Source organism: Schistocerca cancellata, chromosome 1, assembly GCF_023864275.1.
Source record: "Schistocerca cancellata isolate TAMUIC-IGC-003103 chromosome 1, iqSchCanc2.1, whole genome shotgun sequence".
In the NCBI taxonomy this organism is placed as follows: domain Eukaryota; kingdom Metazoa; phylum Arthropoda; class Insecta; order Orthoptera; family Acrididae; genus Schistocerca; species Schistocerca cancellata.
Genome location: NC_064626.1, coordinates 590,731,753 through 591,020,110, shown reverse-complemented (window position 1 = coordinate 591,020,110; position 288,358 = coordinate 590,731,753). Strand labels below are relative to the sequence as shown.

Here is a 288,358-nt window from a genome sequence, read left to right as displayed (position 1 = left end):
CAGCGTTACAGATTGTCACTTAACACACTATAAGCGGTTTAAATCTGTTTGGCTTAAAGTGTGTGTTACTATGGACTGCGAAAGAAATTTATGAGTACACAGTGCTTGAGTTTGTAATATTTCGTCGTTATTAATCTAAGACAGACAGACAGTAGACAGTACGAATTTTGTAAATACAGGCTGTGTTGAACACAACTTACCGCAGAATTGCTTGATGGTGTCGAATATTTTCAACTAATCGGAGGTATATCTGATTCCGTGAAGCATCCTTCTCTGTTTCTGGCGTAGCAGGAGCCTCTGTGGTACCGTAGTTAAACTTAAGGACGGCAGCTTCGTCCTCATCACAAAAGACCATCGGCAGAGACTTCTGACTTCCTTTGACGACAGTCGCCTCCTTTTCCCTCGGCGAGGAAATGTTATCATTCAAAACTTGCAGCTCGGCGGTGATCATAAGCGTTAAATTGCAGAAGAAAGCATCCAGTGCCGAAGCGGAGCTGAGGGACATGAAGAGGCACACGCACTGCATCAGGTACAGGCACTCGTAGAGCGGGGAGCGCTGGATGTCCACCGGCAGCCAGAGCGGCAGCGGCGTCTGCCACGGGACGGCAGAACCGTTGTGGGAACGGAGTGACGAGATGTGGGGCAGCACAGGCGCCGTCACCCACGCCCCGATTATCGACAGACCCATCACCTGAAACACGGAGTGCGGTTCGCGCGGCAGTTTCTTCAAGAGTACAACCCAATGTTAACGTAAATTGGCCGATTGCCAGAGGGAGTTGCAGGGAACGGTGGTCGGACGCCTAGCGCCCACACAGACCGTCACGGTGTGTGGAGCCGTGCAGAGGGAGACAGGCCTACCTGCCTCATGCAGTGCAGCCTCGTGGATCTGCGAAAGGAGAAGTCACACTTAATCGGTGACGCGCATGAAACATGTAATCCCATGTCATCAAACACTGTGCCTATAATACGAGGGCTGTTCAGAAAGTAAGCTCCGATTGATCGCGAAATGAGAACCACAGTGAAAATTAGAAATGTTTTATTTTTAACAGTTAGCTACACCATCCAGCTACTTCTCTACGTAGTTGCCGTTCTGACTAAGAGATTTGTCGTAGCGTTGTACCAACTTTCCAATACCCTCATCATAAAAGACAGCTGCCAGTGCTTTCCGCCAATTCTCTACGCTGGCCTACAGCTCGTTTTCTGTGCCAAAATGTTGTATTCATAGCCAGCGGTTCATGTGAGCAGAAATGAAACGCAGGGGGAGTCAATTACGGGCTGTATTGTGGGTAGTCAAACATTTCCAATTGAAAACGATGCAGGAGCATCTTCATTGCCCCTTCAGAATGCGGCTGAGAATATTGCCTTGTAGAAGAAACTGCACGACAGTTATGTAATGTTGGCTGTATAGCTTCAGGCGAAATTTCTCACCAGGTCCTCGTACTTGGCGGGAGACACTATTCTCTAGACAACTTTACGCGATCACTGTGAGCTCAGAAATGAGAGGAGTGACGTGATGCTATCTAGGGTCATACTAGAGACACTGCCCAACACATCTGTGCAGAGCTTTATCGGATTATCATAGTCGTTTCCATTTCGCGATCAATCGGAGCTTACTTTCTGAACAGCCCTCGTATTAAAGGCAAAAAAAGTTGAATTTTATATTGTGGTTATTAAAAGCATAACGTAACTTTAGGTTCAGTTTTCAAAATTTTAATTCGAATTTAGAAATGTCCATAAAAGAACCAGTTTATAATTATTAACTTTCCTCTCCCTCATAATCTACACCACTAGCCATTAAAATTGCTACACCAAGAAGAAATGCAGATGGTAAACGGGTATTCAGTGGACAAATATATTATAATGGAACTGACATGTGTTTCCATTTTCACTCAATTTGGATGCATAGATCCTGAAAAATCAGTACCCAGAACAAACACCTCTGGCCGTAATAACGGCCTTGATACGCCTGGGCATTGAGTCAAACAGAGCTTGGATGGCGCGTACAGGTACAGCTGCCCATGCAGCTTCAACACGATACCACAGTTCATCAAGAGTAGTGACTGGCGTATTGTGACGAGCCAGTTGCTCGGCCACCATTGACAAGACGTTTTCAATTGATGAGAGATATGGAGAATGTGCTGGCCAGGGCAGCAGTCGAACATTTTCTGTATCCAGAAAGGCCGGTACAGGACCTGCAACATGCGGTCGTGCATTATCCTGCTCAAAGGTAGGGTTTCGCAGGGATCGAATGAAGGCTAGAACCACGGGTCGTAACAAATCTGAAATGTAACGCCCACTGTTCAAAGTGCCGTCAATGCGAACAAGAGGTGACCGAGACGTGTAACCAATGGCACCCCATACCGTCACGCCGGGTGATACGCCAGTATGGCGATGACGAATACACGCTTCCAATGTGCGTTCACCACGATGTCGCCAAACACGGATGCGACCGTCATGATGCTGTAAACAGAATCTGGATTCATCCGAAAAAATTGCCATTGCCATTCGTGCACTCAGGTTCGTCGTTGAGTACACCGTAGCTGGCGCTCCTCTCTGTCATGTAGCGTCAAGGGTAACCGCAGCCATGGTCTCCGAGCTGATAGACCATGCTGCTGCAAACGTCGTCGAATTGTTCGTGCAGATGGTTGTTGTCTTTCAAACGTCCCCACCTGTTGACTCAGGGATCGAGTCGTGGCTGCATGATCCGTTACAGCCATGTGGATAAGCTGCCTGTCATCTCGACTACCAGTGATACGAGGCCGTTGGGATCCAGCACTGCGTTCCGTATTGCACTCCTGAACCCACCGATTCCATATTCTGCTAACAGTCATTGGAACTCGACCGACGCGAGCAGCAATGTCGCGATACGATAAACCGCAATCGTGATAGGCTACAATCCGACCTTTATCAAAGTCGGAAATGTGATGGTACGCATTTCTCCCCCTTACACGAGCCATCACAACAACGTTTGACCAGGCAACGCAGGTCAACTGCTGTTTGTGTATGAGAAATCGGTTGGAAACTTTCCTCATGTCGCCACCGGCACCAACCTTGTGTGAATGCTCTGAAAAGCTAATCATTTGCATATCACAGTTCTTCGTGTCGATTAAATTTCGCGTCTGTAGCACGTCATCTTTGTGGTGTAGCAATTTTAATGGCCAGTAGTGTAATAAACCAACCACTGCAAGAGATGAACTTGTTACGCCGCTGCAGTTTGTTACGTTATATACAAAAAAATTATATATAAATTTTATATATTTTTATTTTTAATTTATCAGCATGAATTTGTCTTTGGTTAGAGCATGATTCTTTCTCTCAGGGATATTATCTTTTCTTATCACTTTTACTTAAGTGCAGAAGTAAATATGAAACGGGTTCTTGAAGGGTCTTTGTTATTCATATACCAACTTCAGATTTTGAACGTAGTGACAAAAATATAATTGGTGAATTGTATGTAAATTTGTTAATTTGTATTTATTGATTGCAAAGCAAGGCTCGAGAGGATTCCGATTGTTGCCGTGGAGCGACCAAGATAAAACTTACTGAACTCATGGAATCTGTATAATTAAAAAAAAAAAGAACTTTAACGTAAATTAATTATCTGTTGCAATTTAAAAAAGTTCTTACAACGAAATCTCTCGCATTTACAGTTACTGTTAACACTGAAAAATAAATTAATACTTCGGCGCGTAATGGCCGACCAGAGGCTGCATCGGAAGTTGAGCTTCTCTCAGCGCAAATTACTGAAAAAATGCTTATTAAAAATAGTTAGCCACTGCGAGCATTTGAGGTGAGAACTATTACAAGGAAATTCATTTTGTGATAACAATAATTAGTTTATTTTTGGAGATTACAGAATAACTTACATAAAATATGTGTAGCCGCTCAATGGCTGCCTTCCGTATCGCGAAACAAAACAGTGTGTGTACCATAAAAAAACGTCCTTCCTCCTCGGCCGTCTCTTTTGATCCTTTTTTATTTTCATAGACATTAAATATTGATGCTACCCTTAAATTATCGCTGCATATCATTTGTTTCAAGAATATTAACCGGTACCTTTTATACTAATTATATTCATAAAATACTTTAACTATGGTTTACAACCGATAAAAATGTAAATTTTTTTGTGACGTACCGTCACACACTGTGTAATGTCTCCATCTATAAAATCAACCATAAGGAAACAATTTTCAATAAGTTTGAGACAAAAATAATTTTTAACATGTTACATGTTTTTGGTAGGAATCTATGTAGGAGTTACAGCGCCTTCATCCTTTGAGACACGCATGGGCCAAATATCAAAGTGTTAGTATATCGCAGATGTCCGTGAAAAAGGTGTGTAAATGTCGCAAAATGTTGTTTCTATGAAAATTAATTTGAAGATGAAACATATTTTCTTCAGTTATAGCTTTTCAAAGTGCGCCAGAGCCACATTCAGTATCTTTCTTAGTTTCAAGAATTGTAATTTACTTCCTTTTGCTTTTTTTTCCATTGCCAGGTCCTGAATGTACATTTCAGCTCAAGACACACGACCATTATGAAGTTGTTCAAGAATGGTTGAGAGTGAATGCACCAGACCTCAAGTCCAAACGTTGAAACTCCTCCACTCTCGTTACGTTTCCGTAATTAAAAACAACTATAGCATCACATGTTGTAAGTTTTACAAATGCAGATGATGAAAACGTGGTCTTGGGGGAAGTCTCCAGCTAAGCGCTTTCAGAGACTCTTTTGAATGTCTAGTTTTGAGTTTTTTCTATGAAAATAGTTTCTAGGTAGGCCAGGATTTTAGGAACCTAAATTTGGGCTTGATCCTGATCAAAAACCTTCAATTGAGCGTACGTCCTATTCTTAACAGTTTCCCACGAATCTAACGAAAACAGTGGGGAATAGGACAAATGCATATGATAATGAAATATTGTGATATGATGGTTTTGTTTACGTGTGTACATTTCTCACAAAAAAACGTTCAAATGGCCACCGTCAGCTGTAGCTCTTGCAGACACCTGTTGTACTGCTAATCTTAGCTCATTCGTAAGGCCCATTACTTGAGAACACGCATGTAAAATATGAGCGAGAAGTTCCTCTCATCTGTCGACTGTGCACTTGTAGACTTCGCACTTAAGCCAACCTCACATGCAGTAAAGTAATGGGATAAGATCGGCTGACTTCATTGGCGTAGAAATGACTCCAGGTTGACCGATACGTTTCTGTGAGGAGCTCCCTAGTGCTGATAGTAAATATGACGCTATGTTGCCAAAGGAATGTCCTCCATGTGTTCTGGTAATGTATTTTGAAAGATTTTTGGATACCGTTCTTTAATAAGGCTGTTATCTAAAACAACTGGACCTATAAATTGGTTACCAATAATATGTGGAGTGCGCGTTGAAATGGTCAGCAAAGACGACACCACGTAGCCTAATGTTGCTTTTATTATGTTTGCACGTGAGGGCTGGTGAAGAATGATAGGCGACTGACGCCCTTGATGTGGGGTACAGTTAAGATGAGGGCGTACGTTCATCTGAAATATTTTGTTCAGAATCACTACTACTATCACCCCTCGAATCATGTATCTTTTCTCCTGTTTCACCTTGTGTATTGATAAGTTTAATAAAGATCCTGATTGAAACTATCACAACAAAAGGACACAGTAGAAAACAGAGTGAAGTACAAAATTGTAATACAGCAGACGACAGTGGCTACCCCACAGGGTACTGTCACTTGGGTAAAGTTGGCTACTGCCGGAAACAAATGGTTACCACACGGAGCCTTACGACTTGTAACAACTCATGTGGACTCCTGTCTAGGCAGCCGATTGGCCAACTTACGTTAACATACCGTATATATTTCCAAAACACTGTGACCATTAAAACTGCAACACTGAATAGGACGGAAAATAACGAAGTTTTACTGTGCATATAGAGTGCACCAGAAAGAAGACATGAGGCAGTTGCAGGTGATTTATGGGTATACAGGGTGCAAAATTTGGCCACGTAAGGTAGCACTGATGACTGTAACCCGGCTGGGCATCCGTGTACATCATTCCATGGTGCCTCAACCCTGTGTCATAGTTGATAATGTTAGTGGCTCGCTAATGGTTCCGTGGCAGTCTACCAGCAATCCAAGTCTAATGTTTTCCCTGTTTGAGAGATCTGCTAGGCAGCGCAACAGTCGAAAATCCACTGTATCGAGTTATGTCAGGACAACAGGCACAACCAATGGCCTGCACTTTCTTGGTGAAAAACTTTATAGAGATCTAGAAGATAGGGTGCAGCAACCACCAAGGAACTTGCACTTATGTGTACGGTCCATTCTGATTCTGTACGCCGAAACTGCTCCAAGAGATATTGAACATTTACAAGGAAGGGCCACACGAAGGGTTACGTGATAGTATGACCAATGAGAGAGCACCACAGAAATGCTGATAGAGGTGATACGGTAAACGGTTGAAGGTAGGCACAGATCATTCCGTGAAAACATAATGAGCCAGTTTCAAGGGCCAAGTATAAGTGATGAACGTAGGAATATTCTGACACACCCTACCTATCGCTCCCGTGGAGGTCACAAAGACGACATCGTATCGCTCCCGTACATATCGGCGAAGTCAACACTAGACTAGCTGCAGCGTGCACAGAGGTATTTAAACAATCAGTCTTGCCATTATCCATAAGTAGATTGAACAGGAAAAAGCTTTATTAACTGGTGCAGAGTCCTCTATTACGATCAAGACAGCATGGACGTAGATATAGATGCATGCTTTCTGCTGCAACCTGAGTTAGCACCTTTTTAAATTCCTTAACTCAGTGATCCAAGTACTACTTTCTAATGATTTTAAGTTATGAACACCCTTTCCCCCACTCTTCTACAATTATCCTTTTAGGCACCTTGGTATCCGCTCGATGAAAAGCGGTCAGTGGAAAACTGTTGATATGTTTTTATTTAATTATGTACAAAATCACTTCGACTGTGTTTAGATTGCAGAGACAGGAAGGTAATCATCGAGCAGAAAATCTCGTTCTTGTAAAATGCTACCCATCGTACACAGACTTACGTTTACGTGAGCTAGAAATTTGTACCAGTTCCTTGTGAGCTTTTTTTTATTTCCCTTCTTCAAATAAAATCACAACTTCGAACACAGGTTTAGGAAATGAGATTGCTCTACTTGCAACAATTTGTATGCAAGTTTCTCCATTAGACCTAGCTTAGAGGAATAACTCAAGTGCCATAGGTAGTTCACACGAAGTGTACTTATCCCTCGAGTAAAGGAACTCCCCAGTCTTTGCCAAGTTACACGGTTAGTTAATTTGCTGCTACTAAATATGTGTCAAATAGGCAATACAGGTTGTAACATTACCATTTGTTTTGGTTTACTCACTCGTGCCAATGATACTAACACTTTGTACATCGAAGAGTATGTGCTTTATCGACCGTTTGCTCGCACATTCCGTCCTGAGTGAGAAAGTCTGTCACTTACTTCCAACACTCCAACGAAGTTTCCGAACTTCTCCCTCTCTCTCTCTGGCGAGCGAATCAGGGCGCAACGCTCTATTATAGAAGATTAAATTTGATTCCAGAGTTAAAATAAACACGAGTGAAAATTCAAATTCAGGTTATGGCTCCACTTCGTCCTCAGCACAGTATCACGACACCAGTAAAGGAAACGCTAAATACAGTTTCTACATCTCGTCTTCCAACTATGACTGTCCTTTCCCTTCAAGCAAGGTAAACGTTTTCTTCCTAATTCTTAATTACAACTATATTAATTTTTTTCTTAATCTTCCAAGATATCAAAGTAACTTATCATTTAGTGATTGTCGCACTCTACAGTAGGAAGTTAATTAAATACATCTAATTCTGGAAGAAACATATTGAGATATGGAAGTGTTAGGCTGACATCGCTCAATTAAGAAACAAAAAGTACCTATTCTAGTGAGTAGCTAAAAATAATAATTTATATTGGAACACGCCCTAAAATAGTCTTTGTTTGATTTACAGTTGATTGTACCAGACCACATAAAAATCTGTCAAATGGATCTTGAGTTAGTCGAATTTTAATTAACTAGCGCTTCAGGATTTGTGGCGGTGCCTTGCAGCTGGGTTCAGCCGTTGTAGCTCAACTTCGAGTGGTTCAGCTACTGAAGACGTGAGACCTCCGTTTCTGAAGGAGCAGACACTGCAGACGATCTATGGTGTATGGAACGGAAGAAATGTATTCGCAAATTACCGATACGATTAAACAACAGCTGTACAATTTATTAATGACATGTGAAAATTCGTCTCGGACAAGGATCTAAACCTGGATTTCTTGCTTAATGCAAGCAATCGCCTTATCCGCTTTGGATATCTGTGCACGCCTCCCTGATCGATCGAAACCTCCGTATGTCAATGTGATAACGTCCTGTACTCGCACACTTACTGTGATTCCCTCACTGTCAAATTTAGACACTGAAAACTGTATTATATGCCTAGAAAGACCACGACAATAATAATAAAGTCTCTCCCTGAGCGGGAGTCAAGGTAAGCGTGCGAGTACAGGACGTGGACACGGTGACATAAGGAGGTTTGGATCGTCCGGGAGGCATACACGGTTAGTCGAAATGGTTAAGGTAGCCGCTGATGATAAGCGCGAAACCGGGTTAGAGCGGATACAAAATGCTAATCACAGTAATCGTATTTAAAATTTGCCAATAAATTTCATCTAATGTTCTCGACGATCGGTAGGAATACTTTGATGAAAAACTGAGAGTTACAAGCGTGTTTTGTGGGAAAAAACCCTTAGCATCGGCAGGCTGGACTCGTCCATGGCCATGAATCGTGGGAGAAGCAAAAGTAATCCATCCAGAACACTAACTATGGAAGGTGGTGGGATCGACTTTTTGAAACAAAATACACGGTGATGTAGGTTACGGTCCCAGGCATAACACCCTGCAGTCATTTCCCCTGGTGGATCCTCGTTTGCGAGTAATTGACGAAAAAAATTCGGAATTCTGCGCGATACTCAAAGACGAATTACGTGCCCTGGTTGCGTTGTGTAATGGACAGCATAACAGCTTCACATACAGAAGGTTCTCGGTTCGAACACGATGTTTGGCCCTTAGGCCACACGATCTTTGCCATAATAGACGAAAAAAGATGTTCCTTTTGTATAAATGCCTTTACTTTGTTACCGTTATTGTTGTCTACTGAAATAACATGGGAGACTTTGCCTTAAAAGCTTCCTGTTTATTTTCTCTAACTAGCGAAGTATCCCACCTTAGGCTTATTAATTTGACTCGTGTATACAGGGTTTAAGAATAGATATAAACTGATTAACAAATAAAAGTAAAAAACTAAAATAAAAAACTGGGACTAGTATATATCAAAAATATATAACCGAAGAATCACAAGTTAAAATGGTTCAAATGGCCCTAAGCACTATGGGGCCTAACATCTGAGGCCATCAGTCCCCTGAAGATTCACAAGAAAATCTCGCTGGGTGTGATAAATTTTTATATCTTTAAATCTTTATCGAATTGATTTTAATCATTACTTTTATTCAGTTAATTTGTTTACATGTAATTTTTTATTTCTGTCACATTATTTTAATCGGTGTATGAACTTCGTTCATTTGTATCATTCTTTCTTGATACCATATTTTTTCAGTCAGAATTTTTATGAATATCAATTTAATTATGTTTATCTATTATAATACACAATTGTGTGAAAATTCCTCCCTATCAGTTTAAAACTAAGAGACTAAATAGTCTGTGTATGTTGATTGAGCAGCAGTGAGGAAAACGTATTTTTCGTTACGAGTTGCGCATTTTTTTTTTTTTTTGCGTAATGGTCTCACAAACATTTAAAACATCCTACATACCTCCAGAATGAGGAGATGAATTACTGGAGGAAGCAAAGTTGTGAGCACTTTCCCGCAAAAGGCAAAGGTCCCGAGCTCGAGTCTCGGTACGGCACACAGTTTTAAACTGCCAGGAAGTTTCGTATCCTAAATACTTACTGCACTATGGACAAAATAATACATATGATGATTTAAATGGAAGAAGGGTTTATAAGTATAAAGAAATTCAAACAAAATGAGAAATAAGTATAGGTTGCCTCTTACATAGAAGATAACAGCAGTCAGGCACTTTTTACAATGCGATTTATTTATTTAAACAGCGACATTACCGGCTTCGAACTGACAGGTTTATCCTCAGACGCCTAGTTTACGTTTTACTTTAGCTTTCGCCTTTTGTTTTCCCAACTGATGAAATTTCCTTGGGGTGGTGGTGCCCTACAACCAAAACAAGATATGAGACAATGTCTTTTTAGCTGTAACTGTGCCTCAGAAAGATTTTAAGGGATGTAATCAAATTATTAAAAGGAAGATGTTTCGGTTACTTACGATGATAAATCCGCGCCATTATGTACTAATGCAGACTGCTTATGGTCTTACAGCAGCGAAGACGGTATGATATTTTTTATATATATGTATGCACATAATGTGAAGAACCACCCAAACGTAACAAGTTTCATCACTTGGAGGTATGTATATAAAGATGGCGATATTACAACCATAACAATGCCAAGGACTTCCACTCTCAGAGATATTTCGTTTTATACATGCATGTGACGTAGAAATTTACAAATTGCTAATGTTACCATGCTTAGTATTTACTTTGAAAGAGAACTGATTAAAATTAAGATAAAAAATTAAAGCGGTCAGTTTGTTATAAAGCGTTACTGCAGTAATATTACATTAATATTATGGTACACATTGGAACCAAAATCAATGATAAAGGCTAGATGCACATAAATAAATATTACAACTATGCACATATTATATAAATGCAGTGAAGGCACAGTAAATGGTTTGGGGCGGATGTGCATATATAAATATTAGAACAGTGGACATTTCAATGATTGTTTTTATTTACTTTAATTTGGAAAGCAGGAGAATGAAATTTTGAAGAAAGGCTGCATTGGCTAAATTGGTCTGTTCACTGAGAAGATTTTGTGGTGATTTGCTTTTATGTACATATATTCCAATCTCCGCAAGCAAATTCATAAAGCTACCTTTCTCAGCATGGTGCTGTACTTGTTCATGGTCTTAAATGCTCTTTATTCCATGACTCTTAGTAGTTGTGTGCATGGAAAATGTGGATTTAGATATGTTGTTCAAACGTATGGCATCTATATGCTCTTTGAACCAACTGAGTCTGAACGCTTCTTTCAGTTTGTCCTATATGGTGAGAGGGATCACATCGACAGCTGAGTTTGTATGTGCCAGATTTTTGGTATGGGGGGTTGTTATTCTTTAGTGGATTTTGTTGTTCGTGTGAAAGCTTATTTTAATATTTGTGATTTTAAATAGATTGATTATTTTATAGGGTGTGCTCGCTAAGAAAGGTGTGCAGTTTTGTTGTTTTGTTGTTTTCTACTGTGTTTTGTGTTAGTTGCATGGTTGTCTGGTATGCAGCCTTGTTGGTTGATGGCTTTTGGATTGTTTGTGACAGTTTTTCTATCACGAGCGGGCTTTATCCATTGTTTAAGGCTATGGTTTTAATAATACTAATTTCTTTATCTTTTTGAACTGGTGCAAGTGGAATTTTGTGTAAGCGATTCAATGTGGGTCCAAAATATGCCATCTTATGCTTGGATTGGATGACGAGATGACCTGTTGAGACATATATCAGTGGATGTTGGTTTTCTATAAATCTCAAAATGATGTTTATGGATTTTGTTGGTGATTTTTACGTCTAAGAAATTGCGTCTGTTGTTGGTCTCATTTTCAACGGTAGATTTAATGTTCTTTTGTATGCTGCACAGATTTGTTGCTAATGTGTCTATTTCCTCATTATGCCATCAGTAAGTATAACTGTATCTTCAACAGATCTTTAATAGTAGATGATTTTACTGATGATGTAGTTGCTACTTTCAAAAAATGTCTGCTCTAAGTGATTCATGTAAATACCTGATAACACCTCAGCTAGGCTGCTACCCATTGCCAACCATCATTCCTGTTTGTATATTTTGTTGTTAAAACTGAACATCTGTATGACAGCACCAAGGTGAGTAACTCAATGAACTCACCTACCTCTGCGATGCTTAGTTTCTTATGTTTGAGTAAGTAGTTTCTAATTATGTTTATGGTGTCCTCTATAAGGCTGTTAATATAAAGGTTTACTGTGTCAAGTGACGCAAATCTGGCTCTCGGTGGGATGTAAACATCTTCAATTTTGTCAATAAGTTCTTGATGGAAAATTTGTTTGCAAAAGTATAATAGGTTTTAAGCAGAGCAAGCAGTTTGTTATTTAACCTATATGAAGGCCTGTTCCTAGAGTTCACAATTGCCCTGATAGGATAGTTTTCTTTATGGATCATAGGCTGTGACTGGAGCTGAGGTACAGTGGGGTTCATGGAAATGCAGTCACGCACTTCCCAATTAGTTAGGAGGGAATTACAATTGTTGAGTGTTTTGGTATTTTTGGCCTGAAATGTAGAAGTAGGGTCAACATCTAATTCGCTTATGTTATTATTATTCAAGACTTGCATTGTTTTGTCAACATAGTAATTTTCATACATTATCACTGCGCAGTTACTTTTATCAACTTTGATTATTAAAGCTTTATTCTTAGAAAGTTTAGAACTGACGCAATTTAGAACGTTTAGGTCACTGTTTCTGTGTGAAAAGTTGTTTTAGAGGTGTCTTGATTATTTTATTGGCTTTGAAGGCTAAAGCATTGGTTTCCCAGGAATTTAATTTTGCAGCACCACATGCAAGCTTAACAGATGCAATAAGGCTCTTCAAGTTATTGCCATTAAGTCTGGGCTCTATGCTACGCTTTAGACCTTTGTTTATGAGAGCAAGTTCATTATTTGTAAAACTGATGTTAGTTGAGTTAATAGTTCTTTTATTAAACTGATGTTGGGTATCATATGAGTTTTTTTTTGGGGTGGGGGGAAGGAGGTTACCTTTTTTCATTTTCAAAGCATAAAAGTTTTTTCTTATGCCCACACAGTGTGTTCAGAAGTTATTTTACAGTGATGTCCTCAATGTATTGTAAGATGTAAGAGGACTGAAGGCTGGAGAGGCAGTTTCCAAGTTGCAAGCGTAGACTGTACAGTTGCCTGTTGAGAAGTTCTTTCTTTTTACACTGCATTTTTATCTCTGTCTTGAGCCCCTTGATTTCAAATTTTGCTCTAAGTATTTTGATGGTACAGGTCTTAGAATTAATCTTCACTGTTATATAGTTTGGTGTTACTGTGCTGACAGACATTTGATGTTGAGTTTCGTCGAGCTTCTTTTGCATCTGTTGACAAAATATCTCTGAGAGTCGAAGTCGTTGGCATTATTACGGTTGTAATATGGCCATCTTTGTATACATACCTCCATGTGATCAAACGACTTAGTGTGTGAGTGGTGGTTTACATTATGTGCATACATACACATTAAAAAGTGCATCTTATAGTTTTAGCGTATCCAAGATCATAAGCAGTCTGCACTGGAACATCTTACCTTTAATAATTTGTTTACATCACTTAAAATCGTTGTGAGGGACAATTACAGTTAAAAGCACATTGTATCACATCTCGTTTTGGTTGTAGGGGAACCACCACCTCAAGAAAATTTCACCAGTTAGGAAAACAAAAGGCGAAAACCATTGAAAAACGTGAAGTACCCTTATGGAGATGAACCTGTCGGTTCGAAATAGGTAACTGCGCTATTTAAATAAATAAATTGCGTTGTAAAATGGGTGTGGTAGCTGTTATCTTCTATGTAGGAGTTAATCTATACTTTTTACACAGCCACGGGTTCAAAATGCCAGTTTTTGACAAATTGCAGAAGGAATAAAACTAATGAACGCAATAATGTAGTCGAAAATGAGGGTAATGTCACAAAAGAAATTAAATCGAAATTAATACATAAAATTAATAAAAAATACATGAACAAAGATTTAAAGTGGAAAAAGAGTGAAGGAAGAAAAATGAGAGCAAATGAAATTGATATTATGGTTAAAATTATGTGACAAAGGAATGGAAATAAAAAATTACTTTTACGTCAGTTAACTGATAAAAATGATGGTCAAAGTTATTGGATAAAGATAACTATTGAAATAAAAAGAGAAAGAGGTAAGGTTAAAAACACTACTGCACCTATCAAGTTTCGAACACACAAACTCCTACTTGTGTAGCGACTAGCCTTTGGATTACACTATACAAGCAAGTCATTTACTGCCGGTTATTTTAACACTATTAAGTGACAAACAAAATTTCAAAATTTTTTTCGCAAGTGAGAGCCCACAAGGGTGAATGGCGGCAGTGTGTGATATTCGGGATCTTAACCTAAATCACAGAATAGATGGTTTCAAAACGTTGATCAGACCGCTTGGGACCTCTCTTAGTAAGTTCTAAAACAGACAAAGTGACCACAATATTATTGTAAGGAGGTATCGGAGTGAGATTATCGGGGACGAACACACATGGAACATCATAATTTCAGAACTGTGACGAATCTGCCGTCATAGGCAGCTAAGAGTTATAAGTAGGTGTCGGAGTCCATTTTTCGATGCAGATATCAACGGGCGTTGACTGAGGACGGATCTGTAGCTGATGTCTATGTACGCCTCAGTGGTGCAATAACCTTTTTGGTAGGTCTCTGATGTCTGCAAAGTCGAACTATGAACAATCGCGTGTGGAATTGGTGTTTTAAAATCATATTTTTGACTGTGACATTACTTACAAATTTAGTTGTCGGCAGCCCAGATGAACAAAGCTTATGCCACGCTGTTACATCACCTCCCACACTGATGCTGGAAGTAGAACAATGCTTCTGATCTTGCCGTGTATTTTCTCAGTACTGGGTTAGGTAATCGCGGATGACTTTCTGGTCCCGATTGTTAATGTCAGTTTCTATTGTCTTGGAGGATATTGTGTGTTTCGGTGGAAAACAGTACAGAACTATGAAGGCGTTTTGTATATACCGGGTGATCCAAAAGTCAGTATAAATTTGAAAACTGAATAAATCACGGAATAATGTAGATAGAAAGGTACAAATTGACACACGTGCTTCGAATGACATGGGGATTTATTAGAATCAAAAAAACTATAAACGTTCAAAAAATGTCCGACAGATGGCGCTTCATCTGATCAGAATAGCTATAATTAGCATAACAAAGTGAGACAAAGCAAAGATGATGTTTCCAGAAAGAGATTTTCACTCTGCAGCGGAGTGTGCGCTGATATGAAACTTCCTGGCAGATCAAAACTGTGTGCCCGACCGAGACTCGAACTCAGGACCTTTGCCTTTCGCGGGCAAGTGCTCTACCACCTGAGCTACCGAAGCACGACTCACGCCCGGTACTCACAGCTTTACTTCTGCCAGTATCTCGTCTCCTACCTTCCAAACTTTACAGAAGCTCTCCTGCGAACCTTGCAGAACTAGCACTCCTGAAAGAAAGGATATAGCGGAGACATGGCTTAGCCACAGCCTGGGGGATGTTTCCAGAATGAGATTTTCACTCTGCAGCGGAGTGTGCGCTGATATGAAACTTCCTGGCAGATCAAAACTGTGTGCCCGACCGAGACTCGAACTGAGGACCTTTGCCTTTCGCGGGCAAGTGCCTGCACTTGCCCGCGAAAGGCAAAGGTCCTGAGTTCGAGTCTCGGTCGGGCACACAGTTTTGATCTGCCAGGAAGTTTCAAAGATGATGTTCTTTACAGGAAATGATCAATATGTCCACCATGATTCCTCAACAATAGCTGTAGTCGAGGAATAATGTTGTGAACAGTACTGTAAAGCATGTCCGGAGTTATGGTGAGGCATTGGCGTCGGATGTTGTCTTTCAGCATTCATAGAGATGTCGGTCGATCACGATACACTTGCGACTTCAGGTAACCTCAAAGCACTGACTGAAGTCTGGGGACCTGGGAGGCCAAGCATGACGAAAGTGGCGGCTGAGCACACGATCGTCGCCAAACGACGCACGTAAGAGATCTTTCACGCGTCTAGCAATACTTTTTTTTTGTTCTAATAAAACTCCATGTCATTCCAAGCATGTGTGTCAATTTTTACCTCTCTATCTGCATTATTCCGTGGTTTATTAAGTTTTCAGATTTATACTGACTTTTTGATCACCCGGTACATTCTCGCGTGCCAGCGGCATCATTTATTGACACCAGGCTGTGGTTGCTAGATAGCCGAATTTACGGGTAAATGATATTACCAAGATTTAGCGGCTCCAGTGCAAGTTGCGTGAATAATGTTGCACGGCATTTTTGTCTTTGTGTTTGTACTGTTGCTAATGTACACCAGCCTAATGGGAGGACAAGGGCCCTCAACAACATGGTTTTTTTAACAGATTTGTGTGTTGATTATTTGATACCGTACAAACCCCTCCATGAATTGTTTTTGGCAATGAAAACCATAGGTATGCCAGCCTAGTTGGAGCGGATCGTCAGCTGTTTTTAAATTCTTTTAATGTTCCACCAGTATTCGGGATTAGTCCAGCTTTTTACATTCGGTTTGGTTTGTTTCATTACATCGCTGTCATCTGCCTAAATGTGCAACTTTCTTGAAGAGAATTTACTTACAGTGTGTCTGACGTACACTGTGGTCAGACGAATGGTGGTTTTGTTACTAGAAATTACATTTCACAACTACCATCCGTAAAGTCACATCATCAGTAATGCTCGACGGTCCCTGTCCACCAGTTCAAGTCGTTTGCTTGGAACTGGTTTAGCTCTGGTTGTGCCTTCTTGTTTCCACTTTACGATAGCACCACAACAGTGGAAGTGGGCAGCTGTAGAGGATTGAAATATGCCTGATAGATTTGTCACTCGGGTCACATACAATGACTAGTCACGGGCGCATTCTGCTGCTACAGCTCCTCTACTGACGACTCGAACTCAAGGCTTTATTTTATTCTGTTGGGTCCACCTTTCATGGCGTCTAGTGTTCAATACCGCATTACGTATGGGCGTCCCGATACTTCTGATAATATACTCAGCTTTGAAGGGAAGTATCTAAATTTCCCTGGAGTTAAACCTGTGTGTGACGTTTTATCGACTCACCGCACCTCGGTAAACTGTCGAGGAAATACTGGAGCCTGCCGTCAGAGACCACTGTTAGAGTCGGAGACAGAGATACTGTACGACGTACCAGTAGCACGCGTTGTACCACGAGGACATGCAGGTGACAAGCGGCTCGTCGACCTGGGCCGTTGTCTCTTTCGACGTAGCGACGTTTCATGTCCACCAGTAAGTCGACCAGGTTGTGTATGGTGTCTCGCTGGAGAATGCAGCACACTCCCTGTGGATGAGCAAAGTACTTACGATAGCATTGGTGCTGGGGCCACTGCTGTTTCTTATTTACATAAATTATATGCCTTGTAGTATTCAAAAATGGTTCAAATAGTTCTGAGCACTATGGGACTCAACTTCTGAGGTCATTAGTCCCCTAGAACTTAGAACTAGTTAAACCTAACTAATCTAAGGACATCACACACATCCATGCCCGAGGCAGGATTCGAACCTGCGACCGTAGCGGTCTCGTGGTTCCAGGCTCCAGCGCCTAGAACCGCACGGCCACTTCGGCCGGCTCCTTGTAGTATTACAAGTGATTCAAAAATATATCTGTTTGCTGAGGACACGAGCTTGGTAGTGAAGGATCTTGTGTGTAATATTGAAACAGTATCAAATAATGTAGTTAATGAAATAAGTTCGTGGCTTGTGGAAAATAATTTGATGCTAAATCACAGTAAGACTCAGTTTTTACAGTTTCTAACTCACAATTCAACAACAACCGATATTTCGATCAGACAGAATGGGCATATTATAAGCGAGACGGAACAGTTCAAGTTCCTAGGCGTTCGGATAGATAGTGAGCTGTTGGGGAAAGCCCATGTTCAGCATCTTGTTCAGAAACTAAATGCTGCTTTATTTACCATTAGAACAATATCTGAAGTAAGTTACAGTTTAACACGAAAAGTAGTGTACTTCGCATACTTTCATACGCTTATGTTGTATGGTATTATTTTTTGGGGTAATTCTTCTGATTCAAAAAGGGTATTTTCGGCTCAAAAACGGCCTGTTTGAGCTATATGTGGTGTAAGTCCGAGAACCTCTTGTCGACCCCTATTCAACAGTCTGGGAATTCTGACATTGCCCTCACAGTATATATTTTCTTTAATGTCGTTTGCTGTTAGCAATATTAGCTTATTCCCAAGAGTTAGCAGCTTTCACTCAGTTAACACTAGGCAGAAATCAAATCTGCATGTGGAATGCACTTCCTTGACTCTTGTGCAGAAAGGAGTGCAGTATTCTGCTGCATCCATTTTCAATAAGCTACCACAAGAACTCAAAAATCTTAGCAGTACACCAAACACTTTTAAGTCTAAACTGAAGAGTTTCCTCATGGCTCACTCCTTCTATTCTGCCGAGGAGCTCCTGGAAGAGCTGAAAAATTAAGCAAATTCGAGTGTTATATTGTTGATTTCCTTTATTTAAACTTACGACTTGTCGGCTGAATATGTTTCTTATATTTCATTTTATCTGTTTCTACTATCGTCTTGTAATTTTATGTATTGACTCGTTCGACGACCATGGAGACTTCTCCTTAATTTGGTCCCACGGAACAATAAATAAATAAATAAATTAATTAATTAACATCATTGTATGTAACAGGGTATTACTACAATAGGGTATGTACAAGGGTTTTGGTGATTTTATAAGGTATTCTATATAACAACACTCAACTCAAGCACACAGTGTTCGATAAAGATACATATGATTTCATAAGACAATGCAAATTATAAAAATCTGTGAATTTTAACTTATGCATTAGGTCAACAGATATTTCATTTTCAACAGAACCATTCTTTTTGACAAGGGTTTATCTTTCACATACATGAACATACAGCCTTGGAATGCTCTTTACATTTAGATTTAGCAGCGAATCTTTTATTTAGCTTTAAGAACATTTCAATGAGCACTTTAACAGATGCACGAAAAACATCCAGTTGATAGTAAACTTATCCCATACATTACAAACATCTCTGGAGTTTCTGCATTCACTGCTGTTCCTATGCGGTGCCTCAGTTCTATCTATCTTGTTGGAGAGGGAGTTATACTGACGAAGCCTTGCAGAAACAAACAGAAAATTTTTAAAAAATTGCTATACTTCGAGATGAGGTAACCTTTGGAGCCCAATGGTTCAATAGGAGATCCGGGAGACATTATAACCAATAACCTCATCCCTCTCGTATTTCACGTAAATCGAATCCTACCCCTTTGATTCTGTCGAACGAGGAGAAACACATCGGATTGCTACAGGAGAAAATAACGGCGATACAAACAGTAAATCACAACATACCTCCAGTAAACGCCTGTATCGGAAAGCGCTAATCCAACAGGGGTGGATTGATCTGATGAATATCAGACCTACCTTTTTGGTACTGCGTCTTCTCCAACCGCATTTTCACCAACTGTCAAACTCACCTACAGGACAGCTACCAGCACGTTGCACTCCACTATAACAGTTCTGAGAACAAATGTGCCAGGTAAATAACACTTTAGGGAAGAGGTTACACCCGCAATTGAATCACAGAGAAATCTGCTAAAATCTTAACAAATTGTCGAGGTCCACTGTCTTCCAATTTCACAGATGTACAACACTTGTACAAAGTTACAATGCTTCAGTCAGATTTCACAGCGCTCTCATGAACGTAACTTTTTATTCACGCCTCGACACTATCGAAACGTCAGAGGAAGATACTTGCATCAGACTGTACACTACTAATCCGCCACAATTGTACTACGCTTTGAACCCGTATCTGCCACCCGAGTCTTGGTACCACACCAACAGGATAGTTTAGGAAATGTTGGCACTTTTTCAACGAACACGAAATAACGCAATTCTCTCCCCGTCGCATCCAAACGGTCATAAGCGAGGTTAAAGCCACAACATTGAGGCAGCAAACATTGGAACAGTAAAATGAGCCAAATTGTTGCCAGAAATGGTGTCGCAACTGGCATACGTTTTGCGCATTGTCTGACATCATATAGGACTGCGTATTTGTCACGAATCAAATTTTACTTATAATCAGGGATCAAATTTATTTCCTACGCGACTTGATTAGCAAATAAATTATTACTTAACATGCACAAGGAACTTCTTCTTCTTTTTTTTTTTTTTTTTTTTGAGTCATCAGTTTTCTGACGGGTTTCATGCGGCCCGCCTCGAGTTCCTCTCCTGTGCCAACGTCTTCATCTTAGAGTAGCTCTTGCAACATACAGGCTCAATTATTTGCTGGATGTATTCCAATCTCTGTTTTCCTCTACAGTTTTACCCTCTACGGATCGCTCTACTACCATGCAGCATATTCCGTGATGTCAGAAGAGATGTCCCACCATATTATCACTTCTTTTGTCAGTGATTTTCATACATTCCTTTCCTCATCGATTCTTCGCAGAACCTCCTCTTTACTTACCTTATCAGTCCACCCAATTTTCAACGTTCTTCTATAGCACCACATTTCAGATGCTTCGATTATGTTTTCTTCCAGTTTCCTAGCACTCCATGTACCATTAAATACATTGTCTTGCTCCAAACGTACATTCTCAGCTATTTCTCCCTCAAATTAAGGCCTATGTTTGATACTAGTGGACTTGTGTTGGCTAGGAATTCACTTTTTGCCAGTGCTAGTTTCCTTTTTATGTTCTCCATACTCCGTCCGTCACGGGTTACTTTTCTACATAGGTAGGAGAATCCCTTAACTTCATCTACCTCGTGATCACGAATCGTGATGTTAATTTTCTCATTGTTCTCATTTCTGCTACTTATTGTCACTTTCGTCTATCTTAGATTAACTCTCAGTCCATATTATGTACTCAGTAGACAGTCCATTCCATTCAGCAAATCCTGAAATCCTGAAATTCTTCCCCTTCACCAAGGATAACAATGTCATCAGAGAATCGTATCACTGATATCCTTTTACCTTGTATTTTAATTCCGCTCTTTCACCTTTCTTTCATTCCCCTCATTGCTTTTTCGACCTACAGACTGAACTGTGGCGGCGACTTTACTAGCAAATCGCAGTATTACACCCCTTCTAATCATAGCATTTCTTTCCCGAGGAAATAGCATAATTCTTTTATTTCAACTGTCTCAGTTGCATTGATATAAAATGCAACTGTAGTAGCCACCGGTTTCGGGCTGACACGTCCAGGCTCAAACCGCGTACCTAGCTATTAACCATCACATTCCAGAAATATTACTGTTTTTAATATCAGACTACCTTCCGTCGGTATCTCCATGAGATACCCTTGCAAAATGATACCTGCCTCTCTCCCAACTTTAGACTGTTTCACCTATTTGGGGTGATGAGATGTTCACTGCTGCAAACTATGCAGTATTTCAGCTTAGGATACAGTTTGTATCCAACTGCCAGTCCCCGAGACTTTCCCGATGCCGTGCCTTCACTTGCGTCTCAGTGACTTGCATTTTCTGGGCCACGACTGCCCCAGTTTGCGACAGTGGTGGACCCCATTCGCTTCTGGCATACACGAGTTGATATCAATCAGCTGAATTAAAATTAGAATATCTCGTGATTTGCTACTAGAATCACATTGCGGTTTTCATCACATTTCACCTAATAAAATTCTCTATACAGCTAAAGATGTTCAAAGCAATTCGGTTCTTTCTTTCATTACTTTAATTAATTCAATTAAGGAGGAGGAGTGTGATGAGTGTGGACAGTGGGTAGCCATAATACTGCCATGTCTCAGACTGATCCTTTGGAGAGGACACACATTTTTAAGAAATGCTCCATCCTGTTGAAAAAACGTAATTTCTGGTATGATATCGCAACCGCATAAATCTCCTGATCTTCAATGTATGTAGGTGTGTGATGCTCCTTTAACCAGTTCTTCTAAAAAATACTGTCCAATCATACTAGACTTTGGAGAGTTTCTCTTGTGCCTGGCAGTAGTAACTAGCTGACGTGTTCCCAAAATTCTTACCTTGTTCTCTGTGTCACTCAGACGGAATGTAGTTTCGTCATTGAAAACAAAATGTGAAATGAAATTCTTAAGAGGTTGAAAAAATCACCCAACCAGCTGCAATCTGAAGGTTTATTTAGCCCTGACATAGGATCAATAGTTCTAAAAATATCTAAAGAAGGAGTGGACCTTGTGACATCACATAGTGGTAAGACGATTTTTTCAGAAATATCGAAACCTAGGTCCAGGGCTAAATACACCTTTGACTTGGAACTGATTGGCCGATTTTTTCAACCTCTTCACATCTAGTAAGTTGCTGAATCGCAGCCGTGTTTAAGATAAGGAAATGTTTATTTTCCATCTGTATGATCAGTCTTTGGACGTTAGCAGTTGAATACTAATTCTATGAAACGCAGTCATGAAGGATATCTATCTCTCAGGAGGCATAACGAGCTGACGTGTGCGGACTAGGTGCAAAACTCTGGTCAGTGCACTCTATGCATTGAATGAACGCACAGTGACCGATTTACGAAGTTCCCCCCTACATAAACAACCAGTTTTCTGAAGGTGCTGGTGCTGTCCTCGAATGCTTTGATTTGTATGGCGTGCAGTGCAGCAGTGTCTATAAAAATCACATCACACAGTAGTAACTGAATTACGCTTATTGAAACTCGACACGTATGGGTAATGAACAAGAGAGCAAGTGGATTAGCTACAGCAGGGAGATACCTACTGGCAACTTACCACTGCCGCCTTGGTGAAATATTAGTTTCGACGGATGAGTTAAAATTCAAAGTTTCCATTGTTATTGATGTAGCAGACACAGATTTGCAAATCACGATGGTTTCCTTAAACACTCAAAATAATACGAGGTAATTCTTTCCCGTTACAATGTACAACAGTAAAAGGAATAAGTTATACAATGCAAAACTGTCATTATCATCGCTCTGAGATGGGCTTAATAGATCTAGAGTATACATATAAAACAGACCATACAGAACTATTATGTTTTGTAAGATGCATTTAAAAGATTTGTAAGGTCCATTTACCTAAGACGTCGCACACTACGAGGGTCATTCACTAATGGTAGTAGGGTAGTGTGAATCGTTATTGGCAAAATCTGTTAAAGTTCGAATGCGGATACTCGTCTTGTGTGTTGAGCATACGGTGAGGAATGTGCAAAATGTTTTAGCCACGTACAAAAGCCACTTTGTTATTCACAATGAAATATGGGGAACTTCTTTCGAATCTCTTAACAGTCAACTGCGCAGTCACAGCATTCCTAGTGGCTCTCAAGCCTTCAACTGCACGTGTATATATGTTCGATTTTACTACATTAATTATATCAAAGACGGCAAAGAACTTGGAAGATCAGCAGAATCAGACGTATGATCTTGAAAAGAGGTTATAAGACGAATATCTACTAAAGTAAAATATGGGTAATGGAATTTAATCGAATTTAATCAGGTGATGCTGACAGAATTAGATTAAAAAATGAGACACTCAAAGTAGTGGATGAGTTTCAGTAAATGTGCAATAAACGAAGTGATGATGGCTACAAATGAAAGGATATAAAATGCAATAGCAAGACAAATATTTTCTATGTGTGTTCCCGCAACAGCTGTAAGTTTATTTTAGAAATCATATTCCAGTGTGGTGTGAAATAAACTGTTAATTTAAGAATGAAAGAACAGTCCACGAAGAAAAATTTCCTTAAGACTAAGAAAAGCATAGGTGTAAGAGAAAAAATTTGTTTACTTTTTATATTAAGGAGTATTTTTTGAGGATATTTCTTTGCTGTGTAGTCTTGACAGAAGTGAAACGTGAACCACAGACAGATCATTCGAACATAAAACTGAAGGTTTTGAGATATGGTGCTACAGAAGAATGCTCAATGTTGGATGGGTAATTAACTAAGAGCTACTAAATGGAACTGGAAGGAAAATAAAATTGTGACAATACTTGGCTTACGTATGAGGTCGGTTGATAGGACACATCCTTACTAATTATGGAAGTGTCAATTTGGTAATTGACGGAAGTAAGGGGGTTAAAAACTGTACAAAGAAATCAAGGCTTGAATACAATAACCATGTTCAAGTGGAAGTAGCTTGCACGATTTGTGCAGAGCTGTAGACGTTGGCACATGATAAAATAGCGTGGAGAGCTACCTGAACTACTCGTACATCAACATCGAGCAGAAGCCGTTTCAGAACGGAGAACTTGACGAAAGAATTGAGCCACTTACGGAAAGTTTTCAAAGAAAACAGCTACAATAACTAACAAATTTCACCAACTATTTCACCAAGGACTAATGACCAGGAGGCTCCCGAGGACACGAAGAAGCTTATATGTTTGCTGTTTTGTGAAAGGAGAGATTAGCTGGTTCCAATATAGGCATATAATCGACTTGGTCTTTGGATCTCCAGAAAAAAATGAAGAAGTAATGAGAGCGGTGAAAAATGATGCAGTGTATAGAACTCAAGGAATATGCAATGTACTCTGCGTTATGTTTAGTTTTATGTTGGACAGACGGTGCGTACTATCGAACAGCGTCGTATAGAACGTGAGGGGTGTTTCCGCTCACTGTATCCTGAGAAACAAATGGTAGCAACACATGGTCTGGAAGACGGACAGTGAACTGTATTCAAAGAAACATCTACTGTTAAGCTGACACATTGTTTCTGGGATAGCATCATAAAAGAAGCGATCGAGATAAAATTGTCGGAAAACAGCCGCAGTAAATGTGGCGGCCTGCAGTTAAACACAACTTGGGAGCCAGCCATCGGAAGTTTGAAAGAGGCGCTGCGGTCTTGCAACAAAAACATTACCTTAAGTCGCTGGACTGCGTACCAGTTACGTCACATGCAGTACCGCCGCTGTACAAGAACTGCAGAAGCAACCACATGGCAGCACTTAAAACCAAAATATCATACGTTCAACGGCTTCGTTACGACACGGAAACAGAAAACGACAGCAGCGCTCCAATGGCGTGGCAGTGGAGTTTGAATACGAGTAATATGGCGCGGAAATCTGCAGTCTTTTTTTTTCGAAATGAGAGTACTAGATGATAATACTTTTCATTTATACTTTATGGGTGTATCTGATAATCTGAAGGTAAAGAATATTTGTTTGTAAATACCAATACCTCAATTTCAGCCATGTAACTGTTATCAAGTGGAAATTATATTCTTGATTACGACCTTCTTGTGCGTACTGGATTCTTTGAATTGCAACGTAAATATGTTACTCGTATTCTGCTTAATTTTTACTTTTATCCGTTATATTGGGTGGGTAAATGGGCCCATATTAGTTTTCGTTTCATCTGAAACTGAAATTGGTTTCGCCACATTGTAGTCTGACTCATGTCTATTTATTACTACTTACGAAACCGAGTATGAACTGCTCGATTTAAATGCACTGTTAATATACGTTATTTTTGTTACCGTCCATTTAATTGTGGCCACCGAAATTTTCACCAACGTCTTTTAAAACGTACTGTTTGTAGTAACAATTAGTAACGTGTGAAAACACATGCGCAACTTCTGGCACATTTTTAGCATTTGCAAGGAATAATGCTCTAGTCACCAGGACTACAAAACGCAAAACCTACTCATCTACATCCATATCCATACTCTGAAAGATACTGAAATGCATGGCACTCAAAGGCAAGAAGCAACATGATTGAAAGCAGAATTAGAAACTCGTTCCGCTGCAAGATATAATAAATCTGAATACCAATAGTGTGGAAACCTGTTAACGTCGAGTTCTCCATTAAATTTGAGAAGGTACGGAAAACGGATAAAAAAAATAGTAAACTGCGAGCTGTATACCTACAGTGCATGTAAATGGACCATTTCACACTGAGATTCTTAAGCACTAACAGATTCACGTAAGTCCGCAGAACTGTTTTACATGAAACAAAACAAATTAGGAATCACTTACCTCACCCCACGAATGCGATTCGAACACAATCACAACACGGATATCATATATACAACGCAGTTGAAAGAGTGCAATACATACGAGACGTCGTAATCAGAAGCGCAATGTAATGAAACTAATTTCCGTCAACTATGTAACGAAAAAGAGTAAAAATCAGACAATAAGAAGCGATATAATGAACTGATAGTCTTGGAAGGCTCCAAGTGGTATGGCAGAGAACCAGAGACGGTTACCAGACGTTCCTACAAGAATCTCAGCTCCGTGCGGGACAGACATGACTTCACACTGGCCGAGGAGTACTTGAAAGGAAGCTCCTGCATGTTAGCCAGCTTGACGCTGAATTTATCAACAATAACATTAGGTAAGAAGAAATAAAAACCTTGAGGTTTGCCGATGACATTGTAATTCTGTCAGAGACAGCAAAGGACCTTGAAGAGCAGTTGAACGGAATGGACAGTGTCTTGAAGGAGGATATAAGATGAACATCAACAAAAGCAAAACGAGGATAATGGAATGTAGTCAAATTAAGTCGGGTGATGCTGAGGGAATTAGATTAGGAAATGAGACACTTAAAGTAGTAAAGGAGTTTTGCTATTTGGGGAGCAAAATAACTGATGATGGTCGAAGTAGAGAGGATATAAAATGTAGACTGGCAATGGCAAGGAAAGCGTTTCTGAAGAAGAGAAATTTGTTAACATCGAGTATAGATTTAAGTGTCAGGAAGTCATTTCTGAAAGTATTTGTATGGAGTGTAGCCATGTATGGAAGTGAAACATGGACGGTAAATAGTTTGGACAAGAAGAGAATAGAAGCTTTCGAAATGTGGTGTTACAGAAGAATGCTGAAGATTAGATGGGTAGATCACATAACTAATGAGGAAGTATTGAATAGGATTGGGGAGAAGAGAAGTTTGTGGCACAACTTGACCAGAAGAAGGGATCGGTTGGTAGGACATGTTCTGAGGCATCAAGGGATCACCAATTTAATATTGGAGGGCAGCATGGAGGGTAAAAATCGTAGGGGGAGACCAAGAGATGAATACACTAAGCAGATTCAGAAGGATGTAGGTTGCAGTAGGTACTGGGAGATGAAGAAGCTTGCACAGGATAGAGTAGCATGGAGAGTTGCATCAAACCAGTCTCAGGACTGAAGACCACAACAACAACAACATTAGGTAACGAGAGAAAAGCGGCAGACCACCTTCGAAAATCTTTTGTGATAATTCATGGTCGGCCGGCCGGTGTGGCCGAGCGGTTCTAGGCGCTTCAGTCCAGAACCGCGCTGCTTCTACGGTCGCAGGCTGGAATCCTGCCTCGGGCATGGATGTGTGTGATGTCCTTGGTTAGTGAGGTTTAAGTAGTTCTAAGTTCTAGGGGACTCATCATCTAGGGGACCCTCAGATGTTAAGTCTCATAGTGCTCAGAGCCATTTGAACCATTTGATTCATGGTCGAAACATATTTTGATGGCGAAAGTAACTGCAAATGCAGTAACATTAATGGTACAATAGTCATCAGCATCATTCGCCCCTGAATTAATAGCAGACATTTCGTGATCACAGAGGACCAATATCGCAATGCAGACGCAGAGTATACCTGCAGCGATACCGCCAACAAAACGTTCCGATGAGTATAGAAAATGAACTCAGCATTTTCATGCTCCACTCTTTGCTGTCGCTGTCTTTTTAGGGCATAAACATGACATAGGAGACGCTCTGTCCAGAAACTACATTGTTGGTGGACAGAATGGTGTTTCATCATCAGAATTTTGATGTTGCTTATACCACCTTGTTACCTTAGAGACTACAGTGAGCGGCACAGTCATTTCGAAGGCGGTCATGGTGAGCTCGGCCAGGTCAGAGGGCGTGTCCGCGATGAGTTTCTCGGTGGCGCTGAGCGAGATGCAGGTGATCAGCGCGCACGAGAGCCAGCCTCGCAGGTACCGCCCGACTCCTTCGGAGGCGCCGCTCCTCCTCCAGTAGCCCAGGGCGCACAACCGCGCCGTGCACGGCACTACGGCGTCCAGTTCGTCGTCTGCCATGTTGCTCGGCCGAGGGGCTATCTGGAACAAAATGATCAGACGTCCGTTAAGCACCCACCTCTCATCTTGGGTTAGGTTGCAACCGCGGTCTAATACAAGTACGTACAGTTGTGACACTCCGGTGTGACACTTTTTTACTGTTTGACAGCTGGGGCGACACTAGACCTCCAACCCAGTGTCGTTAGGATAATTTTTCCACTTAATTGTGGCCGAGCGGTTCTAGGCACTTCAGTCTGGAACCGCGCAACCGCTACGGTCGCAGGTTCGAATCCTGCCTTGGGCGTGGATGTGTGTGATGTCGTTAGGTTAGTTTGGTTTATGTAGTTCTAGAGACTGATGACCTCAGATGTTCAGTCCCATAGTGCTCAGAGCCATTTGAACCATTTCTACTTAATTGAGAAATTAATTGTTATGTTTATGAGTTCCATTCGTTATTAAATTACTAAGACACACTGATTATAGCCAAAGACATGTAAAAACAGTCGTATCTCACTGATTCAACGACATATGCTACAACTTATTTCTGAAGAAATACTTTCGAATATGTGTATAAGCGCAGATTACTGCGCTTACACCAGAGTATATAAATACGTATTTCATGAGTGAGAATCATATATTTCTTTTGTTGTCTTTTCTTGTAATGATAGATACTTGTCTTGACACGTAAAAAAAAAGAAAACTATGCTGTCTAATGATTCGCCCAGTCTTACACTTAAATCGACTTTCTGATACACGAACAGTTTTGTAGATGTAATTGTCACGTTAGTGCATAAGTTCGTAGAGTTTTTGTTTTGCACGTTGGTATTCCGGTTGCTAAGGGTTTGTTTGAAGGGCTTATTTCAATAGTGGTACAAGTCCACTTTTAAAAAAAATGGAATTATCCTCAAGTACGTACCTATACAAGTAGTTTTTAATTTATTTGCATTGTGGGACAGCTCCAGCGTCGGCCTGCTGCCAAAAGAGAGCACCTCAATACTGATGCATTAGAGAAAGCAAGCAGGAACTTATTTTAGTAGTGGTACAAGTCCATGTGCATTTGTGCGCTGCAGCGTGTTGCTATTACTGGCGAAAATGATGGATCCAGGAGCATTATCAAGTGACTGTGATACAATTGATGATCCAGATTTTCAAAAGATTGCAGGTAAAAAGAATTTACTTACTTTTCTCTCAGCATTATAGACATTTCGTTCCAAAAAAGGAATATACGAGAATGAAGGTTATGTTGGTAACAACAATGGAAAATAAGGGGATCCATCTTAATGTATTTCACATATACATATGTTTTCAATCATATGGTGCTGTATAAACCATAACTTGTGTTACTTTCTATGTAGATATCAGTACCGAGACGATGAAACTTTCAATTAAAGTGCAAAAAATGACGAAACAGGAGACACTATTACTGATGCCTGTGCGAACGGGGCACCCGCAAATATGCAGTCAAAAAGGAGGCGTACTCCAAGCAAGAAGCGTGCAAGGAAAACGGAGGCATATGGAAAGCATATTCTAAAGAAAAAAAGGAACACTGGGGAGTTATACGTCACAGCAACTGGTAAAATATTTCCTCGAAAAACATTTCGCAATGTGGACTGCAGTTGTGCACGTAAATGTTCTAATAAAATTTCAGAGGGTGAGGAAGACGTTATTTGACAATTTATGAGCTATGGGTGATATTAATCGCCAAAATAGTTATCTGAATGGTTTATGCAAGTATCATTCAGTTAAACGCCGACAGCCAAGAGAAAAGCTATATTTATGAATATCGATTACATGTGAACGGAAACTGTGCAATAGTATGCAAGAAGTTTTTCATGAATACTTTTGACATTTCTAATGGGCGACTCTCTAGGCTTTTAACAAAAAGCAAGGAAGAAGGTACACCTCACCTTGATGGTGAACAAATTCTCTGCACCGGAAGATCTGATCAATGCTGTAAAAGAACACATCAAAAATTTTCCAGTTTCCGAGAGCCATTATGCAGGGAAGGATAATCCCCACAAAAGGTTTTTAAATCCTAAGCTGTGTGTGTGGCCAAAGTGTACGATTTGTACAAAGATAAATGCATATCTCAGAGTAAAGAAATTGTTGGGAGCACATCTATCGAAAAATCCTTCGACCACCAAGTAAAGACACTTGCTCTTTTTGTGTCAAATTGAGCTTTGAAATGGACGCTGTTACCAATGCAGAAGAAAAAAGAAACCTTCAAACTGAAAAGGAGCTTCACCTTAAGAGGGCTGAGGCTGCAAGAACAGCAATGGCTAGAGACACAGCATATAGTGAGGAGGCGGATTCCCAAATGTTAGTGTTTACCTTTGACCTGCAAAAAGCACTTGCGTTTTCTAAACTGACAACATCGATATCGCACTACAAAAGAAACATGTATAATTTTGGTTGACACAATTTAACTGACGGCAAAATCCATATGTATCTGGATCAAGGAGTTCACAGGAAATTGATGCCTGTTTATTGAAACATATTGCAACGTGTGTCACTTCTCAAAACAAGAAGTTGCGTACAGTGATACGTGGGGTGAGCAAAATAGGAACATAAACATTGTCCTAACGCTAATGAAAGTGACACATTAACAGATTTATATACAATGTTCAATTTATTATTTGTCAATAGTGGTACAGCTCCATTACCACCACTTTTCTGCCTATAATGCTGCTGAAATTAATGATCCAAACAAATAGAAAGAAAGGTTCGTATCTAGCAACAAGCCATATACATGAATATTTCTGGTATCTCAACTGCAGATTTTTCAGCGCTCATTTAACTTTAGGACTCTGTATCTCAGAATGAACAAAAATGGAATTGTACCACTATTGAAATAAACCCTTTATTTATAGATTGCCGTTTTCTCATTGTACTTCACAGTTGCATTTTGAGTTTAAAGTTGTCATTTTCTCAGTTGGAAACAGTGAATAGAGCTGTGGGCGCTAGAAAATGGAGAGCCAATTGGAGGAATAGGAACATTTCCAAGACATTCTTCGTTTGAGTTCAGTAGACTGGTGACAGCAGCGGTGGCGCCGTGTATGGCAATAATGTCACTTGGCAGAGCATGGCGATGATATGGTGTTTTCTTTTTAAGGAGGACTGTTTACACAGTACTGACTCTCCATGTTCAGCAAGTCCTTGGGGTTTAAGAAGATCGTTTAAACGCATTAATCCACAATGATTCATGTAGGTGTACTCGAGAACTGACAAATGCGATGAACTGTGATCATTCCACCATCGTGCGACATTAGCACGCAAAGAGAAAAGTTCAAAAATCGGTGTGTGGGTATCGCATGCTCTGAGCCAAAATCAGAAAACTCAGCGGGTGGCGACATCTGCATCTCTGCTTCCTCGGCGTCAACTGGCTCTTGAACAATACCGACCATTCCTATCCTGTATCGTTGCTAGTGACAATAAATGGTGTCGTTACGCTAACATGAGGAACAGAAATGGATGGTTAAGCCTAAAGAAAGCAGCAAAGACCTGCGCGCATCCACAAAAGATAATGTTACGAATCTGATGGAACAGCGACGGAGTTGTGTACTAGGAATTGCTTCCCCGAGATGTAAACATCACCGCAGACATTCATTGTTGACAAGTGAGACGTCTTGCGGACGCAATCCAAGAACAACGACCAGGAAAATCGTCTCTAGTGATGCCACTCCACTATAACGCCTGCCCGCATTCCGCTAGACTGACAAGAAACATTATGCAGGAGTTCGGTTGGGAAATTCCGTACCCAACTTATTCACCTGATCTTGTGACCTTAGATCTTCACCTTTTCCGCTCTCTATCGAACAACCATCAAGCAACTTGCTTTCTCTGTGCAAATGCGCTCCGAACAAGGCTCGACGAATTCTTTGTCTGAAAATCAAGTGATTTCTACAATCGCAGAATCGAAAAGTTACCCCAGCGTTGGCAGACAGTTGCAAATAGTGAAGGAGAATCTATTATTGATGATTACCTCTTACTACACCTAAGCTGTATGGAAAGACGGGTAATATATAATGTGTACAACAACCGAGAGGGAAAGTAAGAGTGAAACACAAGAACGAAGTGCTCGCATTTTTAAAAGGGCATGAGACAGGAATGGAGTCTTTCAATCCCGTTGTTCAAGCAATGCCGGAAACAAAAACTGGATCCCAGAATAGGATTAAAATATCAGGTTAATGTATATGAAAAGATTTACAAATCACGTTGCTATCCTCAATGAAAGAGAAGAGGGATTTCAGGATCTGTTGAATTGAATAAACGGTCTGATGACTACAGAATATGGATTGAGAGTAAATCGAGGAAAGACGAAAGCAGTGAGAAGTAGCAGAAATGAGAACAGCGAGGAAATTAACATCAGAATCGGTGATTACAAGAAAGATGAAGTTCACGAATTCTACTACCTAGGAAAAAAAGGGCAGACAGAACAAGGAGGACATAAAAAGCAGTGTAGCACTGGCAAAGCGGGCATTCCTGGCCGACAGAATTCTACTACTAGTACCAAACATAGGTCTCAATTTGAGGAAAAAATTTCTGAGGAAGTATGTCTGGAGTACAGCATTGTATGGTAGGGGGACATGAACTGTGAGAAAGCCTAAAAAGAAGACAATAGAATCTTTTTAAGATGTGATTCTACAGAATAATGTTGAAAAATAAGTGAACTGATAAGGTAAGGAATGAGAGGGTTTTTCGTAGAATTGATGAGGAAAGGAATACACTCCTGGAAATGGAAAAAAGGACACATTGACACCGGTGCTTCAGACCCACCATACTTGCTCCGGACACTGCGAGAGGGCTGTACAAGCAATGATCACACGCACGGCACAGCGGACACACCAGGAACCGCGGTGTTGGCCGTCGAATGGCGCTACCTGCGCAGCATTTGTGCACCGCCGCCGTCAGTGTCAGCCAGTTTCCCGTGGCATACGGAGCTCCATCGCAGTCTTTAACACTGATAGCATGCCGCGACAGCGTGGACGTGAACCGTATGTGCAGTTGACGGACTTTGAGCGAGGGCGTATAGTGGGCATGCGGGAGGCCGGGTGGACGTACCGCCGAATTGCTCAACACGTGGGGCGTGAGGTCTCCACAGTACATCGATGTTGTCGCCAGTGGTCGGCGGAAGGTGCACGTGCCCGTCGACCTGGGACTGGACCGCAGCGACGCACGGATGCACGCCAAGACCGTAGGATGCTACGCAGTGCCGTAGGGGACCGCACCGCCACTTCCCAGCAAATTAGGGACACTGTTGCTCCTGGGGTATCGGCGAGGACCATTCGCAACTGTCTCCATGAAGCTGGGCTACGGTTCGGCACACCGTTTGGCCGTCTTCCGCTCACGCCCCAACATCGTGCAGCCCGCCTCCAGTGGTGTCGCGACAGGCGTGAATGGAGGGACTAATGGAGACGTGTCGTCTTCAGCGATGAGAGTCGCTTCTGCCTTGGTGCCAATGATGGTCGTATGCGTGTTTGGCGCCGTGCAGGTGAGCGCCACAATCAGGACTGCATACGACCGAGGCACACAGGGCCAACACCCGGCATCATGGTGTGGGGAGCGATCTCCTACACTGGCCGTACACCACTGGTGATCGTCGAGGGGACACTGAATAGTGCACGGTACATCCAAACCGTCATCGAACCCATCGTTCTACCATTCCTAGACCGGCAAGGGAACTTGCTGTTCCAACAGGACAATGCACGTCCGCATGTATCCCGTGCCACCCAACGTGCTCTAGAAGGTGTAAGTCAACTACCCTGGCCAGCAAGATCTCCGGATCTGTCCCCCATTGAGCATGTTTGGGACTGGATGAAGCGTCGTCTCACGCGGTCTGCACATCCAGCACGAACGCTGGTCCAACTGAGGCGCCAGGTGGAAATGGCATGGCAAGCCGTTCCACAGGACTACATCCAGCATCTCTACGATCGTCTCCATGGGAGAATAGCAGCCTGCATTGCTGCGAAAGGTGGATATACACTGTACTAGTGCCGACATTGTGCATGCTCTGTTGCCTGTGTCTATGTGTCTGTGGTTCTGTCAGTGTGATCATGTGATGTATCTGACCCCAGGAATGTGTCAATAAAGTTTCCCCTTCCTGGGACAATGAATTCACGGTGTTCTTATTTCAATTCCCAGGAGTGTATATGGAAGACGCTGACAAGAAGAAGCGACAGGATGGTAGAACATCTGTTAAGACATCAGGAAATAACTTCCGTGGTACTAGAGGGAGCTGTAAAGGGTAAAAACTGTAGAGGAAGACAGAGATTGTAACTCATCCATCAAAAAATTGAATCGTTTGTTCTTAAAGGGGCACTTGCCCACAATTTTGCAAAACTGAGTGATTATACTCAGCATGCATTTTATCATTAAATACACAAAGCTGGTTTCATTTCTTAAAATCTGAACGTGAACTGCACAAATGGAAGAAAGATGTTCATGCAGTCCAAAACATGTGCCAAAATGAAACTCGTAGGACAGTGAAAGAAAAATTATTCGGAAGATTTAGAACTGTTCGTGAGAGTCAACGCACCGTTACTGTGGGAAATCTATGACACTTGGCCCTATTAATTGCAAGAGAGGTGAAAATCACTAATGTCTCAGCTTCCTCGGCCTGGTAAAACGGATTCAGAAAATTATACGGAAAACGAAGGCTCAAAACTACGAAGTAAAGACGTAGATGTCATTTATATATACTCGTAGTATAGATATATTCGTATCCTCTTGTTATCACTTAAAATGCTTTGTATGAAGCTAATTAGTCAGGTTGCTTTCAAGAATAGTGTGCAAACCGTACTTTATCTTTTGTAACGAAAAAGGGGAGAGTCGTTTGTTCTGCTGATGAATGGTATGACACATTCGTAAACAACGACGTCAATGATGAGTGTCAATGGTTTACTGTTTCAATATATCTGTCTTCAGGAACATCAACGCAAATTACGGAAAAAAATTATAAAAGAAATTGACTTTTTGGATGGAAAAAACTTGAAATCATTTCTAAAAAAAATGGTGAGAGTAATTTTCAATACAACATCCGAAAGGTCTTCTTATCATTTGCAGAAAATAATTCACTGCTTTTGTTGCACTCATGGCCTGGACGTAACGTCACCTCTGATTTTAGGAGGAAGACGAGAACACACTTAATATAATTTGGATTCCACCCAGAAATAACAGTGTGTTTCAGCCCCTCAGTAAAGAAATTTTTCGCTTGTGTAACGCATTTTTCATAAAACTGTCGGACGATATACACTGAAACGCCAAAGAAAATGGTATAGGCATGCGCGTTCAAATATAATGTAAACAGGCAGAAAATGGCGCTGCAGTCGGCAACGCCTATACAACACAAGCGTCTGGCGCCGTTCTTAGATCTGCTACTACGACGGCAGGTTATCAAAATTTAAGTGAGTTTGAACGTGCTATTATAGTCTTCGCATGAGCAATGGGACACAGCATCTCTGAGGTAGCGATGAGGCGGAGATTTCCTCGTACGACCATTTCACGAGTGTGCCGAGAATATCAGGAATCCTGTAAAACATCAAATCTCCTACCTCTCTGCGGCCGGACAGAGATCCTTCAAGAAAGGGACCAACGACGGCTGAAGAGAATCGTACAACGTTAAAGAAGTGCAACGCTTCGGCAAATTGCTGCAGTTTTCAACGCTGGGCCATCAACACGAGTCAGCGTGCGAACCATTCAACGGAGCGTCGTCGATATGGGCTCCCGGAGCAGAAGGCCCACTCTTGTAAGCTTAATGACAAAGCTTTACGCCTCGCCTGGGCCCGTCAACAGCGACATTGGTCTGTTGATGACTGGAAACATGTTGTCTGGTCGGACGAGTCTCGTTCTAGATTGTGTCGAGCGGATGGACGGAGACAACCTCATGAATCTATGGACCCTGCATGTCAGCAAGGAACTCTTGAGCTGGTGGAGGCTCTGTGATGGTGTGATCTGGGACCCCTGACACGTCTAGATGCTACTGCGACACTGACACGTACGTAAGCATCCTATCTGACCACCTACGTCCATTCATGTCCATTATGCATTCCGACGGACTTGGGCAATTCCAGAAGGACAATACGATACCACACACGTCTATAATCGTGACAGAGAGCCTCCAGGAACAGTCGTCTGAGTTTAAACACTTCCGCTGGCCACTAACCGACCCAAACATAAATATTATTAAGCATATCTCGGATGGCTTACTGTTCAGAAGAGATCTCCACCTCCTCGTACTCTTACGGATTTATGACAGTCCTACAGGATTCATGGTGTCAGTTCCCTCTAGTACTACTTCAGACACTAGCCGAGTCTATGTCACGTCTTGTAGCGGCAGTTCTGTGTGCTCGCGGGCGCCCTACACGATATTAGGCAGGTGTACCAGGCTATGGGGTTGTTTGTGTGGGTGTGTTTTCATTATACAATAAATAAATAAACTAGTGCAACACTGGAGAAATTTTAATGAAATTTACATTTTTACTTTCTACTGTAACTTGTTGCGCGTGCTGTGCCATTACCGCGGGACTGCTACGGTCGCAGGTTCGAATCCTGCCTCGGGCATGGGTGTGTTTGATGTCCTTAGGTTAGTTAGGTTTAAGTAGTTCTAAGTTCTAGGGGACTTATGACCTAAGATGTTGAGTCCCATAGTGCTCAGAGCCATTTGAACCATTTTTTGCTGTGCCATTGATGAGGATTTCAAGCTCCTCATCTAAGTCCACAACATCGAAGGATTTTGTTGAAGAAAACATTGTCTGTAGTATGCTCTACAGTTATCCTTTATTCGATGTGTACTTAGCCATTTTCGGTTGAAAGTGATTTTCAAGCACCTGCAAAAGAATACACAACACAGAGGAGTATTACGTTAAATAGCGATGAAGTAGGGATTCTCCCGCACGATCATTTCACGAGTGTACCGTGAATATCATGAATGTGGTAAAACATCAAATTTGCGACATCGCTGCTGCCGGAAGAAGATACTGCAAGAACAGTACGAACGACGACTGAAGAGAATCGTTCAACGTTGACAGAAGTGCAGATCTTCCGCAAATTACAGCAGATTTCAGTGCTGTGCAATCAACAAGTGTCAGTGTGCGAATCCTCATCAATATGGGCTTTCGGAGCCGAAGACCGACTCGCATACCCTTAATGACTGCACAACTTTCGTCTCACCTGGGCCTGTCTACACCGACGTTGTACTGTTGATGACTGGAAACATGTTGCCTACTCGGACGAGCCACGTTTCAAACTGTATCGAGCGGATGGACGTGTACGGGTATGGGGACAACTTCATGAATCCATGGACGCTGCATGCCATCAAGGAACTGTACAAGCTGATGGAGGCTCTATAATGGTGTGAGGTGTGTGCAGTTGGAGTGATATGGGACCGCTGATACGTCTACATACGACTCTAACAGGTGACGCGTGAGCAAGTATCCTATCTGATAACCAACACCCATTCATTTCCATTGAGCATATCGAAGGACTTGGACAATTTCAGCAGGTCAATGCGACACCTCACACGTCTAGAATTGCTGCAGAGCACTTCCAAGAACACTCTTCTGAGTTTAAACACTTCCGATGACAAGCAAATTCCTCAGACATGAACATCATTGAGAATTTCTTGGATGCCTTGCAACGCGCTGTTTAGAAGAGACCTCTACCCCCTCGTACTCTTACGGATTCATGGACAGCCCTGCAGGATTCATGGTGTCAGTCCCCTCCGGCACTATTTCAGACATTAGTCAAGTCCGTGCCACATCGTGTTGTGTCACTTCTGCCTGCTCGCGGGGGCCCTACACGATATTAGGCAAGTGTACCAGTTTATTTGGCTCTTCAGTGTTAATTGCATTTTAGACGAATAATATGATAATGTCTACCATTTTCAGATCCCTATCATATCCTTGACAAACTTAAGACCTTGCACATCATTTATCCTCATACTGTATTTTTTTTATAATAATTTCGTACTGAATGTCACTTAAAATACATTCGTGGATTTGTGCCTTCAATATGTGTAAATACTGTCTGTAATGTGTACTTTCACGTATATCACACTGAAGTTGTAACAAATCTTTCCTTAACAGATTTAGATGTTATAACATACGCGTCATAAAATCTTTTTTGTACACAAAATCAGGTTGCCCTTATTGGTATGGCAGCAAAACCTGTAATATTCAAAGATGTACATCATCTATAGTCATCTATGTTATCTTTGAATGTATCTTTGCAAGAACCTGTAGCAGCTGATTTCACTCTCAGTCTGTTCGTGGAAGTCTTGTGGTCCCTACGTGAGATGACGTGGTTATGTGTTTCTAGGACGATGTTTTCGTTCCTTAATTGCAATTTAGATGAAGTGTTTCATATATGGCTGCACATACGGAATATGTTTTCGATTGTATTCCACAAAACATACGACATATTGCATAATGCTTACATATAAGTAAGTAACATGCTTTTATAGAATTTAAACGGAATTTTAGTTATGTTTAATGGTTTTTCGCGATGTATATATTTAATGCAGTATTCGTCAATATTGTGTATTTTTTAGTACGTGTTTTAAAATGACTTAGTGTCGTAACTGGCCCATTGTGCAATCAATAAAGGCCTACTACGGACGATGTTTTCTTCCACTTTGTGTGCCTTGTCAGTTTTATATAAAATTTCATGAGCAATTTTTTTATTATGTTTTAAATTTTTTAATATCATGGAATTAGGCGTACTATCCATGATGTGAGTGGCTCTTGCTAATTGAGAATAAGTATTTGTTTAGTAAGTATTAGGGGCGATATATGTACTACAAACTACTCCATGTAGTCCTCATTGTGCTTGTCGAACCTGTCTTTGTGTGTATGTTAATTGGACAGGGCAACAACATTTCGGAACACAACCTCACTGACATCCACAGCAAAAAACCTCTTTGCATTACAGGTGAATGTGTAATTAACAGCTTTAGTACAAAGAACATTGATTTCAATTTCATGATCCACCCTGATTGTTATACAATCATTATTATTTACACCATTCTGAGATTGTTTGTGCCGTTTGCCATTTTCATGTGTGTACTCCATACCTGTAAATTTAATGCTTCGCCTTTTGTGGATATATATAAATGCGTGATGCCATTTTAATATGTAACTATTTTCACAGTACACACGAACGAATACAACGTGTCACATTCGTCAATACTTTCAAATAATATTTGAGGAGAGGAACACAGGATGTTTCATGGTCGATGTTCCAATATAATGACTAATTTTAGAATCAAGTTAACGAACACGCATCAGAAACTGCCATAAGCAGTTCATGGCGTTTTCTATTTTTTCTGTTGTTACGAGAAATGTAGATGTTTTTTGTCTCTCTTGTAAATATTAAGAGTTCTAATTTTTGAAGTGCTGCAAAATACATTAAATCTGTTTGGAGGCAATTCTTAATCCTTGAGTCCCCCATTCACACGTCATGTATTTAGTTTAAAAAATATGTAGAATCCTTCTCACCGTAAAATTCTGTAATTTTGAAACTAGTTACATGACATGTGGACCATGAAGCCATACTTCGGCGGTCATGCACTGTGTTGTAACTTGAGGCGGAAGAAGGTCTACTACCACGGAACTGCTAAGTTAATGAGTTTCTTTAATGCCATAACAAATTTCGATCTCTTGAAAATAGAAGTTTTTGATAGTTATCTGCAGCTTTCATGTCATAATGTTAATTATATGAATGCCTGGTGTCTGTTCTTTCGTACATCTCTTACTGATTGTTGTTCTGTAGTAGTGCAATGTAATACAAAAGCTATTAAATGCAGTACTGACAAGATTTTATCGATTTCCGCACTCTGAAATTTGAATAGAACATTTGTTCGTAGGTACATGACTATGTTGTAATTTGGAACAGTTTTTCTAATTTAGAAGAATCTGATCTATTAACAATTTTCGTAATTTAAGAAAGACTGAGAACACATACAGTGAATTTCATCAGTTTAAAGTATAATAAGAAAGTACATTAAACTTCTGTTACAGAATTGGTTGGAGGCAAAAGTCTGGAAATTGTACCAAGGTACAGCACTTACCAATAGCGCCATACTGACATACATACGTAAACACAGAAGGTCATAATACATTTTATATCTCACAGAACATTGCTTTACCTGGGTTGATTTGAGAGTACTTGTTTTACAGTAAACACCTCCTCAGAGATATAAAGACGAACAGTCACCAATGCCCAGCTGATGCCACCTTTCTATTGTACAATGTATAGGGTGTTTTTCTATCACAAATCTTTTGTCTAGTTGTTTAAAATTATTATCGTATACCTATTTCACCTCACACACACCAATATGTTCATACTTACATCACGTTAATTTACAAAAAGACATCAAAACTTTAAAAACAAACAGTTTGGTGCACTGAAAATAAAAACTTTCATAAGCTTGACGAAATTTTATGTCAGTCCTCACTGTTAGTTTTGTACATGTCAGTCCCTGACGGGGGCGGGGGGGGGGTGTTTATGTCGTTGTGTGGCTCATCATCGTGTCCAATATATGCTCAACATAGTAGCTAATATTTACTTGTGTAGATCCTGGACTCTGAAGTAATGTAATTAAAAATATAATCGCAAATTACAAAGGTATCCCTACATATGGCTCATTTACCATTACTGGAATATCATAAAATAGTGTGTAAAATCAAGGGAATGATTAATCGTAATACAAAGAACGCAGGTGACAGTAATCAAGAAAAAAATTACTACATGAAGTAAAAAATTCACTAAAAATAAACAAGAGAGTTGCTGCAAATACCGATAAAGGCAATACAATGGTTATCACGAATGACGATAAATATTGTCGGAAAATAGTTTTCAGATAAATAGAATCTTAAAAACTGAAACCAGACTTGACTAATAAATGTGATGAATTAATCAAAAGAATTTTCTCCAGTTTGGTTGATAGGCAGTATATACTAGTGAATCATAAGACATGTCCTAAAATTCACAGATTGTAGCCAATTGACCAATTATAAATTATACTGACAGCCAGGAATATACAATGAGCGCAAAGGTTATCACCATCCTCAAAGAGTTTACACCTATGAAACATAAGGGTTAAATACAACCTTCCGGTATTTTGTGAGTGAATGCGTCAGGTCATCCGTGTTGGCAACGGGAAGAGTTGGGATTGGATGCTCTATGCACGCCTATGGCTGGATGCGGACGGCGATCAGAAAGCCTGGTCTGAGGCAGTGTGGCGAGAAGATACAAGCCCGATTCCGGCTTCTAGGCAATCAGTCATTAGCCAACCTGTTGATGGCAACATGGTCACTTGTCGAAATATTGTTCCCATTAGTCAATGACAACCAGCTTTCACCTGTGACTTGTTTCGCCATGAATTATACCGGAAGAAGTTGAAGAATCACACTTCCTTCTTGTTTTAAATGTTTCTTGCCCAGCCCTTTTGCTGAGTGCCCTTGCATTCCTTATGAGATGCTATGAAGGACGTATGGCTCCAAAATTCGCCAAGGTAATGCATCACATCGGCCCAACGGCAGCTAGAAGAATCTAGAAACTTGCAAATCTAGTCTTGGTATGAGAGAGAGTACGCTTTACTAGTTGACATCTGCACCCGACTAATAAAGAAGTAATAAAAATTACATGTGCAAATGACTAACCAGTTGAGTTCGTCGATATGGGATTGATTGATGGTGTCATCTGGGCGAAAGCAGACTCCGCACAAAGGAAGGCTACCAGATATCAGACGTAGAAATTTGAACGTGCATCAGAGTCAATACCGTCCGATGCTCCCTGAAAGAGTATTATCAATCTCACGGCCAAGTAAGAGATTGAGGATGCAGTTTCAGTCTTAAGAGAGGACCCACGTTAGCACCAAATCCTAATTCCGTACCCATCACGGAGATTACCGACGTAGTAGAACAGGTAGCTGCACGACTTACAGCTGAAGTCACCGAAGAAGTACGTTGCAGGAACTGTCAGGCTCTCACGTGAACTGAACCTATGAAACCAAACGCGCTCATTTGGGAGAGGGGGTGACCATGTGGGAACAAAGAGAACATCCAGATATCGTGTTCTTAGCAGCCAAGGGCAACATAACTATCAATGACCCAATTCCAACAGGTTTACACTGAGAAGATGCAGGGCCTGTCAGAAGACAGTACAAATCATAAGATTGACACTAATCCTACGAGGAGAGTGGGAAGAAAGACCAAGGCTCTCTTCAAAGGATTCGACTTGCCAGATGCAGTTGTTAAGAAGCTACGGCACACAGCAACTCTTCCAGCTAAATTTTATACACTCTCAAAGTTTTACAAAGATGGGCTACCTTAGCGCTCAATTATCAGCAACTTTGGCTGCGATGTACTCGCTAAATACCTGAAGGATATGCTTCGCCCTTACTTGAGGAATTATACACATCATATCTGCAACTCCATCGATTTTGGTGTGCACTTTAACCAGTTGAGTACCAGTGGTTTCTACTTGAAACCATCAGTTTAGTTTATTAATTTCTTTTGAAATGTTTCCTTTTGCACGCAAGCAGCCATGCTATTGTTAGAATGAGATATGTAGTGGTGCAATGACGTACTTCTATGAATGCAGTGCAAAGCAGCAGGCGGCGCACATATTGTGTACATGAATGTAGGATATTGGGATATGTGGTTTTTTTCTATAGTGATTGTTTTGAGGAGATCATTGACAGTAAATTTAGGTATATCTGAAATTCGTGTAACATAAGTTTAATTTCTGCTATTGCTTTTATGAGTGGTTTCGAAATGAAACCACTGGAGCAGTATGCACTTTTGGTACATATTTATGAAATTGAGGGCCACTTTCGTTTGCTGTTTCGGACTATAGTATTTTTAGGTATTTTGACTTCATGAAAATTTCAGCATGTTCGATTGTGTCTGGGAAAAATTCGGAATTGCATTGAACTATATCTCACAAAAATTATGGATGGTTGAAACTGTATGTCCCAGAGGTTCAAATAGTGAAATCACCTCCTTAAGACAATTGATTGTTTACTTTGTGCCCGTTTTTTCTTGTATTCGTTGCTTGCTTTTCAACAGAATGTACTTACAAGAATCCTTGGAACTTACTGACCAGAAATTTGAGAGAGAGTTGGCCAATCTTTTTAGGCATTTCTTGATGTCGACATACTTGCTATTGGATGACGGAAACAGTAGCCTTGAGGAGACGAGTTCCTGTGATTTTCAGGAACATGTGCTTGGAAGGTGTCGAGGAGTAAGACCTAGAATCACGCCAAAGGAAACCTACCTGTTTCTTCCGGAATACTGACTATATCTTCACCATATGAGCCATTTGGAAGAGACAAACTGAATGGTGTCCAAAACAACCATTTGAGCATGGAAGTCGATATATATGACGTGGTCCCTATTCTGAATGTACTCGTAAAAAGAAGTGCGGGCAGCACTTTGGGCCACAACATGTACCGTAAGAAGACGCACGCCAAGTTAAACTTATAGGCCGACAGCTGCCACAAGCAGACGCAGAGTAACGCTCTTCTCTAAACATTGGTAAATAGGTGTCACACTCTCCACGACAATGAGAGAATCAACCAAGAACTTGAATATTTGAGGACGGCGTTCCGGAAAAACGGAAAATTCGGAGAGGTCTACTCCTAATCGACTGTACAACTGGTGGACACAAAAGGAAACCTGAGGAAGATGCGGACATTGCATTTACTCCGTTTTGTGGTGCATTATTCGTAAAGATAGGTCGAATTCTTCGGAAAAATTAAGTGAAGATTCGCCCACCAGCTAAAACAAAAGCACTGCTTGACTGTGTCGAGGATGACTGGACTATGGTAATCTGGTTACTATCATATCCTCTACCAGTGTGGCACGACTTACACAGATTATAGGTTCGTACTGCCGAAGATCGTTACCGAGAACACCAACGGCACACCAGACTGCAGCAGCTTATAAGTCCGTAGTCGCAAAAAATTACCTGTCGGAATTGCGCGGAATGATTACGACTAAAATAAGGTTCCAGAATAGATCTCTTACTGCTGAGACCGTATCGTCAAAGAATCTATCAAAATTCGAGTAAGGGAACCGCTGATATACCGTGAGAGGGGCTACACCATTTTTAATTCCTGGGAACTCACATTGAATCTGTTTAAGAAGAGGATGGAGATATCCGACAACGACCTGACTTAGAGAACAGGCGGAGCAACAGCAGATGCCTCCAGCACGCGTCCCTGGGCGCGAAGCTCGGACGGGGCGAGTTGTCGGTGGGTGGTGGCGGGGATGGTGTGGGCGGGACATGATACTGGTACTACGCCCGCGGCTGGGCGTGGACGGCGTTCAGAACGCCAGGTCGGGGGTAGCGTGCGAGGAGATGAGAGCACTGCTCCAGCCCCTAGGCAATCAAATGGTTCAAATGGCTCTAAGCACTATGGGACTTAACACCTGAGGTCTTCAGTCCCCTAGACTTAGAAACTACTTAAACCTAAGGACATGACACACATCCATACCCGAGGCAGCAGCGCGGTTACGGACTGAAGCGCCTAGAACCGCTCGGCCACAAGAGGCTAGGCAATCAGCGCTAGCGAAGTGCGCGAGGTTCCTTGCCGAATTATTGTGCCGGTTGGGAACTAACATCTTGCCGCTTATCCATGAACTATTTCATCATGAATTAGACCGGCGAAGTTGTCCGAAATGTTTATCATCTACATTTCACGTCTGTACAACGCTGTGCCTCAGGCATATATTTCCAAAAATGACCTCCTAAAGCATGAATTTATATTCGATTTTATCAGATGTTACATTTACAGAAACACTTGTTTGGTACTGAGAGCCTACCCTTTCTATCCTAGTAAGAAGCTCGCCAATTGGCTTCTTAGCGACGCGACAGTAGCACCTGAAGATGGCGGGCAGTTGTCTCGCTGAAATATTGTGCGGTTTCTACAATATTATCCGGCGTAATTCCCGGGAACCTATCAAGCACTGTCTATACTGTTGACCGGCACCCTAACTGAGCTTCCTCACTCTCTGCTTCTATGAGCATCTCCATTCCTTTGGAAATAATTCGTTTCAGTATTTTGCAACAATGAATCATTAGGTTACTGCATAAGTTCGTAGCGTTTTTATTTTGCACGTTGGTGTTTAGGTTGCTATGGGTTCATTTATGGATTGTCAAGTGTTATTTGTATTTCACTTTTGCTATTCGCGTTTACATGTTATCTTCTTGTTATTTCAAGATAGTGAATGGAATTTCGGACGCTAGAAAATGCAGTGCCAAGTGAAGAAATAGGAACATTTCCGAGACATCTTCTCTTTGAGGTCGGTAGAGGGGTGACAAAAACGGGAGCAGCCAGAAACACTTGTGCCGTGTATTTAGGTAATGCCTCTGGACAGGACACAGCAAGAAAACAGTTTTCTTCGTTTTAAGGAGATCGTTTCCAAATTAATGACTCTCCACATCCAGGAAGACCTTCAGGGTTTGATGAAGATCCTTTAAAAGCACTACTCCACAATGACATACATCAGTGTACTCGACAACTGGGATGAACGGTGATCATTTCACCATCGTGCGAAAGTTGCATGCCGTTCTGAAGGTTCAATAATCGGGTGTATGGGAACCGCATGATCTAAGCCAAAACCACAAAAATCAGCAGTTAGGCATATGTGCATCTGTGCTTGGTCGTCATCGATTGCCTCCTGAGAAACATCGACCATTCCTGTCCAGTATCGTTATTGGTGACAAAAAATGGGGTCTTTATGTCAATTTAAGAAAATGAAAAGGATGTTCGAGACCAAACAAACAGCGATTCCCCGTACGAAGACCTGCGCGCATCCACAAAGGATAATGTTATGCATCTGGTGAAACAGCAACGGTGTGTTGTACTACGAATTGCTTCCTCGAAGTCATACCATCACTGTTGACATTTATTGACAATAAGTGAGACGCCTTTCAGACGATGTCCAAGAACATCGACCAGGAAGACTGTGAAGTGTTGCTACATGACAATAGCGCCCGCCAGAATTTTGCTAGACCGTAATAAATTCTCTACACAGGAGTTTAGCTGAGAAGTCATTCTTCACTCTCCTTGCGCATTCAGATATTCACCATTTCCGCTCTCTGTCGAATAGCCTTCAAGGAACTACTTCTCCGGATAAAAATGCGCTCCGAATATGGTTCGACGAATTCTTCACTTCAAAACCACATGGTTTCTATAGTCATGGAATCAAAAAGTTAGCCGAGCGTTGGTAGACTGTTGTAAATAGTCAAGGAGAATGTATTATTGATGACCAAAGTCTCTAGTATGTGTATGTGTTCTGTTTGTTAATCTTGTTCACCAACCTAATATTTTGCTGACGGTTCGGATGAATTGGTCACTTGAAATTCTTTTGTTAGTACCATTAGAACAGACCTATCATTAGGTATTTGGGAGACACTTGCTACACACCGCTCATGCAAACATATAGTAGCAATATGTAATTTTTTTTGACAAGTCGGAGAGTTTTCGTTTTGACGTGTGTAAATACATAATTGGCGCTTAGTAGTACTTAGATATTTCTATGACAATATTGACAGTGGTCTGCAGTACACAGCTTAAATAATGTGGGATTTAATACACATCTCCGTCTGAAACTTCTGCTAGTTTATTTCATTTAAAATAATCGCTTTGCTTTCCTTTGTTGAGAAAGCTTACAATACTATTGACAATCAGTTTTCAGTACCCTCAGGACTAAAACTGTGATATATCTTTCGGTCAAGAGTATGACAACAACATTCGTGATGTAATTCCTTAAAAAGTGTAGAAACATTTCAGTAACAAGCTGTGACAGTATTTCCGTAGTCTCCTTCTCTTCACAGAAAGTAGCTAGTTTTTATTAGTTATTCTTTGTTTTCGGTCTTAAATCACCTTTTCGAGCGTCACAAACCAGACTTACGTTGAAAGGCGAGGACAAAGTTCGTAGAGAGTCTAAAATGCAACCACATGTCATCAGAACAACAAAATATACTTGAGACACATATGGAATATTAATTACATCTGTTCTAGTACTGCAACATTGCGTTTTAAAAGTGGTGTGATGTTATCTGTTCTCTGTGACAGCATAAACTAATGTGTCATAATTATGGTTACAAAATTAGTGTTAGACTGCACTGTTATTTAATTTTATTAAGTGTTATTTAAATGTCTCAATGTATTTGCATTTTGTAGTAGAATAAGACTGAATTAGAAATCCATTTATGGAAATGACCTCAATACAGCATGCGCACAACAGAAACAGGTAGATGTTTATTTCATGTATTTCCTAAAGTATATTTAAAAACCATGTAACTGATGTAAAATTTTACATGAATGAAAAAGAAGTGAACGTAACACGGATGTCGATATATGACAAATAAGAAGTTTTCCTCCGTGAACTACCCTACAAATACCTCTGCATATAGTGCGCAGACTTGACTGGGGGAAATTTCTAGAAAATCTTTATGTAACTGACCCATACTTCCGGACTGAGTTGCTTACACGCGTATAAACATAGCCACTTACATGAAAAACAAGACAAAAAAATCAAGAAAAATTGACAAGAAAGGAAAAAAAACTGTGGGATGATTTCAAATAGCTATTGAGCATTCTGGCTGAATGAGAAAACAATTATATTCATAACCTCTTTTCACCATCCTATTAAACTGCTTCTGCAGAATATTGATAAGAATGTGATTTTTTCCGTATGAGGTAGTTATTAAAATAACAGAAATACTGAGTCATTAATTTATTTCATTCCTATTCATCTTCCCTAAACTTTATCTCTTTGAACTGTAAAAATGGCCTCCTGCGATAAATCAATGAAAAATGATGCATCTTAGGTTTTCCCATATTTTATTGCATTATGTACTTTTCTGAATGTAAGTACTATTCTAGTGTCGCATCTATGCCTTATTAAAATTAAACTGAGATTTCGAGCAGAGAATAATGGAAACTCTACAATAAACACAACACCTTTGTCAGGAACTTAAATATATGTGTTTGTTAGTGTCTGGCTTAACACAGGATACGTATCAGCAGGAAAACTTTGTTTGTACCTTCCTTGGACAATTCTTTCTGCAGTTCCAGGAGATGCCACCACCACCTGCAAAGTCGCTCACCAGACTGGATGTAAGATACGCATAAAGTGTCGACTCGATTACATTACGCGGGCCTGCGCATCAAAAATTCTTTTGTGAACCAGGGCAAGCGCTGTTCATTTCATTCGGCTCAGTGTGAAAAACTGCACGTGTCAGATCTTCAAACGATTCGACATCTGTAGAAGGGTAATTTACTCATTACAGGGAAACGGATCTGTATGACTGCTTTCCTTCCTTTGATAGAGAGGTTATTTTTGTCAATGCCTTAAAACAGGAATATGCGTTAGCTAGAAAGGAGAAATTACAAAATAGCTGAAGACTGGTAGTATCATACGTAACTGTGTATGGGATTTTGGATGCAATGAACTATACAAATAATTGTTACATATAAGCCGTACTTTGTTGCTGTTAATGAGTTACATTGCGTTAATCACTATTTTTCGTATACACGAATGTATTGTTCGATTACATATTCTCTTGTTGTCATATTACTTTCGAAATTATAGCTATGCGAGGTGTCGGGGCTAGCAGTGTATTTAAGACTAAATTCTTCTAGAATCTGCACATGGAAATGATGGTCCAAGCGCCCCCTTTACTAATTCCGACTTTTGCTGTTGCACATGGATTAAGAAGAAACTCGAACTGACTGTAATCGAAAGAGTTTGGTACCTGCAATAATTTAATTTGATAGAAATTAATTTGATAAAGGGAAGTGTCATTAACGTAGTGATAAATGAAAGGCTTGCTCTATCGATCAACAGAATGAAAGTTCTGTCCAAAATAACAATTTGATTTATTATGACAAAACTTAAAATAATAAACAAAACACATGAAACATGTACAATACATCAAACAGGATACTCAAATAAAATAAATTGAGAATGTTTATTCTTGACAGCTCCCTCTGTTCCGCAGAAAGATTTCTGTTTCCGTGATGTGTATAAGTTGGTGGGTAGGAATAACTCACATCAGTACAAAGAAAGTAAGTGGTCAACATGTTGCCATACTGACATATGAATGTGTAATATGTTTGGGAAATGACTTGTTCAACATCATTACGATTAACTGTACAGAAGGTCTGTGGGACATGAAACTAACTAACTCAATATGAACTTGTTTATTGTAAAGTTTACAGATTTCATGCCAATTTTACACAAATACCTGGTGTAAATGACAATATTTAAATATAATCGAATTATGTAATACAGACAGGTTTTCGTATATTCTACATTATTAATCTTTGTGCTGTTGTAGTTACGTGCTAATTTAATAACCTTTGTGCTCCTATTTGTAAATACATATATAAAATACGCTTGTAATGTTAATGATTCAAGTCACGTCATGATAATGGCTCACCGTAGGGAGCCAGTTATGTACTATTTTGTAATAAAGATTTTATACATCCTTGCATACTGGCAGTTAAAAAAAGTGAATCATTTAGGATATAGTGTCCGATGTCAACGTAACGCCGAACGCGTTCACACCATAGGTGATTATGTAAATAAAGTTCCAATTTCCTGCGACAGCTAGGACGGCCGTCGGAGTGCTTTAGTATTGGTTGTGTCTGGTGTTCTTACCAGACCTGGTAGGGTATACAGTAAACTTCGGATTACCCGCGACGGATTATCTACTTTGTGTGTTATCCACAGCCTGTTTCTCCACTTTTTATCCGTTGAAAATTTTTCTTTAATCCGGGAGTGTTTACGGGTGAGCGATAACCACACACGAGTATAGTAAACAATGTGTGGCTCAACCACTGCAAGGCTGGACTGAAAATGTTGCAGTACGTAGTAACGGGTTTCTGCTAGCGCCGAAAAATGTCTGAAAAGCGAAAACGCGTTGTGTTAAAGATACAGCAGAAACTGGAAATAACACGCAAACTCGACGAAGGAAAAATCTAGAATTCATTTACAATGTGAGTAAAACTGTGATACGTGATATTCCGAAAGACAAACACAAACTTTGCTGGCAGTTCTCCCTCATATGAAAGTTTGTCAAAGCGGAAGGCTGTAAATATGAGTACATATGCAGAACTGATTCAAGCCATGCTGGAATGGTTTCAACAGAAAACGGCGGAGGGCACAAAAGTTTCTCGACAAATCTGTGCCAAACAGGCGAAGTTTTTTTCAAAACCTTGGAGGCTGAAAGAGTCGAGTTTCACGTGAGGCCCACCGCACGGTGTCCATGGAGACGAGGCGCTCGCCGGAGCTTAAGTCAAGTCTTGGTGGTGACTTAGTACCTATGTACCGCATTTTTAAAATGTGACTACGCCTATTCAGGCTATTACAGTTTTATTTTTAGACCATGTCCTCGTATACATACACTCCTGGAAATTGAAATAAGAACACCGTGAATTCATTGTCCTAGGAAGGGGAAACTTTATTGACACATTCCTGGGGTCAGATACATTTAGAGAACCGACGTTTGATGCTGACTGCCAAATGATTCTGCTCCCGCCAACATATATCGCGCGTAAGGACAACGAAGATAAAATGAGAGGAATTAGGGTTCATACGGAGGCGTACAGACAGTCGTTTTTTCCTCGTTCTGTTTACGAGTGAACAGGAGGGGAAATGGCAAGCAGTGGTGCAGGGTACCCTCCACCACGCATCTTACGGTGGCTTCCGAACTATGTATGTAGATGTAGACGTAGAGATACTACAATCCACAAAGAACTTTCATTACTACTGAACCTGATTTCATGAATTACTCCCGGGTTCCCGGGTTCGATTCCCGGCGGGGTCAGGGATTTTCTCTGCCTCGTGATGGCTGGGTGTTGTGTGCTGTCCTTAGGTTAGTTAGGTTTAAGTAGTTCTAAGTTCTAGGGGACTGATGACCATAGATGTTAAGTCCCATAGTGCTCAGAGCCATTTTTCAGAGCCATGAATTACTTGATTTAATTTATCTCCAAATGTAATCCCATGCTGGTCATTCCAGTTTTCAAGAAGTGCGTCGAACAGATGTGCAGAACTATAGACCTATATCTCTAACGTCGATTAGTTGTAGAATTGTGGAACACGTATTATGTTCGAGTATAATGACTTTTCTGGAAACTAGAAATCTACTCTGTAGGAATCAGCATGGGTTTCGAAAATGACGATCGTGTGAAACCCAGCTCGCGCTATTCGTCCACGAGACTCAGAGGGCCATAGACACGGGTTCACAGGTAGATGCCGTGTTTCTTGACTTCTCCAAGGCCTTCGATACTGATTTCACGTGTGCCGCAGAGGAGTGTCGTAGGATCGTTGCTATTCACAATATACATAAATGACCTTGTGGATGACATCGGAAGTTCACTGAGGGTTTTTGCGGATGATGCTGTGGTATATCGAGAGGTTGTAAGAATGGAAAATTGTACTGAAATGCAGGAGGATCTGCAGCGAATTGACGCATGTTGCAGGGAATGGCAATTGAATCTCAATGCAGACAAGTGTAATGTGCTGCGAATACACAGAAAGAAAGATCCCATATCATTTAGCTACAATATAGCAGGTCAGCAACTGGAAGCAGTTAATTCCATAAATTATCTGGGAGTACGCATTAGGAGTGATTTAAAATGGAATGATCATATAAAGTTGATCGTCGGTAAAGCAGATGCCAGACTGAGATTCATTGGAAGAATCCTAAGGAAATGCAATCCGAAAACAAAGGAAGTAGGTTACAGTACGCTTGTTCGCCCACTGCTTGAATACTGCTCAGCAGTGTGGGATCCGTACCAGATGGGGTTGATAGAAGAGATAGAGAAGATCCGACGGAGAACAGCGCGCTTCGTTACAGGATCATTTAGTAATCGCGAAAGCGTTACGGAGATGACAGATAAACTCCAGTGAAAGACTCTGCAGGAGAGACGCTCAGTAGCCCGGTACGGGCTTTTGTTGAACTTTCGAGAACATATCTTCACCGAGGAGTCCGAGCAGTATATTGCTCCCTCCTACGTATATCTCGAGAAGAGACCATGAGAATAAAATCAGAGAGATTAGAGCGCACACGGAGGCATACCGACAATCCTTCTTTCCACGAACAATACGAGACTGGAATAGAAGGGAGAACCGATAGAGGTACTGAAGGTACCCTCCGCCACACACCGTCAGGTGGCTTGTGAAGTATGGATGTACAGGGTGTTTCAAAAATGACCGGTATATTTGAAACGGCGATACAAACTAAACGAGCAGCGATAGAAATACACCGTTTGTTGCAATAAGCTTGGGACAACAGTACATTTTCAGGCAGACAAACTTTCGAAATTACAGTAGTTACAATTGTCAACAACAGATGGCGCTGCGGTCTGGGAAACTCTATAGTACGATATTTTCCACATATCCACCATGCGTAGCAATAATATGGCGTCGTCTCTGAATGAAATTACCCGAAACCTTTGACAACGTTTCTGGCGGAATGGCTTCACATGCAGATGAGATGTACTGCTTCAGCTGTTCAATTGTTTCTGGATTCTGGCGGTACACCTGGTCTTTCAAGTGTCCCCACAGAAAGAAGTCACAGGGGTTCATGTCTGGCGAATAGGGAGGCCAATCCATGCCGCCTCCTGTATGTTTCGGATAGCCCAAAGCAATCACACGATCATCGAAATATTCATTCAGGAAATTAAAGACGTCGGCCGTGCGATGTGGCCGGGCACCATCTTGCATAAACCACGAGGTGTTCGCAGTGTCGTCTAAGGCAGTTTGTACCGCCACAAATTCACGAAGAACGTCCAGATAGCGTGATGCAGTAATCGTTTCGGATCTGAAAAATGGGCCAATGATTCCTTTGGAAGAAATGGCGGCCCAGACCAGTACTTTTTGAGGATGCAGTGACGATGGGACTGCAACATGGGGCTTTTCGGTTCCCCATATGCGCCAGTTCTGTTTATCAACGAAGCCGTCCAGGTAAAAATAAGCTTCGTCAGTAAACCAAATGCTGCCCACATGCATATCGCCGTAATCAATCCTGTGCACTATATCGTTAGCGAATGTCTCTCGTGCAGCAATGGTAGCGGCGCTGAGGGGTTGCCACGTTTGAATTTTGTATGGATAGAGGTGTAAACTATGGCGCATAAGACGATACGTGGACGTTGGCGTCATTTGGACCGCAGCTGCAACACGGCGAACGGAAACCCGAGGCCGCTGTTGGATCACCTGCTGCACTAGCTGCGCGTTGCCCTCTGTGGTTGTACGCGGTCGCCCTACCTTTCCAGCACGTTCATCCGTCACGTTCCCAGTCCGTTGAAATTTTTCAAACAGATCCTTTATTGTATCGCTTTTCGGTCCTTTGGTTACATTAAACCTCCGTTGAAAACTTCGTCTTGATGCAACAACACTGTGTTCTAGGCGGTGGAATTCCAACACCAGAAAAATCCTCTGTTCTAAGGAATAAACCATGGTGTCCACAGCACACTTGCACGTTGTGAACAGCACACGCTTACAGCAGAAAGACGACGTACAGAATGGCGCACCCACAGACTGCGTTGTCTTCTATATCTTTCACATCACTTGCAGCGCCATCTGTTGTTGAAAATTGTAACTACTGTGATTTCGAAAGTTTGTCTGCCTGAAAATGTACTGTTGTCCCAAGCATATTGCAACAAACGGTGTATTTCTATCGCTGCTCGTTTAGTTTTTATTGCCGTTTCAAATATACCGGTCATTTTTGAAACACCCTGTATATGTAGATGTAGATCTTCATTGAACGATATCTTTCACCCACCACTTTTTCGGCAATTATCATGAAAGGATGGTATCCTGCTGATGGTTAATGAAATGAAAAGTTCTAGTTAGTGTGCTGAATGGCAGCTGGCTCTTAATGTTGAAAAAAGCAAGTTACTGCGGATGAGTAGGAATAACAAATCCCTAACGTTCGGATACGGCATTAGTAATGTCCTGCTTGACACAGTCACACCGTTTAAATATCTGGGCGTATAACGGTGCGAAGCGATATGAAATGAAACGAGCATGTGAGGATTGTGACAGGGAAGGCGAATGGCCGACTTTGGTTTATTGGAGGAATTTTAGGAAAGTGTGGTACATCTGCAATGGAAACCGCATATAGGACGCTGGTTCGACCTGGTACAGAGTACTGCTGGAGTGTTTGGGACCCGCTCCAATTCAGGGGCGAGCTGCTACATTTGTTACCGGTGGGTCCGTCCAGCATGCATCGGGGGTTCAAGTGGGAATCCCTGGAGAGAAGAGGACGGTCATTTCGAAGGATACTACTGAGAAAGCTTAGAGAACCGACATTTGAAGCTGACGTCCATTTCGCGTACGGACCACGAAGATAACAAACAAGAAATTAGGTCTCAAATGGACACATATACAGGATGTTACAAAAAGGTACGGCCAAACTTTCAGGAAACATTCCTCATACACAAAGAAAGAAAATATGTTATGTGGACATGTGTCCGGAAACGCTTACTTTCCACGTTAGAGCTCATTTTATTACTTCTCTTCAAATCACATTAATCATGGAATGGAAACACATAGCAACAGAACGTACCAGCGTGACTTCAAACAATTTGTTACAGGAAATGTTCAAAATGTTCTCCGTTAGCGAGGATACATGCATCCACCCTCCGTCGCATGGAATCCCTGATGCGCTGATGCAGCCCTGGAGAATGGCGTATTGTATCACAGCCGTCCACAATACGAGCACGAAGAGTCTCTACATTTGGTACCGCGGTTGCGTAGACAAGAGCTTTCAAATGCCCCCATAAATGAAATTCAAGAGGGTTGAGGTCAGGAGAGCTTGGAGGCCACGGAATTGGTCCGCCTCTACCAATCCATCGGTCACCGAATCTGTTGTTGAGAAGCGTGCGAACACTTCGACTGAAATGTGCAGGAACTCCTCCATCGTGCATGAACCACATGTTATGTTGTACTTCTAAAGGCACATGTTCTAGCAGCACAGGTAGAGTATCCCGAATGAAATCATGATAACGTGCTCCATTGAGCGTAGGTGGAAGAACATGGGGCCCAATCAAGACATCACCAACAATGCCTGCCCAAACGTTCCCAGAAAATCTGTGTTGATGACGTGATTGCACAATTGCGTGCGGATTCTCGTCAGCCCTCACATGTTGATTGTGAAAATTTACAATTTGATCACGTTGGAATGAAGCCTCATCCGTAAAGAGAACATTTGCACTGAAATGAGGATTGATACATTGTTGGATGAACCATTCGCAGAAGTGTACCCGTGGAGGCCAATCAGCTGCTGATAGTGCCTGCACGCGCTGTACATGGTACGGAACCAACTGGTTCTCCCGTAGCACTCTCCAAGTGACGTGGTCAACGTTTCCTTGTGCAGCAGCAACTTCTCTCACGCTGACATTAGGGTTATCGTCAATTGCACGAAGAATTGCCTCGTCCATTGCAGATGTCCTCGTCGTTCTAGGTCTTCCCCAGTCGCGAGTCATAGGCTGGAATGTTCCGTGCTCCCTAAGACGCCGATCAATAGCTTCGAACGTCTTCCTGTCGGGACACCTTCGTTCTGGAAATCTGTCTCGATACAAACGTATGGCGCCACGGCTATTGCTCCGTGCTAATCCATACATCAAATGGGCATCTGCCAACTCCGCATTTGTAAACATTACACTGACTGCAAAACCACGTTCGTGATGAACACTAACCTGTTGATGCTACGTACTGATTTGCTTCATGCTAGTAATGTAGAGCGAGTCGCATGTCAACACAAGCACTGAAGTCAACATTGCCTTCCTTCAATTGGGCCAACTGGCGGTAAATCGGGGAAGTACAGTACATACTGACGAAACTAAAATGAGCTCTAACATGGAAATTAAGCGTTTCCTGACACATGTCCACATAACATTTTTTATTTATTTGTGTGTGAAGAATGTTTCCTGAAAGTTTGGCCGTACCTTTTTGTAACAGCCTGTAGATGGCTGTTTTTCCACCGCTCTATCTGCAGTGGAACAGCAAAGGAAACGACTTGTTGTGGTACAGAGTAGCCTCCGCCAAGCACCGTATGGTGGGTTGCGGAGTATGTACGTAGATGTAGATGTACTTTGTTTATTTGTAAGTTCTGAATTAATTAACATGGTTATTCCTTTACGCAGTTCTTTATATTCTTCACTACGTATACCCCCTAGCAAATCTTAGCTCTAAAATGGTTCAAATGGCTCTGAGCACTATGGGACTTAACTACTGTGGTCATCAGTCCCCTAGAACTTAGAACTACTTAAACCTAACTAACCTAAGGACATCACACACATCCATGCCCGAGGCAGGATTCGAACCTGCGACCGTAGCGGTCACGCGGTTCCAGACTGTAGCGCCTATAACCGCACGGCCACTCCGGCCGGCCAAATCTTAGCTCTCTAGTGTATTCTCTTTGTATTTATATCCATGTTGTGCAACAGGACATGCTGCATTTCTACATACAAGCTGAGCAACTGTATTTGATAAGCTGCGGATTTCATTGTATTCTTGGTAATTTGATTTTCTACTGTCATTGCCAATATACTGTTTGCGTTGAAACTGCAGAGTAACTATGTGTTATACCTTTTTTATTTTATGTATGTCTTCTCCTTAGTATTTCAAACGTCTCTCATAGATTTATTGAAATGCTCAAATGCCATGGCGGTATCAGTGTTTTTTTTATACTACCTTCAATTGTTATGCACAAGATAACATAGAGAAGTCAGTACTAGACTTTAACAGAGCACTGGATGACTTGATTTCAAATAAGGCAGAAGGCATGGCTAACAGACCTCTGAGCTTCTAAAGTCGCTGGAGGAAGTGGCAACCAAACGACTGTCCTCCTTTTTATGTACCTTCTGTGATTCTGGAGACATACCGGTACCATTAGACCCGAAGATAGCTAGGGAAAATAAGCGCGAGAACAATCACACAATCACTTGAACAGATAGTTCGTCGAAGGTGATGACAAGAATACATAGAACAATGGAAAAGAAAACTGAAGAGCTATTAGATGACGATCACTATGGTTTTAGGAAAAGTAAAGGCATCAAAGAGGTAGCGCTGACGTTGCGCTTGATAATGATAACCAGACAGTGACACGCTCGTAGGATTTGTAGACGTAGGAAAAGCCATCGGTGAGGTACAATGCAGCAAGACGTACGAAGTTCTCAGGAAAGTGGGAAAAAGCTATAGAAAAACACGAATAAAATACAATATGTACAAGAGTGAATAAAATAAAAAAATAGAATAGAAGGCTAAAAGGGAAGTGCTCGGACATGAAGTCCTTCGTCACTACTGTTTAATCTGTACATAGAAGAAACAGAAAGGGAACTAAAGATGCGTTCAGTATTGGGATTAAAATTCAATGTGAAAAATAAAATACACTGTGAAAGGATGTCAATGGTAAGATTTGCTGATGACATTACTTAATTAAGTGAAAGTTGGACAGAATTCCAGTATCTCTTGAAAGGAATGAGCAGACTGCTGTGCACGTCCTGTGGATTGGCAGTAAACTGAAGAAAGTGGAAATTAACGAAGAGTAGCAGAAATGATATTACCAATATATTTGAAATAAAAATTTGTGGCCAGAAAGCAGATGAAGTGAACGATTTCTACTACCTCGGAAGCAAAATAATTCATGACGAATGAAGCAAGCAGAAAATAAAGAGCGGAGGGAACAGAGGACAGTCCTGGACATAGCCCTTAATCTGAGTAAGAAATATCTGAGAAGTTACGTTTGGTGCACATCATTGTATGGTACTTCATCATGGACTGTGAATAAACTGGAAAATAATAGGTATGAAATGTTTGAATGTGTTGCTATAGAAGCGTGTCGTGAGTTAATAAACTGATAATAAATAAGGTTCTCCTCAGAAGCGACGAGGAGGAGGAATATGATGAACACATTGATAAGGACTAGGAGCAGGATGATAGGACATGTGTTAAGACGTGAAGAAAGAACTTCCATGTCATATGAGGGACCTGCAAAGAAAAAAAACTGCAGGAGAAGAGAGAGACCGGAGTATGTCCTACACGTAAGTGACTAGGGCCTCCCGTCGGGTAGACCACTCGCCTAGTGCAAGTCTTTCGATTTGACTTCGGCGACTTGCGCGTCGATGGGGATGGAATGATAATGATTAGGACAACATTACACCCAGTCCCTGAGCGGAGAAAAACTCCGACCCAGCCGGGAATCGAAGCGGGCCCTTAGGATTGACAGTCCGTCGCGCTGACCACTCAGCTACCGGGGGCGGACACAAGTAAGTATGGACGTTGGTTGCAACTTCTGCTCTGAGATGAAGAAATTCGCAAAGGATATCATTTCGTGGCTCGCCACGTAAAAAGAAGTCATACCCGGCTAACATTTGTAATCTCCCCACAAAAATTTAAGATTTTCATTTAGTGTAACTTTAAAACAGAAAAATTCCTAAACTTCTCAACAGTAAAAAATTATAATTATGTCGTTCACATTCAGTGTAACGTCGCAACAAAAAAAAAAAAAAATTCAGTAACCTGGTAATAATACAATGTAACTAACCTCTCAATTAAATTGTCGCTCACTTATAACTTTTAATAATTGACTGTGAATTTAACGTGGTAGATTTTAGACGTCAGCAGTGCTGCGTCATGGCCCTGAAAGATCATTCTGAATAAAAAAGGAAAGAATTCTTACCTCAATGAAGGTCGCCGGATAACGCATATATATCTGCTCTTACAATAAATTTTTCTTGCACAGCCCTGTGAAATGCTGGCCGATAGATTTGTCATTTATGAAAGGAAACAACTGATTTTTTTCTTTTGCAATAATCGGGAAGATCATGGATTGGAGAAATTAGTAAATTCTTTAAATTGAAATGAATGGTTGTTAAAAATTACTTTTATGAGAAAGATTATTATTAGGAGATTTTTAAAACATTTACATGGGACTTGAGATAACAATACTACATATGCACGAGGCTGCTTTTTACCTTATACAATAATGCTCAGGGTCCGGCATCGCTGCACCACGACTGGCCCAGCCAATACGATACACCAGACCAGACTGCTCGCTAGCAACAACTTACTCCTACTGCTACACAGTTCCTACTGCAGTCAACACTGCTCTCTGGTCTGAGATTTTCTTATACCTTACATATCACAGGCAGCGCATGAGCAATACATCGAAATTACATCTGCTCGGACCTCATACATAACCCTCCACTGGGGAGGGGGGGGGGGCAAAAATTTGGCAGCGATGGTGAGTCAATTGGACTTGCCATGAGCAACAAATTTTTTAAAAATCTATTTAGTTACTAAGTCTACAGTCACAGAGTATATACATTATTGATAAGTGCAGAACATAATAAAAATGAAATAGAGTGCACACGCACTGAGTACAGAATATATCAAGAAATGACAAAAATTGTACGCAATGAGTATGAGTGCACACGCACTGTATAAGTCTTTAGCATTTTTACATAACATATCATGAAGTGAAATAAAGTGCACACGCACTGAATACAAAATATATTAACAAATGACATAAAGTGCACACGCACTGTAGAAGTCTTTAGCATATTGACAACATATCATGGAGTGAAATAAAGTACACATGCACTGTAGAAGTCTTTAGCATTTTTAGGACAACTAATATTATTATCAAATGAAATGAAGTGCACATGCACTGTAAAAATCTTTAGCGTTTTACATGAACTGATTACCCTAAAAATGAAATAAAGTGCACTCGCACTGTAGAAGTCTTTAGCATATTTACAACATATCATGGAGTGAAATAAAGTGCACACACACTGAGTACGAAGTATATTAACCAATTACATAAAGTACACACGCACTGTAGAATTCTTTAGCATATTTAGAACGACTGATCATATTAACAATTGAAATGAAGTGCACACGCACTATAAAAGTCTTTAGCATATTTAGGAACTAGGAAAGGAATAGGAAGGATTGCATCATGGTTGTAGCACAGTAGGTTGCACGTAGCTGCACTGAAAGTCCATATATTTCTACAGAAGCACAACACCAAGTGAGACAATCTGAAGTTCTCTTCCCTGAAGTTTTCATCAGTGTAGCCAAGACACTGAAACGTTGCATCAATATTGTATGTTATCATTTTGGTAGTACATTAGGTACACCAAACAGTAGGACCATAATGACATCTCCATCGTTCAAGGTGGTGGACAGCTTGATATGTCAACACCACATTCTTGTAGAATCCATACTCTCACATCAACAGAGAATTAGTGCAAAAACCAAATATAGTGCTCCATGATCATGAGGATGGACAGGACAAACGGATATTGCAGTAATTTCTGGTAATTAGGTCAGAAGGTGAAGGACATTAAGTCTTATGCTAGTCATCATTGAGAATTACACTAGTCTATCAACCGATTTGAGTAATTATTGGCCTTCATTGGCTATTTACACAGCATTTAAGTACTATGTATGGAGTATTACAGAACATTATTCATAAGTCATCTCAATATAGTAATTATTGGCACTCATTGGCCAGTTACAAAGCATTGTTTTATGCATTATTCAGAAGTCATCATTCAAAATGAGTTAATTATTAGCATAGCATTTATACATAATTCATCTAATTATAGTAATCATTGGCATTCATTGGCCAGTTACTAAACATGTAGCAAGTATTGAATATTACAAAACACTCTTCATAACTCATCTTGTAGGAAAGCAGCCTACTCACGCCGTAATAAATTCACACCAGTCTTTCCATTGTGTGCCAGCCGAGTCTGCTGTAACTAGCTCTGACGTCATGAATGTTGCGCAATACTTTTAAAAATCAAGTAAATAACCTGAAACGGTTCTAGAATGTCAGGAGTAATACTAAATCAGTATGTGTTGAATGTCAGTTCAATAACTTTAACCATTTTCAAAATTTGGACGTTTTTCTGTAAAAATCATTGGCGCAACAGAAAAGAGCTAGAGACTTAAAAATTTATATTTAGATTCCTTTTTCATACTAATTTAATAGAAACAGTACTTCTGGACCTCACAAATTAAGATTTTAGTTGAAATTCAATATTTTCTGGTTTTTGTCTTAAAAATTAAGGAAGCAAGATAGATTAAGTAGGCTAATAAATAAGGCTAGGATGTTTAAATTTAAGTAGAATGGAGATACGCTATAATCATAAAGATGTGAGAAATTTCAATTGAATAACTATAAAACTACAGCGATAGCGTATCTCCAAAGGGCAAGTTCAGAGCTCGTCTACTGCGTGTAGTGTAATTAAATAAATTCTCTGGGCCAAAATATTTTACTTAGCCACGTCAGATTTTTATTATGATTACTTACGTGTTTGCTGATTGCGCATTTAAATTGAGAGCTTCATCTGCCATCAGCAAAGGAAGCGATGATTTATTCAATAACTTAAAGTGGTGCATTACTAGCTCAGCGGCTAGTCGGGAGAGCCGATTTGATAAGCCGTTCCCTTAGCCGTCCGCACCGCGGCTTTATATATAAGAACGCTGCGTGAGGAAGAAAGGCCCCAGTTCTCTCCAGACGCTGAATAGCACACCATCTGTGTCAGGAGTCGCGTCGCGTCGGTATCATTGCTATAAACAGCCTTGGATGCCGTATTAAGTTACTCGGGATACGCGTAACCATGAAATCGTTTTCAAGTGAAGTGTAAATTCTGGGATGACTTTAATTATCTATTTTCAGTTTGCGTATGTCGTATTTTCACGTGCCGCCGTGGGACAGACATTCTACCATTATTTAGCGTGGCGTTTGATGAACATTATCATCAAATTATGGCGAGCATTTATTTAAACATTTAATTTGGACAGTTATAGTTGCAACAGCGCATTAGACTCTGAACTGCTCTGTTAGTCAGGTTGTGTGGGTTCTTTTTTTTTCATCTGTGACTTTCAGAATACAGAGAACATTTTTTTTCACGATCGTTTTTGATTATGAATCCCAGACAACCTCCTAATTCCTCAGAGCTATAAGCTGTAGCTATAAGTGTATTTCTCAGGTGAAGAGGGCACTAGGAATTCTAATTACAGGCTTCATGTTTTGCTAATCACTTTCTGTTTGCCAAAATTGTAGTTAGAGAGCCAGTGTTGAGAATGGCAAAACAACAGCATAAATAATAGGAATATTTTAAACAACATAATTCTACCTGCCACCCCACATATGGTTAAACAGCAGGGAAATGCATCTTTTCTACATAACATTTTACGTTTAAATTTAACACCAATAATTCCAACCAGCCGCCCCACAATCTGATTGCGGTAATTATTGGCACTCATTGGCCAGTTACAAACTATTCGTATAGTTTTACAAAACATTATTCAGTATTATTCAGAAGTCATCATTCAAAATGAGAGTTAATTATTGACATAGCATTTATAGAGTATAACAAAAAATATTATTTATAGAAATTATTGGTATAGCATTTATGCATTATTACAAAACATCATTCAGTATTACTCAGAACTCATCATTCAAGTGACATAGGACATATTTAAAATGTAACACATTGTAACTATTACTCAAGGTCTGTGGTCCAATAATACATAGATATAATGGATTCAACACATCTGAGAAATTTGCATTATATTTAGGACTAGAAATATATCCTAAACTGGTAGCATTATTTTGTTGTATACTGGTAGTAGTTGGGACTAGTAAAAAAGAAAAATTTTTTTGTGTTAGCAGTGCATTGCGTTGGGATCGATAATTGCTGGGGCATGAAAATATTTGCTTTTGACTTATTGCTAGAAATAAGAATTAATAACGCCGTTTGTCATGAGTCAGCTGTAGCAAGGTTATGAAACAAGTAGAGTATATGTGATCACATTCATGAATGATACACACAAATGGATAAAAAAATGTAAGTACTAGAAGAGGTTTAATGACTAACTGCTTATAGCACATTAATTTCATGAATAGCTTCTCCTGAAAAAAAAAATACAAAATGGATTATTGAGCTGAAAGAAGAAACGCATATTATGCTGAAAAGTAATGAACTTCGAATTAACAGCTAATGAAACGTGTACTCAATATGTATGTACTCTAGCTGTCTTTTCCAAAACATTCAGTCATTATACCATGCGACATAAGACATACTGTCAAAAGGAACTGCAACAAATACTTAAATAAGTACATAGCATTTCTTAACTAATAGTAAATATGTAACCTTCATCATTATTCTCATCTGCAAAGAAAAACTTCATTATTTGTATTACCATAACTTCATCACTATCATCACCTTCAAAGAAAAACTTCATTATTCATATTACCATATTCTTCATATAACTATCCATAGTATAGAGTTTCTTATTACTATCATATTTCATCACTAAAACTAAGATGAGTAGTTCTGTCTGACAGCCTGCATCAATCGCCTCGTATTCTGAAAGAAAAATAATTAGTTAAGACTGCTGTCATACGATGTGTATAGTATATTCTTGTTAATGCTTGTTAATTCTGATCCATTTACCCTTCATGACAAGATATTGCATTTTCTTTCGTTCATTCCGATGGTAAAATTTCCATTTCAGAGTAAACCACTGTGGTTTGTTTAATTTATTTCTTGTACACATTATTGCTTTCTGAAAAATGATGAATAAGGATTAATATCTTGCATTTAAATCATATACCCATTAGATAAAAACTTGTTTCTAGTGATATAATTAAGCATACAGCATAGCATGACAGAAAACTTATTAGGTCAAAAACATAGACAGTTTTCAAGTGCAAAAAATGTATACACAGTATCATAATGCAATAGCACAAAATGTAGAATGGTCAAGATATTGAGATATCATAAGAAAAAAATGTCAAAGTCAACTGGTGTTTGTTATATCTTAAAGATTACATAGTGCATACAGACAAAAATTCTACTTTCGATAGGAAAACAATCATACATACACAAAAAATGAAAAATATGCACGGTCTGATATATAACGACAAGAAAAGCGACCTGCTAACCTTACCTTGCCGGGCACTTGCCAGAGAAAAATATGATAATCATCTGTAAGTGTTTATATAAATACAATTGCATAAGTGGTCATATAAAATTCAGGAAATGGCATTACAGTGTGATAAATCATAAAGTATATTCATTCAATAAAGGGTTTAATATTGGAGATATGGTGATCGCCCTTGCTTTTTCTGGTTCTCAAAGATGTACTACATTGGGGTGAGGAATGCTGCGAATTCTGTAGGGACCTGCGTATAGAAGCTCAAATTTACTGCATCTACTCTTTCCTCTGTTGGATAAATAATGTGTGCGTACTAATATCCTCTGTCCAATGTGAAAGTCACGGCGTGTACAAACCTGTTTTTGCTGTCTTCTCCGGTGCTCTACGGCACGTCTCATGTTGTTCAGCGCAATGTCAATTATTTCATGGTGGCGTAGCCGACGAGATGTAGGAAAGGATACTAATTCTTTAATTTTGTTAGGTGGTTCAACATTTTTCAATATAACAGTCGGAGATAGCATAGTAGATTCATTTGGTATGGCGTTAATTACATCCTGGAATGAGAGTATGTGTGTGTCCCAATCAATATGTTTTTTATGGCAGTATATTCTACACAGTTTCCCAATTTCTTTCATCAGTCGTTCACATGGGTTCGAAGAAGCGTGATACTTGGATATATAGATCGGAGAAATGTTTCTTGGTCGTAACATACGTGTCCATATATAAGATCAAAATTGTGATCCATTGTCGGAAATTACTTTCAATACATGTCCTACATGAAATAAAAAATGTTTTACAAATGCATTCGAAACAGTTTTAGCAGTAGCTTTGCGTAACAGAGAGAAGGTAACAAATTTCGAAGTGAGTTCAACAGCGACAAAGATATAGCAAAAACCTCTATTAGTTCTGGGAATCGGTCCAAAAATGACTACAGCGGCCATGTGTCTCAATTTAACGGGTACAATGGGATGTAATGGAGGAATATGTGAAGTCGTGTCTGATTTAGCTTTCTGGCAGATTTTACACGACGCTAAAACTCGTCGAATACGTTTCTCCATGTTCGAAAAATAACAGTTCTGTCTCAGTATAAGAAAACATTTTCTGGCTCCATAATGTGCGTAACTTAAATAAGTATACGAATTTAATTTGTTAACAAGCTCGTTAGGAATGCATAGTAACCAATTGTTGCTGTCAGGGTGAGAACGGCGAAACAGAATGTTATTGCGTACAGCGTAGTGGTTTCTAATAGTAACGTTATTCCTATCTTGCCAAAGGTGTTTATTTCTTTCCATACGTTGTCTTTGCTCTGCACCTGTGCTATATCTCGTAATGATGACGAAATGAAATTTTCAAGTGCAACTTTTTGGATGTACATGACGCTAAAATTTGCTTGGCAGAAGTTGGTTGCGATGTCCTGCTGATGGTTGCTGAGAGAACAGGATAGTGCATCTGCTACAATATTTTGTTTACTGGGAATGTGAACAGTTGTAAAATTAAATTCCTGTAAATAAAGTTTCCATCTGCTTAACCTGTCATGTGTAAATTTAGCTGAAAGTAAAAACTGTATAGCCCTATGATCTGTGTAAACGGTAGTATGTCTTCCACAAAGAAAATGCCTAAATATCGTAAATGCCCATACAACATATAATGTTTCAAGTTCTGTAACAGAATAATTGCGTTCAGCAGGTGACAGAATACGACTTGCAAAGGCGATGTTTTTAATTACTGTAGTACCGTCTTCTTCAATTTCCTGAAAAATGTGTACGCCTAAAGCGGTGTTAGAACTGTCGGTGGCAATGGAAAAATTTCTGGTAGGATCTGGGTGTGATAAAAGTGGTGCGTTCAACAAAGCTTGTGTCAGATTGACAAATTCAGAATGTGCTTTGCTATCCCAGGACCAAATAGCGTTTTTACCCGTCAATTTTCATAATCTAGAGGTGTCTAAAGCAGAGTAATGAATAAATTTACGGAAAAAGTTAATTAATCCCAAAAAGTTGCGTAGTTGTTTCTTCGTCGTTGGAACAGTAATGTCACGTAAAGCTTGAAGTTTTTCCGGGTCAGGCGCAATGCCTTCTGCTGAAATTACATGTCCAAGAAATTTTATGGAAGTTAGGCCAAAGTGCGATTTGCTAAGATTAACTGTGAGCCCTTGTGCACGAAAAGTTTGCAACAGTTGTTCAAGAATCAGATTATGTTCAGACCAGTTAGCTTCTGCAATAAGAATGTCGTCTACATATGTTGTGATTTTGTCTTTAAGCTCTGTCCGAAGTATAGTATTCAAACCGCGAATAAATGCTGCTGAAGAAATCGTTAATCCGAACGGTAATTTGCAAAATTGATAACAGTCACCAAAACAAAGAAAAGCTGTGTACTTTCTGCAGTTCCGATGGAGCTGAATTTGCCAAAATCCCGATTTCAAATCTAATGTGGAATAAATAGCAGTACCATGAAATTTCTGTAAAAGTTCTTCTAGTGTCTGTGGGCGATCTGTTTCATTAATAATAATGTCACTGATGTGACGCAAATTAAGTACGAGCCGAAGTGATCCATCCTTTTTCTTAACAATATGGAACGGGTTTATGTACGGACTAACTGCCGGTTCAATAATTCCTTGGTCAAGCATAGCTTCCAATTCTTTCTTAACTTGTTCTCTGTGGATATAAGGAGTGGGATAATGTTTGGCTTTAAATGTGTCGTGCTGTTTAACTTGAAATTCGTACATAAAACCGAACATAGTACCAGGGACGTTGTCAAAAACTGGAGCTTGCTGTAAAAGAATTTTGCGTAGCTCTGTACGTTCGTCGTCTGTATTTGCACTGCTCTGTTTAACTTTATCAGAAATCATTTGCATAACGTCATAGTCGGCTTCGTCTGGTGTATTGTAGTTGTGTACATGCGTATCTGTGAACAATGTGGAATAACAGTCTATATTACGCGATGTCGAAATGACCTCTGTTAGATTAATTGTTTGTTCTTCTAGAGATAAAGAGTGCTGAAATTCTAATGCCAGTTGTATATTTTCATCCTTTAACATTAAATAGGAATTTTGAAAGTCAATAACTGAGTCGTGTTGTACTTAAAATAACGTCTGTTGTCAATAAGGGAACAATCCAAAAATTTGAGTGGAACTTATGAACTGCAATACCAAATGATAAGTGTGTCTGTAATTTTACATCTACTCCTTTACTAGATACTGCTCCTTTTACTTTAGTTTTGCCTAATGGTAACGTAGGATAAATATTCTCTTTGTTGCATTCGTTGAAGGTTTCTTCATTTATGACTGACATAGGTGATCCAGAATCGATTAATGCTGAAAATTTGGATGATCCAATCTTTACTTCAATGACAGGGTGGGAAATGGTCGTCAAAAGTAATGTCGTCAAAAGTAATAACATTCTCGTGAATAACATTCTCTGTATCAAAAGTAGTGCTTACGTTGCTGGAAGATGCAACCTGTACTGTATCTAGTCAAATTCTTTCTGCCGTGCTTTTATTTGCGGGAGGATGCTGTGGCATTTCAACTATTTGAACTGTTCTGTTATTTCGTCCTGACGTATTATGTGCGGGATGATATCTACTGTCTGGTTCACTCATGATAATCTGTTGTTGCGGTTGATTATGCTGCTGGTAAGACCGACTGTTACGCTGAAAACTATGCTCATTACATTTACGTCTGTCATAATAATCATTGCTATACGGCGCGTTGCGATAGGAATTGAAATGATGTGTCTTCTGTACGTATTGATTTCCTTGTTGCGGTGCGTTATTATTTGGTGGAGCCGACGCTATACGTGTAGGCGGCGAAACATTAAAGCTTGGTTGACCTTGCAGACTACATTGTTGGTTAGGCATGCTAACCGGCTGGTTTTGTTGCTGTTGTGGGAAAAAGCCTCTATTGTTGCCAAAAAGTGTTTTCTGTTGCTAATAATTATGAGGTTACTGATAACTAAAATTTTCTCTGATATTAAAATTGTGCTGGTAGTTCTTGTCATTTCGGGAGTGTCTAATGAAAACTGTCACTTTCGGTAAAACTCGTCATATCAGGTTTTCTTCACTCCTTCTTAATCCTAGATAGATCGATAGTTGAAGAGCTGTTTCGACAGATATAAAGGATAGTAGAAGAGAAGGCAGCAGTGCAGAAAACTAAAGATGAAATAGCACTACTATGGCTCGGGGCCCTGTGCACGCTACGGCACATATTCATCGAAGTGTAATGAATCCCCTGAGGTCATTTACGCTCTGCAAATAAATTTTAGTTTCTGCGTTACAAGCAATGCCGGTGAAAATTCAAAAACAAATTGTCGTATCCAGTCCAATTCTAGTTTCTGCATTACAGGCCAAGCTGGTGAAAATACGAAAGCAAATTGTCGTATCCAGTCCAAAGCGTGAATCTGTGTTCTGTCATTAAGAAGTACCTCAAACTTTCTCATCGATAGAAAATGCTTATAATCAAAATTGTCTTCTCTGAATGTCTGAGCAGGCACAGGATTGTAAGATAATCTGTTTGTCTGTGGCTGTTCGGAATCTAAGTCACGTACTCTCTGTAAATTACCTAAATTAAACTGGCTGTGTGAGTTTGACAAATGTTCACAATGTGGCGTATGCTGTTAGAGGCTGAAATATTTTTCATCTCCGTCACTTCTTGCTGTAAAGATGAAAATTTTCTACGTAATGTATTATTGGTCGAACCTATCTAATTGATCCTCTGCTGCAAATTTTTGAATTCGGGTGTTTGATTAAGCGAAACTGGTGACGTATCGTCCGATTTGGTGTCATTATTATTTTCGATAACATCAACACGACTGGCCAATTCATCATATTTTTCAGCCAGTGATTTTACCTTATCATCGTTTTTAGTATCACAAGCATTAATTTGTCTTTGTATTTTACGTGTGGTTTTGTTCAATTTTTTTCGTCAGCTTTGATGGCATCGGGATCCTGTATTAGTTCCAACTTTTCAAGTCTGTTGGTCATTGTCTGAAAGTCTAATGTGTGTTTTGTTTTAAGATCGGAGATTTCATCATGCAATTCGGTGTTCAACTGTTTGATTTCGTCTGATACTGTAGCAATATTGTTGTCTACGTATGTTTTTGCTTTCGTAAACAATTTACGCTTATCTTCCTGTCTCTGTGCAGTAATTGTTTCCATGACTTGTTGCTTTACTTTATTCCGTTCCTGTATAAATTTACGATAACGCGTTTCACTGCTTTGTAGGTGGTGATTAAAACGTTCGTCAATTCGGCAGTTCTGTTGGTCAAATTTCGCGTCTACTTTCACATCCAGCATGCGTGAAAGTTCTGCTGACATTAATTTAAACTCGTCGCGTAACTGTGTTGCGTTTTCAGAGCATTGTTTAGCGACTGCACTAACTTCTTCTCTAAGTAATTTCGTTGTGGCTGCATGTGTATTACTTAATTCTTGTGCCACAGATCTAATTTCTTCACTACTGCTCCTAGCACAAGCCTTAATTTCCTCTCGTAATTGTTCTTTAGTATCATGACATTGCGCGGCAACGGCTGTAATCTGTTCACTAAGTTATTTGTTCTGTTCATTAAGTTGTTTGAAATTGTTGTCTTGTTTATCATTAAGTTGTTTGGAATTTTCATTAAGTTGTAGCAATACTGCCATAACTTGATCCATGTCTAAATTGGCGACTCTATTTTCTATGCTGTGTGTTGGTGTATCTGCATTTTTCACGTTTTGTGTAACCATTTGGTCATTCTCTGATTCTTGAGAAGGTTCGCCAATTGGATATGCACTGTTGTTCACTACACCGGAATCAAATAAATGTGACATATTTTGAGTACATTGTTCACCTTCGTTAGAAACAATTATCTGTTCGCTACGTAAATTTTGCAAATTAGGTGTGTCAAACTGGGCAGCATTCATTGTAACGGAACGTGCCGCATCATCATTTGTCGCATTTACTGTGGACATAACTGAATGTGTTTGTTCATCATCTGGAATAAAATCATTACTAGTGATCGGAACGCACTGATTATCTGTAACTAGTGGATTATCACTATTACACTGACTGTTGCTAGTATGATCGGTCAAATTATTCGAGTCGGCTATTTCACTCATTGCACATCGCGATGTACTGTTAACAGTTTTTCGCGGCATTTTTCACAAATCAAAATTAAGCACAAAATGAAACAAAGAAGAAGCAAAAATGAAACAAACACAATTACAACAAAGAGCAATAAATTGCCGATGATCTGTGAAAGAAAGAGTGAAAAGTTAGTAAATGCGTTGCGCCAGATGCAAACTACATTTAAGTAAATAAGAGCAGATATATAATTGACTACTTCTCAGAAATTCACAAAGAAATACGATCCTGGCCGGTTGTCGCCAAGTGTAACCTCCCCACAAAAATTTAAGATTCTCATTTAGTGTAACTTTAAAACAGAAAAATTCCTAAACTTCTCAACAGTAAAAAATTATAATTATGTCGTTCACATTCAGTGTAACGCCGCAACAAAAAAAATAAATTCAGTAACCTGGTAATAATACAATGTAACTAACCTCTCAATTAAATTGTCGCTCACTTATAACTTTTAATAATTGACTGTGAATTTAACGTGGTAGATTTTAGACGTCAGCAGTGCTGCGTCATGGCCCTGAAAGATCATTCTGAATAAAAAAGGAAAGAATTCTTACCTCAATGAAGGTCGCCGGATAACGCATATATATCTGCTCTTACAATAAATTTTTCTTGCACAGCCCTGTGAAATGCTGGCCGATAGATTTGTCATTTATGAAAGGAAACAACTGATTTTTTTCTTTTGCAATAATCGGGAAGATCATGGATTGGAGAAATTAGTAAATTCTTTGAATTGAAATGAATGGTTGTTAAAAGTTACTTTTTATGAGAAAGATTATTATTAGGAGATTTTTAAAACATTTACATGGGACTTGAGATAACAATACTACATATGCGCGAGGCTGCTTTTTACCTTATACAATAATGCTCAGGCTCCGGCATCGCTGCACCACGACCGGCCCAGCCAACACGATACACCAGACCAGACTGCTCGCTAGCAACAACTTACTCCTACTGCTACACAGTTCCTACTGCAGTCAACACTGCTCTCTGGTCTGAGATTTTCTTATACCTTACATATCGCAGGCAACGCATGAGCAATACATCGAAATTACATCTGCTCGGACCTCTTACATATTATATATTGAATGTATTATAAGCTTTTTAGGCAGTTTATTTCAGAAAAACCATAGAAGTAATTTAACAGAAAGATTCATTTGAAGTGTTTGTTGTACTACAAATTACCGAAACAGTAGCCTAATCACAGTGAGAAAACCAAGTGCAATGTACATGCGTTCAAAAGTCCGCTACAATTTCAGCAGTCACAGGTGTTATTGTGCGTTACCCTACAGTGGTTTGTACCAGTACGGTATTAAAAACTCTATTACATGTTTAATCGAATGATGTAAGTCGTCCCTGAAGGAAGATATCTGTTTCACAGTTTACCCGGCCGTTGTGACCGAGCGGTTCTAGGCGCTTCAGTCCGGAACCGCGCTGCCGCTACGGTCGCAGGTTCGAATTCTGCCTCGGGCATGGATGTGTGTGATGTCCTTAGGTTACTTAGGTTTAAGTAGTACTAAGTCTAGGCGACTGATGACCTCAGATGCTAAGGCCGGTAGTGCTCAGAGCCATTTGAGCCATTCGTTTCACGGTTTGCAGCTCATCACTTGGACGAACTTCTCACCAGTTTATCATTGTTCTCAAATCCAAATAACAAAAGTATCATATCATCATATGACTGTTGTGCCTGCACAGAAAGCACCGATAACATGATGATCTAGAGACTGATGATAAGAAACTGTTTACGTCAACCGTGAGTGTTTCAGATTTTTGAAGAACTGTTCTTCCTCGTAGTACGAATAGAATAATATCTAGAGCGCTTATCGTCAGCCTTTCTAGGTGAAGTACCAATACTGACACTAGATGGCCACACCTCGGAACACATAGGATAGGTGATAGGGAGGGGTAGGGGTAGGGGGAAAGCGACCAGTCAAAAAAATTCAGTTTTCACCAATGGTTTGGGAGAGAGGGATAAGTCACGCTGAAGCGAGCAGAGAAACATGGGCAGGTGTGTCATTGACTTTAATGCATCGAAGGTACACAGTCCGCTTTGCGCTGAACTCGGCGATGGCGCCTTGTAGCTTGCGCGAATGACAGATTCTGCAGCGACGGTGTCTGGTATCCAAGCCTTGAGAAAGTAGCAGTTCCACACGCGCCACAGGTAAGTGGCCGCCGCTTGCGTTAACAGTGCACGTGGCCCGCACCACGGCTAACTGCTCCCATGTAGAGCGGTGAAGGGAAACAGCTGACCGCCGTCGTTGTAGTGGGACCAGGGCAGCTCGTTCAGTGTCTGCAGACAGATCTGCACCCAAGAGGCCGCGAGTTTGCGTCCGGGGCCGGCCTCTGCGGACGGCAGCTTGCAGTCCGCCGGTCGACGTCACCCACCGAGAAGAGGGCAGCAACCCTCTCGCTCCCAGCGCCGGCGCAGCTCCAAGGTGCGACGCACCCTGCCACAGCAGGGAGGAGGTTGGAGATAGCTTCAGCGGGTCGGTTGGCCGCTGTTATCGGTCACCAAAAGGTCGTTGTGGTTGGCTTGCAACTTAAACAATCGTTATTCTCTCCGACGCGGACAAAACGGCGACACGACTACCTGCTATGAGAGTCCGTTCTCGCTTATTTATACGTCTTTTCTCTACGCCTCTGAAGTAGTTCCTTTGGAGGGTACAAGTAGAGTGATCTTTGATAATTACAAAGTCAGCTTTCCTCAGCCCGCTTCGGCCCCTACACACAGACATCACTAGGCGCTGTTATAACTGCAACGCATGGGATCATCACAGCACGTCGATGCCCAATGTTGCCCTGATTACATCACATTTTTAACATCTGTATACAGTGCCCAACGGGCCGTATCTTCTAGCCTGTGAGCGGTGTCGTGAACTTGCCTCGCAGAATCGTTTGCAGAATATCAACATTGCCCGCACCTGCCATTCGATTTGCTAGTAGGTCCTTTAACTATTGCCTTCCAGCCATAGCTGCGCAAAATTTACTGGAATTCCCCAAATCCACGCCTATACTTACTCGTGGCGCAGCATTACGTGTTATAAGGCATCATTCCAAATATCTGTAAGTGAACATAAAAATAATGTAATGGAATCTATTTATAAATCGTTTTGCAGTTTGTTTTGATCTTCTGATGACTTTATTAGTCGGTAAACGATAGCATCATCTGCAAACAATCTAAGACGGCTGCTGAGATTTTCTCCCAAATGGTTTGTATAGATAAGGAACAGCGAAGGGCCTATCACACTACCTTGGGGAAAGCCAGAAATCACTTCTGTTTTGCTCGATGACTTTCCGTCAGTTACTACGAACTGTGACATCTCTGACAGGAAATCGAAAATCCAGTCACATAACTGAGACGGTATTCCGTAAGCACGCAATTTCACTTCAAGCCGTTTGTGTGGTACAGTGTCAAAAGCCTTCCGGAAATCCTGAAATACGGAATCGATCTGAAATACCTTGTCAATGACGCTCAACATTTTATGCAAATGGAGAGGTAGTTGTGTTTCACAAGAACGATGTTTTCTAAATCAATGTTGACTGTGTGTCAATAAACCGTTTTCTTCGAAGTAATTCATAATGTCCCAAAATCATGCTGCATACGGACGTTAGCGATATGAGCCTGTAATTAAGTGTATACTCCTACTACCTTTCTTGAATATTCGTGTTACCTGTGCAATTTTCCAGTCTTTGGGTACGAATATTTCGTCGAGCGAAGGAGTTGTATATGTTTGTTAAATATGGAGCTAATAGTCAGCATACTCTGAAAGGAACCTGATTGGCATACTGTCTGGACCAGAAGACTTGCTTTTATTAAGTGATTTAAGTTGCTCACTACTCCGAGGATATCTACTTCTACTTCACTCATGGTTGCAGCTGTACTTGATTCGAATTCTGGAATACTTACTTCGTCTTCCTTTGTGAAGGCATTTCGGAAGGCTGTGTTTAGTAAATCTGATCTGCCAGCACTGTCTTCGATAGTATCTCTATTGTTATCGCGCAGAGAAGGCGTTGATTGTTTCTTGCCGCTAACAGCCGGCCGGAGTGGCCGTGCGGTTGTAGGCGCTACAGTCTGGAACCGAGCGACCGCTACGGTCGCAGGTTCGAATCCGGCCTCGGGCATGGATATGTGTAATGTCCTTAGGTTAGTTAGGTTTAATTAGTTCTAAGTTCTAGGCGACTGATGACCTCAGAAGTTAAGTCGCATAGTGCTCAGAGCCATTTGATTTTTTATTTTTATTTTTTATTTATTTATTTTTTTTGCCCCTAGCATACTTCACATATGACCAGAATCTCTTTGGATTTTCTGCCAGGTTTCGAGACAAAGTTTCGCTGTGGAAACTGTTAAAAGCATGTCAAATTGAAGTCCGCGCCAAATTTCGACCTTGGGGATTTTGCGTCTGTTTAAATTTGGCATGTTTGTATCGTTCTTTCTGCAACAGTGTTCTGACCAGTTTTGTGTAACAAGGAGGATCAGCTTCGTCGTTTGTTAATTTATTTGGTATAAATCTCTCAATTGCTGCCGATACAATTTCTTTGAATTCAATGCACATCTGGTCTACACTTACAAATGGAATGAGTGGAGATTGTCTCTGTGGTAGTGGTCAAGTGAATTTTTATCTGCTTCTTTGAATAAGTATATTTCTCGTTTATGTTTAGAGGATTTGAGGATTAAAATTTTCCCCTGTGTTCACTAATTCCTGCATCGGTTTTGATGATCGTCATTAATTCGGGATTATTTGTTGCTAAGAGGTTAAGTGTGTTTTCACAACCGTTTACTATTCGCGCGGTCTCATGAACTAATCGCTCGAAATCATTTTCAGAGAATGCGTTTGACTCAGCTTCGGATGATATTTAGTGCTTACTTCCAGAATTAAACATGTATTTTTGCTAACATATCGAGGGTAAATTAAAGCCACCAGCAACTATAATCGTATGAGTCGGGTACGTGTTTGAAATCCAACTCAAGTTTTCTTTGAACCTTTCAGCAACTGTACCGTCTGATTTGGGAGGTCGGTAAAAGGATCCAATTGTTATTGTATGCCGGTTGTCAACAATGTCCTCTGTCCATACTAACTCACAGGAAGTACCTACTTCAATTTCGCGACGAAATAAACTACTTCTGACAGCGACGAACACGCCATCGCCAACCGTGCTTAGCCCATCCTTTCGGAACATCGTTAGGTTCTTCGCAAAAATTTTGGCTGAGCTTATATCCGGCTTTAGCCAACTTTCAGTGCCTATAGCTATTTGAGTATGAGTGCTTTCTATTAGCGCTTGGAGCTCTGGTACTTTCCCAACACAGCTATGACATTTACAAGTGTTATACCGACGGTTCCTGTATCTACGTTCTTCCTGTGTTCAGCCTGTACCCTTTGAGACTGAAGGTCAAATATAACATAACTGAGATGGTTATATATAAAATAACTTAAGTAATTCAAAATTGTGACAAATGTACAGAAGAAAAGGAGATAACATTGTATATAAAGGGCTCTAGAAATCATTTTTATCTGTTCTACTCTGCGTGTTTTTTTGGAAGTAAGTAACTCTTACTGGGGTGAATACGTTTATGACTTTCTCCAAGTAGTAGTGCGGACACCTTTGTTGATCGGAAGCCATTACTGATACACAGAAGAAACTGTCAAACTGAATCAAATAACAAGGAACTATATTTGTAGGAATAAATGTTGTTTAAATACTGATATTGTAAAAACGTATTATTCTGCGTACTAGTGAGATAACAAGAACGATGTATATGAATTACACTCTACTGCTCCACAGAAGAATCCATCAACCTGAACTATATAACGAGGAACTACACTAAAGTGCCAAAGGAAGTGATACACCTGTCTACTGTCGTGTAGGGGCCCCGCGAGCACGCTGAAGTGCCGCACCGCAACACGAAGTGCATGGACTCGACTAATGTCTGGAGTAGTGCTGGTGGGAATGAATCCTGCAGGGCGGGCCATAAATCCTTAAGTGGACGAGTGGGTGGAGACCTCTTTTGAACAGCACGTTGCAAGGCATCCAGATATGCTTAATAAACTACCCAGTTTGGTGGCCAGCGGAAATGTTGAAGAGTGTCCGCTGAGACATTCTGCAGCAATTCTGTGCCTGTGGAGCGTCGCAATAATCTGCTGGAATTGCCCAAGTCCGTCGGAATGCACAATGGACATGAATGGATCCACGTGATCAGACACGATACATACGTACGTGTCACCTGTCAGATTCGTATCTAGACGTATCGGGGTTCCCATCTCACTCCAAGAGCTCATATCCCACTCCATTACAGAGCCTCCACCGGCTTGAACAGTTCCCTGATGACAAGCAGGATCCACGGATTGATGAGGGTGTCTCTATAGTAGTATATGTCCATCCGCGCGATACAATTTGAAACGATACTCGTCCTACCAGATAACATGTTTCCTGTCATCAACAGCCCAGTGTCGGTGTTTACGGGCCCAGGCAAGGCGTAAAGCTTTGTGTCGTGCAGTCATCAACGGTACACTAGTGGTCCTTCGGTTCCGAAGGCCCACATCGATGATTTTTCGTTGAATGTTTCGCACGCTGACACTTGTTGATGGCCCAGCATTGAAATCTGCAGCAATTTGCCGAAGGGTTGTCTTTCTGTCACGTTGCACGATTGTCTTCAGTTGTCGTTGGCCCCGTTCTTACAGGATCTTTTTCCGGACGCAGCGATGTCGGTTATTCGATCTTTTAATGTACTCCTGATATTAACAGTACACTCGTGATGTGGTCGTGCGGAATAATCCCCACTTCATCGCTACCTCGAGAATGCTGTGTCCGACAACTCGTGCGCCGACTGTAACACCACGTTGAAACTCACTTAATGCTTGATAACTTGCCATGGTAGCAGCAGTAACCAATCTAACAACGGCGCCAGATACTTGTTGCCTTATACATACGTTGCCGACCGCAGTGCCGTATTCTGCTTGTGTATATGTTTGTGTATCTTTACCTGTCTCTTTCGCGCTTCATTGTATATTTGTAGGAAAAAAAAGTTGCTTAAATACTGATATTGTAAAAACAAATATTAGTCTGCATAAGGTAACTAGAATAATGTAAATGAATCAGAAGACTCAGAAACCAGAACGTTTCTGCTAAAAAACAACGAAACAAGCTTCCTTTGCCAACTTCAGTGACAACAATAGGGACACACTGTATATTAAAACGAGTGTGACCACTTCTCGACAAGGAGCAGTGCTATTCAGGACAAAAAATATGCAGTGGCCACTTTTCCCGCCCTGGCAATTTACCATACGTCCCACTACCAATCTTACTATTATCTGTTAACCTATATAAATTAGTGTGTTATATTAATTAATAACAGTAACTGAAATATGAGACAGGATTGCAGATGTTTACTAAATATATGTTAATTAATGATAATAGTTTGTCAGCTCTTTAAATATTCACTATCATTACCCTGAAATTAGCTGAGAGAGAAGCTGAACGCAGGAGCGGAAAATTCGTTGTCTGTTCTGCAATAACAGATATCGTCCGTAATATTTCCGTTCTGTAATACTTGCGCATATGTATGCAAACGCAATTATTTTCTTCTGTCTGTTGATCCAACCATATTCAGCTCTGTTGTGTTTTGATTTTCAATTCAGCAGCATGTGCAGAATATGAAATTTTATTTGATTTGATCAAAACAGGACGCAAATGAGATGAAACAGGTGATCAATTACACAATAAAATGCAATTTACGTGGCTTCAAACGTCTGCTATAACGTCAGCAAACACAATAAATTGTTATTATCCATTACGCTGCGGTCGTTTCTATCATAAGAGGTACATTTTTACACGCAGTGAAAGAACTACGGAATTAAAAATTAAATATTGTATTAAAATACAAACAATGTTAATTTCACAGCGGTCGAACGGTATTCATTTGATCAAAATGAAATTCATTCATAGAAGTATAGGAAGAGGCAGTGGCATCTGATATTCTGACTCACGACGTGTGATTTAATTAACCCTTTAAGGATACTGGTAGGCATAAACACTACTGGTCTCAAGTGCTGTTATTAGTTTATTGCCGGCCGATGTGGCCAAGCGGTTCTAGGCGCTTCAAGTCTGGAACCACGCGACCGCTGCGGTCGCAGGTTCAAATCCTGCCTCGGGCATGGGATGTCTTGATATCCTTAGGTTAGTTAGGTTTAAGTAGTCCTAAGTTCTAGAGGACTGATGCCCTCAGATAGTGCTCAGAGCCATTTGAATCATTAGTTTATTTCCTACAAGTAATCGATTCTAATGGTGTTTATACATTCACAATAGTTTTTCCGGCTCGTGTAGGCTACTATTTTTACGTTTCTGAGTTGGTCGGCTTGAGCTATAGCGAAGAAATGAGTAATAGTGTCAGTATTTACCTATGGCATTTTAGGCACTCGTCTTCATTTTGGTGTTCAGCTACCATTTGTCACATGTTAATTTACCTTCTGATATCTTCTGATACAAGCGACGGGAGGTTCCATCCATAGCAACATTTCCTACGTTTTGAAGTATAACATCTATAGGGAGTCGTTTGTAAGAATATTTGCAGCTACTTTCTTCTGCACCGTACATGTAAGCAAGTAGACTGCAGTAAATTCTGATCGTAGTTACATTCAGTTTTACTGATTACATACTATCAAATTCTTCTTCTAATGAAGAATAAACATAGCACATAATATTTTTTCACAAATTATCTCGAAAATGTTTGCCGCTGAGACGGTATAACGTACTTCCGCTCACAGCACACATGCAGGATTGCTGAAAATGGGTAACATTATAAAAACAGTTTATTCACACACTTGAACGTAATAGGGATATTATTCGCTCGTTTTTGGTTGGATTTATAGTTATAAGAGTCATACAACGTTCGTCAATATTTGTTTTAGATCTGGAAGAATGACGTCTTGTAGGTGACATAGTTCAATGCAGATGAAGTTCTGGGTGATCAATTGAAATATAATCCTAAGGGCAAGATGACATACACAGCCATGCAATACCATTTTAAGCAAGCATCTGAACATCGATTTCAGGATTTCCGAAAAATAATATTTTTTATATTTATTAATACCTTTTACAAACAATGTAGATACGTCGGCAGAAGTTTTTCAGATAGAATGCATAGAGTTGCAGTCTGGAATTCAGCTAAAAGAAAAATTTGATCGTATGTCTTTGTTCGACTTTTAAAAGTCATACCTACCCATAGACAAATGTCCCTCGCTGTGCAGTCATGGTCGCAGGTTCGAATCCTGCCTCGGGCATGGATGTGTGTGATGTCCTTAGGTTAGTTAGGTTTAAGTTCTGGGAGACTGATGACCTCAGAAATTAGGTCCCATAGTGCTCAGAGCCATTTGTTTGTGCAGTCATGCGTTACATATGTTATTCTCGTTTAGAAGCACATATGTTTGTGAACGGTTAGTTTCAACAGTAAAGCACACGATCAGCAGAAATTACGCAAATCTCAGACCCACTTCTCGAGAACACTCTGAAAATAGCATCCTCTTAGACCGAACCTAACACATTACTTTCCCATATTCAAAGTCAAATGTCACATTAATTTTCTATAAAATTATTAATGAACTCTCATGTATAAAACTTCAAATAAACTCTGTCCTGATTTTGTTGAATAAAGAATCATAAATTAATAAATTCTAAATTACTTAAAAGAGTTAACTATATACCTCCGACCGTCGCCCCCCCCACACCCTTTTTCTCCAGTAATTATTGTTAATGTTAAGTATATTGCGTGTGGCCCACAAATACTGGTCATCTTCCAGTGTGGCCCAGGTACGCTAAGAGGATGGACGTTGTAGGGAGTGTGTAAGAACTCTCCGTTACATAAAACAATATATATCCAACTTAACCCATTAAACCCTTTTCCTTGCATTGTATAAGCACTCAGATATCGATAGTAACAATATGAGGGCGAAATATGAAAGCGCGATTATAAGCATTGTTGTGAGACGAGGTCTGTCTGCGAGAGTGGAAGTAGTAGTGTCGGTCGAGAGCTCGGAGACAGAAGACGTGTCACGCTGCCCTCACGTTGGCGATAGCAGCGCTTACCACACTCAAAGCCTGATCTCATTTATATAGCCAGGAGGGATTTAGATGGCTTAACTACGCTTGAAGATGGAATTCAAGGTAAAATTCGCAAGCATAGCGCAGAAGCAATGGCAGTGCTAGGCTCGTGATTGTTATTCCGAGTTTGCAATAATCCCATGTTTTGCTTGTCAGTGAAAGAAGGCTCCGTACCCTCCAGATAATAATAATTATTTCCCACATCTAAATAACATGCTGTGGTTAGTATTTGGTAATGTAACTTTGAAATTTAAATATTTTTTTAATCTGGCACTCCATCATTAATGACACATTCTCATTGTCATTATTAATACTTGTTCGTGATTATTCTGAAGTTTTAAATAGACTTAATTAATGAAATCCCCTCTCAAAAAGTATTTAGTAATTAACAAAACCCAAGGAAACTCCTTTTTATTAAATTCATTCTTAGTAAAAATAAACTTTAGCCGCTGCTGCTGCAGCTGCACAGCTCTCGACCGACACTACTGCCGCCAGTCTCGCAGACAGACCTCGTCTCACAACACTGCTTAGAATCGCGCTCCCATGTTTCACCCTCAGATTGTTACTATCGACATCCGAGTGCTTACACAATGCAAAGAACTGCGTTCAGTTGGATATATTGTTTTATGTAACGGAGAGTTCTGACACATCCCTTACAACATTCCTGATCTAGACAGCTCCGAACTCAAGTCTGCCACCAGCACTGGAATGTGAAGCTTTAATAAAGCCAGCCAATCGTACTGTAGAAACGTTAGAAAAATCACCAACCAGACGTCTGCCCAAGATGAACCCAAGATAGAACTAAGCAAACAATTTGTCAAAAATGGTTCAAATGGCTCTGATCACTATGGGACTTAACATCTGAGGTCATCAGTCCCCTAGAACTTAGAACTACTTAAACCTAACTAACCTCAGGACATCACGCACATCCATGCCCGAGGCAGGATTCGAACCTGCGACCGTAGTGCTCTCGCGGCTCCAGACTGGAGCGCCTAGAACCGCTCGGCCACCCCGCCCGGCAAACAATTTGTCAAGAAACAGACCAATCAATGTACTACTTTTTATACCATTGATGTTACGAGAGGAACACAGACAGTTCCGCGTATTTATAGCGTATTTCTTGTTCCTAATTGAGATATGACTTAACGGTTCATTTCTCGCAGTAACTTTTCTGCTTAACGTGTGTCAGCGGCTGGATAAATAGCGCGACCACTCCGTCGAAACAGCCAATGTACACAGTACGCATTAGGCACATTACTGGAGTTTATCTGTCTCTGTTGTATGGTGGAAACGGTTTTACCAGTTATTTGGTCAGCGATTCATTATATCAAATTGAAGAGCGTTTGCAAATTCACCACGAATTCTGTACTTCCAGTGAGCCTCCAGTCCACAAACCTCACACCGTCACATGGCATACCAGGTCTTCCAATGTAAGGTAAGCTCCAACATCATGGCCCCTGATGTAAGTATGTCGATAGAAATGTTCCATCCACAACGAAAAGTACAGTAAATTGCATGGTTATCTGACTAAATTTTGTTGTACTAAATGAAGTTGAACTACAATGATTAATCACACAAAACCAAACTAACTACAAAGCATCAGCGGAACCTCTTGCCACACAAAGTATTTCTCAACAGGAAGACCCACATTAAGTATTTTGTTACATGTTTCAAGTTGGACGAAGACAATTATGGCTTTTCTTTACTGGTAAGGCTATCAGTTCTTCACATGCCAACTCTGTACTGAGCATAACCTCAAAATTGCAAGAAGAAAAAAGGGGTCAATCACGGTCCGTTCGGGACAAGATAGCGAACCAGTAACTGTGGTAGAACAGCGCTGTGTACATATGACAGCTACAATGGTTGTAAATATCTTTCTCCCATGAATACTAATTCTGTAGTACAGGTTTCCTATGAAATTCTATTATTCCACTAAACAACATGCCCAAACATGGTTTGGACAGTCTTTTCTATTTATGAATATGTCATGGTGACTCTTTCTGCATTTGAATCTATTATTGATTAGAGCGAATTTCAGCCCACCATCACAATTAAATCTTCGTCTAGTTTAACTATCTGAATAATTTCCTTTATCTCATCGAATATTTCTTCAGTCTCAACATCATTTGCAGAGATAGTTGAGCTTACCCATATTCCTACGCCACAATAATGCGTTCACTATGCTGTTTGTAGTAGCTACTTTTTTACTCCTACTTTTTTACTCCTTATTAAACCCACTCCTTCATTATCCCTATTAGGCCTTGTATTTAAAACCCAGTATTCACCTGACTATAAGTCCTGTTCCTCCTGCCACCAAACTTCACTAATTTCCACTCTATTTTTATTCAACCTACCCATTTCCCTTTAAACATTTTCGAACCTGCCTGCCCTATTAAGGTATCTAATACTCACGCTCCGATCCGTAGAACGCGTTTTTTTTCTCATGACGACGACATCCTCGTGAGTAGTCCTCGACCAGACATCCGAATGGCGGAATATGAAACCTACGATATATGTTACCCAAGAGGACGCCAGCGTCATTTAACCATTCAGTAGGGGCACATTCACTCGGAAATAGTTATGGCGGTAGCTTTCCCTTGTTTTCAGATGTTAGCAGTACCTGCACAGCAAATCCGTTTCGGTTGATGTTACAAGGTCAGATCAGTCATTAAGCCTCTACCACTATTGAAAAGTCTGCTGCCTCTCTTCAGGAACCACTTGTTTGTCTGGCCTCTCAACCGATACTCTCCATTGGAACGTCACCTACCGTATAGTTATTTGTATCGCTGAGGCAAGCAAGCCAATCCACCGAAGGCAAGTCCGTGGTTCATGGGAGGAGATAGTAGTAAGAAGAAGAGATAACTAAACTGCTAGGGATTCCATTGCTTCCTGGAGCAAGCTCAGTTTTAACGTTTTCAGCCAATGGCACTAGTATCTACATTGACATTAAAAAAACGAAAAACCAAAAAATAATTAATGTAAAGTACTGAAATTTCGAAAATACATTTGTATGTGTTACATAACTAACACAGGTTAATGTAAGTGCGAGAAAGGCCATTGCAAATGTTGAACGATGGTACATTAATAATCGGTGTAACGGCAAGAATCTTGTACAGTTGCCTGATGTTAGTTTGTGGGATGGAGTAAAATGCTTGTTGTGCTTGGTCGGTCAAAAAAGGAATCGTCAATGCTGGTTGTGCATGACACTAGAGCTGTCCGGTGATGTCCCATATGTGCTCAATTGCAGACACATACAGTATGGTGATCGAACAGGCCATGACAACACTACGACATTCTGTAGAGCATGTTGGGTTACGACAGCGGTATGAGAGCGAGCATTACCCTGTTGGAAAAAAAACCCGCATTGAATGTTGTTCATGAATGGCAGCACAACAGGTCGAATTACCAGCTTGATGTAGAAGTTTGCAGTTTGGGTGCATAGGATAACAAAGAGAGTGCTCCTGTTGCCATACGAAATCGCACCCCAGACCACACCACAACTCTAAATATACACTCCTGGAAATGGAAAAAAGAACACATTGACACCGGTGTGTCAGACCCACCATACTTGCTCCGGACACTGCGAGAGGGCTGTACAAGCAACGATCACACGCACGGCACAGCGGACACACCAGGAACCGCGGCGTTGGCCGTCGAATGGCGCTAGCTGCGCAGCATTTGTGCACCGCCGCCGTCAGTGTCAGCCAGTTTGCCGTGGCATACGGAGCTCCATCGCAATCTTTAACACTGGTAGCATGCCGCGACAGCGTGGACGTGAACCGTATGTGCAGTTGACGGACTTTGAGCGAGGGCGTATAGTGGGCATGCGGGAGGCCGGGTGGACGTACCGCCGAATTGCTCAACACGTGGGGCGTGAGGTCTCCACAGTACATCGATGTTGTCGCCAGTTGTCGGCGGAAGGTGCACGTGCCCGTCGACCTGGGACCGGACCGCAGCGACGCACGGATGCACGCCAAGACCGTAGGATCCTACGCAGTGCCGTAGCGGACCGCACCGCCACTTCCCAGCAAATTAGGGACACTGTTGCTCCTGGGGTATCGGCGAGGACCATTCGCAACCGTCTCCATGAAGCTGGGCTACGGTCCCGCACACCGTTAGGCCGTCTTCCGCTCACGCCCCAACATCGTGCAGCCCGCCTCCAGTGGTGTCGCGACAGGCGTGAATGGAGGGACGAATGGAGACGTGTCGTCTTCAGCGATGAGAGTCGCTTCTGCCTTGGTGCCAGTGATGGTCGTATGCGTGTTTGGCGCCGTGCAGGTGAGCGCCACAATCAGGACTGCATACGACCGAGGCACACAGGGCCAACACCCGGCATCATGGTGTGGGGAGCGATCTCCTACACTGGCCGTACACCACTGGTGATCGTCGAGGGGACACTGAATAGTGCACGGTACATCCAAACCGTCATCGAACCCATCGTTCTACCATTCCTAGACCGGCAAGGGAACTTGCTGTTCCAACAGGACAATGCACGTCCGCATGTATCCCGTGCCACCCAACGTGCTCTAGAAGGTGTAAGTCAACTACCCTGGCCAGCAAGATCTCCGGATCTGTCCCCCATTGAGCATGTTTGGGACTGGATGAAGCGTCGTCTCACGCGGTCTGCACGTCCAGCACGAACGCTGGTCCAACTGAGGCGCCAGGTGGAAATGGCATGGCAAGCCGTTCCACAGGACTACATCCAGCATGTCTACGATCGTCTCCATGGGAGAATAGCAGCCTGCATTGCTGCGAAAGGTGGATATACACTGTACTAGTGCCGACATTGTGCATGCTCTGTTGCCTGTGTCTATGTGCCTGTGGTTCTGTCAGTGTGATCATGTGATGTATCTGACCCCAGGAATGTGTCAATAAAGTTTCCCCTTCCTGGGACAATGAATTCACGGTGTTCTTATTTCAATTTCCAGGAGTGTATATCCAGTGTGCCTGGAACGCAGAAAGGTTGGTGGCAGGCCCTCAACTAGCCTCCTTCTCTCCGCCAAACGGCCGTCACTGGCACAGAGGCAGAACCAGCTTTCATGAAGAAACACAACAGACCTCTACCCTGCCCAAAAGCCCCCGCCCCCTCCTCCCTCCTCCAGCGGGTTCCGCTTAACGCTACTGACGTCGCAAATGGCGATGGTCTGGAAGTCAGTGAAATGCCCGCTACAGGGAGTCTGGCTTGGAGCTGTCCTTCAAGCAAACAATTCGTAGCAGTCCGATGTGTCACTGTGGTGCCAACTGCTGCTTAGACTGCTGCTGCAAATGCAGTACGATGCGCCAGAGCCATACGCCGAACACTATGGTCTTCCCTCTCGGTAGTGCCGCGTGGCCATACATAGCATAGTCTTCTTGCAACCTTACTTTCTGGTGACCACCGCTGTCAGCAATCATGTATAGTGGCTTACCGTCCTGCCACGTCTTTCTGTAATATCACACAAGTAGCATCCAGCTTTTCGTAGCCCTATTACACGATTCGTTCAAACTCAGTGAAGTGTTGATAATGCCTTCTTTGCAGTCTTAAAGGCATTCTTGACTAGCATCAACTCACAACGTCCAGTCTCTAAGGCAACTAACGCCCACTGTCGTTACGTGCTTTAAGGCAAACCTGATTTGCGTCCTCATAATGGCGCTACCAGTGCAAAAATTACGCGAATGGTGCGAAACTGTAATAGACAGCATCTTTCAGATGTAGAAACACGCCTACCAACTTTCGTTTATGTCGCACAACTCCTTCTTGGTGACGTGGTTCTGTTTCGTCAGTGTATTTCACTCACTGAGGCACTGCTTCTTACAATGATGCGTAAACGTTGCTTTCGTCGCCGTCGGCGAATGCTTATTTACAAATCACTTGTCAATGTGGACGGCACTCTAGGTGCTTCGACATCTTCTGGGAAGGGTAAAAAGAATGAAACTAGAGGAGTTGGTAAAACTACTCAATTTGTTCTTATTCATGGACCTACTTTATTTTGTTGTGCGAGGTTTAATTTTTCTTTAATGAAGGTATCTTCTACCTCTAGTTTGGGTAACGGATGGCTGACTGTAGCTTTCGCTGCTTGTAATAATGCAGGTAGAGCAGGTTTGGAATCCTTTGAAACTAGAGAAACCTTAGCTTACCGTACTATTCCTGTTTCTGAGATTATTATTGCTAGTGAGGGTTCCTACCTTTTTCCGCACGGGAGTTTGTCTCTGTCTTGTCGTAGACGTTGTAAGATAAATTCTGATTGTAGCGTTCACTTATGGGTGAAGGCGAGTGGTCCTTCTTCTTTGGAAGATTGTCGCATTGTGGGTGATTGTACTTTATATAATCATTGAAATTAGTAGTTCTCAACAAACGGCCCTTTTAAGGGCCACAAATACTACACATTGATCCTGCCAAAAGCCGAGAAGCGATTCTTCTTGGTGTTGTAGCTCTCTGGGGCACTCTGGGATGCTCTCTGGGGCACTCTGGGATGTTCTCTGGGATGCTCAATAGATGTCGAGCACAGTATTTGATTGGCTGACGTGTTTTTGGCGCGCGATTCAAATTGGTCTGAGCAACACGCTACCAGTGATATAAGATTTATACTGGTAGCAATACTCCTAGGTTTTCTTTCGAAAAGGAACATTTGAAACCGGAGCTAAGCATTTCTGCTCCTTAGTTTCAGTTCCCGTCTCGTCCGTGAGTGAGTGGACATTATATTTGGTGTCAGTAACAGGCTTTAGATACGACCAGAATTTCGTTGAGTTTTGTGAGAGATGTTTCGACAGTATTCTACTTCGGTAGTCACTCAAGGCCTCACGCATCACTCTCTTGAGAGCCAAACGCGTTTCATTCAGTATCTATCTATCTGTCTATCTGTAGCTCTATGCTTTGTTTTACGCCTGTTATGCAGTAGCGTCTTTTTCTTTAGAAGTTTCTTCACGTTGACTGTAAGTCACGGAGTGTCCCTCCCCTCATGAACTGTTCTACCGGATATATGTACACCTATCCACTGCATAGTCAACTGTTCTTTTAAACCTGAGTCATATTTCCTCCACATGTTCCTATCCTGAGCTAAATGTTTCAAGTTCGCCATTGAGAAGGGGCACTACTTCTTCGTTGTGCATTTTACTCAATCTTTCTAATTGATTTAGTTGTCCCTTGTTCTTTGGTAATCATAGTTGTTACAACTGCCTCATTGTCACTAATACCAATTTTGATGTGGACATCCTTAAACTGGTCGGAACTGTTTGTTGTCGCCGCTAGAGCAACTACATTAGTTTTAGTCGATAGAAAATATATTACATATGACATTAGATATTAGAAATTAGACATCAGAAGGTGAGTCTGGTGGTGGGTAGACACTGAATCTTCCCCTAACAGTCCCTCAAACTGATCCAGTTTTTGTCTAGATGGATAAGAGTTTCCTGTTTATTACGATAAATATATCAACTTCACTTCCTATTAGCCTATTCTTTCCATGTACGGTTCAATTTTCTCAACAAAAAAACAATCACACTGATGTCAACTTCACTTTGAACCAGCCCTCTGTTCCTATTATTATGTGAGCTTCACCGCCTACTTTGAACTATCCCTCTGTTCCTATTATTATGTGAGCTTCACCGCCTTTTAGGATCATTTCAATCTTTGCACTTTGTTGCGCATGGTCCAGAAGTTGAACACTGGGATTTTCATGCTCTCACATGTGACACGTTCTTTGGGCCTAACACTGATGCTTCTGGGTCTCCTACAGCTGTCGTTATCTGGACTGGATGGAGAATCGTCTAATCTGACATATTACTTCTTTACAGCTGTCGACGCAAAGACCTTTGATCTTCTATACATTTGTGTCACAGGAAAAAAAAGGTTGACACAACATGAAAATCAGTTGTAAATCATCCCATACACACAACCCTTGGAACCAATCGAATCGTCATGACTAACGTATAATCCACCTTCCAAGGTGTGCTGAACATTTCATTACATAGCATACGTTGTAAACTTCAAACTAGCAACCTAAAAAGTTTTATTACTAGGAAAGGACAGAGCACAGCTTTTTTCACCAAAGCAGCTCTAGAGGCAACCCAAAAATGTCGATTGGACACATATATCTTTTGTAATTAATTTAATAAATAACTATGTCACTCGAGAAATGTCAGTGTCTTACGCGTTGGATAATATAATACAGTGGTTTCCCCATTTGTAAGTAACACGAATAGTGCAAGTCAGATATCATGCAAAAAACGTTCAAGTTGTGTCCCCAAACAGTCAATGAGTGTATGCCTTATTACTGGAGATGCCCTCCTTGACTCTTTGCTTTTTAGTAGTCGAATATAAATTAATAATGTCTATATCTTCGAACTTTTTCAATGGAATGCTGGGTTTTCACTAACTTTTAACCTCTGTATATTTCTTAGATATATAACGATCTGGAATATAGAAATATGATATAGGCTCCCACCCATCCAGAAATACATCTAATATGCTCGTTACTGATGACTCCACGGACTTTCAATATACAGGTTGGTTACTAACGTCACTGAAGTAGTTTGAGAGGTTGCTTGATACGTCTACTGATGGTTTGATGCAATGAACTCATTATTCGTGTATAACATTATCGCCAAATCGATTCTGAAAAACTAAACGGTTTTTAACTTAATCCTTTCTCCATTTCCTTTTGCTCTTTCTGCCGCATCGTATTTATGCTGCTACATTTCTTGAGGCTTCGCTAGTGTAGTGACATAGGTGAAAGTTAACAAATTCTTGCAGTTTTTACTCATTTTCTGCAGAAATGTTGTTGATGAAATATAATTCTGAACAAGGAAAATATTTAACCTATAAGAAACTTTAGTTGATACAGGTGCAATACCTTCACTGAAAGCCTCAATTCCTACGTCTTCAGTATCTCTACTAGTTTTAGTGATGAATTCATATTATGAGAAGATATGCACAGCTGATATGAGGAACAACTGAAAAGCCAATTTCAATAAAAATTTTATTTGAAGTATCGAATTTCTTTGTCAAAGTTGTCTGCTTTTAAATTGTTTCCATCTCACGTTATACAACGTACTATTTGGACTTACCTTACTAAAAGGTACATATTGCGATTTAGCAATAACAGAACCCACGTTTCAGCAGGCACGATATTGAAAGTAACAGTATTACTCACACTCTTCATTAACTACAAACTTTCGTCTTCCAGAAGAGACGAAACAACTATTCTACTTTTGGCAGACATGCATCAGCACATGGATGGATAAAAGTGTAAAAATCTCGTTAATTTCAATTAATGGAACGGTAACAGTTTTGGAGATATTTTTTAATAATATTCTGTACTTAATCGTTGTTCCTAATTGCCATGATGGACCCGTTCTACATTTGCTGCGAAAGGTTATACGCTGCTCACATGAGCGAACGAAGCGTTCATGAAAAACAGGTAACAATGTATTGTTTTTACTCCTGCTATTAAATACAGGGTGTCTTAGCATACGGATGTGAAGCATGGACTCTGGGAAAGGCAGAGAAAAAGAGACTGGAAGCAATGGAAATGTGGATATGGAGAAGAATGACGAGAACAAGCTGGGTAGATAGAAAACGTAATGAACAGGTCTTAAGAGAAGTGAATGAGAACAGAGCGCTGCTAAATTATATCGGAAGAAGAAAATAAAAAATGATAGGGCACATAATGAGACACAACCAGTTCCTAAGGAATGTATTTGAAGGAAAAGTTTTAGGGAAAAAACCAAGAGGCAGGCCAAGAGCAACGTATTTTAATAACATCAGAGAAGATATCGGAAAAAATCGTATGAAGAATTGGAGAGGATGACAATGGAGAGAGGGACGTGGCTAAATCGACAAGGCATAGCCAATAGTTTATGATGATGATGATTAAATTAAAACGATAAAGTGAATATAAATGAATTAAGCAGCTGCTGACTGACGAGGGAATGACGGCAAGAGGAAAAAATAGATTTTTAAAATGTATGTGTAAAAATCTGTTGCATGTTACGCCTGACAAAGAATGTCCGAGAAGCCATGGAGCTTCGTGTTCCAGGACGTCGAGTACTCAGAACTGATGTGAAGGAACTGCGGAACCATTTGCTAAGGAAAGAGCCACTACTTAAACGACCAGCCATTGTTTTATCAAAAATAGAAACTAATGTGGCAACGAAAAATAGTCATTACATTGCTTTTATTATGGACTGGAGTTCTTAAGGTTACGCCACACCAGGGCTATTTCAGTTATTACTGTTTATAAATCGAGCTGTTAGGCAGTTTAGTTCTACGAGTTTCAATGTCTGTCATGTATTTAACAGGAAATTTTACGTTTTGCCTTCAGTGGTCAGTGGTTTGATTTAAAGAAAGAAATGGTATGTGAATGTGCTCCTTTTATTTTTTTGCCTAATGCGCAAATTTCAAATCGACGTGTGGCACTAAAAGGCATAATTACTCCATGAACTTGTCAGTTAAGCACAGAATAACACAATCATACAGTCGCGAGACTCACAGATGTGGAAGTTCTTACTATGTGACACTAGCGCCCCTAGCGGTAAGAAACTAAGCCGTAATGTTAATGTTCGGTTTGAATTATTTTTGCACGTAATCAAGAAACAAGCATTATATGTTTGCCTTCCAAATGTTAATATAATATCATGAGACATGAATGATTGTGGAATAAATATAACAACACTCAAATTTGCCTGGTTAACTGACAACTACAAATTATTCATGACAAAATTCTTCCGAATATATGTATAATTGCAACTTCCTCGCTGAAAGCAAAGGAATATAAACATATTTCGTGAATGAGAAGCATCTATTTCTATTACATCATTATGACAGACACTTCCCTTGACACGTAACAGTTTTGTACCAAGTCTAATGATTAGAGAATTCTTACACTTCATTCAACTTTCTAATCCATGAATATATTTTAAATAAATTACTTTTGCTTCAAGAACAATTGTGTTGAAGGTTCTTCTCGTCTGTGGATCAGAAGTAGCAAAAATTATGGAACTGGTTTTTTCTGCGTTTTGTTTGCATTTGATGTTTTATTATCACTCATGTGTGGTTTTTCCTACAGCTGAGTTGTTGGGGCTTATTTGGTATGTTAAACAATGTAGGTATTGCATTCAGTCCAAGTTTTTTTACCTCCCACATTTACTGATTTTAATATAACAGTAGGGAATAAAACTTCATGCTTTTGAGTTATTATACAGTCAACTTGAGAAACTTTGTACCACTTTATCCACATTTTTGGATTACTGGGCACAAAATATTTACATATCACAGCGAACACTGTAACATTTTCATCTGCATTTATCGAGTGCTTGGAAATGAGAAAATAAATACAAATTATGCATGTTGGAGTACAATGTCAGTTTCAAAACTAGTACAAAGTTACACTGTCATTCTGGTTAATATATTTGTCTTGGTTGTAATGCTCTGGATAAATCTGGACCTTGCCAAAAGGAAATGAAGTCTTACTATGAAGTAAGAGCAAACAGTGTTATATATATATATATATATATATAGGAAATGAAGTCTTACTATGAAGTAAGAGCAAACAGTGTTATATATATATATATATATATATATATATATATATATATATATATATATAAATAATAACAAAGTAAATGAGGGAAACATTCCACATGGGAAAAATATATATTTCTCCTCATGAAATGTTTCCCTCAATTATATATATATATATATATATATATATATATATATATATATATATATATATGGGATCCTTCAGTTGAAATCAGTCATCAGAAACTCTTACTAGTCAAAGTAATCAAAGAACAATCATACAATCATAAGCGTATAAGGTTGTAGGTAGGAACACTCCTGTTCTTAAAAGAAAACGGTTTTCTTCAGAAAATATCCCTAGGTTAGAAAAGAATAAATTGTCCTGTAATATACTGTTCAGAACCTCTCACAGTCTTTAGGAAACTAAAGAAAGTCATCTTCACTACTTGGTAACACATATCTTCTATACTTGGAAACACATCTCTTCCAATGAACAATTGTTCATTACTTTTAAGGTATGCATTTTAGAGCAAATGTTTACTGGACATTTTTTCTTGTTTTTATCCATACTACTTCATCCCAAAAATGTGGAAAGCAAAGAGCTTGCAGTAGAAGAGATTTGCTTCACAGTATTGAAGACGGAAATTTGTTCGTAGCTCTTAAGGTATGCATTTTCGACCCTATGTTTACTGAGACTTTTTTGATTATAGTATCGTGTACTTTCAACTGTACGCGTTTACTCTATTAATTGTGATACACCCTGTGTATGTTAGAGAGTGTTTCAATTCAGTTGTAATAGCGGTGCGAATTTATTGAGGAACCAAGCCCTGGTCTAGAGCGCTAGTTATGATCCGTAAGGAGATCAAACACCTCGAAGGATTTTTACTTAGGGCCTTTATTACAATGGAACATCTGAGCCAGATTATTAAAAAAAACAAATTTGCATTTGGCTTGATCAGGGGCGCTCGGGATTTCAGGTTATCTAATAAACCATTAATTAAAACACTCCTCCTTTAAGAAAAAGAACTTCCATAGCTGACATTGTCATGACAATGCTATTTTATACATGATGTATTTTCTATATTTCACACTCTTACAAATCACAACAAAAATAAATTGTGCTATGCTATATCTTAAGTGCAAATACAAATAGATTGCCTTGGTTTGTAAGAATTACGTTTGTGCATCTCTGGTAAATTTCCAGATGAAGTAAAACCATCCACGAACTGTTACATTACTACCAGCGTTGTTCAACTCATTTTGTGCTATTCAGGCGATACAACATGTTGAATAAGGTATATGCGCCGTTCAGCACCTGTAGGCATAATGAACAGAACTGATGTTATTGTGCTTCTTAATACCCTCTGTACTATTTACTAACGTATTTCAAATGAGAACGTGACGTTCAACAATAACTGTGTATGCACATGAAAACAAAACAGAGATCTGTTTGATGTTGATGAGTATTGTAATCAATGGACTGGTACCTTTTATCCAGTGTATTTGTTTATCGTCCAGACGAAGTATTAGTATAATACAGCTTGTTAACAAATAAATCACAGAATATCCCACATGCAGTGAAAGTGATAGTTGCGGCAAAAGCCAATGGACAAAACACAACCCATTTGTAAGCTAATGACCGAAAGAATATTTTTGTGGTTGAGAAAGCTGGCAGGCTATTGTAACAAAAGACACATGGTAACCAGATTACATGCTTGGAAAACAGATAAGCAAGGTGTACAAGAAATTCTTTAAATACATTTGGTGCCAGTTTCTTCACAAAAAAAGAAGGCAAACGTCTCGGTAAACATACTTATTAAAATATATCATGCTTGAATTGTTGATTAAATTATACATCGAACAATTAGGGAGTAAAACAGAGATAAGGTTTACAGCCACTAGTCAAAGCATATTTTGGTGGGTTATCAAAGAAAATCATCGATACAATTGAAAACTCCACTACAATCATTGTCCTGTTTGAAAATTTGGCAAGATTTGAGCAAGATGGAATAGTAAATTTTTGCAACCATAAAAAAGAGTACTTTTCTAGCAATTAAAAATTAATGTGTGGCCTGGAACAATAGGTGTCCGGTAGCTCTGTACGCACTCCCAGTATATCCTATATGTACCGTCTGAAAAGGTTCATTCATAACACTATAGACCATTTTTGTATTAGCAATAAAATCTTTATTCTAATTATTATTTTCTTAAAATAGGTACAGTCACATATCAATATCAAATTGACGTAAGTACAAGTATTCCGAAAACATGTTTTACTCTACTTTTATCGCATTTGGTTTCACAGTGATACCACTGGTAAAGTAGCACTGTTTGTGGAACTACGAGAAACAATTTTTATAATTGCTCCAACACCAATTCAGTGGCTCAAACATTTGGTATGGCGTGGGTGTCTCACTGTGCTACATGATAGTCACTTTCTAGATGATCCCTTTTCATAAATACTGAGCAGATCAGAAACAGTCTGAAGAGCCTTTATGGGTGTTGCAGAGGAGATTGTGCTGAGAAACAACTGTTAAGAAAAAAAAATCGATAATTTGCGCCATTTCCGAATTATTTAGCACTGAAGGTAACCAATCAGGTAGTAATGTGTTTGCAAATTCAAGAACTTGCTTTTGCTAAAATGCAATAACTCACAAACATCTGTGGGTCCGTGAGTTACCACGTCTTTAAATGCTCATTATGAGACAAAATTAGGAAACCAAACGAAAAACAGGTTTGGCGACACTGTCTCCGGCAATAATTTTAATTTTGTGTAAACTATGACCTGATTGCCTAACTCCAGTCTTTAAATCGGAAATGGCGCAATGTATCGAATTATTTGTTAACAGTTACATATCAGTAGATCCCACCATGCAACAGACTTACAAGCTTTTCAGAATGCTTCATGTAAATGTTTAGGTTTTAGAACATATGGTTAGTATGGTTAGAATACAGTGATGCTCTACAGTATCAGCAACTCTAAGTTCCTTCATGGTTATTCCACTGTAAGGGTTTCAAAGTGTCGCAGAACTTGGTAGAGCAGTAACCAGGCCACAGCCACAGAGAGAAAGCACTGATCACTGAACTGTGCGAGCAGCCATCAGACCAGCTTTCAAGGAAGTTTCTACAGGACGACCTACAGCCGCTTATGATTGCGCCTGTCATTGCCTGTGTTCCAGAGTGTTGGGCGTTACACACCGACACAGCCACTAATGCAAAGTCAGCAGGGAGCAGCAGCTATTAAAGCTGATCAAGCCAAGCCGTCGTTATTCGGTCAGTTGGCCAAGAAACAGGGCCGACTCTGTTAGCCGCAGCTTTCGAGTGCCGTTAAGTACACTCAAGTTCAGGACAAACACCTTGAACGAGTAGACATGGGACAGACGGGTAAAATGTGTCTGCCGGTCTCGTTGTCGCTGTTTGCACGCAGCCACAATAGCTGTACACCTGATGGTGAAATATGATCAAAGAATCGAACATAACAGATACAACGAACACCGGCATTCGTAACCAGTACAAGGCGCCGTGAGCTTTCCTGGATCAGTATGACCTGAGTAGAGGCGCAGGGTGGCTCTCAGAAGTATGCGCGAATCGTACCGTCAAATTCGAAATTTGTAGTCCTGTGTGACCAAACTGCTGAGGTCATCGGTCCCTAGGCATCCGCATTAGTTACTCTAACTTAAACTAACTTATGCTAAGGACAACACGCGCACCCATGCCCGAGGGAGGATTCGAACCTCCAACGGGGGGAGCCATGCGAACCGTGACAAGACGCCCTAGACCGCACGGCTGCCCCACGCGGCGTACCGTAAAACCAGTGGGTTTGTAGAGGCGCCATTATTGGCATGAGAAAGCGTGATGCATCCATCCGGAAAATTCCTGCTCGTGTATGGCGAAGTGTTTCGGCAGTGCAACAACTGTGTGCAGAATGGTTCACAGAAGGCCGCAGAGCACGACGAGATGGGTAAGGTCGCACGACGCAGACCAACCCTCCGAGAAAATCGACACCTCATCCGAATGGTTCAAATGGCTCTGAGCACTATGGAACTTAACATCTGAAGTCATCAGTCCCCTAGAACTTAGAACTACCTAAACCTAACTAACCTAAAGACATCACACACATCGATGCCCGAGGCAGGATTCGAACCTGCGACCGTAGCAGTCGCTCGGTTCCGGACTGAAGCGCCTAGAACCGCTTGGCCACCGTGGCCGGCTCATCCGAATGGCATTGCAGGACAGACCTGCGTCCACCTCGTCTCTGGCGCAACAGCGGACGAGTGTAACAGAGTCGGTTAGAGTAAACGTCGACAAGTGCGAAGCCTTTCTGTTCACTAAAAGACCGAAGCAACTGCGCAAACACCGCTACTGCAGACCAATAACTCTACGTGCACGCCCAATACGTTTCCGCGAGAAAGTCAAATACCTCGGTGTCTGGCTGGACCGGAAATTACTCTGGGGGGACCACATACAACACATGACCAACCGAGCTAGCGCGAGGCTCAATCAGCTCTATCCTATGCTCAACAGGCGTAGCACACTGAACAGAAGGGTGTCGAGGTCCATGTACATGACACTTATCCGACCCCTGATGACGTACGCAGCTCCCGTTTGGGGATACGCTGCGCCTACACGCCTGCGCCGTCTGCAGCTCATACAAAACAAGGTACTCAAAATCATAAGCAATGCTCCATGATACACACGCATCGCGGACCTACACCGGGAATACCGACTTGAGACTCTCACGGAGGTAATCCACAAACTCACCACAAGACTATACAGAAACTCCAGACATTCGCAGAACCCGTTTATTCTGAACCTGGGGAACTACGACCACAACCATAGATGGAAACATAAAAGACCCAAAGACATACTTGCAAGGACATAACATCTATGGCCAAGCATACGCAAACATAACGGCACAGGCGAGCCCCTGTTAATCAGACGCATTTACTGGATATCCAGCTGAAATACACTGCCGAATAACTGGCACCACACAGGGAAGCCGTACCGGACACTGCATGCAAACAAGCTCCACACATCCCCCACACAGTGAGATGATCTATGGCCGATCTCCCATTACTGTATAACGATCTTGATTGTTCCAGGAAAGTAGCAGCCGCAGTAACTGGGACACATCGCCATCGCTTGTCACGGTAATGATGCATGATACATATACTAACAAATCCAACCTTGCATGAGCTATCGCAGCTAGTAAGCCACTACTGCTCTTACTACCCATCCCACTGTCGCAGAGGTTTTTTTCCCACGGCACGAGCCATGGCACTTTTTTCCCTCTGCTCTTCAAATCGCTACCCTCACTCGCGTTTTCGTCCACTATCTATCACCTGATGGACCATGTTAATGCGTAGCCTTACCCAGACGCACGGACAACATCACAGCCCAGCATCCTGTGATCCACCTACTAGATAAATAACATGTTTACGGAGGTGACAGTAGAACTGTTGGTTTGGTCACCACTTTGGTGCGGGCGTGGAGGGGCCCCATCTCTATTTGGAGTGTAACAGATTGTACATCATGAGAGGTGACAGTCTGTCGCCGTTTATTGCGGCAGGGTTATGTATGCGTCGTCCACTTCTCTACCTACCTTTGACGAATATGCAGAAACATGCTAGACGGCAGTGGTGTGCCGAGCGACATTACTGGGGACAGGAATGGCATCAGATAGTGTTTTCGGACGAATACATGTTCTTATCTTTCTTTCATTCTTGCGGCCTTTGTTCCCCGCCATTGTGGGGTCGGCCAAGTTACTACTAATTTGGCAGTGTTAGATGCAGAGGGCGGCCGGAAGGCCTTCCTGTCGCCACCCCGAACCCCTCAGGACGGAATTAGTCTACCCCAGCTGTCTGCGTCTAGTGTAAACCAAGGAAGGGTGCGAACGTTTTTTTTTCAAATGTCTAAAAGTCGTATAAGAGGTGGAAGGTGGGGTCCAGCCCAGTATTCACCTAGCGAGATGTGGAAAACCGCCTGAAAACCACATCCAGACTGTCCGGCATACCGGCCCCAGGATCGAAACTGTCCCGCGGATTAACGAGGAGGGCCTTACCAGAGTCCAAGAAGCAGCACATTAGCGCTCTCGGCTACACTGGCGGGTGGACGAATACAGGTTCTGTTTGTTTGAAAATGATGGCCGCATTTTGGGTCGCCACAGACTGGGAACGGCATCACAGTGACTGCATTGGCCCAAAACATACAGTACCACCTCAAGGCCTTGTAGTAGTAGTATGGTATACTGCCTTACGGCCGGTCTTGTCATGGGTTAAGCTTCTTCCACTTTTGTCTGTCCATAGCCAGTCTTTTCATTTTTGAATATTTGCCTCCTTTGATATTGTCCAGCATTTGATATCTTCTTTTTCCTCGTCCCCCTTTTCCTTCCACCATTCCTTCTATTCCTTCCTTTAATAAACAGTCCCTCCTCATACAATGTCCAATACAGTTCCGTTTTCTCTTTCTGATGACTTTCAGCATGTTTCTTTCTTCTCCAAATCTTCTTAATACTTCTTCATTCCTTACTCGGTCTTCCCATTTCATTTTTGCCATTCTTCTCCATATCCACATCTCTAGTGCCTCCAATCTTCTTTCATCTTCCTTCCTCAATGTTCAGGTCTCCGCACCATATAGTGCAACTCACCAGATGTAACATTTGGGAAGTCTTTTCCTCAGATCTTTGTTTAGTGGTCCACAAAGTAATTTCCGTTTCCTCTTTAATCCTTCTTTTGCTGTTGCAATTCTTTTCGTAATTTCTGTTGAACAATATGTATCATCCATTACTACACTTGCCAAGTAATTGAAGTTATTCACTTGCTCTATTTCCTCTCCCCATATTTTCATACGGCATTTTCTCCCCTTTCCTCCAATTACCATGCTTTTCGTTTTCTTCTTGTTAATCTTCATTCCATATTCTTCTAATTTTGTGTTTAGATCATCTAACATTTGTTCCATCTCTGTTGCACTCTCTGCCATCACTACCATGTCGCCTGCAAATCTTATACACTCCACTCTCCGACCCCCTACACAAAGGAGAGGTTCTTTCATCAAAACCTTCACTAATTATTTCCTCCAGATATATATTGAACAGTGTTGGAGATAAACAACAACCTTGTCTTACACCTCTTCCCAGTTCAATTTCCTCACTCATCACACGTCCTATTCTTACTCTTGCTCTCTGGTTCAAATATAAATTTCTAATTAGCCGTCTATACCTCCAGTCAACTCCACGTTTCCTTAGGATTTCCATCAGTTTGTCCGGACTTATAGTACGGGGTGCTATTTGATACAACCAAAAATCACAATTTGTGGATGTCCATGGCACTGTGATCAGTATGACCTACGTGAATGACATCCTGCGACCCACAGTCATATCCTTTCTGCACAACATTCCAGACGCCATTTTTCAGCAAGACAGTGTACGACCACATGTTGTTGCCCGAACACGTGCCTTATGGTGTCACAGGATCTCAGCAGTTTGTTCTGAGCCGCTAGACCACCAGTCTTGTAGCCAATCGAAACCTGTGGGATATGGCGAAACGACAGGTGCAGCGCAGTGACCCAGTGCCAATCACCACAGATGAACTTTGGAAACAGGTGAATGCAACTTAGTGAGCTGTACCATAGGACACCATTGGCGCCTTATACGCATCGATGCCATCATGCATGGAACAAGTTATCAGGGCCAGTGATGGATCCTGTGGCTACAAGGCAACAGTACACATGCTGACCGAGGTGACTGAAATGCTAACCAATTGTGCAAAACGTACTAATTTACATGTCCTGTGACATCTATATCTAGTCGAACAAGGTGTTTTGTGGACCACTTGCCAACGCTGTAGACGCCAGCCGCTTCTCGATGCTTCCTGGCCAACGGTTCAGAGCTTGACACCGGATAACGCAATGGAGAAGACGCATCGCGGCAACGACCACTGCTTGGCCGCCACTGTCGACTCAACGTGGTGCCGATGACGCCGTTCAGCGCTCCACTTCCCGACAGCACGGGTACCCTGCCCGCTCTGCTGCCTCCATTGCCACTACAAGTGGGCATAGCACGAGCTGACGCTAAAAGCGTGCCACAGACGAATGCGCTCCTGAATGACTGTCCAAGCTGAATAAATTAACAGAGCTTTTCTATATGTAACTCCTGTCAGCCAAGCGATATACGAAACCAACAACGCCCAAAGAATACTCGAGCATATCCTGACACGCAAGAATTGTTTATCTCTCACTCTCGTTTCGCCGCAGCTACTTCGGATGTACTACACTGTCTTCTGCGCCGTTTTTCGGATCTGAACCTACTATCGATAGACGTCTTCGCTCTATTGTATCTTTGCACGCTATAATCCATCAACTAGTGCTATCGCGTCGCACTAGTGCTTGCGGCTTTGTCCGATTTGAGAGCGGTGCCTGCGCAGTGTCGGCTCAGTTATGTTCTTCACTTACTGGCTTTACCCTAACTAGCCGTAGAGCCATTAGCAACCGTGATTCAAGTGCATCGATGTCGACACAGCAACGTTTTTCCTTGTGTTGTATGTGAAGCCTGCTGCCCTTGCCTGCCTTCTGCCAACTTGAGACGCACACTTCCAACTTCTGGTATTCCGCAGCTGAGGGGCCTTGGATTAGAACATGTTAGCCTGAAGGTCGAATTACCAGCAAACCCATGGCAGCAGTGGGTAAAACGCTATCAGATTCTGTGTACTTCATTCAGTGCACTACCAACAAAGAACTGAAGATATTTTAATCTGGTGACAAGCATCTTAAAAGAAAAGCCTTTCAGCTTTCAGCACAGGGAGGTCTGTGTTTCCGTGGATGGTCTTTGCAAGACAGACCTTAACTAAAATTTGCTTTCTCAGAGCCGCCGCAATGCTGTCTGGCTGTGGTTGTACTTTCCATCATAACAGCTATAGCTACCTTGCTAGAATGTTCAAAAAATTCTGTTGAATTATAACTGGTTTTGCGGGTTTTATGTGTGGAATTAATTATAATCCAGGGTTCCGTCATTGGTTAGTGCCTTTGGGTTTAAAAAGTGTTTATACAGGGTGGTCATAAACAGTCTGAGAAGGTTGTAAGAGAGTTGCAAGCTAGGTTGTGCTGAGAAATAAATTAAAAAAAAAATCGAGCCGGCCAGGGTGGCCGAGCGGTTCTAGGCACTACAGTCTGGAACCGTGCGACCGCTACGGTCGCAGGTTCGAATCCTGCCTCGGGCATGGATGTGTGTGATGTCCTTAGGTTATTTAGGTTTAGGCAGTTCTAAGTTGTAGGGGACTGATGACCTTAGACGTTAAGTACCATAGTATTCAGAGCCATTTGAACCATTTTTTGAAAAAAATTCGATACGTTGCGCCGTTTCCGAGTTAATTGAGTATGAAGACAGCCAATCAGGCCGTTGAGCACGCAAATTCAAGAGGTGCGCCAGATGCAATCAGTGTCAGACTTGCATTTGGAAGGACGACGGTTCAAATCCCTGTCCAGCCATCCAGATGTAGGTTTTCTCTGACTTGCCTAAATCGTTTGGACGGGAACGTTCGGCTTCCATTCCTACTCCGCCCTAATCCCTTCTTGCGATCCGTCTCGTAGACGACCGGGCGTTAATTATTATACTTCATTCCTTCTTTTCATGAGAGGTTATTTCATAAATGAGATAGAAATGAAAATATTTTGTATTGACCTCTTTTCTGATACTACTGTAGAGCATCTGTGTAAACGTATTTATGATTTTATCCTACGTAGCAGTATATCTCATAGAACCAATGAAAATGAACGACGGAGCACAGTGATTATGACACTCGTCCAGCTACCTACTTTTCAATTGTTCCCCGGAATCAACCACGTCGAATAATAGGATAATACCTTTGAAATAGAAGTGAATTATTTGCTTACGTATCATTATCCTATTCGAGCCTGAGTTCCCTCTTAAGTCATTGATGTCGGTGGAAACAGCATACTCGATTCAGGGGTGAAATCGTGCGAACGTGCGATTTCACCAATATGTGACTTTATTTGCTGTGCACCAGCTTTATGCAAAACTGCCGAAGTCTATATGCACTACTGTACGCTACTAGGGAAGCCTGACAAATCATCCGAATGTGCGTGTCTGCGAAGCTGTATTATGAAGGATTGTTTTTTTTTTTTTTATCGCACTAGTGACAAGCAATTGTTTGGTTGTTAGTTTGCAAGGCACACACAGTCAAAATTAATGAACTTTCTCCAAACGCCCATCGCGCTGTAATTAACTCATCAAAGCAGTGAGTTTATACAGGTAGCACACACTATTTGATCTCACTTTCTGATATTTAGTAGTTCCGCATTTGTATTGAGCGTAACGTCCTGTTTCAAATAGTTTACTTTTGTTTCTGGCCACTGGAACAATAGAATAACAGCAACGTTCAGATCGATTATTTATTCATTTACCGGGTGATCAAAAAGTCAGTATAAATTTGAAAGCTGAATAAATCACGGAATAATGTAGAGAGAGAGGTACAAATTGACACACATGCTTGGAATGACATGGGGTTTTATTAGAAGCAAAAATATACAAAAGTTCAAAAAATGTCCGACAGATGGCGCTTCATCTGACCAGGACAGCAATAATTAGTATAACAAAGTAAGAGGCTCTGAGCACTATGGGACTTAACTTCTTAGGTCATCAGTCCCCTAGAACAACTTAAACCTAACTAACCTAAGGACATCACACACACCCATGCCCGAGACAGGATTCGAACCTGCGACCGTAGCGGTCGCGCGGTTCCAGACTATAGCGCCTAGAAACGCTCGGCCAACCCGGCCGGCAACAAAGTAAGACAAAGCAAAGATGATGTTCTTTAGAGTAAATGCTCAATATGTCCACCATGATTCCTCAATAATAGCTGTAGTCTAGGAATAATGTTGTGAACAGCACTGTAAAGCATGTCCGGAGTTATGGTGAGGCATTGACGTCGGATGTTATCTTTCAGCATCCCTAGAGATGTCGGTCGATCACGATACACTTGCGACTTCAGGTAACCCCAAAGCCAATAATCGCACGGACTGAGGTCTGGGGACCTGGGAGGCCAAGCATGACGAAAGTGGCGGCTGAGCACACCATCATCAGCAAACGACGCGCGCAAGAGATCTTTCACGCGTCTAGCAGTATGGGGTGGAGCGCCATCCTGCATAAACATCGTACGTTCCGGGAGGTGTTTATCAGCCAGACTGGGGATGATGCGATTCTGTAACATATCGGCGTACCTCTCACTCGTCACGGTAGCAGTTACAAAACAAGAATCACGCATTTCCTCGAAGAAAAAAGGCCCGATAACGGTAGATGTGGTAAATACAACCCATACCGTGACTTTCTCGTCGTGCAATGGAGTTTCCACGACAGTTCTATGATTTTCGGTAGCCCAAATTCTGCATTTGTGGGCGTTGACAGACCCTCGGAGCATGAAATGAGCTTCGTCGGTCCACAACACGTTACTCAACCAATCGTCATCTTCCGCCATCTTTTGAAGCGCCCACACCGCAAATGCCCTCCGCTTCACTAAATCCCCAGGTAACATTTCATAATGCCGATGGATTTTGTACGGATAGCTTCGGAGGGTAGGCCTAAGTGCCAACCAAACAGTAGTGTGTGGAATGCCGGTGCGACGTGTGACTGCACGAGCTCTGGCTTCCCCGTGCATAGACGAACCCGCTACAGTCTCCATTTCTTCCTGAACTGTCTCAGCAGCATTACGCCTTGTGCTCGGTCGGCCACTACGGGGTCTATCGTCTAAACAACCCGTGGCTTCGAACTTCGAAATCATTCTCGCCACAGCTGCATTTGTCAACGGACTTTTACCCGTTCGAATCCCCTTCTTATGGGGATAGGATCGTAACGCTGAACTAGCACTCCCCCCATTCTGACAATACAGCTCCACTAAAAGCGCCTTTTCAGGTAATGTCAACATGCTGCGACTGCTGGCGCATGTGATTCTCTCTCTGATTACAGCTCCTTTTATACACGATTGTCATACGCAGTCACTGACGTTTTGCTGTCCAGCGCCATGTGTAGGACATTTTGTGAACTTCGTTTTTTTTCTAATAAAACCCCATGTAATTCCAAGCATGTGTGTCAATTTTTACCTCTCTATCTACATTATTCCGTGGTTTATTAAGTTTTCAAATTTATACTGACTTTTTGATCACCCGGTATATGTTTAAGGTATTGATTGGTTTAATCTATTCTGAACCAGTGCTCATGGAATTTTTCTGACTACTCTGATGACTTTTCACTCTCGCACTAGCATTTTTTTCTCTTGGTCGTAACTAAGGACATGATTTAATAGAAATGTATGGTTCAGTTCATGATTTATTCATTAATATGCCGACGGTATTAAATGCTTTTAATCTACTCTGAACCAGTGTCCATGGAATTTAGATGAGTGTTCCAATGACGTTTCACTCTCGCAAGAATGAAAACAGAGTAACCTAACGGAATGACGTACAATACTGCCCCATACCGGCATGATTAGACTACACTTCCCTTTCACGTAATTTGGTGACATCATAAGTTCGTCATTAGTTTCCACTCTTGGGGTATATCCTGACGTCTGCAGCCCTACGTTTCAACGCCATCTACTTCACTTCCAGAGTTCTTAAACGTTAATAAGAATCATTCTGTATACAAAAGCAGTTACATTTTTTCCGTCGAAAGTTCACTGCATGTGATTCCTTAGCCTCGGATCGCCAATAATAGAGCACTGTACAATTTCGTGCACATGGCGAAGTCTTCTGTTTCTAGCACGCTGATGTTTTCCTCACATTTTGCTACCGTTGGAATACCGGTTATTAATGAGCTGTGGATACAGAATTATGTGACAAAAAGACCACAGGCGCACAGTTTTCTTGCTATGGGTCCATGAAGGTATTGATGCTAATGATGTTTAGAGTTGGTGTTCAAACTGTCGTGTGTTTTTCTTAAAATCTGACAGGATTTGATCAGTAGTTCTGACTGTTTTTTTTTTTAATTTCAGTGTTTTAAATTTTCAGTGACGACCTAACGCAAATGGTAAATGATTAAAAGTATCTTATTTCCTAACTTTACTTTATTAGCTCGATATATACCCTGTCATTTAATAACGTAAGGGTATAATGTAGGAAAGTTATCTCAAAAAAGTTGTTATCCAAAATGGTGTTAACAATATGAAAAGACTATTTTCCATTGCCTCGGGAATTTTTTACCTGTTGGATTTCAAAGTTATCTACGTTGACACAGCTATTGATCGGAGAACTATCAGTGTTTTCAGCTGAACTAAATTTTCTGTATCTGCCACAAAATCTGGTTTTTGGGGTATGACATGTCTACAATCTAACGCTATGAGCTATATGAAGATTAGAATCTTACCGCTCACTTTGAAGTTTCTGCAAACACACGTGCTTGGGTAGCTCAGTCGGCAGTAAATTTAACCTGTAGCAGACAAAGGTCCCAGGTTCGAGAACTGTTCCGGCACTAAGTTTTAATGTGCCAAGAAGCTTCACTGGTGCTACTTCCGTATCTCAAGTAATAGTAATTGAGCGAACACGGATTTTAGAGAATACATGTCTTTGGTCTCGTCGTTGGGAACCAACCTGACATGTAGTGAATTTTAACTAGTGGTGGTTTGCTGTCTGTTGTGCAACAACTTGTTTCGTCCGCCACTCTGTATCCGAGCGGTAGCTGATGGACGTGGCCTGCAGAATTTCCATCAAGCCTGCAGCCGACGTGTCGGTTGTGCACAGAAAGCCGCGGGTCAGTTGCGTTTGCCGGCGGAAAGGAAGTTCGCTGCGAGGTCTGAACTGCAGCTGGTGTTCTGGAGTTGTCAGCGGCGGTCGCTGCAGCGAAATAATCCATTCAGCGATCTACGTGTTCCTTTTGGCTACGGTAACCTCAATTTCCCTTCCTTTCGAAGATACAATAGATTACAGTTTAGTTCCAGCTCTCCTCGTTTTGTATTTTTTTCCTTTCTGTTTTACGATTTCTGAGCGTATTTCAGCTGTATCCTTGTTATGGACTCAACGAGTTGGACGAATGTTTCTGTCAATTGACCGATCCTAATTATCTCTGTATCAAAATCTCACCCGGTACAAACATTGAATGACGGGCGGCATAAAGGGCTTCACCAGCCACCTTACTCCGTGAATCAAATTGAAACAGATGCGTTTCAGTGAATTGACGGTTTTTGCATCCGAGTAAGTCTTTTTGAAATACTCCCTTCCGCTGCAGTATTGTAGATAAATAATTTCACTTTGATTGCAGGCACTTTACACTCGGTGTCATAAAATTATACCTTACCTGTCGTCATCAAGGATAGAATACATTCCATTTTATTGTTCTTACAGATGTGTCTAAGACTTTGAGTGCATACACAACAAGTTTCCATTATATTGCGACTGCGTACATATGGTAGATAATTGCAATATACACTGCCTGACAAAAAAAGGGCAATTCAGAGAAGATATGGTTGGATGTCAAAGTAACTTGGTACAACTACACACCATTTGTGGGTATGTAAATGTCGACAATTGCAATTTTGTGTGGCAAATAAACGGCAATCCGACAGTGTTAGTGCTGTTCGCATTTAGTGTTGTAACATGTCCTAGTAAGGTTTATAAAGGACGTAAACAGCGTCAGATGTTGGATGACCACCGTGAAGGACACGGAGATGCCGTGTACTCGTTCGAGACAGGGCTATCAGCAAAGGACGGAGCTAGCAAACGGCCTCATTGTGGGACTGTGTTAGACCGTCTGGACGAATCATGCAGTATCCAGATTTGTGGAGCTTTCGGATTGACAGTGGCCCGATACTGGACTGCTTGGGAATGTGAGAGGAGACATAAGCGTCGTTAAGTTTCCGGTCTAACACTTGTGACCACCGCAAGGGACAATCGCCGTATTGTACACCAAGCACATCCTCCTTCGCCTCTGCGCCTTCCACCTGAGAACAAGTAATGCATTCCCCACACCACTTCGTGTCATCCGGTACCAATAATCGGAGACTGGCAATTACTGTACATGCGTAGACTACCGTTAACAACCCAACAGAAACGGCTGCTTGGAGCGGTGCTACGACCAGGAAGCACTCTCTGCTCATGAACAGCGTCGCCTTGTTTTCAGCAAGGAATCGCAACTCTGCGCTTCCTCAGATTGTCGTCGGTGACTATGGCTGCGTTATTAACGTATGCGGTACTTATTTTCCAAAACAGAAGTTTTTGTGTTGTCATACACTGTTCAGTTATCCGTCATCTAAGAACAAATACGGCATTTTAGTGGAATAATCAAAATACAGTGGAATAGACCAGCTCGAGGCAAAGACCTCGATAGTGTCATAACTGTGGGGTTTATGTTTTCGCGGATACACCGAAAATGATATATCATTCCAGATGTAGCTTCCCTTATTTTTATAATGTAGCAGCATCGACATATCAGAAATCCTGGTATGGCCAATCTAGAGTTTTGTTTGCGCGGTTCTCAAATGTTTACGAACCTCCCAAGTGCTCCGTTGGCTACCTCATCCATATTTGCGCCTATTTGAGAGCATGGAATCCTCATTATATCTTCGAAATGTGGAATGTTCATCCTGTGAGGGGGTAATTTCATCATAGTGCGATTAAAATTGCATTGTACCTCACGGCCGAACGAGAGCTATGAACTGTGTTGCGACCTTTCGCGATGAACCGACAGTGGCAACAGAGTACGAAGAGCAGACAGTAACAATGCAGAGTTCCTACGGTGGACTGCAAGATGCCGACGGTCCTGTCATCTGACAGGCAACGATGGTGCTTCACTGTCAAATGCAAAGTGATTATAATCAAATGATAGTTGAAAGACGAAATTAGAAACATCTTAGACTAGACGAGGCGTTACTTATTTTGTTGGTTGGATGATTTGGGGGAGGGGAGCGAACAGCGAGGTCATCGGTCGCATCAGATTAGGGTAGGATCGGGTAGGAAGTCGGCCGTACCCTTTCAAAGGAACCATCCTGGCATCTGCCTAAAACGATTCAGGTAAAACTCTGAAAACCTAAATCGGGATGGCCGGACGCTGGTTTCGACCGTCGTTCTCCCGAATGCAAGTCCAGTGTGCTAACCACTGTGTCACCATGCTCGGTCACCTATTTTGTTCATGCATTTCCGTGATGGTATCCACTAACGGAAAGCATTGATTTTGGTTGATTTCTTGTTGTAAACTTTTCGTAATTCGCCATTGTTTGCATGTTTTATGTGCAGCAGAATCTAAAATTATCACCACTGATCTCTCGTCTCAGATTGACTGCTGGCTACTCACTTAATACTAAATTGTTCTGCATGGATCTCGTCTGTGAGAATTCTGTCGCACAAAACGCTTTATCCTGTTATGAAATAATCATTTCCCAACAAGAGCAACACACACGACTACCAGTATGTAAATTAATATAAATTACAAGGGACATGCACCAGATATACGGACAATGAAACTTGCTGGGAGAATCTATAACCGCATACCACTGACGATCGTATAAATCGCAGCAGTAAAGACTGCTCTCAACAGCCTTATTTTTATAATCCTGCAGTTTGGTTCAAAAAATGGTTCAAATGGCTCTGAGCATTATGGGACTTAACATCTGAGGTCACCAATCCCCTAGAACGTAGAACTACTTAAACCTAACTAATTTTAGGATAGCACACACATCCATGCCAGAGGCAGGATTCGAACCTGCGACTGTAGTGGTCGCGCAGTTCCAGACTGTACCTGCAGTTTGAATTTCACTGGAACTGCTGGTCTTGTTTACATAGTATCCTGTACCTACATTATGGATGATACTTTCTTAGAATGAGTAAAGTACATTGAACGTGGGGGGGGGGGGACATTGATTCACAGTAAAGTATTACTTATTTTGTCCAATTACATTATGTAAAAATTTATTTTTTATTGCTTTTAGAAATACTTTCACTGTAAAAACGTTTCACAGTATCCTTGCAATTATATTTATGTTTAGATAAATAAATAATTCATTTTTATCATATTCAGAGATGCTTCATATCTTCATCACAAACAAGCTCTCTCTCTGAATTGTTATGCATCCCGATAGTAAGGGAATGGGAGAGAGAAAACGTTTGGAAGCTCCAGCATTTCTCAAGCACACAGAAGTATCAGCCTGAGCCAGATACTAGGCATAAATATTTAGACATGGCTAGCAAGTCACCAAGAAAGCAACATTAACATTTTTGCCCGAGAGTGCAAGCGAGCTCAGCAAAAAAACTCTAAGACAAGTGCAGACCAACCTGCCTTCTTTACTCTCATAACATTATGCAAGAAGTACTAGGTAGGGTGCAACAACACCTATTTGGGTTTATGAAGCTGTTATGATACTGAAACAAACTGGATAAGCTAATACAGCAGAAATGAAGACCACTGACAAGTCCCAACGATCGAGACTGATTCGGTGATCACAGTGACGTCACACAGCAAAGCCATTCCTTGACGCCACAAATACTCAACTCTGCTAGCCTAGAGAAAGTCAGTCAGTAGGATCAATGGCGTTCATGTTATTTGCAAAAGCTTCTCTGATTACTGTATTGCAACATCCTGTGTGAGATTGTTCCAATATTGGTCATATTATGACTGCCTGAAGCGATGACCACCTTTCTGTAACCATGGATTACTGCAAACCAGCATCCATTGTTGAAGTTACCACTGATGGGCAGTCCACGAGTCTACCAAAATTATTCCAGTGCGGGGCACCAGCTGCTGTTAAACTTCAGCATCGTTTGGATCAGAAGGACTACCAAACCAGTGAGCCAGAATCAGTATTCAACAAGACATGAAGGCATCCGACACTGTGAGTCATCTGATGGGACAACATGGGCAGTGACCTGAGGGAGATCGAATACTCTCAGGATGACGTGTGAGCAAACATACACACAGCTTGGTCACTTCCTCGTCCACAGCAGATGGGAAGCGCCTACAGGCAGGGAACCCATGACACTCTAACTCACGGCCTGCTCTCGGGGCTGACGCAGCGACCTTTGGCAGCCCTGAGTCGGGATTCACCAGATTCCACTCCATCTTAAAAAGCCACCAGCTGCTGTACAAGACACAGCGACAAGAAGCAATATTTAATCTTGTTTTACTGCGTCTTCAGACGAACCAGCCTCCATCCTGACGAAACAGCAGGAGTTTCCAACCGGCGAGTGGGCAAACCCTCCAAATTTGACGTAAGACGCCCTGAAGACCAGCATGAAATGGAATTGGAGGGCAAGATATTGGTCAAGCTTAAGGAGGATATCGATTCTGGAAGTGGTTCCAACCTCGCACGCCAACTTCTGCGACATTCACATAGAGCAAGCTTGAAAGAAACATTGTACTTATTCTGAGGGAAACTGTATTTTGACATGTCCAGAATAGGACTTAAACAATGGAAAGTTAACTTTAGTACTCAAAGTGCGCCAGTTAATTTATCAAATGGTTCAAATGGCTCTGAGCACTATGGGACTTAACATCTGAGGTCATCAGTCCCCTAGAACTTAGAACTACTTAAACCTAACTAACCTAAGAACATCACACACATCCATGCCCGAGGCAGGATTCGAACCTGCGATCGTAGCGGTCGCGCGGTTCCAGACTGAAGCGCCTAGAACCGCTCGGCCACCCCGGCCGGCTAGCTAATTTATCTCAATTTAAGTGTAATTGTGGGCAAGAGTAGCGTGTTCTGACATATAAAACTTTTAATTTGACGGGTCATTGTGCACCTTGTGATAAATCTATACCTGCGACATATGATACGTGTAGAAGACGTAGTCACGCAGCAGATTGTTGCCCCGCCCGAATAGGCGACGAAGGCTCATCGATACCGACCGGCTGCCGTGTCATCCTCCGGCCACAGCCGTCACTGGATGCCGATATGGAGCGGTATGTGGTCAGCACACCACTCTCCCGGCCATATCTCAGTTTACGAGATCGTCGAGAAAAAAAAAAAAAAAAGGTGAAAGTAAACTGCACAAACATGGCACGGATGCGAGCAGCTAACGCTAATGATACGATACCCGCTCATATGGATCAAGGCTCTAATTTGTAAGAGGACACTGAACAGTAGAAAGTATGTAATGAACAGCTAAGTCAGCAGTAACAAGATATTTCAGCTGGATAGAAGCCACAATCGTGCTTGATTGAAATTAAAAATGTAGTAAATATTCCTTTCTCATCCGCTAAACATGCAGCTTCAAATTCCATAAACCCCTTTCCTGGAACATCTGAGGATGATCCCGTATTTATAAACGATGCATTAGCCACTGCCGAGCTGAATAGGTAGTCAGATAAAACGTACTTGTAGATGGTCAAGTTACTTATGTCATTAATCATGAAGTTCTTAATAAGGCGTCCACAACTGCGTAATTAGCAGAGGGTGTACAGCAAAGGCATAGAAAGCGAAACAGTGTATGGCTTTCGAGGGAGTAACTCAGTAGCTTGACACAGGGAGTAGATGAAACGGTTGAGACGTCTTCTGACATGATACGCAAAGCGAATTCACAGACTTACGAGCCAACGCAAAAGCCAGATGCAGACTGAGTCATGTTTAAAGAAGCAGAGAGTAAGTCTTTAGACGTTCTCCTGAGAGGGATTCCCCCAGATTTTTCAAATCAGGTGCAAATAGAAAACGCTGAGCATTTAGCTGCAGAACTTTTGTGTTGCCATGCACTCGCAATAAATAGTTACAGCAACAGATGTGCGCAATAAGGGACAGATACTTGCGTCTGGTAAGAAATGTTACCGTTGTGGTCAGGAGCGGCATTTGAAGGAACTCGGTCACCAGCCAATATGCTACAATCGCCGACGTTTAGGTCATAACGTTTGATTTTATGGATCCGAAAAATAGGGCAAATAGAATGGCGAAAGGGAAACATTAAACGCCAGCTGGTATGCCCCTTGTCTCGGGAAGCGTTCCCAATAAACATCGGTTGAGTAAAAACGTAAGAGGAGACCGAATGTTGCTTGGTAGCTTGGATGGATCATAAAAAGTAATAATTTCTAGAGGATACGGGGCACATGTACTTTGTGGGCCTGGACATCGTGGGCAATAGGAGACTGAAAACTCAGAATTACAGACTGAGCGCAGTAAGGAATAATAGTATAGGCTCAGTTTGGGCAACATAGCTCAAGTTTAGGATAGGAAGCGTATGTTTTTATGAGCATATGAAGGCGTTGCCAACTGTGGAACAAGAATTTTCTACAAACTTGGATTAGACATTCTGGTTAGGCATCATGGTAAAATGGACGTTTGGGAACAGACAGTTGAACTCAATAAGAATTCGTATCCGATGTGTACAGCAGTTGCAAGATACATCTATTGCTGAGGTAGTACCAGATAAACTGTGTACAACTTCATTAAAAGTTATTTCGTCTGACAGAGTACCGGGAGGTTCAGGGAACCTAATCTGGGTTACAGCAGATCTCAATGTACAGCAGTAAGTTTTATATTTGATAGAACCTTTTTTGGGTGAAGGCTTTTTAGATGAGCGTTATTGTTTCATACGAGGAAGTATCTGGGTTACAACAGGTCTGAATGTACCGCAGCAAGCTTTATATTTGAAAGAACCTCTTTCGGGTGATGACGTTTTATATGAGCGTTATTGTTTTATACGAGGAAGTATAGCACATGGGTAAAACGGGAGGGTCAGATTATCATGCCAATAAGGATGGAAAATTTCGGAATGGACGAAGTGAGTGTTCTGAGGGGGTTAATAAAAGCTACACTAGAAGTACTTGGTAAAGAAGACTAAGAAGGTTAATAACAAGGAAACGGTCAGTACATGTAAGTTGCGTAACTAAGCTTAATTTAAAGGGTAGCGATTGGTCAGGCAGCAGAAAGCTTCATTTGTTTCAGAAGGCCCGTCGGCAGCCACTTCCATAAGACAGAATTAAATTCCAACGAGCAATCACATACCAAAGTACTGCAAGAAATATAGCACCTGCTCGAACGAAAAATATCGAAATGTGACTACAAATTTTCAGTCGAACAACAGTAACTGACGCATATCCGGTAGCTAAAATAATCGAAATTTTGGATAATCTGGGGAGGTGTGTATTCTTTTACGCAATGGATTTGGCGATCTGACGTATACCTAGAAGATAGGCTCAAGACAACGTTTACAGCACCATCTGGTCACTACCAATGCAGCAGAATGCCCTTTTGGTTCAAAGATCGCGTCTGCAAAACTCCAGCGCTTGTTTGGCAGAGTCCTTCGGAATTTGGAACGTAAAAAATCTGTGACGTGTTTGGATGACATAATACTTTTTGCGGAAGCTTTAGATAAACACGTAAAGCACTTACGGGAATTATTTCACAGGTTAAGAACAGTTTGTCTTACGCAGAAGTGGACAAATGTCTTTTTGCATGTTCAGAAGTTTATTACCTTGGACATATTGCTAGCCAAGATGATGTTAGGACAGATCCTCATGTCACTTCGGCCGGCGTGATATAGCAGTTCTATAAACTTTAAAAGAGTTACAGTAATTTCTTGGGTTAGCAAATTATTACCGAAAACTTATGAGATTTTTCACAAATTGCATAACCGCTGACTACATTATTAAAAAATGGGAGTTATATTTCGTTACACATCAGAACGTCAAACAGCATTTCAAAATTTAAAGGGGATATTAACATCAGACCCTGTATTAGTTTATCGTGATTTTTCCAAACAATTTTTACTACCATGCTATGCAAGCAATACCGCGTTAGGTACCGTTTGAAGTAACATAACAGGTGGAAAGCAGCATCCAGTGTAATATTTATCTCACCAGTTAAATAAGGCTGAGGGAAACTATTTGACTACAAAAAAAGATATACTAGATTTAATATGCGGTATTCCCTGTTTCCATTGTTGTATCCACAGTCGTAAATTTAAAGTTGTTAATTATCATGCATCCTTGAAGTGGATACTGGGACTGAGAGGCCCTTAAAGTCGGCTAACAAGATGGACACTGAAGTTAAGTGAGTTTCCGTAGAAAGTAGTTCAAAAGCCTGGTGTGGTTGGTTGGTTGGTTGTTTTGGGGAAGGAGAGCAGACAGCGTGGTCATCGGTCTCATCGGATTAGGGAAGGATGGGGAAGGAAGTCGGCCGTGCCCTTTCAGAGGAACCATCCCGGCATTTGCCTGGAGTGATTTAGGGAAATCACGGAAAACCTAAATCAGGATGGCCGGACGCGGGATTGAACCGTCGTCCTCCCGAATGCGAGTCCAGTGTCTAACCACTGCGCCACCTCGCTCGGTAAAAGCCTGGTGTGAAGCGCACAAATGCAGGCGTACTTAGTAGGAAAACTGTGGTGCTACAATTAGCTTGCTTAGTTCTCAGACTAGAAGACGGCACAAACAACGGCCAAAGAGCGTCAATTGTGCAGCTTAGTGTAAATAATCATCTGGTGTCATTAAAATAGAACTACTTATTTAGCTACTCTAAAGCTCTGTTAATAAATTATTTAAAAAATCGCGAAACTTACAAGTCACTTGAGCTGAAGACAGTTGTTTAATTTTCTGCCATTTTCAGTCCAAAGGAGATATACTGTTTTCTTTTTGTTAGCCCATAATTTTTAAAAAAGGACGGTTAGAGTTTAAGGTCCTGTTGACAACGCGATCGTTACAGATGGAGCACAAACTCCGATTATTAAACAATGTGTAAGGAAATCGGTCGTGCCATTTTCAAAGGAATAGTCCCAGCATTGTCCTGGATAAATTTAGGGAAATCGTTGAATACCTAATTCTGGACGAGTGCGCATAGATTTTAACCATCATCCTACGGAATAAGTCCGATTGAAGATTTTTTATGATATTATACACATGTAAAATTGTTATCCAGTTGACTTCCAGGCATTTTGCAGTTTTGTTAAGCGAATTTAAAATATGGCTACGAAAAGTGCAAGTAAAATACAATCAAGACATCGTCAATGTTAAACATCAATACGTTTTACGAAAGCATTCGCACACGTTTCTCCTAAGCTTACAAAATAAGTTCTGATGGCTTTCCATTTAGATAATGCATCTGGCCAAGGAAAAAGAAAAAGCGATCTTGTTTCCCACATGGCGTTTCATTTCATGAAAGTCTCATTCAACTGATTCTGTATTTTTTACCATATTTCAGCTGTCCCCTATATGCAGGAGACGGCTACACGGGTAGCAGGACCTTTGTGGCGTGGACTGGGCGGTTTTTTAGATTATAGGATCTCGGGAAAACACAAGAAGGGCTTCTGTTACAAAGGATGCAGGCCGAACACATGAAGAACGTAGATACAGAAACCATCGGTATAACAGTTGTAAATTGTCGTAGCTGTGTTGGGAAAGTATCAGGGCTCCAAGCGCTAATACGAAGCACTGATGCTCAAATCGTTATAAGCTCAGCCGAAATTTTTGCGAAGAACCAAACGGTGTTCCGAAAGGACAGGCTAAACACGGTTGGCGGTGGCATGTTTGTTGCTGTTAGTACTCGCGAAATTGAAGTAGATAGTTCCTATTAGTTATTATGGGCAGAGGTCATTGTTAGCAACCGGAATAAAATAATAATTGGATTCTTTTACCGACCTCCCAATTCAAATGATACAGTTACTGAAAGGTTCAAAGAAAAGTTGAGTTTGAATTCAAACACGTACCCGACTCATACGATTATAGTTGGTGATGACTTTAATTTGCCCTCGATAGGTTGGCGCAAATACATGTTTAATTCTGGAGGTACGCATAAAACATAATCCGAAATTGTGCTATACGCATTCTCTGAAAATTATTTCGAGCAGCTAGTTCATGAGCCCACGCATATAGTAAGCGGTCGTGCCAACACACTTCACCTCGTAGCAACAAATAATCCTGTGTTAAGTGTTTTTTTTTTTTTTGGTGGGGGGGGGGGTCATCAGTCTTCTGACTGGTCTGATGCGGCCCGCAATGAATTCCTCTCCTGTGCCAACCTCTTCATCTCAAAGTAGCACTTCCAATCCACGTCCTCTATTACTTGATGGTTGTATTCCAATCTCTGTCTTCCTCTACAGTTTTTGCCTTCTACAGCTCCGTCTGTACCGTGGAAGTTATTCCCTCTTGTCTTAACAGATGTATTATCCTGTCCCTTCTCTTTATCAGTGTTTTCCACATATTCCTTTCCTCAACGTTCGTCTGTTGCACCACATCTGAAATGCTTCGATTCTCCTCTGTTCCGGTTTTCCCACAGTCCACGTTTCACTACCATACAATGCTGTACTCCATACATATATTCTCAGAAATTACTTCCTAGTAGATTTCTCTTGGCCAGGAATACCTTTTTTGCCATTGCTGGTGTGGTTTTGAAATCCTCCTTGCTCCGTCCGTCACTCGTTATTTTACTGCCTAGGTAGCAGAACTCCTTAACATCATCCACTTCGTGACCATCGATTCTGGTATTACGTTTTTCGCTGTTCTCATTTCTACTACTTCTCATTACCTCCGTCTTTCTTCGATTTCTTCTCAGTCGATACTCTGTACGCATTAAGACTGTTCATTCTATTGAACAGATCATTTAATTCTTCTTCACTTTCAGTCAGGATAGCAATGCCATCAGCCAATCGTATCAATGATATTCTTTCACTTTGAGTTTTAGTTCCACTCCCGAACCTTCTTTTTTATTTCCATCATTGCTTCCTCGATGTACAGATTGACCAGTACGGTCGAAAGACTACATAGTTGTCCTATACCCTTTTTAATGCAAGCACTTCGTTCTTGGTGGTCCACTCTTACTACTCCCTCTTGGCTGTTGTACATACTGTATATGACCCGTCTTTCTCTATATCTTACTCCTATTTTTCTCAGAATTTCGAACATCCTGCAGCATTTTACACTGTCGAACGCTTTTTCCAGGTCGACATTTCCTATGAACGGTTCTTGATATTTCTTTAGTCTTGCTTCCATTATTAAATGCAAGGTCAAAATTGCCCCTCTCATGCCTTTGCCTTTCTTAAAGCCAAACTGAACGTCTTCTAGCGCATTGCCATTTTTCTTTTCCATTCTTCTGAATATTATTCTTTTAAGCAACTTGGATGCGTGAGCTGTTAAACTGATTGTGCAATAATTCTCGCACTTGACAGCCCTCGCCGTCTCCGGAATTGTGTGGATGATGTTTCTCCGAAAGTCAGATGGTATGTCACCAGACTCATATATTCTACACACCAACGTGAATAGACGTTTTACTGCCGCTACCCCCAACTATTTTAGAAATTCTGATGGGATGTTCTCTATCCCTTCTGCCTTATTTGATCTTAAGTCCTCCCAAGCTCTTGTAAATTCTGGTTCTTATACTGGGTCACCTATTTCTTCTAAATCGACTCCTGTTTCTTCAATCACATCAGACAAATCGTCCACCTCATAGAGGCTTTCAATGTATTCTTTCCGCCTATCCGCTCTCTCGTCTGCATTTAACAGTGGAGCTCACGTTGCACTCTTACTGTCAACACCCTTTCTTTTAATGTCACCGAAGGTTATTTTGACTTTCTAGCATGCTGAGTCAGTCCTATCGACAGTCATTTCTTTTTCGATTTCTTCACATTTTTCATGCTGCCAATTCATCTTAGCTTCCCTGCACTTCCTATTTATTTAATTCCTCAGCGACTTATATTTCTGTATTCCTGAGCCTCCCATAACACTTTTGTACTTCTTCCTTTCAATTGAAGTATTTCTTCTGTTACCCATGGTTTCTTCGCAGTTTTGCCAGCCGGAGTGGTCTAGCGGTTCTAGGCGCTACAGTCTGGAACCGCGCGACCGCTACGGTCGCAGGTTCGAATCCTGCCTCGGGCATGGATGTGTGTGATGTCCTTAGGTTCGTTAGGTTTAAGTAGTTCTAAGTTCTAGGGGACTGATGACTTCAGAAGTTAAGTCCCATAGTGCTCAGAGCCATTTGAACCATTCGTTTCTTCACAGTTACCTTCTTTGTACCTGTGTTTTAATTCCCATCTTCTGTTATCTCCCTTTTTAGGGATGTCCATTCCTCTTCAACTGTACTGCCTACTGAACTATTCCTTACTGCTGTATCTATAGCCTTAGAGGACTTCAAGCGTATCTCGTCATTCCTTAGTACTTCCGTATCCCACTTCTTTGCGTATTAATTCTTCCTGACTAATGTCTTGAACTTCAACCTACTCTTCATCACTACTATGTTGTGATCTGAGTCTATATCAGCTCCTGGGTACGCTTTACAATCCCATGATGTAATCTAACTGAAATCTTCCCGTATCACCAAACGTTTTCCAAGTATACCTCCTCCTCTTGTGGATCCTGAAAAGAGTATTCGCTGTTACTAGCTAAAACTTGTTAAAGAACTCGATTAACCTTTCTCCTCTCTCATTCGTTGTCAAAACCCATATTCCCCTGTAACCTCTTCTACTACTCCTTCCCCTACAATTGAATTCCAGTCTACCAAGACTATTACATTTTCATCTCCATTTACGTACTGTATTATCCTCTCAATATCATCATATACTTTGTCTACTTCTTCGTCTTCAGCTTGCGACGTTGGCATATATATCTGAACTATCGTTGTCGGTGTTGGTTTGCTGTCGATTCTGCTAAGAACAACCCTGTCACTGAACTGTTCACAGTTACACACTCTTTGCCATACATTCCTTTTCATAACAAATCCTACTCCTATTATACCATTTTCTGCTGCTGTTGATATTAACCTACACTTATCTGACCAGAAGTCCTTTTCTTCTTTCCACTTCACTTCACTGACCCCTACTATATCTAGATTGAGCCGTTGCATTTCCCTTTTCAGATTTTCTAGTTTTCCTACCCCGAACCCTTTGATCGTTTTTCTTCCGTTGATTATTCAATCTTTTATCTCATAATAACCTCCCCCTTGGCAGTCCCCTCCAGGAGATCCGAAGGGGGGACTACTCGGGAATCTTTTGCCGGTGGAGAGATCATCATGACACTTCTTCAGTTACATGCCACATGTCCTGTGGATACACGTTACGTGTCTCTATTACAGTGGTTTCCATTGCCATCTGCATCCTCATGCTGTTGATCTTTGTTGATTGCTCCGCCTTTAGGGACAGTTTTCTACCCCTAGGACAAGGGAGTGCTTGAACCTCTGTCCGCTTCTCCGCCCTCCTTGACAAGGCCGTTGGTGGCAGAATGAGTGGTGACTTCTTATGTAGTATGTCTTCGGCAGCCAATGCTGACTATTATTCAAAATTTAAGCAGCAGCGGGATTCGAACCCGGGACCCAACACGTTTTGATTATGAATGAAAGACGCTATCACAAGACGAAGGGTTAATACCGAGCATCAAAACGGATACAGGGATTAGTGAAGATAGGGTTGTCGTAACGAGACTGAATATTCTAACCCTTAAATCCTCCAAACATAAACGAAAAATTTACCTATTTAAAAAAGCAGATAGAAATTCACTTGATGCCTTCCTGAGAGACAATCTCCACTTCTTCCAAGTTAATAATATAAATATGGACCACATGTGGCTAGAATGCAAAGAAATAGTATCGGCAGCAATTGAGAGATTTATACCAAATCAATTAACAAACGACGGTTCTGATCCTCTTTGGTACACAAAACGGGTCAGAATACTGTTGCAGAAACAACGAAACAAACATGCCAAATTTAAACAGACGCAAAATTCCCAAGATTGGCGATCTTTTACAGAAGCTCGAAATTTAGCGCGGACCTCAAAGCGAGATGCTTATTGCAGTTTCCACAACGAAACATTGTCTCGAAACATGGCAGAAAATCCAAAGAGATTCTGGTCGTATGTGAAGTACGTTAGCGGCGTGAAACATACAGTGCCTTCTCTGCGCGAAGACAGTGCTGCCAAAGCTGATTTACTAGAAACAGCCTTCCGAAATGCGTTCACAAAAGAATAAATATTCCAGAATCCGAATCGAGAACAGCTGCCAACATGAATAACTTAGAAGTAAATATCCTCGGAGTAGTGGAGCATCTTAAATCACTTAAGAAAACAAGTCTTCTGGTCCAGACTGTATACAAATTAGGTTCCTTTCAGAGTATGCTGATGCATTAGCTCCACACTTAACAATCACATACAACCGTTCGCTCGACGAAAGATCCGTACCCAAAGACTGGAAAGTTGCACAGGTCACACCAATATTCCAGAAAGTTAGTAGGAGAAATACACTTATTTACAGGCCCATATCGTTAACATTGATATGGAGCAGGATTTTGGAACTTGTACTGTGTTCGAACGTTATGAATTACCTCGAAGAAAACAGTGTATTGACCCAAAGTCAGCATGGGTTTAGAAAACATTGTTCTTTGAAACACAACTAGCTCTTTATTCGCGCCGGCCTGTGTGGCCGAGCGGTTCTAGGCGCTTCAGTGTGGAACCGCTAGACCGCTATGGTCGCAGGTTCGAATCCTGCCTCGGGCATGGATGTGTGTGATGTCCTTATGTTACTTAGGTTTATGTAGTTCTAAGTTCTAGGGGACTGATGACCTGAGATGTTAGGTCCCATAGTGCTCAGAGCCATTTAAACCATCTTTATTCGCTTGAAGTGTTGAGTACTATTGACAAGGGATTTCAGATCGATTCCGTATTTTTGGATTTCCGGAAGGCTTTTGACACTGTACCACACAAGCGGCTTGTAGTGAAATTGCGTGCTTATGGAATATCGTCTCAGTTACGTGACTGGATTTGTTATTTCCTGTCCGAGAGGTCACAGTTCGTAGTAACTGACGAAAAGTCATCGAGTAAAACAGAAGTGATTTCTAGCGTTCCCCAAGGTACTTTTACAGCCCTCTTGTTGTGCCTTCTCTATATGAACGATGTGGGAGAAAATCTGAGCAGCCGTCTGAGGTTGTTTGCAGCTGTCGCTGTCGTCTATCGACTAGTAAAGGCATCAGAAGATCAAAACAAATTGCGAAACGATGTAGGTGAAAGATATCTGAATGGTGCGAAAATTAGCAGCCCTATCCTAAATAGCAAAAAGTGTGAGGTCATCCACATGAGTGCTAAAAGGAATTCGTTAAACTTCGGTTACACCATAAATCAGACAAATCTATTGGCCGTAAATTTAACTAAATACCTAGGAATTACAACTGCCAACAACTTAAATTGAAAGGAACACACAGAATATGTGTGGGGAAGGCTAACCAAAGACTGCGTTTTATTGGCAGGAAATTTAGAAAACGCAACAGGTCTACAAATGTCTACAAGGGAGACTGCCTACACTATGCTTGTCCGGCCTCTTTTAGAATACTGCTCTACGGTTTGGGATCTTTCCCATATAGGACTGACGGAGTACATCGAAAAAGTTCAAAGAAGGGCAGCACGTTTTGTATTATCGCGAAATATGGTAGAGAGTGTCACTGAAATGATACAGGATTTGGGCTGGACATCATCACTAAATGAAAGGCTATTTTCGTTGCAACGGAATCTTCTCACGAAATTCCAATTACCAGTTTTCTCCTCTGAATGCGACAATATTTTGCCGGCGCCAACCTACATAGGGAGAAACGATCACCACTATAAAATATGGGAAATCAGAGCTCGTACGGAAAGATATAATTGGTCTTTCTTTCTGACCGCTATAAGAGATTGGAACAATAGAGAATTGTAAAGGTGGTTCGATGAATCCTCTGCCAGGTACTTAAATGAGATTTGCAGAGTATCTATGTAGATTTACGACACTGGAAAAAATGAGCATAAATTTTCAAAATTACGTTCTCTAGTGTATATCACACGAAACGCATGTGATGTCTCATGCAGTAAGGCATTGTGTGTGCATGACTGTTTTTCTTAATCAAATCAGGAACCAAATCCCTCATATTTGTAAATAAAGAATGTTTTTAATCAAATCAGGTACCAAATCCTTCATATTTGTAAATAAAAAATCTGTAAGTCCAAAATTAGCTTTTTGCTGTCAGCACTTGTTTGAGATATAGTGTGAAGAGAATTTAAATTTTTTCATTAACTTTCGATTTGTTTGCAACATGCTATCAAAGATTTGTTACTACTCGTATTTCTACAAATTTCCTTTAACTTAAGCAGAATGCCATTTTTGGCTGTAAAATATTGTACCAATAATGGAAACAGTTTTAGTGTTCCAGAATGAAATTTTCATTCTGCAGCGGAGTGTGCGCTGATACGAATCTTTCTGGATGATTAAAACTGTGTGCCGGACCGAGACTCGAATTCACGACCTTTGCCGTTCGTGGGCAAGTGCTCTATCAACTTTTTTTTTGAATCTCATTTCGTTCGTAATTGATCGTTGTATTTGTTCGGTGCGGACGTCCTATGACACTTGTTGAAGTTCATTGTTGATACATTAAGTCATTTTTTTAATTAAGAACCAACTGAGTTACCCAAGCACGACTCACACCCGATTCTCACAGCTTCAATTCCGCCAGTACCTCGTGTTTTATGTGTTGTTTGTATCGTCAGTTTGAAAGCAATAAAATAAACTGTCTCTGTTTTAAAATTTATTTCATTTGAGGAGCGTATTAAAGCAACTAGAGTTTCTATTTTGGTTCTGGCCAGACGAATGTCTGAAGCTGTAGATTAATTAACGTAACTGATTTTGTGAGTTGTAAGTCCTTCTCGACATATTTGTCGATCGAACACTCCGCGCGGGTGTACTGCCAGTTCATGACGACCAACGGGCGCAATATTTCGGTGATCAGACATGTCGCCATCTTCAGGTGCGCTGCCGAACTGAGCTCCTGAGGAAGCGCGGTCAATCTATATCCCTTCCCCCACGAGCTGTTCTCTCTGGGGTTAGCGCTCACAGCCGACTTATTCCTTTCCCCCTTCTGTTTTTCTCTTTGGTCGTCCGTTACAAGCTGAGAGCGATATAGCGCGCTCTGGCGGACGAACAAAGGGGTGCTGGAGAGAGGTGAGGGCAGTACGAGCGTGACAGGTGCCACGCGAAGTAAACGTGGATTTGGTCGGTGTCGCCATTACTTGCGGTGTGTTGTGGACGAGCCGGGGAGCCTAGGCGCCGGTGGCCCGTTGCTATCTGCACCTGCTTCACTTATCTGCCAGTTAGGGAATTTATGCTGTCAGACGAGGACTCGTGGAAATGTTTCAAGGTGATTTTCCTGTGATAGCGTAGTTTTATTTGATCATATTTTCTGTCCTCTATATCTGCAGGTGTGTGTGCCCCGAAGTTGTTTTAAGCGCAGTTTGCCGTTTGGTCCTGAATTCTGAATACATATTCATGATTTATTGTGTGGGTCGGGTCATTCAAGTTATCCGCGACTGGGTTTGAGCTGTTTCACTGACATTATTACACTGAAAATCTGTGGTCATTGTGGGTATTTGTTGTTTTAGCCTCTCTCAGTACTGGCATTTAGTGTGTTCCAGACCGCACTGTCTATTTCCAATCAGCCAGTCGTATTTGAAAGCCTCGTTATTCCGCCAGATATTTTAAGGGGAGCTCAGGGTGTTCCCTCGACACCGAAAAAGCGATGACTATAAGCCAGATACAAAACTGAATATTTTGTGAACTAGTTTTGGATGTTGTTTTGACCCAACTGTTTTGAGATTTAATTGTCATGGGTTGTTCACTTGACATGACTGTTGCCCTTATGTTTTTGTAATTTACATTTTACGCAACTGTTTGAAGTCGTCTCACTGCACTTAATGGTTAATTAGCGTTTTCTGTGCTTAGTTGTGCTAATTTGATTTTGTGTGCACGCAGTCAGTGTCTGCACTACACTTGGTTGCTTGTGGGCCTATTACTGCTATGTGGGCGTGAGCGTTCGATCTGTTTGGGGCTAGCGATCCCCATTTCGTACGCCCGCAGTCTGTCAATACACTGCTTGTCCCTCCGTCGGCTGACTTGCAGTCCGGCTAGCGAGGCATTAACTGTTCCTGCCGTTGTGTGCGACGGTGTTGTAGGAGCACCCTTTGCTCGGAATTCACGTACAAGAAAAGTTGTATTTGTTTTGTGCTATCCCCAAGAGACTTTAACACAATTTTTGAATGTTTTCATTAACAGCTTGTGCTCTCAAAGCTGTCACCAAATTCTATATTAAAGAAAATAGTGTAAATTTGCAATGAACTATACCATCAGGTTGCATATTCAGATTGCTGTATTTTATACTATTCTTGAATCTACATCTACGTGATTACTCTGCTATTCACAATAAAGGGCCTGACAGAGGGTTCAATGAAACACATTCTAGCTGTCTCTCTACCGTTCCACTCTCAAACGGCGCCCGGGAAGAACGAGCACGTGCGAGCGCAGATTTCTCTTATTTTATCGTGATGATCACATCTCCCTATGTAGGTGGGTGCCTACAGAATGTTTTCGCAACCGGAGGAGAAAACTGGTGATTGAAATTTCATGAGAAGATCCCGTCGCAACGAAAAACACCATTGTTTTAATGACTGCCACTCCAATTCACGTGACCGAGCGAGGTGCCGCAGTGGTTAGCACACTGGACTCGCATTCGGGAGGACGGCGGTTCAATCCCACGTCCGGCAATCCTGATTTAGGTTTACCGTGATTTCCCTAAATCTCTTTAGGCAAATGCCGGGATGATTCCTTTAAAAAGGGCACGGCCGACTTCCTTCCCTAATCCGATGAGACCGATGACCTCGCAGTTTGGTCTCCTCCCCCAACACAACCCAACCCAATCCAATTCACGTATCATGTCTGTGGCACTGTTTCTCCTACTTCGCGATAATACAAAACGAGCTGCCCTTCTTTGTACCTTTTCGATGTCATCCGTAAGTCCCACCTGATACGGATCCCACCCCGCACAGCAGTACTCCAGAATATGGCGGACAGCGTCGTGTAAGCAGTCTTTTTAGTAGACCTGTCGCACCTTCTAAGTGTTCTACCAATGAATCGCCGTCTATGGTTTGTTCTACCCATATTATCCATGTGTTCGTTCCAATTTAGGTTATTTGTTATTGTAATCCCTATGTATTTAGTTGAATTTACAGCCTTCAGATTTCTGTGACTTACCGCGTATTGAAATTTAGCGGATTTCTTGTAGTACTCATGTGAATAACTTCACATTTTTCGTTATTCAAGGTCAATGGCCCCTTTTCGCACCATACAGATATCTTATCTAAATCATCTTGCAATTCGTTCTGGTCATCTGGTGACTTTACAAGACTTTAAATGACAGCATCATCAGCAAGCAATATAAGACGGCTACTGAGGTTGTCTCCTATGTCGTTAATATAGATCAGAAACAATAGAGGGCCTATAACATTTTCTTGGGGAACGCCGGATATTACTTCTATTTTACTCGATGACTTTCCGTGTATTACTACGAACTGTGACCCTTCTGATAGGAAATCACGAATCTAGTAGCACAACTGAGGCGAAATTCCATAGGCACGCAGATTGGTTAGAAGACGAAAGGCTTCTTGAAATCTAAAAATATGGAATCAATTTCACATCAGCTGTCGATAGCACTCATTACTTCACGAGTATAAAGAGTTAGTTATGTGTCGCAAGAACGATATTTCCTGAATCCCTGTATTTCCTGAATCCCTGCTGACTATGTGTCAATAATTCGGTTCTTTGAGGTTCTTCATAATGTTTGAATACAGTATATGTACAGTATATGTAATTCAGCGGATTACACCTACTTCCCTTTTTGGGTACTGGTGTGACTCGAGGAAACTGACCAGAATCTCTTTGGGTTTTCTTCTAGATTTCGAGACAGAATTTGATTGCAGAAGTTATTAAAACCATCTCGCATTGAATTACGCTCCATATTTCGAACTTCTGTAAAACATTGGTAGTCTTGGGGATTTCGCGTTCTTTTAAATTTGGCATGCTTTTTTCGCTGCTTGTGGAACAGCGATCTGACCCATTTTGTCTACCATGGGGGATCAATACCATCATTTATTAATTTATGCGGTATATATCTCTCAACTGCTTTCGATACAATTTCTTTGAAATCATTCTACAACTTTTCTACACTTACATGATGAGGCCGGTAGGAGTGAAGATCGTCTCTTAAAAAGGCGTTAAGAGCATTTTTATCAGCTTTTTTAAACAGATATACTTTGAGTTTCTATTTCATGGTTGTAGGTGTTACAGTATTCAGCCTGGCAACTGCCTTGTGGTCGCTAATTCCTGTATTCGTCACCATACTCACTATTTGACCACGATTATTTCTTGCTAAGAGATGAAGTATCCTTTCGCAACCATTTAGGCTTCGAGTGGCCTCATGTTCAAAATAGGTTTGTGAGAAAGCATCCTGTACAATTTCGGATGAGTTTTATGCCTCCCGCATATCGAGGGTAGATTGAAGTCACCACCGACTATAATTTGATGAGTGATGAACGTATTTGAAATGAGAGTCAAGTTTTCTTTGAACTGTTCAACAACTATATCTTCTGAGTCGGGAGGAGGAGGGGGGGGGGGTCGGTAAAAGATCCAATTAAAAGTCTAGTCCGATTTTCACGGATCTGCGACGAGAAGGCGATCCAAGAGAGGCTGTTACGCGCCGGATTCCGGGGCGCAACTGCAAAATTGCACAGTCGGACGAACAAGAAGCAACCGCCGCTACACATAGTCGTCGTTCAAACTGCGACGGATGGCGGCGACATCTTCGGGCTAAGGAAGCTCTTATGCTTTTCTGTGACCACCGAAACTCTCCCCCTTGGTATGGACGCTGAGCCCCAGTGGTTTAGGTGATAAGTTGAGGGGCATGTGGCTAATTACTGCCGCAGGTCTCCGCAGTGCGTGAAGTGCGGACGAGACCCGCACCTGTGACGGACGACGAGACGCGGCGCCAACTTGCGCTCGCTGCGGAGGGCCACATGTGGCCAACTGGCGTGGCTGGCAGTCTTTTGCTAGCGACGGCTCCGCTGGGGACAAGGCGCAAACCGAGCAGAAGCGACGATGACGCAGCCTAACAAAGACGGAACTGAGAGTTGAGAAGGTAGCTTCCACTGCCCGTAGACGTCCGGAATACCGCGCTAGTGAGAGTGGCGCGGGGGACCGGCCGCCGCCGGTAGCACACCAGGCGCTGCAAGCCGCGGGAGGTGTTCGCCACGCTGGCGGCCAGGGCGGAGGATGCGATTTCGGCCTTCAAAGCCGCCACGGATGGAGAGAGGGCAGCTCTGAAGGCCACCCTTTCTGCAGAGACGGAGGAACCATACAGCAAGCTGCGGCAACTGCGCTCGCAGTTGGGACACGATGTCCGTGCGGACGCCACAGGGGAACGGACGACACCTGCCGCCGCTCCCCTCACGGAGAAGCTGGCGGAGAAACACAGCGCGACGGACGCACTGAAGGCAAACACTGGTGCTGCCGCAAAAACACGGAAACCCAGTGGCTCCGAGCAGCTTTGCTCCGATGAGTGGGTTGCTACTGCTATCAAGACGCTCGAGGGCATCGGCTACGTCATCCGCTACCCAGTGGACTTTAGGCAGCGTCCCTCACTCTTCCTGTCAGCGCAGCCAACGGAGGAAGAGTGGTGCCACTACGCGACCGAACGTGTCCGGTCGTTTGGCTACGTACCACGCCTACCACACACCGCTGGGCGATCTGGGTCTAACCCGGCGCCCAGCCACAACTGGCGCAGCGCTGCAGGAGTGTCCCACAGCTAACACAGCAGCACCGCACCGTAAAGGACTGACCTCTTAAGACGAAGATGGTCTTGACACGGTATTCGCTTGTATGATACCCTCTATCACTATAACGTATCCTTGTATGACTTGTCGCAGTCAGCAAGATATCAGCTACTGCTTTTGCTATCCGACCCAACTATTGCAAAGGCTTTTTTTTCCCCTTGGCACTTCCTCTCTCTCTCTCTCCTCTCTCTCTCTCTCTCTCTCTCTCTCTCTCTCTCTCTCTCTCTCTCTCTCTCTCTCACACACCTCTCTCTCTCTCTTTCTATCGCTTCTCCCCCCCCCCCCCCTTGCCGATAAAACCGCTCTACCCTTCTTTCAATTTTTGACCAAATTAAAACCTCATGGTCAAGAGAAGCCAGGATTCGATTACGATTGTGGACGGGGCTGTAATCAGTTACTATTGGTTGCCTTTTACAGTTACACACATTTATTTTTAAAACAGTAGTCCCAGACTCAACAATAAATAAAAAATGCCACACGATATTAATGAAGGAATAAACTAGTGTGTAAATGATAGTGTTTTCAGTGCGTTACAATTTAGCAAATCACCATGAAATACAGATACAAATAATGTTTAAAAACTCCACTGTGATCACGGCTGAAGGCCTTACACGCCAAGAATGGCAATAAATTAAGAATGTTTAAGAACTCGCTGCAATTTACAACTTACAGGTATTGAAATATTAAAAGATAAGTGGCCACAAACACAGTAGAAGGTATCAGACGCCTGGAGTGGCAGTAAATAAGGTTTTAAAGCTTACTGATAAAATAAAAATATAAAATTTTTTTAGCAAATGATCACAATCACGGCAGAAGGCCTTACTCGCCAGGAACGGCAATTATATAAAAAGATTTAGAGAACCTGCTGTAAAACAGCAAATACAAGCAAAGGTTAATTAAAATGAACAAGCAACTGCTCACCAAATGGGTGAAATAAGATGATGGTGAACCTTGTAACACAACGCATATACTGCTAGATTAATTCCAGAAGGCGACTAGAACTATTAACAAGACATACATAACCTTTAATGTAGGCATTGCTAGGTATTCTAATAAATAATAAAAAAATAAAAAAACAAGGACCAGTCACAGACGGTACTCCAGGAATCGACCTCCGAGAAGGTCCGACAACAAACAGTTTCGCGTGCGATGAGATAGGCAGCCAAGAGTTGCATTCACTTCACAAGATGGTAACTCAGTGCAGTGGCAGTCTAACGAGTGACTAACGACAATCTTGCTGAAGCTACCTGACGTCCCATAAACCAAATGCCACGATGGAACAATAGGCCAAAGGCGCAACCGGCGGTCTGCACTACGTTCTCAGAATGCTGTGTTTAGAGCGCCCGGAACGAGAAAGGACCCACTACCAAATTTCCGTCCGATTCCAAAAACCCGAAAATCTGTCCAAACATGTCACAGTACTGAACACCAGACAAACTAACAGTAACTAAAACCCCACTCGATTTGCGTGGGAGGCAAAACTGAAATATAACCAACCAGAATCAGCAACCACACGTCAGTGCGGAAACAATCCCAAAGTGAGCCAAAACCAAGTACCAAATGAGTGACATCACATTCATTAGGTACACAAATGCACACTGAACTCACTGTGACAAGTCTGACGATAGTTGGCAGAATGAAACAAATCTCTTCGCTGCTTTATTAATTCACAGTTGAGTAACCACACCATCTAATTACTGAGCCATGTGCTTTTAACACAGCAGGGTCTTCAAGTACTAAGCGGTACGCAGATCCACCAAACTGCACCTGATGGTGCGATGATAATTTGTCACAACATGACATACGTCCTACGGGGCCCACACGGGTGACTGACTCCGCTCTACTTGGATTGAAATGCACTCAACTTAAAGCTTGCTGGATCCGGTTTACGACGAAGTCGTGCACCCTTGTGACCACAGCCCTTCCATCCGGAGGTCCATGCGTGCCGCAAGTGGTCCCGGCGTGTTCTGGCACTGCGCGGACCTGGTTTCTCCTCCTGAGTCGCCACCGAACTGCTACACTCACACGACACGGTAAAACAACGACGTCGCCCCAAAGATAGGGCAACGGTTACTACATATCGATAACCGCAGCTGCTGCCACTAGCGGACAGGCAACGCTTGCGAAACCAAGTGGGGCCAGTTAACACGAGAAGAGAACAAACAACCGCAACCATGCCAACTAAACGATACCGTCTGGCCTGCAACAGAGGGCAGAAACCTACAAACAGCACCAACGCGAGCCGCAGCACGGCTCACAGATGAGTGCTTATTAACGGTTAACCTTAACCAGAAATACGCAATCACGACAGTACCCACATCCTGCGAGACCTTGCTTTAGTGAAAGCTAACCATTATGCAGAGCTGGAAATAGATTTTTTATGGTGGCCATTACGCTGGCGTGGGCGGGGGGGGGGGGGGTCCACCTGTTTTTTTAAAGTAACCTCAGGAGGCGGCCGTGCCTATTACCTGCATAAAGAGCGCATTAAGAGACACAGTGTAACAAAAGAAGAATGAGAATTAAAAACGCAAACGAGTAGAGCACTTAAGATGGCAAGGCACCACAAGTGCCATAACTACAAAAGAAACGAGATCCAGACATCCCCTAAAGTCAAAATCAGTCAGACAATCAGGAGCTCAGTTGGTCAGCGCAACTGACGAAGGTGACACGTCTGATGGCCGAAATATTGTGCCCATTGCACACTACGAACTGGCAGTATTACCCGTGCACTGTTCGATTTTACTGACTTTTACAATACAGTCTGTACGGTTGTAGGGCAAATTATGTTTTATACTATGATGTGCTAAGGCTGATTCAGCCCCAGTAACATTTTTTTTTATCACTGCAAGGTGAACTATAGACGAAGAAGCAGAAGCAGAGTCCTGAAATTAGTGAAGAAGCCTAGAAGTTGTTTTATCATTCCTGATTTATACTGATGATGTTTTGTTTTCAGGTGTTACTTAATCTAAAGCTAACAAGAATAAACAGTTCACCTCACCCACCACCAACCACCTGTACAGCCAGCCTTCATAGCTATAACATTATATATATACATACATCACAACACATGCATGCACTAAGGATTTTTACAGTAACCAGACCCATTCCAACTGAATAAATTGTAAATACAAAATCAAATAATTTGCACTTTCCTTTGCATTCGTTCTGTTGATCATTAGTTAGGCAAACACCATGTTCCACTACCCATCGACTTTTATGCTTCTGCAATTGCTTTCTTTTATGTATAGTCGTATCAACCTTATTGGGGAATTTTTAGGTTAATATATTCACTATCTATTTCATCCGTTTCACGATCAAGGTTACGTTTTGTAGGTGTACAGGGAGTGTTTAATTCACTAAAGTTCTCTTTATCCATGATTCACTATTAAATAAAGCTATAAAACCCAATAATCGATGTTTGTTGCACTCAATCCTACTCACACAAAAGAAAAATTGAAACACGTAGTACAAGGATTACCATCGCTACAAAAGTGCTACAACTACGATATTGCCAGTGCCAGTGTTGTTAAGAAGAACGATGCAGTGTTTTTTTTTTTTTTTTTTTTTATCCGGTGATATCGGGCAGGGGCTTCCAATTAAAATATCCTCTACTATACGGGAATTACATAATATATGTGTACACGTTGTGACGTAGAAACAACGACATTTGGAAGCCTGGGTCTGGCCGTGATTGGTGCACGGATAGTCAAAGCCGTTGAGGCGAACGCTCGCGTATAGCGGAGATCCGGGCTCGAGTCCCAGTCTGCCACAAATTCTCACTGCCGTCATTCTCTTATACAGCTGATAGCTGTTCATATTTGCAACTGCGAACACATTTCATGTACAGTATTACAACTGTCAGATCACTGAGGTTGATGATGATGTTTGGTTTGTGGGGCGCTCAACTGCGTGGTTATCAGCGCCCGTACAATTTCCCAACCTTTGCTCAGTCCAATTTCGCCACTTTCCTGGATGATGATGAAATGATGAGGACAACACAAACACCCAGTCATCTCGAGGCAGGTGAAAATCCCTGACCCCGCCGGGAATCGAACCCGGGACCCCGTGCTCGGGAAGCGAGAACGCTACCGCGAGACCACGAGCGGCGGACAGATCACTGAGGTTGGAAGCAGTCGTCTCGTAAGGGCACCAAAATAATAAAAAAATAAAACACAAGGACCAGTCACAGACGGTACTCCAGGAATCGACCTCTGAGAAGGTCCGACAACAAACAGTTGTTACTCACTTCACAAAGTCTAGGAGTCAGCAGTATTTAGTTGAAAAGATTGTGATTTGAAAAGATTCTCATTCTATCTCAACTGGAATTTTGAGAATATTGACAATTGTGGTCAGACTGCGGTCGGAAAGGAGAACCCAGTTAATACTTCAGATACCTGACCAATTAGTTGTAACCTGAATTATTTTTTAACGATTTACGTAAGGTGAATCCTATTAAATATCAAACGGTGTGAAACAAAGTACTTTCACGTACTTTATTGTTCTCGAGAACAATTGCCCGAAATAACGTACAACACATTATTAGATACGAGCGATAACATATCGGAAGGGTTACTAGGGTGCTAGATGCCGCTATGATTGACACTAGATCCGATTCGGCCGGGAGTCATATCACCGCATCCAACCTTGATTTAGGTTCACCGTGGCTTTGCTGGATCGATTAACACGCATACAAGCTATTTTGAAAAGAACTCGGCAGACTTCCTTCGTCATCCTTGTCCTAGCTGACCTTGTACATCGTCTCTGAGAGCTCATCGTTAATAGACAGAGGGGTCTTACACCCAACGGAAAGCGATTGTCTTATGGTCTTCCCCCGTGCTCAGTGGCTTCACTGCTGGCGGTGTGTGAGAATTACGACTTAAGTGTATCTTCTTCTTGTAGGTGCCTGCAATGGATGTGTGTGTGTGTGTGTGTGTGTGTGTGTGTGTGTGTATGTGTTTCTGTGGTAAATCATGATGAGGGAAGGGACGGGTTTAACCTGTTCCAGCATGTGGTCTATTCCCCTCAAGTAAAAAGGGAACGTACGCAGCCAAGGGGCGAATCGCAATTAGCAGTGTCAGAGACTCTGATTCCCAAGACACTCTTCTCTGGAGAGGTTTAGAACGTGATTCACATCGTTGCTGGAAAGTCTAGTGCTCGAAAACTTTACTCCAAACCCTTTCCTCAGGGATTTGAGCAGGTTACTTCAGAATGGAATACAATCTTGCGTTAGCGACCTTGAATACGGGATTACGGAGGTGAGACCTGTGGTTGATAGGACCTTTAACATTATACTTCCTTTCTTGGAAGGCTAGATACATGTGTCGATGGAATTAGGCTAGACTTCGACTATACCTTTGTTGTTTGTTACAAAGCTGTTTTCCGAACGATCCCGCAAACAATATTTATGGATCAGATCCGATTTATAATGGTCACGTAAGGATATGAACCTCAGTCCTTCCTGTACTGCATAAATCGGCGCCTGTTGCTGCAACATCTTGTCCCGGGCACTGGCTGCGTACAGGACTGGATTTCCTGGGCCTTCGGCGGCCCTGTGCTCTGCCACCACTGCAGGACTACTCGTCGGGATCAAGCTGCCTTCTTGTTCTCCGGGCATCCCACGAGCCCACTAGGGCCCGCGCAAACAGCTGTACCCGTCCGTCCTCTAGTACGGTGTTTGGAGCTGTGTCGCCTCGCCATCACTTGGTCACCTCACCATCACGTGGTCACCTTCACCGGGACAAGATACCGTGCCGAATCTGCTACGGCCTTTGCTACTCGAGGAGTCCATGGGGCATAACACAGCATCAGTGGGGCTAGGTAAGCACTGTCATTGACTGGAACCGCGCTGGGAGGACAAATGTAACGGCGTATTTGCCGCAATCGCTGAGTTCCCAGAGACTAACACTCGTGCCCAGTAAGACTGAATGGTTGTAAATAATACTTAAACAATAAAGGACCGTGGTACCATGGGCTGCCATTATCTGTTGCACCCATTTCCATCATCTCGATACCTTGTCACATCCAGAACCCAAGTCCAGCGCCGCCATGCTAAGTGGAAGTTACGATATCCTAGATACACACACGAGGAGTTGTATGATATCAGCCTGTGTCAGGCCATCTTCTCACATTTTTATTCCTGTTTAGATAATGATAAGCATTTGTCTTGCCTGCCATCTTCATTCTCTTTTTTTATTCAGACGATGCTTGCTTTTCTTGGTCAAATTACTTTCACGCTTAACTACTTGAGTGGTAAGGAGCACTAATGCACTTTTATTTCAATTCGATTCTGGGGAAACCTGTCATTAACTGAGTCTACAAGATCTTCTGTATCTTGTTGCTTTCGGCTCATGGGAATCACCAACTTCGGGGAACAAACAGCGTTTCGCTTGGGACAGGCGCGCTAATGGCGATTCAGAAACAGAGATCGCTATTAAAAAGGGACTAAACACCAGTACTGGCTGGCCAGACTAATTTGGGGCTCCGGAAGGACATTAGGGTTCCGCTGGACGGTCAGCCTCAACGCCCTATTCAGACAAAACAGAACGGAACGTATGGGAATCTGGGGAGGGCGACTACTTGCAGAAATTACCATTTCGTCCCGTTGTCGGACAGCACTCCAAATTTCTGATGTATTGCCACGGCTGCCCCTGTGCCGTACTTAATCCTCGATTAAATTGCAAGCCTCTCTGTGGTCTCTCCTAAAATGAGGGCATGCGAAGCAGTTGATAGTGACCCTCCCGTTAGGATATAACACTCGGCTGCTTTTTTGGTGCTATTCAAGAGGAGTTGACCCTGTACCCACACTAGGTTTCACCTCCACGTGTCGTCATCATACAGATCAAACTTTGTACACACATCAGTTACAATTTCTTACACTAAGCAAAGTGCAGATACGACACATAAAGTGCGGCAGAACAAAACTCATACGATTAGGCAGCTGAACACCTCCTTGGCATCACCCAGCCAACAATGGCATACGACTCTTTCTTTTCTTACTTGAAAGACATAAAGCGATAATGATGAGAGGATCACTGTTTAATCCAAAATGGGATCCGCACTGAAGTGAAAAAAGTAGTGGGATACCTCCTAATGTCATATCAGACGTCCTTTTGCCCGGCGTTGTCCAGCAGCTCGACGTGGCACGGACTCAACAATAGTTGGAACTCCACTGTCCCTTGTTGCCTCTATAGTCGTCCATAATTGCGAAACAGTTGCCCGTGCATGATTTTCATCTACATCTACATCTAAATCTATACTCCGCGAGCCACCTTACGGTGTGTGGCGGAGGGTACTTATTGTACCACTATCTGATCCCCCCTTCCCTGTTCCATTCACGAATTGTGCGTGGGAAGAACGACTGCTTGTAAGTCTCCGTATTTGCTCTAATTTCTCGGATCTTTTCGTTGTGATCATTACGCGAGATATATGTGGGCGGTAGTAATATGTTGCCCATCTCTTCCCGGAATGTGCTCTCTCGTAATTTCGATAATAAACCTCTCCGTATTGCGTAACGCCTTTCTTGAAGTGTCCGCCACTGGAGCTTGTTCAGCATCTCCGTAACGCTCTCGCGCTGACTAAATGTCCCCATGACGAATCGCGCTGCTTTTCGCTGGATCATGTCTATCTCTTCTATTAATCCAACCTGGTAAGGGTCCCATACTGATGAGCAATACTCAAGAATCGGACGAACAAGCGTTTTGTAAGCTACTTCTTTCGTCGATGAGTCACATTTTCTTAGAATTCTTCCTATGAATCTCAACCTGGCGCCTGCTTTTCCCACTATTTGTTTTATGTGATCATTCCACTTCAGATCGCTCCGGATAGTAACTCCTAAGTATTTTACGGTCGTTACCGCTTCCAATGATTTACCACCTATGGCATAATCGTACTGGAATGGATTTCTGCCCCTATGTATGCGCATTATATTACATTTATCTACGTTTAGGGAAAGCTGCCAGCTGTCGCACCATGCATTAATCCTCTGCAGGTCTTCCTGGAGTACGTACGAGTCTTCTGATGTTGCTACTTTCTTGTAGACAACCGTGTCATCTGCAAATAGCCTCACGGAGCTACCGATGTTGTCAACTAAGTCATTTATGTATATTGTAAACAATAAAGGTCCTATCACGCTTCCTTGCGGTACTCCCGAAATTACCTTTACATCTGCAGATTTTGAACCGTTAAGAATGACATGTTGTGTTCTTTCTTCTAGGAAATCCTGAATCCAATCACAAACCTGGTCCGATATTCCGTAAGCTCGTATTTTTTTCACTAAACGTAAGTGCGGAACCGTATCAAATGCCTTCCTGAAGTTCAGGAATACGGCATCAATCTGCTCGCCAGTGTCTACGGCACTGTGAATTTCTTGGGCAAATAGGGCGAGCTGAGTTTCACATGATCTCTCTTTGCGGAATCCATGTTGGTTATGATGAAGGAGATTTGTATTATCTAAGAACGTCATAATACGAGAACACAAAACATGTTCCATTATTCTACAACAGATTGACGTAAGCGAAATAGGCCTATAATTATTCGCATCTGATTTATGACCCTTCTTGAAAATGGGAACGACCTGCGCTTTCTTCCAGTCGCTAGGTACTTTACGTTCTTCCAGCGATCTACGATAAATTGCTGATAGAAAGGGGGCAAGTTCTTTAGCATAATCACTGTAGAATCTTAAGGGTATCTCGTCTGGTCCGGATGCTTTTCCGCTACTAAGTGATAGCAGTCGTTTTTCAATTCCGATATCGTTTATTTCAATATTTTCCATTTTGGCGTCCGTGCGACGGCTGAAGTCAGGGACCGTGTTACGATTTTCCGCAGTGAAACAGTTTCGGAACACTGAATTCAGTATTTCTGCCTTTCTTCGGTCGTCCTCTGTTTCGGTGCCATCGTGGTCAACGAGTGACTGAATAGGGGATTTAGATCCGCTTACCGATTTTACATATGACCAAAACTTTTTAGGGTTCTTGTTTAGATTGTTTGCCAATGTTTTATGTTCGAATTCGTTGAATGCTTCTCTCATTGGTCTCTTTACGCTCTTTTTCGCTTCGTTCAGCTTTTCCTTATCAGCTATGATTCGACTACTCTTAAACGTATGATGAAGCTTTCTTTGTTTCCGTAGTACCTTTCGTACATGATTGTTATACCACGGTGGATCTTTCCCCTCGCTTTGGACCTTAGTCGGTACGAACTTATCTAAGGCGTACTGGACGATGTTTCTGAATTTTTTCCATTTTTGTTCCACATCCTCTTCCTCAGAAATGAACGTTTGATGGTGGTCACTCAGATATTCTGTGATTTGTGCCCTATCACTCTTGTTAAGCAAATATATTTTCCTTCCTTTCTTGGCATTTCTTATTACACTTGTAGTCATTGATGCAACCACTGACTTATGATCACTGATACCCTCTTCTACATTCACGGAGTCGAAAAGTTCCGGTCTATTTGTTGCTATGAGGTCTAAAACGTTAGCTTCACGAGTTGGTTCTCTAACTATCTGCTCGAAGTAATTCTCGGACAAGGCAGTCAGGATAATGTCACAAGAGTCTCTGTCCCTGGCTCCAGTTCTGATTGTGTGACTATCCCATTCTATACCTGGTAGATTGAAGTCTCCCCCTATTACAATAGTATGATCACGAAACTTCTTCACGACGTTCTGCAGGTTCTCTCTGAGGCGCTCAACTACTACGGTTGCTGATGCAGGTGGTCTATAGAAGCATCCGACTATCATATCTGACCCACCTTTGATACTTAGCTTAACCCAGATTATTTCACATTCGCATTCGCTAATAACTTCACTGGATATTATTGAATTCTTTACTGCTATAAATACTCCTCCACCATTGGCGTTTATCCTATCCTTGCGGTATATATTCCATTCTGTGTCTAGGATTTCGTTACTGTTCACTTCCGGTTTTAACCAACTTTCCGTTCCTAATACTATATGCGCACTATTTCCTTCAATAAGAGATACTAATTCAGGAACCTTGCCCTGGATACTCCTGCAGTTTACCAATATTACGTTAACTTTTCCTGTTTTTGGTCTCTGAGGACGGACGTTCTTTATCAACGATGATAATGTCCTCTCTGGTAAGCCGTCAGGTATTTTATCGTTTCGCCCAAGGGGGGGTCCCTCTAACCTAAAAAACCCCCGTGTGCACGCCACACGTACTCTGCTACCCTAGTAGCTGCTTCCGGTGTGTAGTGCACGCCTGACCTGTCTACGGGGGCCCTACAGTTCTCCACCCAATAACGGAGGTCGATGAATTTGCAACCATTATAGTCGCAGAGTCGTCTGAGCCTCTGGTTTAGACCCTCCACACGGCTCCAAACCAGAGGACCGCGATCGACTCTGGGCACTATGCTGCAGATATTAAGCTCAGCTTGCACTCCGCGTGCGATGCTGGTTGTCTTCACCAAATCAGCCAGCCGCCGGAAGGAACCAAGGATGGTCTCAGAACCCAAGCGGCAGGCGTCATTAGTTCCGACATGTGCTACTATCTGCAGCCGGTCACACCCAGTGCGTTCAATAGCTGCCGGAAGGGCCTCCTCCACATTACGGACGAGACCCCCCGGCAAGCACACCGAGTGCACACTGGCATTCTTCCCCGACCTACCCGCTATTTTCCTGAGGGGCTCCATAACCCGCCTAACGTTGGAGCTCCCTATAACTAATAGGCCCGCCCTCTGTGACTGTCGGGACCTTGCCGGAGAATCGGCCACTGGCCCAACAGGCGAGGCATCCTGTGGTGGCTCGGAAACGATGTCATCACCACTAGGAAGCACCCCGTACCTGTTGGAAAGGGGTAAGGCAGCTGCCACGCGGCCAGATCCCACCTTCGCCTTTCGGCCAGGCACGCGCGAGCCCACCACTGTCCGCCATTCACCCTGGAGTGATGGCTGACCGGTAAGATGCTCACTGCCGGAAGACGCAGCGACATCAGGGGTTCCATGCGATTCCAAGGCCACCGAAGTAGGCATAGGTCTCACCACAGTTGCCCCAACGCCACTACGAGCCGACGCCTGCGCCTCGAGCTCGATGAGCCTAACAGACAAAGCCTCCACCTGCCCCCGAAGAGTGGCCAATTCTCCTTGCGTCCGCTCACAACAACCACAGTCCCTACACATGACTATGTTTATCCTACCCTATACGGTGACAAATTCCCAAGATAATCTTCTGATGAGCTACTCTGATAATCAAGAAACACTCACTGAAATACGAGACGCAAAAACTACGCTAGGTTTTCCCAGAAAAACCATTTAAAAGCTAAGCGCAGCAAATAAGTACAAAAACGCTTTATACAAACAGTACTCGCTGCTGCTGGTGCTCTCGCTCTGGCTGTCACAAGACAATTTCGTGCATGAAGTACCCTCTCCATTATGTCCTATAAATGTTCGTTGGGATTCATGATGGGCAATCTGAGTGGCCAAATCATACACTCGATCTGTTCAGAATGTTCTCCAAACCAACTGCGAATAATTGTGGCCTGGTGATATGGCGCATTATTTCATATAAGTCCCATAATTGTTTGGGAACATAAAACTCTTTTCAGTCAACGATCGGCTCAAATGGACCACAGGACCCAGTCCATTTGATGTTAACACTACCCATACCATTATGGAGCCACCAGAAGCTTGAACAATTGCCTTGTTGACAACTTAGCTCCATGGCTTCTTGAGGTCTGGGCCACATTCGAAACCTCGCATCAGCTCTTACCAACCGAAATCGGGCCTCATCTGACCAGGCCAGGGGTTTCCAGCCATCTAGGGTCCAACCGTTATAGTCACGAGGTCAGGAGTGGCACTATAGGCTATGTCATGTTGTTAGCAAAGGCACTCACGTCAGTCGTCTACTGCCATAGTCCATTAAGGCCAAATTTCGCCGCAGTGTCCCAACAGATACGTTTTTCGTACGCCCCACATTGATTTCTGCTGTTATTTCATGCAGTGTTGCTTGTCTGTTAGCACTGACAACTCTATGCATACGCCGCTGCTCTCTGTCGTTACGTGAAGGTCATCGGCCACTGCGTTGTCCGTGGTGAGAGGTAACGCATGAAATTGGATGTTCTCGGCATACTCTTAACACTGTGGATCTCGGAATATCCCGAAAAGGAATGTCCCATGCATCTAGCTCCTAATATAATTCAACGTTCAAAGTCTCTTAATCCCCTTAGTGTTGACATAATCACGTCCGAAACTTTTTTACATGGAATGCCTGAGTACTACTGACAACTTCACCGATGTACTGCCCTTTTATATCTCGTGTACGCTACACTACCGCCATCTGTATATGTGCATATCGCTATGCCTAGACTTCTGCGTTTGTCTTCAGATTACCATACGAATAATCCATCTCGGGTCGTCCCTCTCTATTTGTGGAGACGCAAAGAGCCTCAAAATATCTGGAAAATGTGGTGACTGACTAGAGTTCTGTGAAGCATTCAAAGTTTCGTAAATTATTGGCGTTACCTTGGAGAGCATTGCTTTTATTAAAATGAAGCTTTGTCACAATGTATCATTAGATTAACCATCACCTACCTGCAGGAGCGTCTGCCTTGACAAGGAGTACGTTTTTCCAACTGTTATCTCCATCGGCTGTGAAGCCCTGAGCATGAAGGTTAGCACGGAGCGCTTGAAACGTGCGCTACCATCTGGCCAGTTGCAGCTGAACGCAGAATTGGTCAGACGCTCGCTCTGGAAAAGAACAAGGGAAGATTGGATGCTGTGAAATCTACATATTCTATTGGTGGTAAACAAAGAGAATTCAGTTAATACCGGCATATAGAAACCTTATTGGACGAGTAATTTAAAACTTACAAAACTTTTTACAGTGGTGAATTGACTTAAATAATGTTAAGTTTGATAATCCATAGCAATGATAAGGTTGACTATCGATTACCACCTTGTCAAAGATAATTTTAATAGGAAAGAGGAGGCTATGAAACTTGGCGATATATGGACAGTGGCTCTACAAAATTGCTAACAATTTTTATCTTTGAAAAGGTGGTAATCGATAGTCAACCTTATCTTTGCTATGGATTATCACTGCTCATCACGTGTCACCTGAACCACGCCCACCTTTCTCACAATATATAAGTCGCTCTCAGACACCCGACCAGTCAGTCGGCAAGACTCAGAGGAGCAGCGCCTCTGAGGAAGTCCAGCGCAGTTCTGGACGAAACGTAAGAAGCAGAAAAGTTCTTGGACCACGACCTCACATCCCGGAAAGTATATCAACAGCCATGTCACCCGGTCGTAAAAGCCTTCATTCTACAATGTTAAGTTTTTCTTCCGCCCATTAGACTACGTCGCCAGTACTCTATGAACAAGTAAACGGACGATTTTTTAATACAAGTTCAGTGTGAGTTACTGCGTCGAGAGATGTGGAGCAACAAAAACAACTGGACTTGTATGAAGAATTTAGGTCAACCCTAGCAGTGCAACCTGCATAAACAGGGTACTTAACAGATAAATGCCTCCAGTCGAAACACCTTTATATTGATGAACGAAATAGAAAATGGAGCAAAAGAAATGTCTGCAGAGGGACCAAACACTTCCGTATAAAATGACGTACGCGTACGGCAATCCGGTATTAAATCCTATCATTGAAATCGTCTATCACACGTATTAATACACTCCTGGAAAAGGAAAAAAGAACACATTGACACCGGTGTGTCAGACCCACCATACTTGCTCCGGACACTGCGAGAGGGCTGTACAAGCAATGATCACACGCACGACACGTCCGCCGCTCGTGGTCTCGCGGTAGCGTTCTCGCTTCCCGAGCACGGGGTCCCGGGTTCGATTCCCGGCGGGGTCAGGCATTTTCACCTGCCTCGAGATGACTGGGTGTTTGTGTTGTCCTCATCATTTCATCATCCAGGAAAGTGGCGAAATTGGACTGAGCAAAGATTGGGTAATTGTACGGGCGCTGATAACCACGCAGTTGAGCGCCCCACAAACCAAACATCATCATCATCATCACACGCACGGCACAGCGGACACACCAGGAACCGCGGTGTTGGCCGTCGAATGGAGCTAGCTGCGCAGCATTTGTGCACCGCCGCCGTCAGTGTCAGCCAGTTTGCCGTGGCATACGGAGCTCCATCGCAGTCTTTAACACTGGTAGCATGCCGCGACAGCGTGGACGTGAACCGTATGTGCCGTTGACGGACTTTGAGCGAGGGCGTATAGTGGGCATGCGGGAGGCCGGGTGGACGTACCGCCGAATTGCTCAACACGTGGGGCGTGAGGTCTCCACAGTACATCGATGTTGTCGCCAGTGGTCGGCGGAAGGTGCACGTGCCCGTCGACCTGGGACCGGACCGCAGCGACGCACGGATACACGCCAAGACCGTAGGATCCTACGCTGTGCCGTAGGGGACCGCACCGCCACTTCCCAGCAAATTAGGGACACTGTTGCTCCTGGGGTATCGGCGAGGACCATTCGCAACCGTCTCCATGAAGCTGGGCTACGGTCCCGCACACCGTTAGGCCGTCTTCCGCTCACGCCCCAACATCGTGCAGCCCGCCTCCAGTGGTGTCGCGACAGGCGTGAATGGAGGGACGAATGGAGACGTGTCGTCTTCAGCGATGAGAGTCGCTTCTGCCTTGGTGCCAATGATGGTCGTATGCGTGTTTGGCGCCGTGCAGGTGAGCGCCACAATCAGGACTGCATACGACCGAGGCACACAGGGCCAACACCCGGCATCATGATGTGGGGAGCGATCTCCTACACTGGCCGTACACCACTGGTGATCGTCGAGGGGACACTGAATAGTGCACGGTACATCCAAACCGTCATCGAACCCATCGTTCTACCATTCCTAGACCGGCAAGGGAACTTGCTGTTCCAACAGGACAATGCACGTCCGCATGTATCCCGTGCCACCCAACGTGCTCTAGAAGGTGTAAGTCAACTACCCTGGCCAGCAAGATCTCCGGATCTGTCCCCCATTGAGCATGTTTGGGACTGGATGAAGCGTCGTCTCACGCGGTCTGCACGTCCAGCACGAACGCTGGTTCAACTGAGGCGCCAGGTGGAAATGGCATGGCAAGCCGTTCCACAGGACTACATCCAGCATCTCTACGATCGTCTCCATGGGAGAATAACAGCCTGCATTGCTGCGAAAGGTGGATATACACTGTACTAGTGCCGACATTGTGCATGCTCTGTTGCCTGTGTCTATGTGCCTGTGGTTCTGTCAGTGTGATCATGTGATGTATCTGACCCCAGGAATGTGTCAATAAAGTTTCCCCTTCCTGGGACAATGAATTCACGGTGTTCTTATTTCAATTTCCAGGAGTGTAGCTTAATGCCTACAATTTCAGCTTATGTACGATGTTAAGTATAGCACAGACTGTAGCAAGTGGATTTTCAAACTTTAATTGTGGAGGAAGGTAATGATAGAAGTTCTTTATAACGTAAAGTTTTCAGAGAGGAGGCGATACTAAGTAATAACGAATAGTAACTGCCGCATTTCAGAATCGCGGAAATCAACTAAAATCCACGAGAACGTTTATGGTTTCTAGAAAGTGAATATTTAGTGTGATCTGGTGCTTGGTCGTCGAGTCGTTAGGGCTTCCTTATTCGTAGAACTCACTATCAGTGGTTTATTGGAAGTTTATGTTTACCCACAGATTGAAATTTGGAAAAAGTAAATAGGAAGAAGATTGTTTTAATGCAGAAAAGAGCTCATTCACATTCCTCGCTATCGAAACGGTCTACTGTGTTGCCTGGCAGATAATTCAGAGCTCAAAAACCTTGAGGTACACCCCGTACTATACAAGTGTGGCATATCGTACACTATATGAAGAAACGTACTACATCAGTCAGTGAACGTTAATTTGTGATGTGTTCAGCCATCGCCTTTATGACGGCTCGAACTCTAATAGCGACACATTCAGTTTGGAGTTCGTCTGTTGACGAAAGACAGCCTGTTCTTCGTTACAAGAGAAGGTAGGAATGTTGTATGTTGGGGTCTTGAGCGAAGTCGGCGTTCTAACTTGTCCCTTATATGTTCCATCAGGTTCAGGTCGGAACATTGGAAAGGCTAGTCCATTTGAAGAATGATATTGTCTGCAAAACATTCCCTCACTCTTGCTACTCCATAACAGTACACATTGTCGAACTGATACCAACAAACATTGTCTCTGCACTGTTCCTCTATTGTAGAATGTAGAATGCGTTCGTATCCCCCCCGCATTTAGCGTTTTCTTGCGCGCAGTATGGGGACCACACCCTAACCGCGAGAAACAGCCCCGTATCACCTCATCCGCACGTTACTGTTGGAAATACACATGATGACAGGTGATTTACTCCAGGGTTTCGCCAAACCCAACTGTCACAGAACATGGTGTGGTTCATCACCCCAAATCACTTGTTGTGATCATCCACTGCTCGGTAGCGTCGCTCTTTATACTATGTTAATCGTCGCTTAGCATTGATTACAGAAATGTGTGGCTTATGAAGAACGTCTAGACCGCTGTAGTTCCTTCTTTTTAATCCATTCGCAGAGTCATTATGATATCAGGAGTGCTTGTAGCACACTGGAACTCACGAATGATGCTTTACGCATTGGTTTCATGCGAGTGTTCGATGGTCCTTGTTTGCCAAGACATGAGATCTACGTGACTGTGGTTTAGCTGTGGCTATACCTCCGCGTTTCCGCTTAACAATCACATATCCAAAAACTGAAGGCTGCTTTAACACGTAACTGAACTCTCCTGAGCGACCAGTTCTACTGTACCTGTATCTTCACTGAGCACACAACACGCCTCGCCTCCTCTTGTAGTACTGTCGGGGCCAGCCCTAGTGACGTCTAGTGGTCAATTCCCAATTACGTAAGGGTTACCAGATAGTTTTTCTTATTTTGAGTACGTACGTAGGACAAACTATAAGAACTCTCGAAGAAAGATGCAGGGATTACAAACGTTGCACACAATTCCAGCAGGCAACTAGTTCAGCTGTCAAACAATAAACTGGTAACCAAGATTGCAGGAATTTTTTTTGTTCCATGATTACCGGTTTCAGCGAAACTAAAGCCGCCATCGTCGGATCCGATGATGGTGGCTTTAGTTTTGCCGAAACCGGTAATCATGGAATAAAAAGAATTCCTGCGAGCTTGGCTACCCGTTTATTGTTTTACAAATGTCTACATCGCTCCCACATGAGCACAATGTGCTCCCTACAAAATAGTTCAGCTGTCGCCGAAAATTGCCTTTCAGTGAGCACAAAGATACCACACCATCGTCGTGAAACCGGCGACAAACTTCAGGGAAGGTGTATTGAGGGAGGCAGTAGAAGTTAGATTGGCACATACTTCCATTGACAGAGAAAGAGGCCTTGGATTAAGTGCAGCACAGGAATCGGCTTATAGTTCGGCGAAATACACCGGAAAACTCCTCAATAGCTCTCTGCTTTCTCGCCTATTGAGTATTTTTTGGAGAATGGCAATCCTTACAGTTTTCTTATTCGTAGGTTTGTTAAAAGCGCTGGCACAGAATTTATGTTGGTTCTGTATTTCTGTTGAACGACTCGTCCTTTAAAGACGGCTACGACGGCACGCAGTGTGTGCAGTTCGTTTACAACGCCTTGAACGGGGGCTATCTCTTGGTCGGCTGAGGTCGGTAGACATCGGTCGATTTCTGGCCGCGTGTGTTTTGTGCCCGGCCGCTGAGAATAACAGCGATGTAACAAGATAATTATTGTGTATACAGGAAACATGATTGCGAAGGAATTGTTGTGCCGTGTCGTGCTGAACCAGAGTTCACCAGCAACAAAATCAGTAATCCCCTGCCCCCAACAGCTGCATTAAAAAAAATCGAATTCTCATTTTAGAAACAGCATCAGCAGTTCTGTTTTAAGAAAAGTTAGTTGCTCATGCATCTCTATGACGACGTGTCTACTGAAATGTGTGTCGTACAGTGATAAATTTTGATAGTATATTCAATGGTATAGAAGGCCATTGTCTGCAAAATATTTTCCGAATAGAGTTATTAGCAAAGAATTGATTAAACGTCATGTCTAATGCTGAAGCTTTACCACAGCTAAAATGTAGTAAGCGGTAAGATTTTTCTTTTCATTATTTTGTGGTGGGTGTCAACGAAAAAATTTTCGGCGACGTTCAAAATTGTGTTTGAAGTTGTTTTCAAGCCGCCAAATGCTACCGTTCTCAAACAATCGATGAGTATACGCTGGTTAAATTTCGCGCCATAAGTTATGCTGCCTCGATGCATACACACAGTTTCTAACATAAATACGCATGATTGTGTTATATCTTTAACGTAAGACTGTATCTCTTAATGAGTAGAATACAGTCCGTTCCAGAACTGTGTGAAATACCGCCCGTGAATGCCGTTAGTAAGACAACCTCCAGCCGGAAACGTATCTTGTGTACCGTCTTAAGTCATTTAGTATTACAGGAGTGCATACCAAGAAGGATGGTCGATATCTAGTCAAATCACAGGAACAATCTTTTGAAGCAATGAAGTCCATCATACATGGGCTCTAAAAGCCTTAGGAGCTATGAGCACTTCTTCATCTACGGCTGCATGAAACAAGTATCTTCTACTATAAGCTCTTTGTTTTCCACATTTAGGGAAGAAATAGTAATGGTCAAAACAAGAAATAATTTTTTAATAAACATGGTCTCTAAAACGCATACCTTCAGACATATGACCACTTTTTTCAGTAGAAGATTTGTATGTTCCAGAGGTGCGAGGATGGACAAGTGCTCACAGATCTTAAGGTATGCACTTAAGAGCACATGTTTACACAACAATTTCTTCTTGTTTTGGTCTATATTACTTCCTTTCAAAATATACAAAGCAAAGAGCTTGCAATAGAAGAGATGTGTTTCACATTACCAAAGACGAAGAAATGCACATAACTTTTTTGCTTCCAATGATCGTTCCTGTCATTTCCCTCAATACTGATCATTCCTCCAGTGACAGAGTGTATAGGTACGTGCACTGAAGAGCACTGCTTGCTCCCCCACATCTATAGTCTCCCATGGCTGTCTATGTGTCCGGGGTTTGGAAGATGAATCTTGTTTCCTCCGATCCCCCGCAGAAAACTCGGTCATAATTGTCGTGAACAAACTACATCGTTCACAGTTTATATGAAGTCCAGACAGCGGACAACGAAATCTGTGCTCGAAGTCCAATGAAAACAACAAGGGAACTTGTCGGAATATTGTGTAAAGAGAAACTGGTAACTCGATCGCAAATGTGAAATGCTGTAAATCATATTCCCAAGCTGAATGGTACCACCTTGTTGTGTTTTCCCAGTAATGCAAGTGTTAGCTTTCCACTGACGAACCTGGCACTTCATGTGTGACTCTGATTACATGAGCTTCGTTCGAGATGATTACCCTCTTCCCACCAACAAAGGTGTCGAGGATTCATCAGCAGTTGTTACCTGTCACCAGTCGACAACGGTTCGGTTCCGTCACCGCTGCGCTAACTCAATTCGCTTATGCCGACTTCTGTCAGCTCAGAGATCACTAATTCGCTTTGGACAGCAAGTGAAACTGAAACTTGCCATTAGTCACATGTAGCCGCTCTATTCATGTGCCACATTATTGCTGGTAAGAATTTCGCAGCTAAACATTTTCGTTTCACATCAATTTGTTATTAAATGCACAATATTACCAGTTTCGGTCTTGTGTCATCATCAGATCATTAGCAGTACTATGAGGATAAATGTTAACTACTTTATACACAGGTACATGAACACCTGCATGTACACAACATTTGACGTTGCTAATCATATCAGGATACTCCTAATGATCGTATGGTGGCAGAAAGGCGGATAACTATTAATTATATGCCAGATATGATCGCTGACTCGAAAGCAGACTTTATGTCTTTGACTGAAAAATTTTTACGTCACTGATTCTTGATAGTCTCTATTTTCTATGTTGGTTGTTGGGAGAAACATTTTTGATTCTACACTCACATAGCCTAGTACAAGAAAGACCTAGCAAGTGGTGCCTTTCAGTTACATGCGTGTACCTTCCTCCAAAACCAGTAACTGGAATGAATCGCTCTTTTTCTTGGCAACTGCAACGGGATGTATGCTCAGATAGACTATCCTGCGATTCGAATACTCACAGAGTTGTGTCAAGTCACTTTTAATCACCGACTAGCCGCTCATTAAACACGGAAAATGGCCATAATCACGTAATTCGATAGCCCGTTAAATTTACACAACTCGTAGCATTAAGCGTGTTACATTCATTTCGAAACAGACGTAAATATTTGAAAGGGCGGGAGGGTGAGAGACAGAAGCAAACAAATTCGAAACTGATTGCCAGCGCAGCACAAAATTCGGCCTCTATAAACGCATGTTACTGCACCTTATTTAGATCAGTCAATCACAGAACATTCGACTGCATACATATCGTTTAGTAATTTAGTATGAAATGAAGAGAGATGGAAAATTCAGTTCAGTGCCACAGAACGAAAATTTAACATGAGCCAACCCACTGTTACATATTTGCATGATTTTATCTCTTCTGGGGAAGCGAAAATTCGTCACAAATTTGTCACGATGAACCAACGCATGTTGTTGTGTGGTTACTATGATGATAAATCCGGAGTACATTTGTTTCAGTTTATTAGAACGTGAGCAATCACTTAATTGAAAAATATTTGTCGCAGGTAGACTTAAACTTCTAATGATAAATGATATTTGATCAACTGGGATCTTCGGTGCTCCTTAGAGATGTGTTTGCCGTAACAGACACCGGACAATATGATGACATATTGGTTCAGCAATGGCAAGCAAACTACATTTTTAATGTGGGGACAAGAAGACCCCTTCAGTGACTAGGTTTAGCGTGAATGAGAAATACTATTTCTGCTAAACCATTAAGCATATTTGTATGCCGATAATGTGCGTAGGTGTGGTAGGCAGTCAGTGCTACGTTGTTGTGCAATAAGAAATAATTCATGAATATTACTATGCAAAGTCGTAAGTATGGACCCAGTTCCTTAGGTCCTGCTCCATGGTAACGATTTCGGTCTTTTAATTTTGAGAAAAAAGTCATGAGCCGGAAAGATATTAGTTGCACTTTCTTCTGAGACCACTTATGAACATAGAGCGATTAGAGGCATGGACTGCGAAGACGGGTTTTACCTTTTCTGCAGACAAATGTGTGTGTGTTCACTTTAATCCTTCTCGACGTGCTTTTACCTCCCCTGAATTGCGTCTGAGGGACACCATTCTTCCTTTTAGAGACACTGTGAGGTTCCTGGGCCTCACTTTTGGTTCCAAGTTGTCGTGGTTGCCGCACCTTAATGACCTCAAGGTGCGGGCCCTGAAGGCACTGAATATTTTGAAGTGTCTGAGCCATCGGTCCTGAGGAGCAGATCGGGCGCGTCTGCTGCAGTTTTATAGGGCTTTCGTCCGGTAGCGCCTTGACTATGGATGCACCGTGTATGGGTCAGCGAGGCCTTCGTATCTGAAGATTCTTGACGCAGTACACCATGAGGGTATCAGGCTGGCCACTGGTGCCTTCCGTACCAGTCCCATCCCCAGCCTGTGTGCTGAGGCAGGGGAACCGCCGCTCTCCATCCGGCGGAAACTCCTCATGGTGCGACGGGTGTGTCAATTCCTTGCCTGTCCTACCTCCCCTGCGTACCCTACTGTTGCCCGACCGCCTATGGAACGGCTCTTTTCCAGTCGTCCCAGGGCAACGAGACCATTTGGGATTCGTGCCAAGCATTTGCTTGAGTTTCTAGGTGTGGAGCGTGTGGCACCCCAACTCCAGGGTTTTACCGCCTGCCTCCCTGGTTGCTCCAGAGGCCCAGCCTCATTTTAGACTTGTCAGAGTACCGGAGGAGCTGCACTCCTGCGTTTGTTTTTACCTCCTTATTTTACGATATTTTAAACCAGCATCCCGACCATGTACCAGTATTTACGGATGGCTCTAAACAGGGGGACTCTGTTGGTTGTGCTGTTGTTTTCCCTGATCGAGTCGTCAAGTTATGGCTTCCTGCGGCGTTTACCATCTTTGATGCCGAATTGTTTGCGATTTTGCGGGCATTGGAGCGAATGAGATGTGTTCCCAGTCTTAAGTTTCTCATCTGTTCTGACTCCCTGAGTGCCCTTCAGACCATGCAACACTTGTACCCAGCGGATACGGTCGTCCAGAACATCCATGATGCCCTACTCCACCTGCAACGGCACGGGAAGGAGGTTTCTTTCTGCTGGGTGCCGGGGCACGTGGGTATTAGGGGAAACGAACTGGCGGATGTGGCTGCCAAAGATGCATGTTCCCTCCATGCTGTTACCTCCCTTTTGCGTTTTCGTGTTATGCGTCAATGGGAAGAGGAGTGGCTGGCAGTTGGTGAAAATAAGCTGCGTCTGGTCAAGGCCACCACGCGGCCATGGCGTACGTCCTACCAGTCTTGCAGGCGGGATGAGGTTCTCCTCACTCGCCTCCGCATCGGGCACAGTCCCTTAACGCGTGGTTTTTTACTCCCCCGGGGGGACCCCCCAATCTGCAGTGCTTGTGGCGTCCAGATTACTGTCCGCCACATTTTACTTGACTATTCTCTGACCAGAGGGCGGTGGTTTCCTTGCCACCGGATTTGCCCTCTATTTTGCAAGACGACGCAACGACTGTGGTTAAGGTCTTACGGTTTTGTGTCCTGTCCAATTTGTTGCCTCGGATTTTAGGGAGAGGATTTTAATGTGCTGCTGAGTGACTCCTCACCCAGGTTTTAGGTAAGAGGTCCGCCAGTCACGATTACCTACTTGTTTCACTTCGATTTCTGTTCTCTTTTCCTTGTGTTTCCTTTCCTTTTTAGTGCGTTTCTTTTCCTCTTGTTTTGCCTCTGTATGTGAGGATTTGGAACTGCGTCAGGCCTGTGTCTTTTAGCCGTTCTCCTTGTTCGCTGTCCGTCTTCGTCCCTTCACCGCATGTGCTCTTGTTTCTATGCGTTTGGGCGCTGATGACCACGCTGTTTAGCGCCCGAAAACCTCAAACCACACACACACTGAACATAGATTTACTGCACAATGCTGTTACGGATAATGCTCATTGCTATTTTACACGCAGTGTGCGTTCCATCTTAAAGGAAAAAATGAACGCATAATTTGATTGAAAAAGTAGAAAGTGTAGGGGATCGATTCAAGGGAGCAGTGAATGAAGGTGGCGTTCAGAAAACATTTGGTATAGTGACAGAACGTGAACCCCATTAGCACTTCTCCTTGCGGTGAATTACGACGCACGGAATGAAAAATGGAACGAACAGAGAGAAAGGAGGAAAGGCCGGGTCGTAGTTGGACATATCAGACGTTCAACATTGTTTGACAGATAGTTGCCTCAAAGACACAGTTCCAAGCAAAAACTCAAGACTTGAAATAAAAAAGGCTCTAAGTGGAATTATAAGGGATTTTGAAGTTCTGTGTGAATGGTATCTACGTGCCAAGCCCAAAAACATATGAAAGGCTCAAATTGCCATTGAAGGAAACGGAATTCCAAATGCAAGCAACGGATGGCATGACGCTTATTAGCCACTGCTGTTACCACATATAAGGCTCTATGTTCAGCGCGTTTACCGCTCGGTGCCAGATAAAATGGGGGAGGCAGCAGATGCTTGTAACAGTCTGAGTGTACAAAAACTACGTATTATAGGAGAAGTTGCTGTGACAGCAACGAGGAAAAAACTGAAAAATGAATGGAATGAATTATTAAGTTCAAGTAATAAATGTATTGCTAGAAAAATCTGCGTGGCATACGAGGTAAGTCTCATTACTGATCGATAACCTGCTCCATAACTGGACAGAATGTTTATTCTAGCTTTACCAAACGTTCCAAGGACATGATACAATCGCCATGACAAATAAAGCCATTTATAGTCAGCAACGTGAATTCATCTGACTTCTTATATTTCAAGGAAACAGCAGATTGCTATATACACACAGCAAATCTAAACATATCCGAAGTCCGCAGCTCGTGGTCGTGCGGTAGCGTTCTCGCTTCCCACGCCCGGGTTCCCATGTTCGATTCCCGGCGAGGTCAGGGATTTTCTCTGCCTCGTGATGACTGGGTGTTGTGTGATGTCCTTAGGTTAGTTAGGTTTAAGTAGGTCTAAGTTCTAGGGGATTGATGACCGTAGATGTTAAGTCCCATAGTGCTCAGAGCCAACATATCCGAAGTACAGAGGCTGAGGTTAGACAAACATAAGCCTCATGGAGTTAAGATCAGGAGAAGTTTAAATGAAATGGAAGCCTGAGAAGGTATCCCGATTTTGAGGAAAGGTGTACGAGTACAGGACATCAAGAAAATACAGCTACCTTCCCTGGATGTTTCAAGCCACATCTGTGAAGAAAAGAAGGAACGTTTGATTGAAGTGACGCAGTACCTGACAAATAATGACCACGTAGGGTTATACAAAAGCATAATTAACTTCCAGTATGCTTTTGCTGAGTACTGAACAGTGTTACTGAGAGCTTTTCATTACGTTTCCACTTTCAGTAAGTTTTTTGTACTGTAACAATACAATGTTTGTAATTTTCTTTGGAAATTAGATCTTTACTATGCTTAACTTTCAAATAAACCATATTAATCGTGCAATTATGACCATTAATTACCTAGTGTACTAAACACTCATATTTCTGAAATTTATAATTTTGGCACTTAGAGGCGTTTTTGTTTCAAGTCTGCAGCTGCTGTCAACCAAAATGCTATTCGTACATTTGCTGAAGTACAGCGTCATTCTTAAGTTCCTTACCCTGGCTGAAAGTGTGGAACATATACATCTCTGGGGGAATTTGGAGGGTAGGGTGGGTGTCAGAAACCGTATCTCACACTCCACCAGTCTCTGAAATGATGGCGTGTTGTACTCCTACCCGTCACCTACCCCCACCCGCCTCCCTTGCCGCCAAATAACACTTGATGCGTTTGATACTATTAAAGAAAAGTGATCATTGTTAATGGTGATATGAGCTACCCATAATTTTCTGTGCGCGAAACGAAGATGACTTCTTGTTTCTGCTCTTCAATTGTTGTAAAACGTTTTTCGATTCCTACAGATAAAACACGGCTACCTCCGAGTCAACCGCTTCCGCACAGATGTGAGCTAGAAGACCTCGACTGTGGAGACGTGTGATGCTGCCGTAAGAAACAATGACATTCAGCATGGTAAAAGATAAGCCTTCACCGCTGGAACAAGTACACATCACCAATTTATTCATCACCTTTTGAACAATGGGACCGATGACCTCGCTGTTTGGTTCCCTCCCACAAATCAACCAACCAACAAACCCTTCAACAACGACATTTTTCAAGTTGAACAAAACTTCTGTGTAGACATCTACTGAAGAAATTTCAGGTTGGCATGCGATAAGAAAATGTAAATTATGATAAAGAAATTTAGAAGGCTACATGAAATTATACGAGAGGCTATGGCCCCTGCAAGCGAATTATTTAAATTCTAGAATTGGCTGCTTTACTTCAGCAGTTATATTTTATTGTTATATAGATTTATCCAATGACATTCCTTCAAATTTCATACGGATTATAAGCAAAACAGACTCGGATAAGTTTTAAATATTTATTGGCTAAAGCAGCAGAAGCTACAGTGACAGCTTATTCAACGCGTGTGTGTTTCGCGGTAGTAACTATAATCTTCTGTTTGGTGGCAAAAGGTTTCTAATTCTTCTGTAAATTTATTTGAGAGTTTTTAAAGTATACTGACTGAGAAAATTCTCAACAACAAAAAATAGTTAATGTAAAATAATGATACACTCCTTGAAATGGAAAAAAGAACACATTGACACCGGTGTGTCAGACCCACCATATTTGCTCCGGACACTGCGAGAGGGCTGTACAAGCAATGATCACACGCACGGCACAGCGGACACACCAGGAACTGCGGTGTTGGCCGTCGAATGGCGCTAGCTGCGCAGCATTTGTGCACCGCCGCCGTCAGTGTCAGCCAGTTTGCCGTGGCATACGGAGCTCCATCGCAGTCTTTAACACTGGTAGCATGCCGCGACAGCGTGGACGTGAACCGTATGTGCAGTTGACGGACTTTGAGCGAGGGCGTATAGTGGGCATGCGGGAGGCCGGGTGGACGTACCGCCGAATTGCTCAACACGTGGGGCGTGAGGTCTCCACAGTACATCGATGTTGTCGCCAGTGGTCGGCGGAAGGTGCACGTGCCCGTCGACCTGGGACCGGACCACAGCGACGCACGGATGCACGCCAAGACCGTAGGATCCTACGCAGTGCCGTAGGGGACCGCACCGCCACTACCCAGCAAATTAGGGACACTGTTGCTCCTGGGGTATCGGCGAGGACCATTCGCAACCGTCTCCATGAAGCTGGGCTACGGTCCCGCACACCGTTAGGCCGTCTTCCGCTCACGCCCCAACATCGTGCAGCCCGCCTCCAGTGGTGTCGCGGCAGGCGTGAATGGAGGGACGAATGGAGACGTGTCGTCTTCAGCGATGAGAGTCGCTTCTGCCTTGGTGCCAATGATGGTCGTTTGCGTGTTTGGCGCCGTGCAGGTGAGCGCCACAATCAGGACTGCATACGACCGAGGCACACAGGGCCAACACCCGGCACCATGGTGTGGGGAGCGATCTCCTACACTGGCCGTACACCACTGGTGATCGTCGAGGGGACACTGAATAGTGCACGGTACATCCAAACCGTCATCGAACCCATCGTTCTACCATTCCTAGACCGGCAAGGGAACTTGCTGTTCCAACAGGACAATGCACGTCCGCATGTATCCCGTGCCACCCAACGTGCTCTAGAAGGTGTAAGTCAACTACCCTGGCCAGCAAGATCTCCGGATCTGTCCCCCATTGAGCATGTTTGGGACTGGATGAAGCGTCGTCTCACGCGGTCTGCACGTCCAGCACGAACGCTGGTCCAACTGAGGCGCCAGGTGGAAATGGCATGGCAAGCCGTTCCACAGGACTACATCCAGCATCTCTACGATCGTCTCCATGGGAGAATAGCAGCCTGCATTGCTGCGAAAGGTGGATATACACTGTACTAGTGCCGACATTGTGCATGCTCTGTTGCCTGTGTCTATGTGCCTGTGGTTCTGTCAGTGTGATCATGTGATGTATCTGACCCCAGGAATGTGTCAATAAAGTTTCCCCTTCCTGGGACAATGAATTCAGGGTGTTCTTATTTCAATTTCCAGGAGTGTAGTTTCCCGTAATTCGTTCACGAAAGAAGACGAAGTAAATATTCCAGAATTCGAAACCAGAACAGCCGTTAGATTGAGTGACATAAAAGGAGATATCTTCGCTGTTGCGAAACAACTCAAATCACTCAAGAAAAGCAGATCTTCTTGTGCAGATGGTATACTAATCAGGTTCCTTTCAGAGCATGCAGACACAATAGCGCCTTTCTTAGCAATCATATACAACCGCTCACTTGACGAAATGTTTGTTCCTAAAGACTGGAAAGTAGCACAGGTCACACCAATATTCAAGAAAGGAAATAGGAGTAACCCATTGAAGTACAAACCCATATCACTGACCTCAATTTGCAGTAGGCTTTTGGATCATATACTGTTACACGAACATTATAAATCACCTTGAAGAAAATGACTTATTGATGCATAACCAACACGGATTCAGATTATATCGTTCTTGTGCAACACTGCTAGCTCTTTATTCCCATGATGTAATGAGTGTTGTCGACAAGGGATTTGAGATCGAATCCATACTCCTAGATTTCCAGAAGGCTTTTGATACAGTTCCTCACAAGCGACTATTAATCAAATTGCGTGCATATGGAGTATTGTCTCAGTTGTGTAACTGGTTTCGTGATTTCCTCTCAGAGAAGTCACAGTTCGTAGTGATAGGCGGTAAATCATCGAGCTGCACAGAAGTGATATCTGGCGTTCCGCAAGATAATTTCTCTGCTGTTCCTGATTTACATAAACGATCTAGATGATAATCTGAGCAGCCCCCTTTGATTGTTTGCAGATGACGCTGTAATTTACCGTCTAGTAAAATTATCAGACGATCAATTCCAATTACAAAATGATCTAGAGAGAATTTCTGTATGGTGCGAAAAATGGCAATTGGCACTAAACAAAGAAAAGTGAAAGGTCATCCACATGGGTACTAAAATAAACCGGATAAATTTTGGGTATACGATGAATCGCACAAAGCTGATGTCAATTCGACTAAATACATAAGAATTACAATTACGAGCAACTTAAAAGGAAAGACCACATAGATAATATTGTGGGGAAGGCGAAACAAAGACTGCGCTTTGTTGGCAGAACATTTAGAAGATGCTACAAACCCACTACAGAGACATCATACATTACACTTGTCCGTCTTCTGCTGGAATATTGCTGCGCGGTGTGGGATCCTTACCCGGTAGGATTGACGGAGGACACCGAAAAAGTACAAAGAAGGGCAGCTCGTTTCGTGTTAGAGCGCAAAAGGGATGAGAGTGTCACTGATATGATACACGAGTTGGGGAGGCAGTCACTGAAACAAAGGCGGTTTTCTTTGCGGCGAGATCTATTTACAAAATTTCAATCACCAAATTTCTGTTCCGAATGCGAAAATATTTTGTTGACACCCACGTAAGTAGGAAGAAATGATCATCATAATAAAATAAGAGAAATAAGAGCTCGAGTGGAAAGATTTAGGTGTTCCTTTTTCCTACGCGCCATTCGAGAGTGGACTGGTAGAGAAGTAGTTTGAATGGTTCGATGAACGCTCTGCCAGGCACTTAAGTGCTAATTTCAGAGTAACCATGTAGATCTAGATGTAGATGTAGACCTGTTTGAACTCAGTGAGGCGTTGATAATGGCGTCGTAGTCGTCTTAAAAGCATTCTTGTCAACATCAACTCACCATGATGAGTCTCAAAGACAACTAACGATCGCAACGGTTACAGCGTGTACTGGAAGCAAACTTGTTTTGTATCATAAGCTGCGACATTGTCGCTAATAAAACAGTGACCTGTATATACAATACGTTTCCTTTAATTTACTTCTGTGGTCACAAATTTTTGTTAACAGATTACCGGTTTCGGTCTATAATGACCATCATCAGATCTGTTTTATAAAAACAAAGTCCTAATGTACAGCAGCCATAGTAACATCATCATAACATTTGCATTTAACATTTTACGATGCCACTATGGCTGCTGTACATTAGGACTTTGTTTTTATAAAACAGACCTGATGATGGTCATTATAGACCGAAACCGGTAGACTGTTAACAAAAATTTGTGACCATTGACGTAAATTAAAAGAAACTTACTGATTTGTATCCTCATAATGATGCTTTTAGCACAACGTTTATGCGACTGGCGCGAAATGAGAATAGACGCCATGTTTCATATGTAGAAACACGACTGCCAACCTTCGTTAATGTCGCACAACCCTTTCGTACCACTATTATTTTTTTTCCATCAGGGTGTACTACCAACATACGGTAAAGTAAAAACGCAACACGAAATGTGACTATGAACGAGTAACTACACCAGTATATCCCTATGTGACATTCAAACATGGCTAGCTCACAATTTAGATCAATATCAGGAGCTAAAACAAACCTACGCTTTGATCTCCATGGGGAGGGGAGGGAGGCTGGTGTGTTCAGAGGAGGAATAATATCAAAACAAATGTCGATATCTACAATATCAGAAAGCTGTTGCAAGCAGGAGAATTAGAGAATCGTAAAGATGGAAAAGAATAATGTGAACCTGGTTGGAGTTGTCAGGATAAGGTGGGATGAACGTTGAGAATTGCTTTCAGATGAATAGGTAATGTACTACTCAGTATGGCAAATGGCAAATTAAAGGAAGGAACAGAGTAGGATAGATTACAACAAAGGAAATGGCTCAGAGTGTGGAAAATGTAGACTATGCAGCTGAATGGATATGAGCGTACGGCTGGAAGAAGTACAAAAATATATGTTGGTTATCAAGGTGTATTGCCAACTTCCTCGTAGAGGGAATGTGTAATATAATAGAGAAAATAATTGACAATAATCAAGGACACTGCAAGACGTTAGCAGGTGATTGAAATCCTGTCGTGGGAAATCGGAATGAAGGAATCATAAAGGCGTAGTTGTAACAACTGGATGGTTCAGAAATCACAGGGCGACCTACGCATGGAAACGACCTAGGGATTTACACAGAAACTACACTGATTTTATACTAGCGGAATTATTCACAGAAACGGAATCAAGAAGACGCACTATTATTTGGTGTAGATATTAAAAACGGCCACAGAAACAGAAATAAAATTTAAAAAAGCAGAAGCAGGGGGATCACAGCGAAAGCAAAAATCGGGGAAGAAAGAATTATGGAACTGCTATCATTTCGGCTTATTAAGACAGTGCGAGACACAGAACAATCTGATAACGTGAATGATTACTGGAATATGCGGAACGACGGAATCATAAAGAAAAGGCAGAAAATTATGGGAAACGTAAATAGAAAATGGCCAAAAAACCATGAGTTAAACAGAAAACTGTTTCCAAGATGGGTGAGAGAAGGAAACTCAAAAGGAAGAACAATGAAAATGCAAGGAAGATCAATCGCAGGCTGAATAATGAAGTGTGTTGAGAAAAAGAGCAGGCTAGGAAAATGGCTAATAGAGGAGTACGACGCAATTGAAGAAATGATTAGGAAGGTGACATATGATTTATTGTACAACTAATAAAAGACTACAACAAGGGACTAAAGCTCACCAAGTAGTGCTAGTGTAAAAATTCTCAGTTAAGACTAAAATATGATTTACAATGAAACTTTTTGGCACATTAAAACTATGTGCCAAACCGAGACTCGAACTCGGAACCGTTGCCTTCCGCAGGCAAGAGCTTTACTGACTGAGATACACAATCGCGAAGCACTATCCGTCCACTTCCTCCAGTACCGCATTGACTACCTTCCAAACTTCAAGAAGCTCTCGGGCAAAATGTACAAGACTAGCACTCTTGGAAGAGAGGATACTGTGGAGACATGGCTTAATCACAGACTGAGTGATACTTCCAGAATGAAAATTTTCACTCTGCAGGGGAGTGTACGGTGATATGAAGCTTCCTGGGCAGATTAAAAGAGTGTGCCGGACCGAGACCCGAACTTCTTCGAGGAGAGCTAGTGTTTCAGGTTTCGCAGGAGAGCTTCTGTGAAGTTTGGAAGGTAGGAGATGCGGTACTGGTGGAAGTGAGGCTGTCAGGACAGGTCATGAGCCGTGCTTGGGTAGCTCAGTCGATTTGTGTAAATGGTTTCGGAATGGTAAAGTAATAGGATGTATGTAACAGATTTACAATTAAGATGCAGTCGGGGATGTCAGTTTTTACAATTTGATATCTTGAATAAAAAAAAAATATTGGTCCAGCACACAGTTTTAATATGCCAGAATGTTTAATATCAGCGACCCTCCAGTGCAGCGTGAAAATCTCATTGTGCTGTACAATGATCGTGAGGGCGTACTCCAGAGACGGGAGCACTTCTTGAAACAGTTGCATGGCAGATCACAAAACAACAGTCTGAAACGTAAACGCTTGAAATGATGAGGAAAGACCATCAATCATAATGGAAGAGGTAAAGAGTGCAACAGCCACACAAAAAAACGAGAAAACAGTAGGTACAGATACGATACTAGGAGAAATACTAAAATGTTTCAACCGAGAAGAAGTAAGAGAAGCACTGAGTTTTTTAACAAACTGTGAAATAGTGGTGACTGGCCAGAGGACCTTCTCACTACGGTAATGATTTCAGTGCCACAGAAACAGGGACCCAAGAAATACAGTAAGCACGGGACGATTAGCCTATTTTCTGTGAAGAACCATTAATGAAGGCTCAAAATGGCTCTGAGCACTATGGGACTTAACTTCTGAGGTCATCAGTCCCCTAGAACTTAGAACTACTTAAACCTCACTAACCTAAGGACATCACACACATCCATGTCCGAGGCAGGATTCGAACCTGCGACCGTAGCAGTCTCACGGTTCCAGACTGAAGCGCCTAGAACCGCTCGGCCACTCCGGCCGACATTAATGAAGGACTCGGAAAGCTAATGGTGGAGAATTTGGCAGAGGAGAAATTTGCTTTTAGGCGGAATACGGGCAGAAGAGGTACAATAGGTAAACTGTGAAGTTTGGAAGAGAGGTTTATTGAAAAGGAAGAGATATAAATGTATTACACACCTGGAAAAGGCACCTGATAGTGTAGCTTGGGATAACGTAGCAATTCCAAAGAGGGAAAAGAGTGTGGACGGGAAAACCAGACTATTTATAAAATCACTATATTTACATCAAAAAGCATAAGTGAAAGTGAGAATAGAAAGTACAAACTGGACGGACCTAGGAGAAAGAGTAAGAAAAGGCAGCTGTCTCCCACTCGATTCAACGTTTTCTTGGAAATCATGATTGACTACTGCCCACTGGTGACAAGGGGGTAAAATTTAAAGGATGAAGTATACTATGTTTGAGCTTCTCAGACGTCATGGTCCTTTTTAGAATACATGGAAAAGATATGAAATACATCAGCAACCATCCACTGTACGAAAATTACTTCACTCCTCTGACGGTTTACGTTCATAAAACCATCATCACTGAAGGACTATAACAGCACAATATACACAATGTAGAATAAACGGAAAAATACAGAAGGAATTTTTAAAACTTGTAGTTGGAATGTTACTTGAAGAGCTGGACACTGATGATTTATACATACATATCGGTACAATGGCACTTCACTATAACATATCCTCTGTCTTGGCTCACATAACATTTACTAATCATAATATCAACTTATGTCAGAAGATCATCAGAAACTCTAGACGCGGTAATCGTACTCGTCAGGCGAAGTGCCAAAGATAGTACAAACAGAACTCATAAAAAATCATGGAAGAATCAAGTAGTGTGGTAAAGAATGACCACAGACCGCATATTCTGCTACTTCATGTCACCAAATGTGCCGTATAAATGTCATTATGAATCAGTAGATGTAGTTTAAGAAGATAAGTACAAAAATAGAATACACAGTGTCAGTCACATGCAAAAATTTGATGTATTAATGTGACTATTTGTCCTTCAAAAACATGTGAATAGACAAACCACAGGTTTTCTATTTGCAATCATCACAACCTAAATCAACCTATTTTTAGACTACAAACACAAAACAATAATTAATAGTATGTAATATCACATCAAGGTTATATATATATATATATATATATATATATATATATATATGGTGAGTCATAAATGAGGAAAAACATATCGTGAAAATTGTCACACACTGAGCTATAAACATAAATTGGTTTTCCGCATGTTCCTATGTCAATAAAACGACAATTAAATTGAACGGTAAAAATCTGGAAATAAGAAGTGGCCTTTAGGGTGCTACTGTGCGCAGACATTGGCCAAGGGGACAGATCGGCAACATGGCACAACATGCGAGTGTTGTAGGTAGTCTAGCCGCTCACGAGGAGGCGAGGCATACGGCGTCTGCGTGACACTGCGAGCAATGACAGCGCCCACATCTATGTCATACCGGTTACACTAGCCGGTATTATGTATCGTGGCTAGTTGTCATAGGGAAGGGACGCGAGGAGGGGCTCCACTACTGTACATGCATGTTTTATAATTTCGTTTTTGTGTCCCAGACTTACTTTTAAGAAACGAGTATATAGATGCAGAATACAAAATACAACTACACAGGTATGCGGCAGTTAATACAAACGAATACGATACAGCTGTACAAATAGAAATTAACATAGAAACGCATGACCAGAAGCTGCAGTGGCGGCTTATAAGTACTGTTGGAAATGACGGCCACAATGTATGTGGCAAAGTTGAACTCTTCGCAGGAAGGATTGCCGAACACGATCCAACATGTCTGTATCTCTTTGCATAATATCACAGGCATGTTGTACTCTGCGTCGAAGGGTGTTGATATCAACTACCTCTCCTTCATAAAACACAGATTTCAGATGGCCCCACAAAACGAAATCCAGTCGATTCAGGTCTGGCGATCTTGCTGGCCATGCTACAGGACCTCCACGACCGATCCATTTCGAAGGGAGGGGATTGTCCAGGTGGCGTCGCACTGTGCCGCTGAAGTGAGCATTTGCACCATCAAGCATGTACCACAGGTTCATACGAGAGGCCAAACTAACGTCTTCCAACAATTTCGGTAATGTAGCATCCAGGAAACTCAGATATCGCTCTCCTGTAAGCCTTTGTGGTAGCACATGTGGCCCTATGAGATGGTGATCAATAATACCACACCAGATACTGACACTGCATCGTTGTTGGTAACCTCGTATCACTGTGCTGTGGGAGTTTTGTTCAGACCACTCGTGCCAATTATGCGTATTCACTATACCCTCCTTCGTGAAATAGTCTTCGTCGGTGAACAGTATTGTTCATGAAAAATTCTGTTCGTGGGTGTGACGCCGTAGGATAAAGTTGCAGAAGTCCAGCCTCTTCTGGTAGACTTTCGGCAACAATGCCTGTACCTTCTGCATGCGAAAAGGATGGTAATGGTTTCTATGGAGTACTCGCATAACAGTAGATTGTGACATTCCGACCGCAGTGGAGAGAGACCTGGTGCTTATTGTTCGGTCCTCCGCAACGGTTTGTAACACTTTTTTCTTCGTCATCCGCGCTGTACGTCGACGTTCGACCACGACCACTAAATCCTCGAGGTGCTACACATGCACCGTACTCCCTCAAGCGCGTGTCCCCAGAGTAAAGCGTTTTTGCGGATGGAAGGCGCCGGCTAGGAAACCTCTAGTGGTACAGTTGATTTGCAACGTCAGATCTTCCATCTGCAAGCGCGTAGGTGAGGTGGATGCCAGCGTATTCCTCGTTTGTGAAACTTGCCATGGTACTGTAGTAACACTGCAACGCGGACGTTAGCAGCTATCGACAGGGCGAGTATTGGGCAGAGTGAGCAGCGCAGAAGTGTTGTAAACACGTCATGCACGCCGCGGTATTACTTCCGCCATTGACCATTCTTTCCGCTTACAGGACACACAGTCCCTAATATGGGACTGCACACTCCGTTACCGCCGGCAACGTTTGTGTCACAAGTTCTGATAACATTTCATATACATTACGAAGGGATTTGTTCTTTCTCGTATCTTTCAAAAGCTGGCAGATACATATCAGGTCATTGGCGTGTCATGTGTTGTGTCTATGGGTGAATGACATGTTGTGATCGTGAGGGTCGTCGGTATCTCGTTCAAGGGGTAAGAGGTGTTTTTGTTTTACATACACAGTACACCGAGGAGGACGAAATTAACAACGGCGCGTCATGTGTTACGCTTAGCAGTGTAGGCGCCCCGGTGATCCCGGTCAAATACGGTGGACTGGAAGCCGATCGGTGACCTCTCCAGTTGACAGGATGCTAGGAAATGACTGTGGACGCGTCAGAAACGCCAAAGAAACATTACTAATTCATGACACCTTTATTCCTACCGAGTGCAATGTGGCCCCCGTAACACAGGCTGGTTGAGCTTGGTGATATCTACGACCTTCCCCGAGTCCTCACTGACTCGGAGCGATGACACCAGCTCCGGGCCGCACAGTCTTGCTAGCACAGCGCAGCGTGCTGTGACGTAGCGGTGGAATGCCCTTATTTCGGCCGTGCGTGGCTGGTGGCGCCGGGCTGGCTGGCCTGCTCGGCGGCGGACAGCAGGCCGCTGCGCGTAGGAGGCTCCGGGTTGGAGTCTCGGCGCTGTCGGCACGGGAAGCGTTCTCGTATTGCGGAGTGTACACTATCCCACCCCGTCTTCTTCCCTGCTCCTCCTGGTGGCTCGTCCGCGGTGGACGGGCGGAACGGGATGCAGTCCCCCAGCGTCGTCGGCTCACCTGGTTGTGACGGCGGATGCACAGGGCCTAGACCCCACACGACCTCGGCGACGGCTCACTGATATGGTCAGCATTGGCAGCGAGCGAGTCTGCCGTGAAGTCTGCTAATCCTGGGTTGATGATTGACGGCGGCAGCAGAGAGGACCAGAGCTGGTACTGTCCCCTCACGTCTGCTGTTGTATGGGCCGCCCTTACTGCAACATCTCCTTAATAAAGATTAACATGTCGATCACCGAGCTGAGCGCTATGCAGCGTCAGTGCGAGTGCCTTGTTACTATCAAAGCCGGCCGAAGTGGCCGTGCGGTTAAAGGCGCTGCAGTCTGGAACCGCAAGACCGCTACGGTCGCAGGTTCGAATCCTGCCTCGGGCATGGATGTTTGTGATGTCCTTAGGTTAGTTAGGTTTAATTAGTTCTAAGTTCTAGGGGACTGGTGACCTCAGCAGTTGAGTCCCATAGTGCTCAGAGCCATTTGAACCATTTTTTTACTATCAAAGCTGGCGTATTTAAAGGAAGCACGAGCGACGTCCTGACGCCATGCTCGTTTGTAATGACCGCATTCGTCCCACTTATACTGCTGATTCATCTGTCGTACTCGCCCCTTAGGTGTTATTGCGACAGAGTTACGTGTTGTTGCGACAGACTTACGCGAAGTTGTGAAATGCAATACAGCTGACGCTATACCTCTGTCTTACACTCTACGAAAGTCTCCGTCCAACACAAACCCGCGTGCTAAGCAATTCTCTCTCGCCTGTTGTGTGTAACCAGGCCACTGCCCCCTGTGTGACGACACATACCGATACATGTGCAATCCTCTTACCTCTTGGCTAACCTACTGCCTCTGGCTCTCGGCATAGGCAACGAAACTTCGACAATATTCCACGTTTACAACTCTTTACTATTCCGCAACAACAATGCAGTATGAGATCTTCGACATATTTTTCCTCATTTATGACTCACCCTGTATATGTGCAGGTATATAAATCATATAGTGAAAATGAATTACGGAATATGGTGATACTACTGAAGGTAAGGACAAGAGTTTTCGAATGAGAATCGGTGGATAGATAATAAAAGAAATGTCACCAGAAGGAAATGAAAGGGCAGAGACAATGCTCAATGGAGAAGGATTGGAACACGTGCAAAGCTTCAAATACTTAAGAAGCAGATGAAATGCGACTGGAAGAGTAACACAGAAATTAAATCAGCAAAATAGCAACAGCGAAAGAGGAAAAAGGAAAGCTTTCTGCAGCGATAAGGCCGAAATAAGAGGATAGACTAATGAAGTGTTTTGTATAGAGTGTTTTCCTCTATGGTGCTCAAACGTGGACAGTGAAGAAGAAAGACAGAACTAGGATGGACGCTTTTGAGATGTGAACATCACGCACATGGAAAGGTCATCAACAGTCCAATGTAGGTGTTGAAGGGCCAAGGCGATGTGTGAAGCTTCATGTAGTGCAGTCATCATGGATTCACGAGTGCGCCAATCTAACGGCTGCGCCAGACACTTGTTGACTTATATAGGCGTTGCCGACCTCAGAGCAGTATTCCGCCTGTTTACGTTTCTCTGTATTTGAATGCGCATGCCTGTACCAGTCTCTTTGCAGCTTCAGTGTATTTAAACTCAATATCTGCAGTTTCGGAAAATACAGTGGAGATTCTGAAGTACTTAAAATATTAAGAAAACGGATGGACATGTACCGGTATGGAGATAACCTCCTGAATTCCCAGTCTTATATATAAATGCGAATTTTTGTGAGTGTGTACATGGGTAGGTAGGTTTGTTCTTCATACTGAAACGGCTGCATGGATTTGGATTAAATGTGGAATGGAGACAGCTTACACACCGAGTTAACACAAAGGCTACATTTAATCACGAAACAATCAATGTTTCTGAGGGATGGTCAACGTGACAGTGTAACATCCGGTTTAATTTCTGAAATAACTGTGTCAGGTACCGTGCTGTGTGTAGGAAATAAAGACGTTACTCCTTGCATAAGGAAAGCGAACATTATCGTTGCATTATCTCTGGTTTATATTATCTCTGTTGTCGAATGTAATGTTACCGACTCCACTTTTGTTCTTGTAATGACAAAGACGAAGGGAATTTATAATTGCGAACATTACGTATTAGAACTCGATAGTAAGAGTAAAAGTTGTATTCAAGGAAAAAAGAAACGTGCATCCATCTGTGACAAATAATTAGATGAGACCCGAACGTAAATATTGCGCCTTCCAGTCATTCTAATTATTATAGAAAGTTTCAGCTACACTACGTCGACTTGGAGTTGGAGAGAATCTGGGGAGACTGGCGAAAGAACTTACAAATAAATAAGGCGACATTCAATAGACTCAAGAGAGCGCAACACGACAAAACACACACAAGGCGAGTTTAGTTTCAATGAACAATTCAATACATCATTTGAAAACCAAGAATACATGCTAATCTTGTCTATAAAACCTTAAAACAGAATAAAAAATAACAATATTACTACTGTTCCCACGGGGTAGTGAACGTGTGTAGAAGGTCGTCCTTATGACTGTTGTTCCATTGGGGTAGACAATGTGTGGAAAAGGTCGTCCTTGAAACTTAACTATTAAACGAACGCATTACATGTAGCGTAGAGATTAGTGTTTAACGGTTTCTGCAAATGAATAAAGTACATACATAAATCCCAGACAATAGAAATATTCCTGTATAATAACACTATCACTAAATTCTGTAACAATTTAATGTATGTGCATTATAATACTTTCCACCAGGCAGTTGCTAGACAGCTACAGCGCACACATTGTGTAAACAGAAGTCCACGAGACCAGTGGATATACGTGGAACCCATCCTAATACACCGAGGGTTGGGTATCACCATTCAGTATGCATAGAGGCCTAAGGACGACACAAATGAAGTGTCGAAACAGGTCGTGGAATTAATATGTTTTATAAAAAGTATGTGGTTCATGGTGTGGGTTCCTGTAGTCATGTCCTAGTTCATGAACCATGGGCAAAGTATGAGTGCCCAAGTAAGTGGTCCCGACAGTCGGGATACCAGTTACTTTGGAATAAGGCTGGGCATCTCGGACATATTCTGAGCCGTGGTCACCTTTGTGCTCATACGGCAAAGACTACCAAATCCACCGGTTAGTCCCTCAACCGTTAGGGATAAAACTCAATGGGACTCGGGGCAAGTAAGGCTAGCAACCTGCTTTCCTGGTACTTTAAATATGATGCTGGCAACAATCAGAGCAAAATGCCTCGGACCTTTGGAGGTGACGGAGTCCCACCTCTAACTGACAAACCAGGGACTCCTAAGATACGACTTGGCAAACAAATGGTAATGAGACGGGGAGCTATTAATATCAATGGGGGCTACTCTGGGAAGAAGGTAGAGCTGGCAGAGGCTGCAAGTAAAATGGGGCTGGACGTTTTAGCTGTTAGTGATATTCAGGTGAGGGGTGAGAAAGAAGAGGAAGTGGGAGAATACAAGGTCTACCTGTCAGGAGTCAAAGCAGGAATAGCACAATGGGGTGTAGGGCTTTACATCAGGAAAGAAATGGAACCCAGCGTAGTTGCAGTAAGGTATGTAAACGAACGACTGATGTGGATAGATCTGACAGCGTCTAACAAGAAAATTAGGATTGTGTCAGTATATTCGCATTGTGAAGGGGCAGATCAAGATAAGATGGATAGTTTTTATGAGGCACTCAGTGATGTAGTTGTTCTGCTCATGGGTGATTTTAATGCCAGGATTGGAAATCGAACAGAAGGGTATGTAAAGGTTATGGGTAAATTTGGAGAGGATATGGAGGCCAACAGGAACGGGAAACAACTCTTGCATTTCTGTGCCAGTATGGGCTTAGTAATCACAAACTCCTTTTTTAAACATAAGAACATTCAGGGTATACTTGGGAAGGTAGGGGAACCAGATCTGTCATTGACCATATAATAACAGATCAGGAATTCAGGAAGGCTGTAAGGGACACACGTGTATTCAGGGGATTCTTTGATGACACTGATCATTATTTAATCTGCAGTGAAATTGGGATTGTGAGGCCGAAAGTGCAAGAGGTTAGGTCCTTATGTAGGAGGATAAGATTGGAGAAACTTCAGGATAAGGAAATCAGGCACAAGTACATAACAGCGATCTCAGAAAGGTACCAGTTAGTTGAATGTAGTCAATTACAGTCATTGGAAAAGGAATGGACAAGGTACAGGGACACAGTACTAGAAGTGGCTAAAGAATGTCTTGGAACAGTAGAGTGTAAAGGTAGGAGGAAGGAAACAGCTTGGTGGAATGACACAGTCAAGGCAGCCTGTAAAAGGAAAAAGAAGGCGTATCAAAAACGACTACATACTAGAACTCAGGTAGACAGAGAAAATTATGTTGAAGAAAGAAACAAAGCCAAACAGATAATTGCAGCATCCAAGAAGAAATCTTGGGAAGACTTTGGAAACAGGTTGGAGACTAGGGGTCAAGCTGCTGGAAAACCATTCTGGAGTGTAATTAGCAGTCTTCGAAAGGGAGGTAAGAAGGAAATGAAAAGTATTTTGGACAGGCCAGGAAAACTGCTGGTGAATACTGTGGATGCCTTGGGCAGGTATCTTTTCAGGTATTGTTGAAAGGAAAGTGCGAGTATTAGTTGAGGACGAATTGGATGAAAATCAGTGTGGTTTTAGGCCTCTTAGAGGTTGTCAGGACCAGATCTTTAGCTTACGTCAAATAATAGAGAAGTGTTATGAGTGGAACAGGGAGTTGTATCTATGCTTTATAGATCTAGAAAAGGCATGTGACCGGGTTCCTAGGAGGAAGTTATTGTCTGTTCTACGAGATTATGGAATAGGAGGCAAACTTTTGCAAGCAATTAAAGGTCTTTACATTGATAGTCAGGCAGCAGTTGGAGTTGACGGTAAATTGAGTTAATGGTTCAGAGTAGTTTCAGGGGTAAGACAAGGCTGCAACCTGTCTCCACTGTTGTTCATATTATTTATGGATCATACGTTGAAAACAATAGACTGGCTGGGTGAGATCAAGATATGTGAACACAAAATAAGCAGTCTTGCATATGCAGATCACTTAGTTGTGATGGCAGATTCGGTTGAAAGTTTGCAAAGTAATATTTCAGAGCTAGATCAGAAATGTAAGGACTATGGTATGAATATTAGCATCTCCAAAACGAAAGTAATGTCAGTGGGAAAGAAATATAAACGGATTGAGTGCCAAATAGGAGGAACAAAGTTGGAACAGGTGGACGGTTTCAAGTACTTAGGATGCATATTCTCACAGGATGGCAACATAGTGAAAGAACTGGAAGCGAGGTGTAGCAAAGCTAATGCAGTGAGCGCTCAGCTACGATCTACTCTCGGGGCAGACCAAGGAGAAGGTACCTGGATTCTGTTAAGAATGATTTTGAAGTAATAGGTTTAACATCAGAAGAGGCACCAATGTTAGCAATGAATAGGGGATTATGGAGGAACTTGATAAGGGGGCTATGCTCCAGACTGAACGCTGAAAGGCATAATCAGTCTTAAATGATGATGATGATGATGATATAAAAAGTATGGCTGTTGGCATTTCTTATTTTTACAAGTAAACATACGCGTTTGAAAATCACAGTATATTATATTCTCTGAAATGCGATTATTGGAGCAGGTGTAGTGTTCAAGACACAGACTTAGTATAACACAATACTCTGATTTAAGCTACCAATGAAATCAATGGTTTACTATTAACATAGAGAAAGTGGTACCTGTTTCCCATACTCACTTGTTGAACGATGATGTGACCAAAACAGCAGTAAATTGCAGTTTCAGATATGAAAAAGAGGCTTGCCACTACAGACTTGAGGGCTGACGCAGGATTCATGCCGTTCTGAAACAACAATAGTACATACTGTTAGTAAGCCTAATGATACTGAAGGATGGACGTTGAAATTCACTGCACTGATAGAATAGACTATGTGATTCAGACAACGGTGTATAGCTCCTGTCCCATTACTTGTTCCGGGGTATGTTGTAATATTGGAAATGCATTGTGACTAATAGTGTATGATATACTTGTATGAATACAGTACTGCTTACTTCCCTTTTTCTAAAGAAATGAACAGTCTTTTATTCATAGTGAGATCGGTAAAGATGGAATATACCTGCCTTGAGACCACAATATCTTGTAAAATCTCTTTAACGTGGCTAAATATCGAACTATTTTACTACCTGAAATTTGTTGTTCGCCTTGAAATTCATTATGTAATACGCAGCAGAGTATTACGATGATAAATTTTAATTTACCTGTAACATTACTTTCTTTTATCACCCTACGTAAGTCCTTTGCGCTGTGTCGTAAAATTAAAATACTAGGTGTGCATTCAGAGCACGATTGCAGCACACATGAAACGTTCTACAGCATATAGAAAATGGAATAGGAATTTTAGTTTGTTCTGAAATATCGCTGTCACACAGAATTGTTTACAGCTTTAATGTTTAATTTTTGAGACAGTTCTCTTCAGCTTCTAACAGTCGTTAGGTTTCATATTGGCCTTTGCTACGCGTCGGTATCTCGACCACAGTCTGTTAGAAACGTCGCGCAGTTTGTTCTGCAGAGGACGGATTGAATCAGTTGTACACAGGAAACGCTTTATAAATATTCGCTAGTGAAAGAGTTAACAGGAAACATACACCCCAATGACAGACAAAATATCATAGGGCATGAGCATTTATTCCAAGGCGTGTCTAGAAAATAAAAATATACTGCATAAGGTCAGTGTATAAGTGCTACTAGTGTTACGTTTTTATTCTGACCTTATCCGGTTTTAGCCTCGAGTTCGTAGCGGAGTGAAATGACGAGTTTAATGGCGTTGACACATTGCTGATAGATTCGTGCTAAAGGTAAATGTTTTCAAAACCGTATTTACAATGCTGTTGTCTGTCAGAAATGTGAACTGTCGCCGGCCGGAACTTCCGAGTTGAGCGCAAACGAGTAAGGCGTCAACAAGAGGTCGGAAAAGCTTCAACTGCTTTCATTTGTTATTTGATGTTCCGTATGTTTACTGAGCTTGGGATAGTCTCTTATCTTTTTTAAAAATCGTTTATTTCGATCAAACCGTCGTTAGCAAAACACTAGGAGAGAGAGCACAACATCCTAGATATCTAAAGAAAGCAGGCTGTGCAGGAACAATGCTTTTCTGAAAGTAGAGAATTGTATATTGTTGACTTTCAAATGAAGAGCTTCCCAACAGAGTGTACTCTTCAAATGGATGAAATTCTACATCACTTATGATCCCAATAATGAACCACTGTTTGTGATCGTATGTAGAGAAGTATAATTTTTTTCTTCTATAGAAATAATCAGCAACCAGTTGCATAAAAGGAATTTCCTTTCTTAACCGGTTTCAGGCACTTGTTACTGCCCTTCTTCAGAAGATTGTATCTGTGGAATTATTTTCGAGAGTCAACGATAAGAGGCATACGTCAAAATGCCGTAGACATGTATGCATGTTGTTGTTGACACTCGCAAGTAATGCGAGAGGTATAATCTTCTGAAGAAGGGCACTAAGTAGCCGAAACCGGTTAAGAAATTAAATTTCTGTTTTGCAACTCGTTGTCGATTATTTTGATGTATAAAACTAGAGTTTATCAATATAAATGAAAAACTAGGGCAAATAGTGCAGTGTACGAAAAATATTAAAAGTTTCTCCGAAAAACGTTCTTGACCCCATTGGCTTGTAAAGCAAGAGTAGTACTTTTTTAATAATCTTTAATAAGTTTCTAACACTACTAACACTATTTTTATGACCACCTGTGACAATATCACATACACCGAAGTGTATGTTCATGTCTCCTGCAACGAAGTTCTATCCAGTCGAAAAATGGTTGTCTCTTGTCCAGCTAGCGCAGTATTCTCAAAGCCTCACTTTACAAGTATCATCTTCCAGTTATTCTATACTCAGAGGACGTTCTTCAGATCATAATTGACCAGAACTCCCAAAGCAACTGACTTTCTATTGGGTTTACTTTCTCTCATTACACTGATCTAGAAAGATATTCGGGATGACTCCAGTGAATATTAAAACAGAAGGATAGAAATGCTGACTGAGAAAACATCTGACCACGAGTTCAGAATTAAGGCGTTGTCTGGTAACGTACGAAAGCAAAGAACTGGGTTCAGTTTCTGGACTAGCGGCCGAATAACATAAATCTACGCTATTTTAGTACTTGATAATGGTCACGAGAAAATAAAAAATACTGACTTGCTACATGCATTAGAAATTTCGATAAATGTTTAACCCTTTGTTTCCTGACATAAGAAAAAATTTACTTTTTAACATTTTCTTTGCAGAATTTATGCTATTGTCGCCTCAAATGACGGTAGGATTTTTTGTAAAATTTTATTTTATTTTTTACAGCTTTTTTCACTCCTGGTACTCAGAAGTACCGTCAGAGTCCATGGACAGAATCACAACATGCGCAGAAAAATGCTCCAATTTTTATAACTTGTACTTTATTCTACATAAATATTAAATATTTCTACATTAGAAAAGTAATTACCGAAAATATGATATTTCTGATTTTTTTTTTAAATTCGCATGAATTTACCGTACTATGTGATTGTCTCTCCACATTCTGTGTGGCCCCTATTCACATTGAGGTGAAGGTGTAAACGGCAAAGAACTCTCTGAGGCATCATTATCCGAACAAGAGGAGTTTGTTTCACAATCTGCCTCTTGCAAATTGCACGAAAAAGCTTTGTCAAAATTATTAACATTTTCGTCATCATATTTGATGTCAGTATCCTCTGTAATATCAGAGGGAATGTCCTCATACAAAATTGCTTCAATCTCTGCATCACTCAAAGGCCGAAAGTAGCCACCAGTTTTACGATATTCGTCCATATCTGTGTGAAAATGTGGACGGAACAACTAGTGAGAGGTAACGCACTGTTGCTACAATAAAGTGTTCGCACAACCTGACGGTACTAATAAGTCCGCTTTATATTTTCCACTTTATCTCATTCACTTGTAACGTAATGCTTCAAACTATTATAAAAAACAAAGAAGGTAAGTACTTACAATGGAAAACTCAACGGAACTTTCAATAAATTGCGCACAAATTCAGGCAACACCATGGAAACAAGCACATACAATCTTCTGTTTTCACAGCAGGGCGCAAAAAACAATTTCAAGCTCTGATAGCCAGAGGGGTCTATGTATTTCATAATAACATCTATGAAACAGTAGAGCAGAGTTACTGTTACGTACCGACAGGCTCTCAGATCACGAAACTGCACCACGAGAAAATAATGAGAGTCAAAACTTACTGGTACTTTTAAGTACTATCAGGCAACAAAGGATTAACGTAAGTTACCTCAGATGGAACAGCCATGAAGACGTCGTAGATTAACCAGGTTCAAGTACCTTAAGTTGTATAACATGTACCAAACCCTCATATTTTCCTCCGAATAATAATATTATCTTTTATTATTGCGTTGGTTTTGATGTTGGTGGGGGTAGAGTGCGGGACACCGCCCTGGAGATCTCGGGTTCGATCACGGAGAGGGGTAGGAATTTATTCTCTTTCGAGACTGTCCAAGACAGCCCCAGTTCCTCTCGGTGTGTTATCAAGGGCATGCTGGGTAGTCTCCATCATAGTGCGACGGCGAACGAATGACTGCACTATTCGTCAGACTAGAGGTCCTGTTAACGGATTGAGTGACTCACATTTTACCTTTCTTTTCAAATACGAATACTACTACTTTGACCACTTGTGTTTATCGACCGGTCGAAGCTAATCTGTCGCTTCGGATCCATGGTAGCTGAGGATGGATCTCGTAGGATTGTTGTGACGTTCCTTCACAGTGATGATGTTTCAACATTCCAAGTGTTTCCGTGGTATGTCCTCTTGTTAACAGTACTCTTAATAGCATCTTGACGATCATCAAGCTCATTGTTCACAACATCCTCATAAATGTTTACCTACGACACTTCAGTTATCTAGATCAAAATTTCCTACCTATATTGAGCTGAAGTTATATCCATTATCAGAGCATTATCTTTGACCCCTGTAAGCTCTAGAAACCTCTTCGTGTATCAGAAATACCTGTCCCTCGTGAGTTGGATGTCGAGAATTATGCTCGTATTATCACCAGTGATATGTTCTCGTATGAATCACACAGTTGTAAACATAAGAAAATGCAACCTAATTCTGTTTCACATGGCTTTAGTAACAACATACGCTTGTCATATTACACGTACCACAAAAATGATTAATATGTTCGCACATATGGTAGACATGTTCATGAATAAGAGAATAAAAACTGGGTAATCCATTGCCGTTTGCAGCAGTGTGACAGACCTGAAACAGAAACAAAATACACATATAATTCTGTGTATAAATATGCAGTTATAAAAAATTTGGAGACAATAGTTCTTGCAGCTAAGTTAACATTTCGAAAAAAAATGTTGCTGATGTAAAACCATTGTAGAGAAGTAAAATATCATATTTCTCATGGGCTACATTTGACAGGTGACAGAGAGCTACAAATACATTGGTTTGAGACAAGACACTGATGTTTATATAATTTACAGCAATCACAACGACAAGTATTGGAATAAGGAAAAAGAGAAAAGAACAGAAATAACGGTGCAGTATGTTTCACGACAAACGTGAGTAGCCTGTAGTCTACTAAACTAATGATCGTATTCCGCTGGTTGGTTAGGTGATGCGGACACATGAGAGTCTGCCATTAAATGTCGCCGATGCCTTTCTAGCATTAATGGTCGAAGCTAGCTTTCGACAATAGCCGCGGCTGTCATTGTCAGGAAAGTAACTGCTGTTGAAGATGTAACGACGATGCATAAGTTCACTAACGGTCACTGCGCCCAGGGATTCTATTCTGAACGATGAGCGTCACGCCACTCGCAGCGTCATCGTTTCCGTTATTTGTAATCCGGAACTTACTCCCGTGCAGTATCTCAGTGCAAAGTGAAAACCCCAACGCACTACTTAGTGTTATTGACTCATCTCTATTAGAGGTGTTCACGCATTCTAAATTCCATAGTCTTTCCCATGATCGAGACGCAATATTTGTAAGTGTGAGTACCGAGAATTTTTAACAGAACTAATGGGTCGCGAAAGACTATGTAATTTTACAGTATGGTGTAATCACCTGTTATGTGCTGTTATGTGACCAATGTTAAAACTAGCACCTTGCTCGACTTGTATTGAGTGACTCATTGTATTGGAAGTTCTCATCCATCGCTGAGATGACTTTCATCGTGGACGACATCTTTATAGATACTTGAAATTGCATACGTTTCTATTTTCGGTCACTAAATCAAATCGATTATCTGGCTTACTACTGATGAGTAACCCAGAACAATCTTATAAGCAAGAAAGACTACCTCAGGGGTCAATACTACCCCTATGATTTTCCACTTTTATATTTTTGAGATGCCTGAAACCAACAAAAACTAATTTTGACATTCTGACGATCTGTCACTTGTGGCTTAGCACGAGGAATTTAAAAGTACCGAGAACAGTAACTAATGTCCTCAGTGAACTACATAAATACACTGTTGCGCAACACTTAAGGACGAAAGTAACTTTTGCATGGTGTCACACTCTCAAGTAAGATAGCACGATGAAACTTGGACCATAATGAACTGCGTTAACAGTATAATACGGTGGGTAACTAAATGAGACGAACGGAAAAGACATTTTCATTCAAAGACATTACTGGAGTGACCGCCATTCATTACCGTCCTCTGGACATTAAAAATGACGGGACATGGTAACTGTCAGAGTGCGTGATCACCACGGATAGCAGTGATTGATCTACAACGTCCTCCCACGCAGGCCACGAAGTTGGTCAGTAGCTCCTGTGGTAGGGCATTGCATTCACCCACCAAGGCGGTTGACAAGTGCTGGATGGTCGTCTGTGCATGTGGACTCATGCACATGGACCATATACCGTCCAGCAGTTGTCCCCGACTTATGGCTTAAGTGCCTGATGAGATCTAAGTCAGAGGAACGGGCAGGCCCGTTCATTCTCCGAATATCTCTAGTGCCAAGGGCTCCTCCACGTGTTGTGTTCGATATAGTCACGCCAATCACTCAGAAAACATCTTTCAGGTCAAGAGTCAGGACTGAATGCACCTCTGAACGATGCGCTTTGGAAAGGAGTACAGTAACACAATAACGTTGACTTTTGAGGTCAGTATGCATCATAACGACTCCCCACACCATAACACCTGGACCACCAAAATGATCATGTTCTCAGTATTCCTGTGTGCATTACGTGCTCCTTGCTCTCGCCATATGGGGTTATGTGCAGCATTGGGATTTCTGTCATTCATCTTGTTCACAGATGAGACTACCTTTATGGCGCCTTCCACAATGTCTTTTAGACAAGGCATATCTGCACTTCTTGTGGATGACCCTGCCTCCCTTGCTGGAAGACAAGCCTTTAGTGGTACGAAGAATAATTTGGCTATTACATGATGGTGGTTCACAGGCCACTGACCTGTTGAGAGTGGAGCTAAAGCCGTCGGCACATGGACCGTGCATCCGAACGTTGAGGGTTCAGCGTGCCGAGTTTCTGAAGTCAGAGCGTTGAATAGCACGTTGGTGAGTCTTTCCGAACGGGCAGAGCCATATCTAATAGGTCAGATATTCTGAACGCGCGCTTGAACGTTGATCTACGAGACAGCAGAACGCTACCTACGTCACAAGCACGCCATGTCCCTTCGGTGCAGAGTTGTGAGGCGCCATTTGGATTTCAGTTGAACCTCATATGTATATAAACCGTTTCTAAGCATTAGCACTCCGAGAGGCTCTCTGAAACAGCCGTTAATTGTATGATTCGTTCTAATGAAATACAACAAACGTCATATTCGTGGTAAAATAATTATTGTAACTTGCGTATTATGAGAGTATGCCATTTGAGGGCAACGATATGTTCAGGATCCATTAAAAACGCATTGTTCTTTTAACAGTTTGTTATAATTAAAATTCAATTGGTAATTTAGCTACGAGTGAAGCTTTAGGACATAGTAGCGATGTAGATATACTAAATAATGCAGTGGACGCATTAGCGCTATAAGTAGCGTCATGGACTCGTAATATAATAACATTGTTGGTTTGTGGTTGACGTCGCACCGAATCTATTTTTTTTTCTAACCTTCGTGTTTTTCATACCTTCTGACACTTTTTTATCAGTTTAAGTATATACGATAATATTCGATGTTACGTAAGTAAAAATGTACACTCCTTTTGACGAGTGAGTTTACTCTGTTGGCTTAATCTACAGGATATCTTGCACTACGTGCAGTAAGATATTTCGCCCATTTTTCCTTTTAAGTTTTATAATTCAACTGTTGTAGAGATTATGCTATTTAATACGGACAGTGATCAAGTATGAATGATCTTAACGTTTTACTAAAAAGTGAGAATGATGAGATAATTTTTATAATACGTGGAGAACTATTGTAAATTTGTATTGCACATTTGTAATGGAACTTTTATAAGCCTATGTCCTTATTGACTCGACATGGTACTTTCCCTGTTTTCACGGATATCGAAGTTTTAATTTATGAATACCACAGACAGAACTGCCTGACTAGAAGGACAAGTGAGGAAAGTAAGTTTTAATAGAACTAATATAGGAATTTTACGCCCGTCCATTCCGTAAACACTGTGATTCATGAGCCAGATATAGCCCACAACGATCGCTGGAGCGCGTTGCAATCGCGTATACCACATAGGAGCCCACGTATCGTGTGCACATGTCGCATCGTTTCTGAGCGTTCAGCAGCAAGTTCAACTCCGCACGCTCAACGTTGGCGTTCGACAACACGATCCGTGTGCCGACGGCTTAAGACACTAGTAGAGACAGAAAATTCCCAATTGTCTGATGTTTCAAGAGCTCTTTCAATCATTGAAACCTACACACCCAAAGATCTTTTGTCGCCGCCTGCAAGTGGGTGTAACTCTCTTGGAATGTGTTTCCGGCCATATGTACATATCAGGTTTCCTGCTCCTTATCGTCTTAGGGATCGTTTCCTGCAGTTTGTCCCACTTAGAAAAATCGTCCGGTACATGTTATGATAAATGTAGTTTCTTATTTATGAATGATATTTCATTTAATTTTGCAAGCGCATACTAAACAGTAATTGAAAACAGATAATAGTATGTTATTCAAAACAAAAGAGTCGCTAATGGTATGGCCCGAAGAGCATTCGTACGGGTTCAGCAAACAATAGGTGGGTCTTACAATAGTGCCAAACACTGCTGTGCGTGAAAGATTAATTATGTAATATTCGTGAATCTTTTTGATGAGTGTCAAATGGAGTTTTTCGTATTCTGCGAACTTCTTTTTCTTCTCTGTTCCGACAGTAAATGATATCTTGCATTGGTTTTACCCCACGTCGGCGATGTAATACTCTGCTTGACGTATAAGGGGCAGTCAAATGGAAACGAGACATCTGGAAAATTCTCATTACTGTTAACACTTTGAGACATGAGGCTTACTGTCTTCGTGAGAAAATGTTTATGGTTGCCTACAAAACCTAATGAACAGGTGAGAATCTCTTATTTCGAAGGGAATAGATGGCCACGGAAGTCTTTCTTCAGGCACCAAAGATATGGTAATCACGCAGGGAGACATTCTGGACTGTAAGAGCTTCCCTGCGAAACATCAGCAGCGTAGTCCAAACACACAGGAATATTGACAAATAGAGTCCCTCTGTTTCAGTATAATGCTTGCGCATATGTTGGCAAGGTAGTTTAGACTACGCTGCAGAAGTTGTGTTGGAAAGCCCTTACACATCTTCGATAAATTCACGATCTCACCTCATGCAATTTCCATATTTCTGGAGCACTTAAGAAAGACATTCATTGATATCGATTTGCTTCTGGTGAAGAGGTGCATACCTTGGTACAGTCAGGGTTCCGTAGGCAGCTGCCACCACTTTTCCATGAAGGCATTGTCCTTCTCGTTCCACAGTCGGATAAACGCATTAACATGGAGACTACTTTTGAAATAATGAACAGTTTACTTGCTTTTTTCCAGCTGTCTCGTTTTAATTTGACTGCCCCATATATAAAAGATGAAATTGTAGAGCTGCATCTAAAAGAAGAAGATGTACACGTTAAATGCACAACAAAACCAAATTCTCATTCAAATTTTAACGTCCTATTATTGTAACGATACAGTTACCTCATAAAGTAGGGACGGCAAAGAAATCGGCATACAATAATGGTTCTTGCCCGCGTGCCAAAGCGCTGTTGGCTGGCTGCACACTTCCCCCACATGAGGAGGGGGAAGAGGTGGAATCTGCGGATGTGCCGCATTTAAATGGTAATGCAGTCGCACTGAATTTCACCAGATTTCATACTTCTCAACAACACATATCACGAACGAAAAAAGTTTTCGGATATTAGTCAGTTATTTTTGGATCACTAGGGCCATAACCTTTAATATGGTACAAACGAACGGCTAACAGATGCAGACAATTTCACACATTTTCACTGTTAGGCTGCCACATAATCGTGACGTATTTACTTCCATAACTGAAGAAAGCCTTTCACACACGTATGTTGATGGACAAATTTTATTACATTCTCTGTCTTATTATGGAGATTTATATATATATGACTGATCTGCAGGGCAATTCCCGTTTAAAATACAAATTCTGTTGTGTTAAAATTGTCAAGGCGGTCTCTGTTGTTTTCTTCTGGTAGAGTTTCCACATCTCCACTGCTGTTTTACGTGTGGTGTCCTTTATAGATGAGCTGCAGTGTCCCAGCATTCTCCCAATAAAATTAAGTCATTCATTATCCTTCTCTACTTCATTCAACCCGTACTCACTCTGTTTCGTATCATTACGCCTAGACACTTAATTGACGTGACTGTTTTGCGCAGTATGCTACTAATACTACTGTATTCCAACACTAAAGGATTGTTTTTCTACTCTTCTGCACCGGCTTACTCTTTCATTTTTTAAAATTATAACAAGGTGCCATTCATCACACATCATAGAAATTGTGTCTAAGTCATCCTGTATCTGCGAACAGTTATTTAATCACAGCACTTTTCCATACAGCGCCGCATCATCAGCAAATTGTTGCAGCTATTACCGAAGCTGTTTGTTACAAACATTTCTTCTAAGACGCTCAGTACTGGCAATATTATAGAAAAAATAATTCATTTCTGGTCCTCATTAGCTCTTCATTTCCTTTACAAAATCAGCTGACATGAAAGTGTGCTCTATTTGCTTCCAAGTAATTTTGATTGGATTGCAGTTTTCAAATCGTGCTGTCAGCTAAAATAATTTAGCGCTTGTGTTAATGTTTGCTGTTCAACTGTTTACTTAGGGGAGTTAGAGCGGTCATTGAAGTCAGGCCTGAAGCTGTGGAACTAGTTATGACTTTTATATCGGAAACATAATTTTCTTTGGGATTTTTAGTTATGCCCCTTAATGAGGCGCTTCAGCCAAACCAAATTAGAAAGCAAACTTACAGTTTTGCTAAACTTAATCATTAGGGTTTGGGGCTATGAAATAACTTTCAAACAAATTCCTCCTCCTTTTGAGAAAGGCATCCGCCACACTATCTAGAAAATACACTTTTTCCTGTCTGTCGATCGCTGTTTTATTATCTCAAGATTACCTGTTTCAGGCACTGCCCACCTTCAGACCATACTCATCGTTACGTAGCGATCCGTCTTAAAGTAACACAACCAGTTTCACTGTAACACAATGAAGAGCCAAAACATTATGACCAATGCCAACCACGAGATGAAATGCTGCCTGTTGGCGCTGCAGGCGCTTGATACGTTACGAAAGTACGTAAGCGGAGTTGAGATGAATGAGGAACCGTTCTAGTGACGATGCCTTGTCGCAAATTGGGAAATATATGGACAGGAGTGGCAAAGATCAGACTGTTATCGCCCAGCAACTGGGAACGGGCAGCTCAGAAATGACAAAGGCAATTGGCCGCTCGTGCGCTACTGTCGTGAGCATCTATGCAAAGTGGTTGAAGCATGGTAAGATGACGAGTTGCCAACAAGGTGTCAGACGGTCACGTCCGGTGACAGGACGTGGAAGATGGAGGCTTAACCGCTGTGTAGAACGGGACAGATCTGTGGCAGATCTGGCTGGCTATGAGCACTATGGGACTTAACTTCTAAGGTCATCAGTCCCCTAGAACTTAGAACTACTTAAACCTAACTAACCTAAGGACATCACACACATCCATGCCCGAGGCAGGATTCGAACTTGCGACCGTAGCAGTCACGCGGTTCCAGACTGTAGCGCCTAGAACCGCTCGGCCACTCCGGCCGGCGTGGCAGATTTGATGGCAAGGTACTACGCTGGTGCAGGTGAAAGTGTTTCCGAGCTCTTCGTTCAGCGCATATTGTTGAAGATGGGGCTCTGCAGCAGCTGTCCCCTAAATGCTCACTTGTTGATGCAACTACATCGTCAATTACAACCGCAGTGTTCACAGACATCAAGGCTGGACTGTGGGTCAATGGATGCATGTCGCCTGATCCAATGAATGGCTTTTCGCGTTACATCAGGTGATGGTCGCGTCCGGATACCATCATTCAGCCGAACGGTTGTTCGAAACATTCACTGTGCCATGGACGCAGGCCTTTGGCGGTTGTATTATACGGTTCACAAGGGCTTCCAAGGGACATGGGTTGGTAATCAAAGACATCACCACAGCTGTGGACTATTTTTGCAAACGACTTGCATCCTTTCATGCTTCCCTGAAGGTAATGGCGTCTCCCTGTATAAAAACAATCGGTGTGAATAACTCAGATTCTTCCTACAGTGGTTTGAGGAGCATGATATTGATCTCACGTTAGGCTCTTAGTCACAAATTCGCCTGATCTGAACCCAGAGGAACACATATGAGATGCTATCGAACGACAGATCCGCGTCCACTAGCCAGCGGCCCATAATTAACGGGAACCGCATAACCTCTGCGTAGACGTTTGGTGCCACATACCTCCGGAGAACTACCGAGGAGTTGTCGATTCCATGTCCCACAGATTAGCTGCTGTATTGCGTACCAAAGATGGATCAACGCGCCGGCTAGCAGTTGTTCATAATCTTTTGGCTCAACAATGTATTTACTCAATTTAGTATTATGATGTATAGCTGAAATGTTGATTGATGTTTCATATAACTTACTCGATTATATTTTGATGATGCCGTATGTTCACTACTAGCTGCTGGTACATCTCATCATCAGGATCAATGATGATGTCTCCAGACGGGTGACGTTGAACAGAGCCCGACCACTGCACGCCACCTGAGATGTCTCGTCTTCCGAACACGTTCTGTGTGCCGGTTTGCCGATCAGCGGTGAAAACATAGGATGCTACTGCGCCCTCCTCAACTTCACCACCAGCTGATTTACCAGTGGCCTTCCGAACATCAGAAATGTTTTCATTGAGGACATCCAGTTCAGCAGCGATCATCAGCATGAGGTTGATGAAGAACAGATTCACGCCAGTGGTCGTACTGGTTGTCACCAGGTGGCTAGAAACTTGCGTGATGTACATCACCTCGTAACCTGGAGACACCTGGAGGGCTGGTGGCAGCCACACAGGGAAGGGTGTCTTCCCACATGGCAAAGACGAGTTGGCCGAGTAGAAGGCGCACGACAGTACGGGGGCCAGGCCCCACCCCACGACTGGGAACACACCTGCCACCACCTGCAGAGGATCGGAGCTAAACAGCTGCATTGAACTACAGGTAACACGAACCAGGCTTAATATTTCTCTCACACAATTTCGTACAAATAAGTGTTCTATAATCAATTAGTAAAGCCGATTTTTAAAATTACTCTAATTTGTTTTCTATCACATAAGAACATTTCACAATCTGAGGTCTAAGATTTTAAATATTTAAGTAGCTGTAGCACACATATTAAAACAAAATTTCAATCAAGTTCTATATTTTTATAATAATTATTGCTTATTTTTATAGGAACATAGTAAAAAGACAACTATACGCAGTACTCTTGCCAGCATTGTCAGTAGTGTGTTACACTTAATTTTCGAAATTTCGCGTTTTTTATTTCCTCACTGAACGTTCGTCTCTCTTAAGATTCAACAATAGTCAGCCATCGCGCTTTTATTCCATCTTCCCTGGTACATCCTCTCCGTCTCCATGTACTGATGAAAAAGTTCTCACCATCCTTTCCTATAATTTCCCAGATTGTTTCGTAATTCTTTTGTTTTACTTTTTGTTCCATAGACAATTTTCAGTGAAGAACATAAAGCAGTCAATGAACACAATTCTTTAACATTCATTGTACACTCAAATTCACGATTCTTAATCAATTTGTAAATCTGACGAACAACAAAAATTACAGCTTTCAATTTTTCTTAACTGAAGAAGGGAAATTTCACAGGAAGGTACGCAGGATCTACCGCGTGGACAGCATTACAAACTACAAGCCTAATTTGATGTATAGTGGTGGAAGCAATGCATTTTTGTGTCTACAAGCGGTTAATGCAGGATGTTTCTAGTGACAGTCACAAAGCACCTCCGAGTTGACCTCTCAGAAAATTTCATTTTATCCCCCAGTTGGAAACTACTGCTATAGAATTATATGAAAGAATTTTTTTTATAATGATAAGTGGAAACCTGCGAGTGGAAAAGTAATGGATTTTTTCATAAAATAACTCTTTCTGCTATCAGTCATGATTTTGTGTGTATTGTGCACGATGCATTTCGGGAAATGATTCGCACTCTGAAGTGCTTTTTTCGTGTCTCTTGTACTTGGGGTGGGAAACTGCCCCTACAGGCTAAAGAATCAGCAATGATGAACGGCTTGAGGATGCAGAAGGAAATGGAAACCACTGCGTTAAAGATCCATAACGTGTATCCACATGACATGTGGCGTGTAACTGAAAAAGTGTCATGATTGTCTCTCCATTGGCAGAAGATTCCGCAATAGTCCCCCATTATGATCTCCGAGAGGGGTCTCCAAGTTGGAGGTGATCATGAGAAAAAGTTTCAATGACTAACGAAAAGATAACGTTCTACAGGTTCGGACGTGAAATATCACAAGCTTGAACTTTGTAGGGAAGCTACAAAATCTGAGAAGATAAATGCTAAGGCTCAAGATGGATATAGAAGGGAGACAGTGAAGTGAAATGGATAGAAGACAAGGATTTCTAGTCAGATGAGTATAGGGTGATACCAACAGCATCAGTAAATGGTGTCATGGGAGTAGTATTCGTTATGAATATGAAGGTAGCACAAAGAATGTGTTACTGTGAACATTTCCGTAGTAGGGTTGTTCTTATCAGAATCGACAGCAAACCAAAACCGACAACGATAGTTCAGGTATACATGCTGCGTCCGCAATCTGAAGATGAAGAGACAGAGAAAATATGTGAGGATATGAAAGGGTAATGCCGTACGTAAATGCAGATAAAAATCTAATAGACATGGGGGACTGGAATGCAGTTGCAGCGGAAGGAGTCGAAGAAAAGGTTACAGGAGGATACAGGCTTGGGACAAGGAATAAGAGAGGAGCACGACTAATTGAGTTCTCTAATAAATTTCAGCTAGTAATAGCGAATATTCTTTTCAACAATCACAAGAGGAGGGGGTGTACTTGGAAAAGGCCAGGTGAAACGGGAAGATTTCAGCTCGATTACATCATGGTCAGACAGATTCCGAAATCAGATACTGGATTGTAAGGTGTGCGCAGGAGCAGATATAGACTCAAATCACAATGTAGCAGTGATGAAGAGTGGGCTGAAGTTTGAGAGATTACTCAGGAAGAATCAATATGCAAAGAAATTGTATATGGAAGTACTAAGGAATGACGAGGTGCGCTTGAAGTTCCCTAAGCCTATAGATAGAGCAGTAAGAATAGCTCAGTAAGCAGTACACTTGAAGAGGAAAATCACAGAAGTTCGAAAGAAAAACATAGGCACTGCTGAATCCTGCCTAGTCGTCGAATTGTGGGGTGTCTACCTACTCTCTCGGATTGCTAGACAACATTCAAGCAAATAGTATGGATGAGTTTTTATTACGAAAAGGAAAAAATACAGCACTTAACTATGTGTTAAACAGATGAGCTGGAAGCAAAGGGCAACAGACAAAATAAGTGTGTTGACGCTTCTGTCTTAGTTGCCAGTCTTGATGACACTGCAGATCTGGGCCGCGACATGTCCGGCGTGGCGCTTATGTCATTTCGTATAGAGACCGCTGCTGTCACGTTGTCGTCCTGGAGAGGGGTCAGTTGGCATACAATTAGCTGACGCCTTGTCACATCCCTCTCTGCTCTCTCATTCCCGCCTGGCGTGCTGGAGCTTGACTTTACACCGTAACATTCCTCCTCTCCTCCCCCCCCCCCCCCCCCCCTCCAAAGCGACGGACCGTCGTCGTATAGGGAGTTCGACAAATGCTGAGGAGGCAGGAGCGCGGATGCTGCGATGGACTGGAAGCTGGAGCTGCAGGGGACGGCAGACCTCCAGTCGTACTATGCCATCTGGCAGAAACGTCCGCCAGAAAACGACCAGATGGGTACGCGTCCAACTCCTGAGGCCCATAACAAGATTTAGAATGCGTTAGCTGCTGTGGCGTCAGCGGGTCCAGCTCCATCGATCGGAAGAGTTGAAACGGAGGAGGTAAATGCTCCGTCTTCATGGGGTCGTCTCATGATGTGGTGATAACATCCTATGGCGGCTGCTGTGCCCGAGCCGTCCTCGGGATCCGTGAATCTGTGGGAAGTGATATAGAAGTATCACCGTGCACATGACTGTGGCGAATGTGACCGTGATGTCGGTGCTGCAATCCGTTTGGGCCTGAAATGAGATACCTACATGCACCAAATCGACGAAGGATCTCACCTCGCGCTCACCCTCTGCTGCTAAAACCCCTGGAAAACACAATATCATGCGGTGCGAAGCGATACTTCCGGCCTTCCTTCAAAGCCAGATGTTGAGGATGGTGGAGCAAGTGGAGCAGTGTCCGATGGCGGAGGCCGTGAGGCAGTTCTGCCGGCGATGGTCCATCTCGTAAATGCGAGCGATAGAACGCGGGAATTAGTTGCAATGCTTGATCCCTAATGCGTAAAGTGTGAAGTTTGGCCATCTGCTGTTTGAAGGTTGTGGCAAAACATTCCGCTTCGCCTTTTGTCTATTGATGGAACAGTGCACTAGTTAGATGCTGTATGCCATTGCGTACACAGAAAGATTCACATTCATTTGACGTTAAATGAGGGACGTTGTGCGACACTATGACTTCAGACAAACCATCGAGGCGAAAAATTGAGAACAACGCCTGAATTGTAATACGTGGCGTTGTCGAGTTCACTGCCACAGCAAAAGGAAACTTGTTATAAGAGTCTACCAAAATCAACCAATGAGTGTTCCAAAAAGGTCCCGGAAAGTCTGTGTGCATACGTCGCCATGGAGATTGCGACTTGGACCAAGGAGAGATTTTCTGCACATGCCTGACACTGCAATGCTATCTGTTCTGTTTGGGACTCCATACCTTGCCAAGCCCCCCATGAACTATGGACCTTGCCTTTGGTGGAGAGGCTTGCGTGCCACAGCGATACAGATAGTTGTGCCGTAGATGCAACCACAATGGTGGGGTATCTGTTGAGAGGCGAGACAAACGTGTGGCTCCTGAAGAAGGGCAGCAGCCTTTTCAGTAGTTTTAGGGGCAACAGTCTGGATGATTGACTGATCTGGAGTTGTAACATTAACCAAAACGGCCTTGCTGTGCTGGTACTGCGAATGCCTGAAAGCAAGGGGAAACTACATTCGTAATTGTTCCCGAGGGCATGCTGCTTTACTGTATGGTTAAATGATGATGGTGTCCTCTTGGGTAAAATATTAACAATATAAATTAATAAAATAAAATAACTGGCGTTTTTCATATTGGAGTGTGGAATGTCAAATCCCTTAATTGGGCAGGTAAGTTAGAAAATTGAAAAAGAAAAGTGGATAGGTTAAAGTTATAAATAGTGGGAATTAGTGAAGTTCGGTGGCAGTAGGAACAAGACTTTTGTTCAAGTGAATACAGGGTTATAAATACAAAAATCAAATAGGGGCAATGCAGGAGTAGGTTTAATGGTTCAAATCGCTCTAAGCACTATGGGGCTTAACATCTTAAGTCATCAGTTCCCTAGACTTAGAACTACTAAAACCTAACTAACCTAAGGACATCACACACATCCATGCCCGACCGGGATTCAAACTGCGACCATAGCAGCAACGCGGTTACAGACTGAAGCGCCTAGAATCGCTCGGTCACAGTGGCCGGTAATAGGTTTAATAATGAATAAAAAAGTATGAGCGCAGGGAAGCTACTACGAACAGCATAGTGAACGCATTATTGTAGCCAAGATAGACACAAAGCCCACACCTACCACAGTAGTACAAGTTTATAAGCGCACTAGTTCCGCAGATAAGGAAGAGATTGAAGAAATGTATGATGAGATAAAAGATATTATTCAGATAGTGAAGGGAAACGTAAATTTAACAGTCATGGGACACTGGGATTCAATAATAGGAAATTATTTATCGTCCATGTTTCACATCCATACATAGCTACACTCCATACAAATACTTCCAGAAACGACTTCCTAACACTTAAATCTATACTCGATGTTAACAAATTTCTCTTTTTCAGAAAGGCTTTCCGTGCCATTGCCAGACTACATTTGATATCCTCTCTACTTCGACCATCATCAGTTATTTTCCTAATCTAATTCCCTCAGCACGACATGACTTAATTCGAGTGCATTCCATTATCCTCGTTTTGCTTTTGCTGATGTTCATCTTATATCCTCCTTTCATGACACTGTCCATTTCGTTCAGCTGCTCTTCCAGGTCCTTTGTTGTCGCCGACAAAATTACAATGTCATCGATAAACCTCAAAATTTTTATTTCTTCTCCGTGGATTTTAATTTCTACGCAGAATTTTTGTTTTGTTTCCTTTACTGATTGCTCAATACAAAGATTGAATAACATTGGGGATTGGCTACAACCCTTTCTCACTCCCTTCCCAACCACTGCTTCCCTTTCATGCCCCTCGACTCTTATAACTGCCATCTGCTTTCTGTACAAATTGTAAATAGCCTTGCGCTCCCTGTATTTTACCCCTGCCACCTTCAGAATTTGAAAGAGAATATTCCAGTCAATATTGTCAAAACTTTCTGTAAGTCTACAAATGCAATAAACGTAGGTTTGCGTTTCTTTACTCTATCTTCTAAGATAAGCCCCATGTGTGCCAACATTTCTACGGAATCCAATCTGATCTTCCCCGAGGTTCGCTTCTACCAATTTTTCCATTCGTCTGTAACGAATACGTTTTAGTATTTTGCAGCCGTGACTTATTAAACTGGTAGTTAAGTAATGTTCACATCTGTCAACACCTGCTTTCTTTGGGATTGGAATTATTATATTCTTCTTGAAGTATGAGGGTATTTCGCCTGTCTCATACATCTTGCTCACCAGATGGTAGAGTTTTGTCAGGGATGGCTCTCCCAAGGCTGTCAGTACTTCTAATGGAATGTTGTCTACTCCAGGGTCCTTTTTTCGATTTAGGTCTTTCAGTGCTCTATCAAACTCTTCACGCAGTATCTCCCATTTTATCTTCATCTACATCCTCTTCCATTTCCATAATTTTGTCCTCCAGTACACGCCATCTTTAATGAGGCTGGCGATTACATAACTGCCTGTACATCAGTCTTGTTATTGTGTATTGTATTATAATGTAAGATACTGTACACTGTACTAAAAAAAATCATGACACTATAAAAACAGCACAAACTTATGCACCGACCCAGTTCGTCTTTATCGACTCGTGCTCGGGTTGTGTTCAGTTCTACAGAAGTATGGGTTCACCGCATAGTCCACACACTTTCGACTATTTAGAAGGGCACACGCTGCCCCTGCTGATTGTGAACGTCTCTGTTTTCAACAACAGTATTTCTACAGTTGCAAACAGTGCATGTAAAGGCAATGCATAACGTGAAAAATACTACTAACAATGACGATGAGCTTTCTCTTTACGCAGCGTCTCACCGTAAGCTATCAACAACTGGGTACAAGTTGACCACGTAAGAAATTGGCGTGCTGAACGATTTTCGTTAGTCACAGAATAGCAAGTGGCCAGAGAATCGTCGAGGGATCTTATTAGAGGCTACAAGTGACGAGTAATGTTGCCTGTATCTGCGCTTAAAGAAGAGGAAAGATTGACTCAGCCCACTGGATCGCAAGCCGTATTACTAATACAAGAGTTAAAATGTGAGTCGATTTTTCATTCCTTGTGATACTGAATTCGACCGTTTCTAAACGACTCCTGCGTAAAACTTGTCTATGCGAACGGACTTCGAAAACATTACATTGAAGGGCGTCTGCTTTTACACGAACACTTATTCTTACGAACGCATATTAGCGTGAGCTACGATAGTCCCTTGTCAGCTTCGAAATTCTATAGTCATCTATCTGCTGGAGCAGCACATCTCTTGGTGGGAACTGGTAGCTATGAACTATCGGATCAGCTTTTACTGGGGCCGGACATACAGAAATCCTTTCTTGCTTCTGTCAGGATAGGACGTGTCAATTTTCCTTGTCGTATCGATGCTTTGTCTTACGATACTGATACGGGCTCATTGAATCAACTTCATTCTGTATAGATTGTTTCTAGCTTTGCACATTGTGAAGGTCAAGTGAGTAAACTTTCGTGTCATAGAACATTAGACTTCTCTCTGCGACACATTTTGTAATCGCATATGGTGTGAGAAATGCTGGGTCTTTGTTACCGCTTTCAGCGTGTTTAGAATATGGGCGGATCGATTTCCACTTTTATATTGTCATCCAAATTTTCAGGTGAATTATGCCGACAGCCTTCAACTCCATACAGTAGTAATATCTCTAGAGTACGCATTAAGATGAGCAGAATTTATTTTGTGTTGGCAATATACATTGGCAGAGTGGTCACGTGATCTAGGGATGACGTGGGTTTGTTTGTAATGCGTCCTATGCATTTAGAAAGTCATTATATCGGTAGAATAGACAGATTCCCTTTGTAGACGCTGAAAAGTTACTTTTTTGAATAATTAATAGACTATGCCCCAATCTTTTAATTAAGGCTAAAATACATTTACTGTGTAAATAAATCTGTAAAGTAAAGAGAAGAGGTCACGATTTAATGTAAGGAATGTATTTTTTTGCCGTTCCGATTAAGAATGTTCCAGAGAAATGTTTATGTATCGCAACTGGAGAGCAAGTAGAAGGGAGTCGCCGTAATTTCTTTTCCTTGTATATAAAAGCAGGAGCTGTGAGCTCTCTCTCTCTCTCTCTCTCTCTCTCTCTCTCTCTCTCTCTCTAGTTTGTTAGGGTTATACAGGGTGGAGCAGAGGAAACGCATGTTTTTTGAACCGCTAGTACGCGGCGACGAGAGGGGGTATTGACTTTGAATGAATCTTGGCAGACTGCCCATACAGTGCAGTTTCAGTTGCTATGGAGCGTTGGAGCGTAGAGCATTGGTTTTCGTTGTTGAGCATTACTTAAGACGCAGTGATTCCGTAGTCACAGTGCAACGTCTTTTCCGTCAAAATTTTATAGTTGGACGTTGAGGTGCAGTGCCTGATCGAAATACTGTACTCCGATGGGTTGCAGCGTTTACAAGCACTGGATCTGTGATGAAAAAGAAACCACCTGGTCTTGCCTGTTCAGTTCGTACTCCGTAAGATGTAGACCGAGTGAGAACGGCACTTCTGGCTAGTCCAAAACGATCGGCTGGACGGCAGGCTGTAGCGCTGGGTATGCTACGTCTTTCGCTTCACCGCATCTTACATGATGATCTTCATTTCGACCCGTAAAAGAAAATGATCGTCCAGCAGCTTAATGAAGGGGATTTTGTGCAGCGCAGAGAGTTTTGTCGCGTAATGGACGAAATTTTTACGGTAGATGCAGGTGCTACAATCTTCATGAGTGATGAAGCACATTTTGACGTAGACGGTTACATCAGTGTTCAAAATTGTCGGTATGGGGAGCTGAGACACCCACAGGTATTACACTAAAGACCTCTCAACAGTTTGAAAGTAACAGTGTGGTGCTGCATTTCAAATATGGGGATTGTTGGACGCCGGCCGCTGTGGCCGAGCTGTTCTAGGCGCTTCAGTCCAGAACCGTGCGACTGCTACGGTCGCAGGCTCGAATCCTGCCTCGGTCATGGGTGTGTGTGATGTCCTTAGGTTAGTTAGGTTTAAGTAGTTCTACATCTAGGGGACTGATGACCTCAGATGTTAAGTCCCATGGTGCTTAGAGCCATTTGAACAATTTTTTTGATTGTTGGACCCTATATTTTTGAAGAGAAAGGAACTGCAGTTACTGTGACATCAGTGTGCTACGTTAAATTGTTAAACAACTTTCTTCGTCCACAACTTGAAAGGCGTCAAGTGAACATGAGAGAAAAATGGTTTCAGTAGGACGGTGCCACAGCCCGCACGGCGAGAGCATCCATGGAAGTGGTTTGACAAATGTTCCCACGACATGTTATTTCGAGATATGGTGATGTATACTGGCCCCCACGCTCACCCGATCTGTCGATATGCGTTTACTTTTTGTGGGGATATTTAAAATCAAAAGTCTACATGAACGAGTCTCGCACAATCGATGACCTGAAGAATTCCATTCGTCAGGAAATTGTAGCCATGCCGAGTCAAATGTTGGAGAGAGCCATGTATAACTTTCGGGAGAGGATACAAATTTGTATCCAGCAAGAAGGACGTCTTTTCCAAGACATTGTACGTATGTTTCAAAACTGCATTAAGAAATGTATCACTTTCTATTATTTTCATCAAACCGTGTCCCAATCATTCAGTAGTGAAATCCTGCGTTTCCTCTGCTCCACCCTGTATAAAAGCAGGCGCTGTGAGCTCTCTCTCGTTTGTTTTCGATGGCTGTTTCACAAAATGTAATAGTCGCTCTCGTATCTATAACTTTTGATTAAATAGTTACGCTAATTTAATTGCAATTGCCGTGTTTAAATTAACAATCTACTTTCCTTTTTCATTAATTCCCCATATCAAAATAATATGCTGCATTTTAGAACTTTTTCATGCTGCAGCGAAGGAGAGTTTCCGGCGAATTATTTGGTGGCCACAGCCGAACGCTACTAGTTTTCAGTCGGCTATTATTTTACCAAACTTTTACTTCAGCGTCCATGAGACCTTTTTACCGGTCTTTTCTATCAGTATCAGGGCAATGTAATTACACAAACTGCGCAATTGTGAGATCGATCACTGGTCTGTAAACAATGCCGTTGGTCAACGTTCTCGTCGGTCTGGTGGGAATCTGATGCTGGTTGGCGGAATATATAATTTCATTATCCACAAGTAAAATTTTTCTGTGCACCATTTTACCATTTCAGTGCTTTGCCACCAGAAACAGTGATAAATATAACATTACATAATTTTTTTAAATACCAGTAATATTAAAATGCTGTTACTTCGACATAGGCATTTTGTAGAAACACATTGTATCTGATACCTGGAATAACGTGGGCTGTTAGATTTTATGAGTAAAATCAATGGGCGTCGCTTAATGGTACCATGAAGTCCGCTTGTATATACACTGTCCGTCTCGCCGTGTTACTTCGATTCGGTGAGCCCAGTGCAAATCTACGAAAATGAAGTTATGACTTACCGTCCGTGATACAAAAAGTAACCGTTTAGTATCTAAATCTAGAAACTAACACCGACAAAGTTTGTTAATAGCCAAGGCAAACTTCATAACGTATTCTGTAGATTACTTTTGTTTGGTAAGGTGCCGAGAAGTAAAATATAATTTCAAAATATCGACGTTCCTTTGAGAGGGAAGATACAGACACACAAACACAAGAAATTATAGTTGTAAAGGAATACAGAGACTCTGTTTACCGTACCAGTTATGTTTTCCCCCCTTATGTACTAATAACGACATAACCAATGTATTGAAGCTGATCTGTTCACTTAAAATGTAACGAAATGGAAATTGTTTCTTTCGACTTATGTTCTCATTTGTATACACTGTGGGCGTCAGTTATCTTCTGTTATTACAAAACCTACATAATTTTTCGCTTCTGTAAGAACACCGAATGGAAAAAAATATCCGTCATAGAACAGTTGTATTTGCTACATAAACAAAGCATAATAAGAAAACGGAGATAACAAAGCAGCAGAAGAAAGTAATCCACTACTATAATACGAGTGACGAGGAGAAAATATGTTAATTTACGATGCTAGCAGACGATATTACCAAAACTTCCTTCCCAAGAAACCCTGACGTTCCGCGACGTAACGTGACCTGCAGTCCGTCGTCGACACGATTTGTTGTTAGTAGATGCATGAAGTCTACAGTGAATATTATAATTTCAGTTTTCTGTTCGTTAACTCAACTTCTAAAAACGGAAACCTTATAGGATACTTTACGTCAGTCTCTGTCTGTCTGTCCGACTTTTAAAACCCATTTTCTCAGGAATGATTAGATGTATCAAGTTGAAATTTATGTCACGTAATAGGCTCTACAGTCTCTTGTCAGCAGAGAAAACTGAAGCTTTTAAGTCAGTGCCATCAAAGGATGCGGCCGTTTCATGTCTTGTAGCGTAATGTTCGCAAACTCACTCATCAAAATATACAGGCTTCTTGCAGTTTACTTCTAATCATGAAATTTGGGAAGGAGCACGGTTTCACAGTAAAAGGAAAGGAAAACTCGCGAAATCATTAATTTGTAATTATATCACAAGAAAATAGTTGTCCTTAGTTGTCAGGCTGTCTGTCCGTCAAGATACATTTTTCTCCATAATGGGTAAACGTCTAATTTTAAATTTATATCATATACTAAGATGTGTGGTTCCTTGGCGGTATAATAAAAGTTTGCATTTAAATCAACGCAATAAAAAGGTACGGCCATTAACGTCAATAATATTTTGAAGCAAACTCAATCATCAAAATCTACAGGTTACCTGAAGTTGGTCTATAATCATGAAATTTGAGAAAAAGCAAAAATTCAGAGAACAATCACAAGAAAAGAAATCCAGAAATTATGAATTTTCCATTTTATCAGACGAAAAAAGTATTTTTGTCGTTTGTTATCTGACTGTCTGTCCGCCCTTCCATTTTTCTCAGCGATGGACATGTTTAAATGTGTATCATGTAATAAGGTCTACAAAATCCATTTGAAATTTGGCAAGAAGGAATGTTTTATGGTACAAGGGAAGGAAAAATCGGAAAATCGTTACTTTGTAGTTATATAATACGAAAGAATATTTCATTTTTTATCACACTCTCTGTTCGTCTGTTAAAACCCATTTTTCTTAGGAACGGATTTACGTATCAAGCTGAAATTTACGTGTACAGCCCCTTGTTGCTGTAATAAAAGTTAGCTTGTGATTCCTTGAAACCAAAAGATACAGCTTTTTATTTTATGTATTTTGATACTTGGAAACTCACTCATCAGAACCTGTAGGGTATTTCCCGTTGGTCTAGAATCCTAAAATTTGGCAGGAAGAAATGCATAAGTGAGGGAAAAATTTGAAATTATTAATTTGTTGTTATATCACATGAAAAGAAACTTTTTTTTCCATTTGTTATCGGACTGTCTTATACACAGTCTCTTAAGACCACTTGCTGTCAGGATTGAATAGAGGTATCCAGTTGAAATCTATGTCATGTACTGGTGTATACGGCTCTTTGGTGGTGTAAAGGATTGAAGGTGCTAAGTCAGTGCTGTCAGAAGATACGCCCTGTGGGTCACACAAGTAGACTATGTGATCAAATGTATAAGGACTTACCCCAAATACATACGTTTTTCCTATTATGTGCATTGTGCTACCGCCTACTGGCAGATACTCCATATCAGCGACCTCAGTAGTCAATAGATATCGTGAGAGAGCAGAATGAGGCGCGCCGCGGAACTCATGGACTTCGAAAGTGGTCAACTGATTGGGAGTCACATGTGTCATACGTCTGTACGCGAGATTTCCACACTCCTAAACATCCCTAGGTCCACTGTTTCCGATGTGAAAGTGAAGTGGAGACGTGAAAGGATAAGTGCAGCAGAGAAGCGTACAGATCGACCTCATTTGTTGACTGACAGAGACCGTTGACAGTTGAAGAGGGTTGTAATGTGTAAATAGGTAGACGTCTATCAAGACCATCACAAAGGAATTTGAAACTGCATCAGGATCCACTGCAAGTACTATGACAGTTACGCAGGAGGTGAGAAAACTTGGACTTCATGATCGAGCGGCTGCTCATAAGACACACATAACGCCTGTAAATGCCAAACGACGCCTCGCTCGGTTAAGGAGCTTAACCATTGGACTACTGAACTGTGGAAAAACGTTGTGTGGAGTGACGAATCACGGTACACAATGTAGCGATCCCCTGTCGGAGTGTGGGTATGGAGAATGTCCGGTGTGTAATGCCAACAGTAAAATTCGGAGGCGGTGGTGTTGTGGTATGGTCGTGTTCTTCATGGAGGGGGGTTGAGCCCCTTGTTATTTTTTGTGGCACTATCAAAGCACAGCCATTACATTGATGTTTGAAGCACCTTTTTCGCTTCCCACTGTTGAAGAGCATTTCGGGAATGGTGATTGCATCTTTCAACTCAATCGACCACGTGTTCATAATGCACGACCTGTGGCGGAATGGTAACACGACAATACAGGAATGTTAATGGACTGGCCTGCACAGATTCGTGACCTGAATCCTATAGACCACCTTTGGGTTGTTTTGGATCGCCGACTTTCTGTCATGCCTCGCCGACCGACATCGATACCTCTCCTCAGTGCAGCACTCTGTGAAGAATGGGCTGCCATTCCCCAAGAAACCTTCCAGCAGCTGATGGAACGTATGCCTGCGAGAGTGGAAGCTGTCATCAAGGGTAAGGGTGGGCCAACACCATACTGAATTCCAGCATTACCGATAGAGGGCGCCAAAAAAGTAGTTTTCAGCCAGGTGTCCGGATACTTTTGATGACATAGTGTATTTAAAATGTATAGGAAACCTTCTGTTGTTGCAGAACCATGAAATCTGGCAAGAAGCAAGGTTTCACAGTTCAAACTATATCGCACCAAAAATATATTTCTTTTGCTTCTTTGTTTTCCGATTTCAAACTCGAAATTAAAATATTCTTGAAAGTCTTGGAATCCCTGGGACCGATATCTAGTCAGTACCAATGTCGATAACAGGCAGAACTCGTCGAGTTTCTAGATTTTCAGAATGGATGTACTGGCTATATACATAACTAAGTTTGTACGGAACCGTCAGTGCGTGAATTTTTTTTTCCGATTTGCTCTTTGTGAAGGTCCTTTAATAATCGTAGATGCATTTACTAACATGTAAGTCAGATTTGATATAAAGGTGCACGGCATAAAACCAGGGTCCTTGTCTGTCGTGAGTTGACAGGTTTAAATTAATTAAATGATGGCGGGCTTTCAATATAATTAATTTTTAGAATTTAGGAGAAACTGACGATTTTAGAAGACACTCGTGTTTTGCCTCACCTGTAGACAGAGGAAGAGCCTGGTTGCGAACCGCTGGTAGCCGTGTCGAATGCGAGTGCTCGCCTCTGCGTCGCAGTGCGTTCTCTGGGCGACGGCCATCAGCCTCACCATCTGCTGCAAAGTGCCGCGCTGATGGACGAAGCATATTGCCTGCAGCGAACAAAAGTCTGGTCAATGCATCACACTCGATCATTTCTGCTCGAACGTTTCTGGATTGTCACGTCGGACAGAATGTTTCCAATTAAGAGCTACGTTCGCTCTTGAGTTCACTGACATGTTTCATCGGGTTGCTGCCTGTTTGGTCCACAAATAAAACAATGTGCTGCTGATAACAAAAAGGTTTGTTTCCCTAACCTACAGCAGCACAGCACAAACTTTTAGGTAATTAGGTAAATGTAACGATCCAAAAGTCTCATGAAACAACTTCATAAAAAGAGTCCTTAGGAAGGCACAGTGAAAACTATTTCGCACATTTCAAAAATGCAGATTTCGACGGAGTCTCCTCTGAATGTGCTTTGTCAAAAGCTGTTTAATTTCATGCTTACGTTAGTATGTTGCGCTGCCGTTTTCTCGCATTCCCTAAAAGCAGCTGAGCGTCAAACTGGAGAATACGAACGGAGCGTCCAGCTCTGATAATTGCAACTAAACTTTTCGTTTCCTGTCTAATAGAGTTTAACGTGTGAATGAAAATTGGGATTAGTTTCATTTTTCTAGTCGCAAACATATTTGGCGGTCGCAGTCACGTAAAACATTGCCCTTTCTACCCGGCACATTATCTTAAAAAACTGTTAAAAGAAATATCAACGAGAGCCTGCATGTCATTATGGGAAACAGCAATTTCGATGAGTTTGTTGATACTGGAGGGACCAAACAGCGAGATCATCGGTCCCATCGGATTAGGGAGGGAATTCGGCCGTGCCCTTTCAAAGGAACCATTCCGGCATTTGCCTGAGGCGATTTAGGGAAATCACGGAAAACCTGAATTAGGATGGCTGGACGCGGGTTTGAACCATCGTCGTCCCAAATGCGAGGCCAATGTGCTATCCACTGTGCCACCTCGCTCGGTGTCATAACCGTTTTGTACACAGTTTCAGTTTTATGTCAGCCTGAAAGATAAGGCCTGACAAATAGCAAAATCAGGACGTAAATTTAATTACAATAATAATAGTAATCTGAGCACTCAGCGACTTTTGGTTTTCGCAATCAGCCAATAAAAATTCTTATTTTGTTATGGGTTACTCGTTCCATTACAAGACTTCCTCCCTATGTTAAAACTTAAGGATTGATAGCAGGCAAATATACGGAGGAGAGTTTTTACATCTTACACAAAACACACGCAAAGTTTTACATTTCATTAAACTTGTTTAAATTTGCGAACTACGTACCAAGATGAAACTGGCAGCAGAATATTATGTTCGAGTTGAACTTCTTTTCATCTCAGGTTTATTTATGGTAGCATTATCTTTAATATTATGTATGGAAAGCTTACGAAATTGTATTTCGTGATGACGTTTCAATAACGCTGACATGCGGGAAACTTCCTTCTTATTGTAAGTAGGTGAACACATTATGCCAATGAAATCTTAAGAATACAAAATATTTTAATCTGCTCAAAATTGGGGCTAGAGCATTATACAGACCATGCCAAAAACTTTATCTGTAGTGACATACTGACATGTAGCAAGCTCGAGGTCCAGGTTAAGTTGAATGGTGATAATTTGATTTGACGTGTAGAAAGGAACGATTTTCAGTGCCAAATAAAGCGGTATAGAATTGACCTATGGAGTAGCCCAAAGTTTACATTCAAACCTTATTTAAATACACTTTGCGATATTTAAAGCACTTTTCATGATTAAAAATAAGCTTGCAAGGAAAATTCAGAAAACATATATGAGATCATGGAGAAGTCTCCTTATAGCAATATTTGTTTCTGGTTCATTTAAATTATATATATATTTTTTGCTTTCAAATTAACGCATATTGGTACTACAATTTCTGTATGTGTAAGATAAAGTGTACTATACTGGAGATTGACGTTCTTTGCAATGTATGAGAGTAATGTAGGTAAAATACTATGTAAATTGTGTATTACGCTGAATAATTTTCTGATGACCCTTCGTATTTAAAAATATTTGTGTGTATAAATTGTTCATGTTAATCTAAATAAATTGCAACAATATAGGAAACAGATGGTATGTAAAAGCCATTGTACTTTCGGTTAAGACGAAAGTGGCTCTGGGGAGTGGAAAAGGTGGCAAGGGCGAATTGGCCAGCTACCTAGAGCAAGCGCAGAAAGTAAGTCACATAGTCTGTAGGCAGCAGTGATTGAGGCAACACCTTTGTGGAGCAGGAAAAGATTTGCTTGAAAATTCACACAAAATGCCTCGGATGGAGACTGCAAACAGCTTACGGCATAGCTGCGAGTTGTTGGGCTACTGTAAGTAGAAATGAACGACGCCAAGAAGAGAAATTGAGCCCATACAGCAAGAGACTTGAAGGGCGTACTGTGGGTAGTGTAGCTGCTACAATTGTTCGCCACGCTCAAGCCTACAGCAATCAGATAAGATTTTTTTATAGTAAATTTACTTTTGCACAGCGTGAACCATTAATTTAAACTGTGTTTTAATAATCACTCTTGAGCTTGGTTCACCCTGTTATTTCATCTTAATCACACACCTATATAGGGTTCTGACCGAGTGTTTGATGAATCCGAGTATCCTATTTTACAGACTTATGAAGTGCCAAGTTAATATAACGAGGCATCATTTAAATTGTTTCTGTGTTTTCTAGACCAATGCAAAGTGGTATAGTAAAAGTTTGCTTACCTAAAAATCAAACAGAGTGTAGCTACTTTTCTAGAATCTGGTAAATGAATATACAGAGTTCGTTCAAAGAATAATGGCTTTCGAAAGTAAATTCCAGTAAGAAAGAGGTTTTCTTGAAGTGAAATTTTCAGTATAAAAGGTGTGTGATTTAGTATCAAAGTATTTTAGTATTTAAGTTTTATTATAATAAGAAATGCTTTTCTAAAGGTCCCCCTTAGGACTTTACTGAAGTTTTCTACTGGGCTTTTTCTCTTCTATAAGCGTAATGTATAAGCGTGTAGTAGTCAAAAAGAAATATCAGTGTCTGCACCAACATTATTTACATGGAGTAATATTTACCTGAAGAACCAAATTAAACAGTACGAAGAGAGTAGGCAGAAACTCATACTTCTGCTTCTCCAATACTTCACTGTTTCATTGCCTGGATAGGCTGGCGACCATTAGTACATGTTTTAAACCACTAAATGAACTTGGAACTGCATTGTCCTAGCTTCGGTATAATATTATTCATACTGCATGTCTATTTAACCACTGGGTAAAGTCCGCAGCTCGTGGTCGTGCGGTAGCGTTCTCGCTTCCCGCGCCCGGGTTCCCGGGTTCGATTCCCGGCGGGGTCAGGGATTTTCTCTGCCTCGTGATGACTGGGTGTTGTGTGATGTCGTTAGGTTAGTTAGGTTTAAGTAGTTCTAAGTTCTGGGTGAATGATGACCATAGCTGTTAAGTCCCATAGTGCTCAGAGCCAGAGAGCCAGAGCCACCGGGTAAAATCTTAAGAAAAGAAATGAATAGTCTGGTTTACTTACCCGTTAGACACGACGCAAGGTCAAATAGTCTGATTTACTTACCCATTAGACACGACAATGTCAAATCCTCCAAAAAGGGTAACTCTATTGATTAGTTTTTCCTATTAACAGGACTACCCTCACATAGTGTACTTTATTCAGAAACTAAGCTAAATTTTAGTAAGAGGGTTATACGTGATTTTTTTCTATAACAGGACTATTTTTTTTGTTGGGGTATAGTATACATTACAACACAGAGCAAGGTTTTTGGGTTGTTTAGGTAAAAGCATACTAAATTACAATAGTAGAGGTGGGGCTATATGCGGCGCCTGGTGACAGGACCTTTTGGAGCAGTTAAGAGTCCATAAGTAGCTAAGCACAGTAATACATTGTACAGATAGATAGGATTCTTCTGGAAGAACTATAAAGGTATCAGGGACACGATTTTGTTAAAGCAGTTAGGAGAAAGGTACAGCAGTATAAATTATTATATATTCGTGGTCAAAACAATTATTAAAAATGGATAAAGAGAAGTATATGCAGTATAGAGAAGTAAAGCGGGAGGATAAGAGACATGAAACTTCTGAAATCAGTGATCAGGAGCAGCACAGAGTGGAATCGATTTTACTGATGCGAAAGCAGGTAGAAAATATTGATTTGGGGAATAAGACTTCTATGCTGTCAAGCCCATCTCAGATTAAGAAAGACGAGGAGATAGACAAGTTGATAGACAACATTCAACAAAATGAACAACAACCGATTCATTTGTATGCATTACTACACAGTGTGCATACACAGCTGATAGCACAAAACAAGAACACTTCAAATTTGAGAGAACAAATGCACGCTCAAAATGAAAAATTTGAATGTCCGAATAAAATTCGTCAGGAAAAGGCTAATGTTACTGAAAGTCTATCTGAGAACACCGCGCCAGCCGTTGTGGCCGAACGGTTCTAGGCGCTTCAGTCTAGAACCGCGCGGCCGCTACGGTCGCAGGTTCGAATCCTGCCTCGGGCATGGATGTGTGTGCTTTCCTTAGGTTAGTTAGGTTTAAGTAGTTCTAAGTTCTTGGGGACTGATGACCTCAGATGTTAGGTCCCATAGTGCTCAGAGCCATTTGAAGCATTTGAGTACACTGCTAGTATAAACAAAAAACTTAAGAAACCGAGTAAACAAATGGAAAGGAATAACCAAAAGTTAGAAAAAGTTAATAATAAAATAGGGTTTCTAACTGACGAACTGATTAACATGAAGAAAGATGTGAAAGATTTAGGTGAAACTGTTAGTAATATACAGGCAAAAATTGTGGACATTAAAGATAGGTTTGAAACCGAAGTAGAGAAAATACGGGAACAGGTGCAGCCTATGGTAGAGTTAAAGGTTTAGGAAAGATTTTCCCAAGTTAAGAAAGCAATAACGAAAGCGAACGAAGAACAGATTTCACAACCGAGACTAACTGTTCAAGAGCCTGAGAAAAACCTAGAAAGGAAAGTAGAGCATTGCGAAGAGAACTGTTGCAATAACATTTCGAGTATACAAGAAAAAGTTAGTGACCCAGCAGGAAGATTGCGTGTAATTTCCCTTATGTGGTAGACAGAATACCAATTTACAAGGTACTAAAGGTCCAAGAAAAATTTGATGCTTACCAAAAACAGTGGATTACCCGCTATAGATTTTATTAGTAACTGCGAAATGCTATTTCCTGAAAACATCACAGATCAGGAACAACTAAATATTGTAATAAGTGGTTTAGCAGGAGATGCTAAACGATGGAAAATTAACTTAAGCACTGAAGCAATGACCTTCGGTGAATTTAGAAAAGAAGTTCGTGGACGAGTATTGGTCTGAGCAGATACTAAATAGCCTCTGGCGTGACTTTATAGGTGAGAATTTTCGAAGGTAGAGGCCATGATATAGGAGATTGGCTCACTTAAGGAATCTAAGGAGTGATTCCGAAATCATACGGGAACTCTGGAAGAAATTATCCGAAGATTCCAAGAAATCTATAGGCAGTAACCACCGTACTTTTTCTGCATTTTAAGAAAAAGTGATTGATGAAGACCACTGCAGCAAAAAACTTTCTGTCAGTATAAGAATCACCGGAATGAAAGGAACAATCGGAATAACAGCAATCATGAGCAAAATGTTAATCTGTAACAGGTTAATACTGCTAAAAGAGGAAGATATTCCTCTGAAAATCGCGGAAGAGGACACATACCACTAAATAACTCCCACAGAGAGGAATTAAAGTAAACATGAAGGTTGAGGGTCAGACGGATGCGGGAACAAGATACGGAAGGCCCAAACACAAGAACTATTCTCGACATAGACAGAAAAGCTTCGATACATTGCAGTACGTTGTAGATGAGAGGCCGGCCACTAGGCTTGCTGCGACAGATGGTACTGCAGGTGAATCACAATCGGCTCGTAAAGGACGTATTTCGTGCACCAACAAGCCACTACAGCAGACCGCACGGGCATTGTCATAAATAAGACTATATACAAGAGTCAGTTTGTCAGGAGCACTACTGTTCAAAACAAATTGCTGTTTCGAACAGTAGTGTTGCTGACAAGGTGACTCTTGCAAATGCTGTTTTTTATATATATTTTACGATGCTGGTGCTAGTATTGTGTTTAACATCTGACGATGCCACTATGGCTGCAGTACATTAGGGCATATTTTTATAGAACAGATCTGAAGAAAATTTGTGACAATAGACGTAAAGTAAACGAAATTTATTCAGTATACAGTGATGTGTAAAACATAAGGACAAGAGTAATTTTCGGATGATGTGTCACTCCAAGTAATGTACCTCTATGAAATTTGGACCATACATTGAAAGATGTGCTACGGTGCACTGAGGTGGCAGAATTCATGGGATAGCGATATGCTCATATACAGATGGCGGTAGTATCGTGTACACAAAGTACAAAAGGAGAGTACGTTGGCAGAGCAACCATCTGTACAAAGATGAATCATGTGAAAAGGTTTCCGATTTGATTATGGCCGCACGATGGGAATTAACAGACTTTGAACGCATAGTGGTAGTTGGAGCTAGAAGAATGGTACATTCTATTTCGGAAATTGCTAGGGAATGCACTATTCCGAGATCTACAGCTTCAAGACTATGCCAAGAATACCAAATTTCAGCCATCACCCTTCACCACGAACAACACAGCTGCCAACGGCCTTTGCGGCGTTTGCGAAGAGTTCTCAGTGCTAAAAGACAAACAACACTGCATGAAACAACTGCAGATATCAACGTGGGATGTACATATCTGTTAAATCAGTACGGTGAAATCTGGCCTTAATGGGCTATGGCAGCTCACGACTGATGTGAGTGCCTTTGCTAACAGCACGATATACACTCCTGGAAATGGAAAAAAGAACACATTGACACCGGTGTGTCAGACCCACCATACTTGCTCCGGACACTGCGAGAGGGCTGTACAAGCAATGATCACACGCACGGCACAGCGGACACACCAGGAACCGCGGTGTTGGCCGTCGAATGGCGCTAGCTGCGCAGCATTTGTGCACCGCCGCCGTCAGCGTCAGCTAGTTTGCCGTGGCATACGGAGCTCCATCGCAGTCTTTAACACTGGTAGCATGCCGCGACAGCGTGGACGTGAACCGTATGTGCAGATGACGGACTTTGCGCGAGGGCGTATAGTGGGCATGCGGGAGGCCGGGTGGACGTACCGCCGAATTGCTCAACACGTGGGGCGTGAGGTCTCCACAGTACATCGATGTTGTCGCCAGTGGTCGGCGGAAGGTGCACGTGCCCGTCGACCTGGGACCGGACCGCAGCGACGCACGGATGCACGCCAAGACCGTAGGATCCTACGCAGTGCCGTAGGGGACCGCACCGCCACTTCCCAGCAAATTAGGGACACTGTTGCTCCTGGGGTATTGGCGAGGACCATTCGCAACCGTCTCCATGAAGCTGGGCTACGGTCCCGCACACCGTTAGGCCGTCTTCCGCTCACGCCCCAACATCGTGCAGCCCGCCTCCAGTGTTGTCGCGACAGGCGCGAATGGAGGGACGAATGGAGACGTGTCGTCTTCAGTGATGAGAGTCGCTTCTGCCTTGGTGCCAATGATGGTCGTATGCGTGTTTGGCGCCGTGCAGGTGAGCGCCACAATCAGGACTGCATACGACCGAGGCACACAGGGCCAACACCCGGCATCATGGTGTGGGGAGCGATCTCCTACACTGGCCGTACACCACTGGTGATCGTCGAGGGGACACTGAATAGTGCACGGTACATCCAAACCGTCATCGAACCCATCGTTCTACCATTCCTAGACCGGCAAGGGAACTTGCTGTTCCAACAGGACAATGCACGTCCGCATGTATCCCGTGCCACCCAACGTGCTCTAGAAGGTGTAAGTCAACTACCCTGGCCAGCAAGATCTCCGGATCTGTCCCCCATTGAGCATGTTTGGGACTGGATGAAGCGTCGTCTCACGCGGTCTACACGTCCAGCACGAACGCTGGTCCAACTGAGGCGCCAGGTGGAAATGACATGGCAAGCCGTTCCACAGGACTACATCCAGCATCTCTACGATCGTCTCCATGGGAGAATAGCAGCCTGCATTGCTGCGAAAGGTGGATATACACTGTACTAGTGCCGACATTGTGCATGCTCTGTTGCCTGTGTCTATGTGCCTGTGGTTCTGTCAGTGTGATCATGTGATGTATCTGACCCCAGGAATGTGTCAATAAAGTTTCCCCTTCCTGGGACAATGAATTCACGGTGTTCTTATTTCAATTTCCAGGAGTGTATTTTGCAGCGCCTCTCCTGGGGTCATGATCATTATCGGAGGAATCCTAGAAGACTCGAAGACCGTGGCGTGGTCAGATGAGTCCCGGTTCCAGTTGGTCGAACTGATGAGACCCCTGGAAGCCATGAATCCAAGCTGTCAACAAGACACTGTGCAAGCTGATGTGGCTCCATAATGGTGTAGGCTGTGTGTACATGGAATGAATTGGCTCATGGTTATGTTCGGTTGCTTGCAGACTATGCGTAGCCACTCATGGACTTCATGTTCCGAAACAACGATGGAATTTTTATGGAAGACAATGCGCCATGTCACCGGACCACAATTCTTCACAACAAATTAGTTAAACATTCTGGACAATTCTAGCAAATGAGCCGGCCTGGCATGAATCCCTTCGAGCATTCTAAACGTCAGTTTATGCACAAAATCCTGCACCGGCCACACTTTCTCGTTTATTGACGGCTATAGACGTAGCACGACTCAATATTTCTGCAGGGTACCTCGAGCGACTTGCTAAGTCCATTCTACGTTGGGTTGTTGCCATACATCGGGCTAAAGGATGTCTGACAAGATATTAATTAGGAGATATCGCATGACTTTTGTCTTCTCAGTATATATTGCAGAAGGTAACTGAATGAAATATACAATAAGACGAACAGAAATGACACTTCAATTCAAAGACAATAATTACACTCAAGCCACCACGAATCTTGATGGTAACACGGACAGTACAAAAGGTGGGACATGGTTTCTAGTAGGGCGTTTGATCACCATGGTCGGCAGTGCATATTCTGCAAGAAGCTCCCATGCCGTCTTCAAGGTTGGTAAGGACTTGTCGTGGCACGGTGTTTCATTAAGCCACCAATGCTGGACGGTCGTTGGTGCATTTGGATGTGCTGTGAAATATCTCCCCAACTCGTACTCGATGGGATTTAAGCCTGGGGAGCGTTCAGGCCTGTCCATTCGCCGAATATCCTCTGTTTTCAAGAGCAGGAGTATCTGCACTGTTCGATGCAACCACGCATTGTCGTCCGTGGAAACAAAGACGGTACCGAATTCCCCCCTGAAAGACAAACATGGCGACAATATGCCTATGTTGCAATATGCCTCCGCACATAATACTACCTGGACCACCGAAACGATCATGTTCGAGGATGTTCCTCGGTGTACTATATAGGATATAACACGTATAAGTGCAGATGATTTTATATGTGTTACCTTCACATGCACACACATCAGTTTGTTGGTTATTTTTTTCTCTACGTCGACCGGTCTTACCACGAACTTTACCATCGGATGTTGTCTGGATGGTTGTATTGCAGCACTAAGTGGACTATACTTGTCAGTATAGACTAACCGTTTTGCGTACTGTACTACACAGTACTACACAGTAACAGTTCTTTCTTCCAACTATGTTGCTTGGCACTGCGAAAGTTACTTTTGTCCTTAAGTGTTGTGAACTTGTGTAGCTGTAGTGGCGGTCAGTGAAGTGAAATGGGAATAAAGTAAGTATTTTTAATCAGAGGAATATAGGATAGTATCAACAGCAGCAGAAAATGACATAATGGGAATAGGAATCTTTATGAATAGGGAGGTAGGTCAGAGAGTGAATTACTGTGAACGTTTCAGCAATAGTTTTTGTCAGAATCGGCAGCAAACAAACCTCAACAACAAAAGTTCATCATCAAAGATAATATTCCATATATTTGTGATTTATTTTATTTTCAACATGTAAAGCACAAAGAAAGTAGAAAATTTTACAAATATAGCGGATCTTATAATTGATGATGAATTTCAACAGTTATGGATGTCGTCAAGTGAAACATGTGAATAGGTGTGCATATCAACGTCACAAGCACACGATTAAGTGCTGGACGAAGAATAAGGAGAAACTGAATGTCCAATGCCGTATGTAAAGAGAGAAGGTAATCCAATAATCAAGGGGGATAGGAAAACTATAATAGGGGAAGAGGTAGACTGTAGGCGTAGGCGTTTGACAGTACGAATGACAGACGAGAAAGGGTAGGTTCTGCAATAAATTTCAGCTAGTTATAACGTATACACAAGAGGTTGTCTACTTGCAATAGGCCTTGAGACAGGAAGAGTAATATGATGTGAACCAAGAGTAAACAAGGTCAAGAGCTAAGTGCCTGAATTAAAAAGAGTGTAAGACAAGGATGTAATATTTCACCAGTAATGTTCAATCCGCACATCGAAGAAGCAGTTACATAAATAAAAGTAAGTTACAAGAATAGTTTTAGAATTCAGAATTAAAATAAATAAGTGACAACATTTGCAGATGATTTAGTTATGCTAAGTCAAAGTGAATAAGAATTAGGGGAGCTTTTGAGTGGAATGAACAGTCTAAAGGGTGCAGAATATGAATTGAGAGTAAATCGAACAAAGAAGAAATTAATGAGGAGTACCAGAAATGAGAGCAGTTAGAAAATTCACTTCAGAATTCGTGACCAAGAAGTAGATGAAGTGAAGGAATTCTGCTACTATGGCAGACGAAGTAAGGATAACATAAGAAGCCTATTAGCAGAGGCAAGGAAGGTTTAATGGACCTAGCGAAATCTACTAGTATTTGTCTACTAATACTAAACATGGCCCAGAATGTGTGGAATAAATTTCTGAGAGTGTACTGCAGGAGCACAGCAATGTATGGCAGTGAATCAGAGACTGCTGGAAAATGTGAATACAATCGTTTGAGATACGGCGCTGCACAAGGATATTGAGGTAAGGGAGCGCACAAAGCGCAATGTTTATCCTGAACTTAGTTAAAATAGCGTATAAAAACGCTGCAAGACTCAAGTTAATTAATGGGACCTCATAATATTGTAGTTAAAAACGCAGCAGTCTTGTAAATTAGTTATTTTCTGCATCTAAGATGTTGAAAAAATTTAATGTTTACATAGACAGATGATGAGAAGATAGATCTGTAGACCACGGTTTCGTACTGTCACCAGTGTTTTTCAGCATAATTGAAAAACGGAACAGAGTTCTAAATTAATTATTTTTCCACATCTCCGACGTTGAAGAAACTCTAAAGTATCTGCAAAATAGCCATGCAGCACGAAAAAGTGTGATGTCTACGTTGATTGTTGAAATGAATACATGAAAAACGCTGTTTAATGTCACCATATTGCAAAAAATGTCTGCAATGTAAAACAAAGCGAAAGCTAACTTCCACATATGCGCTAAATTAGTGTCTCAAATTATAAAGTACGTACCAAAATAAAACCTCTCAACGCCTAATAACGTTTGACATTTTAGAAGTTAAGCTTAAAAATTCGATGTTGTGAAACTACCCTGACAAAGCTTATACAAACAGAAGTATAGGTGTTAGCTAAGCAGGCAAATAGACAGACTGAATGAAACTACTTAGGCTAAGTCACAACATTGAAATGAAATATTTACAAGGTAACGGAAGAAACACGATGTTTACAAAGTTAATTCAGGTTAATATATGAAAAAAGAAACATTGACTCAAATTACTCAAGGTAACGTCACAAATGTCTACAGTGTAAAAGAAAGTGTGTGTTAATTTCCATGTATACATATATTAGCTGAACGAGTGCTTCAAAATTCTTAAGTATGGCCCCAAAGAGTAGGTTTCAATGTCAGAGTCGATATCTCGGAAAAAAACTACTTATCGTATACTGTGAGATGTCTCACACTATTTAAGCAAAAATTATATATTGCCCCACCTGAATTATCTATTTAACTTACAAAAATCCGTGTTTATTGTAATATAAGCTAAATCCATACGAAAATTCGAATTTGTACACCTTGCAGGCACAATGAGCCATCATAACAGATCTAACGGCTAATACAAGACTTTGTATGACTATTCTCCATTACTGTATATGCTAAACAAATGACACAACACATAAAGAAATTCTGTTCTCTGTGATGTATAGATATGTAGACGTAAATGTGGAAATCGGCGTTTTCTAAGAAATTTGTGGATCACACCCGAAAAATCGGAGTTTCTACAAGCTCGTGACGCTGCTTCAGATGGAATATACGCTTAATATCAAGCCCTCAACCACATCTTCCATGGTCGAATTTCGAATAAGGAAATCTCAAACAAAACGACTGCAAATGTTAAGGAGTATGGTACCTCATCAACGCAGTTTAACAATGTGACATTGCTGGTTTGCTGCCTAAGAAAAGTGAGACACAAGTCATCAAACACATACCTATGCAGTCTTATAAATTATGGTCTGCTGGCGTACAGTTTTAATTGTCTACCTGTAAACAACGTGTAGAGTCTTAAGATTAACGCTAACAAGTACAGCATAAGTACTAAACAGACATGCTGTATAAAAGCAGGGGAAACATACTATTCTAAATCAAGAACATTGTTCTTCATAATATCGTCAAATACAAAAATTTCCGGATTAGGACTGGTGCTAACGATCAATGTTATCCCACCAGTCCTAAGAAAAAGGGTGAATGTATCACACAGACTTATGTGCAGCTACTGTGAAGCGTCTACCAAAACGAAAATTTTAATGGAAGCCAAAAAAGGAAAACTGGAGACAGTAAACAGCAAGTGAAATTTAGATGTGCAGGACGGGCTTATATAGTGCCTTAAACACTGTGTATGGTGAAATACGGCTACGACTGGTGAATAGAAGAAAACTGCAGTTGCTCTAAAAGCAGTGGTAACAGTGGTAAGTCGTAGACGAAAATGATGGATTGGAGCATGTTTACTACATTAGTGGACACACAAAATATAAAGCTCCGTTCCCCCATCTGCTAATAGAGGATCGTTACATTGCATCTAAAAGTTGCTAGACTGGCTTTTGGGCACCTAGCAATAAAACAACCATTTGTAGAGATTAAAACCAAAGGAATAACAAAATGGCAGTCAAACAAAAAAAATTGCTGTGTGCAGAGAGGCTCACCAATGAAATATGACAGAAGGCTACCATGGAGGGCTTTTAAATTGTCGTTACAGGCTGTTATTCCATCACCTTTAAACGCTTCAAATGGTTATTACTGTGTTGTTATCGTCATAACTTCACTTGCAGCTAGTATGTATCGGACAGAACACTATTACATTCAGAATCCAAAAAATGGGTGTAATAAAATCTCATGCGTGAGAATAGGATGGAACATGTGCTTTGAGACTATGTTCGACTCCTTAAGTGTATTAAACGTAATCCAACAGTATTTACGATGTGCTTCACTCTGTGCCAGTTTCTTTTTACAAAGTATCCAGGAACTTATCACGTCTTCCTTGGCTAAGGAACATTATGGTAGCAGGCTGGAGACCACTGCAGAATGGGCTGTGTTTGACTCTTGTGCAAAACAGCTTAGGTATGTATTTGCTGACTTGTATCTTTCTATTCAACTATTATGCTGTTAGAAATAATTACATCACATCGGCAGTTATTGGTGATTCTGCACTACTGTTGCTGTTATAATAACGTTATTTTGTCTCTGTTTTCCGGGTATTACGGCGTTGATATCTTCGTCTCTGCAAACCGGCACTGACATGCTGTTAAACTACAATGTAATGTTACAGCCAATTTGTTTGTGCTTTGTTTATCGAAAGTCCGAACATGGACAACCCGGCTGAGGGCTTGATATTAAGCGTGTATTCCAGCTGAAGCAGCATCATGGACTGGTAGAATCTCTACCGTCGTTTGAAACTGTTACCCACGATTTTTGTAGAACACGACGACCTCCACGTCTACGTCTACATACACTATGTGATCAAAAGTATCCTGACACCTGGTCGAAAATTACTTGCAAATTCGTGGCGCCCTCCATCAGTGATGCAGGAATTCAGTAGGGTGTTGCCCCCCCCCCCCCCCCCCCCCTTAGCCTTCATGACAGCTTCCACTCTCGCAGGCATATGTTCCATCAGGTGCACCTGGCACGAAAGCGGCGATCCAAGAGATCCCAAAGGTGTTCTGTAGGATTCTGTTCATGACTCTGTGCAGGCCAGTCCATTACAGGGATGATATTGTCGTGTAACCACTCCTCCACAGGTGGTGCGTTATGAACAGGTGCTCGATCGTGTTGAAAGATGCAATCGCCATCCCTGAAATGCTCTTCAACAGTGGGAAGCAAAAAGGTGCTTACAAATCAATGTAGGCCTGTGCTGTGATAGTGCCACGCAAAACAACAAGAGGTGCAAGCCCCCTCCATGAAAAATACGATAACACCATAACATCACCGCCTCCGAGTATTACTGTTGACACTACACACGCTGGCAGATGTTCACCGGACATTCGCCATATTCACACCCTGCCATCGGATAGCCCCATTGTGTACCGCGATTCGTCACTCCGCACAACGTTCTTCCACCGCTCAATCGTCCAAGCGACTCGTCGTTTGGCATTTACCGGCGTGATGTGTGGCTTATGAGTATGAAAACCAAGCTTTCTCACCTCCCACCTAATTGTCATAGTGCTTGCAGTGGATGCTGATGGAGTTTGGAATTCCTGTGTGATGGTCCGGAGAGATGACTGCCTATTACACATTACGATCCTCTTCAACTGTCATCGGTCTCTATCAGTCAACAGATGAGGTCAGCCTGTACGCTTTTGTGCTGTAAGTGTTCCTTCACGCTTCCACTTTACTATCACATCGGAAACAGTGGAGCTAGGGATCTTTAGGAGTGTGGAAATCTCATGTACAGACGTATGACACAAGTGAGACCTGATCACCTGACCACGTTACAGGGTCATCTCGCGTATGGACGTACGTCACAAGTCACACCCAATCCCATGATCACGTTCAAAGTCCGTGAGTTCCGCGGAACGTCGCATTCTGCTCTCTCACCATGTCTAATGACTACTAGGATCGCTGATATGGAGTACATGTCAGTAGGTGGCAGCACAATGCACCTAATACAAAAAAACGTATGTTTTTGGGTGCGTGCGGATACTTTTGATCACATAGTGGATCTATAAGTTAGAGAAAACAGCATGATTTTAAGATGCGTTGCTTCATTTGTTTATCATTTATAATAATGAATGGTAGTCATAAAAAGTCTTGTGTTAGGTGTATTATGATGGGTATTGGTGTCTGTAGGGCGTAAAAATTGAATTTCTCTAGGGATCAGCTTGTATTACAATCAACATGTATTTTATAGAGTTAAACTGGAATTTTAGACGCAGCAATATTTACTTTGTGCTTGCAAAGTGTGAGACATTTTGCAGCATGTGATAAGAATTTTTTCCAAGATATCAACTTGTCTTTGGAAATGTCATATTTCTTTATCATCTTCTGTCACCTGTTTATAAGATGTACATTTTCTTATGTTATCTAAGTAATAATTTGGTAATAAAAACACCTTATATCTTCTTTTCATCCCTAGCACGACAGCTGTGTTATGTATGTGTTTTGGTAGTGTTGTTTCTTATTTTCATGAGCCATAGTTTCCGAAGATGCAATACTCACTTTAGGTATTTACAAGCGTGCACATCGTACTTTATTCACAGCATTTCACAAAAATATTGTGAGCAATAATATCTGACAAATTAGTTCCACAAAGCCTTTAGGGAGTCTTTTGACTGCAAACTGGTATTATTTACATAGTCTGAAGTGGGCCTCTGTCATTTATAATAATAGCGATAATAGGCAATGAATAGCTTCCTTTAATTATTTTTTTTGAGCATAAGACGAATTATTAACTTTGCCCTCTGAAATGGTGCTTGGGAACACATTAAGAACGCGGAAATTTATACTTTGAGGGTGTTTTGTAAGTCTATCGAAGTACTAGGTCTAACTTCTAAAAGAAGTTGTTAGGCGTTGAAATTTACCATTTGGGTGCATACTTCAAAATTTTCGACACTAATGTGTTGATTCTGCGTGTATGTGGAAATTAACTTGTGCTTTCTCATATAGTGCAGATTTTTTCAATATTGTGACATGAAACAGGCCGGCCTTTGTGGCCGTGCGGTTCTAGGCGCTTCAGTCTGGAACCGCGTGACCGCTACGGTCGCAGGTTCGAATCCTGCCTCGGGTATGGATGTGTGTGATGTCCTTAGGTTAGTTAGGTTTAAGTAGTTCTAAGTTCTAGGGGCCTGATGACCACAGATGTTAAGTCCCATAGTGCTCAGAGCCATTTGACATGAAACAGTGTTGTTCATGTATTAATGTCAACAAGCTATGTAAACATTTCTACCTTTTCGCGGTGCTGAACTATTTTGGAGATATTCAACACTTGGATATGTGGATAAATAATTAATTTAGAGCGCTGCTGCGTTTCTTAACCGTCCAGCTATATATTCATGACAGTGTGAAATTGTGGTCTAAAGATCTCATTTATCCTATTAACTATGTGAAATGGCGTTTCCCATGCTACAGATGTATTTTTCTGATTTTTCAATTTTTTCAAGATCTTAGTTTCAGAACGTAATTAGTTTACAACTTTTTTGCGGTTTTACTTGCAATATTGTGACATCTCATTAACTGATTTGTGTCTTACAACATTTATTCTTATCGATACTTGATGTAAAAATTGTACTTTTTCCGGTGCCGACGTAGTTTGCCGACATTTTAGATTATTGGAATATCCTAATTGTGAAAAATAATTAATTTAAAACTCTGTTGCTCTTTCTACTGCAGAGCCATCTGTTGACCATATGAGAACTACTTAATCATGGGGCAACCAACGATCAGAGAACGGCTTTAATTGCAGAACCACCGGTTGGTGTGGTACAGCAGTCGAACCAAGATTGAGTTTTCAGTGTAGCCATCTGCTGGTGGCGCTAAGTACATGTTCTCTACAGTGCAACAATCTGCTGGTAACAGGAGTAAGTGTGAAGTGAAAGCTGATTCGCTTTTATTTAGATTTTCAGCGCTTGTGGGATCGCATTTAAAGTAAAAATCTCATTTTTAACAAATAAAAATTCTTTTTTTATTTTATGTAAGTAGATATTGATTTTTTATTGTTTATAGAGAAACATGGTGTCCACTCATTCCAGTATTCCATGCCGCGTGAGCCGGTCCTTAAACGAATTTTGGAAGTCAGTAAAGCAAACAAAGTTGGCAACTATTTGTCAGATCACATACCTTTCTGTATATGGACAGAGAGAACATGCGTGTGGGCCACAGCACAGGAGTGCTTCATGAAAATTTGCAAAAGGGCCGGTGGTTGGTGAGCCCCTCCCCTCCTTGACTTCGGCACGTGGCAGGATGTCGTGATTCCTGAAATGACGTTGGAGATTGCTGATTCTGGCGTCAGGTGCTCGGCGTGGGGCCGGCGATGATTCAAGCAAAAGTTTTTGAGGTGTAGGGGAGGTGAGGTAGGGAGGCTTTCCCTTCCCATCCCATCCCCTCCCGTCCTCTCCTTGGCAAGTGGCGGGATATCATGACTTCTGAAATGACTTTGCAAAAAATGGCTCTGAGCACTATGGGACTTAACATATTAGGTCATCAGTCCTCTAGAACTTAGAACTATTTAAACCTAACTAACCTAAGGACATCGCACACATCCATGCCCGAGGCAGGATTCGAACTTTTCCTGTGGTTCCGGACTGCAGCTCCTAGAACCGATGACTTTGCAGTTAAGGAAGTTTTTGTGCTACTGTCAGCGAAACAAAACATGTGCAGTTGTCTCAAGTGTAACATGACGGCGCCGATAAAAATATTCTGACTGTAATGAGTCAGTGCTTTGGCTCGTATGCTCACTACCACATTACTATTATTGACGAAAGCTAGACGTCAGGAGCAAAAGAACAAACAGTGGACATCCCATGCGTGCAATATGTGACTACTAATAGGTTCGAATGAATCTGAGTTGGAAACAGACGCCGGGGTTCACCTTAATAAGGATGGCCGCAGTTGACACCATCACGAGGCCGCAAGTTGTAATTTCCTCCAGGTCCACGTCGTCGGCCATGATCAGCTTGGAGGCAGTGCATATGGGGATGACGGTGAGCATGAGCAGTGAGAGCAGGCACTGAGCCATGTGGCGGACGCCGACGCCACCCCCGGCGCCGGGCGCCGCCCACAGCGCCAGCAGCCGCAGCGGCGTCCCACTGGGGCCCACCACCTGCCGCACCGCCTCCGCCGACGGCTGCCCCTGGAAGGCCGCCTCCATCCCCTGGCAGCCGGCCGCGACAGGTGTCACCAACTGAGGAGCCGCGGGTACGTCTTGGGAGCACAGCGGAGCAGCAAACTGTTGAGATTAATAAGTGTTTGGGTGGGCAGAAGTGAAATGTATCCGAAAGATCGTTACATCCATCCACGATTATCACATACTATCTTGTCCTAGATATCCGCAACCCAAAAATTTTACCACTCCTTACACGTTGAAGGATACCATTCTCCAGTGCTGCTGTTAGAAAAAACTAAAAAACAAGGTCACTTGGTTTCTGTGTGTATCCATGTAGAAACTGATACCAGTGTGCATTATGTAGTCGTAGGAAGTAAAAGTACGAAGGGAAGTTAAAGTAAGTGGAAGATTTACACTTTCAGTTGCTTAGGTAAAGGGGAAGGGCTATCATACCGCAAAGATCAGCTCAAAATGTCTAGCTCTGGACAGGAGTAAGTAGTGGAATTGGGGCTCAAGTTGATAAGAGTAGTCGACCATGCACAGGATAGGTACCTAGTAGAACATTTCATGACGGAATGCTCCCTGCATCGGTTGCAGTCCCTGTAAATACATTTCTAGAGAAATTATGCTTCATAACTTAGCTGGGCACAAGAGCATTAATTAATTAATCGTTAATTAACGTAGTTAATATATAGTATAACGTAGTTGTAAGATGAACATCAACAAAAGCAAAACGAGGATAATGGAATGTAGTCGAATTAAGTCGGGTGATGCTGAGGGAATTAGATTAGGAAATGAGACACTTAAAGTAGTAAAGGAGTTTCGCTATTTGGGGAGCAAAATAACTGATGATGGTAGAAGTAGAGAGGATACAAAATGTAGACTGGCAATGGCAAGGAAAGCGTTTCTGAAGAAGAGAAATTTGATAACAAAAAAAATGATTCAAATGGCTCTGAGCACTATGGGACTCAACTGCTAAGGTCATTAGTCCCCTAGAACTTAGAACTAGTTAAACGTAACTAACCTAAGGACATCACAAACATACATGCCCGAGGCAGGATTCGAACCTGCGACCGTAGCGGTCTCGCGGTTCCAGGCTGCAGCGCCTTTAACCGCACGGCCACTTCGGCCGGCATTTGTTAACATCGAGTATAGATTTAAGTGTCAGGAAGTCGTTTCTGAAAGTATTTGTATGGATTGTAGCCATGTATGGAAGTGAAACGTGGACGATAAACAGTTTGGACAAGAAGAGAATAGAAGCTTTCGAAATGCGGTACTACAGAAGAATGCTGAAGATTAGGTGGGTAGATCACATAACTAATGAGGAGGTACTGAACAGAGTTGGGGAGAAGAGGAGTTTGTGGCACAACTTGACAAGAAGAAGGGACCGGTTGGTAGGACATGTTCTGAGGCATCAAGCGATCACAAATTTAGCATTGTAGGGCAGCGTGGAGGGTAAAAATCGTTGATGGAGACCAAGAGATGAATACACTAAGCAGATTCAGAAGGATGTAGGTTGCAGTAAGTACTGGGAGATGAAGAAGCTCGCACAGGAAGAGTAACATGGAGAGCTGCATCAAACCAGTCTCAGGACTGAAGACCACAACAACAACAACTACTTTTCGAGTAACGGACTAATCTCTAAGTTAATTTTAGAAAACTTTCACAGCCTCTATCTTCGGTTAACTTCCTTTGAGTCTGTTAATCATTAATTAGGTGCCCCCTATTTATGACAGAAATGACGCCGCGCCACACGAGGAAATCATGTTCTTACAAGTTCGGGTCGTGTAGGTGTGTGGCTTCGTCGGGGTGCGGTCGGTTGATGTAAGCAGTTGAGTGCGAGCGTTGGCGTTGTCTGTTTATTGTTGTTTGTTTACTGAGTTCGCGTTAAGTACTACTCTTTGTCAGTAGGTTGACTGAGGCAACTAAGTAGTAACACATTCATAAAAAAATAAAGCCCAGAGCCTAGTCAAAATGTATCTGGACATGAAGTCAAAAGACTCATTTAACGATACAATATTTCTTTGGGAAAAGGTTTTAGTGAATTAATTTATTGAGTATAATACCCCTATGCCCTCCAATGTTAGACATTTTGTCTGCAAAATGACCCTCTCTCTCGGATGGAAACTTTGACATGTTGATGTTCGTGAAGGAAAATATGCACCTTATGTCACACACCCTCTGATTCTCCTGTATTTTTATTCTCCCGCGATTTAAAATTGGTAACTAAATAATTGTAAAACCAAATAATTAAATGATCAAACTGTTTTTATTAATCTTCAACGTGCTACCTTATCTTCCCCAACCAAAATATTTCTATTTAAGCAACGGTAATACGCTTAATTCACTTGCTCATTTCATTAACGGTTAACTTTAACTTCCGGAAAATCTCCCGTAAAGCAACGCTTTATCGTTTAAAGTAGTTAACTTCTTTATAAACGGATTAACGATTAACGAAATTAACTTTTTGATTAATGTTTCCCAGCAATGCATTGTAGATGCAAAAGCATACATAAACTTGAGAGAAAGAAATGAAGAATGAAACGCGTTGACTGTCAAGTGGGCAAAACGTGGAACTTTCAATCAATGCCGTAGCAGAATCTTACCGAAAGATCTCATAGAACCCAAAGTAACTCACGTCATATGTAAAGGCTGCCAGGGAGTCTGAGATTAGTGTCCAGACGCTCCTGGATGATACAGGAACAGAAACTGAGGGTAGCTACGCAAAATGAGAAATTCTGAATTTCGTTTTCTTATCTTTCCGATAAAAGAACCTACAGAATTAAATCCCCAGTTGACTTATTGCACCGCAGCAAAGACGAGTATCAGTGGTGTTAAGAAAGAGCAAGAAACTTATAAAACTAAACAAAGCTCCTGAACCCGACGGAATCTCTGTCAGATGTTACACAAAATTTACAGCTGATTCAGCTCCCATTTTAACCATAATACACCATCGGTCGCTAGAGTAAAAAGCTTTCCCCGCTGGTTCGAAAATGAGAAAATAGCAGCCATCTGCAAGAAGGGTACCGCCAGTGATACAAAAAGCTATCGTTCTACTTCATTGTAGAATCCTAGAACACATTCCGAGCTCTGAGCTCAGGAGGTATTTCGAACAGAATACGTGAGTCATGTAAAACTCAATTTCGGTTTTTCTTACATGATGACATCTTGAAAGCCATGTATCAAGACAGTCTGGTAAATACAATATTTCTTGATTTTCGAAAAGCACTGGACACAGCACCATATCTATAATTAATAACAAAAGTACGAGTATATCGTATACCAAAGTTTTTTATTTGATTGTCTCCTTGTAGGGAGGATGCAGTTATCTTTGATATAGAGTCAGAGACAGACTTAGAGGTAATTTCGGCACTGCCCCAGGGAAGTGGATTGTAACCCTTGATGTTCATGTTTTATATTAATGGCGTCGCAGACAATCTAAATTTTTTGCAGATGATGCAATTACCGATGATGATGTATCCTCTAAAAAACTGCAACCATCTTCAGTCAGATCTGGAGTAGGCTTCCAAGTGATGCGAAGACAGCCAATTTCATATGTACAGAAATATAAAAGTATGCACTGAACAAAATGAAAAAAAGTATACGTTAACTACATTGTCAGTATTCCACACTCTTACAAAGTACCTGGGTAAAACAATTTGTGGGGATATGAAATGGACTGGTCACGTAGCCTCATTCGTAGATAAGGCCGACTGCGGACTTTGGTTCATACTAGGAAAATCCGGTGAGTCTACATTGCTTACAAATCGTTTATGAACTCATAATTGGAACGTCAGCGACCTTGTATCGTAACCGGTTTCAGCCGCATGTAGACCATCTTCAGACCAGTACCGTCTACACTGATGACGCATGGAGTGGATGTGCGCTGATGTTGTAATTGCAAAAGGCATATGTCGTGAACTGTAGTTGAGAGGAAGCTATGGAAGAAAATGAACAAGCTGCAAAGAAACTTAACAGATGAATAATATTTTTTTTTAATTTTCAATTTTACGATGTGCTTTAATGTTATCGAGTGATAATGAATGTTTTCAGAAAATAAATGAAAGTTAAGAGCAAGTGTAGTGGGTCTTTTTTCAGCTAGCGTGATTTGAAAAATACTTGGAGTTTAAACTGCAGGTGTTGATAACCTTTCATCCCATGTCCCAAGATGACAGGCATTGCGTCCATGACAGACTACAAGTGAGGTTGTTTTTAAGGATTGTAGCTAGAGACCAGGTACTGAAACTGTTTAAAGTTTATGTGTAAGCCAGTGACTATGATGATACGTAGTTTACATCCAGAATTTTTACCAATTAAAAATTATTGATGAGTGACCATTGCTTCAGGTCTACTGTCAAACCGAGCTATTTACCCTAACAGTAAAAATATTTTCTTCCAGATAGCTGTAATCTGTCTAGATACTGGTCGTTTTGATACTCCTTTGAATGGTTCAGAGTTATTTCTCCAGCCCACAATCGTTTCCTTTCCTCATTAAAGCCGAGCAATGACTCACATTTTAAATAATGACACAGCTTTCGACCATGCGTCAAAGTATATTTTTAAACGGAATATAGTTCTTTGCCATCGTGTTTGTCAAGAATATTGTTCATAGCTGGTACTCTGTCTCTTGAAAATCATTTTCAAACCTGATAACATGCCAGACAATAAGAAATACGATTGATTAGGCATTGTCCTTGGGAAACGTGTAGACATCGAAATCTCAATGCTATGCCGTTCTTTCAATTTCATGAATGTCACTACTAACTCAATCCAGCAATATTATCTAACGTAACAGACATGTCGTATTACCTCTCTTCTTATTCCGTTGAATTAGGTAAATCGAATTATATGCTTTATCACAATATCCAGTACAAAAAAAGAAAAAAGAAAATCAGGAATACTAATGAAACCGAGTTGTATAAAATATTAATGTTTCTGTTTGGACTACTGAGTTTTTCCAGTGTAGAATATTATTGGAAAGATTCTGTCGTATAGTGTCTTTTTGAAAGCCTGTCGCTACTTCTTACCTAAAACAGACATTCCTGCAATATATCTGCATTTATTTCACGGAGAAGAAATCCAACATTCAGTCAGGTGTCAAGTCATTTGCTTTTTGAATGTCACAGATGGGCACATCACAGAGAGAGCAAGTTACGTTAATGTTAAAAAATCTTTGGGCTTTGCATCTGCACATTCTGATCGTTGAGGAGTGGAGGTGATTGACGTATTCAGTAGTGGTGTGTTGACTTGTGATGGCATCTGTTAGATGAAGAAAGATTGATTGTAAAGGACAGTAAGGACGAGTAAGACGATTACATTAGAAACCGAAGAGAATATATACAGGGTTATTACAAATGATTGCAGCGATTTCAAAGCTCTACAATAACTTTATTATTTGAGATATTTTCACAACTCTTTGCACACACATACAAAAACTCAAAAAGTTTTTTTAGGCATTCACAAATGTTCGATATGTGCCCCTTTAGTGATTCGGCAGACATCAAGTCGATAATCAAGTTCCTCCCACACTCGGCGCAGCATGTCCCCATCAATGAGTTCGAAAGCATCGTTGATGCGAGCTCGCAGTTCTGGCACGTTTCTTGGTAGAGGAGGTTTAAACACTGAATCTTTCACATAACCCCACAGAAAGAAATCGCATGGGGTTAAGTCGGGAGAGCGTGGAGGCCATGACATGAATTGCTGATCATGATCTCCACCACGACCGATCCATCGGTTTTCCAATCTCCTGTTTAAGAAATGCCGAACATCATGATGGAAGTGCGGTGGAGCACCATCCTGTTGAAAGATGAAGTCGGCGCTGTCGGTCTCCAGTTGTGGCATGAGCCAATTTTCCAGCATGTCCAGATACACGCATGAAACTTTCCCGCACGCGTTCAACCGTTTCCTCTCTCACTGCAGGCCGACCCGTTGATTTCCCCTTACAGAGGCATCCAGGAGCTTTAAACTGCGCATACCATCGCCGAATGGAGTTAGCAGTTGGTGGATCTTTGTTGAACTTCGTCCTGAAGTGCCGTTGCACTCACATCAGTCAGTCATAACAGTGCATTTCAAGCACTTCAACGCTTTCTCAGCTCCTGTCGCCATTTTGTCTCACTGCGCTCTCGAGCGTTCTGCGGCAGAAACCTGAAGTGCGGCTTCAGCCAAACAAAACTTTATGAGTTTTTCTACGTATCTGCAGTGTATCGTGACCATATGTCAATGAATGGAGCTACAGTGAATTTATGTAATCGCTTCAATCATTTGTAATAGCCCTGTATTTTGCATAGTGTTATTATTTGTGAAGAGAAGAAGTTTGAGGTGAGACTGCAGCACTGCGCAGCTAGGAATGATTATTGTCCTCTAGTTAACTTGCTCAGAGCTGAGAGAAAGACCACCCCACTTCTCTGAGTCATTCGTTAACATATTAATTGATTAATTTGTTTGACTTTTATAAAAATTCTCTGTTAACATTGTACCCTTTTCAAATCATTATTCACTTTGCTACGCACAGTATTATTCACACCAACGTTATGAGTGAAGATCAAGCGAAGTTACTCTCCCCATCGCCCTGTTTGTCATTATTCATTACCATACGCAACAGTCTGAATATGTATTTAGAAACTGAAATATAGCTTAGCCGATGCCTGCTTGCTGTTTGCTGTTGAGCTTTCGAGAAATCTGCAATGATGTCGTCAACACGCGAGATTAGTGGAAATGTTGGTTAGAGCCAGATAATAGTTTTACTTCAGTTGCGCATTTAACGTAAAGACTAGTAGCATACAGATCAGTTAAAGATCAGATTAGGTTCTGTTTAGTCAAAGTTTAGCATATGATTTTGAGTTTGATAACAGTTTGTGGGGACTTAGGTTTTGGTAAGACGTAGATTCTATAGAGTGGGAGATAAAGTTGGGCTGGATTTCAGATTGATACCAATGTACTGGCAAGGTTAAAACTCTGAGAGGAGGCGATATTGTAGTGTGTATCACAGTTTTAACAATAATTACGTGGCATTAAAATTATTGGCAGGTAAGGATTAGGAAAGTTGCGGTTTCTCACATTAACTTTACATGTATCTTAAGGCTAATAATTAATTAAATTCAGAATTTTAAAAAAAATATGAGCCGCAATACATGTTTAATCGCTTAATTTAGTAGTCAGTTACAGAAAAAATACTTGTCTTCGTGTTGCACACTTATAGAACTTCCTCCTTGACATCAATTTCCATGCATAGTACCTGTGAACCAAACACATAGTATTGCTGTGAAGGATATTACTTCGAATGTGATATGTCGCGTCCGATTTGATAAATATATTTCGCTGAACCTTCAATAAAAATATATCTAAAAATCATTCAGCTAAACGAAATCGTATCACCGATTTTCACGGATGCTCAACTGAAAATCGCAATGCGAACAATTCATGTGAAAAGTGGTACCTCCTGGCAAATGTCCGGGAGAAAATTTAAAACGTGCTTGCCGAGAAAAGTGAACTGACGCTGTAACTGCTGTAAAACGACTACACTGTGTAGCGATGTTGTTTCAATAATATTTTTACATACTCATACCATAGCTTAAAGCAAATTCTCCTGGAAAATGCATTTTATATCGAACTGGATTGATTATATATCAAGAAACTCAGTCTACCACCATTTATCGTAAACAGTATAAAATCCTGAAAAATCGGATCTTATTTTATATGTTTAATGGTTACACGTTCCTAGGATACATTAACTGCCCACAATCTGACTCCATCTTTATCTCTATTCTACACTGGAATTCGGAAGCCTGTGTTGAGCATAAGTATCTTTTAGTTTGAATCAAACTAGTTGGTATAGAGAACTAGTGTTACCTCTGTATTAGGATGTGTAAAATTCCAGGCCATAAATATGAAGAAAGAATCAGCTCTGTCCTCACTTAACCAAACTTCACCACTTGTCCAAATTTGGTATATTTAATAAGCGTGTCTAACTGTATACGTTGGTGCAGTTGTGCGAGCCGGTGGGAAAGACAGGAAGCCCACCCACAAGTGACATGGTCATGTCTACACCTGCGCTCTACCAAAACTAAGGTTCGGTAGCCTTTGGTACCCAACGTAAATGACGTAGGAAATGGTAGGATTACCATAGTATTAGTAAAGTTGGTAGGGAAAGAAACATAAATGAACGTGTAAGAGAGAAAATGGAAGCCGACGACTTCCCTCAGTTTTTTTTCTGTTTGTTTGTAGTTTATTTTGCCCATTATTAGAACCGACCATCATTCAGTGTTAGTCCATTGTGTATTTTATAGTCTAGCAAAAATAAATTGCATTTTGTAAGTAATAAAAACTAGTTCATCGGGTAAATTTTGCTATTTTATCTATGCAAAGCAATTTTTTCTTCAAGGAAAGTTTAGATGCACAAACATAAAAATTTATGTTTAATTATTGTTGTTAGCTTGAACTCAGTCAAGCGTTCATCATGAGCGAAGGTAAGAGGTTCCTATTATTACTGTAAGTACAAAAGTTGTTTATGAATTAGAGAAACATGTTTTATGTAAGTTAGGCTAAGTATTGAAGCGATGATTGATATATTTTGCTTTCCCTGTTCTTTTATTTTTTGTTGAGGAAATTGCGTTTTCTAGCGATATACGATAAGTCTTCATTGTTACTACAACATCACTCTGTTTCACACACAAATCAACAATTCTTGGATAAAAACTGAATTAAAAATTGGCGCTTTCCATTTCGCTATAAACACTGATTATTCTTAACAGACAGGAGTAGAGCTATGTACAACAAAAATGTTCTGTAGGTTACCGGGCCTTTGTATATATCCACTCATTTTCTCGACTGTTCACCGCTTCCAATTTTTAGGGGAATTTAGTAAGACACTGATCCCCAACGTAAAGAAAGCGGTCGGTGTGAGGTAACGCTCGACAGGTACGCAGTACATCTGACGTACAGGTAACGGAAGTATGACTTTAACTGACCAAAAGGTACAAGGAAGACTCCGTTAGGCAAATTAAGGTAGTCTACGGAAGCCTACGGTAGTTTTACAACTCCATCATGCCATATGGGTCGGGACTGCGTAAAGGTGATGAGAGTAGCCTGAGTTGTCCTTGAGAGATAACGGATAGTAGGGAGTACCCCATCAGATTTAGCACCAAGATGCATAACTTCTAATATTAATCTTTAATGTTTAATTCATTAAGAAACCAATATCGCAATACTGAAGACTGACTCTAATGTCTACCTAACTGAAATTTCAGGTACTACAAATCAAACTGCAAAGATTAACATAAGTATTAATTTAATATTATGAATGGTAGGTGGGCGTTACCGAGTAATCACGAAAGAGTGCCGTGCGTGGGTAGGCGGGAAACCGTATGGATTCTGAGACTAGCGTTCGCACGGGCAGCCTGTGTGCACACGAGTGGTTATTTCATTTAATTAAAATTGAGCTAAGGTTCAGCTTTGCCTTGGGAAAAGTTTGTACTCAGCCTTGGACTGCTAGCCAGATTGCGTACACGGTTAGATCACTAGTGCTACACTTCACTTAAGAAAATATTCCGAATTTTTATTTGAATGGTGCCATGATTTGAACTGAAGGAATGTGGAAAGACATATAGTACATTGGTTTGTGAATATTATGGTTCTCTAAGGTTTCGCGATCTTTACTATAATTAATGATTTCAGACTGCCTCTCGTATAGAGCTGATTGTGAAGAAGCATTTTGTGTTAATGAATGAGGTGCGATCCTATATTTCATTGTGGCGTTCTGGTAGTAGACTTTAATTTTAGGAGCCGCAGCAAACGAGAAAGAAATTCAGTGGGGACACCAAAACAGAATTAGAATATTCGAGATCAGCAAGTCTCACCTGGCTATCTAGGGAAGAATAAAATGCAATTTGTTAGCAAAATTTAAGTTTATTCTGTGCAGACCTCAATACGCAATCTTCCACACATGCAACTATGCAGTTAGGGTGTACGACGTAGTAATGTGTCGCCACATGTACCACCGAGCGAGGTGGCGCAGTGGTTAGCACACTGGACTCGCATTCGGGAGGACGACGGTTCAATCCCGTCTCCGGCCATCCTGATTTAGGTTTTCCGTGATTTCCCTAAATCGTTTCAGGCAAATGCCGGGATGGATCCTTTGAAAGGGCACGGCCGATTTCCTTCCCAATCCTTCCCTAACCCGAGCTTGCGCTCCGTCTCTAATGACCTCGTTGTCGACGGGACGTTAAACACTAACCACCCCCCCCCCCCCCCCCGCCACATGTACTCCTCCTCGTTTCAAGAGAGATTTTGCTAGTTATTAAAATTCTTCTGGGTATTATGCCGCGTCATTGCTAAAAACTAACAACAGTTATAAACTAAAACCGACGTTTCGGCCGAATTGCAACGGCCTTCCTCAGGGCACGACTCGTTTAGCATGGGGATAGGTGCTTCTGTTTACTACAGACTATCGATGTCTGACGTCATTGTAGTAAAACTTTTAATTAGCCCTCTAATATCATAGGCTGGTCATGAAGTAAGGGAAGATGGAAGGAAAGGGGCTATTCGTGGATGTCCATGTCGTCAACGATTGACAGCTGTCCGCCAATCAGCGTTCGGCTTCTGGTCGGCAAGTTTTCCTCCTGGTCTGCGCGGAAGTGGACTGACAGCTGCTCTACAGCTCTTTGTGCAGATACGTCCGCGTCCCGTGTTTTTAGCAAAGACGCGGCATAATACCCAGAAGAATTTTCATCACTATGACACCGGCCGTGGAAGCCTACGGTCTTATATAAGAGATTTTACTGTTTCATGGGCACCTACGAAGAACCGGCGCAGTGCACCGTGCCGCATTGGTTTACAACACTAGATTCGGATTCTGGACGACAACGCTTCAAATGCTCATACGAGTAACCAGATGTACGTTTTCCACGGTTTCCCTGAATACCATGATCTGATAATGGTATGGTACCTTTAAGGTCATGGCAGATTTCTGCATCCACCCTTCCGCTATCTGATCTTATACGTGTGACATTACTAGAAGTCAGCTCATGATGTAAGAAGCAGTGGTTAGTGTCTTGACGGCCAGCTGGGTGGGCGAAGCGAGCGAGGTATTTGTGGAATGCAGGAGCAGCCGATAGTGGAACATTCGTATGCGAGGCTGTAGAGTGAGGCACTTGGCTGAAAGGGAAGAGACGACACAATAGCAACAAAGATGGACGAAATGAAGCATGAATATTATATGTTCTCAACGAAATTGCGTTACAGAGCCTACAGACACGCTTAAAAAGGATTGGCCAGGTGTGAGTGGGGATCGTGCACTGAGGGTTCAGTACAAACTTAATTATGAAAATAGACTGTTTGTCCATTCCGGGAATGGAGAATGTCGACCATTTTTGCCTACTATCTGAATTGATAATGGCAAAGTACCGGTCCCTAAGATTTCAAGATTTTGGAGAATGTTTTAATTTCAATAATACAGGGTGAACATAAAGTCCGGGGACACTTAGAATTATTTGTTGCACAAGAACTAAACATTGTATAGATGTCATACATATTGCATTTAGAAGACAAACTGAAAGTTTTTCTGACAAACATTCGATATGCGAACCATGAGTGACCCGGCAGACGTCGATACGGTAATCGAATTCTAGCCATACTCATCCCAGCATGGAGTCGTCGACTGTGGCAGTCGCTTCCCGTATTCTCTCCCGGAACTCTGCTACGTTACGTGGTAGAGGCGGTACATACACCAGATCTTTAACGGGTCGCCACAGAAAAAAGTCACACGGAGTGAGATCTGATGATAGGGGTGGCCATTTAAAAAAAAAGCTGTCCCCTTCTGTAGCACGGCCGATCCATTGATGCGGCGGCCCCGTGTTCAGGTACCCACGAACTTCACCAAGAAAATGGCTGGAGCTGCTGAAAGATGATTGGAGAGTCGGATTGCATTTGAGGCATCAGCAATTGCTGCAACATGTCCAAGTCTCTCGTACGTGCTCCACATTCACTTCACTCACACTGGGACGTCCGCCTCTCTTTGCCAGGCACAAACAACCCGTCGTATCGAATTTGTTGTGCTAGCGGTAAATGGCCTTCCTTGTTGGTGGCTTCTTACCGTACTTGATTCTAAACATCCGTTGAACAGCTGTAGCACACTTGTTGTTGTCGAACACCAAATGCCGGACTCTATGGCCGAGCGGTTCTAGGCGCTTCAGTCTGGAACCGCGAGACCGCTACGGTCGCAGGTTCGAATCTTGTCTCGGTCTTGGGTGTGTGTGATGTCCTTAGGTTAGTTAGGTTTAAGTAGTTCTAAGTTCTAGGCGACTGATGACCTTCGATGTTAAGTCCCATAGTGCTCAGAGCCATTTGAATCATTTCAACACCAACACACAGAAAGCTCGCTCCGCACCTCAGCTCGCCAGGTTTGCGACTAGCGCTGACTATCGGCAAATTAGCAAACTACGCTGTAGCACTATAAATAAAAAAAAAACTTTCAGGGTTTCTCTTCAAAATGACGTATGTATCATATCTGTACAATGTTTGGTTCTTGTGCAATAAATAATTGAAAGTATTCCTGGACTTCATGTGCGCCCTGTATAAATGAGAGATATTCACGCAGGAGGCAAGCGACTATTATTATAACTATCAGTAGTCCTCCATTCAAGCTGACTGGATCACAATGGAGAATGTCAAACACCATTCTATAACAGGCTTTATTGCTCGAATGACGCATTTAGGAATTTATACATCATCACATATTCAGGAGCGATTACTGTCCTAGTCTGAGAGTGTTCGTTTCAGATACATCTTGAAACGCCATATCATGTGCAGTAATCGCTCCTGGATACCTGATGAAGGGTAAATTTCGAAACGCGTAATATAAGCAATCAAGATATTCCTTGCCTGATGTTCGACTTTCACCATTGCCATCCAGTCGGCCAGAATGCAGAACTACTGTGTTTCTATTTCTAATTTGAATTTGGATAACAAATGAAAAAAGAAATCTTTTTTTCGTGTATATATGCAATAAATGAAGCAGGCAAAAAGGAATACAAACGCTCAAAAACGAGATCGACAGAAAGTGCAAAATAGCCATGCAGGCATGGATAGAGGACAAATATCAGGATGTAGAGGCCTATATCACTAGGGATAAGGTAGATACTGCCTACAGGAAAATTAAAGAGACCCTTGGAGAAAGGAAAACCATCTGCATGAGTATCAAGAGCTCAGTTGGAAAACCAGTTCTAAGCTAAGAACGGGAGGCAGAAAGGTGGAAGTAGTATATAGAGGGTCTACAGAAGGGCGATGTACTTTAGGGCAATATTATGGACATGGAAGAGGACGTAAATGAAGATGTTACGGGACATATGATACTGCGTGAAGAGTTCGACAAAGCATTGAAAGATATAAGTCGAAACAAGGCCTCGGGAGTAGATAACATTTCATTTGAACTAGTGATAGCCTTGGGAGAGCCAACCCTGACAAAATTCTATCATCTGGTGGCAAGATGTATGAGACAGGCAAACCACCTTCAAACTTCAAGAAGAATATAATATTTACAATCCTAAAGAAATCAGCTGTTGACAGGTGTGAAAATTACTGAACTATCATTTTCATAAATCACGAATGCAAAATACTAACACGAATTCTTTACAGACGAATGGAAAAACTGGTAGAAGCCAACCTCGGGGAAGATCAGTTTGGATTCCGTAAAACTGTTGGAACACGGGAGGCAATACTGACCCTACGACTTATCTTAGAAGACAGGTAAAGGAAAGGCAAACCTACGTTTCAAGATTTTGACAATGTTGTCTAGAATACTATCTTTCAAATCCTGAAGGTGGCAGGGGTGAATTACAGGGAGTGAAAGCGGTTTACAATTTTTACAGAAACCAGATGGCGTTTATAAGAGTCGAGGGGTATGAAAGCGAAGCAGTGGTTGGGAAGGGAGTGAGAGGGTTGTAGCCTATCCCAGATGTTATTCAAACTGTATAGTGAGCAAGCAGTAAAGGAAACAAAAGAAAAATTTGGAGTAGGATTTAAAATCCACGGAAAAGAAATAAAAATTTTGAGGTTTGCTGAAGACATTGTAATTCTGTGAGGGAAAGCAAACGACCTAGAAGAGCGATTGAACGGAATGGACAGTGTCTTTAAAGGAGGATATAAGATGAACATCAACAAAAGCAAAACGAGGACAATGGAATGTGGACGAATTAAATCAGGTGATGCTGAGGGAATTAGATTAGGAAATGAGACACTTACAGTAGTAGATGAGTTTTACTGTTTGTGGAGCAAAATAACTGATGATGGTTGAAGTAGACAGTGTATACAATATAGACTGGCAACGGCAAGGAAAGCGTTTCTGAAGAAGATAAATTTTTTAACATAGAGTATAGATTCAAGCGTCAGAAAGTCTTTCCTGAAAGTATTTGTATGGAAGTGAAACATGGACGATAAATAGTTTAGACAAGAAGAAAATAGAGGCTTTAGAAATGTGCTACAGAAGAATGCTGAAGATTTGCTGGGTAGATAAGTAACTAATGAGGAGGTACTGAACAGAATTGGGGAGAGGAGGAATTTCTAGCACAATTTGACTAGAAGAAGGGATCGGTTGGTAGGACACGTTCGGAGGCATCAAGGGATCACCAATTTAATACTGGAGGGCAGTGTGGAGGGTAAACCTGTCTCTGGACTAAAGACCACAACAACAACTACAACAACAACAACGAGAACTTACCTATTTTTGGATTTTTTTCCTATATGTGTTGTTTAACTTTACGTCTCGTCGTATTTCATCATTTTAGAGCAATGGAAGGTACCCTATAGGTTTTTATGAGTGAATTTACGACTATCAAAATATTTGACGTAAACGGCCGTACCTTTTGGACTCATTATCTCACAACCTTACATTTATTACACCTCCAAGGGACCATAGATCACAGTCTGTGATATAAATGTCTATGCTATTTCTTCTCATTCCTGGAACACACAAGCAGACAGGCAGATGAACAACAGAGTGATCCTAGAAGGGTTCTATTTTTACCGAATGAGGCACGGACCCGTAATAAATGTACCAGAATAATGGTAACGATGAGATGATCTTATTGCAGCTTCAAGCATGATTCAAGGAGTAATATTATAAAAATTACTCTCGTCTTTAATTACGATAAATTATAAGATTGATGACAACTAAACCACAGTAGCATTCTGATCATACGATGAATCATATCAAAGAGGACGATGTCAGTTAACATTATAATAAACTAATTTTCAAATCACGCATTTGGATAAAGGATTAGAGTCGAATTTATTAAAAGTTGATATGCGAATGTACCACAACTATAAATCGTCCGCAGCTAGACATAAAAGGAAGGCAATATGTCTCAGATCCTTACCTAAGATTTCCTAAGGAATGAGTAACCATAATCTATCATTTCACTAACTACCAGGCCCGGATCCGCACCGGTAGCATTAAGTATCTATATCCAGACGAATTAACTGGTGTAGTATATTTTGTTTGGTGCCACGAGTAAAACCACGAATAAAATTCAGAGAACAACGTTAAGTAAGTGAATATCATCAGTTTCACATAACTTACGCGCTGTAAGCAGGGCACTCCAGAAAATTAGTCTGGAGCTACGACTGTTAAATGTACAATATTGAACTGGCGTTTGGAATGACATTTCATGGCAGTGATGAGAGTAAATCGTGATGTAAGTAATAAGTTTATAACCAATGTACTCCCATCATGGGTGTACGTGTGCGTGAGAGAGTCGATAGGTATCGAATGATTCAGTATGTATCGAAGCCTGGCTGAGGTGGCACTAATAAAAGGGGGAAAAGAAACAAGATGAAACACACATGATCTACACGTAGTTCGTGTTACAGGACTCATCTTATGAAGCTTTGTGCTCACTATTATGCCTTGTAGAGACTCATGCCATAATTCTTTGTAGTCGACTCCTAGTGAAAGATTTTTTTGCAGCGCCACGCAAAGAATCGTTTCCATATGTGGATTTTAGTCAGGGAAAGCAGGAAGAATAAAGCTGGCTCATCTGCTGCGCTACTGAAAGAACTTATTGTACGTAAACGAAGCAAAGTTGCTGAAGTACACTATGTGATAAAAAAGTATCTGGACACCACCAAAAACGTACGTTTTTCATATTAGGTGAATCGTGCTTCCACCTACTGTCAGGCACTCCGTATCAGCGACCTCAGTAGTCATTAGACATCGTGAGAGAGCAGAATGGGGCACTTTGCGGAACTCACGGACTTCGAACGCGATCAGGTGATCGGGTGTCACTTGTGTCATACGTTTGTACGCGAGATGACCCTGCAACGTGGTCAGGAGATTGAGTGTCACTTGGGTCATACGTCTGTACGCGAGATTTCCACATTCCTAAACATCCATAGGTCCACAGTTTCCGATGTGATAGTGAAGTGGAAACGTGAAGGGACACGTAAAGCACAAAAGCCTTCAGGCCGACCTCGTCTGTTGAGTGACAGAGACCGCCGACAGTTGAAGAGGGTCGTAACGTGTAATAGACAGGCATCTATCAAGACCATCACACAGGAATTCGCAACTGCATCAGGACCCACTGCCAGTACTATGGCAGTTAGGCGGGAGGTGACTACACTTGGATTTCATGGTCGAGCGACTGCTCATAAGGCACACATTACGCCGGTAAATGGCAAACGACGCCACGCTTGGTGTAAGGAGTGTAAACATTGGACGATTGAACAGTGTAAAAACTTTGTGTGGAGTGACGAATCACGATACACAATATGGCGATCCGATGGCAGGGAATGGATATGGCGAATGCCCGCTGAATCTTATCTGCCAGGGTGTGTAGTGCCAGCAGTACAATTCAGAGGCGATGGTGTTATGGTATGGTCGTGTTTTTCATGGAGGGGTCTTGCACCCCTTGTTGTGTTGCGTGGCACTATCACAGCACAGGCCTACATTGCTGTTTTAAGCGCCTTCTTGCTTCTCACTGTTGAAGAGCAGTTCGAGGATGGCGACTGCATCTTCCAACACTATCGAGCACCTCTTCATAATGCACGGACTGTGGCGGAGTTGTTACACTACAATAAGATCCCTCTAGTGGACTGGCCTGTACAGAAGCCTGGCCTGGATCCTATAGAACACGTTTAGGTTGTTTTGGAACGGCGACTTCGTGCCAGGCCTAACCGACCTACATCGATACCTCTCTTCAGTGGAGCAATCGTGAAGAATGGTCTGTCATTCCCCAAGGAACCTTCCAGCACCTGACTGAACGTGTGCCTGCGAGAGTGGAAGCTGTCATCAAGGCTAAATAAGGGTGGGCCAACACCATAATGAATTCCTGCATTACTGATGGAGGGCGCCACGAACTCGTAAGTTATTTTCAGCCAGGTGTCCGGATACGTTTGATCACATAGCATACGTTTTTGGAAAACATTTTACTTGAAGCACAAAAACAAAACACCGCATATTTGTGTCCGCATGTTGTTTCGCTATGCAGTTGTTTGCAAACTACTGCAGGGAAACTATTGGTTAAATTTTTGGATTAATTCAAATTGTAAGTCTCACATCACATCCTGAATAGGTGGTGGTCATCTTTTCGTTATTGATCATATTTATTACAATACTTCAAAGTTGAGTAACTCACTGCCTATTGTTGGAAGGAGCTGCAGAGAAGTAAGAGTGCGAAATGCGACTGGTAATCTGAGGAACGCAGAAATTCGCAATCTGAGATTGTGGTCATATTTCAAAATGCGTCCCCGAACCATCTGTAGAAATATTTAGAAATCTTGTGTATTCATCCGTAAGGCATTTCTAAAGTACAATCTAGAAGATCGTACCCATGTCTAAATCTCATTCTCGCCAATGGAGATGCGTTTATCAGCATTTTGTATAATTTTAATGAGTCCAGGTAAGTACTAATTTTCGCCCCAACATGCAGAGAATCGTGGTCACGTCTGTGTTTGACTCAAGGGAAGCAGAAAGCATGAAGTTGAGCCATTTGTTGCACTGATGCAAAACTCTCTTTACATAATCGAAGTAAAGCTGCACCCTATGCTGTGTTTTACTCCGGGCATAAATAATTGAAAAGAACAGATGTTGGACTTGCATGTTTCTTCACTAGGCAGTTGTTCTGAAACGATTTCAAACAAATGGATACCACTTAGGTGACTTGCATGTCCCGAACCAGTTCTGAAACTGGGGAAAGGGGAGTTAAAATGTAATGTGGATTCCAAGGCAAGTTTAGTTTCTGGCGCATCTATACATCAGTGGCAATAGAATTGTAGGTTAAACGGCAGAGGGAAAGATACTGACTTGCCCAGGATTCGATCCTGAAGCCTTTTATATCCTAGCCTCCCGCTATACCATTTCCTTTTACCATCGAACCAGTTGTAAATGTGGTGAGTCTTTATAATAACTCAGTGGCCGCTGTTCGGTAAGTGGCAGTTGAATCGTTTTTACAACTAAATTTTAATTCATAGTAATTCAGACAATTTGTACGAAGCGTTTGTAAATTAAAAGCTCCCTTGTGAATCAGTACATATGTTAGTGAAAACCGATTAAAATCTCTACCGCAATGCCTGAGATTAGCCTGTACATACAGACGAATGCTAGGAGGCGACGTTATGTTGCAAAACTGAATATGGGAATGCTATATGTATTTTGTCAATAACTTATGTAGTACTATGTCGATATTTTAATCACAAATGACAGCTGTAATTTTCTCTGTAATCTAGTACTTTAAGTGTATGAATAATTACGAAGGTTGGTTATTATCGATGTGTATCTTGGCTTCAGTGGTATTTCGGGTAGGCAAGATATTTGGTCTGTGGAATTTTGTCGGATTCTTTTGTCTTTGGTCCTTGTGGATGAGTGTGCTTTTGTCGCGAGTCTGTGCGCCGAGCAGCTAAGGGTGAAGTGAATTCTTTAGCATCATAGTGGACTTGAAACACTTATTTTCAGTAAACTTGGTCTTTTTAATTGTGCTTTCAATGATGACTGCATGGGCTTTAATTTTTTTTCGTGGGGGGGGATATGAGGCAGCTGTGAACTCGTAATTATTTGGTGCAGGTAATATTTCTAATCGTGTGCTTTTCAGGACTTTTTCGCTGTTTTGCGGGGGTTAACCTGGAAATCGAAATCTTGTTTACATCGCCACTGATAGGAGAAAACTGCCCATATGATAATTGGATGTTTTCTGTTAATTTTCGTGGTTTACGAAGCAGTTACAAGAACTTCGATCGTGCGAGTTTCTGCATTCGGTGATCCGCTCGCACCAAATACAAATATCAATAATTATTTAATTGTTTTTTTTTTTTTAGTTTGATCCTCAATTTATATGAGGCCACCACTCACATAAATGTAAACAGCATGTAACAAGGAGTTATTTGGTTTTAACTGTAACTACTAATTTCGTTTCATGTACAGTATTAATCCTTCGATATTTATCCAGTCGTTTACTTATTTATACATAATTTCGCTAATTAGCTTATTTACAAAAATTCAGCGGGAGCGTGACCGACAACTGCGACATTAACGAGTCATGCTAACAAATTAGGTCGTACATTGCCCACACAAATAGCGGCCAATAAAGACCACCGTTGTTCTTATACGCTTCGTCTGTAGCGACAAAATCGTCGGCGGTACGACAAACCCTAACGCTAAGCTAATTTCTGCCGTCCTTTTACCTCCTCCCCAACACCGAACCTCAAAAATTTTCGATGCTCTGGGTTCTGCCTGAAATTTGATGTTTCTCACCCTATCGTATCTCTAGTTCTTGATAACCCTAGTCAGCTGTAGCACCTATCAATACATTATTAAAAAAAATATGGCATAAAATTTATTTAAATTAAAACTGAAGTTATTGCGTTTGTCCTTTAAGTACTAGACTGTGACACTTTCGAAGCATCGTCAGAGAGCGGGCAAGACAATTTATATTACCCTCCCCCACAAATTTATTACACGGAGCAGTGGAAACGCCTAAAGTCCTGCTGTCCCAGAAATCTGACAAACCACGCTCACAAAGCTCATGCTGTCGACCTATCAGCTTCAAGTCAGTTTTCAGCAAATTTATTGAAACAACCATTACTCAATGAATCCAGCAGTATGTTGGATCACATCAACCCATCCCCAAAATCTAGTATGCCTTTCGTTCCAGCTATAAATTGATGTCCAATTTCATTACCTTACCCACCATCAGCTTAATAAATCAGAATCCACCATATTTCTATTCTCTGACATCATAAAGGTGTCTAGACACGTATGCCATTCTGGACTGCAAGTTAAGCTACAAAAATATGCACTCCCAGTTAACTACCTCCTTCTTACAGTTTCCTTCCGTCACCACGTCACAAACCATCACACTGGCTCCCACATATTTCACCCACTGTAGGTCAACTCGATCCCCGGTTCGAAACCCCCACAGCTTAACTTTGATTAATAGTCAGAATTTGGCGGCCGAAGACTTCCGGCATAAGAAGTTACCATCATTCTGCCAACGCCCTTGTCAAAGAGGGTCGAGGAGCAGACAGAGGTTCAGGACACACTCTTGTCGTTGGGGTGGGAAACTGCCGATAAAGGCGGGAGAATCAGCCATGATCAACGGCATGAGAATGCAGAAGGCAATGTAAACCACTGCATAAAGACACATAACGTGTATTCACAGGACATGTCCAGCGTAATTGAAGAGGTCTCATGATGATCTCTCCACTGGCAAAAGATGCCGGAATAGTCCCCCATTCAGATCTCCGGGAGGGGACTGCCAAGCGGGAGGTTACCATGAGAAAAAGATTGAATAATCAATGAAAGGATAGCGTTCTACGAGTCGGAGCGTGGAATGTCAGAAGGCTGAATGTAGTAGAGAAGCTAGAAAATCTGAATAGGCAAATGCAAATGCTCAATCTGGATATAGAAGAGGTCGGCGAAGTTAAATGGAAAGAAGACAAGGATTTCTGGTCAGATGAATATAGGATAATATCAACAGCAGCAGAAACTGGTACAACGGGTGTAGGATACGTTATGAATACGAAGATAGGGTAGAGATTGTGTTACAGTAAACAGTTCAGCGATAGAATTGTTTTTACCAGAATCGACAGCAAACCAACATCGACAACGATAGTTCAGGTATACATGCCGACGTCGCAAGCTGAAGATGAAGATATACAGAAAGTACATGAGGATACTGAAAGGAAAATACAGTAAACAAAGGAAGATGAAAATCTAATAGTCATGGGGGACTGGAATGCAGTTTTAGGAGAAGGAGTAGAAGAAAAGGTTAGAGAAGAATATGGGCTTGGGACAAGGAATGAGAAAGGAGAAAGACTAATTAAGTTTTATAATAAATTTCATCCACTAATAGCGAAAAATCTGTTCAAGAATCACAAGAGGAGGAGGTACACTTGGAAAAGACCGATTGATACGGTAAGATTTCAGTTAGATTACATCATGGTCAGACAGAGATTCTGAAATCACTGCACCATAAGGCGTACCCAGGAGCAGATACAGACAACACACAGTGTAGTAGTGATGAAGAGTAGGATGAGGATTTGTCAGGAAGAATCAATACGCAAAGAAGTGGGATACAGAAGTACTACAGGATGACGAGACACGCTTGACATCTCTAAGGCTATAGATACAACAGTAAGGAATAGCTCAGTAGGCAGTACTGTTGAAAAGGAATGGACATCTCTAAAAAGGGCCATCACAGAAGTTGGAAAGAAAAACATAGGTACAAAGAAGTTAACTGCGAAGAAACTATGGGTAACAGAAGAAATACTTCAGTTGGTCGATAAAAGAAGGAAGTACAAGAATATTCAGGGAAATTCAGGAATGCAGAAATACTAGCCTCTGAGGAAGGTAATGAATAGGAAGTGCAGGAAAGCTAAGACGAAATGGCTGCATGAAAAAGAAATGATATCGGAAGGATTGACTCAGCATACAAGAAAGTCAAAACAACCTTCGGTGACACAAAATGTAAGGCTGGTAACACCAAGAGTCCAATGGGAATCCACTATTAAATGCAGAAGAGAACGTGGATAGGCGGAAAAAGTACATTGAAGGTCTCCATGCGGTGGAAGATTTGTCAGATGTGATAGAAGAAGAAACAGGAGTCTAATTAGTAAAGATAGGGGATCCAGTATTAGAATCAGAATTTAGGAGAGCTTTGGAGAACTTAAGATCAAATAAAGGAGAAGGCATAGATAACATTCCATCAGAATTTCTAAAATCATGGGGAGGGGGGGGGTGGGGTGGGGTGGGGGGGGGGGGGTGGAAGTGGCAACAGAATGGCTATTCGCGTCGGTGTGTAGAATATTTGAGCCTGGCGACATACTGTCTGACTTCGGAAAAGTACCATCCACATAATTCCGAAGACGGCAAGAGCTGACAAGTGCGACAATTATCAGCTTAACCGCTCATGCATCCAATTTGCTGAGAAGAATAATATACAGAAGAATGGAAAAGAAATTTGAGGATGTGCTAGATGACGATCAGTTTGCTTCCTCAGCGACTTTTACTTCTGCGTTCCTGCATTTCCCTGAACATTTCTGTACTTCCATCTTTCATCGATCAACTGAAGTATTTCTTCTGTTACGCATGGTTTCTTCGTAGTGTAAGATAAATGCACGAGAGAGGCCATTGTAACGTTGCGGTTGGTAATGGAAGCAAGACTAAAGAAAAGCGAAGGCACGTTCGTAGGATTTGTCGACATGGAAAAAGCGTACGTCAATGTAATGGTGCAAAGTGTTCGAAGTTCTGAGAAAAATAGGAGTAAGCTATAAGGAGAGACGGGTAATACACAATATGTACAAGAGCCAAGAAGGAATAATGAGAGTGGATGACCAAGAACGAAGTAAGACAGGGATGTAGTTCCCCCCCCCCCTCCCCCACTGTTAAGTCCGTATATCAAAGAAGCATTGATGGAAATAAAAGAGAGGTTCAGGACTGGATAAAAGGATGTCAATAATACGATTCTCTGTCGACAGTGCTATCCAGAGTGATAGTGAAGATGAAGTACATGATCTGCTGAATGGAATGAACAGTCTAATGAGTACAGAATATGGATTGAGAGCAAATCGAAGAAGGGCGAAAAATATGAGAAGTAGCAGAAATAAGAACAATGAGAAACTTTCAATCGGGATTGATAGTCACGAAGTAGATGAAGTTAAGGAATTCTGCCATCTGGGCAGCAAAATAACCGATGACGGACGGGGCAATGAGGACATCAAAAGCAGACTAGTCCTGGCAAAAGGGGTATTTCTGGCCAAGAGAAGTCTACTAGTATCAAACGTAGGCCTTAATTGGAGGAAGAAATTTCTGAGAATGTACGTCTGGAACACAGCATTGTATGGTAGTGAAACATAAACCATGGGGAAACTAGGACAGAAGAGGATCGTAGCATTTGAGATGTGGTGTTACAGACAATTGTTGATTGTAAGGAATGAAGAGGTTCTGTGCAGCATCGAAGAGGAAAAGAATACGTGGAAAACACTTAAAAGGAGAAGTGACAGGATGATAGGACATCTATTAAGACATAAGGGAATGACTTCCTTGGTACCAGAGGTAACTCTAGAGGGCAAAATCTGTAGAGGAAGACAGAGATTGGAGTAAATGCAGCAAATAATTGAAGACATACTTTGAGATGAAGAAGTTGGCACAGGAGAGGTATTCGTGGCGCACATAAAACCAGTCAGAAGACTGATGACCCCACAAAAGAAAAAATGTGTGCCCAAAGGCTCTGCCCTGTCGTTTTCCATACAGGCATATTCAAACCGCCTCTGCCCCACCTATATCCTGCAATGTGCTAACGACACCGCCCACTTAGACCCCGACCCACTTTCCAACTCTCCTACGACGCCCTCCTACGGCACCGTACTCTCCTGGTCTCCTTGAGTAACACATGGAAACTGAATCCACAAAAGGGCAAGCCACATATCTGGTCGCACTACTCGGCATTGGTGTCGCCCAGGTTTCCACCTCTGCATCTACAACCAGCCCATTCTTATGTCAATTACGGTAAAATGTTTAGGGCTAACACTGTACAGAAACTTAATATGGGATGTGCTTCTCCTTCATGTCCATCGCAAAGCACGAAAACGACTAAAACTGCTGAAACTACAAACAGTCTGCACTTGGGACCTCAGTATTTCTACCATTATCCCACATGTAAATTCGTTGTCAGCCGTATACCGTAACATATGCGAACACTAATTGGATCTTTACCTCCCCTAAATTCTACAAGTCCCCGGAAATCCTGGAAAGGCATACACTGCAACTCACCTTCTGCATCCTTCTCCAGCTCCCAACCTATATCAACCAACTATAAGAGAAACCCGGTGTTGCGCAGGTATTTATTTACAGCTGAGCGCCCATGCCCAAGTCACGCAATGTTTGCCATCGTTCTTGATGCTCATGGCTTCATGTCTCACGAAATATGCGTCATGCAATGGTATAAATTTGTAGGTACTTTCAGTAAAATATATATGGATCCTGTCTGCAAAATCTTTTGTAGTAAATATGAAAGTCGTGCACCATGCGGCAGTTTTCCGCGCATCTCACTGTTCGTAACGTCGAATCTCCTGAACTATGCGTCGCACGACGACACAATTTTGCAGTTTATATTCAATGGTATATGTGCATACTGTTTGCAAAATTTGTCACGAATACAGTTAGCGGCAGAAAAGTCATAAATCGTAACGTAATGCCTCATCCGATACTGCATGAACAACGAAAAATGTAGTAAGTGATTAACATGTTTCCAAACATCAATCTGTGTGGTTTGTCAGCGAGAAAAAATTTCGTAACGGCTTCAAAAAATTGTTCAAATGACTCTAAGCACTATGGGACTTATTGTCTAAGGTCATCAGTCCCCTAGACGTAGAACTACTTAAACCTAACTAACCTAAGGACATCACACACATCCATGCTCGAGGCAGGATTCGAACCTGCGACCGTAGCAGCAGCGCGTTTCCGGGCTGAAGGGCCTAGGACCGCTCGGCCGGCGTAACGGCTTCAAATTATGTGTAAAGTGTGGTGCAAATCGCTAAGTGGTTCCATTCTCAAATATTAGGTGAATAAAATCTGGAATCCACGTGTCACTGGCTACGCTTATTCCCCCCCCCCTCCCCCCCGCCCCTTTGATAGGTAGGCGATTCTTACCCTCACAGCAATTTTTGCCTTACAGCAAGGTACAAGTGTACCAAGTTGGATGAAATGAATCGAGTGGTTTAGGAGCAGGTGTGGATCATTCATACACACAAACACACATACAGACACCCATTTTTATATTATGTATGGATTAACTTCCTACACCTTCTTCGCTTCTTGTTGCACCTTCGGAGCCAATACATAAACGACAAATCCTAGCCTGTGCACCCAGTATTCCATCCATTAATCACCAATACAGGTATCCTGCTCTACCACGACATCCATATGCCATCTCCCATGCTTTATCCATCCTCTCCCTCCGGAATTTCAACCAACTCTCAACTATGAAATCCAACCGTAGTCACAATGCCCACGTAACAACATCCCTCCACTTTGCTCCCTCTGAATTCCTCACCCTCAATGACTTTTAGTCGCTACCCGTGGCTTCACGAGGCTTCGTCATACACATGATCGTTTTCATGCACCACTAACATCATTATTGTGCCGCAGTTGGATTACCATTATTATCAGTGATTATATTTTACCTGTACTATAAATTCATGCAAAAAATTTTAGAGACCAAAATTTCTCAATAAAAGATATTTTAAGACAACACATATACTGTCATCGATTTTTATGTGTTTTGAAAGTTCTGTTAAATTTGTAAGACATTTTGTCTGAAGAGAGGTTTTATCCGCTGCCAGCCCCCTCTTTCGGGAAGAACTGTAAGAACAAAAAATACAAACCAGGAGGTGAGAATTCATTAGAGAAATAGATCAAACAAGTTATCAACGAAGTTGGTTGTACCATAACACTCGTTTCATAACTGGAAAACACTCGCTTACGGCCCTTTTCTTTACAAGCTCGTGTGCTAGCTGTTACAGAAAGGAACAAAATTTCTCTACGACATACACGAGTAACAAAGTAATGTAGTGGGCTAACTGGCAGTTGGATGAAAGCAGGAGAAAATGATGAGGAATTAAGAAAATGAAGGAGAAGAATAACCCAAGATAGACGTTGAAGAAAGGAGGAGAACATCCGACATAATACAGTGCTACTAGAACTGATTTACTCGTTTCCAGAGCACTATATTTTCCAAAGTATTAGATTTACAGTACGACTGAAGCATGAATACAAGCATAAGTTCTTGAAGTTTGCATTCTGCACTCAACAAACATTGTATTTGTACCCCTCTGGTCACACGAAACACGTCAATGCTGTGTCTAACAACATCCTGCCAATGGTCATCACAGTAGTATTGATGCGTATTTGGGCTGTTCCATTGTAATTGGCAGTTTGCGTGCGTAAACGTGTTCCTTGCTAGGCCTCCGAAGTAAAACAGTCACAAAAGTTAGATCAGATGACCTAAGGGTAGGGAAAGAAGAGAAGGGAACAGAACCACTTTACCTTCACCATTTAGAAAAATCCAACGATATGGATGTTGGTCTTTTAGGTAATGACGAACAGCGTTGCTCCAAGGAGGAGTGACCTGTCTTGTTGGAAGATGCGATTCTTGGAATCGGCAGTCAATTGTGGAAACAACCACAGCTGTTACGTTTCAAAGTGAGAATCCTCTCACAGAAGAAAAAGTACCCATTTAGCTCCGTAAAATCTTTCTGAAACCAAGATCGCATAAAGTTGTTTCGACAGATTTTGCTGTCATTTTCAGGTCTTCAAATTTGATGTTATGAAATATGTTCTTTCTGAGTTGGACCTCATACCAAGTAGCCATGGAGATAAAATGTAGCACATTATATAAGGATTTGTCGTAAATAAAACATTTAAAATGAAACAGCACCTTGTGCATATGGTCATGTCCATGTACGTAGAGGTTTCACTTTATCTACATGAATACTTGGCATAAGGTTCAACTCAAAATGAACTCATTTCATAACATAAATTTTTGAAGACTTGAAGATGACAGCAAAGTTTGTCGAAACGGTTGTTTGTAAATAAAGAAATATTCAAGCGAACTTCGCTTTAGAAAGTTTTCACCAAATGAAACAGGTCGCTTTTTCTAATTTTGCAGCATGAGAATATTCAGTCCCTTTCAGCTTAATCTGTGGCACTACGGAAGAAACATTAACCTTCGACGTTGAATCACAGCTTCGTGAGAATTTTCAGTGTCCCACAGTCTCGCATTGAGGCGATTAACCTTTACATATAAATCTACTGTAACTGACAAATATCACGCATATTCGAACACACGACAATTATTTTCTTGCTTTGTCGCCATTTCGTCACGACACAGATAGTTACAACTGGTGAGCGCAAAACACACTCTGCCAGTTTATGGTTCTGTTCATACATCAGTCATATTGGCGCATGTAAAACTTAGGAAAATACAGAACTTTGAAAACGGTTGACTCATAGATAGTAGACGTGTATGTGCAGGTTGTAACAGAGACTGTGGTTTACTTACGCCTATTTCACTGGAAAACTGTCTCGATGACACATGATTAATTGGAGAAAAATAGGTTACATCCACCTGCAGGTTGTATCATGTGGTCTTTAAGGGTTCGTGAAGAATTCAACCTAGCTGAATCTGACTTTTTATTATACGAAATCGGAATCCAACTGAACGATAAAGTAAACAAGTAAAATGTTTGTTACTGATTACTTAATAAACAAATAAGTAGAATGCTTACTGCAAACCTTTCCACAATTTAGTTCCTTGTCTAAAGCGTAAAAGATAATGCACCGCACTGTTGCGATGTCGCTCGGGAACTGAGGTGACCCTGCGGTGTTGCACTGAGTTCCTATTACCTATAAGAAGACACAAAAGACGCTACGTCACAACCACATTTAATGCAACTGGTATTTGTTTCGTCATAATTTAAGACACGACATTTTATTTTCGTCACCTAGGTAGCATAGAAGAGTCTTTGTCAAGCAGAACCAGTAACGACAGTTTACGAGATTTTAATGAAGTCCCTGTGATATACAGTACTTAGTCTCGGATTAGTTTGTTAACATTTTACAGAGACATATTTTACGGTATATAACGTAAAAGAGAAAGAAAACGACATCTGGGGAGTAAAAAGAATGACTTCATGTTGTATTCATAATATAAGTGGCAGAGATTACACATTCCGTTCCAGAAAGTTCGGACGATAATCATGTCATTCTGCGGACAGATGAAAGAAACTTTCTTGTGAGGGCTGACACATCCATTTTAAATAAAGGAAATCACTCTTCGTATCCTTGCAAGCGCGCGGCGTTCTGATTTCTGGAAACGGCTCTGTCATTTGTGAAGCGTTTGGAGATAAAGTTTGTAATCCCTCAGTCGGAGGAGAATAATTTCAGAATGTGTCGCAAATCGTTATTAAGCTTGCACAAAGAACTGTTTTTATAAGTAAGAACGACCTCGAAAGGGTTTTATGAAATACGTACATGGAAAGAGTAGATGACAAACTGTACTCCCTTTCCTTGCTGTGCTGAAATTGAAGTACTCATTGGCGAAATTACAACAGCTATTTAGTTTATTCATTTATTTGCATTTTCCATCGACACGACAACTCACCACTAAGTGAAACGTCAGTAGTTCCACAAATTAGATACATTACCTACGTGAAAACATATCTACATGCTGACCGTTTCAAGAATAGATTTTTTTTCGTTTAATCTACAACAAAACTTGGTAAATGTAAACCAACCACATACATACTATCTATTTAGAAATTCATTGACAGAGTAGAAGAAGTTGTCAAGTAGAAATTATTTCAATTTATTTTCATGATCTGCCAGTGAAAGAAGTGCTGAAATATTTTTATGTCTACATGAGAGTAACATTAAGTTGCCAATAATGCAAGCTATTTTTAAGTATCTATACTACTATATAAAAACAGATTGGTGTTTAAGGTTGTTACAAAAAATATCGAAACGTTATTGGCCGAATTTTTACACAATACTGTAATAAATAGTTGAACCGATGTAGGCTACATATTTTTAATAATATGATGTATAATTATATGTGTACTACATAAAGGGGAAAGGTTATTAGAAAAGCTCTAGAAAACTTCTTGACCGATTTACTTAAAATTTTTACACGGTACATTTGACTGATAATTTAAAGTAAATTCGACGATAAATTCTTAGCAAAAAGATGTCAGCAAAAATCTCGTAATATTCTTGTCCAAATTATTTCAAATTTGTACACGATACACGATGCAGATTGACGTAAGCTATATATAGTTTTAAACAACAATGTACAGGTTATTTATTAAAACTGACAGCGAGAAAGAACATTTGTTTTATACAGCTTTATGCTGTTTGATTTCTTCCTCACAGACAGTTTTAATAGAACACTGGAATATTGTATTTACGGCTTATCGGCATTTGATTAGAATACTCCTACGGAATCTGAATCGTCCGAGACTATGGAGTCCCACGTGTTTCTAGATTAAAACTGTGCAAAATTACTTGACAGATCCAGCTGCGGGAGAGAACTCTCATACCCCATATACTCACAAACCCAACTGATTTACCTACTCATTTTAAGCGACTTCATTTCCCATCGATGTTTCGTTGGCAATAATAATAAAGAGGGGTCAAGGTCAGAGAGATTGAAGGAGTAGAAGAGATGGAGAGAAGGAAGTGGGCATAGAGAGGGAAAGGAACAGATGGATAGATAGGAAGAGGAGGAGGTGAAGAGAAATAAGGGCGATTAGGAACGGACGGAGAGAGGGGGTAAAGGAGATTAGGACGTATATCCAACTCCCATACAAATTTATAAATTGGGAAGCATTGCCTGGTTCGCTAGTAATTTTATATTTTTGAATGCTTCTATTTTTTTCAAATAGTGTCCTATTTTTCATAACAATCTTTATAAGAGAGTGAACGTTTTAAACAGCTGCTTACATACTGTACGAGAATGGACACGAAATATTATCCTTCTAACACGTTCACTTATAATGAGTATTGTGTTTCTGGGCATGGTCGAGCCTGATGGAACAGGGCTAAAGCGCTTGCTTCTACTCAGAGAGGTAGCGGTGTCTAATCGCCGCAAAACCAAGGATTTTGGTGGCCTACATTTAACCTAGTCTCCACTTCTCAAGGAAGTGAAAATTCGCCTGGATGTACTCGTGGCTTGGATTCCAGGTTGACCTGTAGGTCCCTTTTTCGCGACAGCACTACTGGGGTAGGTTAGGGACACGCAGGTCGTCGAAGTGGCGCCCAATTGAAAGTCTTGTATCGGGTTGTTGAGCCACACGAAATAATAATAATAATAATAATAATAATAATAATAATAATAATAATAATAATAATAATTATTATTATTATTATTATTATTATTTCTGTTGTTGTCTACGTGTGGAACAGCTCCAGAATTTTATTCTATATGCCAGCAATGAAACGAAGTGTGCAAAGTAAACCATTTTCTGATGCTTTCACCAGAAAAATCGACAATTACACAGAGAGAAAATATTGTTGTAGACAAGCGATTGAGGAGTTCCATAATATGTAATTTTCAGTTCAAGTTCTGATGTGTATGCCCATCTAGGAACTTTGAGCAATCACTTTCGGCCCCTCTTGCTGTAAATTTATTCTTGAGTAGCTGTGTACTTGGAATTGACCGGGTATGTGTTTATTTTAGCTCTATTAGTCAATCATATCCTCCCCCTCCCTCTGTCAATCTCCTCTACTGCCCTCTCTGTCCATCTCCTTCTTTTCCTCCATCCTCTATGTCGAAACTACTCCACCCCCTATTCTCTGTCCATATCCTCCTGCCCCTCTCTTTGTCCATGAGCAACTCTCTTGTCCCCTTCCCTGCGTGCCGCATAATGATATAATTTTTTAGGTACATTCAGCGGCTTATGTGGATACTGTATGCTAAATGCTTTTGCGAATATCGTTAGTAGTAAAGAAGTAATAAATTTAAAAGTCATGCACGATACGCGTCTCAGTGTTTATATGCGTGCCGTCCAAAATAAAATTTTGCATGTGTATTCGGTGCTATATTTAAACATTGTCTGCAACTCTGTCGTGAATACAAATATTAGTGAGGAAGTAACAAATAAAATGTCATATCCGATGCGACAGTTGTATTGCATGAACAGCGAAATTATAGTAAGCGATAAACATTTTTCCTTTCATCATTTCGTGGGAGCTGTAAGGAAGAAGAGGTTTCGTAAGGGTTTGCAATTATGTTTAAAGTCTGTTGTAAGTCACATAGTGATCTCGTTTTCAAATACTATACACTGCTCTTAGTAGCTATATATTGTAGTGTACTTTATGTAGCAAATAGTGTGGAGGATTGTATATTATTCATTATTCTGAACATATCAGGTAGCACGTATGAATCAAGAAAAGTATTTTCACAAATAATCATATTAAAGTTCAGAAGTAAAAGAGTAAATAGCTTTTTCAAAGAGTAAATATTTTTCCCTACTTCGCATAATATACTCCAAACCAATAAGTATCTTTTATATCTTCTACTACACACTTGCTCAGGGCTCAAGCTATCCCCTTACAAGCTTCGTCGTAATCTGTTAAGTGGGTTAGCAATAATAAGTTTAAATGTCATGAATGATGCCGCAATTTTTCACGCATCTCGGTGTTTATGACGCCATATATCCTGAAGTATGTGTCGTAAAAACATATGATTTTGCAGTTACGTTCAGTGGTATATCTGAACACTGTCTTCAAAACGTTTCGTGAATATGGTCAGTAGTAAGGAAGTAATAAATTAAAATGTCTTGCCTGGTGCGAAAGTGAACAGCGAAAATGAAGGTGATAAGCTTTTTACTTTCACCGTAATGTAGCATTAATCTGTCTCTATGTGCTTAACGTTACACGAAGAAGAGATCTACGAAACTGAAGCTAACACCATAGTGGAAGTAGTGCTAGCTTCATTAAGAAGCATTTTATTGTCGCTGTACATTGAGATGTGGTAACTTGATTGGTTTTAGAAGCACCACACCCTATAATCAATTGTAGCTCCGTTTGCGTTGCCTATGTCACTGGGAGTTTCTAGACAGTTGTTGATCGCCTTAACAGTTACTAAATATCTATAGCTTGTTACTTACATTTCTTCCAGATTTATATAATACTGCAGCGTGCCCGTCTTTTTTAAGTTGAGTAGAACTGTTCGTAAAGTTATTCGGTTTTGTAAATGATTTACTGTCATTCACACAAATTGAGACTGAAAATAGTACCACATGTACAAAACAGTAAATAAAGTAATACAGTATTTTATAATAAAAATGCTTTAGAAAAGATGTAGAAAATAGTGTCACTGTTACACTTGTCCCAGTTTTGCATTTCCTTTCAACAGAATAAAAATACTTTCACTGATGATGGTGAAAGAGGGCTATGATATAAACATTGAAAAAGCAGAGAGATGAGGACAACCACAGTCACTGGGGATGATGGCTGTACATATGATGTATTATAAATCATCATGTCATATTTAAGGTGATGATCCACATGTAACATAGTTACTTACTTATCTATACTCTGGAACCTCGAAGTCGCTTTCTTTAACTGTGGATTCCTTCAACGCTGATGTTTGAAACTTCACAACCCACTTTGGTATTACTATCAGAAATGCAATGAATTCTGCAATGGAATTTACTGTATTTGTTTTGGATTCCTTGTTGGATACCGTGCTTACATTAATGTGGATTGTTTGAATTCCGAAACAAACAATGAGGTTCCCTCGAGTGATGAATTTTGACAGTGAATTTAATGTTTATTTATTCTATTTTGGTACTGGTCTTTACTGAAATCGCATTTGACCTTTCTTTTCGCTTGTCGCACTTTTCATTCGTTACGTTTCTTGTTTGGATGTTGCTACTTTGCAAAAACTGAAACTTCCCTTTGAAAGTAAAAGAATGACAGTGCTGGAAAACCTCTTACGTTATAAGATTTTCAAACAGCTGAGCGAAACTCAGACAGTTTTCTCTTTACTTATTCTGATCATCACTAAACTGACACACAACTTGTTTTCTTTTTTTTTTAGCGCAACGCCATCTGACTTTCAGTATTACCTACAAAAGAATGGCCCTGACTAACAATAACCTATACCTTTCATGAATCACTTACCTCACAAAAATCTTCGTTACTCCAACTACTGCAATACAGCGAGCGCCAATACTGCCAGCTAAAAAAAAGATTCCAACTACTGAAGGCACTAACTACTGATAGGCATAGTTAGCAAATGAAAGATTTTGATAAAGAACAAACAATGTATTTACCTTAATAGTGTTCAAAAGTCATAATATATATATATCAGTTCATGACATCCAGCCTTACAAATTTACTGTCTCTGATGGACACACGTCCAGATGATCCGCTCTCAAAACTCCGCCATCTCTCTCCCCAGATCCACCACTGCTGGCGGCTCTCCTCCAACTGCACAACGCTACGCACTGTTCACATACAACTGCCCAACACTACAATAGCGAATATTCCAACAATGCCAAACAGCCACAGACTGCACACAGCACAGTCAGTGATTTTCATACAGAGCGGTACGTGGCGTTACCAACATAAAAACCTAAACAGCCTACTTAGAAAACGATGTTTAGAGGAAAGATGTGACGCTGTAAAGATACGTCCTCTATGAATGTCAAAAAGAATTCTTCAAAATATAGATATCACTCAGAGTTAGTTTGTTTGGTGGAACTGATGTGCACAGGTCGCCTGGGTAGAACAGCTCACACATTTCGTTTTAGGTTTAGATGCTCCGAGGGGGACGGCGGAACTCTGACAGTGCAAACAAATAAGTGTCGTATAAATACACACTTTGCTAAGCTGCAATTCTTAACTAAAGTTGTACAGAAGCACGTCGGATGTGCTCTCTGACAGATAAAGCTAATCAATGGGCTGTCAAGGCGCCCGTTACTCAATACAATGTCAACAAGACAATGTCGTCCTGGCTGCCACACTGTCAGTCACTGTAGTAAACACTTGTCTCTGTGTGAAGTCTATAGGCTACTCCACTTACAGACTATGTCCTGCAGATTGATCTCCATTGCGAGCTGTAGCTACGAACTGCAACCCTGGAAGTCTGTACTGGAACAGTCGCCAACATCGAACATGAACCGACCGTTTCTGCCTATTGCCGCCGCTCATCACAGCGTAGAAGTCCATGACATTGGCGGCGATGCGAAGATTGCTGGTGGGGCTGCGCTTGTGGCTGGCGGCGAACATCAAAGCGCCCCCTGTGGCGCCAGTCCGAAAACTGTTTAACTGCGCCAGTTTCTGTTGCACCCATTGGCAAGTACAGAACAGAAACCAGATTCCATCACCTGTGTGACTAGTCACATATGCAACAAGCGGAGATATTCCACACGATATCCAACATAAATTGACAGATTGATTTTAATGTTTTACCGTATCATACTTGCAGACAAAAAGCATGTCAGTCAGAGAATAATATGAGCGTTCGGGCGCTTGAGAACTCAATACAGGTTGCAGAATTTCACCTTGCAAGACAGGAAATACTAGCAAAGCAGCAGACAGTACTAAAAATTGTATTTGCCGTGAACTGTCATAAAATCTTTGACCACACAATGTGACTCTTTTGACATCCACAGTTGTCTTCTTGCTAAATGAGAAACTGGTGACTAATATTGAATAATCCACATCAGACAGTTAGACTGGTGTAGATACCCAGTTTAGACTACATTCAGGCACAAATATTTATATTTGAGGTAAGGTCTATTCGTCTTGTCTTGGTCTGTGCAGCACATTTTATTTTTAATGAATAGTCGTACACATGTTGTAGTGAGCTATATGAGATTAAAAACTGGTCCAACAGGAGCTGTATAGGAACTTAGGTTTCCGGAATTGATAACTTAAGTGAATTGATTGATAAAATGCAGGTTTTGGACACTTTTATTTCTTCAAACAGTTTTGTATTCAAAACCCTGTCCCTCCGTCACGCGTAGCGTTCTCGCTTCCCACGTCCGGGTTCCCGGGTTCGATTCCCGGCGGGGTCAGGGATTTTCTCTGCCTCGTGATGACTGGGTGTTGCGTGCTGTCCTTAGGTTAGTTAGGTTTAAGTAGTTCTAAGTTCTAGGGGACTGATGACCATAGATGTTAAGTCCCATAGTGCTCAGAGCCATTTGAACCATTTGAACCCTCCGTCACGCAGAACGTGTCACTTGAAAAGGTTTAGAGACCGTATTAATAAAATATAGAGAAAACATAAGACGGTGGTTTTGATACTTCACCCGTTTTAGGTAGGGTCACCCCACTGTAGTACAACGCACAGGAACTTCATAGACCATATGAAACTGTCAGAACAATGCCTCTTTGGTATGTTGTTCGATTAATATGTGACATTGGCTTGATTGTCGGTTACGCTGCCAAAGCGTTGGCCGTTTAAGAGAATTTTTGCACTTCGTTTTGTGATGATGAAGATGATGATGTTTGGTTTTGGGGCGTTCAACTACACGGTCAACAGCTGCCATACAAAGTTCCAATTTTTCCACAGTCCAATTTTTTACACAGTCCCATCCCAGACACTATCACGAATGACGATGATGGCGAAATGAAGAGAACAACACAAACACCCAGTCCCTAGGCAGAGAAATATCTCCAACCCCGCTGGGAATCGAACCCGGGACCACTTGATTCAGAGGCAGCAACGCTAGCCACTAGACACTTCGTCTTATGGTAGATTCGTAACAGCAAGTGTCGTCACCCATAATGATTTTTACGAGAAAAGAACTCTCCGCGTTTTGTATTTCGATCAAGTCGCCGCAGGCGCGCATGCGTCGTTTGTTCTTGTTCCGGTTTCTAAGTCTGCAAGGCAAACTTTGCACACGCTTTTATCGTCTTCCAAAGATTCTGGAGAAAGCCTTGAGCACTTGATTTAGAGATGTTGCTTGATTGCAACTTGTGTCACAACAACGTCCAATACGTAACACCGCCTCTTTATAAATAACTGGTCGAATGTACATCTATTGTCAACAGTTGTTAGTTCAGACTTGCGCCGTAGCTAACTACGCTGTCGTCGCACAGGACTGGAATCTCGGAATGCTTTCGATTTACGGTGTACAATGCAGAACTTGAATATACCAGGAATGTTTAAAAAAATGGTTCAAATGGCTCTGAGCACTATGGGACTTAACTTCTGAGATCATCAGTCCCCTAGAACTTAGAACTACTTAAACCTAACTAACCTAAGGACATTACACACATGCATGCCCGAGGCAAGATTCGAACCTGCGACTGTAGCGGTCGCGCGGTTCCAGACTGTAGCGCCTAGAACCGCTCGGCCACTCTGGCCGGCAGGAATGTTTCCCTTCTATGTTTTCCCTTACAGTTCTGATCAAATTCATACTGGAATTTGCGCTCTGTTCTTTTGTATGTTATCCTAGCTAATAACAAGTGAAATCTGAGCTAATTCTGTCGTTTGTCACATCGTTTCTATCTACCGTTAAGCGCCCATTCAGAATAACAGTCCAGAAAAAACTCAGGCACATGAAGCTCTTGCACCCCTTTCAAGACCTATGAAGTTTGTTTATAAACATTCACATGCGTGTGTGCAGGCTACACGCGACTGTCAGTGTTGAGGAGAAGGGGTCAGCCTGATGCACGCATTTGCAAACGTAGCCTGCCGATGCGCTGTGGCCGGTAGAAGCAAAACGCTTGGATGTTGTTGGTACTACACAACGCACCTGTTGATGCGCTCACTCGCGAGATTGAATGCGCAAACAGTGCCTTCTACTGGACCACTGCGAGCTATTTCGCTTTGATGGAAGCTTCTCAGCTTGACCTGACGTTGCATTGGTACCAAATTTCTCATTGCGTTCCACCGAAAATCACCAGTGTTGCTCACTGACGTTCCATGCATTTTACTCTAGCGTGAAGCACAAACATGCGTATGCAACCGTCCATTTAATCTATGAATAGAGGATCCACCACGGCTTAAATGTCGACACTGCAGTTGCTGTTACACAGACTATCTAGACGAATCGGTATTTGTTTTGCATTATGAACAAATGTAGTTCATTTTTCCCATATCTTTACACGCCTGTACTTAGCGTGTAGCAGTGACATTTAATCAGTGACTTTGGAAAAGTGAAGTGTTTCCAGCTTGACAGAGAAATGTCATAGATGTCATCAAAATATTTTTCTTACGTTATCACTGTTCCGCTATACAGGTATACTGACGACAAAAGTATCGTAAATGTGGGCAACTTTGTGACACTTTTAACATTTTCGTGACATTTCTTATACCATTGCATACCGCAACAAAGTTATTTCCAAACATATTGGACTTTGTAACCTTCCTTGTTTAATTTTAATGACGATGAAGTATTTATGTGCAATGGGGTATTCGGAATATTGGTTGGTAATTAGGATATCCCCCCCCCCCCTCCTCTCTCCGCCCACCACTCTTCAAACAACATTGTGACATAAAATCTGTTAAAAAGATGGGTTGACCTAGTATTTCTTTATGACCTACAGTTAGAACGTTCTTACAAATTTTCACAATTATATGTGTGTTGTTTTATCAATACATTAAAACAACGTACATCGCACTCTTTGGCAATTTGGTAAGACTCACGCGTATTTTTCTAATTTCCTTCAAATTAGAAATAATTGTGGCTTATTCTCATTCAAACAAATATGAATAAAAAAAAAGATTACAGGAGTTCCAATAACGAAACGCCGTAGAAAGAGAACCATGGCTCAGAATGACGTCAAATTTCAACAGCCATAGTATTGAGACAGGGGAAAATGTCACAGAATAATAGTAAAAAAAAAGAACATTTTACTAATAGATCACACTGCATGGATCTTAACGTAAATGAGGTCGGCTATAAAAGATAGGTGAAACGCATTGCGACGAATATGGTTTTATTTACACATTACACCATCCCATTAATCCGTACTGTTCAGTGTGCATGACTGCACGAGTTCGGCAGCCAACAGCTGTGATACTGTTAGGTAAACCCATCCACCATGGCAAGGTTGTACCACATTGGATGGGAAAAATCGAATTGTTCTGAGGGCAAAAATCGCATAAAAGCAAGATGACATCAGTTTTTAATTATCCTGGGGCCAAAGGCCCGCATAAAAGGCAAATTTATATCAGCTTCTAACTGTCGTGTGACTGGCTCTAGACATGCTCAATATGCCGTCCACCGTTATTTGCCACTAATTGAAATCGAGAAACACTAAGTTCCACAACATCGGAATGTCAGGGGGTCCTCGTTCAGAATACGTTACTCAATGCGTGCCTTTAGTTCAGCTACGTTCGTAATTGGAAGAGTAAACAGAACATCTTTCAGATAACCTCATAGTCCGAGTGATAAGGATTAAGATCAGGTAATCTAGACGACCACGCTGTAGGTAAATGACGACTCATAATGTTATCTTTTCCGAAATGCCTTCGCAGCAACAGTTTCACTGACTGTGCAGTGTGCGGAGGAGTGCCATCTTGCATAAAAATCCACACTGTTCAAGGTCTCGAATGACGCTGCTGTACAAAAGGCTCAAATAGCTTTTACCAGTGACGGTACAGGAAACATGATACACGGGACTAATCACCTCGAAAAAAATATGACCCTACTATAAACGACGTCATACAGGCACCTGTGCAGAATGAAGTGGTTTCGGTTGATGTAGGCGCGGATTTTCCGTTGCCCGTATTCTGTTCTGCTGCTTATTGACATGTCCTTGGAGATGGAAATGGTGTTAGTCGGACCGCTGTGTGTTCCATGGCCATTCATTGTCCACATCTACGCCAGTAAGGAATTACGGGACGAACGTTCGTCTTGCTGGTCGATCAGCTGGAAGCAATCCCTGAGTGAGGGTGATTTTTTATGGATAGAAATGTAGGATGTTTGGTGAGATTTTATGTACCGTGCTTTCATGCACGTCCAACGTTCGGGCGATTCTCCGTGCACTGCATGCTTGCACACCACCGCTCGGCCCTCCTGCAACGCTCTGGCCACATCTTCGACAATGTCGGGTCGGCCGCTTTCATCCCTGTACCATATTGCAATTCCAAAGAACCTGCCTATTTGAATTTTGTAACCATTCTCCAGACCATTGGCAGATATCGGAACAATGGCTTTTCATATTCTTGAGTGTCTGGAACTTCTGCAGGGGTAATGGGGCAAACTCACCGCTTTTGTATAAGACTTGTACCAGCAGATCGCGATCCTTCATGGAACAGTCATGTTGGACGTCTCGGACGCAAACTGGGGAACAGCAGTGTGCCGCGCGTCTGTTGATGTGATTATTCTAATGCTTCCAGGGACACCTACTGGTCAAATTTTCGTAATTTTTTTTGTTTCATGTTTTTCCCCCTGCGTCAATAATAAGCTGTTCAAATTTGAAGTAATTTTGAGAAGTGGTTCTCTTTCTACAGCGCTTTGAAACTAGAACTTTAACTACAGAAATACCCCGAATATTAAGAAAGGTAAGTTTTCCGTATTTATTAACGCAACAGTTCAGTGATACCGAACGGTAAGAAAATAGGTCGTAAGTCCGATATTTAAACCTGTTTCCTCATAGTAATATAATTAGATCAATCTGTTATCACATACTCAGCGGTTCAGTGGTACGAGACAAACAAAACCATAACACTATTGATACAATATTCTAAACAACAGTGTGTTATATTTTCTGTCTTTTTTAGTGAACTATCGACATTAGATACTGAGACTCGTTTTCTACAGTATCAATCGTCACACTTGTTTCTGCGGCTGCGTATGCTGTCACCTAACTAGTCATATAATCTGCGGAAATGATTGTTTTCGATATCTAACCGCTGAAGAAAGTTTTTGTAATACTTAACTCCTATACAGAATCGTCTGAACGTATTGCTCATTTATATCAACATACCTTCAGTTAGTCACCTCTTCAAATTTATCGGCAGTAGCAAAAATTTTCCAGGGAATCCACGTGCATACTTTTCCAGCTGCAAACATTATACCTTTGTGACCAGCTCATGTGTAGTCCATATACTTATGGACTCCATCACTAATAGTGGCTCTTTGCAAGCACACATTGCAGCAGAGATATATGTTGAATGTTGAACAGAGCTACAGTTTTTAAGAATCAAAAGCTACAACGCGCTGTTCTCACAGAGTAATATCTAAGTAATAAAGATGCCCATTTTTATGGTAGTCATGTTGTCTGTATTTCGCTCAAATGGATAAAATTAAATAAAGTATCTTTATAAAACAGTTTGCTTTGGGCCGATTGTCATCTTCATAAATTTATCCGAGGATGGTGAAAGTTTCTAGTCAGCTACTTCAAACACGAAACTAAAGAAACGCGCGTCCGTATTTGCTATCGTATTGCTTAAGGAAATTATTGGTGTGAAGGATATCAGACAAATGCATGCCCGAATGAAAACGTCGGGAATAGGTACTAGGTGGTACTGTAAATGTGTTTGAAATGACATTTTACACGGAGAATTAAATTTTGGAAAACTTCAATTAAGACAGTTACTGTAGCTATCAAAATTAGACGAAACACATAAGGAAAAACTATGTATGGAACGTTTTAGAAGGAATTCAACAGAAGTTGCGTACACGTTTGTTACTGCGGAAGAAATACGTATTCAAACGCCTGGAACGAAACAAAAATCAAAGCAATGGATGGAGGTTAGTTTACCAGGCCCAAAAACGTTGAACTCTCGATTTCATTTGCAGGGCAGACATTTTTAATGTAATGCACCAGCCGGCCGCGGTGGCCGAGCGGTTCTAGGCGCTTCAGTCCGGAACCGCGCGACTGCTACGGTCGCAGGTTCGAATCCTCCCTCGGGCATGGATGTGTGTGTTGTCCTTAGGTTAGTTAGGTTTAAGTAGTTCTACGTGCAAGGGGACTGATCACCTCAGATGTTAAGTCCCATAGTGCTTAGAGCCTTTTTTTTTTTTGTAATGCACCAGGAATTAATTTTGTTGAATGCATCTCAGAGGTTCAAGCAGTAACAGCTGAGCACTGCGCAAGCTCTCCTGGCACAAGTAGATAACGAAATACGTGAGCGGCCCAGACTGCAGAACAAAAACCCTGTGCTTCACCAGGCAAATGCAACTGCCCAGACGAAAGATGATTTACAAACGACAAAACAAACTGTTGAAACCTTTATTCCATTCATTATGTAGTTTCTGACTTCCACTTCCGTACCTATAGATATTATTATGTGGAAAACGTTTTGAGTCGGAAACAAGGTCAAGGCGACAACAGAAAGGAATTTTGCTGACCCATCAGAATCACATTTGAATAAAGGAATCTACTCACTTCAAAAATAAATTTACGTAATGAGATTTACAAGAGTCAGTCATAATTTACCACTCCCTCGAAAAACTCGAGCTGCGACCAGGATACCTGGTGATAATAAATCTCTACATATTCACCCTTGGTTGTAGAATTCTGATTTTGGCTGTTCACGAAACGGTTCACCTCTAAAATTACCTCGCCGTTGTTCTGGAGGCGCCTGCGACTCCTGCCACGCAGTGGTTTCTTCAGCCGCGGAAAGAAGAGGAAGACACTGTGTGCCGACCCCAAGTCGTTGCGAGTTGGGCTGGCTTTGGTACGTGAGCGGGCGCCTCTCGTTGAAACTTGGAGCTGGGAGCAGCTAGGCTGGGGCGCTACCTGGTTGCAGCTGCGGCTTACCTGGCACACCGACGTAGCCTTCTTGTCCATCCAGCCTTCGGTCTGGAAGTACCAGGACATAATCTCGCACAGCACACAGGACTCTGCTCGCCATGCCGCTGCAGAGCGATTAGTTGGTCCATATCTGTGACCATCGATTATTAATCTTATTTTGTGCACTAGTTGGGACCGATGTTGCGTGTTTCGCTCCGTGGGTTGGCTGATGTTTTCGTGTGGCTGCCGTGGCAGGTTACTGTACGTGAACAGTGGTGGATGGTATCTTTGTGTAAGCCTCATTGACTGGGCTATAGCTGCCTGAGATTTAGCGAGAGTGACCCGTTTTGAAAAATGAGAACGGTTTTGAGTTGTGTTATACAGACAAGTAATGATTTGTGTCGTTATGTGAACTAGTTGTTAGACATACATAAGATCATGTTGTTTGAAAATATTTAATATACATCTCAATCAAAATATTTCGCGATTGAAAAGGCGTATTCTCTAAGATTTTCGATGTCGCGACTTTTCGGCGTTCCCCGACAGATCTGCTGCAAACACACTTCTCGGGTTTGCCGCCGGATCGTACTGCATTAATCTCACAATATTTAATCGATACAACTGCTCGACATCTTCAAGTGGTAGTAGTTGCTGCTAGCAAGATTCTCTGCCGTACTGATATGTATGGCCTCCCTAACAACACAGTTCCAGAAAGACGACGATGGGTTTGAAATGGCAGTCTTTTCGTAAAACATGCAATGCCCACTGTCCAGGCCATGTTTCGCCAGCACTGATTTATCATTTTGACCCAGGCGTATATGAGGAAGGTGTTCGACGCATCGTTCTTACGGGGTTTGGTACGGGATCTTCTGGACGCCACATTTCCTAAGGCCAAGCTCGTCTTTGAGCGAGCACAATCAATTATTTAACTTCACTGACGACCGAAAAACCACTAGATGTTGAGCCTTTTGAGGATTCTTTTCTATTCTAGAAGACATGTTGCCAAAATAGCGCAAGAACGCCATTGCAGTGGCTGCCTTCGCATTCTTATTTACATGCATGCTTTGAATATGTTTAGAACGGTTTGCATTGCGTATCTCTCTATCGCAATAGCCAGTCTGTTGGACTACCATTGTTAGGTGTGTAGGTCACCAGATAGACTGTGGGCATTTGAGAGCGAATGCTGTATGCACCAAAGGGCGTAAAACACTACCGCGATGTGCTGGTGGATGATAACTTGTGGCCTGCAAAAATAGCTCCTTGTGAACTAGTTCGCAATACTCTATATCCCGGTCGAACATCTTTTCTTCTGACCATGGCATCGAGGAGTGGGAAGATACGCGGAAGGCCTTTTCTGCGACTCCTAGCAGGAGGCACTAGAAGCGCCTTTTTTTCCCACCTGCGAGCTTCTTCCCGCACACACCTTGTATTCCACCAGTGACGGCAGCAACTACCACTAGCTGAAGATGTCGAGCAATTGTATCCCTGAAATATTGTGGAATTTACACAATAAGATCTGGCGGCAAACCCGATAATGGTATCTGCATTATTGATGTTGCTTCTAGCTAGTTGATCAAGTCATGAAATTACTGACTGTTAACTGGGATTAAGATATTAGGGTCTGTTTCATTATATCTGTACAGGAAACCATTAGTATCGTTTTATTACAATTGTGTGTGAGTTCATCTGTATGTTTACTGCAGAGTTTTGGGATTCAGAACTTTCTAATAAAGAATGTGTTGGTGGAGGTTTTAGTGTATTTTCTTAAGGAAATATTTGTTGTAGGTTGGAACTGTAGTAAACGTAATGCGTTTCGAAAGAACGTGTCCCACCCACTACAACCAAGTCCTTATCCTCTGCAGAATGAACTTTGGCAGCTTCGACTCACGCTACATCTGGACATACACTAACAACGCCAGGTTTCGGTACTACACTACGCGATCAAAGGTATCCGGACAGCCCCAAAAACAACCGTTTTCATATTAGGTGCATGTCGCTGCCACCTTCTGCCAGGTACTCCATATCAGCGACCCCCCCCCCCCCCCTCAGCCGGTCGCTGGTGACCGAGCGGTTCTAGGCGCTTCAGTCTGGAACCGCGCGACCGCTACGGTCGCAGGTTCGAATCCTGCCTCGGGCATGGATGTGTGTGATGTCCTTAGGTTAGTTAGGTGTAAGTAGTTCTAAGTCCTAGGGGACTGATGACCTGAGATGTTAAGTCCCATAGTGCTCAGAACCATTTGAACCAGCGACCCCAGTAGTCATTAGACATCGTGAGATAGCAGAATGGGGCGCTACGCGGAACTCACGGACTTCGAACATGGTCAGGTAATTGGGTGTCACTTGTGTCATACGTCCGTACGCAAGATTTCCACACTCCTAAACATCCCAAGGTCCACTGTTTCCGATGTGATAGTGAAGTGGGAACGTGAAGGGATACGCACAGCACAAAAGCGTACAGGCAGACCTATTGTGTTACCTGACAGATACCGCCGACTGTTGAAGAGGGTCGTAATGTGTGATAGGCAGACATCTATCCAGACCATCGCACAGGAGTTCCACAATGAATCAGGATAAACTGGAAGCTTTATGAGAGGCGGGAGGTGAGAAAACTTGGATTTCATGGTCGAACGGCTGCTCATAAGCCGCAAATCACGCCGGTAAATACCAAACGTCGCCTCGCTTTGTGTAAGGGGCGTAAACATTGGATGATTGACCTGTGGAAAAACTTTGTGTGGAGTGACAAATCACGGTACACAATGTGGCTATCCGATGACAGGGTGTGGGTATCGCGAATGTCCGGTGAACGTCATCTGCCAGTGTGTGTAGTGTCAACAGCAAAATTTGGAGGTGATGGTCTTATTGTGTTGTCGTGATTTTCGGGGATGAGGTTTGCACCACTTGTTGTTTTGCATGGCACTATCACAACACTGGCCTGCGTTTGGGATATTTTGCAGTTCCGACTGCGTGCCAGGCCTCACCAACCAACGTCGATACCTCTCCTCAGTGCAGCACTCTGTGAAGAATGGGCTGCCATTCCCCAAGAAACCTTTCAGCACCTGATTGGCGTATGCCCGCGAGAGTGGAAGCTGTCATCCAGGCTAAGGGTGGGCCAACACCATATTGAATTCCAGCATTACCGATGGAGGGCACTGCGAACTTGTAAGTTATTTTCAGCACTTTTGATCACATAGTGTACGCTTCATCTCAACGGACCCAAAAACACTCAACATCGTCTTTCCCCATTCTGGTTCGGTCTTCGCTTTTTTTTTTGGGCGATGATGAATCTTCATGCTTCAACTCTTTCCTTTGGTACTTCGTCTCGAGCTCGTAATGATGCAGTTAGCGCACATTCATGATGATTAGGCGGCTAAAGAAATCGGAATTGACCTGACACAGCTGCTTCGGTTTGGTGTACTTTCTGAACGGGTGTCAGTCACAGCGGAACCCAGCGGGTGGTTTCTTTTTTGATACTCATAAAGTCGAATAAGATAAAGTCGAAGAAGACGTTAGAAACTGATTCATGTTTGATTTTAGCTTTTCACTATCACCTGGACTGCATTACACCGCGGTCTTCGAACACCAACTTCACACACACTACCCCGTCGTTCTTTAAGTTGGTCTGCCACTTGGTTCTTCATATCTGTTGGTCTACAACAGTGGTCTGCATCGCCGAAACGCTGTTTCATATCATGTTGTGTTTTGCAGACTTCGACAAACTCAGTATGTATTGTTAAAGCATTGTTCCCCTTCAAATGCCGAAAACTAACTACCGCAGGTCACCCCACTTAATCAATGCGCTGCATTGTTTTGTTTCAGCTCCTCTAATGGCGTCATACTGTACTGTAACGCAGGAATTTAAATGTGCACCAGGACTGCAGACACGTACGTGGACACAAATAAAACCATTAATAACGTAACTTTATTTTCTCGAGGTGGTAGTTACGCTTTAAGACTCCCTTGTAACTCCACTTTTACCCCGAAAACATTTTGCTCAATCAGTGACTACGGAACCACTCCATAAAGTTTAGGGAAGGTAGGTAAGTCATACACTCTACGGAAAGATAAAAAAGAAAGGTCGCACCACGGAGGAATTTATCCGAATGGGACGGAAATCGGCAGATGTGATGCACAAGTACAGACGAACAAATTGTTGCAATCTGAGAAAGAAATTGATGTTTTATCCAAGAGAAAGAGCTTCACAATTAGAGCAATATGGCAATAAAAAAACTGCCCGCAATTTGTTGCATAGACGGAACATAACTCCATGAACCACTAAAACTAAGAGAGTGTCAAAGAATAAGAAGATGCATATAATGTGGTTGTAACTCGCCCCTAGGGATTCAAATGATGAAGTAGTCTACTTCCCTCTATGATACATCAATGATTTGGTTCTTAGAAACAAAACGAGAGAGTGTGGTGAATGCAGCTATTGACATTCGTTGTAGTTTCTAACATGCATCTGATGAATCAAAATGTTTCGTGTATGCTGTTATAGTATAAAAATACTATGGCGGAGATCTTTCATCTCTGTCTACTATTGTTAAGAATTCGATTGCAGATAAATACTTGTGACAAGCAAGAGTATAAAGACCATTTCTGCTAGTTCCATTTGCAAAAATTTATGTTGGGCTCTCAGATTCCAGGCTGACGACGCACTCGGATATCGCTACATATTCAGAAAGAATGGTGAATTATTTGTGACAAGAAAAAATGTAAATTTTACTGTCAGTTGTTTCACGCACAGCAATTTCACCTTTCAATTCTTAAACATGTGGAAGGCACGAAATCTAAGATACTCATTATTGAGAAAGAGCGCTCTTACAACGAATATTTCAGAAAAGTACTTAACTTTGATGTTTAACTAACTCTCAGAATGTGCTACAAACACGAGGAGGAAACAAATATTTTCATACCAAGCGGTATACGAACCTACGACTTTGGACACTGCAGTTAGTTGCCTTATCCGATTATTTTTCAATTAATTCCACAAAAACAGCAACAAAAATGGCGCGTTTACAATGAAATGACATAAATAACGTGACCGATAATTGCAGTCATAAATTATAGCATTCATAGAATGAGGAATGATATACAGTCTTTAGGAATAGCACACATTTAGCATCTTCGCTGTCACCTCAACTGGTGACAATTAAGCATGCACATTTCCTTCTTTGCAGCCTGAGATTCCTCATCATCACTTCTCAGATCCGAATTAATCATTCAGTAAATCCTTGATGTGTGTTCCTACCAAGTTAAATTACGTGGACAGAAGAGCAGTCCCGAACAGCAACATCTCAAAGTCTTTCACTGCCTTGTTATTTTTTGTCAGTTTCAGCCTTCTGAATGCATCTTTAGGGAGTTCAAGATCTTCCTTTATGATAGACACCAGATGTTTGCTGCCATATTCTTGTATCTGCTGTACTACTGATTTATTTTTCATGTTTGACTTGCAGGTGAGGTTAGGGTCGCGGACGTGACACAACCCATCCCCTCTCCACGAGGAATCCCCGTGTTCCTAACCTATACCCATTCTGTTGAAGACAATTCGGAGCATGTTACCATATTTCTCATTGTGATTCTGAAACTTAAATGTATTCTCGAATTCATTTTCATTATACATCCTGTATTAAATATGTTCATTACTCTCAATATTGTTAAAAATGTAACTTGTATATTTTCCGTTTAACCTAATCACTGCGTTACATTTTGCCTGAGGGTAGTAATTTTCTTCTGGTCTGAAGAAAATGTTAGTCGGTACATTGTTTACTGAAGTACTTGATATTTGAGCAATTTTTTCCCTGGTCCACCTCCAGCTGATAATCCGATCTCCAAATGTGTACCGATGAGGCAAACTATTAACGAGGTTGCATTTCCTGTTGAGATTAGTGTCACTTACGTCGATGGCAAAGAGACGCTCATTAGTGCTGATGCTGTTATTGACTACCTTGTACCACGCTGTTCTCGCCTCAAACGAAAGAACATCACTACTGATGTTTTCCCAGACCACATTCCATGCTATTCCAGCATATTTCGTTTCTATGTTTTTTTCCTTTCATGTTTCCGTCTTGCAGCTAAAATCGCCTTTGCTATAACGTTTTTGGAGTTTAAAAGCTTTTTGCTGAGATACCTTATTTCAAGATAAAACTCACTAATATGTATTAGTTTAAAACTTATTTTTTTATATTTATCGGCGGCTCTACACTTTCTGGCCTGACAATGTCATTAGTTTTGCTGTAATGTACCCTGGATCATTACACATTATGCTCCATGTTCGTTTGACATAAAATGCCATCGGTTTAGACTTGATGTCGGTTAGTCTCACTCCTCCATTGCTTGTATCCAACACTGCTGTCTTCACCGACGCTCTAAATAATTCCCCTTTCGACAAAAACTTTGCTGAGGTGGATATGATCGTCTTCGCCACCACAGACGGGATGGGGAGAACCTATGCTATGTAGTAGGCCTTGGATAAAATATACGTGTTGATGAACAGTATTCTCTGGAACTGGTCTATGTTACGTTAACAGTTTTCAATCAAAGCTGCCTTGATTTTTCTTGCTACCTTCCGCCAGTTTATTGCTATCATTTTTAAAAGTGAAGTTGTCAATGCTATTCCAAAAGCCTTATGTTCATTAACATGGTTCGCCCACTCAATGCGCAAGTTAGCAAGCCGCTTCATATTTAGAAATTTACATTTGTTTTCATTTACCCTCCCACCTGATGGGGTACAATATTGTCGCACAACAGGCTGAGTAGCACTGTGGTGTAGTGGACATAATACTAATCTATTGCATGGAGGGTCGTGAATTCAAAACTCACCCAGATTATACAATTTTAATTTCTATATTAGGATCGAGTAAATTCTAGAAGTATCCACAAATGTCCAGAATCATTGTACTGGAATGTTTTGTAGCTGTATATATTGTGTTGGCCGAAGAGCCAACACCGTGTTGCTAGAGGAGGCCGAAATGCACGCTTTTAGCTCACGCAGGCTGGCGTGAGATCTGGAACATTACAATGTAATTAATATAGCATAATTGGTGAACATCGGTCTGACGGTACAGGCTTTATAAGATAACCAGCAAAAGATAAATGGCGCCTTGCTAGGTCGTAGCAATTGACGTAGCTGAAGGCTATGCTAACAATCGTCTCGGCAAATGAGAGCGTATTTGTCAGTGTAGCTTCGCTAGCAAAGTCGGCTGTACAACTGGGGCGAGTGCTAGGAAGTCTCTCTAGACCTGCCGTGTGGCGGCGCTCGGTCTGCAATCACTGACAGTGGCGACACGGGGGTCCGACGTATACTAGGGGACCGTGGCCGATTTAAAGGCTACCACCTAGCAAGTGTGGTGTCTGACGGTGACACCACAGTATATACACTGCATTTGTTCTGGCTGGAGGCAGTTCGCTTCGCACTCTTGTATGTGCAAGTTCTGTATAAACGTTCGTTAAGTGAAGTTAGTGTTCGTCATTCATCTAATTACCCCTTCTTCCACGTAACATTATTCTGGGGGAGGCGCGGGTATTGGAACTTGTGATAGAGCACATTATCGACGACACAGTGGATTCCATCACGCCACAACAGACCCGCCGCTTACGAGTCGAGAAACCCGAGTTCGAGCCATATTCAACAGATCGCAATCTGTATGAGACAGAAGAAGAAAAGGACGTTACGATGACATCAACTGTGTGCCACCAAATGAGACATTCTTCCGGGTTCTCTGGTGACGATGGCCAAGATCCAAACAAGTGGCTGAAGATATATGAGTGTATAGCCAAATTTAACAAATGGGATGACACCGTGTGTTTGGCTAACGTATTTTTCTACTTGGAGGGCACTGCCAAGCAATGGTACGAGAGCAACGAGGAGAAATCCACAAGCTGGGAAGTATTCCAGGTGCAACTGTGTAAGTATTTCGGCGATACACAACGACCGAAGTGTAAGGCTGAAGATAAATTAAAGTGCAGGGCACAGCGTCCAGGAAAACGACGGCGTCCTACATTCGAGACTTCTTGGAGCTTTGTAAAACTGTGAATCCTAGAATGAAGGAGGAAGATAAGGTTGCTGAGAACATTTATGAAGCCATACTCCTGAAGGAGGTTTCAACAGCAGACGAGTTCATAAAATGGTGCCAGTATATCGAGACAATGCATAAAAAAAGAATTACACGCAAGAAGTTTGAACGGCTTCCAAACGTCGTATCGATGTCTGTGATGGAGGAAACAACTGATTTCACAAGTGTTCTTCGTCAGATAGTGAGAGAGGAATTTCAGAAGGCACTTGGATTGCACGGCGAGCAAAAAACCGAGACGCTTCAAGAGGTCATAAGGGAGGAAGTGAAACAGACATTGAACCCAATCTCTCGTCCTTCATTTCCATTTAAAACGGAGAAAAAGTCGAGACCCAGGTGGAGTTATGTTCCGACAATGCCGCATGAGGAAACTGTTTGGGCACCAAGGAAGACTGACGTCTGGAGGACCCAGGATAACCAACCTGTATATTTCCACTGTGGACGAGCGAGACATGTGGTGCGCTATTGTCGAGAAAGGCGGCGGATATTTGAAGACGCCCGCGCCAGAAGACAGCAGACCGATCTTAGCTGACGCCAACTCCGGGACGACGAAGATGAACAAGAAGATGTGGGTACAGGACGACGTAGGTCACCATCACCGCAAGCTAGCCACTCAACCTGGAAAACTAAAGGCAGCCGAAGAGAAAAGTCCGCCTCCGTTGATGACTACAAAAATGATAGAAAACTAGTCGATATCCTCATGGTTGGCCGACCAGCCCAAGCTCTTGTGGACTCTGGAGCATCATATTCAGTCATTTGGGAGAAGTACCGTCGCCAGTTGCAGAAAACCGTATTGGTTGAGAACGAAACATCTCTGCTGAAGGTGGATAATGGGAAATGTGTAAGACCTGCAGGAGGATGTACCATTCGTGTGAGTATAAGTGGTCATACACAACCCCTGGAAGTCATCGACTTACGAGAGTGTAGTCATAACGTCATTCTCGGATGGGACGTTTTGAAAGCTTCTCAGGAAATTATAGATTGTGGTCGCTCGAAGATTGCGCTAGACGAGATGAGATACTGTGGACAGGAAGATGCGAATTCGACTGTGTGGAGACAATGTGTACTGGATGAAGTGATCATTCCTGCAGTCAGAGCTAGAAAGGAAACTGTCACGTGTCAAGCCATGCATCAACCCATGGATCTTGTAGTGGAATGTAAGAGAAGCATAACACTGAAGAATAACTTGGTCATCCCAGCCTCTGTCGTCTCGTTTAAGAACGGATTCAGTGAATTGTGGATAGTTAATTGTCGCCAAGAACCGCATATCCTTCCAAGACGTATGTGCGTAGCAAGCATTGAGCCATTAATTGAAGAACAGCTGAGCGTCATAGAAACCTCCCATTCCGAGTCTGTGGGCGAAATTAGCGCTACCACTATGAGACAAGATCTCCTAGCTCGACTATCACCAGATCTCACTAACGAACAACAGAAGAAGCTACTTGCCATTCTTCAAGAGTTCTCTGAATGCTTCAATCCGCAGATGAGAAGCAAATTAAACAAATCGACGGTGAGACACCGGATTAGCACTGGAGACCATTAACCAATAAGCCAGAGAGCATACCGTGTGTCAGCAACGGAGCGTCGAATAATTCGCGACGAGGTAGAGAAAATGATGAAGAGTGACATCATTCAGCCTTCACAGAGTCCATGGTCGTCACCAGTGGTCCTCATCAGGAAGAAGGTCGGCAGTTGGTGTTTTTGCGTTGAATACAGGAAGCTTAATAAGATAACTAGAAGGGCCGATTACCCTCTTCCAAAAATTGGCGATACACTAGATTGTCTGAAGGGGGCTAAGTTTTTCTCAACCATGGACTTGTACTCGGGATACTGGCAAATTGAAGTAGATGAGGCTAATCGTGAGGAAACTGCATTCATCATCCCTGAGGGCCTGTATGAGTTTAAGGTAATACCGTTTGGTTGGTGTAATGCACCAGCATCTTTTGAACGGATGATGGATAATCTTCTAAGGCAGCTGAAGGGAACGATGTGTCTTTGCCATTTAGATGACATTATAGTTTTCTCAGAGACATTTGATGAACATATAAACAGACTAAGGGCCCTTATTAAGTGTCTCGAACAATGTGGACTGAAACTTAATCCAAGAAAGCGTCTCTTTGAAGCAAAAGAAATCAAAATACTTGGGCACCTTGTGTAAAACGAAGGTGTGTGGCCAGACCCTGAAAAGGTGAGATCTATAACAGAATTTCCTGTTCCTAAAAGCATTAGAGATGTGACAAGTTTCTTCGGATTATTTTCTTATTGCCGTCGTTTTATCAAAGACTCTTGTATCAAAGCCAGGCCACTCCAAGAGTTGTTCAAGGCTGATGCTAATTTTATCTGGGGTGCTGCTCAACAAGATTCTTTCGATGTGCCGCGAAAAGCTCTGACGACTGACCCTGTACTTGGTCTGTATAATGAGAGAGTACCTACAGAACTACACACAGATGCTAGCGGGTAAGGGATCGGTGCCGTTCTGGTGCAAGTATCGGATGGAAAAGAGAAGGTTATAGCCTATGCTTCTGAGACACTTACAAAAGCCGAGAGAAACTACCCAACTACACAAAGAGAACGTCTTGCTGTGATCTAGGCCATGTCCAGATTTCGACAGTATCTCTATGGAAGGCCATTCACAGTTGTTACAGACCGTCATTCACTTTGTTGGTGGACAGGTCTTAAGGATCGAACAGGACGACTCGCCAGGTGGACACTATGTCTTCAAGAGTTGTCGTTGTCGTTGTGTGACTAGGGCCTCCAGTCGGATAGACCATTCGCCAGGTGCAAGTCTTTCGATTTGACGCCACTTCGGCGACTTGCACGTCGATGTGGATGAAAATGATGGTGATTGGGACAACACAACACCCCGTCCCTGAGCGGAGAAAATCTCCCACCCAGACGGGAATCGAACCCGGACCCTTAGGATTGACATTCTGTTCCGCTGACCACTCAGCTTCCAGGGACGGACTTCAAGAGTATGACATTACCATAGTGTACGAGAGTGGAAGAAAACACCAAGATGCCGACTGTCTCCCAAGAAAGCCTGTGCAAGACCATCAAGACTTTGATGAAGATAATGACATTCTCGCTGCACTCCAGGATCTCTCTGCTGAGGAGAAGAAGGACGTCAAGATATCTCAAATTATACGTGCTTTAAATCGGTCAGAGGATGTGAAAGGACATCTTAAGGTAATTAATGGATTACTTTGCAAGAAAAACTTTGATCCGTTTGAAAAGAGGCCACCAGCGATTCCTAAACACATGCACTTACATGTTCTACAGAAATTCCATGACACACCTGAGGCCGGACATTTAGGATTTTTTAAAACATACGATAGAATCCGCAAAAGATTTTTCTGGCCAGGTTTATTTAGTAGTGTCCATCACTATGTGTCGCACTGTCGAGAGTGCCAGAGGAGAAAGGTAGTTCCTCAGAAACCACCTGGCCAACTCATACCAATTCCACCAGCCGAAACGCCTTTCCAGCGTGTTAGGATTAATCTCCTCGGACGATTTCCAACGTCTTTTAGTGGCAACGGATGGATTATTGTTTGCACTGATTATCTGACACACTATGCCATTACAAAAGCCGTGAAAACAACCGAAACATCCGAGGCAGCCAAATGCATCGTGGAAGACATTGTATTAAAACACGGTGCCCCAAGGTCGTTAATTACGGATCGAGGGAAAGTTTTTCAATCGAATCTTGTGACAGAGATAAGCCGTCGGTGCAACATTACTCATCACATGACGACTGCCTACCATCCGCAAACTGACGGGCTTACAGACCGCCTTAATAAGACCTTGGCCGACGTGCTATCAACGTTAGTTAATGTTGAGCAGAGCAACTGGGATGATGTGCAACCTTTCGTGACGTTTTCCTACAACACCGCCAAACAAGACACCACAGGATTTGCACCATTTTTCCTGGTGCATTGGCGTGAGTCCGCAACTCGTGGTCGTGCGGTAGCGTTCTCGCTTCCCACGCCCGGGTTCCAGGGGTTCGATTCCCGGCGGGGTCAGGGATTTTCTCTGCCTCGTGATGACTGGGTGTTGTGTGATGTCCTTAGGTTAGTTAGGATTAAGTAGTTCTAAGTTCTAGGGGACTGATGACCGTAGATGTTAAGTCCCATAGTGCTCAGAACCATTTGAACCATTTGAACCATTGGCGTGAGGCGACTACGACGATGGACACTGTGTTTCCGTTACATCCTGATGACGTGGATGACGACTACATCAGCCAGGTGTTAACCAGAGCTGAGGAAGCTCGGCAGTTAGCTCGACTCCGCACGCTGCAGGCTCAAGAAAACGATCGCCGAAGGAATGACGCGAGTCAGCGCCTTGTTGACTACCAGACTGGTGCCCTCCTCCGGATCTTCACTTCTGTTCGGAAGATTGTTCTCTCTGAGAAGCTCCTCAGGCGCTACTTTGGACCTTATAAGGTTGTAAGACAGTTGTCTGACGTTAACTACGAAGTTGAAGATTTAGACTCCAACACAAGACGACTATAGGTCAGAGATACTGTCCACGTCCTTCAAATGAAACCCTATAAAGTTCCTGCAACCCAGGGTTAATTCGAAGCTTCAGCGACAGGCAACAAGCGGAAAGACGACGAAGAGCGTAGCGGCAAAAGAAGTTGTAAGAAGATCACCGCCAGCGCGAGAATCAGTCATCAGGAGCCGGAGTATGCAGTACCGATGACTCTTTCCGGATTATGATGACGTAACACGGAGACGCTGTTCTGTTAAGGAGGGAGCAATGTCACAGAATAAGCTGGGGAGCACTGTGATTACTGTATATGATACTAAACTATTGCATGGAGGATGATGGGTTCAAAACACACCTGCATTGTACAATTTTAATTTCTATATTAGGTTAGAGTACATTCTACAAGTACCCACAGATGTCAAGAATCATTGTACTGGAATGTTGTGTAGCTGTATACAGGGTGTTACAAAAAACGTACGGCCAAACATTCAGGAAACATTCCTCACACACAAACAAAGAAAAGATGTTATGTGGACATGTCTCCGGAAACGCTTAATTTCCACGTTAGAGCTCATTTTTGTTTCTTCCACCTACGCTCAATGGAGCACGTTATCATGATTTCATACTAGATACTCTACCTGTGCTGATAGAACATGTGCCTTTGCAAGTACGACGCAACATGTGGTTCATGCACGATGGAGCTCCAGCACATTTCAGTCGAAGTGTTCGTACGCTTCTCAACAACAGATTCGGTGACCGATGGATTGGTAGAGGCGGACCAATTCCAAGGCCTCCACGCTCTCCTGACCTCAACCCTCTTGACTTTCATTTATGGGGGCATTTGAAAGCTCTTGTCTACGCAACCCCGGTACCAAATGTAGAGACTCTTCGCGCTCGTATTGTGGACGGCTGTGATACAATACGCCATTCTCCAGGGCTGCACCAGCGCATCAGTGATTCCATGCGACGGAGGGTGTATGCATGTATCCTCTCTAACGGAGGACATTTTGAACATTTCCTGTAACAAAGTGTTTGAAGTCACGCTTGTACGTTCTGTTGCTATGTGTTTCCATTCCATGATTAAAGTGATTTGAAGAGAAGTAATAAAATGAGCTCTAACGTGGAAAGTAAGCGTTTCCGGACACATGTTCACATAACATATTTTCTTTCTTTGTGTGAGAGGAATGTTTCCTGAAAGTTTGGCCGTACCTTTTTGTAACACCCTGTATACAGGATGGTCCATTGATCGTGACCGGGCCAAATATCTCACGAAATAAGCGTCAAGCGAAAAAACTAAAAAGAACGAAACTTGTCTAGCTTGAAGGGGGAAACCAGATGGCGCTATGATTGCCCCACTAGATGGCGCTGGCATAGGTCAAACGGACATCAACTGTCTTTTTTTGAATAGGAACCCCTATTTTTTATAACATATTCATGTAGTCCGTAAAGAGATATGAATATTTTTGTTGGACCACTTTTTTTCGCTTTGAGATAGATGACGCTGTAATAGTCACAAACATATGGCTCACAATTTTGGACGAACAGTTGGTAACAGGTATGTTTTTTAAATTAAAATACAGAACGTAGGTACGTTTGAACATTTTATTTCGGTTGTTCCAATGTGATACATGTGCCTTTGTGAACTTATCATTTCTGAGAACGCTTGCTGTTACAGCGTGATCACCTGTAAATACGACATTAATGCAATAAATGTTCAAAATGATGTCCGTCAACCTCTATGCATTTGGCAATACGTGTAACGACATTCCTCTCAACAGCGAGTAGTTCACCTTCCGTAATGTTCGCACATGCATTGACAATGCGCTGACGCATGTTGTCAGGCGTTGACGGAGGATCACGGTAGCAAATAACCTTCATATTTCCCCACAGAAAGAAATCCGTGGACGTCAGATCCGGTGAACGCGCGGGCCACGGTATGGTGCTTCGACGTCCACTCCACCTGTCACGAAATATGCTATTCAATACCACTTCAACCGCACGCGAGCTATGTGTCGGACATCCATCATGTTGGAAGTACATCGCCATTCTGTCATGCAGTGAAACATCTTGTAGTAACATCGGTAGAACATTACGTAGGAAATCAGCATACATTGCACCATGTAGATTGCCATCGATAAAATGGAGGCCAATTATCCTTCCTCCCATAATGCCGCACCATACATTAACCCGCTAAGGTCGCTGATGTTCCACTTGTCGCAGCCATCGTAGATTTCCCGTTGCCCAATAGTGCATATTATGCCGGTTTACGTTACCGCTGTTGGTGAATGACGCTTCGTCGCTAAATAGAACGCGTGCAAAAATCTGTCATCGTCCCGTAATTTCTCTTGTGCCCAGTGGCAAAACTATACACGACGTTCAAAGTCGTCGCCATGCAATTCCTGGTGCATAGAAATATGGTACGGGTGCAATCGATGTTGACGTAGCATTCTCATCACCGACGTTTTTGAGATTCCCAATTCTCGCGCAATTTGTCTGCTACTGATGTGTGGATTGGCCGCGACAGCAGCTAAAACACCTGCTTGGTCATCATCATTTGTTGCAGGTCGTGGTTGACGTTTCACATGTGGTTGAACACTTCCTGTTTCCTTAAATAACATAACTATCCGGCGAACGGTCCGGACACTTGGATGATGTCGTCTAGGATACCGAGCAGCATACGTAGCACACGCCCGTTGGGCATTTTGATCACAATAGCCATACATCACCACGATTCGACATTTTCCGCGATTGGTAAACGGTCCATTTTAACACGGGTAATGTATCACGAAGCAAATACCGTCCACACTGGCGGAATGTTACGTGATACCACGTACTTATACGTTTGTGACTATTACAGCGCCATCTATGACAAAGCGAAAAAGTGGTCCAACTAAAACATACATATTTCTTTACGTACTACACTAATATGTAATAAAAACGGGGGTTCTTATTTTAAAAAACGCAGTTGTTATCCGTTTGACCTATGGCAGCGCCCTCTAGCGGGCCAACCATAGCGCCATTTGGTTTCCCCTTTCAAGCTAGACGAGTTTCGTTCTTTGTAGTTTTTTCGTGTGATGCTTATTTCGTGAGATATTTGGCCCGGTCACTATCAATGGCCCACCCTGTATACTGTATGCGTTCCGGCCGGAGACAGTTCGCTCCACGCTCTTGTGTGTTCAGGTGCTGAATAAATGTTCGTTAAGTGAAGTTAGTGTTCATCTAATTACCCCTCCTTCTACGTGACGTTATTCTGGTGGAGGCGCCGGGTATTGGAACTTGTGATAGAGCACATTACCGACGACACAGTGGATCCCTTCAGGCCACGACAGAGGCGACGCTTACGTGGCGAGAAACCCGAGTTTGAGCCATATTCAACAAATCGCAATCTGTATGAGACAAAAGAAGAAGACAATATTTTGTAAGTTCCATCTCTAGTTGTGTCACATCTGCTTGGTCTCATGATTACGCCTATATCGTCCGCATAAGCACCTACCACGCTCTTTGTGCCTTGAATGGTAATCCCCGTTAGCATGTGCTGCGGCTGTCTCAGGCGAGGTTGCAGCGGTATAACGCACCTGAGCAAAGGTAAAGGGCTTCCTTGGGTAACATCCTTTTTTATTTCAATTTGTTTTGTCAGTTGACAGTTAACGGAGATTTGTGCAGTTACACCCATTGCCATGCTCTTGATGATGTCGATGGTTTTTGGCAGGAATCCCATACGGTGCAATGTCCCAATCAGGTATTTGTGACTAATTTGATCAAATGCTTCATGGAATACTATAAAAAGTAGTCCACATTTCATGTTACTTGCCTGTGTTAGCGCAATGACATCGCGATATGAAGTCGCAGTTTGTAAAATTGTCCTTCTAAAAGCGCAAGTTGGTTGTTGGCCTATGATGTCAGCGGTGCATCATACAAAGCGCTTATTAATTACTGGAGCTATAATTTTATAATCCGAATTTAAAAGCGAAATCTGCCGTAGGTTCCTTATTTTTCTGCAGGCTGTTCTCTGGGATCGATACGATTTTGCGTTGTTTAAACTCTGCAGGCACTGGCTTCCCTGTACAACTTCATTGACAATTTCGGTGAACTTTTCTCCTATTAGGGTCCAAAACGTTTACAGATTCAATGGACAGTCCGTTGGGTACGGGAGATTCCCTAGCGGGGTAGCTGCGCACGATTTCCCATACATATTCCTTGGTTATGTCTGAAGACATGTTCTCATCATCATCTCGCGATATTCGTGGAAGATATGTACCAAAGAGCTCATCGTATTCTTCCTCGTTTGTTTCCCCTGACGCATACCTACATTCACAGTACGCTGAGGTCTCTTTAATTATTCCCTTCTGGGTGGTGATTATGGTTGCCTACTACAACTAGTATGGCCCTACTTACTGTCGAGAGAGAGGCAGGTGACTTTGTTGCCGAATGATGCGGGTGTAAGTCGTAAATACATGACATTTTGAAAGGTTTTTTCCATCAGGCTTCACAAAATTCCTTTTCAATGTTACTTTCAAATTTTAAATTTCGAAAATTAACAAGTAAACCATTTAAGGAAAAAAGTATGGGCAGTCACTAGTAATTTCATCTAACAGTCATGTGTAACCAGAGCCAACTTTTTGAAATTTAATCGTTTTTTAAACTCTTAATTAGGTAATAATTACAAGTATTTTGTGAGAATAGTTGCTTAAACTATTTTTTTGATGTTATAATCATTCACAGTAACAATAATACAAACCGTATATCTAACAAAGGAAAACAGTCTATTATGAACTCACATTCTACTTGGATGCGTAGTGGTGATTCTTCAGTAACACAATCACTGAATCCGAAGCAAAAACCGCTCAATATGTCTAAAATAACAACTTAGGGTGTCAATAAATCATAACAAACCGAACAGGTGGGCCATACTGAAACCTAAAACCTCGGTATGGTTGTCGAAAAATCGGCGTGAGGACCGATCGATAATGGGTCTCAGAAGCTTACAGAATAGCAACTTTGGATAAAGAAATGACGTCACTACTCTGGCTATCCTACTGCACCGATCGGTATGAACAATACAGAATGGGGCTCATGGCGACCAACTGTGATCCAGTGACATGTGCCATGTCACCAAGTCATAATTGTTCGCGATTGGTTTGAAGAACATTCTGATTTCGCCATACAGAACACCTGACATGAATCCCACTGAACATTTTATAACATAATCGAGAGATCAGTTCCGTGCACAAAATCCTGCAGCGGCAACACTTTCACGGTTATAGACGGCTATAGAAGCTCAGTATTTCCACAGGGGATTTCCAACGACTTTTTAGAGCCCATGCCTCATAGAGTTGCATCGCTTCACTAGAGTAAAGACGGTCCGACACTATATTAGAGATATCCCATGATTTCCAAATGACTCTGAGCACTATGGGACTCAACATCTTAGGTCATAAGTCCCCTAGAACTTAGAACTACTTAAACCTAACTAACCTAAGGACATCACACACACCCATGCCTGAGGCAGGATTCGAACCTGCGACCGGACTGCAGCGCCAGAACCGCTAGACCACCGCGGCCGGCCATGATTTCCATCACCTTTGTGTAGTGCCATGTGGCAGTGCCACCATGAAAAGTAGTGCAGCATTCAGTTAAAGTTGCCTACAGTGTCGTAATAATGTGTGACTTCAATTTTTAAGTCTCCTAATACCTTCGAAAGAGAGGCTCATGGTGCCTTTGACAAAGTGCCACCATTTTAAAACGGCATGGGAAACTTGGTACTTGGTCCAGCAGACTGATGCAGCAGTCCGCTTGACGCTACAAGCACGAGTGACATCGTAATGTGGCAAGAAGACACAGCAGGAGGCCCCCCCCCCCCACCACCACCCTTTCATCGCCTCGATCTAGCTCTTGAGTGCAATTTTCTCTCTGATTTATATCGAAAGTCTTCTCTCAATGTTATTTGCAGAATGTACTTAATTAATTAGATAGCAAATTAATGGCTACTGGCATTTTCTGTGAGCTGTCAAAAGCCTTTGACTGTGTGACTCACAGCATTCTTCTAAGAAAATTGAAATATTATTGTGTCAGCATTAGTGCTGCAAAATGATTCGAGTCTTATCTAACTAACAGAAACAAAGGGTGTCCATTGCGAAATACCTCTGCAGTCAGTCTTCATCTGACTAGGAATTAATTTTATGTGGTGCTCCTCAAGGTTCCATCTTGGGTCCATTGATTTTAATGACATCTCGTCTGTTACATTGCCAGATGCTATGTTTGTTTCGTTTGCAGATGATAGAAACATTGCAATATGTAGCAAGTCAAGTACAGATTTAGAGACAGCTGCTAATACAATTGTCACTGTCATGGTTTAAGGCTAATTCACTGTCATTAAACTTTGAAAAGATTCACCGTATGAAGTTCAGGACCTTTAGAAGATTTCCTTTTAGCATGTGTATAATGTATGATGACATACAGATCAAACAGGTTAACATGTTAAATTTCTGGTATCACAACTTGTTAATAAATTCAGTTGGGAAGGACATACCACAGAATTGCTAAAGCATCTAAACAAGTCTGTATTTGCAGTGAGAATGTTGTCAGATGTTGGAGGTATAAATATAAAAAAAAAACTTGCATACTTTGCTTCCTTTCATTCTATTATGTCATACAGGAGCATACTCTGGGGTAACTCATCAAACTGAGCAAAAGCTTTGACCATTTAAAAGTGTGTGATAAGACTCATTTGTGATGCAAATTCAAGAACATCATGTAGAACCTGTTAAAGGAACTTTATATTCTAACCACTGATTCTCATTATATTTATTCTTTGATGAAATTAGTTGGAAGTAATACATCTCTATTTCCAACCAATAGCTCAATACATAATATCAATACTAGGAATAGGAACATTCTGCATAAGGGCCTAAAATCCCTCACCTAGGTCCAAATTGGGGTCCAATATTTATTCAGGAATACCAGTTTTCAATAAATTGCCAGCAATTATTGAAACTTGTTTCCATATAAAACATAGTTTAAAGAGAGTTTGAAAATGATTTTGATAAACAACTCCTTCTACTCTATAGATGAATATCTTAACAGGGACTGTTTGGGCAAGCTCATGGATGACAATGTCTCCTAGATTTAGATTTCACAGCACTTGATCACAACAACCAAAATTAGGTATTTTGTGTATGAAACATTTATTAAAAGGGCACAACTATGTTTCATACTGACATTGTATTACTTGTAATACTGTAAATATTAGAAGTTCTGGTTTGCTGCAACGTATTCACCTGTTTTGACAATCTCCTGACAAATGATCAGGTTGTTGAGTATTATATTCAAACGTTTTATGTTTTTTTGTGTTATACTTTCTGTCTTGTTCTGCACCCTCAAACATCATCTCATGTTTAGTTTTATGGGACTAAAACTGAACCTAATCGAATCTGATATATTCTTAAAGTTTTGAAGTTAAATTTAGCTTCAAGAGTAACGATAGTTTCACCGCCACTCTATTAGTATTACTTGTTTAATAATGTACCAGTAAACCGGATTCTATAATGAATCGAATTAGCATGTGTAAAACAGCTTAAAACTTACGACTACTTTACATATAAATTAATGTGTTAGATATTTCACGTTAAACATGATAAAGGTTGCTGGAAGTCGTTAAGTGCTCTCATTGTCAAATCCTGGATGTGTATATTCTGGGAAATTTGCGCTCCATTTCTAGCAAAAGCTACTTTTCCATGTATCTTAATGTTTATGACATCATTTTTCGTAAGCCATGCGTCGTACAATGATATAATTTTGCAAATACACTCAGTGCCATATGTGGCCACTACCTGTGATATGTATCGCGAATACAATTAGTAATAAACACACACATATAATAAAAATGGATATTAGTGTGAGTGAGTGAGTGTGTTTGTGCGTGTGTGTGTGTGTGTGTGTGTGTGTGTGTGTGTGTGTGTGTGTGTATGTGTGTGTGTATATTCTACACCAGCTCATAAACCACTGAACCGATTTCAACCGAAATTTGTACACATATCCCTCAGTATCAGACAACAATCGCTGTGGGGGTGCGAATCACCTCAGATATGACGTCATGAAAATTGAGATGCGTGAAAAACTGCTGCATTGTGAACATGACATTTAATTTTTTTATTTTTTTACTACCAGCTCTATTCACAACATATTTTGCAGACAGAATCCGCATGGTCCACAGAATGTAGCTACAGTATTATATCATTGTATGCAACATAGATCTGGAGATATGATGTCATGAACACTGAGATGCATGGAGCACTGTCTCATCACACATGATGTTTGAATTTATTAGTTCTTTACTACTATCGCAATTCGCATCGTATTTCGCACTGTGGGCTTTCAAATAAAATAATGTGGTGTGGTGGCCCTCAACTATGTACCCTCAGACTCAGGGTTGAAATATTAAAAGTTTTGGCTGGTTTCGTTGTCTAGGGACTGTGATACGTAGTTGCCACATTAGAAAACAAATACTGCTGAGTCTACAGTATACAATATGAATATACACATGAATCGAATGGTCAAAGATACCTATCACTCGGCAATTGCGAATTTTCAATGCAACATAGAAGTGTCACGAAGTTATTTTAAGTGTCAGGAAGTCGTTTCTGAAAGTATTTGTATGGAGTGTAGCCATGTATGGAAGTGAAACATGGACGATAAATAGTTTAGACAAGAAGAGAATAGAAGCTTTCAAAATGTGGTGCTACAGAAGAATGCTGAAGATTAGAGGGGTGGATTACGTAACTAATGAGGAGGTATTGAACAGAATTGGGGAGAAGAGGAGTTTGTGGCACAACTTGACCAGAAGAAGGGATCGGCTGGTGGGAAATGTTCTGAGGCATCAGGGGATCATCAATTTAGTACTGGAGGGCCGCGTGGAGGGTAAAAATCGTAGAGGGAGATCAAGAGATGAATACACTAAGCAGATTCAGAAGGATGTAAGCTGCAGTAGGTACTGGGAGATGAAGAAGTTCGCACAGGATAGAGTAGCATGGAGAGCTACATCAGACCATTCTCAGGACTGAAGACCACAACAACAACATAGAAATTTATAAATGAAAGATTTCAGTTGAATAAAATTTGCAGGTACTATTTTTAGCGACTTTAAATGATGAGTGCAAAAGCAGAAGTACCTTTAAGAATGCCGTTTATTACTGGAAAACACTTATTGGTGTCGATGGGCCAGCAATTTAATAAATTATAAATTGAATAACAAGGAAACAATAGATTCGTACTTCAAGTAATTATTTATGAACAACAACATAGTTCTTGAGATATTGACTTCTAAACGGATACTGTGTCTTCACTGCAGAAGTCACGGAAATCTCACAAGTGCACTAGTCGGCCCTACGTAATATTTCTATTTCCCGCGACCACACGCAAACTCTCCATTCTCCATGTACTTTCTGCGACCGACCGTCGAACCTTCTCGTCCAGCAGACCCTTCTCCTGTCCAGCACTTCCATCCAGTCTCCCCATTAACGAGCGCTGTGATTGGCTGTAGCGCTCCCGCCATGTCTTAAAGCCAATGCACACTCACAAACATATTGAAACACATACGAAAAACTGGATTTACATTTAAATAACTTGAAATTAAATAAATATTCCTACAGCTGGACCATAAACATGCTCTAACACACATTATTAAATACATAAAGAAATCAAATAAACACATATCAAAGGAATAGAAACAAAGGCAGGCCAGTAGCCTAATGTTCCTGTGCTTTCTAAAACACAGTAAATATTTGACCAATTTCTTCACGAACAGTGTATACCGGATATAAACAAGACATAGACGAATAAATATATTTATAAGCATGCTGCTACCGTTTTTTCTATGTATTATTCAAGTTGCATACCTGTAATTCATACCAATTTACGTTTACACTAATGGCATTCTAAAGACACATTGCTCGACAAAATCAGATGAACCGCTTAGATTTTGGAAATACGTTGCTGGGTGTTACTTGCATAATTTACAGTCACATACCAAACTTTAAACTAATAAAGATATTGAAAATCTGTTTTCACCATCAGAATCATCGTGCAAATAATGGTAATGTAAATGTTTGTTTTTACGGCATCATGATTCCTCTGGTTATTATTAATTTCTACATGAACTGTGAAATGGGTTGTCAATGTCCACCATCTTTGGCACTCGCGGCTTACAAATCTCCTTCATCGAAACAAAGCACAGTTCTCGTCACTGCGTCAACATGGAATTCCCAGCCACGTGGTCGGCCTGGACCACGCGCTGTGGCTGACCCTCTTAATGCGACTAACGTGCCGCACCACGCGGAAGCCGACGAGCCCCTTGCCCGCTGAGCGTCCCGTGTGGTCACGCCAACTCCGAACTTTGAATATTTTCAGGGCGCCCCAACTCTCCCGTTACCTCACAGTACACAGCATCCACGTATGACGCTGAATGTACCTACACAAATATGTCATTGTATGACTCATACTTCAAGCGGTATGACGTCACAAACACTGAGATGCGTGAAAAAATACCGCATCATGGTTTTAATACATTTAGTCTTTACTCCTAACACACTCCTACAGCAGAATCAATTTAAGAAAATCGCTGACACCTGGCAGCGCTGTTGACAGGTTTCAACTGCGAAGCGCTGACGGCTGTAGGCGAAAATAAAAGCCATTTATAGAACTATGTACACCCCCGAAGCAGCTGCTCTCAGCTTACAGAAACTGTGTGTACTTCATAGAAACAAACTTCTTTTAAGGAATTTAAGGAACTGTTGATAGATAATTGGCATAATTGAATACCTGGGCAATGCTGGGTTTGTCAGCTAGCAAGAAATGAATTAAAACTTCATGCCCGTTCTTAAAATGTAGTAATCTATAAACTTTTTTCCTTTCATTATTTTGTGTGTGGTTTCAGTGAGAAAAAGATTCGCAGAGGTTTCAAACTATGTATAAAGTTTGCTGAAAGTCACCGTGTGGTATCGTTTTCAGATACTGGATGAATACAATTCGATGTGTACATGCGGTGAGTTACGATGCCCCAAAACATAAGCGCCACTTTTTATAACTGTAACTCTTGTCTTTCAGCGTTGAACCTTTCGCATAAGATTGTACAGTTTAATAGGTAGATTATATCAGCATTTTAAATTTTTAATTTCAGTCACTATTTGTATTAAGTATTCAAAAATAAACATTTTTACCCATGGATGCCATTAGATAAGCAGCCTGTAACTAGGGTTGGGTTCCGTGTCCGGCTTATTCACTTAATGTAAAGTGCACTAAGTGATCAAAAGTATTCGGACTCACCCAGAAACATACGTTTTTCATATTAGGTGCAGTGTGGTGCCACCTACTGCCAGGTATTCCACATCAGTGAAATCAGTAGTCATTAGACATCGTGAGGGAGCATAATGAGGCGCTCCGCGGGACTCACGTACTTCGAACGTTATCAGGTGATTGGGTGTCACTTGTGTCAAACGTCTGTACGCGAGTTTTAACACTCCTAAACATCACTAGCTCCACTGTTTCTGATGTGATAGTGAAGTGGAAATGTGAAGGGATACGTACAGCTCCGGCCTCTGTGGCCGAGCGGTTCTAGGCGCTTCAGTCTGGAACCGCGCGACCGATACGGTCGCAGGTTCGAATCCTGCCTCGGGCATGAGCTGTCCTTAGGTTAGTTTGTAGTTCTACGTTCTAGGGGACTGATGACCTCAGATGTTAAGTCCCATAATGCTCAGAGCCATTTGAACCATTTTTGACAGGTACAGCACAAAAGTGTACAGGCAGACGTCGTCTGTTGGCTGACAGAGACCGCCGATAGTAGAAGAGGGTCGTAATGTGTAATACGCAGATATCTATCCAGGCCATCACACACGAATTCGAAACTGCATTAGAATCCACTGCAAGTACTATGACAGTTACGCGGGAGGTGAGAAAACTTGGATTTCATGGTCGAGCGACTGCTCATAAGCCACACATCACGGCGGTAAATGCCAACGACGCCTCGCTTGATGTAAGGAGCGTAAACCTTGGACGTTGAACAGTGGAAAAACGTTGTGTGGAGTGACACAATGTGGTCAAGCGATGGCAGGGTGTGGGTGTACCAAATGAATGGTAAACGTTATCTCCCAGCGCGTGTAGTGTCAACAGTAGAATTCGAGGCGGTGGTGTTACGGTGTGGTCGTGTTTTTCAAGGAGGGGTGCAAGCACCCCTCGATGTTTTACGTGACACTATCACAGCACAGGCCTAAATTGGTGTTTTAAGCAACTTGTGGCTTCCCACTGTTGAAGAGCAATTCGGGGATGGCGATTGCATCTTTCAACACGATGTTGCACCTGTTCATAATGCACGGCCTGTGGCGGAATGGTTAGACGACAATAACATCCCTGTTATGGACTGGCCTGCACAGTGTCCTGACGTGAATCCTATAGAACACCTCTGGGATGATTTGGAACGCCGACTTCGTGCCATGCCTCACCGACCGACATCGATACCTCTCCTCAGTGCAGCACTCCGTGAAGAGTGGGCTGCCATTCTCCAAGAAACCTTCCAGTACCTGATTGAAAGTATGCCTGCGAGAATGGAAGCTATCATCAAGGCTAAGGGTAGGCCAACACCATACTGAACTCCTTCATTATCGATGGAGGGCGCCACTAACTAGTAAGTCAATTTCAGCCAGGTGTCCGGATACTTTTGATCACATATTGTAGCTCAAGAATGACAGCTTCCTTTTACGTGTCAGTGTTCTACTTATGGTCGTCTGCACTGACTGCTTGATTACATCTGTACTTTTGTGGCCGTTTCTAGCAGTTTGAAAGTTTTCTGATGGACATTTTAAAGAACAAATGGTATCTATGTGTTTTGTAATACTGTCCATATTGTCAGTTTATTATTTGGTCAATGTAGAGTCCTTGCAACTAGTGAAGGAGTAGACCAACTTAAGCAGTTGACTGACTGGAAATCGTAATTAATTTTCACATTGTTAGGGTACCAGAAGGATACACTTCCCTCGCGTCACTTATACGGAACACTAAACGTCAGTGAAACTGCTTCGCCTATTCAGTTCGCCTAATCTCGACCCGTCGAAAATTCACGGACGTTAATCAAATGAGCTCAGGTGTAACTAAATTTATGAAATTTTCTGCTTATGTTTCCGTATCTGTAGGTATTTTTCAATTATTTGCCAAACAATAAACAGTAATAAATTGGAAACGACAGCAAACAGTTTTCTGCATGTTATCAACGAGATAAACACTCCACAAAGCATATGAATATTGTGGGTGACAGTATAAAGTGTAAAATGTGAATTTATGTTCGCAAGTATCGTAAAAAAACCTCAATGAATATTTGTTTGATGTTGCTGTCCCGCCACTGCATTTTTTAGCGATCGGCATATGTGATGCGTCTATCACCTCTCGCTAAGCCCTGCTGTAAGAGATACGGCTAATTAATGAAAGCACTGCACCGCTTAATTCCCTCTTTTCAATAAAGGGATTCTGAAATATTACTGGTTTCAGTGTACTCACACACCTGAACCATGAGATTTTTCCTTTACAGCGAAATCTCTAGAGTTTCACACGTGCTGTTATGCTGTTATTTAACTTCTTTGACCACTGTAAATTGATCATTTTAATTAATGCGACACACTGTTTCCAGGCGATAAGTGACCTGGGCAAATGGTAATATTTTTATAACTCGAGGGTTTTCTAAAGAGGATGACTGAATGAGATGAAAGCAGGTACACGTATGTCTGTTTAAAAGACACTGGAATAAAGCAGAAAAACCGACAAACCTCTTATGCGTAATATATAGACAAGTACACATCTAAATGACTGTAACCTATATACTTCATTTTGTCATTGATGAAAGTCTATCAAATTAACTTAACGGTGTAAACCGCTGCTGACCTCCTAAAGCATAACTTCATTTTACGATAACGACAACATTTTTTTACTCCTAAGAAGCAATATTTTTTTATTTTTTCTCGTTATCTGAACAGTTATTGCGGAATACGATGATTTTTCCATATCTGAAATCGGACTTTATATTTTACGCTTCAGCCTTCTTTCTCCACTTTCACTGCTACATTATCTACATTGCTGTGAACAAGGGGAACCTCGTTAAGGAGGCTCATTTGTGAGGAATCTTCTTTGTAGTGCAATGAAACACACACAAAATCTAGCAATAATATTGCTTTCTGCCGTACGTGTAAGTTAATTTCATATAATGGTCATGTAAAATTATGTTACCCTTCTTTTTCTAAAAATAACAATTGTTAAATGAAAAATTTTATAAGCAACAGATACAATTGCGGTTGAGCAGTTTTTTCGACATAATCATCACCGGGATTGAGACATTTCACATATCGTGGAATAATCTTTTGTACTCCTTCTTCTTATAAGTATGCCGCCTGCAAATGAAACCAGCACGTGCCAGTCGTCTTCAGGTCTTCATTATCGCGAAAACGCAGACCGGAGGGCGGGAATTTCTTGAGGTGAGAGAAAAGATAGAAGTCACTGGGGACATGATTAGGACTATACGGCCGATGATGAAACAGCTCCCAACCTAACACCTTCAGAACAGTTGTTGTGCATCACCCACGTGTTGGTGATTATTGTCATGGACCAAAGGAGCACCTACTCTACGGGTGTCGAGCACTAACCAGGAGTAAGAGAAACTATAGTAGTAATTAACTAAGAGAGAAGGAAATCGGCTGCTTGCAGTCGATAGTACTGAACTAAAGGAGTAAATTACTCCAGGAGTAAATTTCTACGTTAGGAACTTAAGGAAGAACTAACCTAAAATTTACTCCTAGGCAGTAGTAGTAATAAACTAAGAGAATAAGTGTAAGTAGGCTGTTTATGTTTTCTTATTGGCAACGTTACGTAGCGCTCTGTATGAAAATCACTGGCTGTGCTGTGTGCAGTCTGTGGCTAGTTTGCCATTGTACTGTTGGGCAGCTGGGTGTGAACAGCGCGTAGCGTTGCGCAGTTGGAGGTGAGCCGCCAGCAGTGGTGGATGTGGGGAGAGAAATGGCGGAGTTTTGAAATTTGTAAGACTGGATGTCATGAACTGCTATATATATTATGACTTTTGATGACTATTAAGGTAAATACATTGTTTGTTCTCTATTAAAATCTTTCATTTGCTAACTATGCCTATAAGTAATTAGTGCCTTCCATAGTTTGAATCTTTTATTTGGCTGGCAGTAGTGGCGCTCGCTATATTGCAGTAGTTCGAGTAACCAAAATTTTTGTGAGGTAAGTGATTTGTGAAACGTATAGGTTAATGTTAGTCAGGGCCATTCTTTTGTAGGGATTTTTGAAAGTCAGATTGCTTTGCGCTAAAAATATTGTATGTCAGTTTAAGGACAGTCATGTATAATTTTTCTAAGGGGACGTTTCATAAGATGCGATGTTTGAGTTCTGTTCTTTAAGTGTCGACTTCTATGGACTTCCTGGACTAAGAAGAATATATGGAGATGGAGGAAGAGCTGACCATACCAAGAATGAGGGTTGTAATGGAGAGAAGAGACCCTTTTGTGATGTATAGCGGCAGTGATTTCAAAGAGTGGTTTGGGTTTCGTAAGAAATCTTTTGAGCTGCTGCTTGGTTTTCTGGAGCAGTTGCTGCAGCATAATTCTGACACGAGCAGTGCTGTGTCTCCTAGACTACAAGTCCTATGTAGACTGCGAATCTTTTGCACAGATACTTATCAAATTATAGCAGGGCATCTCATTAATATCCATCGTACTACTGCTGGAAGAGCTTGTAACAGTGTGATAAACAGTGTAACTGCCTTAAAGCCACTGTATGTGTCCATGCCACAGAGCCAAGAAAATATAGCAAAGAATAAATGGGGATTCTATCGTACTGGCAGATTCCCAAATGTCATAGAGCCCATAGATTATGTACATATACTCATATTTTGTCCTTGTGGAGCACAAGTAGAACTATACATAGATCGCAAGAATTTCTTTCTATCAATACACAAATCATCTGTGACGCCAGTATGAAGATTTTGGACTGGTAAGCCATTGGTCGAGTTCCACGCGTGATGCACGCATTACGAACAATAGTAGAGTTGCTGAAGAATTTGTAAATGGACAATGTGATGGGTTGCTAGTTGGAGATGGTGGATATGCTCACTCTAAACATCTTATGACGCCTGTGTTACAAGCCCGCACAGGAGCCGAACGGCGCTTCAATAGAGCCTATATTGCTACCAGATGTGTGATAGAGCGAGCGTTCGGTGTTTGGAAGAAACGTTTCCAAATTCTCAATAAAACAATGCGATTTAAACCAAACAAGTGTGGGAACGTTATTGTTGCTGCTGCAGTTCTACAAAACAACAAAGTTGATATGTGTTTCACACTGATGCTGTGGAGGTGCATGACAACGAGTTATATGCATTTCATACAGAAGCAGATTCGGGAGGCCAAGCTGTCAGGTCTGTTATACTTAATTACTTTAATTAAAATTGTACCTGTTTTGCTAGTAAAATTAGAAGTTAGTGTAAAGGCATTTCCTTCTTAAATGAAAAAATAAGCCACCGAATTGTCACAAATGCAATGAAAAGTGACTCATTTATTTTATGTAGTTTTATAGTTGTGTTCTTTTTTTCTTTCTTCCTTATTTTTTTGCTAGGAGATTGACATTCTCATTTTATTTCTTAATTGAGGATAAAAAGTCGTACAATGTTTCAATTGTTTCTAAAAACGAACTTCTTTTATAATATTGCAAATTCAGATAAAGATTAGAAAGTGGTATAACAAAAATTATTACCGATGCTGGAATGATAAACACAAATATTATGCCATACAAGAAACAAGAACATATTAACCATTTGAAAAAAATCAAGGAAATAAAAGATGTTTTATACACATGAATATTTTCATATTCATTCACAAAAACCCAATTTTATCGAGCACATTGGCTGAAGAACTGTAACCTGAAGTTTATGCTCTTCTTCCATGACTTATCTTTGTCTTTCTCTCGGTTCTTCACTACAAGCGGATGTTCTCTTCCTCTTTTACTCTGCGCATCTGCTGACAAGCTCCCACCAGGGAATGCAGGGCAAGGTTCATGACTATGGGATAAAGTTTCACCTTCAGCAGTTTCATTTTTACCTTCAAAGCAGTTATCATCATCGAAGTTACTTGAAAGTATCACATTATCTTCATAAGTGTCATTGTCCTTAACTCCAACTATTCCCTCGAAAACTAGTGGGATCATATCAACAACAATTTGTCTTATATCATCGATCTTCGTTTCACCTACCCCATCGCCAGTATGAAATTGTTTCTCGATTGCATTTGGCTTCCATTTTCTTTGCTTCCGCTTTCAGGTCCTCCCAAATTACTTTAAGCTGTGCTTGTGATGTCTGTGTAAGAGCTTCTGCGTTTTATTCAACGTGCAATAATATCTGCCGACAATCAATATTTTCCGAGAGGGAACGTAATGCAAGTGCTAGCAATCTGCTGGCTTATTTCTTTAGTAAAACGGCGTTTAGTTACAATTAAAGAAGCAAATAGGAATTGATCTCTCCAACAGTTCACTAAAATAGTATATTACTATCGAAATAATGTACTAAAGTAGTCAGGGCGCTGATGACCTCGATGTTGAGCGCCCATAAACCCCAACACACACACACACTAAAGTAGTCCAGACTAAAGAAGTAAGAGTTACTACGAGAGTAATTTATACTGGTTTGGTGCTCGCCACCCTCAGCATTCGATGCCTTTTGCTTTGATTGGCACACTGCATTTTCCGCAGTGTTTCGCAGTAAGGGTCAGCGCTCACTGCTACATCTCTGGTGAGGACGTTTAAGCATGGGACCCTCTTCCTGTACCAGAACACCGAGCACACGACTTTCCGCACAGGTTTTGTTTGAACTTTGTCTTGGTGGGAGATTTGCTGTAACGCCAATGCAGCGACTGATACTTGGTTTCTAGCGTAGTGTGAGCAACTCATGTCGCAACCCCCTTGAGCATCTTGTCAAAGAATCCGTCATCTTCATTATTATAGCGCTACAATAATGTCAATGATTTAAATACGAGATTTGTTTTGTGTTCGGATGTCAAGTGTCTGCCGGCCGAAGTGGCCGTGCGGTTAAAGGCGCTGCAGTCTGGAACCGCAAGACCGCTACGGTCGCAGGTTCGAATCCTGCCTCGGGCATGGATGTTTGTGATGTCCTTAGGTTAGTTAGGTTTAACTAGTTCTAAGTTCTAGGGGACTAATGACCTCAGTAGTTGAGTCCCATAGTGCTCAGAGCCATTTGAACCATTATTTTTGTCAAGTTCCTCGCCGTTCACCTGGCACAAACTCCCTCGAAAATCTGGTGCTTAGTGATGATTTCACGCCTCAGGGATCACAATGTGAAAATAGCTACTGTAATTCATAATCATGGAGCAGTGGTTCTCCATCATCAGCTGCAGTACTAGCTCCGCAACCTCGTCGCTCGTACCGGTCACTTTGACGACATTCGGCGAGCAGCGGCGCAGTATCTAATTCTTCATGACTTTCAGCTTGTACACCTGACACAGCTCACGAGGAATTTCTCTCAGCGCTATTTTTTGTACGCAAGGAAACTTTATCACAGACGGAACCACCCATTCCGTCGGAGAAACAACAAGGACCTCCATTTTGCGCCTCTGTGATAGCGCTACAGGCAGCTGTCAAGACGTGTTTGGTTGTAATATGATTGTTACATCATAGAACTGTTGCGCATGTGCCATATTTCTAGCTAAATAATCTTTTTAAAAAGAAAGCAAAGTAAATGGGAAACTTAATATCATGATGGGCCTCTTACAATGATTTTGATCCAGACAGTGTGACCCAACGATTAAAGCACAGTCACTTGGGATGAGAGGGGTTCAAATCCCTTGTCCGATCCTATAAATTAAGGATTTATGTGGTTTCCATAAATTAATTAAAAATTATTTTAAGTAGGTAATGACCTACACGTTGTGCACTTTATTTCATGACCTGCACGTTGTGCACTTTATTTCATTATGTCTTGCAACAACAGCTCTAGGTTTTCCATTCAGTCAGTTGGTTCCGACCAATCAGAAAAGAGTGGATAGGTTTTCATTGAGAAGCATTTATACTAGGGGTAGCCAAGATCTCGGCTCGCAGGCCGTCCCTGGTCGTCAGTGGCAAAACGCTTAGCATTGCTGCTTATATGCCTCACCGCCACGCCCCGCCCGATCTCTGAGTGCGATTGGGGGTTTGTGGGGGGGGGGGGGGGGAGAGGAAAATGGCAAATGCGCCGCATTTAAATGACACTGCACTCATACTGCATGCTACATACTTTTATATTTCACATTTCTCATTAACATAGATAAGAAACAAAATAAACTTTTATTTTTATTTAATTATTTTTGGCATAATGAAAATACAGTAGAATTTTTGTTTGGCACAAAGTGTCTCCATATTAACAGACAGAGAAATTCTCGAAGTTTCGCACTAAGGTTACCACTTATTTAGTTTCATAATCGAAAAACGTCTTTCATACAAACATATCGTTATTGTAGTATTTCTGCAACATCATTATGGAGACTTGGAAACTCTACTTGAGGAAAGCAATGTAGACGTCGGGGACAGTTTTAATGTAAAAATATTTGTCATTAAAACCGGAATTACCTTGCAGGTCAATCAGTTACATCTGCACGTGCACAGGGGCGCTTTCAACTGAAACGGCAAAGCGTCTCTAAACACTTCGAAAACGCGTGTATGATTGACAGTGTCCTCAAAGCCCTTATAAAACTATCCTTGTAATTCTTTGAAGAGCAAAATGAATTTTTTAAACCTCGCGTTTTCTTTAACGCCTGTGAGCAGGACTGTTACGGTCGCAAGTTCGAATCCTGCCTCGGGCATGGGTGTGTGTGATGTCCTTAGGTTAGTTAGGTTTAAGTAGTTCTAGGTTCTAGGGGACTTATGACCTAAGATGTTGAGTCCCATAGTGCTCAGAGCCATTTGAACCATTTTTAACGCCTGTGTGCTCATGGAACTGGACTGTCTTACTCAGAATGTTTCCCTTCTACAAAGCGATTATCTTTTTAAATACATCTGTATCAAATCAGAAAGAAGTTACGCTGCAGTGTCTTACTGTGGGCAGTGTGTAAAGTCAGCTGAAAA

General features: G+C 41.8%; 1 protein-coding gene across 1 annotated transcript; it reads right to left on the bottom strand.

The window, feature by feature from the left end:
• Nucleotides 1-92,866: 92,866 nt before the first annotated feature.
• On the bottom strand, nt 92,867-213,880 carry LOC126088285 (odorant receptor coreceptor-like). The gene is made up of 7 exons (XM_049906448.1): nt 213,734-213,880; nt 195,549-195,698; nt 181,203-181,729; nt 173,259-173,358; nt 168,779-168,883; nt 139,715-139,870; nt 92,867-92,926 (listed from the first exon to the last, which is right to left on the bottom strand). The coding sequence occupies exons 1-7, from the start codon at nt 213,878-213,880 to the stop codon at nt 92,867-92,869; spliced, it is 1,245 nt and encodes a 414-aa protein (XP_049762405.1).
• Nucleotides 213,881-288,358: the final 74,478 nt, after the last annotated feature.

What these genes read in the sequence shown, in the direction of transcription:
- LOC126088285 (XM_049906448.1), bottom strand. Translation starts at nt 213,880, where the DNA reads ATGGCTCAGTGCCTGCTCTCACTGCTCATGCTCACCGTCATCCCCATA. An exon ending in GGCTCTTCCTCTGTCTACAG is followed by an intron (nt 181,730 to 195,548) that starts GTGAGGCAAAAC and finishes GATCCTCTGCAG; the next exon opens with GTGGTGGCAGGTGTGTTCCC. An exon ending in GTCACATCATCGTTCAACAA is followed by an intron (nt 139,871 to 168,778) that starts GTGAGTATGGGA and finishes GTTCTTTTCCAG; the next exon opens with AGCGAGCGTCTGACCAATTC.